This window comes from Anarhichas minor, unplaced genomic scaffold (assembly GCF_050575085.1).
Source record: "Anarhichas minor isolate MPS153535 unplaced genomic scaffold, ASM5057508v1 ptg000054l, whole genome shotgun sequence".
Taxonomy (NCBI): domain Eukaryota; kingdom Metazoa; phylum Chordata; class Actinopteri; order Perciformes; family Anarhichadidae; genus Anarhichas; species Anarhichas minor.
Window position 1 is genome coordinate 2,464,224 of NW_027466500.1, and position 260,080 is coordinate 2,724,303.

The 260,080-nt window shown below is 40.5% G+C and overlaps 1 protein-coding gene and 1 long non-coding RNA gene across 5 annotated transcripts; both read right to left on the reverse strand.

Annotated features, from left to right (window-relative positions):
- Positions 1 to 24,677: 24,677 nt before the first annotated feature.
- Positions 24,678 to 210,423, reverse strand: LOC142931756 (glutamate receptor ionotropic, delta-1-like). Of its 4 annotated transcripts, none has more exons than XM_076075833.1 (17): positions 210,170 to 210,423; positions 208,474 to 208,629; positions 100,248 to 100,532; positions 88,835 to 89,040; positions 62,277 to 62,330; positions 54,485 to 54,658; positions 51,182 to 51,343; positions 50,210 to 50,329; positions 42,158 to 42,259; positions 40,910 to 41,107; positions 39,658 to 39,992; positions 36,979 to 37,113; positions 32,494 to 32,689; positions 31,028 to 31,194; positions 29,138 to 29,378; positions 26,175 to 26,313; positions 24,678 to 25,166 (listed from the first exon to the last, which is right to left on the reverse strand). In XM_076075833.1, the coding sequence occupies exons 1-17, from the start codon at positions 210,246 to 210,248 to the stop codon at positions 24,754 to 24,756; spliced, it is 3,162 nt and encodes a 1,053-aa protein (XP_075931948.1). In that variant the 5' UTR covers positions 210,249 to 210,423; the 3' UTR covers positions 24,678 to 24,753. The 4 variants fall into 4 exon arrangements, with proteins under 4 accessions (XP_075931948.1, XP_075931949.1, XP_075931951.1 ...); XM_076075834.1 differs by lacking the exon at positions 26,175 to 26,313 and adding an exon at positions 28,172 to 28,174; XM_076075836.1 differs by lacking the exons at positions 26,175 to 26,313; positions 100,248 to 100,532 and adding an exon at positions 28,172 to 28,174.
- A 38,321-nt stretch (positions 210,424 to 248,744) lies between these two features.
- LOC142931839 (uncharacterized) lies at positions 248,745 to 258,497 on the reverse strand. The gene is made up of 2 exons (XR_012947418.1): positions 254,963 to 258,497; positions 248,745 to 254,725 (listed from the first exon to the last, which is right to left on the reverse strand). It is a non-coding gene; the product is annotated as an uncharacterized LOC142931839 (long non-coding RNA).
- Positions 258,498 to 260,080: the final 1,583 nt, after the last annotated feature.

Sequence of the window (260,080 nt, forward strand, 5' to 3'; positions counted from 1 at the left end):
GCTCTGAAAACAGTGATTTTCATTGTATTCTTTGTCTAGTGGGTTGCCACGTAAAGAGCAGAATTAATGTTCCAAAACATATTGTGGCAAAAGAGCAAGATTCAATTTTATATATTCCTACCAAGTTGGCATATATATGAAACAGAACTCCAAAGCATATGGTTTAGATGATTGTATAATCAGTTGTCACCTTTTTTGTCGTGTTTTTCAATGGAAAGAACTATTTGTGTATGCAAATGTGGCATCTGTTGTGTCCAAAAAGTGTATTTCTCATAGTCTCAAAACAAAGTAAAACTCCAGTGCCAATAATATATCAGACCAAAAACCATTTGTAGATACTTTGGACTGCTGGATACATTTTCTGTATAGAATAACATCTTTCTTCTGAGCACCTCAAAATGCATCTTTCTCCTCTCAGCAGGTGCTGGATGATCAGCTGTGTATCCAAAATGCAGAAAGTCCCCGACCTTTATGCTGCTCAGAGTAAACCTTTAGCATGCCGCTCAGTGCTGTCGCCCATGACTAAAATCTGTTTCTCAACAACAAAAAGCTACAGGCCAAATCTCGATCACAATAAAGAAGTTGTTTGGGGGGAAATGAATGGTTTATGTATACAATGTGCTTTGTTTTTTTACTGGTGATTGTGCCTTTGAGTGCTCACCAAATGTATGTTTGTTCTCAGTGGGGAAAAATGTTCAAGACCAGTTTCAGACAATGAATTCAGATTAAGTACTAGATCAATAGCGCCTCATCTGCACATGCTGATTCAATTGCTTTTCACTAATTAAAGACATTTGTCATCATAGCTGGAAACCTTGAACAAACAATTCTTTAAAGTAAGAGCAAATGCAATCTTCATAAAAACACTGAATCCTGAATGTGTCATAAAGTAATTATACTCTAATTATACTTTGTATAATGAGGGGCCTTTTGTTTGAATACAATTTGAATACAATATATGTATTTTTTTTACAACTTAAATTATGCAACACCAGAAAGGAACTACACTAAACTGTAAATCAACAAGGAAAAAGCTCAGATATTGTAAAATGATTGTGATAGAAGATTCAGTGAAAAATGTGTACAGCTTCTATGTAGCTACTACTACTACTACTACTACTACTACTACTACTACTACTACTACTACTACTACTACTACTACTATTATTATATGCTATGCTACCCTGAATGGATTGATCTTTTCATTGCCAAATGATATTAATAATTGAATTCAATTGAATAGTGTCGCTGTCTGATCTTTTTGAAAAACTGTCCATTGGATTTTGACATTGTTACGGATATCCAGTGCTAGATCGGTGGAGTACTCCTGCAAGTTTTCAACCAAGAGCAGCACTTGACAGGTGTTTCACCCGCAAAATAGGACTGAAATAGATGCAAAACAGTTAAAAAAAAAAAAAAAAACGATATAGTTTTGTCACTTACTAAGGGCTCCCACTTTTAAAAGAATGTCTCCTTTTGACGTCCCTATAGCTGGTGGCAGCCCTGGATAAATTAATGTACACAATAACATGACTGTAGAGCGTTTCCTTTTAGAAACCTCTTTGGGCTGTTTTGCAGAATGATAAAGACACAGATCCACAGATCCATGTCCAAGTCACAGATGAGGACCGTTTCTCTTGGAAACATTGTTTCGACAGCTTGAGACAAGTAAGATTTTCTCGCCAGATTGGTTAAAGGAAAGTACAATTAGAGCTGCCACAGCTTCATTGATGGTGAGAAGGAATCAATGTTTAACTTTAATTCGACAATGCAGATAAACACCTCACAAGGCTCAGAGTCACTTAGGAAACTGCAGGAAGGGAATGTCGTTAGTTTTTGGTTTTTTTTGTCCATCAAGCCTCACACCAGCATTAAAAATGTGAGCTAGGGTTTGCTTTAACAATATGGGTTACAAAGTTGTAAAAAACAACAAAAAAAACCAACATGCACAAGTTGCTCTTTACAGGCGACAGGGTTACAGGCATACACGAAAAAGAAGAGATCTGACATAATTAAAAGCTTTTACTCAAGCGTGTGCAGCGGCCTTGCACCCTCACATATCCCCTCACTTATTTAGATTTCTTCCTTTTTGCTGTGGTCGGCAGCTAGGCATTCACTAATTGTTGATTGCTGACTTTGTGACACTGAAAAATGACAAGTTAAGAGTAGTTTCTATGCGAACTAGTTCTATGACTCTGGGGTGCCTCTCTCTGCTTGTTAAAATAATCTGTGAAAATGGAGATCTGAGGGAGAAATGAATCAAATTCGAAATCATATTTTGTCTTCCCGCACCCCACCTCGTGTGCATGTTAAATGGCTGACCTGGTAAATTATGGACGATCAGGTTTTGATTTGCATCCTTGATGAATCATTTTGATTCCATTATGAACTCCAGTAAATCCCAGATGGTGACGTGCTGCAGATATTTAAATAGCTGACATGTATAGAGAGCTGTAAATTACCTTGTAAATCGGCTTGAACTGTTTACACACAAATATGCAAATGTGTGGAGCTTCATGTTCCGACCATTGTTCTCGATGCCTTCCTAGAAGTGTTTCATATTGTCAGAAAACTGAAATTTTTCCCGTAATGCGTTGGCTTGAGTGCTCTGTTTGCTGTTGACTCTCTGCAGTCGGAACATGAACACAAACACCATTACAAGCTCAGCTTATATTTGGTATTTTTAAGCTTGTTTTCATGTCTTTTTGACAGTGAGTTTATTTGTGCTAAGCTTTTCTCGCTCGATATTTAACATTGGGAAACTGCATTGGGGTAAAATGCAGTTTTTCATCAGAAATGCAACACTGTATTCTTAATCCATTAATGACCAATTACCTATTTTCATCTTCTGTGAATCATTTTACATTCAGATACTGAACAGGGCTCACTGAGTGTGTATAAACGTAATATTTTTTTAATCTATTTTCCCCCAAAATTATAAAAAACAAACAGGTTATGCTTTATACAGAGGTTGTGAAGCTGCTGAGGAATTACAGTCAATGTGTATCTTAAAGGCCAGATAACTTACATTTTTCTGAACATATGCACTACAGCTTGTTGCATTTAGAACAAAATCAAGAAATGGTTACGCAAGGCATAAAACGTGTGCTTTGTTTGCTGTTTGTAAGGCATAAACCGAAGCGCAAAAATGCAAAGAGAGAGCAACGGGGACAAAGAAAAAAGACATCTGTCATAATAAGAGAGGAACTTTTCAGTATGCGTGCAGAAAGGTCTTGTCACTTGGATTCAGATTTATCTCCTGCTCCTTTTTTCCTTCTTCTTAGAAGCATTGGGACAAAGATTCCTGAATGAGGATGAAAGCTGCTGATGGGGAGTGGGAGGAAGAGCCCGAGGCTGCTCCGTGGTGTGGATGCTGATGAACTGATGTAGTAATTTGTTAATGAGATCTAAGCTGTCTCCTCTCTCTGGCTTTGTCCATATGAGGGGACATCTGCCCTGCCGTGGGCACTGTGACAGCAGTCTCACAGTGAACAAACCGGTCAGTAGGTGTGTGTGTGTGTGTGTGTGTGCGCGAGAGAATATGAGGAGGATGACGACAAAGACTTACACTGTTCTCACCTGACATCTTGCGTTTCTCTGCTTGAGCTGGAGGGAGCAGAACTTGAGAGGGAGGTCCAAACTCTCAAAGATGCTGTTCAAAAGTGTTTCAACACGTATATAAATAGCACGGGGGGGCCGAAGCACAGACATTTGGCAGGTTGCCCTCTTCAGTGTGCTGTGACAGAACTCTCTGCAGGCTTTTTGTGAACTGTGTGCAATTACTTAATTAATGAGTTCATTGAGTGGAGCAAAATGCCATGCCAAATCATATTTTCTTTGGGCCAAGCAGGAGATCATTTAAAATGTCAGGTTTAAGCTGTCAGGAGTCAATAATCAGATTTACCCATCTAGAAATTAAAGCAGACATGTGTGACTTAAAATAATTGTAATAATAGTTTAGAATATTCAAAGAATTTAAGTGATCTAAAATAATCCAATAATTTAGGGGAAAAAAACGTATTCTTCATCTTATCTGTCATTATTACACCTTTCTTTGTCAACAGATATTCACTAGGGCTGCAATTAATTATTATTTTCATTATTGAATAATTTAATGAATATTTTAAAGAATGATTTAATTAGTTTTAAATGTTCTAAACATTTTATACAGAAGAAGTCACACACTCAACATGTCCATTTCATATTCACAATGTGTTTTTACTGTTTGTTTACATGAAAACACCGCAGGGGAGCTTCAAGAATCAAATCATTTCACAAACACATGTTTTTCAGAGGAGGACACCTGAGAAATCCTTTATAAATCAAATACAAGTGTGTTCTTAGCTTCGGGTGATCACACTTGAAGGTTTTACTTTACAGACCAAAGCCAGTTTCTTCATGGAAACATGAGTAACAGAAAGGTACATTTGTTCTTTTATCTTCATACAAATAAGGAATTCAAAATGTCATTAGATAATACATCAATAAACAATTAACTGGGTACGGATGGCAGAATGCCAATTTATATATTTTGCTTTAATGGATAAAAGTAAGTGGAATAAACCTCATTGCCTTCAGTGCCTTGTGTCCAACCTGTCAACACAGAACATTAAGAGCAGACATTTAGCAGCCATTTAAATAAGAAAGCCGACTTTGTGATGGTAATCCCAGTGTGACACTCGTAATTCACCTTAAATCCACTTTTGAATACAATTGGCAAAGCAGCTACTGAAGCTTGCAGCAGTTTAGTTCTGCCCTGCTGGCACAACTTCCGTGACGCCATGGAACTGATGGCACTTGGGATTGAGGCACGACACCCTCCGCCCACGTCCTCCACCCTGCTACAACACGCACGCACACTGCAACCCTTGACGGCTTTGTAGTGGACAGGCTGACTCACCCGAACTGTCAGCACGAACTTGAAGTGCAGACATCTTGAACTTGGGACAGTAACAATGAAGGACGTCATGTGAAAGTTATGGTGTCTATTTCATGAGTGTAAGTGCGTGTGTGCGGTTACATATGTCTTTGCCTGTTTTCATAGGGGGAGGGGTGTGTCTGTATCTCTGTGTTTTGTCATTTGACTGACCTCCGGAAACACATTTCTGTTCAGTCCTTCTAACGGAGTGACCACATCTGCCACACTTTTGAGATTAATATTCAAGCTACGCGGCCGTCTGCCTAACTCCATTACTCATGTGGCATCTGCGTCCTGCTGTTTGCACTACAAGGCCTAACAGCGCTTCCCACAGTGTACCAATTATTTCTAGAACTTCTATCTCCCAAACACAATTTTGTCAGATGGGATACAGTCTCTAACAGACAAATATGGCTTCTGACTTAATGTAATAAATATTTTTGATAAGTCTCTGGCCCTGTCAAACCCCAGTTGGCGCTATACTTTGGAAAACTAGTGTAAAGCCTCCAATTTGTTTTATAGCGATTCTCCACAGAGGAAGTTGCAGGTTGAGTAGATAATCAGAAAGATCAGCACTCAGAAACAAAGGGAGCAGCTGTTTTTCTCCTAGATGGGCACACACACTCACTGTTCATTCGAGAGCACTTACATCCAGTGGCCACTATATTAGGTACACTAAATTCTCCCCATACAATGCTCAAGTTTTTGTTTGCTGCATTGGACTCGAGTTGTTTCGAGCAATAGATCTGTCAGCTTGAAGGCTTAATAGACTGCGAAGCACCGGACAGCAGTTAGTCTATTATGGGAGGGGATTTTACAACTCTGGAAAGTTATCATGGCAGCAATTGTTTTATATTTCGGTGTGAGGTGAACAGTAGAAATACCTGGGTGTCCTTGTAACCCAGAGAACACATCACAAAGTCTCTGGTTTAATACCAGTTATGTAACCTCTGCTGAATGCCATCTCCCCTCATGCTTTCTGTAAAGGCTAGTATTTTCCTTCATGCAAAGGTCCGGAACATCACATAATACACAATACACAATAATGTCGAATTTGCGCTATGATTTAGTGCCATAGATATTGAAGTAGCCTAGCAGTTGTATCAACCCATGTATGTAGTCAACAACTGACTGTCAAATTAACTAAATTTAACTGAATTGTCTTCGCCCTGTAGCTTCAAATTCAGTTAATTCAGGTGTGAAGTGATGTCAACCACAAAAGCTACGATATGCATTATTCTTCTCATCTTCTAAAAAAAGAAAATTGTGTGCAGGGACTTTGTCTGTGGTCATGGAAACCATTTATTTCAGCTCCATTGCCATCTCTGTTTATAGCACTGTTGGGCAGTGAATGAATGTGTTTGGATTCTAGTGGATCGATCATATTAGGCTTATTCTCTCTTTGGAGATTGGTCTGGCTATGCAAGGCTACTGCTGCATCAACAACAACAGAATGGTCTCATAAAAAATGAATAGGAGCAGGCTGTTTTCTCTCCTTGTTGTCTGTCTAAACTTTGTCAGCCTTACCATCAGCCTTCAATTTAGTTGAGCTTTGGATTTGATTATTCTGGACAAAACTTGTAATAACATTTCCTGCTGCTGCCACAGCAATCCTTTCCCAATGTCTGTCATGCAAGACCTCGCTACAAGAACTCTGGGTTCTCCAGCTGAAAACTAGCTTTGTTAACCAGGATGTATTTACGAGGCGTTTAAGAAACCGTTTTGCTGCAGAAATCTGACAATAACCTAATTATGTAAATGTCTATAAATGTACTTACTGTGATGAATATTCATGACAAGTAAACAGATGTGACTGTCGTGTAAAAGCAGGAAGGCGAAGGCACTGGATTCCTACATTGTGAATATCTTTGGCAGGAACATCAGTTAATATTAGATGACTCACAGTTTGACAAATGTCTCCTCATACGTTCAGTTTCCCTTCTAAACAGACGGGGGCATCATCAATCGCTGCGCTCTTTGTGTGAATTACTCAGCAATTTAAAAACTCAATTTTACTGTCTTTATAACCTTTTCTAGTACAAATCTCATTGGAAGAGATGTTTTAGAATCCAGGGCCATTCTTTTGATACTAGTGCAGTAATGTTAATGATTCCTCACCCAACTCTCCCATGAGAAAAAATGCCTATAGAGTAAAGAAATTCAGACTGGAAATGGATCGGACAAGTACAACATGTTCGCTGGTGCTCTGAAGTCTGGTCGGCGGTTGCTGCTCTTTCTACTTTGAGCTGTGGATGTTTGAGGCTGTTTACTCTGTGCCCAGTGTGTTGGCTGCCTCTCAGTGAACAGCAGCTGGTTCATAAACCTACGCATGGCTCTGGGATTGCCGTCCAGGTTCAGAAGTTCTGTCAGAGGTAGTAAAACAGAAACGAATATGTACAATATTTTGACAGCCAAGTATGATACGGGTTACCACATCATAATAAAGGAGTAGTTAAGTTTGCAACTAAAATAATTCTGCTTTTCTATTCTCAATTTTGCCCAAGGTTGTGTAAAATTGCAATCTTGTCTGAGTTGTCCTTGACTGTCCTTCAAGATGGATTGCACTTTTTCCATTCAGCGGTGTTTGTAACATTGTAAAAAATACCAGTTTTTGTCTTTCTGTGGTTTTTCAGAGAGAAGTTTGATAATAAGCAAGAAACCTCAGTGTCACTGTGGGGCAACAGGTTTCAGTGGAAACACCAACTCTGTCCTGCAGAAAGATTAATTGCTCCTCAAAAGTCACAGAAGGTTGCCAAATGATGTCTGACTAATCTGCATATAGGAATACATTTTCTGCGGTTGAGCAAGACGCACTGTGATCGTCAAATCTTTTTTGGATTAAACAAGCTAGTGGAACAAATTAGCAGTACCAGCTGTCTCCCAAATAGGTTGGTCATGAATCCACTACACCTAGAGAAACGGAAGCAAGCATTAATCACATAGAAATCCTCACTTTAATGTTTTAAATGTATTTTTAATGGTGGTGGTGAGTTTGGTACATTTTTTCAGTCAAATTAGAATAAATATTTGATAACTACTGTTACTTGTCGAACAGTCCAGGGGTCTCATTTATACAACAGTGCGTAGGATCCACACTAAATGTTTGTGTACGTTCAAAGGAGAAAATGCCCGTACACCAAAACGAGAGCTGTCATTGGCTTTATTTCCACACATTGCTAATTTAGACAGTCGTTAGCTGATAAAGATGTGCCAGGTGAGGTGACTGGAGAAGGTGTGTGACATCACCACATTACAACAATTTTGTTTTTATAGATCACAAATTGTGCCTGGGAAGTGGCGTACGTCTCTTTCAGGCTCCGTTTTGTGCGTACGCAACGGTTATGAAGGACACCCTGTTTTTAATTACTTTATCAAACTGAAAAAAACAACAACTCAAAAAGCAGGAGCTGTAAGAAAAATAAAAAAGTTTCAGATGTAAGACTCTGCCTTCATATTCTGCAAGTGTTAAATACACTTTTTGTTTGTGTATATTTACAACTAGATCCTTTTCTGAAATGTGATATTTAAATAACCAGATATGTGGCCAGATTCTTTAGATAAATGTCTGCAACTACAGTAAACAGTCAAACTAGCATATCTGCATTTTAATTGGAAAATTGCTTTAAAGTTTTATTTTGTAACTGCCAGTCTTTCTGTTGGCAAAGAAATGCAATCGTTAAATTCATGTTCATAATTTCAATTCATAAATCAGTAAAGATGGTCATTACAGAACGAATGGGGAAACACAGAGATAACGTAGAGTAGAGAGACAGTGAGTTGATGAGAGAAGGAAGGAGAGGCCAGAGAGAGTAACAACTGATTCTTTACACACACAATCACATTCTGTCTGGCAGAGCTGTCTTAAAATAGACTTGAAGAGTAAATACAGACAGTTTTTGCAATTTTCTCTCCAGCGGTAGTTTTGCCATTTTCTAAAAAGTTGCTATCTTCAACTCTTTTTGTCCACCAAAATGTTTAACCTGTTCAGTGTGTTCTGTTGGCTGAAAGAGCTGAACGCACAGTTAGAAAAAAAATGGTCCTTCATTTGCTAATGTGACAATAGCAGCATCTATTAATATACAACACAAAAATAAGTTTACTCTTCTAAAAAGTGATGAACGCAGTAGTAATTAGAAATGGATAAAAGTAGGTGTATCTCCAATATAAAGGAATCTTATAATCCTAGCGTTGAATTACACATCTTCCAACACTCTGTGATGATTCAGAGAGTAATATTGTGGTACACCTGTTTATTTCATTATCCTGTTTTATGATCATTCATATAAAAGACATGACTTTTTTTGTTACAACTTTTGTTCGTACTCTGTACCGGCTAGCAGATACTTGCTTTAATTAATAGCTTGTACTTTCGTATTCGTATTAGTAAGAAGCTTTGTTAAATAGCCTTGTTCAGTCGAATGGTTAATGTTACCGCTGTAAATCAGCAACGTAGCGCATATCTGGACGAGCTTATTTTGAAATGCATGTAGCCTGAAGTTGAGGTAGCGAGGGCATAAAGGCCCCAGACTTTGCTCCAGGCTGCCTTTCACTGTCCCAAAAGACGGGAAAAACTCGCCCAGACTGCCTGTTAAACAGGGCTGGGACAAAACACTGTCATGTCTGCAGTGGGAAGGTGGTACACACGTTGGTGGTTCACATCTTCACAAGCTGAAATGATATTTAAACATTCCTGTCAGGTTGCTGTTTGGAAGAATACTCTGCTAAAAAAGCACAAACAAACTTTAGGTTTTTCTGGCATATTTTAGCTAGATGATGGGTTAGCTCTGGGTGATTGACAGGGCCGTTCTTTTACAATGACCGGTCGTGGTAGTCGTCTAAACGCTCCATTGCAATTGAACAGAAAGATTGTAAAGGATGCTGAAAATATCTTCAAACATTTTAGAATTATATTTAGGTCAAATCAAATGAGGATGTTTGACAGGCCAATTGAAGACAAACCCAATCAGTCTTAAAAACACGCCATTCACGAGCCGTTGGGGTTACAATGAATACACACAGAAAATGTACTATCTGAGTACTCTAAAAGTCTAAATGATGACAATTGTGCCAGACAACCTGTGCAACAGTGTGCAATAATGAATGCAGTGCCATGGTTAATCTGTTTGCTGTGATTTTAGCTTCTCCCTCCCCCTTTGTGTTTGTGCTGGACCATGACGAGCATCGATAAGGCAGAACAAAATATTGTTAGTTGTACACACTGCAATTTGTAATGTTAAAGTTATATGTTGTAACTTTGAGGTATGCACCAACAAGACTAAACCATCCCCCTATTCATAATTAACAAAGGGCCGACTTCCTACAGCCGTGCCACTAGTGTGACTAAAAATAACTCCTCAATAGTCAAGTGATTTAAACGGTAATCCCTCAGAAAGATTCAAATCAAAGGGAGAAAAGTTGTTCAGTACATCCGTGACAATTATCAACACAGTAAAAAAAAAAGTGCCAAACAGTGTATTGATGGTTTCTCCAATTTCCTAATTTCAATACTCATAATCTGAAGTATAAGAAACTATAACTGGCTCATAGTGACAAGAGAATAGGATTTACATATTGTTACAGTCCAGTGCGTTAATGGAAGGATGTGTATGATGAATAATATTAGAACAGCAGATTGATGGATCTCTGAGTTTTGTTTCTTTTCTTTTAACCACATGGTCACACAAATTGACGCTCCAAAATAAATCTCCAAATAAGCAACAGTCTGTTGCTTATTGGTGGTGCTTATTAGATATCCTCCAAAAAAAACTGTGTATGTGTTTTTTTTTTTCTGTTTAGACAGTTAACGCTACTGCTCTCTCTGCACTTGAGACACATGCTTTAGAAATATAATCTTCATTAACTGGCAGGCTGCAGGGGAAGAAGAAGTGTATCGAAACTCATACAGTATGCACAACAACCTGTTGGCAAGCAGAGAACCTCTTTCCCAAACATGCAAAGACAAAGAATCTCTGAATACAAACATTCAACACAAAACTAGTAAGAGAGATGGAGGCATTTTTAGACATATTTGAAGAGACGGACATGGTGATGGAGAAAACGGATGGTAAGAAATCGAGAAATATTGGGATTCAGCCCGCTCCCTGAGTTATGTCTGGTATTCAGCGAGAGAAAGAGCCTCTCTGGCACAGGGCATAAAACTTTCATAGGTCTGTCTGTGTTTCTCTTGGATTATTTATCAAATAGTGAGGAGTTGTTTATCGCACAGCTAATGCTGCTCTGCTTAGGTAGGAGCCCGGCAACTTCGCATATGTTGAGCCTCATAATACATATCAATCTGTTTTCCAGCAACATGAAGAGAGAAAAAGGAAGGTGCCACATTCATTTGACATAAGGGCGGAATAAGGTGGATGGTACGCAGCTGAACGAGAGAGTTCTTCCCCTGATGTTGTCTGGAGAAACACATGTGACATAAATGATTTAATGAGGATGTTATAAGGGATGGATATACAATACAGTGTTGTGATTCACCCGAGCTAAAAGACAACAGAGTCGTTACAATTAACGAAAATACCAAGCAAAACAGTCCCACAGAAACAAGAGACCTCCAGGTATCAAAAGCAGTGTCTGTTGTTGAGGTAATGGCAGGTCATTGCTTATTGACCTTATTGAGCTCGGAGGGCATTGTTTTGGCTTCACAACAAAATCATTATCTCGTCCTAATTAATCCCATTATAAGCCATGTACAGATCCTCGAGGGCTGTGTGTTGTAGAGAGGGCGAGGCATCCTGCAGTACTGACCCGCCACAAGAATAATAAGATATTATCACGTTGCTACAGTTAATTAACAATTCCACAGTTAGAGAGAGTGATTCGCTATTTTTCCTATAGTTCATAGTCCCAATAATAAATCGAGTGAAAGGTAGTGGTACCTTGTATTGATCGTGCAGCAAAAGCTTTTTACAGCCACCATACTGCCAGACAGAAGACTCTGTAGTCTTGGCCCTGCTGCCATTTAAATGCATTGATACCGACTGCTGAGGTAGCTAGTCTCACCTAGAGGTGTCGGTGGAGTTTTCTTGTAAACTTCTATTTGCATTCAGTGTTACTCACCAAAACACATTGTGTGTGTCTTAAAGGTCTAATAAATGTGTTGAATGTTTCTCCTTCCTCAACATTTGCGAAGCCTTGAAAAATAATTGCAAGCAAGTAAACACGGATGTAACAATGCGGTCTTTTCCCCTGACATTATTGTAGCTAATTAAGAAACAGATGGGATAGTTTGTTGTGGGATGAACCTCAACTCATTTTATTGTGAACTAGTGGAGGAGATAGCAGGACATGCGTATATGTAAAGATACCACATGAGAAAGCCATAATATTTTTGACGTTGTTTTCCTCAATTGACCCTAGGTTGCATCTGGACACATGGTGTTATTTTGCGGCATGTAAACACCTGAGCAGGGGCAGTATGGTTTCACATTCATGTACACCCCTTGCTTTACCTCTGTATCTCTTTCTTAAGAGCTAATATAAGTCGGGTGGTGAGAGGTTTGAAAACAGACCCCATATAACTGTATCAGGAAAAAAACAGCAACGAGTAGTACTCGAGTTACAGCCAGGTCAAATAAAAACACCCATAAACCTGAACACAAGGTACATAACAAACGCTATACATACAGCATATGCTCAAACCTGCCATTTAAGCCCCCATAAACTACAATGTATATAAAACATAAAACCTGGAGTACGTCCAGCCGCCTCAATTAAACAGATAATCAGTTGATTAAAGTATTATCATTATTATGGCTTTACAATCTGTACACATGCATCATCCTCTGACCCGGGACCCTCACACTGGTACAGGAAGAAGTCCCCCGTGAAGTGGTGGCAGTGGACTGTTTGTCAGGAAGTACGTCCTTGACAGGACTCGGCCCAGATCTCAGAACAAGGTCAGTGGTTCCTTTGAGCGCCGCCGTGGAGACTTTACAGCATCGCTCAGCACCACGTGTCAAAGACTGGCAGGCAGGACCGCCGGACAGGAAAGGTTTCTGAGGGCAAATCAACAATCTAAACACACATACGAGTGCAGACAGATCTCCTAACTCGAGTACTCTGAAGTTCGTGTACACGCACAAACTTCAGGGAAGCAATTTTAAAGTCCGTTGAAGTTTTTCAACTTTTGGGGCACAGTGCAGTCAAGTGAAGCCACCTTCGTTATTACCAGAAAAACGCAAACAAAGCACTCTCCGACCAGTGCGTGAACCCCACCAGGTGCCACACCAGTCAACAGCTTTAGCAGTAAGGGAGCATGTCTTTGTTGCTGCAGTCCTGACCTCTCCAGGAACTTTCTTTGTTTTCACATGGGAAAACTCTTTGCCCTGAGGTGAAACTGAGCAGGTGAGGATTCCATGTGTGTGAGAGGAGGCACACGTTGGTCTGCTACACCCTCGCCAGGCCAGCAGTGTGGGTCAGTGGCTGCATTAGTACACAGCAAAAGCAATCACCTTCTAACTCACAACACCTCCCCAAGTAGCAGCATTGCTGAATCATGGAGTCGTGGTACCGTTGACGATGCAGATGATAATGGCAACACCTGTTTTACTTGCATCAGTGGTGACGGTGACAAATTGCACTTGTTAAATCTGCAACAATCTCTTCTCACATTGCAAATGTGCAATATGCAGCTCCTGGAACACTGGTGACGGCAAACTTCTTCAGCTACTTTTTAAGTTACTTTATTATTTAAGTTACTTTTTAAGTTACTTTATTTTTTAAGTTACTTTTTAAGTTACTTTATATTTTAAGTTACTTTTTAAGTTACTTAATTTTTTAAGTTACTTTTAAAGTTACTTTATTTTTAAAGTTACTTTTTAAGTTACTTTATTATTGAAGTTACTTTTTAAGTTACTTTATTTTTTAAGTTACTTTTTAAGTTACTTTATTTTTTAAGTTACTTTTTAAGTTACTTTATTTTTTAAGTTACTTTTTAAGTAACTTTATTTTTTAAGTTACTTTTTAAGTTACTTAATTTTTTAAGTTACTTTTTAAGTTACTTAATTTTTTTAGTTACTCTTTTAAGTTACTTAATTTTTTAAGTTACTTTTTAAGTTACTTAATTTTTTAAGTTACTTTTGAAGTTACTTTATTTTTTAAGTTACTTTTTAAGTTACTTAATTTTTTTAGTTACTCTTTTAAGTTACTTAATTTTTTAAGTTACTTTTTAAGTTACTTAATTTTTTAAGTTACTTTTGAAGTTACTTTATTATTGAAGTTACTTTTTAAGTTACTTTATTTTTTAAGTTACTTTTTAAGTTACTTTATTCCAAAAAAGCCTTTTAATGGGGAGAAAAAAGGAAGAAACCTGAGGGAGAGCAACAGAGGAGGGATCCCTCTCCCGGGATGGACAGAAGTGTAATATATGTCATGTGTACAGAATGAACAGCATAATAGAGCTACAACACATTCAATGCATGTGACATCAATTATTCATATACTGAGAGTAGTGAGCAGAATAATGATTAAATTATGACTACTAATAATAACAGCAGCAGTGGATATAGTAGAATAACAATGATAACAAAAGCAGTTATGGTATCGGCAATAGCAATGTGACTAATAATGATAGTAGCAGTGAGTGTCAGGCAGGACCACGGCAGGAAGCAAGACCACAGTCCAGATATACCACGATCCACGGAAACCTGCAAGGCGAGAAAGCACAAAGACTTCAGGGAGGAATCAAAGTCCGTAATGTGCGTTAATGGTATCGGTAATAGAAATTATAATGTGACTAATAATAATAATTATAGTAGCAGTGGGTGTCGGCAGGGCCGAGGCAGGACCAGGGTCCAGATATAACCACGATCCATAGAAACCTGTGAGGGTAAGTGAGACGCAAAGTCAGTAATGTGCATTAATGGGACATGAATTCATACAGAAGGAGATAGAGAAGAGGAGAGAGGAGCTCAGTGTGAAGTCCCCCCGGCAGTCTAGGCCTATAGCAGCGCATATCTAGGGGCTGGTCCAAGGCAAACCTGAGCCAGCCCTAACTATAAGCTTTATCAAAAAAGAAAATCTTAAGCCCACTCTTAAATGTGGTGAGTGTGTCTGCCCCCCCGGACTCAAACGGGACGCTGGTTCCACAGAAGAAGAGCTTGATAACTGAAGGCTCTGGCTCCCATCCTACTTATTAAAGACTCTGAACCACAAGTAACCCTGCATTTAGTGAGCGCAGCTCTCTAGTGGGGTAGTATGGTGCTATAAGCTCCTTAAGATATGATGGTGCCTGACCAATTAGGGCTTTGTAGGTGAGGAGAAGGTCATTCAGCCATCTTGTATTTTTTAATATATATTGTATGTTCATGGCCACAGATCTTTTCACTCTGCTCCCACTTGGGGAATATTTTTCTTACTGTGAGATGACCTTCTAACCAGGCCGGGAGGCCGTTTGTAAATGCAGGCATTATGCTCAATTCTAATGTATTTGCCTCAATAGAACGGGGCAATCTCTCGCGTTTACGTACCACATTTGAGAAAACACTCTCCAAATTATTTCCACAACTCTAACGCAAAGAAAAGTTTGTTTAAAAGTTTGGATATTTCATGCAGTCACATTTAAGAAACATCTACTGTTGGTGGACCACCAAATAGTTTAATAAGAACAGAAAATACATAATTTAACGGTAAAGCACTTATGCAGCTTTACCAATATGATATAACACTGTGTAACACCTGAACTCTCACAGCAGAGGCCCTTTTACCTCATGAAAAATGCAACCCTTTTTAAACAACAGCGTTTCTTATTATAATGCCATGAATGAAATAGAGTTTGCTTTCGCCAGTGTTTAAAGCAGTAAGTTCAGGCTTCTTTCAGTCCTAAAGGTTTACAGCATAAAATTGTACAGTGAAGTTGTATTGTATTCTATTCCATCATCACATTGTGGTTTGTACCTGCATACAGTACCATGTACAGTACTACTTGTTTTGCCTGCCAATGCATTAACAGAAGTTCAAGTCTATTGATAATCATGCAGTTGAGTTCACTGGTTTACAGTCGTCGGAAGAATTTCAAAAATACAAGAGTAGGAAGTTGTATTTATTGCTGTTTATATAAAAAAAGACAACTGCTGGCAGCGGCTAGCCTAGCTGTTTCCCTTTCTTCTTTATGCTGAGCTAAATTACCCGGCTGCTGGCTGTAGCTTCATATGTACCGTACAGACATGATATCAATCCTCATATCTAGCTAATCTCACTCTTGGCTAAAACAGCAATTAATCAAATTTCCCAAAATGACGAACTGTTCCTTTTAAGATATGTCAATTTGTTTCCTAATTAAAGCTCCCCATCTGCTATTCTTGTACTTTAAAGAGTGAATTATTGAGTTGTCTATATATGGCTATGTAGCTAACAGATGGACCTTAAAAAAACACAAAAGAAAGATATTCAGCCTTGAAGAGAGGATGAGAGACAACATTTCAAACGATTCATATAGTATAAAATCATGTTCTGTGTATATTGTTGGTAATCTGCACCCATGTTCGTGTTTGTATGTTTTTCATTGTAGGATCAAGGAAAGCTGACAGGCAGTTCTTATTCCAAGTACTACATTTTGAAACCAAGCTAATGTCATGATAATTTAAAGTTTTGGGGGCAAAAAAGGCAAAGAGCTTCCTTTAGGACAAGAAAGCGCTGCATGCAGTTTAAGGTGCGACGGCCCAATGAATGGATAACAAAAGCTGCAGAGGCAGTCTGGACAGATGGTCAGTGATCTCCCCGCAGGGTAGAATAGAAGTTATTTTAGAGCAGATTGCCTCACACTGCCCACACGAGCTAATCATACAGACTATCCATGCGAGTCATGTATGGCAGAAATGTATAATCACAAAGACCTACTGTTAAAATGTGCTATGTGAAGAACTGATAGATTTTTGTTTTACAAGTAATGAGTCCATTTGGAAATTTTCTTCCATGCACAGTACAATATCTATATAAAAAAATTGAAGATACACCTGTATTCATTTTACTCTGCGTTACGCAATATGTAAAAATTGACTTGTTTTAACACATCTTCAATAATCTCTTCAGATATAAGTAATCTCGGTAGCTCCTCCGGGGAATTGGATTAGTTTCTTTATATTTTGCTAAATATGCAGAGCTGATGTTCTGTATTTGATGTGGAGGTGCAAAAGGCCATGTCATAAGATGAGTCGTGAAGTGGTGGCAGTGGACTGTTTGTCAGGAAGTACGTCCTTGACAGGACTCGGCCCAGATCTCAGAACAAGGTCAGTGGTTCCTTTGAGCGCCGCCGTGGAGACTTTACAGCATCGCTCAGCACCACGTGTCAAAGACTGGCAGGCAGGACCGCCGGACAGGAAAGGTTTCTGAGGGCAAATCAACAATCTAAACATACATACGAGTGCAGACAGATCTCCTAACTCGAGTACTCTGAAGTTCGTGTACACGCACAAACTTCAGGGAAGCAATTTTAAAGTCCGTTGAAGTTTTTCAACTTTTGGGGCACAGTGCAGTCAAGTAAAGCCACCTTCGTTATTACCAGAAAAACGCAAACAAAGCACTCTCCGACCAGTGCGTGAACCCCACCAGGTGCCACACCAGTCAACAGCTTTAGCAGTAAGGGAGCATGTCTTTGTTGCTGCAGTCCTGACCTCTCCAGGAACTTTCTTTGTTTTCACATGGGAAAACTCTTTGCCCTGAGGTGAAACTGAGCAGGTGAGGATTCCATGTGTGTGAGAGGAGGCACACGTTGGTCTGCTACACCCTCGCCAGGCCAGCAGTGTGGGTCAGTGGCTGCATTAGTACACAGCAAAAGCAATCACCTTCTAACTCACAACACCTCCCCAAGTAGCAGCATTGCTGAATCATGGAGTCGTGGTACCGTTGACGATGCAGATGATAATGGCAACACCTGTTTTACTTGCATCAGTGGTGACGGTGACAAATTGCACTTGTTAAATCTGCAACAATCTCTTCTCACATTGCAAATGTGCAATATGCAGCTCCTGGAACACTGGTGACGGCAAACTTCTTCAGCACATTTCTTCAACTTCAAAATCATACTTTATAGAAAAAGACCTGGCTCTTGTGTTAAATATCTAGTTGGTATTTTAAATTTACAGGGGGAAAAAAACTTTACAATTGAATACTTTTCACAGACTAAACGCAATCAAAATGTCTGCTCTCGAACACTTGCATTAAGCGTGTGGTATAAAAAGTGTAGTTGATGTGTTAAGCCATTAACATAGCGTGCAGGTCTTTGCCTGAGACCTTACAGCATTTCTCCAAGTCATTTAAATGAGCTGCTCTGCTCACTCTAGACCAGGGCTCACCAACCTTTTTTAAACTGAGAGCTACTTCAAGGGTACCGAGTAGGACGAAGGGCTACTTATTTGATACGAACTTCCTGAATAACAAAATTGCACAGATCACCTTAATAATAATAATAATAATATATGTGAAGAGACTGTTTGATCACATGTCAGTTAATTATTCCTCACAATAATTAATCCTTCAGGATGGAGTCCAATCGTCAAAGACGTTGCATTATTCAAATTTGTACAATGTGTAATAAATGATTGTGAAATTCTAATGAAGTTGCTCCTGATTGAATTACTTTTTTCGACATGCTATACTGAGACTGTTTTGACTTTTTTCAATGAGTTACTTAATTTTTGAAGTGACTTTTGAAGTTACTTAATTTTTTAAGTTACTTTTTAAGTTACTTTATTTTTTAAGTTACTTTTTAAGTAACTTTATTTTTTGAGTTACTTTTTAAGTAACTTTATTTTGAAAGTTACTTTTTAAGTTACTTTATTTTTTAAGTTACTTTTGAAATGACTTTATTTTTAAAGTTACTTTTTAAGTTACTTTATTTTTTAAGTTACTTTTAAAGTTACTTTATTTTGTAAGTTACTTTTTAAGTTACTTAATTTTTTAAGTTACTTTTTAAGTTACTTTATTTTTTAAGTTACTTTTTAAGTTACTTTATTATTTAAGTTACTTTTTAAGTTACTTTATTTTTTAAGTTACTTTTTAAGTTACTTTATTTTTGAAGTTACTTTTTAAGTTACTTTATTATTTAAGTTACTTTTGAAGTTACTTTATTTTTTAAATTACTTTTTAAGTTACTTTATTTTTTAAGTTACTTTTTAAGTTACTTTATTTTTTAAGTTACTTTTTAAGTTACTTTATTTTTTAAGTTACTTTTTAAGTTACTTTATTTTTTAAGTTACTTTTTAAGTTACTTTATTTTTTAAGTTACTTTTTAAGTTACTTTATTTTTTAAGTTACTTTTTAAGTTACTTTATTTTTAAAAGTAAAATCAGCATGTCGAAAAAAGTCAAAAACGGTCAGTATAGTTTTTGACTTTTCGACATGCTCTACTACAGGGGTCACCAACCTTTTTTAAATTGAGAGCTACTTCAAGGGTACCGAGTAGGACGAAGGGCTACTTATTTGATACGAACTTCCTGAATAACAAAATTGCACAGATCACCTTAATAATAATAATAATAATATATGTGAAGAGACTGTTTGATCACATGTCAGTTAATTATTCCTCACAATAATTATTAATAATGATTTCCACAACAATGATGGTATAGCTACACATACATATTTAAACATGCAACTTTTATTTCTGTTAATCTGTTTCAACATTTGAAAGTCAGAGGTATCACATCTCTGATATTTTTGTATCATCACATGATCAAAGCCGGTTACTTTTGCACATAGCGCCTGCTGGTGAATGATCCAGTGGTAATGTAGACATTTTGCGAAGTCTGGGTCACCTTTGCATTGCGCAATGAAGCCTGCATGCCGGCCCGTCATCGCGGGAGCCCCGTCTGTAGTCACCGACACCAGCTTTTCCAATGGTACCTTTTTCTCAACGAAGAAACTAGTAACCAGTCTTGTCTATAGCCGAGCGGGGGATCCAACCCTCCGAGGCGCGCGAGCGTCTTCGGGCGCCCACGTTCAAACCTCTAGTCTGGGCCTTTTCGGTCGGATTGCGTTGCCTCGCCTCTACCCCCGCCACCCCTGAGTTGTTGCCCCGCGGCCTGTTCCGAGGAATTACGGACCTGACGACGGGGTGCGCTCGCGGCGTGCGTCTGGCACCAACGGGATGCGCCCGCCATTCAGAACCTGAAAACCTAGTGCGGTGCAGCAGCCTCGTCCTGGCTGTCCGCCGTGCGCCTCCGGGTACCCAACTCTCTTAACTCTCTGCAAGTGTTTTTGATTAAAAAAGAACAGCAACTACAATTTTAGACGGAGCTCCATAATGACTAGTGCTATTTTTAGAACATGTCTTGCGGGCGACTCACGTGGTCCCTGCGGGCGACAGGGTGCCCGCGGGCACCGTGTTGGCTACCTCTGCTCTACTATGACGTTTATAACTGCAGCAACTCCCTTCATCAACACCACAACCAGTGGCTGGACTCCAGCGGGATTATGCCTTATCTGACCATCAGCCCTCGATTGCCTTCCTTCAGGATGGAGTCCAATCGTCAAAGACGTTGCATTATACAAATTTGTACAATGTGTAATAAATAATTGTGAAATTCTAATGAAGTTGCTCCTGATTGAATTACTTTTTTCGACATGCTATACTGAGACTGTTTTTGACTTTTTTCAATGAGTTACTTCATTTTTAAAGTTGCTTTTTAAGTTACTTTATTTTTTAAGTTACTTTTTAAGTTACTTTATTTTTTAAGTTACTTTGTAAGTAACTTTATTTTTTAAGTGACTTTTTAAGTTACTTTATTTTTTAAGTTACTTTTTAAGTAACTTTATTTTTTAAATTACTTTTTAAGTAACTTTATTTTGTAAGTTACTTTTTAAGATACTTTATTTTTTAAGTAACTTTTTAAGTTACATTATTATTTAAGTTACTTTTTAAGTTACTTTATTTTTGAAGTTACTTTTTAAGTTACTTTATTTTGTAAGTTACTTTTTAAGTTACTTTATTATTGAAGTTACTTTTTAAGTTACTTTATTTTTGAAGTTACTTTTGAAGTTACTTTATTTTTGAAGTTACTTTTTAAGTTACTTTATTTTTGAAGTTACTTTTGAAGTTACTTTATTATTTAAGTAACTTTTGAAGTAACTTTATTTTTTAAGTTACTTTTTAAGTTACTTTATTATTTAAGTTACTTTTGAAGTTACTTTATTTTTAAGTTACTTTTTAAGTGACTTTATTTTTGAAATTACTTTTTAAGTTACTTTATTTTTGAAATAACTTTTTAAGTTACTTTATTTTTTAAGTTACTTTTTAAGTTACTTTATTTTGTAAGTTACTTTTTAAGTTACTTTATTTTTTAAGTTACTTTTTAAGTTACTTTATTTTTTAAGTTACTTTTTAAGTTACTTTATTTTTTAAGTTACTTTTTAAGTTACTTTATTTTTTAAGTTACTTTTTAAGTTACTTTATTTTTTAAGTTACTTTTTAAGTTACTTTATTTTTTAAGTTACTTTTTAAGTTACTTTATTTTTTAAGTTACTTTTTAAGTTACTTTATTTTTTAAGTTACTTTTTAAGTTACTTTATTTTTTAAGTTACTTTTTAAGTTACTTTATTTTTTAAGTTACTTTTTAAGTTACTTTATTTTTAAAAGTAAAATCAGCATGTCGAAAAAAGTCAAAAACGGTCAGTATAGTTTTTGACTTTTCGACATGCTCTACTACAGGGGTCACCAACCTTTTTTAAATTGAGAGCTACTTCAAGGGTACCGAGTAGGACGAAGGGCTACTTATTTGATACGAACTTCCTGAATAACAAAATTGCACAGATCACCTTAATAATAATAATATATGTGAAGAGACTGTTTGATCACATGTCAGTTAATTATTCCTCACAATAATTATTAATAATGATTTCCACAACAATGATGGTATAGCTACACATACATATTTAAACATGCAACTTTTATTTCTGTTAATCTGTTTCAACATTTGAAAGTCAGAGGTATCACATCTCTGATATTTTTGTATCATCACATGATCAAAGCCGGTTACTTTTGCACATAGCGCCTGCTGGTGAATGATCCAGTGGTAATGTAGACATTTTGCGAAGTCTGGGTCACCTTTGCATTGCGCAATGAAGCCTGCATGCCGGCCCGTCATCGCGGGAGCCCCGTCTGTAGTCACCGACACCAGCTTTTCCAATGGTACCTTTTTCTCAACGAAGAAACTAGTAACCAGTCTTGTCTATAGTCCACGACTCACGTGGTCCCTGCGGGCGACAGGGTGCCCGCGGGCACCGTGTTGGCTACCACTGCTCTAGACGCAGTAAAGTCCATTTAATTGAGTTTCTTTTTCTCTGGTTGTTATATAATTGATAAAACTGGACAAAAATATTCCTCAGTGGTGTTCATCCAGTGACTGTTTTGATCTACTTGCTCTATTAGTCAAATTAAGTGTTGAACACCTGGGAGACAGATGGGCATGCTTCAGTCATGGACATTCGTCATAAGTGTGTACTCACTGTTGACCGTGAAAACAAATCAATTTCATGTAAATGAACCAGAAATACAATATTAAGCTCACTATTTTTGACATCTTTTTCTATGTCTTTAAAACAAAGCCACCTTTTTGTTGGTTGGGGCCTCAGGTTGCACTTGCAAGACGTTTGATTGATTAGTTGTTTTCTCCAGTGGCAGCCTGTAAGATTTGTGGTTTATAAACGGACATCAGCAGTTGGCTCTATGTGCACAACAGGCAGCAGTTCAGAGAAATAATCAGGAGAGTGGGGAGGAATGTTTTGTTTGTCCAAACCATCGCTCTACGTTTGTTAAAATCTTACTAGCTGGAGGAAATTCTGCACGATATGATCCTAAATCTATATCACCATATTGTTAAATTCATCTGTAGAGATAAATGTAATCATCATCTTTACATGAGGACATGATATTTTCTCACGCCTTTTTTTGTTTGTCTGGATCATTTTACAGTTTGACCAGTTTAAGATTCTGGACCTCTGGACTGGAGTTAAATCTGAATGGCGGGTTGAACATCAGGTTAGATGTTGAAGGTATGCTTAGTTTAATTATATGGTATTCATTGAAGACTTTACCAAAGTAAGCTTGGTAAGAGATGTCCAACCTGAAGGCCGCATTTCAAAACTCCCATGTCCATGTGGACGTCTCATGCTGCGACTGCCACTGGGGTGGATGAAATGAGATTGTCAATTGGTATTAATGGGCAAAAGGGACAGTATTATTGATTTGGGGTATTCTGCTTTCTCAATCCCAGTTGTTGGTTTGAACTGATAAACATTTAAGGGTATTTAGATACATGAACCAACAAACGATAGATCTGACAAATCATAATTTTTTATTTTTAATCCAAAAATAAATGCTGTTTTTACGGCTTAACACAGCTGGGGCAACTTCTTTCAGGCGAGTTTCGATTTTGTCATAAGTACTTTCCCATAGAACCAGAATATTATGCATCAAAGAACTACTTTTTTTCAGAAGTGGTTATATCCTCAGAGATTTTGCATCACGAATAAAGGCATCAACCAATCGCTTTGTGTGGAGCGGATCTATTCAAGTCATACACTATAGTGTACAAAGTCACGGAGGCTCCATAGTCGAAGCCACGCAAGCAAACTTAATTATTTCTTTCAACCTTGACAAAGGCAGCACATACCAGATCCACTCCTTCTGCTTTTTACCTTTCACAATAAAAGCCCAAACCATATACACTGCATAACTCACCCAGAGCATTTTGATAAAAGGAAACTCAATAAAATAGCTTACAGTAGCTTAGGCTATGCAGCAATTTACCTCAGACAAGACTGCCTGGGCAGATGCAGCTTTGGATCAATAAGACCACGATAGTTGGTTCTCTGCATGTTCAAATCTATTCACACCCTTTATTGAAAAAGTGTCACAAGAATCGCTTATTAGCAGGCAAGTATTCAGTATTTTTGTGTTGTTTATTCGTTCATGTGTTAAAGGCCTAAAACTGATACCCAAAAGGTATTGTTTCGTGCTGCAAGAACAAAGTGTCATTTGCAGTAAAACATGTGTTCTTGTAATAAGCACGGTCCAGAAAAAAATAAAGAGGTAAATGGAGAAAATGCAATTAGCTGGAGATAAGAAAAGATGCTGATCATCATGCAGTTGTTGCCTTGCAAACAGTATTTTGCAAATCCAACTTGAGCAGTTTTCCCCCCTAATATTTAAAAGATCAACTTATCACTTAAAAACTTTCAATAAAGCTTAAAAAATAAAAATAATATGCCCTATTTCAGGCTTTCATTTCCCTCATAAACACACAATTGTATCAGCGATCCCATAGTCACAGATACACACTGACAGCATGGCACCAACACTCTAAATATGTTTTCAAGCACACGTCTGTTTTTTCGTATTATACTTTTTATTTTTTTCATATGAAACAAATCAATTCTTCCAATGTCTTTTGAAGTGTGAAATGTCTTTTTAGCATGAATTCTCACAGTACATTCAGTTAATGTTGATCTGAAAGAAAACGTCTTTGAACTTGGCACTTAGAAAACAACCACAAAGAATTGTCACCTTTATTGATTTAGAACAAAATTTACAAAGCTATTCAAACAGTCATTTTTTTAATACTTTTATGTTTTTTAAACTCAACTGTTGAGAATATTCAAAATACTCTTTTTAATGTTGCTTCTCTCTCTCTTTGTACTTACAAATATGTACATTAAAGACGACGTCGTGTCACATGTCGTCCCACTGACTCTTCATCACTGGTAATAAAAAGCCTTTTTAAGTGTGTTATTTATATCTCTTCACTCTGTTTAGCGCTCCGCTATCTGTTTGAGCTTGAGTGTCTGTGAGTGTTCAGTGTGCTCAGATGGATGTCCCGTGGCTTGGCTCAGTGGCTTCTGGGATGGGTCCTCTTGGCACTGGTTGGTAGGACATTGGCATGGGTGTCTTGACTGGGCTCTGCCGGAAGAGCCCCCCATTGGGTGCCCTGTGTTTGCAGCGGATAGAGGGCATGGTGGCACTGCTGAGGGGCAGGGGCAAGGTTCTGCCAGTGGCTGGACCCAGTGTCCTTCCTGCCCCATGACGCTCCTGGAGGAAGGTGGACACAGAGAGCCGCGGCGGCCCCCGATGAGCTGGGTAGTCCCGAGCAGACAAGGCCTCTAGGGACTGGCTGGGCTGCATGCTGCCAATGTCCAGGGCAGAGATCTCGATAGACTGGCCTGGCAGCTGTTTGTGGGCCATGTCCTCGTCCAGGAGGCTGTTCAAACGATGGTGGACCTGTTCCAGGTTCACCTCTTTGTCCTAAGGATATATGAAAAGAAAGGCAGAGCCACAGAGCGTGTGTGGAATAAAAGAGGCCAGGAGAAAGGTTTTAATTGAAGGGAGAGCATGAATGTAATTAAAGAAGAGTGCGATAAAGAAAGAATGAATGTGCCGTGAAAGGGATTAGGAGGTAATAGGAAAGAATAGGACGGGGATAGAGAATGAAAGGAGACAGAGAAAGACAGGTTACAATGGTTGTTTCAGCATCACCATCATGACCAGTTTACATGCAGTGCAGTCTACTTATTGTCATTATTTTTGCGCTCACATGAGTTTCAAGGGTGCTAAAATAACACTCTGGTTAGTTTCAACTTTATTGAAGAAACCCCAATGTATTCATTGATGATATACTGGAATTTTTCAAGCAGCCCACATCAAGAGAGACATTATCTTAAAACACAAAATCTTGAATATGGGGGTCGTAAAAGGTAATGTCTCCACTTCTGAAATGAACTCAAATGAAGATGTCTCTTCATGCAGAAGTGTTTACATTTTCTCCACACATCTGCATTGGATTGACTCTTGCATGAAGAGCATCTGCTGTTAACAAGACAGGCTCCAATGGACACACAGATCCAATGAATCAGACTTTGTGACACAGTCAAATCTAAAATAAGACAAAGTAGTTCATGTCACTAGATCGAAATAATCTAAATTATATTTAAGAATCTTTAAATCGATTCCTATTTTTTTCAAAAACATACACATATGGGAGAGGGGAGGGAGAAGCCAAATAAAAGGCAAATAATTATTTATCAGACACATATTGGCTGCACCCTGCCCTCCACACACAGGAACACTTTATTCCATCATCATGCACTTAAGTCGAGCCACACTGAAGACAGACGAAACAAAAAAAGCCAAATAACAGGAGAGACCATGGGGTGAGATGACAAATGAAGCAACAACAATCTACCCCATGCCCCGCCCCTTCACCCTGACACAGCCAATGACCATCCAGTACAGTGCAGTCAGGCCTCTCCTGACCTGTGTCAAGAGCCTCGGCCTCCTCCCAGTCTCTCTGTCTGTCTGTCCATATGTGCCGCCTCCCTTCTGGTGAAGCGCTTGTTATGTCATTATATGTCAATGGACCAGAAACCCTTTCCAGACCGTAATCCTTAGTCACCTGCTGAAGATCATAGACAATGATACATAACCAAAACGGTCCCTTGTGAATCCGATCATTGACATATAATTGCAATAGAATAGTAAAAGATAGTTTGACATTTTGAGAAATACTCTTATTGGCTTGATCTTCACCACTCTCATGCCTGTGCGTTACGTATAGAGCTGTGAAGTGACGGGAGCAGTTTTCAGGCGACCCTGGTTCCAGTTCGGTTATTTTCTTTAGAGACGATGTTAGGAAGCTGACAATTGGAGCACTTCCTTGGCTAGCCATCTCCTGGCTGTAGCTTCTCATGTAACTGACGGATATGAGAGCGGTATGAATTAGAGATATACCGATTGCACAATTTTTCTTCGCCGATTCAGTTTTCAGATTTGTAAAAGTTCAACCTGCCGATTACAATTTAAGAACTTTAATTGACAGCAAGGCTAAAAAAATTTCACCGCTGTCCCGAAGAATAATTGCAGCTGCCCCATATTCAGTGTAAACCTTCCTTGTTATTGCCATCTATAGTGGGTATTTGCATTAAATCACACAATTGAAATTATAAGGAAATAAATGATTGTATTTTAATTCTGTATTATTAGCTGCTTAGAGTTAGCGTGAGGTCATAATTTCCTCGCAAATATTTATTTTATATTGCTGTGAAAACATCTCCATCAATCAACTGTATTTTTGGAAGTTTGTCGCCAAAAACTACATTTTACAAGATTACTTTTTAACACATAACGGTATAATTTGACTTTCTACTAAATATAACTTGAATGCATCAAAATGCGGTCACTGTGATAACTCTGAGCAGCATGTCTGATTAAGTTGGTTGTCTCTCTATGCCTTATTTTGGACAGCAGTTGTGACAATTTGTGCAAATGCTTCGGCCAACGACACGGTGTGTGTGTGTGTGTGTGTGTGGCTGTAAAATTACTGTCTCTGCCACTGTGTGCTGACTTTATACCGTCATGTGGCACATGTCTGTAAATTTGACCGGCAAGAAATCATAAATATGAGACTGATCGGCCGGTCATGGCCGATCAGCAGAAACTCAATCGGTGCATCTTTAATATAAATCACCTCATCTAACTCCCGGCACAAAAACAAAAAAGGCTATTTCCCAAAAAAGTCAAACTATTCCTTTGTATGGCTGATGTATACAGCTTTGAAGTAGGTTTTGTTTAAAAATGGCTGTCATAATGTCCACATATTGTATGTTTGTGCTGTCATGGTGCGAGCAATGCTTGGAACAATTTAAAGTGATACTCCACCCAAATCTCATGAATATTAAACACTTGTTCTGCACAGGCTTGAAAGGTAACTTTTCAAAAAACAAGTTTGTTGTGAAAGCTGCTGTAGTCGGCTTGAATTCATGGTAAGAAATGTTATCATCCTCAAATAACTGAAACAATGTGAGGCTATTTAATTAAACAACAGTATGAAAGTTGCAAATTCTAACATTTAAAAGTTCAAATCAAATAATTCTTGCTTTATAAAAGACTTTATTCTATATTGGGGTTGCAGCTAATGATATTTTTAAAATTAATTATTAATCTGTCAATGAAGTTTTTGATTGGACTATTATTAAATGTTATCTTAACTTTGTCAGGCAGTCTCGTAGAAATTGTTGCCAGATCATTTTCTGTTGCTCAACTAATCTACTTAAACATTTATCTTGTTTTTATCAACTAATAATCAAATCGTCATTTCGGCAATAGTTACTTTTTACAATCAGATTTCAAGCCTGTAGAGAGCGTTTGATGCTCGAGGATAACGTTTTGGGTGGAACATCGCTTGAAAACATGTCTGCAAACATAATAATGGAGCACATGACCATGAGATTATACTCAAACATCACATCTAACACATCCTATGTTCTATAAATAAGGAGACAGGGATGTTTGTCTCTTGTGAATCTCACATGACAGCCGTATGTGGTTATTATTCGAGCAGCTGCACACAAAAACTGAAAGAGGAATCAACAGCAGTAAGTCAAACTCAATGCGTCAAAAAACCGCACGGGTGGAGTTTGACTTACTGTGTCTTTTCGGGACAGGACTGGATCTTTAATGGGTCTCCTCAGCCAGTGATTCTCATTTTAATGTTGGGACTGTCAAGTCAAGCAAGTCAATGCTCAGATTCTTTGCTATCTGCTTTTGCTCACACTTTAGTTGAGGGATCCATGTCAAGCCTTAGTTGTCTGGACGCCTCATGCAGAGGGGCTGTCCAGTTGACAGCAGCGAGATGAAGTCGGAGCTCTAAAGCATTAAGACTTGAATGGATTAGCTAAAGAGAGCTATTGTACAACTGAAGCACTTATTGACTCAGAAGTACAATTCCAGTATGTGGTTTTGAATTTGCAATTCAACATTATGTACTGTTATCACTTCAGCTGCGGTTTTCTCACATGAGCACCAGAGACTGTGATTGTCTGTTTAGGCAATTCATGTTTGTACGTGTCAGTATGAGAGAATCACAGAGAGTGTGTTTGAGAGAGAAGCCTCAGATGTCCCTAACAAAGCACCCCGACCTCTCTCCCAACATGAGAAGGAATGAGTAGATTGATCACACGATGTCTGGACTATCATCAGGGGCACACCTATTATAACTGGGTGTACTGCAGCTCTACTAAATCGGGGCTGGTGTCAGCGCCTGCTGGATCCATAAAGTAGAGTGTGGCAGTGGCATCTCTGGGCAGGACCGGGGGGCCCGGGGGTCTGGGTCTCGACCAGGGTCTTGGTGGTGCAGGTGGACCCGTGGTGGCCACCATGGACCGGTTCTGGGTTAGCAGGCTTGGGACTGGGCCCTGGCCCGATGAGATGTCAGTTGTCACCTCTTTGGGCTGCTCTCTCCGGCACGGGTTGCTGTTCCACCAGGTCTCCAGTGCAGCCACCAGGAGGGCCAGCAGCAGCCCGGCAGCCAGGATGCAGAAGACGCCAGCAAAGCTGTGGAGACGCAGCGCCCGTCCCTCCGGCTGGGCGTCTGCGTGGCTCTGCAGGTCACAGCGGCCTTTCCTCGGCCACCATTTCTGCTTCAGGATGTCAAGGTCCCCTTTCTCCTGAAGCTCCAATATCCTGTGGAGAAGAAACACAAGTAGCTATTTCACACGAAGTGGATGCAGAGTTTCGTGTAATGACAGCACACGGCATTGGACAAATCTTACATCATAATATTATAGCATTGATTCAGACATGTTAAATGCTGGCTAATCAAATCAGAGTCTCGAAGATTAAATCATTTCTGAGGAGAAACATGAAGGAAAATTAATACAACTGCTCTGCATGACTATAATTACTTGATAATACTGTGTTAATATACTTGCCACAATGGGTCTTTAGTTAGCTAACAATCAATTGTTAGCTAACTAAAGACCCATTGTGGCAATAATTGTATTAAAAGCTGCAGTTTACAATAAGTGTTATTGACGCATGGTTGAAACAATTTACAATTCCTAACCAGAGCTCAATGACCGGTTTTATGTAAACAAGGACAAGAAAAACAGTGTCGGCTTCAACATTAATTGGTTTCAAATCAAATTGTACGCGTGGAAACAAAGATGATCAAATACTCGAGTCAGCTCATTAGTTAGTGTGCAGAGAGGAATGGATGTTTGTTGTTGAGGAGAATGACGACGGCTGAGTTCAAACTGAGGCGAGACGCTGAGCCTGTCCCATCGGAGCGGTTAGCTTTCTGCATAGTCATTATTCAACCTCTTGAACAGTGACTGGCACATTCACCCAAAGCCAAAGGAAGACAATGACTCAAAGCTTTTGACATTTACACTCATGAAACCCCTTCAAATATTCACTGCTTCTTTCCGGCAAGTCATGAATTCAAAGATCTTTCACCGAGGCACTGTTTGTAGTTTTCAGGGTAATCCTGGGACGGTGTTAACCATGAATTTATAATTTTTGTGTGCTGCCTTGATTTAAAAAAATCACTTCTATCAATCTTGTAAAACTGCACTGAAATTGTTTTCAGCAGCATATTTCTGCCAAAAACCAAAAACAATGGACTGAAAATGTGAAATGTTTACTTCTCAGTCTGCGTCTTCAAGAGAAACTCAGATGAGAAATGTTTATTAAGTGCCATTGTACAGTATCTAGACATCGGTCTACATTTATACAAAAACTAATGTTTATTACAGCTTGGGTTTTATATTCGTAGCTCAAGGCCACCTGGAGACACGGTAACGTCGCTAAAAACAGCTCCAGTGAGGCAAAAATCAAGAGCACATATTAAATAAAAACCTCAATGTCATTCGAATTTATTTGGAAGCAAAAACTAAAGCGAAAGGTAAACTTACGTTCTTTGTGGAAATACCAACGTTTTGGGTCAACTTTAATTAACCTCCCGTACTTGTGTGCACTCACAATTCTCCTGTGCAATAAAGAATTACTACCACTCAGTTATGGTTTTACCTCCAAATAAAGTTCTTTGATAATCTGCCTTAAGTGTCGGCTCATTCACAAATTGTCTGACCGCTTGTATTTCATGCCCAGTTGGACTTGGTTTTAGAGATGCGTTTCCAAATCTCAGCAATTATTTTATGTGTACAATGTTGTCAAAACTGCCAAAACTATGAAGAAAAAAAAAAGTTGTAATACACTGCGGTTTTCCTTAAATGAATTAAAACAATTTACAGGTTGAAGGATACCAATATCAGGAAATATATTCTGGTTCCATTACTGCTTATAGCTAAAAATATACCAAACATACGTACTTCTGAGAGAAGAGGTCTCTGTAAGGACTGCCGTGCTGCAGGGCCATGCCGTAGCCTCTGGTGCTCATGCTGTTGCCTGCTACAGTCAGTGTGCAGTCATCATCTGTCAGAGCAGCGTACTCTACCACCGCCATGTCCCACAGAAAGGCATATGACTCCTGCTTTGCCTGGATAGTTCAACAAAAGACATACAAAGGATAAAATCGTGGAAGATGTGTTTTTATAGCCGAGTGACACTAGCTTAGCTGAGAAACCTCTATGCAAATAAGTGCACAAGCCCCCAGCATCATATACAGTATACTTATCACACTGATTAGCACATTATTACATTTCTTTACAAAGTTTATCAAAATAGTTGCATCCCTTTTTATTTTCCAGCTCTGCATTCCTCTGGGTGTAGCATATTTTCAGAGACACAATCATGTGCTGTAGCCTCAAGCGCACACTGTGGACAATACGGAGAACAACTGTAGCTGAAAATCTGTCTGAAATCCTTCTGGACCTTTTCTGTTTATTTTTGATGCACTTCCTTGGCTTTGTTCCCCGTGGTGTGACTTCAGCCTACGTCTTCCATGATAAGGCTGTGCTCTCAACAAATACAGCTGAGCAGAATGTTCACCTCGCACCTCATTAGGACTGCACGGGGCTCTCAAGTTCACTCGGCTTTGATAAATAAACGCATACCGGAGAAATCACATTACCAACAAACTATAAAACCGATGTCAGACTGAGGCACTTGCAGGAGTTTGTGGGCTTTGAGAAGCACTGTAGTAATTCAGCAACTGTCACTAAAATGGCTTCTTCTCTTCAAATATGTTTGAAGTGGGATTTAAATCGTAGAATATTAGTTTTTAATTAATGTATGTGTGCAAACTGGCCTGACTACGCTGAATGCAGTTAGCTGCTTAAATAATAAAGCAGTTTAATGACAAGTGCATATGTAAAAACTCTGTAGTCTGTTTAATTACGATTATTCTTCAATCTGGTGTTTGTGTTGATTTATATGTTAAAAGGGAAATATGAATTCAGTACCACAACATTTTCGACAATAATTGAAAACCACAATGCAATAGATTAAAAGTACTTTACTCGCATGCCTCTGTGAATCAGGAACAGTAATTATTTAACAAACTTACGTTTTGTTCCTACCTGGCGGTGTGAAAGTAAAAAGCTATATTTCATTCGCATCAAGGCTGAACATATGTTTTGCAGTATTCTCTCTGAGCTGAAGATGTAATTACATTATGTTTTTAAATAAAACTGTGATGTATTTTAATAAATGTATTAAATCAGGTTTCAAATAATGAACTCTTCAGAATCAACTGGTTTGATTAAATCTGACTTTTCATATCGCTGTTTGAGGATATGAAGTTTACAAAGACGCCTACAGAAGTCCGACGGCAGCAGCATTAGTATAAAGTGTTCTGACAACATTTTATTAATGAACAACCAAAATAAATATTCACCTTCTTGATTCCCTCGGATGGGCTGGAGACGGAGTTCTCAAAGGCGTTGTTCTTGTTGATGGTCTTCCAGAGCTCAGCAAATGTGCTGTCTTGCTCCAAAGGGTTGGTTCCTTTAGCCTGGAAATACTCGTACACAGCCGAGTCCCTGACTGTCCCGTAAACAAGGTCCACCTGCTTGGACAGGTCCTGGAACGACCTATAGTTAGGGTCAAATTAGTGAGTTAGTTTAATTAAGTGATTTAGGAAAACTGGAAATAATCCTTTAAAAATCTTGTACAGAAACACAATTATATCACTAGCTGAAGGAATAAACTGCCATCTTTACTGCAACGAGTAAAATATTCTGCTTGAATTTTATAGCAGCTTGCTTTTAAGTAACTATACAGGCACATGCACATGTTGAACTACAGATTTGAGATAAAATTATAAACATAAATATTTAGAACTTATAACAGAGGTGGAAGGACAAGTATAGTAAGAACAAATATGAAAAACAATAGACAGATGGCACCTTGTAAAAATGACACAGGTATAACATCGGGCAATTTTATTCTACTGTTTATACACCGAGGATATCTGTCACCCATTTATCCTTGTTTGCCTTTTTTTTCTCAAAGCAGTGCAACATACACTTACAACCAATACAGAGAGGTCCAACCGGGCTCATTAGCTGTAATGGCGGAACAAAGACTGAAATAAGCAAAATACCAACCCCATTATTTCTCCCTCTCTGCCACGCACAGCTACAGTGACACAAGCTGGGAAACAATATACTTTTCTTCTTATTTGTGCACGTCACTCGTTTCTAATTTCCCACAACTGTCGGAATCAAAGGATCTCAATGACAGTTGGTGATGGTTATATTTAGCTAAAATAAATGCAAAATTGACCATAGCAGCAACAATTAAAGCAACATTTAAAACAATAACAAAAGGCTTCAGAAAAAGAGTTCACTTAATTAGCATTAATCCATGGAATATCCTGGAGGACAAAAAAAGTTATGAAACTAATCTGACTCTTTTGCTCCCTCTCACACATATAATACAGTTTATACCTCTGAGTCCCAAGGCGTAGGTGTTCTGTCAAGGCTTATGTACAGAAAGAACAAACAAAAGAGGAAAAACAACATGCAGTGTTTAAAGAAAATGTCTAATATGCAAATAATGGCTTAAGTAACCATACTATTTTCAGACTAAGTTGTTAATCGTTTCCCCCAGTGCACCAATTTAATGACTAACGCACACTTTGAAACAGGCGAGGGCAATCTCACATGCCCACAGACTCAGTGGGAAGCATTTTCATTTACTGTAAAAGGAGGTTATACAGTCTCTGAACATATACGGTCGGTAGAAAACCAGTATCTGGAGAGTAACAGACTTATGGCAAAAAGAGAAGACGTTCATTACAACAATGTTTTGATGTTTTTTTAAATGAAAGGAGCTGGACTACACCTTTACTCTATTTGTTTTTTATTAGTCAAGTAATATCTGTCACAATCTTCCCAAGGTTTGGACATAGCGGGAAGAAATTTCCACTATTGCAAATGTGGAGGTATCCGCCCTCTTCTGTGGGACATTTCAGAGTCTATCTTTGGCCACCAGGGACAATTAAAATCTAAGTTATCATCTTTATGAAATGAGACATTACATTTAGAGATGAGCTTGCCAAGTTAGAGCAAAGTGTGATAAAATGATGGCGCCTAAAACTGAACAGTGAGTGAACCCTCCAGGCAAACAAAACTGCCTATAATAATACAGCAATCCACATTCTCATAGTTCTTTTGCTCCCATACTTGGGTTCAGACAGCACAGCTCTTCCACCTAAACCACACTACTCCAAGGCAGCAAGGACATGGTTTTGTGGGCATTGTGTAAACATTTCGGCAAGTAGCTTTCCTTTTCCAAGCCACAGTCTGCTCATTTACATGCAATTAGTAAGTAAACAGTTTACAGTCTACTTTCTCCGGTAAACAGAGATAGGGGGATTAGGGAAAGCTGATTTCCCCAGGTAGACTTCCCCTTGAGAACGCTGATTAAAGATAAAGATAATGATAAAGAAAATGATAAAGAAAAAATTCCATTTGTGGGTCTGTGAAAATAATAGGGCTAAGCTAACGGCTAATCCAGAGTTTTCCACCCTCTGCTTTGTGGTAAATTGCAACTGCGTTTTGTTGTTTGGATTAACATTGATTTCATAATAGGAAAACAATCATTGATGTGCCAGACATGCCCACTTTCATTGTGGGTTATGGTAAGACCCACTGACTGTTTCAGGATCTAGCAACAACATCAAGTGTTCAGGTAGCGAACCACACGCAACTATAAAACGAGTGCTCAACTTCTCCATGAGGTCAAAGAACTCCCATTCGTGAGGTTGGATGTGAACTTATCCCGGTATTAAAAATAAGCAATCACTTCTCTACACTTTACTGCTCTGATGTGACCCCAGGCATACCGTATTTAGGAGAAACATCATTAGATCCTTCCAAAATGTTAATCAACCTCTTCCATATGTCCATTTTATTTTGTTTTTTTAGAAAACTAGAAAATTGAAGTTAGGGTCACGAAAGATTTTCCACAAATGTTTTTTTTTTTTTTTTTACATTTTGCAGACATTTAGCTGAGTATTCACTCACAAAGATTATGTGATTGGGAAGTGCAGCAGCAGAGTTAATTTGAATGCCCTGCTGCTAAGTAAGAGTGTCTTATGCATGTCAGGAAAGCAATGAAGTACCAGTCTCCCCTACCTTAGCTAGCATTCAATTGCAATGATTTGTTCATCTCGCAATAAGGAAAGCCACAAGCAAGCTATTGAATTATATACTTTTTTTTATTTTTAAGTGTATGCAAACGACTATACATCTCAGGTTGTATTGCCTTAAATCTGCAGATTTTCTAAACAATCGATTTAGATTAGTTAAGAGCTGAATCCCACACAGGCTGCGGGTTCTCTCTTCACAGCTGAGCTGTGAGCTGCTTAGCATTCGATCGACCCCCCCCCCCCCCCCTTACGTGTCCACATGTGGCTATTTGTTCAACAGAAGACGGACCCAATGCAATCAAATGCCTCTCTGCCCCTTCTTCAGGGAGAGACAGCACACCAGATTGGATTCACTGACAAATAGCATTTGGACTGAGGACAGGCTAGTTGTTAGGCAGCGGGTCAAAAATTACAAACAAGCAGACCGACCAAACACCAAATGCAGCTGATGAGAGATGCACTCATATGGACATTCAAGCCAGCGCTTGTCCCTGTGGTTAAATATTGTAAAATATACTCTATGATACCTCAAGAACACCACACACTCTGTACAGCATTAAAAAAACTCCTCTGTGTGTTTCCACTAAACAAAGACCTCACTGTAATAGATAGATAGATAGATACTTCATTCATCCCCAGGGGGAAATTTGTTAATAGAGAAACCTTTAACGGTTGAAAAAAAGAAGATGCCTCAATGATTATATGAAAGCATCCGGAACCTTTAAGAGGTAACTCAAATCTTACACATTGAAGTCTGTTTACCGTTTACAGTGTGTTTTACGAGGTCTGTTTTCTTGGGGAGTACTACTGCATGTGTGTAAAGGTTAAAGCCTTTACCAGAAGCATGCATTTGCTGCTACTAGCATGGTGATCAAAATATCCTTATTTTTTTACAGTGTTTTGTCCACCTCAGCCTGCTTTTGTTCCAGCATTCCTCTCCTTATGGACAGCTGGGCTCTACACTACAAACATTTCACTGCATAAGAGTAAAAATAAGGTGTGTGAATGTGAAAACATATTTGATGCACTGGCGATTGGCTCTGTTTTGGCACCTGGGCTGGCAAAATTTGCTGAGCTTGTATGATAACAAAACTGACCGTCGCTTTCACTGCCACCGGCTGCAGGTCATATCAGCTGTATTCAATTAATGTTGATTCCACGAGTAACTTGATGACAGACTGTCTGGCTATTGTCTGGTTTATGTGCTCCTGCAGCAGGTGTCTGTACTCAGCCAAAGAAAAAGCATCACTCCGTAACTCTGTAGTTCAAACAACTTCAACAGAGTGAGAAGTCTTCTCTCTAGGGGATCACTTTATATCGATTTCAGGAGTCGCATTCTTCCACTTGCAAAAAATATGGTGTGTCAAATCTAGAAGGCTAGAGCTGTTATTTCAATGTGTCAGACACACATTTAATCAAGATTTAGGCAAATATGATTGTAATGATATCAAAAGACTTGGATCGAGATTTGGGCCAAAAACCAATGTTTAAAGCATTTACTATTCCCACTGTGAGAATAATAACAAACAAATGGCATTTGACATTCAAGGTAAATCACGACAGAATGATAGCACCTTGATGCTTTAAAACACATGCAGCATAGATACATATGTTCCTTTTTGCAATCGAAATCTCTTGCTGTGTTGAGGTTCCACAATAAGAGTGAGAGCTGCATTTGACGCAGTTCACCCAGTGTAAACATTAAGATACAGCGTTGTGCCTTACCGGACAGCGTTGTCCATGCGTGACACTGTGAGGTAGGCAGCCAGGTTCGCTGTGTAGGACGAACAGACAATGAGAGTGAAGAGCCACCAGCTGCCCATGACAATACGCAGAGCCACTGATCCCAGGATGGAGTCACTGCCTGTGGAGGAGCAGTTGTAAACACATGGGTATAAAAACATCATCTCATATTCCTGCTCTAGTGTGAATACAGAAAACACAACATGCACTGCAGTCCCCTTTATGCAACATATTTGTATATGCTATACATCTCATGTGGAAGTTCAAATACTGCCACAATGTGTCTTGTTGTTTCTGTTAATGTATATATTATGAGAGGGACAAGAAAAGAAAGGCTTTTTTAATATTAATACCTTATGTTTTGAGTCACCAGGATTGTTTTGTGCATTTAAAAGATCGGTCATCTCGATGAGAAAACAGACGTTACAATTTCCTGTGTGTGTCTGGCGAATGATATGATTGTTCCGGTACAATACAGTCATACTTTATCATCAAAAATGGATTTTAGATTGTACAGTGTCTTTATGCATGTCTATAACAATGGTTTTCCACAAACCCTGCTCCTTTCGCTAGGTTTGAAAATATGTCTATATCATAAATCTTATTAATAAAATGTTTAATGGTCAAGTGATTATTGGGCAGTCCTCTACTGAAATGCACATTTAACATGCCTTTTAAAGTACCCACCACTTTGTGTTAAATCTGCTGTATATTGAGATAATAGTCATACTTGAATGAGCTTGTGACCCGAAGTGAAAAGCAGCGCTTGCTTGCTCCCTCATTACCACCACTGAGGTGCTCTTGAGCAAGGCCCTTAAGCCCAACTGCTCCAGTGTAGCTGCTCAGTGGCCAGCAGATCAGACTGTGGTTGTTCTGGACAGCTCCTGAGTGTTAACGTGTAACTGAGTGAATGTTGATCAGGGTGTTCCTGAAAAAGAGAGCATTGCTCTCAGTGAGACACTCTCCTGGATAAATAAAGGTGAAGACATGAAAAATACTGGAGCAGCCGACTGCACGCATATGATGATCTTGTGTTTCCATCCCCTATTTTCCCAAGAAAGTGTATTCAAAACCATTTAGTCTGCACGGTTTCTTGCTCTCTCTATCACTCATCCAATCCAGTTTTAAAGAGAGCAGTTCTCCGCTGTATATTTTTTTCTTCCTGTCCTTTCGATGTTCTTTCCTCTGTGTATTTAATCCTTTGTCCTTCCTTGTTTTCTTTGAGGAGAGAAGACTGGTTCGTCACATTAGCTTTTCTATCTTCACTTTCTCTCTGTCATACCGACTCTTTCTCTCCAAATATCCAACAGCATTTGAGATGCATGAGAAAAATGTCAGCACACATTCAAATTGTGAAGAGTAAAGCCATAGAAATGTCATCCGAGAGATTCAGGAGTGTGAAATGTAATGAAAACATATTTGCCTGAAAGTGTCACAATCAACACAGCTGTGCCCTTAGGACGGTTTGGGGAAAAAAAACTGAAGGCCTTGTCAGATGCATAGCACTCCGGCATCAGTCATTTTTATTACATATGGCTTTGACGGATTTCGTAAGGTCATCGAGTGTGAAATGTGCATCTTGAAACTTTACTGCATCCTATCCTGCAACCGCCCACTGTGATGCAGTCGCTTTCATCTTTGAAATAAATTGTTTCAGCTGAATTTTCATCAGTTCTCGTATACAAATTCTGATTATTTCCTACCTCTAACCGAGGTAGGAAATATGGAAGGAGAGAAGGGCAGTCCCTTTCTGAAAAAGGCAGTGAGGAAAGTCAGTGTGTCTGTGGGTGGATAGTTTAATCTGCATGAACATAGAACAAAACCCAGTCAAGTGTTGGCATATCATTATGAAATCATTGGAGGGTTACGGTTGCCAAGTTTATGCTCCCTGAAAATGGCACACAATGCATCAGAAGTCAGATCCATATCAGAGCGACCCACGTCATCCCGAGAAAAAATGCAATCCACTTGACTGAAACAGAAAGTGGTGACGTTGGGACGCAAGCCAGACCCGAGAAGAAAAAAAAAGGAGAGGCAGAGAGAAGAGATGGAATTTAGCTTCTCTTGAAATATACTGGGTGCTGGGTTAAAAGAGGCTCGTAGGCAGTGTGCCAGACGTTGATAGATGCTGTTCAGGCTACAACATCAGCTGCTGAAGAAGTCATTTATCCAAACCGGACATACCTGGATCACCACCAGACCTAAAGATGGGATGTTCTCCTTGACAAAGGCACCTTTAGAAAATGCTCTGGTGGGCGTTGTGCCTCAGACTGACTCACTACTGAATCAGCATTTGTTGTTTACCGACATCCACATGTGCATTTTCATTGATTAGACCCCTTTTATGTTAATATTCTGTCCTTAATCCCTTGAAGTACTTTTTGGTGTTTTTTTTAGCTAGTATTCTGCTTAGATTCAGGGTTGGATATTTAAGGACTCCTTGGTTGGTGCTTCGTCTCCAAAGATGCATCACTGAAGGTCAACAGGAGGAAGGTTTTCACTTATTTAACAATGACATTGACTTTGTCAGTTAACACATCTTCAAAAAGATAAGTGTTAACTAGTAAGAGGTTGGTGTATGATTTGGTAACCTCATATATAACATATACATACATTTGCATCCACTGTCCTTGCATGTTGTGTAGACTTAAACTATAAAACCCACCTTGTTGGACAAAAGCACCGTAGACGATCCAGATGGCGCTTTGAAGTGAAGTGGAGACAGAAGGCGGCGGGTGGCCTCCCGCATCGTTCTGGCAGCGCACTGCCTGGATGCGCCTGAGCAGGAAGATCATAATGCCCACCACAGGGATAGCTGCGGCAATGCACGCCCATACAGCCAAGTCAAAGGGTGCCAGCAAAGAGAAAATGTTGATCTTTTCCTCTGACTTGCGCATCAGGATTCCCACGGAGTAGTCCAGATAGCGCTTGCTGAAATCCACCACACTCTCACGCTCCGGGGTGATGGTGATGGCTGATATGGCCAAGTCAGCTCGCTGCGGAGGGAGAGTCATATGTCTTAGTAACTTTATAACATTTCTTTTTAAAACATCATAATATGGTTAGGACTGCATGTTGTTAGACATTCAAAGAAACTTGATGTTTTTCACCATTGAGGAGAATTGTTTCAACAACACTTTAAAAACTTGTGGAGGACTTCAAATACTCCTTAGCCAAAGAAACGTTGGTGACCCTGTGATCTTTGCTCTCGTGTCTCCAACATGCTACATTTTCTGTTTTCAAATGAGCTTCCTTTATTTATCCATAAAAGAAGGAACCAGTCCATGTTTTCATGCAGGCGTCAGACAATTTCTCAGTATCAGGAGGAAAACCTTGTAATTTTCTGACACAATGATCTTTCATCAGCATCATCTACCCAGTAAATTGTTGACTTTTAAGCGAATAACAAAGGAGATCATTGAGCGATCATGAAGGTTTTAATTCCAGAGTGCTTCCTCGCGAAATAATTAAGTCCACAGTATTTCCACTCTGCACTCTTTTGCTTTTGTATGTTGAAATATATGGGTGAGAGTGTACCTAACAATAATACAATGTTGCCACTTAGCCACTATGTGATGAAAAACAAGTAAACTTCTATATCTATCCAGGGGGGTTAAAATCCAATTATCATCATGACCCACAACAGCATTTGTCGAGGTCTCAAACTTTATCAGTAGTTCCAAAAAGCAGAACTCAGACCCAGTTCAATCAAGCTGTGATGTCACCCACTGGATACAACTGATGTGCAGATAGAGTGCAATGTTTCTTCTAATCTTTTCTACTTTACTGAGCCTCACAATTGGGGTCCCATTTCAAAATAAGACCATGTGGCCTGAGTCCCAGAAAAAAAAAAAAAGTTTTGGACTGAAATCTGGACACTCATTAATTGAGATGAAAAGAAAAAACAACCAACCTTGCCAATGAGCTCTCCTATCATGCCATTCCAGGATCCATTGGGAAGTGCTGAGCCGTACTTCCCATCTCCGACTTGATAGATGTCATACTTGAAGCCCAGGATCTTGGCCAGGGCGTCCAGGACATCAATGGAGAAACCCTTGTATCTCTTGGGTTGGCCCAGAATATTCTCTGCTACCATCACAAAAGGCTCCTCCTGTTTCAATAAATATTGTACTTTTTGGATAATGCATCGCCGACAATGGTAATGCAGAGGAACGTGAATGTGTGAGGATTTTGTCTCTAAGCCCTCGTTTTATCCTCGAAGTTTGGAAAAGAGTAGAGTATGTGCACTTAATCACAGGCACGTCATTTATCAAGATGCACCATAATCTCCTCGGGGCCAGATTGGCGAGCGAAGCGAGGACACATTCACTCATCTAAAGAACTTTGGGGTGACACCTTTATGAAGAGCTTCTAAGGTGATCTAAGTTAAACTTCATCATAATAAAATAGTTTCCTCTGCAACTGTTGACCTGTAACACATGGCGGCATGGCAACTGCTGTGGTTAATCAATGTGGAAATTGCTATTTCAAATTTATTGCACCCAACCATGGTTCTTCTTTATGGGTTGAAAGTGTCAGGGCAGAATTAAATAGGTAAAGGAGGAGTAAAGAGAGCGGAAGATGACAGGGGGAGAGGGACGGAGAAGAGAGGAGGTGTTGAAGTGGGCAGGGGCAAATGACTTGATTAAGTGACACTGCCAGGGGAGAGCTGAGCAGAACGTATGTGAATAAATATGGGGCAGGTAAGTCATGTGTGAAGAAGAGGGAGGATAAAGAGAGGGGGAGGGAAGTGGCTTTAGCTGCAAGAATTCATGAAGTTAGGTGAAGAAAAAGCTGCTGCCATGTAGGATTGTTTTTAACGGCCTTCTGTCGCTCTAGATTCACAGGACAAGATGGAATAAGTGAGTCGGACCAAAGTAGAGTAAAGTAGATTGGAAGAGGTCTAGTTCTCTGCTAGGTTTTTGGTTCTCAATCCTTCTGTGATAACAGCTCACTGAACCCAGTAGAAACTAGAAACATTTGTTTATTGCAGTACATTTTCAAAAAGTGAACAGAGCCTGTATTTCACTGTATTATGTTTAAGTGTGTTGCTTAATATGTGGGTGTAACAAACAACCTATTGGATGCGTTTGCCTCTATACTGTGGTGTTTGCCTACTCAGGTCAAGTGTTCATAGTTTCATTGTACTCCCACAACTTACCAGTAATGTTACAATCTTCAGCGTCACTCCCTGCATGCCGCTCTCTATCCGACTCTCCTTCAGGCTACCGTTCAAACCATGAGTAGAGTCCCAAGACGCCAGCTAATTGGGAGAAAGAGAAAAAACATCAGATGGATGGGGAAAATAGATCAAAATGGAGCAGGTCTCTGAGAGACAAAAGGTGCCGAACACCTCGTTCGTAAATAATGAGTAGCAAGATAACAAAGTGGCAGAGTTGTAAGTGATGTGATCGTCCTATCTGCCATTTGTCTGACAGTTTGTAGTGACATTCAACACTGAGTGGCCAATGTCTATGCCTAAAATCTGAGCTGGTTACCAAGACAACAAGCGCCAGCCATTAGTATGCAATTTGGAACCTCTATTCAAGCTCCACCACTACATGCTGAACTGTATTGTCACACTTTGTCAGCAATACAGAATACTTTACCGGTAATAATATAGATGGAGGTCATGGTGATGATGATGATGATGATGATGGTGATGAGGAAGGAGGGAGGAGCAGAAGTACAATGTTGAATAATGAGGACTTTAAAGTAGACATGCTCATCATGTAAAAAACGCAGAAAGAAATGTCCCGTGAGTTTGAGTTTGTTTCATGAATCTAAACTACCCCTCACCTTTAAATCTCTCATTCCACGCTGTCAACGTTGTGAGCCATGTCTCAAGTCGTGAAGCTGATGTTTGTTAAATTCTTAATCAGTGCTGCGAGCTGGACAAGGATTCTGAAGGATCTGACAAACCATTTGGAGTGGTCAATGAGATTTGAGCTGACAGGACAAGAATGGTGGCTCCGGGCCAAACAACGGGCCCGTTCGGGCCACAGCACATCTCAGTCTGCAGCGCATGAGCCCCATCGGCAGGGTCCTCATCGAGATACCTTTCCCACCGAAAATACACTGTACTCCACAACGATGAAAGAGACGTCATTATTAGGCAGATTGCTTTTTTCTTTTTTTTTTTTATCTCTCAATGCAAATTTATCTTTTGTTTTTGTTCTAGCTTTTTTATTTTGGGATCACTAAATGGTAAATGGACTTGTATAGCGCTTCTCTAGTCTTCCGACCACTCAAAGCGCCATTCATCATTCAGCCATTCACACCCGTTCATACACTACCATGCAACGTGCCACCTGCCCAGAACTGTCTAACATTCACACCCATTCATACACCGTAGCCACAGTCTACGGGAGAGATTTTTGGGGTAAAGTTGCCAGAAAGAGGCTTGCCAGAAACGTCACTAATAGCTAAGTCTTAAAAGGTACACTGCTGTGTATAGCCTCACCGCAAACTGCTGGTGAATCATGTTTATAACCTTCCAGCTTGTGTGGGTGTACGTAAGCTATTTTCTCCCCATTCAGGATGTCACTCATGAAATGTGCCTTCCTCGGGCTTTATCTGAGCATTGTGTGCACGTCAACAACGTGGAGATTAGTTAGTCATGGAGCTGTTCATTGTAAATAAGGTTATGCAGTATGTATTAACAAAGCTGCCCTGAACTTTGCTCAGAAAGCTGTGTTGATTTGATAATGAGTACAATACTGCACTATTTAATTGTAATAGCTTGTCAACTTGTTCATCTGTGTATGCAGATGTATCCGACTGTGTCCAGCCATGTTCTGTGTGTGTGTGTGTGTGTGTGTGTGTGTGTGTGTGTGTGTGTGTGTGTGTAGAGGCAAAATGTCATTCTGCATTGCCTGCTTCACAGGGGACTATTTTCTCCATGAGCAACTTTGTCCTCCGTGGAAAACACGGAGCAATCTCTGCTCTGTAAACTGAAAAACACGAAAGAGGAATACTTCTACTTCACAGAGCTTTGCACACCAGCACGCCACTGGGAAGGTCACACACACAATACATACAGCACAGCCAAACCACCTGCATATGAACGAGTAACACTTCACTAGACACACTGTGATCTTTCATTACCAGATTTTCAAGGACATGACTCTGAAACAGGATGTATATTTTTACTGGGAATGGAAGTATTATATAAAAGTAATGCTTAACGATACATGAAAGAAAAAAATATTTTGGTGCTTGCCATATCTCAAAAAGCTTTTTTAGCTTTTTCTCTGCTGTGTCAGCTCATTGAGGATTTAAGTTTTAGATAGTCTTCCTTTAAGCAATCAGTCACCAAGAGTGTACTGTACCTCATGTAAGTGAGGTTAGGTTGATCCCTCCTATAACTATATGCTTTGTTTTTTACTCTACAGCGCAAAGGAGAATATCAAGCCAAGGACATTTTTGAAAATCCTGTTGGAAAAGTCACAATAATAACAGGGCCGCTATTTAGGTAATGGTTACGATGCTCAATATCTTAAAATAATCATCTGTAATGGGGATGAGCAAATGTGAATGACCATTTGAAAAGGACAAAGGGATGGAAGTCAATTATCCCTGGATTCAAAGCGCTTCAACTGTCTCGACAGTATATCCTCAAAATTGTATAGAAAGCGCTCTTTCAAGGAACCATATAAAGTGGATCATTATGAACACGGGACCACAGTTTGAGCAATTTGCTGCTATTCTGCTTCTTCTTTTCCCCTCCTAGCAGTGCGTCATGCTACCGATCTTCTTATTGACCCACAATCCTTTGTCTGAAACACCGACTGGATTGACAAGACTGTGCCTGATTGTGGCTTTTAAGTGTGCATTGAACCACATAAGGCAGGATTCACTTTATACCAATAAGTCAGAAAAAGAGAGTAAAAGAATAAAGAACAGTAACATTCTAAAGAGAAAGGTGTCTAGATGGTGCTCCACAATTGCTGATGGTTAAGGACAGGCATTGACCTTAAATGGTTAAGGGTAGGTTGCTGGGCAGCGAGTCTCCCAAGAGTTTTTGCATATTGTGGGTTACTATCTACGATTAAAAGAAACGGAGAGTAAATGAGATGAAGTCAGCTAATTCCTCTTTTTAAAGGAAATCACTCAGAGAAACACACAATAAGAAAACTGTACCATGACAATAAAAGCTCTCCATGATCACATTTGTGCTGTTTTCCTTCATTCCCGCATGTATTTACTGAAGCAGTTCCCCGTACATAGCTTTTAAAATACAATGTGTTATCGTGGAGAAAAGACAGTATCTGTATCAGCAGTTAGATCAGTGCTGTAAAAGCAGGCAGAGTGATCCTCTACCATCTCAGTATTAGCATGTTGCTTAATGCAACATGCTTAATTGCTGCATGCAAGACAGAAGAAAGACAGAGAGAGAGAGAGCTGTGGCTGTCGGCTTCAAAAAAGTGTTGCAGTCTAAAAAGAAACATACGACAGTGAGAAGGATGCAAAATTAATAATAAAACAGTGATTTTCTGATTGTGGTGACTAGGTGATGCTGTGCATTTCAAGTGAACTGGATGATGATATGGCTGGTAACATCTATTCCATGATGGATTAGACCACATGAGAGACAATAAATTAAGACGAGGAGAAATATCATCCATTTAGCTCGTGTGGCAGTAGGAACAACCTACAAACAGTGGGTTCTGCCACTTAAATGCTTTCCTTTAAATGCAGACTGTGAGAAAACGCAATTTGCAAACAATTAAAATTCAGTTACCATGTTTCATTTAATTTTCTGTGGCATAATAACTCGACCAGTCTAACATTGTTTCCCACACTGTTTAATTGGATATGGAAAAATTCCATTACTATTTGACCGTGCAAATTGGTAAAATGGAGTAATGAAAATATTTTGGCTCATAAAATACGAGCTGCTGCCTCAGTGCTGTTCTTTATCTTCCTGCAGGTGAAAATCTCAGCAGCCAGGGGAGGTTTCAAAAACTGTAGGAGCCAGAGAGTAGAGTTCCTGAAAGCTAGAAATCTCTGTGCCTGGCAAATTATTCATTGGATCAACAGCCCTAGCAACCCCCTGCAGATCTGTTGTTGGCTTTAGAGACGATTTAATGCAGGGTTGAGCAATAGCACAAATACATCAGCTTTGAACAACTGCAGTTGTTAGACGCTGGTAGACGCAACAAGCAAGGTGGCACATGGAGCCAATGTGACCTCCACCATTACATCCGAATACATCAACGATCACTGGTTGAAGGGATGGTGATGGGCAATAAGAAAAATCTGTCCTGTCATCCAACCCGCATGGTCGATTGCAATCAAGAGTCAGCCTCTTGGCCCAACAGACTCTATAAAGGCCGGTCTCAAGTGCCGATCAGATGTTGCATACAATTTATTTTTGCGCTGCTTGAATGGCATCACCGGTGTTGCGAGTTGCATCTCTAAAGCCCCTTTAACACAGCCTGTTTAAGACAGGACTGTTGTGCTATTGTTCTGCCTTGCTGTTCTGTATAACATTGTTGCTCTGCTGCTAAGCAGGCAGTAGAGGTTGTCGAATCAACGTCTCTGCAAACAAGACAGCCGGCATGTCGGGACCACAAACACTAGAGACGGTTGTATTACACATTTTGTTTGGTTCGGTGTAAAAAAGCATAATGAGAGGTCTTCTTTAGCAGTAGTGCATGATCTCTGTATGAAAAAGGGATTATGAGAGAACGTGTCTCTAAGAGCGAGAGTGGAACGTGTTACACATGAAAAAAATAATTAGCTGTCAATTCATGATACTTTCTCATCTTTTAATATTACAATGTTGTTAAGAACAGCTGAATCAACTAATAATGCTACACCATAAATAGAAGGCTTCAAATAGACCCTGCGATCCGTACCAGCCGATACTGATTTCAGCAATCAGTGAGCGGCCCTGAAAATCCTGATTGGAGCGTCCTTACACTTGGCTCTGTTCTGGCACCAGAGGAAGACATGTGAGCCGGTTCTGGTCAATACACGGCTGCCAGATTTGGCTATGTTTTTGGGGGTAGTTGACTTGGGCTTATTTAGGGTAAGAATCAGCTCCAGTTAGCTGTGCTTGGGCTAGCTTTGGGCCAGTGTTGGCAACCAGAACTGGATGGATACTTGCACTGATTGGGATATGTTATTCTTTAAATATGGCAACGATCTAGCTACCAGACATTCAGGCTGCTGCTGATAAGGCCATTTTGGCTACCTGGGCAAAGATGGCAATAATCATGTAGTGAGCAACACAAATTACAGGCTCCTTTCAATTCCAAACATTGTACTGACAGTGGTGTTGTAGCCGGCTGAGCCACAACAACAGAAATCATTTCTCATAATTTTTAAACTTGAGGCTGTTTTTCTTTTCTTCTATTTGTAAAGCTAATGGCACAGACCTCAGGCAGCCAGGTCATATATTATTTCCAGCACAGGTTAGGCTATTTAGAAACTACATCATATAGCATGTGATAGGCTCTATTAAACCCTATAATTTGACGCACTTTGCCACCAGAAAATATAATAAGAAGAATTTTGAGCTGGCCATTTCAGAGACAATGTCCTACATCAAGAAGACAAACATCATTATGATGATGTTTTTTTTATAAAATAGCAAAAATCTCACTGAAAATGCGATTTTGATTAATGTAACAATGACAGCACTGCAGACACATTCGAGAGATAACTACTGCATGATGCATGCAAGATGCCTGGCTAGGAGGAACAATTACATACAAGTGAATTTAATTTTCTCCATGAAGAGCTTTGCGTAAGCTGGAAGTCATTAGCAATATCTGCTTAGAGACGAGCTGACACATCAATAAGAGCAACCTGGGAAACCAAAACAACAACAACAGCATCGATCACTCTGCTGCAGCACTGGATGGTGGCGAAAACTCACAGTAGCCATCCAGGAAATAGTATTTCAGTCTTCATTACACTGTCTAACCAGAAAGACGCCTCATCTAAGAGCTATCGGGCTGGGGAGAAAATGGACTGAATGCAGATAAACGATGATGGAGAGGGAGGAAAGCAGGGCTGATAAATGGGGAGAAAGGGTTAGGGAAGAAGAGAAGATGGGAGCAGAGAGGACAGGATGGGAGATGAGATGAGAGGAAAAGATAAAAGAGCGACGAGAGGGGGACAAAATGAGCTGGGCTCTGAGAGGTGGATGTGAGTAGGGGGGGAGGGTGACAATATTAAATCACTGTTACACTGCACTCAAAGAAACACATAGACCTGACAACATGATAGTATAGTACGTTGCAGAGGTGGCCTTTCTTGATGGACATCATTTTTACACAACGTAAGCAATGTATATATAAACATCCTATTATAGAGAACAGAGAGGAGCTGTAGATGACTGCATTGTGCCTGTGTTTTCACAGTATATGGTTCTGTCAAGTGTAAATATATATATATATATATATATATATATATATATATATATATATATACACACATGCCAGGTAATGAACAGCTGCACTGAATGCATTTGTCATCCCATTATCTGGCCTTGCTGTCCTCTTTTCCTCTAATAATTTTGAGATACAAGCGCCCACATATTAGTGTGCTCCCTGGCCTCTGTTGTCTGTTTGCCTGGCTGCATGCTCTTAGTGTCTGAGATCCAAAGCAATACATGTTAGTGTGTTAATGTGCTCTGGGGCTCCGCTGTTTGTGTGTGGCTCTCTGTGTCTAAATGTGTGACTCTGCTGGTGTTCATGAAAGTGTATGTATGTTCCTGTGCGTGTGTGTAAACAGTGCGTCTCTTCCCAGCTAACCCTAATGGCCACATTATGATGAATTGGCTTCATGATTTCAGTTTGGCCGAGTGGTGATTAAATCTTCATTACCGCTTCTGGTCAGTCCTGCTCTACATAGATTGCCAAGAAACTCAATTCCTCTTCATTCTGCAAGAAGTCCCTGACTGAATCAGGACATCCACAGCGATAAACAAATTACAGCTAAGAGAAGAGTCCACAAATAATGCTCTCCATCTTTCACTGCAACACTCAAAGAACAGACCAGTTTCTCAGTCATGATCAGTTCATACAGCCTGCTCGTTATTTTTTAAATGTCTATGCTCAACCCGCAACCACAGATGAAACATACTCTGACAAAAGTCAAAGGTGAAGTGGAAGTGCTATGTTTTGTTTTTGCAAAAACAAACACACTCGGTTGTAAAGTTTATTTATTCTAAATGTCAGATCATCCAAGCTGGGATGTGTCGGTGTGGTGAAATGGAAGATCATAGCAGACTGATCTGGTTAATTCAGGATCTCCACTAGAGGGCAACCTGACACCTGACAGCTCTCTGCCAAATGTTACGCACAGCAACCAAGGGTTCTCAGAGATCAGAGTAAGGCTGATTCCAATCTAGTTCATTTATTGCATTCACCGGACATCCAGGAAAGAAAGAAATGCAAGATCTTGAACATAAGGATTAAGAACCAGTGGTCTATGAAAAAATATTACAAGCAAAAACAATGGACGGTTGGATGCCTTTCAATATTTTTTCCTATCAGGCACTCTAATGGACCCCTATGATTTCTATTGGAAGTGGTACTTAATTCTGATGCTCGAGGACAGGTGTCCTGCAGGTCTTTTTTACCTCCCTGGTAGTAAATCAGCCACAGCTTGCATAATACGCTATTAGAGATGAACTAAAACCCTGCACGACACCAGTTCTTAAGTGTAGGTACTCAATTCCAGTCCTTAAGAGGTTTGCAGGTGGGATTTTAGAAAATGAGAAATGGTTTAATTTCACTGTTATTTCTCTCCTCACGCAGTAAGTGGTCGCATTGTGACAATTTCTTAGAAAAGCTATTTTCATCAGTGGTTTCACAGTACCTGCTGTTTCCTCAACACATACAGAATGGACAGTTATGTAAGTCAGAGGAAAATTGCATCTACCAAGAAAAATGAAGTTCAGTTCAGAAGCTCGAATCGAATCGTTTGTGGTCTAATGCATACAGTATATAACTGGCACAGTTGCCTAACTTTGTGAAATGAGAAAGGAATACGACTGTAGATTACAATCCAGTACGCTAACTAATAGCACAGCTACACAGTTATTGCTGACATACCCTAAGGAGCTACTGGAGGCTAAGGTAAGAAAAATAAGTATGACTATCATATCGATCTGATATTTTTCCTTTACAGACACTTATATACAGTATATATATGTGTGTGTGTACATATAATATAAATTATATTTTGGACTGACCCGTTTCACATCTTTCCCAAATGTCTCACTGTAGCTGGTTCCAAGAATCTCAAATTGCACATGGGAATTAGAGCCTTCAGTGCGGAAGTCCATCATTCCTGTCAGGCCACTGATCCGTCCCTGTAGCAACAACAGGCAGAAGTTACTGTTTAAGATGTCACAAAGACAGTAGCAGTGATGTCGGTGTTTAATTGCATTTGTGTTTCTGTCCCGTAAGGTGTAGGCGAAGATAAATAGCCTGCGAGCATTAATTAGTACATGCACTGAACTCCTTTGTACATGAAATGTATCATCATAATTTAGTATAATTAAATGTTTGCATTGATTGAATTAACTTCCGTCGGTATAAAGCATACTATGTCGGGGAACAAATGTAAACTGTGACACTTATAGATCATGTATATATTATAATCCGTATATAATCATCAAGAGTAAGTTTTTACAGTTGTTCACCATCACTTATACCATTGGATTCAGACTAATTGTGTTTTGTCGGTGAGGTAAAACCACCTTTCATGACAAATTCTGGTACATTTTTTAATTAGGTTTGAAATGTGCGGGAAACAAATAAATTGAATCTAGTTGATGTTCGAATCGAATGACGTCAACAACAATATGACAAGAGCATCCCTTCTTTGTTATTCCTCATGCCCCGCTGTATGTCACACTTGAGATTAAAGCAGCATGACTTTGCAACAATGAAAAATTCCATTATCGGAATGAGATGGATGAAACCAAGGCACTTTATAGGATGCAGCCTTATTTCATTGAGAAAACGGAGAGGGTTATACACAAGCAAGGGATCATAGCAGTTCACTGGAGTATTTGACTGAATAAATCTTTTTTTTTTTAACATACCTATCAATTTAATCATTAACTTTGCAGAAGCTATCGTTCACCATTTCTTACAAAACAGCACTTATAAAGCAGCAGCTTTGTTAAGCAAGAAAAAAGTGGTTCCAACTCAATTACCTTTTGGATGGTGTCCAACATAGACCATCCTCCATTCCATGGCTTAGTGGACTTCCTCATGCAGTTAAGGCTGGCCATACTGTGCCACTTCCTGTCCTCCAGTTTTCTGTAGAAGGCGTTGGCTAGCATCAAAACACTGTCATACAGGTAGAGATTGGACACCTGTTGGAGTCAAAAACAAGCAATTTCAATACATAGAACCAAACGCAAACTCTGGATACAATAAAAAAAAAAGCAATATTATTTTTTTGGGCTCCAAGAAATATAACTCAGCCCCATGGTGAACCCTTATGAGTGAAGCAGTGACACCTGTGAGGACCTCTCATATCATAATCCCTTTTTCATACAGAGATCATGCAATACTGCTAAAGAAGACCCCTCATTACGCTTTTTTATACCGAACCAAACAAAACGTGTAATACAACCGTCTCTAGTGTTTGTGGTCCCGACATGCCGGCTGTCATTATGATGGTGAAATACAAAAAAAAATTGTCAGTGGGGGATAAAAGCTTGTCTTCAGCCGTTTTTTTAATGTTGTCTGTCAATGTTACGGTTGTCTTTTGGTGTCGAGATGGAGACAGTTCCTTTCTCATTCACGTTAAAAGATAGCAAAGAGAAGTCATCGGCAACCTCTTTTGAATGTCCACATGTTTGCACTTGCAGGAAACATTCTGGTCAAGCACCGAGGTCGATTTGCTGAACAATCAGAGGGTTGTACTGATACAGCAGGAGTCAAAGGTGTAATCTGAAATCAAGAGAGCGGCAAAACTAAAATGATTTCTGGTTCAATCATCCTCCGTCAAATGAATTTCAGAGCTGCCATCAGCCCAACTGTCTCCCTCTGACTTCAGTGCACCCTGTCAGTATACATATCTACCCCTCCTGTCTTAGTGTGACAGTGGATTTGATAGGTCCTCTGGGTCAAGTCAAGTCAAATTCTCCCACAACAGAAGATCCATGGAAGCAATACTTGATGCCACTCCAGGCATTCAGTTCATGACACCTTTAGACTTCAGTCCAAGCCTCTCAGTGGTAGGACATCACACAAGTCAAGTTGACTTGCCTTAAGGTCACTCAGTCAGGAGCAAAGTCCACATGTAACGCAATGCAGTAGCTCTGGGTATCTAAGGTTAGACCGCAGCTGGGTGCCTGTGACAGGGATTAGAGCAGGAAAGGCATCGCAATCTCCTCAGTGTAACTATTCTGATGAATGCTCGCAATGCCATCACCCGATATTTAACCCTCTTTCATGTGAATTATTGAAAACTGTGGGTGCACACGCCACATGGTTTTTGCCATCTGTCCGGAGTATGGCTAAAAAAAGGAACATGAACGTTTCATTAGAACTCGGCTATAACACTCCAGATGGATTAAGCAAAATAAAAGTTTAAGAGGCGTAAGGAGGCACTCTTGACTCACTATAGCAGGTGGCAGGGTGAGTAAGGTAGTAAAGTAAAATGGCATTGTGCAATAGTAGATACATTACAAAGCTGTAATTGTGCTAAAGGGCATATCTTCCTTTATTGGCTCTCAGTGGCATACAGAATTTACCTCAGCTTCGGTTCCTGGTTAACCAGTTCTTAGTACAAATCACAGACAGCATAATGTAATCTCTTTAAGAGGGTAGAGTAACTTTCCACAATGAAAGCCTTTGTTAAGCTTGCTCAGTAATTTATTAACAAATAATACGTTGTTTTTAGGCTTTCTACAATTTGGATATGTGCAGTTTTAAATAGATTTGCACATTAATGGAAAAACAAGCTTTTACTTAGATTCAAACTATATATTACTCTGTTTTGCCAGTTATTTCCCAGTCCCACTGAGCTCAAGTCATTTATATTCATGGACAATCATGTCCCTTGTAATTGCCTTATCTGGGGAATTTAATCTATATTCAGTTCCATACATAATCAGTTAATATTTATATTCATGTGGCACTTGGCAGATGCTTCTCTATACCGTCCTACACCATGGCTGCATGCTGTAAAGTCTGAAAATGTGAAAAACATGTGATCAAGCAGGAATGATGTTCATAATCCATTAGAGCACATGTGCTGTACACAGATCACAAAAACAACAATAACACATTTAGCTTGTTTTACGGTTCTGCCACTCCGGCTGATAACAAGCGTCCATCCTGTTGGCTGCTGGAGAAAGTGGATGAAACACGGCGGTTGTTGCTGAAGCACAACATCGCTGTCCTATAAATACTCGCAACAAACGGGAAACAAATAACAAGAAAAATACGACCTTGCCATTGGTCAAATACTCAATACACCTAATTCATCATCCTGCTTCCATGTTGTACATTAGCCATTGAAAACAGCTTCTGTTGGTGAATCTGTGACTGTTTCTAACATACTGTGCATTTGCATGGACAGTGGAGAATTTAGAGAGGTTTGAGAATTTCCTTTGTATGTCTTGATACTTTTTCTTGAAATTGTAAGTACAAAAAAACAGATTGAATTCAAAATAAATTGGTCGCAGTTAAAACAGTGCATGTTTTTCCCCGTCTGCACCCAGAGCATGTTGTATTGTGTCACAACATAAACTAGCAATTACTATGACCTTCATGTTTTATTACTTAGAACAACGTTTAAGGGCTGTAACTTAAAAATGCTCTTCATTCCTGATGTGTTTTTCTGTTCAGAGGATTATAAAATGTGTTTTGGGGAAGGAACATTTTTGTGGCAGATTTTATTTGTAGAGCCTGGAAGACAACGTTCTTTATTTGAAATATGAAATGAAGAAGTAACAGTATGTTCATATAGATACATATTTCAGCCCTGCAAAAGGTATTTTTAGTGTCTCTTGAGTTCATGTGGGCCGGGCATTTGTATGCGCATAACAGAATAAATCACTAACTAACCTCTGGCAAAGAGGCTGCTTTTGATCCTGTTTGTGTTTACTTGTTATTTAGCAGGATTTTTTTGTCAACAGTTCTCAATATGATTGGGCATAGGGTTAGGCCGGGGACAACATAATAAGAGATTATCCATATTCAAAAGATTGTGAGGTGCAATTTATTATATTACAGTTCTTTTTTCATAAATCACTGCAGTTACTTTAATGAAAAATATCTGCCACATGTCAATGGCCTATTCCCATCTATATTTTTTTAATGCATATTTTTCATATTTTAATGCTACTTCCAGTCCTCTGAAAATAATTCTTAAGATTTTCTTTTGATAAAACAAAACAAATAGGATTGTGAAGCCATAGCTGACATGATGATGTGATCTAACTGACTGTATTTCAGGAGCTTCAATAGTAAATCTTTAATCGATTTTTTTTTTTTTTTACCTCCAGGGACTGCAGATAGCCTTCCTGCGGGTCACAGAGCAGGGAGGAGATGCGATGATTGTTCCTCATACAGCGAACATTGGTGTCTCTCCACAATGGGAAGATCTGACGAATGATGGTCATCCTCCCCAGAGAGCTGTGAACCAGCTCCATGATGTCCGCGTCACTCACCTCCTGAATATGAAGACAACATGAGGACTTTAGTTCAGCAAATATTTCCCTTTGATCTTAATGAGATTTTTTGCACAGTGGGGAATCGTGACACAAAAAGTGAATTTTTTGAAAAGCAGTTTTTCTGAGTGGAAATGTGGATTAGAAACAACACCTCAGAGGGGTTTGCGTTGGCTGTGCCTGCTTCTTAAGCAATTGAAATGTCAGATGACACATTTGGGGGCTACAGAGCAATTAGACACGAGATTAAGTGACGTAGTTCCAACAAGTAAAATGGAGAATACTGTTAGAGGCTAGGGACAGAAATATCAACTTGTCGTTTGTAGGACATAAATCCAGTGTATACTGTATTAACAACCAAAAGCCTAATTCACATATCATTTCTGTCCAAACATCGGTTTATTTTATAGTTAACCCTATTCAAAAACCACCCGAAAGTCACAGAGAACATTTTGATCAACTGCTAACGTCACATGTCATTTTCAAGATATTATTCATCATCTAGGAAACCCGCTTATTTTGTTATTCACATCAGATTGACAAATTAATGAACATTTCAAGTATATCCTTCACAATAATGGTGCCGGTGACCCTTGGCCCTCTTCTGTGAGGGGATGCGTGTGTGGAGTGTCGGTGGAGATCTACACTGTGGAGGGTCAGATCAATATTCATGAGACATTGAGCGACTTGCTTGTCTCCAGAGCGGGACAACGGTCAATGCTGAGGCAGACAGTCGGTCTCCTGGGAAACGCTGGGTTCATACACTATCTGACGATAAAGCCGTGAGGTTACTGTCGGGTCAAAACTTAAGGAGCTCTGGGTTGATATATTCCTTAACCACACAAGCTTGAATCCATGCTTCCTATCTGTTTTCCTTATCAGATGTTTTGATCTCTCCGTTTTGCATCGCCCTCTGTTGTTACTGCTGCTCTCTGTCCTCCCTCACTGTTGATATCTTCTGGCTTCTTACTTTGTGTGTTTACCTTATTTCAGCCGACTGATTTTTCACATTATTTGTACAAAATAAGGGTTTAACTTTTCAACCGCGTTCCTTTTTCTGCCTTTTTGTCATGTGCATATATCTCATGTCATTTCCATGTTTCTATTTTCAATGCAAAACCGCTTAATGGCAAGCAAACCAAATTGATTATATGAATTATTTCAACCAGAGCCAGTATTCCCAGATCTTTCATCTGTGTACAGCGTTAGTAAAACACTCCTCAGGTAATTCTAGCTAATTTAGTTTCATCCTCTGAATCTTTTTCTGACTCAGTCAGGTGGAAATTATGAATATTCATAAGTTGCCGTGACACATTAATCAGATAAATTATGCCGCATGGTTCACGGAGTCGAACCCTCACGTCCAAGCTAATAACTACCAGTGCCACCCAGTCAAAGTGTTCTGTCACCATCACGGGTGACATTTATGTCATAACCTGACCCGGCAATGACACTGACCAATGGGACACGGCTGACGTGCCATTTTAACTCTGTTTGAGGCGAAAGTACAGACGACGTGATATATTTCACTTGTACAATATTCACCCAAAACTAGTATTTAAAAAGAATACAAAGGACTGATACATTAAGGCCTCTGACTACAATGGTCAGCCCATGGATTTTAGAAACTCCAGAGAGGCATTATCAATCTAAATGGTCTACTGTATGTGATTTATGACAGCACATTGAATCACGATATTACTTCCTAACTGTCTGGTCACAAGCATATAACGTCATAAACTGCTTTTAATACATAGAGTTATCACAGAATCAGTTTAGGGGTCAAGCACCTTGGAGGTAACCAGCTCAAATTTCTGAGTGAATACGATGCAGCGCGGCCACAATGCATTCACAAATCAAGTTCAGATGACAGATTATCCTCTTTGTGCTGCTCAGTCACTGTCATTAATCATTCACAAGAAATAAATTGAAAAAAATTGCCGGTAATCATGACAAAGATTTAATTAGAAGTTGAGGGGCTTTCTGAATCTGCAGGCAACTAAATTGAGAAGTAATGGGACTCAAGGAAGAAGCGCAAAGCACAGTGTGTATGACAATAATTTGAGCTGTACAAAACTCAAGTGAGTCTTCTTTATGTGCTTTCAGTGTTGAGAAAAATGTAATTAGTTGGGAAGAAAATGACCTCAAGATGACTTTATTATCCAGTTGATAGAACCGGATAATTGGTGTCCTATTGTCCTTTTGCAATGGAGAAAGAAAAAAGACATTAAAACCTCAAATAACACAAGGCACTCTGCTGAGTTGTGATACTCTGACTTAAGTTATCTGTGTTGTAATATCCAATACATCAACGCTTATATGAAATTGAAGCTTTCCTCTTGAACATCAAACCATAGAATGATAACTCTGCAAATGATATCGTATAATAAAAAGTACAGCCATCACTGATTTGCATTTAGTATTTATCACATGTACAGAGGCTTGAGTTTTACAATAAACCAGATCTATAGTGCTTACATGTACATAACGACATTGACCTTTTTGCAGGATGTCTTTTCTAGCATAATTATCTGCAATTATACGTATGTTTGCCTTGTAATGTACTGTGCACGTCACTGTAGGAAACATTAACTCAGGTTACTGTGTAACCACACAGACCTGCATTAGCAGCGGCTAATTTTTTTGATCCTCAAACTACTGTGTTATGCTAATGATAAATCAGCTAGGGTTTTATTGGCTTCATTAATAATACTCTCAAGCACTGCTAGTAAAAAAACAGCTGATTTAGTGGCACTATGTTACTTAACCAGCCACTCAAAGTAGTTATTTTTCATAAAATATCCAATGGTGCGTGTATCATTGTCAACTGTAGCACACCACAAGTTCATGGCTTTTGAATTGCTTGAAATGTAAACACTAGTGCAACCTGTGGCCGCTGGAATTGTAGAGCTTTTGTACGCAGATGTGGATGTAAAGAGGTTGGATGGGGATGAAACAATTTCAATAAATTGGAGGAATCTCAGGAGATTGAGTTCCTGTCTGTTTGCATTGACGTGAGGTTGTTTTGTTAACGACTACAGTAGCATGTAGTAAAGTAGAAATGTGTTTCAGTCACTGCTACTTGTTTCCAATTAATTATCAATGAATTAGAAAAGTTGCATTCAGTTAATCATATGTATGTGCATCCTCTAGTGCATATCACCACTACTTAAAATACTGAAAAAGAAAGGTAGTAGACTGGCCACTCGCTGGTCATAATCTCTTGAACGGGAAGGAATTTAAATTTAACTGAAACAAAGGAAGGACCATTTGCAATAACATGTGGCCTGAGCAGGCGGATATGCAACGCAATTTCATGCCAAATTGCACTCCACCATCTGATCTGCATCAAGATAACATTAGCTGCACCAACCAACTCTATGCCGGCCGGTTTATTTCGAGGCAAAAATGTCATTAATCCAGCTGGAGTGCAGAAACATTGACTTTAACCTACGTGGATAGCTGTGTGATTGTGTTAGCACTTAAGATTAGATTTCTGCTTAATTGGAACAAGACATACCAAATGCAACATCAGGTGGAATTTCATGAATTAATAAATGAATGTGGTTATTTTCAAAGTACAGTGCAACTATGTAAACTTCCCATTACCCAGCTCATTGTTCATGCGGTGTAGTGCAGTGTTTAAATCTATATGCGAGTTGGTTTTGGGGGTTGTATTGCCATGATGGAACGGAACATCTCAGCCTGGCGGTGCAGTGAGTCCTATTCAATGAGACATGCTGTGTGTGATTTGACATAAAATGGCTGAAACTGCGGTAACATTTAGATAAGGTGGTTAGTGGAGGGAGTCGCCTGTCTGGGGTCCTTTAGATTTATGACCATGAAGCAGGACGTCTCCTGTGGTCACCATTTGTGGGTTAGTACATCATTTCTTGACATCTGAATTGGGTTTCTGCATAGATTCTCATTGTAGTTAATGGTACAAAGAATCTGAACGGCGAATCCAGGGTTTGATAAATGCGATGCTATACAGTACTGTGAGTAATCAATAAGCTAATTGGAATATATATATATATATATATATATATATATATATTTTTTTTTTTATAAGAGGCCTCTTTGGTAATCCACCTTCCTTTTACAAAGTCTGGTATGCCGGCGATTGCGTCAGAAAAAAAGGGTTTCCATCTCAGTTGCTTGACGGGCAGTTACCCAAGACATCAGTCATATATTGACTGTCCTCCACGACTCTGTCTGTCACAGCAGACACAGCGACCTAATCCATCAAACATTCTGAGGTGTCACCGCCCCGCCTTTGAATAGAAAAAAAACAACAACAAATTCTCCCAGAATGTGCAATCCATCTGAGTCCACTAGACAGTGTCAGAGGCAGACAACCTTCTGGGTTGCTGGCAGCTGCTGCACCCTGGTTTTGTTTAGGGAGACGCATGCCCGCCTGTCGTCCCCACGCCCTCCTGTCGTCCCCATGACCTCCTGCTCACATCAAGCTGCACTTCTTACACTAAATTTAAAAGCTATTTTTCTCTTCTTTTTTTTTTTTTAAACATTATGTTGGTCATTTGTGTGTTGAGTAAGTTTTGTAACCCTGAGGGCTCATGAACTGTGTGCCACTCAAACCCACTCCTTTGGTTTTAAAAAGCAATATCGTCAGTCTCAAACTGAAATGTTTGCAACTGAAGACAAGTTTGCAGAGAGAAAAGTTCAACTCAAACACTTTGCTTTCATTGATTTTACATATTTATAATGTTTTATAATGTATTCCGTGGGTCTGGATGAAGTCTGAGAAAATGACAAACCGGGGATGTCAGGGAAGGTCTAATAAAACTGCTATTGGGATGCAAAATGGGGGAAAACTGTGATTTTGGAGTTTGGCCTATACTAAGTAATAAAGGTCAGGATATCTCAGCCTCTGATGCATCCTGCAACTTTATGCTTTATGCTTAAGTGTGATTTTAAATTGTGGACTAAACTGAGTACCTCCATGTGTGCCTTCAAACTAATACCTGTATTAGTTACTTCATGTAACATTGTCTTTCTACTGTAATGCCTGCCATCCTTGTTGAAAAGAACAGTTTTATTCCTTTTTGTTTATCTGTTAAACTGTTACACCTTATTGTTTTCCGACTTGTGGTTATACTCACTCATCATCATCATCCTCCTTTTCCGTCTCTATCCATCTCACTCTGTGCTTTTATCACATTTTTAGCTCGACAGCTACATTCATCGTGCCGCACGTTGCCGCTGGTGGCAGATTAGCATAACCACTTTGTCGTGAGAGTTGAATGAAATGTGAGACTTCGCTGACTATGGCAGGAGCCCCGGGGGCGCTGATGGGGTGGGCAGCAGTCAGCCTCAAGATGACCTGGTTAAAATGAATGTCACAACTCAGTCATGACCAGGCAGCTGAACAGTAGCAACTGTCCGCAGGGACTGCCGGTGCATAGAGGGGCAAGAGGTAACATGGAAAGCCGTTATTACCCTGCAGGATTTTGTGATACAGCTGGACTGCATCTGATCAGACTAACAGGACTTCAGAGTGCAGGAAACAGTATATAGTATTTCATAGCTGTGTAGTAAGGTGGGAGTTCAGAATTCACCAGCAGCTGCTACAAAAGGAGAATGATTCATAACTGTTGCAGATGGTAAAAAAAAACAACCAGAAAAGATAAAGAAATAGAATAGAATTCCCTTCTGATTATCAATGTGTTTGTCTGTCCTTTCACGTGATTGAATTAATACAAATAAATGCTATCAGGCATGTAAGGAGCCCATCAGAAAGCAAATCAGAGGTTAATGGAAACAAACTAGCTTTACAATTTCCTTTAAATCTCCTACCCTTGTAGATACCAGTAAGAATTGTGGAAAGGTCATTTGCTGTTATTTACATGTTATTTAAAAGGCTCTCTTAGGATCTAAGAGAAAGGTGAACTATTAATGTTCGTTCAGAGTTTTCGTGTTATCTTTTTTCTGTACATGAGAGGAGCTCTGGAGGCCAACGTCTGCGAGAAAGAATAGTTCGGCATAACTAGTAATTTAATTTTTTTGTTAGCCTTTTCAACAAGGCTGTGTTATTTGTATTTCAAGGTGATTGTCAGCTCCATGTACAGTTTCTCTTGGGTGATGGATTGAAAGGCAGGGAAACAGAAAAAAAGATAATTAAAAATTACAGGAAGAAGAAAAGAAAATCTAAGACAAATTTGAGAATGGGGATATATTTGAGAGCTTACAGATACAACCAGGCACATTCCTACCCCTTTAAATGCGTACCAGGCAGAGATAACTGCAGTAAGCCACATCACATCAACCATTAGGGGGGGTGCCATAGAAATTAATATGCCATTAGTTCATACTCTCCCAGAGAATGATGCAATTAAAGCTCATGTCTTGGTGGAAGTCTGTGGTAATTGACTAAAAGCCGTGCATGAGTTTGTATGTGAATACTGCTTCAAATAAAGAATTAACGTCCCGACTTCTCCATCATCTTGTTTGAGACGACTTAAGCCTGTCCTAGACATATCGATGCATTGATATGACTTAAGCAGCCAGTCACAAAACAAAGTCTTAAAGAAATCAAGGTCTCACTAGTTGTTGTAAATCAATACTTCAGTTATGTGTATGCTGAAATGCATGGTGAAAATGATTTAAAACACACACGGGTAGTTAATCTATAAAAGCTCATTATAGTCCAAAATGAGGTAATGTAGGCGGTACACATACAAGAAGGTTTCAGGACATTGAGCCTCATTAACTCTTGTAAATCAATATCTAAGCTGAAACGCTGCACTGTACATTTTCTAGTTAAAGCAAACATGCCAACTATTTGTTGGTTAAAGTCAAATGAGTGCAGTGGCCAATATGTATTTTCTAATTCTGTATCAAGAATTAATTTGCCACAGAGAACTACAGCATGTAAACATTGAATGTTGCTCAACATTACATGGATATCTACATACATTCATTAATCATGTTACATGGATTATGGATCAATATGTGTCATGTTTTGAATGTTAAGGGTCAGATATTTGTGAGGTGGTGACATTTAATTTAAACACATGGACATTGATGCGTGTAGGTGTGTGTGTGTGTGTGTGTGTGTGTGTGTGTGTGTGTGTTAGGCAGACAGCTCCAATGCTAATATTCCATGTATATCAACTTTTATCTGATGTCTTTTATACACTGCTTTTAGTATCGGGCCAATCCTATGACTCCACACTTATCTCCAAATCACTTCGAATCAATGGAAATGCAGCGCTGGGGGCACTAAAGCTGAAGACAGAGTCCCCTGTTCTGTATTCACAAAGTGTACCTGAAGTTTGTGCTGTTACAGCCACTTTAGAAGACCATTTAGGTCAATGTCAGACGCACAGCGCACTGGTACACAGGGGGGAAAGACGCACTAACAGGTAAAGGGAGGGTAATTATACAATATCAAATAAAGGGCCAGCCTCTCACGCAGAAAAGATAAAAAACAAAAGATGTGACGCTAATCTAAACGAATATGAAAGTGTACAGAGTGTTGTAAGTTTGAATATGTTTGTGCGTGACTTGGCAGCATATGAGACTGTGTTGACAGAAGCAAACTGTCACTAAGGTCCAAATTCACTCAGGTACATACAAGTGTGTTTGTGTTTGGCCTCACCTCATTGGCATAGACCCAGTGGCTGTCCTTGGACGCCAGGTTGGTTTCCACAGCCTGCAGTGATGAATAAAATGAGACAGAGAGAGAGGACAGACAAAGAGAGAAGGACATTTTAGGAACCTTGAGTGCAATTCATTGAGATCTTACAATAGTTATTGTCACAACCCCCTCAGGTCTCACTGGAGCTAATTTGTAAGACTTCCCGGATCACAGAGAGGGTGTGGGCCAGACGGGTCAAGGGAGGAGAAAACATCATGGAATGCATCAAAAATCACACTGCCTGGAGCATATTGGACACACCAGCCATGATAGATTAAACTATGTGGAGCATATACAAGCTGCACATTTTTACATTGGATGTGAGGATGAAGCCAGACGCACATATTAAGACCTTTGCTTACTTCATTACCTTTCCTATCGCTAAGATTTAGAAATTGAAATATAAAATGTGGAGCCTGCAGAAACTGGTGGCAGTGTTGGATATAAATCAGTAACCTGTCAACTCTGAAGAAATACGAATTGGCAGTGGTGGCCTAAAGGTTAGAGACTCTTGAATTAGATCAGTCACACTGTAAAGAAAAGCTGTGCATTCTCAGTACACTTTTGGCGTCTTCACACCTTTTCCCTTCTTTATTCACCTTGGAGGGAGGTGACGATGTGCAGAAATTATGTTTCTACTTGGTACATGCTACCTTGTGAGAGTTTCGGTTACAGTCGGACATTGAATGGAAGTATTTGAATACAAGCACGCACCTCGCGTAATACTCTCTCCCTTCATGCCATCGCTCTGCTGCCACGGTGATACTTTCCCTATCTGGGGTTTTTGGTCAGGCCAATGTGTAAACCCAGTTACACGCAGCAAATACACGCCTTTTTCCAGGAGCAAATCAGGTTTCTTCACCTCAATTGCAGAAACTGTTTCTCTTATATGTGACATTTAGAAATTAGGTTACAGCAGCTATTAGACTGTAATCTAGTCACTGAAATGCATATAAACCCACCGTGGAATAACAATAAACCGTCCATCTCATTATGAAGTTATGAAGGACCTGTCTCAAAACTGCACACATTTGACATCTGTAATGTCTTAATGTCTTAATGCATGCCCTCTCCTGCAGATTGCTATCATTAGTGTCTCAATGAATCCCTGAGCAAAGAGGACCGATACGTCTCGACATATAACGGGGTGGAAGCATGCCGCATTTTTACTCAACAACACCACGCTGATAAATAATAGCTGCCTGGTGCAGAGCACAGCACCAAAAGCTGCCAATCGATCTTCTAACCTTGGCAGAGTCGTGATTCGATTTTAATGCTCCTCTCATTCCCAGATTGAGCTCATCAAACTGCAAGAGAACCATACCAATGCAAGCGCAATATTTACCTCCAAGGTTGAAACGCCACGTCTCTCGTGCTTAAAATGAAACACTGTAGCTACATGCTTCAGTAAATTTGCCCCAAAATTCAAACGTATAGGCCAATGTTATCAATGGGTGCTATGAAATACCAGTCAGGTGCTGGACTTGAAGATGTTTTGAGTAAAAGTGCAAGACTTTGTCATGTGGACTACCTTATAGTCCTCACCAGAGAAAGTCAAAACATGCTTCTAATCTGTTTGAAGGGATGCTTTCGTATTTGACAACAGGATCGATCTACAGAGACAAAATCATTACTTGCATGGTGGGCATGTTGCTGGTGAAACCACTCAGCCGAATTAAGTCATATGAATTTCAAAAGCTTCCAAATCAGTCTACAAATCAGGGCAGTATATTTATACTACAGGAAAAGTGTTATTGTTATTCCAACCATGGTCGACTGTGCATACTACACAGGTCTAAAATGAAAATCGTTGAATGTGCTGTACTTCAATTAAGGTTCGGACCATTAATTACACACACAATGTTTGTAATTGATAATTGTATCTATGTAATGTGATAGTTATAGTTATCATGCTGCAAGTGGCATTTTAAATGTGGTAAAGGCAGAGAAGAAAGGAAATATTTCACTTCTGTGTAGCACAACCTCAAGGCACAACATATCACTAGAGGGCCTGTGTATGTGTGTGTGTGTGTGTGTCTCTAGTGCGGGCATTTGTTCGCAGGCGTGGAACAAGGCAAGATTCTGAGAAAAATGAAGGCTACATGCAGAACGTAGAGCCGTAGGGACCAGTTCATAGGCAAAAGGTGAACAGAAGGAAAAAGCAGAAGCAGATAGATGAAAGGGAACTGAAGGTGCGGGGGTACATGTATGAAAATAAACTCTGAAGAGTGTTATTTTAGAGGCTTTATAGTAAATGTGATTATATGGAAACATTATTTAACGACTATGTTTGAGTTTTATTATTTCAGTTAAAGTGTTCCAGCTCTTAATGTGCCGTGTAAAACATATCATCCTTTTGCAGATAGTGCATGGACGATTCTTTTCACATGGATAATCGCATTAGCACTTGAACCATCCCTGAACAACACAATAGGATCGTTGGCTTTGACAAGAGACATAACTTGAAACATTCTTTTATCAGCAAAACACTGTAGACATTTAAGTTAAAATCACTAGAGGGTTCCTGTATTATGTATGATGGGAAAATATCTGCAACATCCTTTCATGTGTGAGTAAGCCATTAATTCAAATTATTATAATGACTCGCCGGTCCTGAAAAACAAATCTAGTGACGAGCACTATTGTCTGCATTGAAGAATAACTTTGACATTCAAGAGATACGACAGCTTCTTAAACTGCGTTCATTGTTCCAGACAAAATCTGTCACATAACATAATGGCAAAAAGTGAAGTACAGTAGTGTGGGTTAGCTAGTGTGTACCAGCTCGGATGCAGTGTGTTCTTGAAGCCCCGGGCACAACAAGACTCACCACTTGAGACAACTGATCACTTGACGATTCAAGACACTCTGGAAATACATTTGTGAGCTGCTGTATATATGTCACAAATGCAAAACTGTGCTGACGTACTGAAGTGTCTGAGAGCTGCTATAACGGACCGAATGCTGTGCTAAATTTATAACTAATCACTGCGATGACATTCGTTGTTAGTTAAGTTTGCCATTTTCTCTCGACAACAATCTAAGAAAGCAAAATGTGAGAACGAGGAATTTAAATATACCAATTATATAGGAAATATATAAATTAAGAGTTAACATTGATGGCTGGTTTTGTTTCAACTCTACTTATGAGTGGCCCACAGTTCAGATTCCTTCATTTCAAATGAGATTTTAATTGAAAAGCGCCTGGATGCTGAGATTTCAGAAACATCACAAAACATGCTGTGTTCACAGAACTTCAGGGAGTTGCTCGTTAGGACTCACAACTCGCAGCTCTTAAATACAAAAGCCCCTCGTGTCTTAGTACAATTTCTACATTATTTTGCCTAATCAGCCACTTTCTAATCACACGTAGTCCTATTTCAGTTGAACTAAGCAAGCGTTTTCCCCTTTGCTTGAAATGTATCACACCAAAGCCTAAAAATCCATTTGAGACCTTAAATGTTGTCGACTTCCAGGCAGAGTAATTTTGGCTTTGTGTGTTTTCTTTCTTTTCATTCACTTCAGCAGATGATGTAACAGTGAAACTCTGAAGAGCAACGTGATTTTGGAGGAGGAGGCTTAGACAAGAGCCTGGAGTTACATCTGAGGAATATTCTATACTGTCGATACAGCCAAAGCCTGGCGACAGTAAGATCTCTAATCAGAGAGGCAAAGTACCCCAGGCATGTTCTTATACAGTAGCAATGGCACATAGGCAGCCAGACAATGCCAACTCCAATTTAAAACCGTGACAGCCGATGAGGGATTGAGAGGAATTGCGGTTTGGAGGATGTGAAAAGAGGGGGGGAGGTTTGGGCAAGGTTCAGACGACTGAGGATGAATCTTCTGGATGTGAAAAGATGAGAGTGCCTCGTGTAGACTTATTCAATACAATTATTATTCAATACGGTTATTTAAATCATTTAGTACCAGTCATGTTATAAAGCAAAGCCAGTTTGAATTGTATACTCTAGTTTATTAGACACACCTTGCTAAAAAATATTCAGGTTGGAATTGCTGGTAATTGTTAGTTCTAATCAGCTGCTTGCTTCTGATATGAACTACAGGAGCTGTGTTATTCTAACTGTGGCATGTTGCACTTGAGATGAACTAAAACCAAAACACAAGATAAAATGCCTTGCTTATAAACACACGCGCCCGTGTACAACGTTGTTTGTGTAATTAACAACTTTCTCATTTTCTCACAGTGTAAAGGAGTTTGCAAGCAAAACAAATCCCCACCCTGCAGCTTACAGTTTAGATAATCATCTAAATTCAGTGAGTGTCTGCAGTACCACCATGTGTAGTACCAGCTCCCAGTTTGTTCACTCAGTGCATTTTGCTGCACACTGGATGATACTTATGATTTGATTGTACAAAAAAGGATGTTTTGATTACCCTGAAATCAACAAAGATATGCAAAATTTGCTCATAAAAAATGTATCATTAATTTAAATCTGCCAATCTTAATCACTCAATGTATCTATCTGAATCTGTGCATCTATCTACCTACACACTTGTGTGAATCTACCAGTCTACAGGATCTAAATCAATGTTTACAAGGGGTGTAAAGATTCATCTACCTCTCTCCAATCACATCCCCAACACTCCCAGACTAAAATAAATGTCCGACTATCGTGTACAACCCCGCCGGACTTCTTTACATTGCTGTCTCTTCAAACATCGCTATTAGCAGTCAACAAGAGAAAAGCGACCACACTAATGCTTATTATAAATAGCCCCAATTCCTCCTGGTTCCTAAAGCCAATATTGAAAATACTAAATGCAGAGGGATGACACTGACCCAGGAACTGAGGTAAACAATGCTCAATTTGCAGTATTGAGAACTGAACTGTCAAAAACTATTTGTTTACTATTGTTTGTGTGGCAGTAGATTCATTTTCTTGGTCATTTAAAATGCAGCATATGAACTAACAATTGAGGATATTACTGATTTATTTTAGTCACATATTTAACATTTAAAAAAGGTTACAAAAAACAAAACAATTAGCTGAATCTAATTGGTTTTGTATCACAGTCTGTTATATGGCGTGTACTATACATTCATCTGTATTTTGTTGCGTTAGCAATTGGGGCATCTGACTTTAGATGTCATATCTAGATACATATTGAATCATAAGAGGGAAAGATACAAACCCCTAACATCTATCTGTCCATCCATCCATCATATATATTATAGCATTCATGCCCTGATTGTTACATTTCCTTCTCACTGAAATGCTCCCATAATGCAGAAGTGGCTTTTTGTACCCCCCCCCCCCCCCCCCCTCTCTCTAACAGACTTACTCAGTGATTTCAACAATCCACCCCTTGGCAATGCACCATAGTTTTAAGGTCAGCTCTGGATGCATGGCAACCGAAGGCCCGTGTTCGTTTGAAGTGGAGACCTTTCACAGAGAGTCTTTGTATTTGCCCATAATTTTAAGAGGGTGGGCAATGAAACGATTTTGGGAGCTGTCCCACCTGTGCGTGTTCTTTCGGCGTAAGGATCTCACAAAGAAGCCAGGAAGGAGTAATGAGGTCTGTCATAAAAGATTCACAATAGTCCCTCTGAACCAGCCTGGCCACCGTTGCTAATTTAGAGCTCAATTAATAACTGATGCTCAGAAGATAGAGAGAACAGTCAGCTGGGATACTGATCTGCAGTCGTTGATAATCCAACACCTGAACAAATCTCCTCTGACCTTCCACTGTCAGTATTCAACACCAGGTGGCCCTCCCAAGAAGATGGCACACGTGTGTCACATTAAAAGCAAATCACGACTCCCATCTGCCATGGAACTGAGGCTGCTAGCTTCTCTCTGCATGTGGTAACCTTCCCACAGGCTCACGTTATGGCCATGAGTGGAATAACTAATGTCCCCACTAGGAGACTCACCAGGCACATTAGACTCATTATATGGACTAAATTATCCCTTATTATCTGTATTGTTGGCATCTTCAATGAAAGTATGTAGTGGCTACTCTCTAACTGTCCCTGTGACCTATTCCCTCTGTGGACTGCTGGACATTTTGTGAGTTGTAATGTTGTGAGAGGGATTTCTGAGAGTCACTAAAAGGATTAGAACTAGGTGTGACATTTTATGAATTCCACAGCAGGCTGAAGAGCCTCCTGAGTGCAGCTATTCAGTAAGGCGTAAGAAGTGTCAGGGCGAGTGTTTTGGAACGGTTGCATGGCCTTAGCATGGATTTAACCCACCACATCAACTAGTACTTGTAATGAGAAGGTATTTAAATAAATAAAATTGAGCGGGATCAAGTCACAACCCTCTGCTATTGAATGGAAATGCTTTCATGAACCAATTCTATGAAATATGTTAAGTATTCAAAGCGTTTTTGCCTACATTTTATTAGCCTAGGTGTGATTTTTATTATTAGTCATATCCTGTTTTTCTCTCATTCATTAAGCAGCCAAAATAATCCCTCCTTTTTGAAAACAACACACCAAGATGTCATTAACACGACAGAAACATAACATCGTATACTTTTAAAAGATCTTGCTCATCACTTATCATGTTATTACAGTTACACAAACTACAAAAGGAATGTGCTTGGCTTAAATGTAAACTCTAATAGTGCCTATACGGCCAAGTTGATTGATTGATTGATTGATTATATTCAACTTTCTCACAATCAGATATGTTTAGCTATGTCTCCACATATAGCTGCATCATATGGTGGCCCTGACAAAACTTATTACATATTTCAAGACATAAAAGCAACTCAGTAAGTCGGTGGCATTGTGGGCAGGCTTTGTAGGACAATTCAAACTTAGTTAGCATTTTAACAAGACACCGAAGAACACTCCTTGAACAATACATCTTGGCAGAATACGAATTACTTTGCAGTTTTTGCAGGGTGTCCTTGGGGAAGCACCGGGCATAAACTAAACCCTTGCACCTGGGGGAAATTTATGTTGTGGATCTTTGATGATATTTGCAATTGGATTTTTACTGCACGGTTGATGAATGTAATAAAACACGATAATTAACAGAGAAGAGACTGATTACCTTATCAAAAGTTATTTTTGTTCAGCTGTGACTAGAGTTACAACACAAGGACAAGCAGATATACAGTCAATGTACTGTAAAAAGCAACACACTGTATGACACAAGCTTATTTTACACATACATAACACCAACACATATGTAGCCGTATATATTAAAAATCATATTTTAACACGGTGTAAAATGAGAGGAAAATATTACACATAACAAAAAATAATTATACAATAATTGTATGCTGGATGAGAATTGTATTTTTGGAAACATGCAAATGTGACTGAGATTTTTCCCCACCGCCCTAAGATCCATTTGTGTTTAATTTTTCAAAAACATGTCCACGGGACTGGAGCAGCTCTTTGATGCTCTTTGGTGTTGTTAGTCACGAATGATCAAAGCTGAAGAGTGAGACACCAGGGGACGAGCTGGCAGATAAGCTGGGACAAGGACGCCTGGGCAAGACCGGTAAGTTGCAAAACCCAAAATGAAGTTGACGGGCAAAATCCTATAAACATTCAAATCTGGAATTCATGAGACTGTATCCCAGCTAAGACAATAGATAAGCAAACGAATGCTATTTAAATGCGACTGAATAATGCATGCCGCCATTACCTAACAGTAGTCAAGTGATTTAAGGTGAGGGAAATACAATACTTGTTTCCCATAAATGCACTTTGTACCATTCCAAGGCCATTAGCTTGGAATAATGGATCACAGAAGTTTTCCTTTCACACTGAAGTTCACACCTGAAAAACACATCTTAAGTGAGAGCTAAGTGATTTTTATTTGAAAACATAATAAATAATTAAGCTGTCCCTTTAGTCAATGGTGTAGTCAGGTAGCGTCTGGCAAAACGGGCACAAAAAGAAATCTCACCACCCTTTTATTCAAACTTCTCTTTTTGTGTGGAGGGTCTTAAGCAAAATAAGCTGATTTGTTCAAAGCTGACACAGCCGTAGCCAAATATAGACCAGTTTGAATGCATGCTAAGGCGGTTGCACAAGGGTCCTTGCGGAGCATTATAGTAAAGTTGTAGAAGACTGTCACTACAGACAACTCCCCACAATGCAGTGTCCTTGTGTTAAACCCATGCAGTGTCCTTGAAAGACACTCTTCGCTCTCGAAGCCCCTCAGGCTCTTCATAAACCATGGACTTGTTTCTTATATATGGCCTGAAAGGGGGCACTGCCCACCAGGTAAGAACACCGAGACACACGTTTGCAGAAGATCACACACACTTCTGTAATCTCTGCTCGAGGGTATATACGATCACACTCTCATACTGATGAAACTGCCTCAAAGTGACTACCCACGGGCGGCTGTCAGGAGTGAAAACAATGGCGAGGTAAGAAATGTGAAGGTGGTACTAAGATAGGACAGCTTAGTCGGGATGAGAAGTACCAGTGTCAGATGAGATCCTACAGCACACCACGTATTAGTTGTTCACAAGTTTTCTCCTTTGAATTCAAACTTTTTGTTATGCTTGGTGATCTACTTAATTGCAGTGACCAGCCTCAGGGAAGCGGAGCATATGTGGGCAAGAAGTACTGCAATATCTTCAGAAGAAATACAAATATATATATGAAATGCATCTAAAAACACAGGTTTTCAAGGTTCCAGCTGGTGTGCAAATATTTAGGATATACAAAGTAGTGTGTAGCATGGCATTATTAACATTTCTGTTTTCTCTGACTAGCTTCTGTTGGTGCTAAAAGGTTGTCATATACCACATTCTCATGCACTGCCTCTATGAAGGCCTGATTTATACCTTTTAAGAGTAACATGCTTTTTTAATGTTATAAACTAAATGATATCACTGCACTGTGATGCAACACATCAATTCTGGTGTTAACATTGACATTTCTTACCAAATAAAAAAAAAACAACCCTCTTTATTTCATGGTTGAAAATGGATCAACGCAATATACTGTTATGAATCAGCTCCAATCTGAAAAAGGCCAATTCTGAGATCGAGTCGACCGTTTGGGGCTAATCTCTGTCGTGAAATAAAGAATGTCAACGCTCTCTAATCAGGATCCCATCCTCTATGGCTTTTACTTTCTCCGTAACCAGTGCACGACAATCACAGCACAGGACTGTTCTCTCCTTTCTGTGGACTGGAAGTTAAGCTCAGCACATCACAACATCTGGTGAATCAGTGTTAATGACTATCTACTATCTCTACTATGATTATCTAGCGATAGCAACGTGCTTTCCTGCTGTGACTTGAGCGTGTGAGCATTACGTTCTTTAATTTACTCATGTAGAGGCTGGCTGGTTAGCTTTCTTATGTTAGCTTGCTAATTCCAACATGTTTTCATGCTATCATTATACTGGTTACACTTTTCTTTCATTTTCAAAATGATGCAGTAGGTGGACACAGTTTTTTTATAAATTGTATTTTAAGTTCATTTTAGGATTTAACCAGATTTAAATGCAGTTTGCATTGCTAAAGACAAAACAAAATACAGCATCAAAATACATACATTCATCATCAGAGAGGAGTTTTCTAAACACAAAGTATGTGCTGTAGTCTGAGAGATGAAAGCAACGTAGATGTAGATATCTTTGTCTCATTGTTTGTCTTCAATAATGGAGAGATTGTGCAGTATGTATGTACAGTGTGTGTTTGCATGCAGTAATGTAGACATAAGTACATAATGTACATGTATTATATAAGTATACAGTATATGGTTTTATATAGATTTAACAACTGTAATGTTTATGGTGATATGTTTGTACATAACTTGAACTTTATCATTTGTAACCTGTAGCACATTAACAGAGTCCCTGTTATTCTTCCTCTCCTCGTCCACTGTGGCTAACAAGACCACAGCAGAAGACGTGCTATCGCCTGCCAAGAGAAAATAAAAGAGGACGGGGTGTGCAAAGTGAGGGACACATATTTTTTTTTAATTGCTGCTTTTCTCGAACATCAACACTTAAAAATAAGACAGGGGGTGTGTCACTGGTGCCACTGGCTACTGCTGTGTAAAAACAAATATAAAAAATAACAGGTGTAGCTGTCCGATGTGCTAATGTGCTCTGGATTTTAACACTCTATCCTCCTTCATTAACCATTCTTGTGGTAATTGAGGCATTTACAATAGCGCTCAGTGGCTGGTGGTATGAGACTGCAGGTGTGCTGGGCAGCTTTCTGTGGCACGGTAGATGTGAGTGAGCGGAGGCAAGCTCCTGTAAAGGACCATTCATGCTCGAACCCATTTTAAGTAAATAAAAAGAAGGAAAAAAAGCCATGTCCATAGAAGGTGCATTGAAACATTTAAGCTTATGAAATTCTTTCTTACAAATTGACATTTCGAGCCCTCACTCTCACTGAACTTCAGGAGAGTAAACTGGAATATTTTGAGGTGAGACGCCTGAGAACACAAACTGACACTAAAAAAGAAGAGATGAAGATACAGGAGCAGAGGCCAAAACACACAAATACATCATGCACATGGTGGTAATGCTTTGTTTTCTCCTAAAAAAAAAAAAACTTCATATTTGTTATGAATCACTGCATTGTGACTGATAGATCTGTATTGATGCTGTTTCCCTCTTCTTGCACTATCACGGACTTCTTCGTGCCTCTATGTACCAACTCGTCCTAATTGGGCACAAGTGAGCAAGATAAGTGGGCAGGCAAATAAGAAAGACATAAGAAAAGAGGGCGCAAGAGAGGTAACTGGAGGTTAGCTGGACCAAAGATAAACGTGAATCTCATTCTAATTATTCCAGCAGAGGATGAGACATGTCTTCTCAGAACACCATGTGAAAGAAGAGGTGTTATGGAGAGTGGGAGTGTGAAAGTTGAAGTTTTGACATAATGCTAATTTCAAACAGCACTGACAGCCAGGAAGGCTGCAAGAGAAAAGGAGAGGAGGAGGAAGAGGAGGCAATGCCAACTACATCTCTGAACAATGTCGAGAAATTTTGTTAAGAGCAATGTTATTTGTTGTATGAAATACCTTTTGGTAATGTTTGCATAATCAACATTGTGTTTACAACAACAGGCTGAGGAGAGCATGCATAATACGTGTTCGGGGAATTGAGTACTTTTGGCTTTATGTACAATAATTATAGGAAAAAACACGCAGGGGCAATTAGAGCAATGTCTGGATAGGCTGTAGTTTTACATGTACAGACATTAAATTTGTCAAATGTGCTGTAAATAAAGCATTTCGGGCTTTTTTTGCATTCCCCAAGACCACTGTGTTTGTATCAAAGACTCAGAGTTTTGTGGTTTTTGCCTTGCTTGGAAGGAATCTAATTTGCCAGCGTGCTCTGGTTGTAGCTTGAGAAATGGCTTTGCTGCTTTATAGCAGGCACAAGCTTTCAATACACCTGAGGGGCACTTTAATTTAATCCGTCTCATCGAGATCAATAAGTGTGTCTGAAATGTGATTCCTTAGACATAAAACCCGTTAATAGGCATCAATGATTTTAGAGTGACCATTTTCTTCAACTTCATATTCGCAGTTTGGTATTATCAAGCTAAAGGACCTAAAACAAAGCTCTTAGGTACATCAACAATGAATACTATTAGAACATTTTTTTTTTTGTTTTATCACTTAGCCCTTTCCATACAGTGTGTGTGGTGAAGTGCACAAGGAAGGCTGTGCGAAAAGAAGGCTATGGGAAGGTGGGAGTAGAGGGGTTCCCAAAGCTCTGATGAAGGCGGAGTTGTGGGAGAGGAGAGAGGGTGCATGATCATAGCCTATATTTTGAAATCACTTACTTCTCCATTAGTTTGATTAATGGGACCAGCCCCACTGTCAGACAGAGGCAAGGGGCTTGAAAAATGATGCAATTACTGCTTTTTGAATAGAGGGCTGAAAAGGTCTGCTTGAAAGAAGGATCTGGAGGAGGTTCTACGGGGCTTCCTGGACAGCAGACTCCTCCTCTTCATCCATCTATCCCCCCTTGCCACACATTCTGAAGCCCCACAACACTGCTATCACCCCCCGAGGCCTCTCTCATCGGGCTTAGTGGCATGCTTCACTGGTCCTCTCTAAACGGGGGGAACATACTATAAATTGTGATTAATATGTATCTGCAGCATCTTTCAATGTTTGCGTCGCGTTCTGTTTAACACTCAGATGATGCTCCACTCAATTCCCAATCTGCAGTATTTCTTCTTTTAACGTTTTCTTTGTCAACAAATATCTTCAGCGCATTTATACTGCTCATTTTACGCTTATCATGCAATATGAAAAGAATATAATGTAAACCTCTTGAGTGATCAGCTGTAATAGAAATGTCTCAAGTGCCTCTTGTAAAAATGTTTTAATAAAAGAGTGTGACAGTTATAGGATGGCTTTGAAATCACATCCACTTTAATTGGGTGGAAATAATTAGACATGATGCATACAACAAAGGAAGCCACTATAACCTCTTTTAATACCTTGTCTTAAGTGTTCAGATCTGCGTTACATAAGAACAACAGAGAATTATACGGTCTTAATTTTAGGTGGGTGTTTGAGCCAGTGTAGGTTGCAAATTAAACAACAAAGATGATCTGCACAAAGTGAAAGAGACTGTTGGATATACTGTGGGTAATTAGAAAAATACAGGTCACCTGGAGAAACGCTTTAAAGGTTTACAGAAGTAACAATCGGACAGACTTTTCATCTGGACATAAACCGAGATGAAACCCCATTGTCCAATTCTAGCTGCTTTATGAACCACTTTGTTTGGGAAGCATTCTACAGGAGATTAAGCAACAAATTGGTCAGTTAAATTCAAGTTTACCAATTAGCTCAATAATTGCACTGCCAAGAAAATGAGAGGAAGAGATAAAAGACTAAAATGAATTGAAGGAAAGACAGACAAAGAGAGAAGGGCATGTCAGGCTGAAATCCTACTTGTACAATATGTATAATCTAATGCGTTACAGTTTTCAGCTGAACACAGCAGGTACATACCAGGAAAACCTTCACTTTTATTCTGCAGCAAAAAAAATGTATTTACTTGCGGTAAAATCACAGACGCAGTCACAATGCCCATGGTTGAATTTAGCACCTCAGAGATTTTGTCATGTTATGCCAGTGTGTGTGCCTGCATGCTTGCCTGTGTGTGTATGTGTGTTTGTATGCATGCATTCAAAAATGTTTATCAGGAGATGTGAAACATGGGGAGAGAGCGAAGAAGTAAGAGCGCCTTATTAAAAGCTGTAGGGACGCCCCTTTGGAGAAAAGTGACCAAGAGTTTAGAACGGCAGACGGTTGGAAGCAAAAGTAAGAAAAACAAAAACATGGATTCACCGATTCATAAAATACATTTCTAACATGGCCCAAATTTCAATTTGACAGAAGGCTTGTTGGCATGACAATGTTGAAATATTTTAGCCCAAAACTACATTTAAATTAAATGCGAGATCACGGGTAAGTGTTGGCACACAAATATCATGCAACATTGTTGGCAGACTGTGAAATCCGATGTCCCCATGTGCGCATTTACACATTAGCATTTACAGTGATTCTCTCCAGAGTGCTCTTTGGTTGTTTTTTTTTACATCAAAATCAGTTAAGGATTTTATTCAACGCTCGCAAAGCAAAGTAAATCCGCTAATGCAATTGCAGAAGCACTCACAGACTTATGAAACTCCCACAGGCTATAGTGGGGAAAACTCTCGTCAGAGCAGCAGGTTCCTGCACTGAGGTGTTGATGACCTGTTCTAGCCTCACGGAATGATTGTGACTATATCACATACTACCCATGAATATGGAGGTGTGGGAATCTATAGTCTTACAATCTACCAACCAAAGTCAGAAAAGGCATCAACATCAAGCTATTCTGGTTATTTCCTGAAGACATAAAATGGGCCGATAGATGAGAAAGATGCTAACAAATTCCAATATAACATAATTCATCTTGCTGGTATAACTTCACTTTTCTAAACTGCACACTTTCCTAACCGAATTATGCAAACTGCATATCTTTACATACAGTAGGTATTTATAAATTAGATACATCCAGTATATGGTTATATCTTTCAAATGTGGGTGTTAACACAGACCTGCGAAGGATACATCAAAGGAACACATGAATATGCATGTGCACATGTTGAACACTCACTCATACATATTTGTGTAAGAGCAAAACAAGGACAGGAATAGGCGAGCAAGTAAAACAGGTAAGAGAAGGGTAATAGGGAACATGAAATGGAGTTTGTATTTATATTATTGCCACTGAGGCCTTACTTTGATTTAACATTTTCTCCAGAGCTTTTGGGTTCTGATACGCTGTGTCCTGGGTACCAATACAGTACTTGTTTTCCGAGTGGTTGGCTTTGCAATTACCCTTATAACTCGTACTGTATTTTGAGTCTGCCACCTGGGAATTGGGCAATAATTCTGAGCCCACAGCAACAATTTCACAGAGACGGAACTTTCCGACAATATTGCGGGGTTTTGGTATAATTGCATCTCGTATTATGCTGCAGGGAGACAAATTTACAGAGTAATAAAGCTATTAACATATACAGACAAAGTGACTGTGTTTTCCTTATTCCAATTTAACAAGAATATGAACTACACAAAAGGTTTTGAAAAAACTTATATCTACAACACAAAAAATAATTAACTCGAGCATATAGTGTGCACATTCGAACCAACCTTTGTGCTCTGACACTACTGTTGGCGGATTCACTGAAACAAAAAGAGAACAGCAGGCTCTGAGAGAGCAACTCTGCTATTTAAAGGACTTTTGACACTTATGTACAACTCTAGAGGTCGCCAGATAAATGAGATAGACGTCAATGGGTACTTTTTACGAGGTTAACCGCTTCCCCTCCTGAAGAAATAAAAATTGCCCAAGAGGTTTACTGTTTCAATAATGCTAAGCATGACTCATAATCGCAAACATCAATCAAAGTTTATCACCCTCTGTCAAGACAACACTTTGTTTAAGGTGCTGCCGCTGAAATACATAAACTGAGAAGGAGTTTTGCTCTACACACCCGGCTGTATTAAACATTCCCTTTTGCTACTGTGCACAAGCATAAAGGACACGGTTAGAGAGGTCAGGAAGCTGTCAAATGGCAATTGTTGTTTTCATTATTTTCCTCCTCATCATCATCATCATCACTTTTACCCACTCGCTACATCAGTAAAGCAATCTTACAGTTATTTACCCTATAAAGACCCTTTCCCACATTTTAAAAAGTCCCCTGACATTGAGTAATGTGACGGTATAAGCCACCACCTCAAATACACCGCAGTTCTAATTCTCCAGCATTACTTATGAAAAGGAAAATTATTTATGAAAAGCTCTTTAACTTCATCAGATGATTCATACGCATGCAAGTAATAACAATCCATCAAGTAAAGAGCTTGCCAACTGCCCCGGTTTCAATTTTAATACCAGAGTTTGGATACACAATCATTTCTCCTGATTATTCCGCCCTCCCATGAAATATGTACCTGAAGAGGTGTTTTTTTTTTTATTTTGTTGAAGTAACTACTGCGTTACAAAGTGCTATGCTGTTGGAGGTAACCTGTTGTATGCATACTGTAGGCAAACACGTTCTGAATATATGAAAGTTGCTCACTTGCTCTCAAGGGTACCATCAATAGATCATGGGCTGAGAGGGAGAAAGGTATTATTTACCTTTCAAATTGTTGTGTTTATTTATAATTTATTTATCATCACGCAAAGAAATTCATTTTTCCTCTGTGTGCACAACAGTTTCTCTATGATAACAGCTTATTATGTTATGGAGAACAACAACCACATGATTTACTGAATCTCTTTGTTGCTTTAAGGCAGGGATGGTATTGGAAAGTATTTGTTCAAGTATACAGGACTACAAAATTACACTTGCACTTACACATCTGCTACTAGTATTGACCAGCTACAACAACGATGCTGGTATTGTTTACAAATTGGGAGTCTGCGTGTGAGTCATCATGGTAAAATGTGGTCTTGGAGACACCTACTGTAGCGGGAATTACCACAGAAGAGGTTTAGCATACTTTGTCTGTGAACAGATATGAACAGTCAAAGATGCATTCATGAAACTTTACAGGTGTGTAGTTCAGATCTGAAGAGTTTGAAGTGTTGTCATTGCAATGGGGCAAAGGAGCCCCTCCACTTCACGCCCGTGGCCCGATTTAGTGACACAAACATTTACAGGTGTGTCGTTGAGATCAAAATGAAGGCCAAGTGCAAAGATGGGTGTGGTTTGTGGAAGGACGCTAGAAATAGGAGGCTAGGAGGTGGGGAAGGGGCAGACGGAAACATCCGGTTCTGAAAGGTGAAGCAATTGCGGAAGTGCCTTAAATCTGCATTCTCTCTACTGGCATTCAGGAGGTGAGTCCTCTGGTTGCAATAAAGAAGTCTGATTGTATAAAAGTCAATGAGAATTTGATCCTACTTCCTCCTTTCATTTATTACTCCAGTAAACATTGAGAACACAAGTTCTGGTGTCGATCGATAGTTTCAAGTCTTCTTCAATACAGCATGATGTTCATTTCGAAAGTTATGGTCCCATTCATTGTAAAAAAAGACCATAAAGCAGAGTATGCTTTAGCGCGTGGCTACCTTGTGCTCACTTCGAGAGTTGTATATGGCGTCTCTACCACGGCGTCACTCCTCAACAGTCCAAATATGGTCACTTCCGTTCACCGATTGCAAAAAAAGAAGATGGTGACGACCAAACTCCAAGATAGCGATGGACAAAATGCCGAACTCTAGGCTTCACAACCAAAGTCCACTAACCAATGGGTGATGTCGACTACGTCCTCTTCATATATACAGTCTACAGAAAGGGGCCATTGGCCCCTTAATTAACTTAAGCCCCAGGTCAGATTTTAGCGTTGTCTGTCGGTAGGGTATATTATTGTTTATACTGTACACATTATAGTTATTATTTCCATGTAACTAAATTACTGCAGGGGAATGAAGACCACTAAAGAGCGTATACATCTATACCATAATAAATCAGTCTGTATCACAGCAAGAGATGATAGAACAAATAGAGAATATTACAGAACAAAACAAGTTTGCAGAGAGGGTGAGGAAGAGAAATGGAGACATAGACAACAGTATACAGAGCAATAAGAGAGGAGATATAAAGGAGATGGGGGGGAGGGGTGCAAGGGCAGAAAGATAAAGTGCTCATGTAGCGAAAAACACGGAACCATTAAGATGGGAAAAAAATACAAAGAGGGAATGTCCTGTAACAGGGACGGGAGGGTAAAGATATACAAAGAGAGAGAGAAGAGGAGGGGACAGAGGGCAGAGGAGGATGAGATGTAGGACAATGATAGATCGTTTTCTGGCAGGCTCAATTTGTCACGCTGTTATTGGGAGGAAAATGGAATAGAGGAGCAGCAGTCAGGGTGAGAGGGAGAACACAGGGGAGAGAGGTGGGAGAGTTAAGGCAGGAGGGGGGCGACGGCAGCGGAGGGTAAGAGAGATAAACTCAACGCACCTCTTCACCTCTGGCCTTCAACAGATGATCAGTGAGGTTACAGCGCTATGATGACTCCATCCCAGTAAGCTGTGCCCTCCCCCCGTACACTGGTGAACTAGTTTATGTTTAAACATGATTTCAATATGTGCGCATTACATTTGCTGCAGGTTGCTGGTGTGTTGGATGGATAAAGACACATTATATTTATTAAAAGGGGCACGCAATGGTAATAACAATCAGCCCTTTATAAAGTGTTGAACGGCTATGTTGATCTGAATCTGGAAATTTGGGGATACTTTTGGGTACTACAACGAAAGACAAGTAGGCAGTGTAGCTTTAACACGGACAATGGGATTCGACACTTTTTATACACATGAATTGCATTCAGAGTTTCTGAAAATAATATTTATCTAGTGTCCTTGGTCAACCTTCTGACAAATAAAAAATATTGCAGCTTTACATAAGCTAGGAATTCAATTCATACATAGATAATAATATGCAGACTAGCGAAAACATTTTATATTGTAATTCATAACTAAGTGTACAAATGCATTTTTTTTAAAGGGCCCATTATATGGCAATTACCATGTTCAAGCTGTAGCACAACGGAACCTAAAGTATGTCTGAATTATAAATGAGGACATCTGCCCTTAGCTAAAGGGGATTTTTCGTCTAAAGAATAATGCAATCAGTAAACATGATTAAATTCTCAGACTGAGCAAATTGTCTGTTTATACAGTATACAGATAATCTTGATGCTGTATAGTCTCTCACTCTGTGTCCTCTATTCAAAACTTACCTGCAATCGCCCTGTACAGGCCATCCCTAATGTGATGCTTTGTTTGTCACCTCCACAAACTCTCCCAGCATCCCAATCCAAATGATGCCACTCAACCATTAACACTCCGTGGCCTTCATTTGTACTCTCGGACAGTCGGAGTGAATCTTGACGGTGGCTGAAAGTGTGTTTTTCTGTGGTGTTTCAGGCTGAGAGGTACTTTTGGAGCTTTGTAATTAGACCTGGCCTAACTCATTAGTACTAAGGCAGGGGGGTGTAGACAGAACTGGCAGTGATAAATCTTGTGACGGAATGCGGGGTGAAGCAGTGAAGGTGTGCACGTGTTTGGGCATTCTTCTGCATGAATGCAAAGGATGTTGTTTGTGCCAGTGCTACGCTCCCCTGCACCAACACCATGCTCTCTGTGTCAGGTTAATGAGTCGTGCTGGGATAAACACTTCCAGGTCATGGCCAGCTTTATTCCATCTGAGAGGGGAAGTCCAGGTGCCAAGACACAACTGTGCTGCATTCAGGAATATTTAGAAAAATGTGAGAACTAAGAAATGCTGTCAAAATCCAAAGTAGCAGTAAAAACTGGGTAAAAATTGTAAAAAGTAATGAAAAGACAAAGTACTTGGTAAGGATATGAAGACAGTCCAGACAGGGGATATTAGCTCTTACTGCTGAAAAGGTGCTCTAGGTGTAAAATCAACCTTTTTGATCCTTTGATTTCAACCTAAAGTGCTAGAGATAATAAGAAGTAACATTTTAATTGAAAACATGGCACGTAATAATGAGCAAATGTTTTGTTTCCTAAATTCTGCCACCTTTTGTCTGCTGTGTGTTTCTGCAACATTTAATAAATGGTATTCCCCTTTCATCTTAACATTCATGTGGACGCAATCTTAAAATACCATTTTTTTTTCATAGTGCTTTCAACCGGTGACATTCTGACTCTGTAACATCTCTTTGTCCTTCGCAATTGTTTTGTCAGAGTGAGAGCCAACTGTCAAGAGGTGTCTAACGGCTTGCATGTTGGAAAGATGTGTAAAGTGTGTGTGTGAGACTTGCATGCTTATATGCGTATATGTGTGTGTGCGCGTTGTTCTTCCACAAGCTCGTATGTCAATAGCACTGAATTACCCAACCAAGAAGAGCCATCAACCCTGTCTTTTTCCAAAGCGACCCATAATAGCATGTCAACTCAGACCGCTTGGAAATCCCCGTCCACAAGCGTTTGTGACATTAAGACGGAAGGGTCCTTGGCATCAAAACATAATTCCCAGCAAGGGCAAATGTGTTTGTTGCATCTCACACTCAACTGTCACAAGGTTCCATTTTTAATTTTAATCTGCGATTCATGGTCTCATGTCTTGACAAGTGAATCCGCTTCCAACACTGGAACCTTGTATGTAATGTAATTGGTGCACAGATGTGACGCTTTTGATGTCATAGAAAGATTTAATGCGAAGCAGTGATGGAAGAAGTACTCATATCTTTTACCAAAGTAAAAGTAGCAATGCTGCTCTGTAAAAAACTAAAAGTCTTACATTTAAGATCGTACTTTAGCAAAAGTAAGATGGCAACATGTACTGAATAAAGAAATTAAGTAAAAGTACTTGTTGGGAAGAATAGTGCATTGTATTTTTGTATATTATTGGAATATTATAACTGATGCTTTAACACAGAAGCCACATTTTATTCCAGGTGGTGGAGCTGTTACATTTCAACTACTGTATATATTGTTGGACAGTATAATCTAGAGCACTGTATCATATTTCGATATTGATAATGTGTTGTTTTTTTTGTTGCTTATCCAAAAAAATAACTAACTTCACTTGCTGGGAAATGTAGAGGGTACAAATTTCAATAGTTTCTCTGACATGTAGTAAATTAGAGGTATAAAGTTGCATAAAACTGAAATACTCCATGTTACTAGAATTATTAAGTTTGGTTTCCGACAGAAAGCGTGTCATCTAAGGACAAGGCTGGCTGGTAGAGGGTTGTGTGGGCTTACCTCCAGTTAGCAACAGTAGCTAGCTGCTCCCCACGAGCAGCCAGCCCAGACGCTGCAGTAAACTCAAGTTTTGTATTTATTTGTGGTTGGTTCAAAACAACAAAACATTTCTCAGAGCGATATCTAACTGACGTTGATGTTGGGTCTCCTACTCTCACGGTTGAGCAACACCAAAATCCCCCCCTGGATGCTGCTACCCAGACGCCTGATCAAACCTGAGCCACTGGGCTAATTGATAAGCTTGTACTTCGTTCCTTTACCCACTGAGGCAAAGTCAGACTGGTAACCTTTTCATCACAGACCATGACATTTAAAATTAGGTGGACAAAATGTAAAAATGAAAGGAATTATTTGCTGAAATAAATCATAATAATTATAAAGCCAGATTTGATGGACAAGCTTAAGTTATTCTGTGACAGAGCAAGCAAATAAAATCAGGTTTCATGCCACAGTTCTGCTAAATAGCTGACCTCGACAGAGTGCACACATATATCCTTAGTGATGGCATTTATATGACCTTCTTCCCTTTGAATTAAATAATTGGACGTTGAAGTTGGCAGAGATGGTCCATAAAGTGGCAGTTTCAGGAGAAAGCACAATACTCAAGGGCACCAGAAGAAAGCCCAATGAATCCACAACAACGAGTCTAGCAGGGGAAGGTCATCATTCAATCTCTTGAATACTTTGGCCGTTCACATAAAGCACTGCTGACACGTCTGGGCATGCCTGCTTGATTAAAACACAGCTTTTATTTTTAAAATGGAAAATACAATTGACAGAAACAAGTTCAGTTCGTTTCATATAGTTCAGGATGTCCTTCTGAGACACGTGACACTATCATGCTGGCAGGTTTCAGGACAAAGTTGAATAGTGATGTATTTACTCTGACAGGGAGTGTTTAATACAGTATGCGACACAATTTTTTAAATATTTCCTCCCAACACTGCACTTCCTTGGGTCCTCAGCAATACACCCGCCAGATGTGAAGTTAATCAGATGAGCAGTTGTCGGAGAGACATACAGACCATTTCTCCTTCAATCACCTCTGGCCTTCAACAGATGATCAGTGAGGTTACAGCGCTCTGATGACTCCATTCCAGTAAGCAGTGCCCCCCGTACACTGGTGAACTAGTTCATGTTTAAACATGATTTCAATATGTGCGCACTACACATAGGGTTAGGGTTACTCCCTAACCCTAACAGAAAAAGCTCTGGAGGAAAGTTTTTAAGTCAAGTTTATAAAGGTAAGGCACAATCTAGTCTTTGGAAGGGAAACAAACTGGACCTCCTTCCAACTGAACTCATTTAAACTGTCAAAGTGAGAGAAATGTATGTGAACAAGTTTTCATCTTTTCAACCTGGGTTGCATTCACACTTTCATGGTGTATATTTAAATGCTTAATGATATCCATATATGTTCATACCTTAATTGTCTCTTCGCACAGAAGTAATTTTCATCCACCGGTTATAAAATCCTCCCTTTATAAATAGGTACAGTCTGTCAGATATAATACTCAGTTCCAGTGTTTCAGCACTCATCTCTTTTGTCTCTCTTCACTGCCATCTCTTCCATTAGATTTCACCCATTACTGTTTCACACAGAAGTGCTTTATGTTGGATAAGCTCCCCATCTCTATGACCTTTCCTCCCTACATCCATCTCCTCCTGTCCTGTATTTCTCTCCCGGCCGTTGCGTCTCTCTTTTTTGTGCTCTCTCTTTCTTCCCGTCTCCCTCTCTTTACCCTCGTGCCACCCTGTGCAGCATCTCTTTCTCCCTATCACGTTCCCTGGCAGCAGGCAGCAGCACTTGTCACTCTTGTAGCTTGGTGTGGCTGCCGCAAAGGAGAGAGGCAGACCTCACCCAACCTCTCTGATCCATCCATCAACTGGCCTGCACAGCTGGCATGCCAACTGACGCCACCCATTCCGTTTCCATTCACATCAACACCTCTAGGATGCTACTGTCCCGCAAGCACAGAGGGACAAGATGCAATAGAAAAAGGAGACATTTAACTTGTTTTACATTGCAAAGGTATACAGACCGAAACTCTCTACTGAGTGGATAGCTGTTACTTGGAAAAGCTTGCTTTCTAATAAGAATACACCCTTAAATGTTCAATTTAACCTTAACATACATTAGTCTTACTCGTAAGGCATACTATTTATTTTAACAATTCACATTCAGAACAGGTATTTAAATTGCTTAAAGTATTTTAATCAATGTTAGGGATGTCTCCCAAAGCCAAAACCCCAGAGAGACAAAAATCTTCAAGATATATAGCTTGGAGCTGTACCGTTGACAATTAATTGAAAGTGACTTTGGTACATCATAAAATATGTCACGTTTTTGTACCTAAATGTGCATCGTTTTATATAAGTGATTTAGCAAATGCTCACTAATACAGCCAAGGACGTAGAAATGGGACAGTTGAAAGTTAAAAATTCCACTTTATGATGCTCTAAAAGGCTTTGCGTGACTCAAGTGAAGTTTCCCTATCATAAAGGGAACAGAGAGTTCTTGGGTGTCAGGAACGGGGTGGCACTGAAGCTGACAGAAGACGCTACATCCCCTCATAGCCAAAGTGAACGAGACACGAGATGGCAACTGTCTGGACGGGACAAGGCGAGAGCCCAGAATTTCAGCATGAAACCGCACACACTGTCAATGACATCCTGTTCAAAGTATAAGAAATGACTTTGGCCTGAGAGTAGACTGAGGAAGTGACAACTGACTTGTGACAGAATATGTAACTCGGGGAAGTAGAGCACTGTCAGAATGGAATAGAACAGAATAGCCTTTTGCTAATGCACTTATGTCCTTTAATGTTAGTCAGGTGAATTTGGGATTAAAGAATGTATGAATATAGTCCAGCTATGTTAATACTTTGATGAACTGTCGGCCTGACAAGGGTGCCTCTCTTTCATCCTTCCAATGCATATTGAGACATTTTCCTCTTACCCTTGACCTTGTAGAGGGATAAGTAAGTAGGCATGGACAGCTTATGATGAAAATGAGCCTCTAGGCACAGACAGACGACCCACCCCCCTACATAGGAACAAGACACCCAGACTGAGAGAGATGTGGCTGTCATTTGTAGTCGTTTTGTGTCTCCTTTTCTTCATTTTGTGTCTATGTTGACGTTTTGTAGTTGCGTTGCATCTCTTTGAAGCCATTGTGTGTCTCTTCGTAGTTGTTTTGCATCATTCTGCGGTCATTTCGCATCTCTTTGAGGTAATTATGCATGTCTTTGTGGCCAATGTGCATCTCTTTGTAGTCGTTTATGTCTCTTTGTAGTTATGTTGCCTTTCTTTGGGGTCATTTTGTGTCTCTTTAAGGTGATTATGCATGTTTTATAATTGTTTATGCCTATATGTAGGCCTGTTCAATAATCCATGCATGTCAGTGGGTATAGACAAGTAATGCACAGTAGAACAGAGCAGAGCAGAAGTAAGGAAGAGAAAATAATTAACCATATTTCTTCACATTCATGTTATCATTCTGTCGACTTCCAGTCACTATGGCAACTTTACGATTTCTCTCATGCGGAGACACTTCATGAGGACTTTAACCCTCCAAGGCATCATCATCCTCCTCCATTCAGATATTAGCAGATTTACATTTTCTCCTCCAGTATCTCTGGTGGAGTGTGTGTACTGGCTCCTCCAGACAACATGTCCTTGGGCAAGATCCCGAACCCCAAAGTGCTCCCAAAGGCAGTGCCATCAGTGTGTGAGTGTGCTTGAATGTGCCCATCAGTTTAGATCCTGATGGGCAGGTGGCATCTTGCAAATGCACCCTCTGCCATCAGTGTATGAATGAGTGTGTGAATGGGTGAATGTTGACATGCAGTTTAAAGCTCTTTGAGTGGACGGAAGACTAGAAAGGCGTGATATGAATACAAGTCCATTTACCATATACCGACAGGATTGCAGTACATACAGCGTGATAATGTCACGTGTCTCAGAAGGATTTTCTCTCTTAGCTTAAGATGCAATAAAAAAAAAATGCAAAATCAAGACATATTTCATATCCCTTTTGTAAAGCATTTCAATACATCACGACTTTCATTTCCATCCACGAGCATTAACCATTCTTCACAAAGTAAGATGGATAAGAATACTTATAGTGAAAATATCATAACTCAGAGCTTAAGCCTTTCTCTCGTGACATTAAAGAAAGTGTGAGAAGGTTTTCCAACAAGAGAAAATACCTCCTCACGGTGTGCTTGATATATAACACTATTTTTTTAAGCAGTAATATAGTAATAATAGTAGAAGCAAGACGTTTTAAAGAACATATAAAGTATGAGTAGGCAAAAATGAGAAATACTGTCTACTCCCTCTAAATGGATATACTTCACATCATTCGCTGCATTGTCTTCTTCAAGTTTTTGTATTTTCTGTACAAATCCGGGCTCCTTCTGCTGATTCAACTGACATGAAATGTGTGAATCTCACTTTTTGTTTGTATTGCTTATTCTAAAATCATCTTGTTTTGACCTCAGACTCGGTTTACACATTTTACATATTTTGCTTTGCTGGGAGTTGACCAGCAAATATGCTGCTGACATGACACCTTGAAAGCTGACAAACCAAACCATCATAAATTGTTATAAACTATCACAAGTCAGAATTTGCCTTCTGGTCAATAAATATGGATAAAGGTAATAAAAGAGTCGATGTTTCAACACGGATAAGACATGGTTGAGTGCTTACTGGTAAAAAGGAGATGTAACTTTTATCTATAACCTGGAAATCTTCAGTGTTGTATCACTGTTTCACTGTCCGTGCCAGACAAGCAGAAGATTAAGTGTCGGACTGTGACATGTTTATTGGGCAGATCAAGACACTTGGGTCGTTTTAATGTTGCCATATTTTTCACTGTCGGGAACACTGTCAATGCCACGCAGGTTTGTTCTTTCAATCATGCTAAAGCACAACGGTACAAAGTTATTCAACATGGTTGTAATGAGTAAAACCCCTACGGATGATTAAAGAAAAACATTCCACTTTTGTCTGCCCTTAGTGGGGTCAGTTATGGACACAGCAGTTCATCTCTTGTGAACCATTTTGAAGAGAGGGCTGCTGATTAACGAATGACTTTTAACTTGGTAAGGTGACATGAAAGATGGAAAAATGTGTACTAAAGCTTGAGTTGGATGCATTAACTATCTTCCTCTGATTCCAACTGTTATACTTAGCAAACATGATGTGGAAAGAGTAAATAGAGGAGAAGTTGGCTTGTTAGGATATGAGCCAGGGATGCAACGACTAATCGATTAAACCGATAATGAAAATAGTTTGCAATGAATTTCATCATCGATTAGTTGGGTCTATGTTATGGTGCATCGAACGTGACAATGTCTCTGATGGATCAATGCAGCCGGGCCCCTGATAAAGCTATATTAAAGCGAACGCTTGATAAAGCTAATGCCTGGTTACATTGATCCAACGCAAAAACAGAGAGACAATAGACAGAAGGTATTTCAGTTTGTCTTTAAATGAACCTGTAAAAATACATTGTCTGTCAAAACTGACACCAATCTGCAAGAGAAGGCCGATTTAGCGAACGCTAATTCGCTGAAATAACGTCCCGTTATGGAGTTTTGGGAATATTTCTTGCCGGTAGTCAGAGACAGTCTAAAGTGAATCCTTTATTTCTTCACAACAGAAACGTATCTGATCAAATATATATCAGTTTCCCTTTTATTTTCAGTGCATGGCATCATCCCTAATACCCATTTATTTAATTTTGTTTGATTTATTTACTGTAGTAAAATAACACAAAGATGTACAGTAAAATAAAGAATAGGTTTTAGAATAATTTAAAACGTATTATCGGATTACTAATCAATTCATCAAAGTAATAATCAACAGATTACTCACTAATCAAAAAAGTCTGTTGCAGCCCTAGTATGAGCTTAGAAAGATACAAATCATCCATGACTTTGTTTGTACTGTGCCTGGGGTTATATGCAGGGCTGTGGATCTGTGCACTACACAAGACTCATTTTGCTGGCAGTGCAGTGCAGGCTGAATGAATGTTTTACTATCCAGGAATATATTTGTAACATTTGATGCAGACTATTGGCACTTGAATGTGTTTTTATTTTTGGCCGACTCAATATCCAAAGCAACACACACAGTCTGATCTCTGCCATCGGCTTTGGGTCAGAACTCGACACGGTTGAGAAAGGCAGCCGCATCTAGTTTCATCGCTTTAATAACTGAAGGTTCACTAGTGTGGTCTTAGTGATGAGTATTAAAGGCAATGTAGCCTACCTGGTGGATGAACACCTGTGCACCACGAGGGCTCATGAGCAACACGGCCCGCCGCAGAGTGTCCCGGTACCGGTTGAGCTCCTCAGTGCGCATCGTGTTGAAGAGGTCAGTGAAGACTCTGCTGACGTTGCGGTCCACCCTCTGCAAGGACACATCCAGACCCAGCCGAGACGCCTGATCCATAAAGGTTTGCAAACCCCGGATGTCTAAAGGAGGAGAACGAATGACAGAGAATGAGTGATCTAAACATACGTTAACGTAAACAGAAAACTTGAGGCAGGTACTATGCAATTCTTTATTCCTGGAGCATTTAATCAGAAATGTGGGTAAACAACCTCTAATTTCAGCACCTGCATGCACTCTATATTTTCAGGCTTTGTTCCAGTGGCTTCGAGGCAAGTTTCGTTCATTGTTCTTGATCTGAAGCGTGACAAAACACAACAAGCACTCCTGTCTTTCTGTTTCCTGGGGTTTACAGGATATGAAACTGCAAGCAGGTGTTGCTGTCCCCGGAGAACTAAGTGTGTGTGTGTGTGTGTGTGTGTGTGCTGTAGGAAACCATTCATAAGAAGTCACACAAATCAAAGGTGATGTGCAGCAGAGGGCTCACAATAAGTATACCAATCCCAGCAGTCACAGAGGGAGCAGCAGCCCAGCATTTACCAAGTCATGCCGCATTGTTAAAGAGAGGTTAGGCAAAATTGCTAGCGCCAGACCTCTGTCTGTGTGTGTGTGTGTGTGTGTGTGTGTGTGTGTGTGTGTGTGTGTGTGTAGGTGTAGGTGTGTGTGTGTGTGTGTCTAGAAGGATGGATGGGCAGGTGGGTTATCCCCTGTTGCATCTCTGGAGGTTTGATGAGTCATCACTCTAGTGCTCAGAACAGACGATATACAGAGGGATAGAAAGGCAAACTGGCTTAACCATACATATAGCTGCATAAACGCAAAATACACACACAAACCTACAATATTTAATGAGTGGTAATTATTTAAGTTGATATGCCACATCATTTTTTGACGCTCTGGGCAAAAACTAGAAATTAGGCTAATAAAGCCCTTGACCTGGTCTGAGCAGTGAAGAAACACATTGGTGCACGGCCCCTGTTTCTCCGTCTTTAGCTTAAGGCAAAGTGAGACAGCACTATGAGTAAGTACCATATGAAGAAAATCATAAAGAATTAGATGCAACGTTCGATTTCCCCTGCCATTGTTATATTGCAATTTATTTTGGGGGGGTAACAAACATTCTCACTGAATAAAAATGTTCAAAGGGCAGAACAAAACATGAAATTAAATCATTCATCATTTTTGAAGCGTTGCCAAACTCTTACTGCAGCCCTCTTTGGAAACTCTTTCGCTTCCAGACACACACACCTCTTTGTATTCTTTGTCTCCAAATTGAAACAGTTATTCTTGGTGGTGTTGCTTTGAATACAACGGGCAAAAGCTGAACCTCTGTGTAATCCCTCCTTTTGTTACAGCACAAACACAGTTTGTAAGTTAATCATAGCTCCTTCCCTCCTGTCCCACGGCTGGCCCATTGCAATTCATTTTGGCTGCAATATTTTCTATATACAATTTTTAGCTGCAGTAACATATCGAATATACACTAAACGTATAATCTGATTTCATATTTAACGTGTTCTTCAGTGTGAACCATGTATGTGTGAAGACTGAACAAGCAAACACATAACGAACTCGTGGACACAAATAAACAAGTTGTGGAGTTAAAGACGTTTATAACTCATCCAAGAGGCTTCGTCAACATCATTATCACACCATGAAGTCTTTGAGAGTCCTGACATGAATGAAGGTTGTACAACCTGCATGAATGGATGAACCTACACACACGCAATGCAACATTAATCTACCTAGCAGGGCCTTGTTAATACCTTGAACAACAGTGCTGTTTAGATTGAATAAACACAATGAGAGATCTAAAGAACTGCTCAAAAGACACAAACCATATTCAGTAGTAATAAAAAAGTGAGGTTGCTGTTGACTGAAAACCTTGCATCTCCCAAATGGGAAATAGAAGAAACGTACTGTAACAAACAAACAGAGTTTTTAATCCGATGAGGTGTCGAGGGAAAACTGTCACGCGATATCTCTAGGACCCCGATAGAAGTATCGGACTTCAAAGGCAGCGTTCCAAGCCCGTAGCAGGCTTTTCCACGAGGCAACCGTGTCAGCCATGGAAGGGGCTGCAGAAAAGAGGATTAACGGGGAATTAAAGGTCTGATTTCTGGACACGTTCACCCAAGCGTCATTTCTGAACACAAATCTGCTTCTGAAAGTTTTAGATATCAAAACTTAACCCTTTTTTGCCCCTCATGTATCAGCATCCTGCTCACTCACTCAGTATTCTCTTACCTATCTTTTGCTTGAACAGTATCTGTTTTGGAAGTACAAGAAAGATAGATAGGGGGGGGGGGACTAAGAAATACCACATGATGTTGCACTAACATCCTATTCAGCTCTATCTTACTCCAGTTCTAACTAAAGTGGGACTTCCTCTTGGATTGGAGCGATGCAGAAATGAGCATCTCATGATCAAGGACTCAGTGGTTTTTACTGAGCTGTCAAGCTGCGTTGCAATCCAAGCGGAAAAGCCCTGAGAAATGGGTACGCTACCAGCCTGTGTTTACTCAAAACCGAGATGAGTCTTGCTGGCAACAATAACATCAGTTAATTATATGCAATTTCGATTTTTGTTTTTGCAAATCTGAAATGTATCCGAGTGTGTCGTGCACTGCCACAAGAGCAATTAAAGCGACACAGAGAAAAAGCAGAAAGTGAGTGAATCCACCCTTCTTTTACTGACTGCAGGTCTATAAACTAAAACACAGTTAAAGGTATTTTAGGAAAATTTGAGTATATGAACTATCTGAATGAATGGAAAACAAACGATGACCTATGGCATTGATACAAGGTCTAAACATCAAATCCATACAGCAGGTAACTATTATCTGTCAGAAGACAGGGCATTTTGGGGTGGATGAGGATATGGCGGCGTACACAGTCAGTCTTTGTCTGTAGGTCTGAATGTGTACTTTGTGCATTATGTACTTGGCTCTGGAGACAAAGAAAACAAACACCTTGCAGAGGAAAAACTCTCTCTGCTGTTGCACAACTTTGCAGATAACAATTTGTTTTTCTGCTTTATTGAGCGAGGACATTGATTTTCCAAATATTTACTGTGGTTTTAGTTGAGCCTGTTGAACGATCACTACTAAGCTTTTCAAAATTGTTATGCATTGTTTGGACAGAGGAGGTGTACATATATTATTGTCAGTTAACCGTGGTCCATTCATCTGGCAAAAAAACCCAGATGTTTACAATTGTACTTTTCCTTTTGTCAGTCAAAGACTATGAAAAATGAAGGAAAGCACCGTCAACAAAATGGTTCCACTTTAAGCAGTCCGTTGTGAATGTGCAGAGCGGCTGGAGTTACAGTCCCGGACTCAATTATTCTCTCAGTCCAGGCCTGCTGAATGGTCTCAAAGATACTGCCTAGTGATTGGATTTCTGGGTTACAACACCGCCATGCGAGTTTGAGTATAGAATAAAATGAATTGCCCTACTTTGCTACTAAGTCTGGGTGGCATACCTTTGGTATGCTGTGTGCTTCGAAGGGAGTCAGTCAGACCGGAATGCAACAAATTTAATGATAAAAACATAATAATAGAAAACGGAAAAATCAACCCAAGACAGTAGGGTATCAACTAAGTTTGTTTTATACATTTATTTCAGGTCAGGTGTAGGGTTAAAATAATCTGTTGAGAATCAGAAAATTGGCCCGAGACATTTTCTACTTTTGTCACTGAATTGATGAGCATCAACACAGAACTATGCAAATTAGGTCTTACCAATTATTTACCCTTTAACAAAAAGGTTAAGTGCCTTTCTGTGTCGCCATGCATGCAGGATTTATTTATTCATTTCCAGCTGGTAATCAACATGTTAGTGAGGAGAAAAATAGAGCTATTTATGTATATATATATATATACACACACAATATCTGTATCATTTTCATATGTCATAGTAATTGACTTTTCTCATTGGCTCCTGGTGAACTTTACCAGATGAAATGTAATACAGACAGCTATCAGGTGTACGGCTATAATGGTATGCATATACTGTATATAATGCATAACACACCTGAAATACTCTCCATATTTGAACAGTTGCTCTTCCTTTATTTCCCTTTCCCTTTAAACCTTCCTTCTCTCTATTCTTACGAGAGCCAATTAACTGAAGGTCACCTGTGTGATCAATCCCTGTGAAATTACCTGGCAAGTTAGTTGGCAGTGTTAAAGAACCTTATGGCCTAAATGTAGCATTAGTGTTGATGAAATTAAGTAATACAATAAGAAAGACTATGCCATTACACAGAAGTCTCTTCACTGCTCTCAAAAGGCTTGCTTAATTTTCTCAGATATGTCACTAACCCTAACATTACACATTACAGACTTGCCTCAAACTCTGCAGGATATATCCTTTGTGTTTGTCCTGCCTGTGCTAAAAATGCATTCCTACATTAGGAACAACCTCCTACATGGGACCAAAAGCAACTCAATCAATCTCACACCTAATCCCAGCCTAATTCTCTCCTCTAGCAGACAGCCAGTCGCCACAGGACGGGCAGAGACGGATGTAGCTGCTCCATAGTCATTACTAAATGCAGGCTAACTGAGATAAACCTGCCAGGGAGCCTACTGATGTTCAAGAAAATTGACCCTTCTTTAAGATTTCCAATTTCCAGTTGCCTCTTATGTTCTCCTTGTTATGATAAGATGAGAAGGGAATTTTACAGAAGCTTCTGTTTGCAGATGCCCACTGTCCATCCTCCCACACAGAATCAATAGCTGGCTTCCTTTTACATACACACACACACACAAACAAGTGTGAGCACAGTGAAAGCACATCTTAAATGACATTTACAAATGCATGCAGATAATATATTGCAAACCTTTAAAACAAGACTACGGGTCTACACCCATGCTAGCAGCTCTATGAGGCTGTACTTGGGCACAGCGGTGCTTTGCGCTAAATGCTAATGTTAGCATACCTACATGCTCACTATGACACTGCAAACAAGGTGATTGTCATGCAGATGTAATATTTACAATGTTACCAGCTGACATAGAGTGCCAGTTCTGGTGAGAGACTGGTGGGAAAGTCATTGGTTTTGCAGATATTTAGTTAAACCAAAGCATTAGACAAATTAAAATGTTGAGCTGATGATGGTGCTATATGGGAAGTGAAAGGATGGCCTTTGTTGTTACTATTCATCCTGAGGGGGACAAAATGTCTTGGCAACCCATCTAATAGTTGTTAAGACATTTCACTGAAAGCAACAAATATAAACCTCACAGTAGAGGAAAAGTCGGGGGATCACCAAAGTCAGCATTAATGACTAAATTCCATGCCAATCCATCCCATAGTTGTCGAGTCATTTTAGAAGGTGTATCCCGGATAGAAAGGCACGTTGTATCTGATTTAATACAAAGCATTGCATGACAATACCCTGAACGCTGTGTCTGGTCACGGTCCAATGTAATCTTTTGATTCACCGCAGGAACCAAACCCACAACTGTGGATTCAGTCGATGTCATTTAAATGCAGCCACAAGACAACAGCCAACAGTTGTTTGAAAGTTTAATTTGATATCTGGACACTCAGGTTCAGAAGAGTGCCCACAAATGTACAAGAGGCTACATGGTCCTTGACTGCAAAGCAAGAAGAGTTGCCATCAAGAAGTTTATTTTTCAGTGGGCGGGATGAACTTGTGTGGCCTTGACATACACTGGGTGTATTTTGTCTTTTTCAAATAAAAAAGCAGAGGCATTAGCCTACCCTACAGGGCAGTCAGAGAGCAATGCTGAAATCTGCAACAGGAGGACTATTCTTGATGACAAAAAAAGATAGAATGAAGGGACGGATTAAAAAGAAACAAACAAGAAAGAACCAAGGGAAAAAAGAACGCATAGAGGGTCTTTTGGTTAACAATAGGCTGTTATAGGATATTCATATAATTGTGTTCTCTCTTATAGCCTGAAGGCCCAAAAGGTAAACGCAAATAAGGATGTTTTGCAGTCGTAATACAAAGTCGGCTTTCTACAGCACAAAAATAAGGTTATTTCTGTTACTTTTACTATGGAGCACGCTCCCTCACAACAGATAATCAAATTATGTGTTGAAAATGTACAATGACAAATGGAACTAGAAGAAGTGAAGCCTTAGAGGTCGTTTACATAATGTGCTTTTTATGCAAGTGATGCATTGACGGAGACTGGAATGAATAAGCGTCGCTGACACACTTCATTACGACGAGCTATATGTTGCCCCCGGGGTCAAGGAGGGCAGCTGCTTGAGATGACTGGAGAGCCTGGTGTTGCTCTCGCAATCCAAAAGCAAAAGGATGAAAGAAATATGATAGACTACAATAATAGTTGTCTGTAAAGTGTAATATAGATAATGAGGTTTTCGTACGTAGTGCTACAGTGCGATGCCTGAGGCTATGTGAAAGAAGGTGCTCTATCTTTACTAGCATCTGCTTTTGTAGACTAGAATGCACCCTCAGCAAATTGATGACACAACAGCCCAGCACAACGCAGCCTTATCACACCAAATCCAGAAATCAATCAGTCCTCTGCTACTTTACGTGTTTGATGGCCTTGGTATAGCAATCATGCGCCATTTGAATCTGTAAATGAAATGTCCTTTTTCAACATGTTCATTCAGACAGTCTTTCATTTTGGTATGGGTTTGAAATATCTGATTTAAAAAATAATTGAATGAGATGATCTTTCTGATCTCTGAAAGAATCAAATGCTCCCATCTTTCTATGCAGCGATATCATACTACAGAGACTGAGCGCTCTGATCATAGATCAGCAGTGTCTTGTCATAGTCAATCAGTAAATCGGATTATAACTGAGGGAAAAAAAACACAGGCCGTGGCAGTGCGGACAAGATTCTCATCCAATAAATCAATGTACTGTAACTGCAATTTGATGGTTAAATATAATGTCTCACCGTCAGACTTTTAGTGCATCAGACAATGAATCATTGGTTTTATTTATGCATGTTGTATTGTCTGATATGATAAAAGCATCACAGTACTTAATAAACCGGTTCAATGTATCTTGCAGCCATCTTTTTGTAATTTAAAATCAAACAACTGCAGAATAATGATATATTGCAGGTAATATATCTCATATATATATATATGAGATATATTACTGATATCTCTGGTTATTTTCTGATCTGGTTTATTACTTAGGATAACAGCTAAGTTTCATAGTCTTACTGCTTTTTCCTTTTGTTGTAACACAAATGATTTACATGCCACAAAATGTTATCAAACTTGAGACAGTTGACATGGATTTTGATAATACGACAGTAGCGCTGCCTGGTGCTACAAAGCAGCTTACTTTATCATCATTTGTTGATTGGCTTAAGGCAATTGCACTGACTCATATACAGTATGGCGGGCAAGCTGCTCAGTTCTTCTGGTCTTTTAATTTTCCCATGAAACTTGAGCTGAATTAATGAGTTGATAAGTTAACAAAAAAGACATTTTTGAGGCATAAATGACAGAAATTCACTATTTCCCCGCTCTGAAACTGTTGTCTTAGTCTAATATGATTGTGAAACTAATATCTTTAGGTTTTGGACTATTGGTTAGGAAGTCTTGAGGACCAAACAATTAATCTAGAAAATGATCATCATTTATCAATGATGAAAATGATCATTCGTTATAGCCGTTAATGAAACTAAATAATTATCTGTGTAAAATCTGCAAGTAAGACATAACATAATTACAATTTAGGCATTTCTGACAAACCTAAACCAAAAGCTCTGCACTACCACCACTGGAGATTGCCCGAGAATGTGACAAATATCACAAAAGGAACTTGAAGGCGGTGTCGCAATGTTTTCATGCTAAACACATGCAGAGAGCTGGAAAGAGAACACAGGAGGGCATTGACAAGATCACACCGAGAACCTGACCTGAGGTCCTGTGCTGTGATTTAAGTTACATAATCTCATTTCCGCTCTTTGATTATCACTGATCCGACAGCATGAGTTGGAAGTGATGTGATGATCAAAACCTATCTTTGCTTATGAAGGTTTAACAGTGATGGAAGAGGTGATGGGAGGAGTACAGTAGAAACAAAGAACAGTTTGCAATGCAATATATCCTGTATTTATAAATGGATGAAATACGTTGCCCTGTATAATTCATTTGTATTTCCCTTTTCTAAATATCTATTGGAAAAACTGTAACTCACCGTATATTCAGTACATTTCAATTTTGAAATCCACCAATGGATAGGAAAAGAAAAAAAACGATCGGACTACCTGACAATCCATTCTGGATATTTTGTTCACCTTATAAGTAAATGCCTTTGTTTTTGACTTCATGCTGAAACATTTTCAAATCAACTTTTATCAAGCAGCATGTCAGCCCTGGCTGAATAAATTAAATGTTATATACCAAATGTTCTTTTTTTCACGCACAATTCAACTCAAGTTTAAGACAGTAAACACTAATTAATATGCTACCTATGATAAATGTAAAGTACTCATTACCACGCACAAATACATAATCAGAATAAAACTGAATGACCCGCTGAAGCGGCTTCTCCCTACTCGTATGTATGAAGTTTAAATTTAACATCATCACTATCTCTTTAAATATGATGTGCCTACACTAATTTACAGACGGCACATTTCTCTCTAGGCAGTGGTGTGGGTCACTGTAGTACTGCTTCCAGACAGGCACCATGGGTATTTTGACTGTTCTGTGATGAGGATCCTAATTAGCCGCTACATTCCTTAATTTAACGAGTGCAGAGTTAAACAGTGTAACACAAGCACAAATGTCAGCGGTGCAGACTTTGTAGCACCTAATTTAGCAGGCCTAAAAAAAAGGCTATTCTGTTAGAACTAGTATTCCCATCCAGTATCTCTCACCAACACTGCCTTGTTACACCGAGCCCTCGTGCGTTAGACATGGGTTCCCTCTCACAGGACTTGCAATTTAAGGCTATGGTGCACTGTGCTGGCTTGAGATGTTATACATAAAGAGTTTCTGATAGGATTTGATTCAATGAATGGAACTGCATCGCACCAGGGGGAAACTGATTCAAAATCCTTAAAATGCAGATGGATGGATAGAAAGCAAGACAGACCGTCAGACAGCTAGCTAGTCAGACAGAGAGCTTGCTAGTGAGACAAATAGCTATACATTGTTTTGATCAATGACGTCTTCTCAAAGCAGATAGATGTAGGTCCCTGTTTGCGGATGATGTGGCCTTGTGGAAGAGATGAAGGAATATGGAGCATGCAATCAAGAAAGTACAATGAGCAATTGATGAGACAGTGGAGTGCGGTCATGATTGGGGGTGTAGGTTCTCAGTATAAAAACAACTTTTTCACCAGGAAGAGACTTAATGTATGTGGCCTTGATAAGATCTGTGTTGGATTACAGCAGTATAGCGTATGGATCAGCAGCCACGGCTCTTATAAGGAAATTGGATGTTATTCCGGCACAGGCATTGAGAGTGTGCAGTGGGGCTTCTAAAACAACGCCAGCACCTGCCCTACAGGTAGAAATAGGAAAAATGCAGTCGGAATTAACTGATGGCAAATTAATAGGCTAATGTTCAGGGACACAATGATTCCAACCCACAGAAGAAGTGTTGCTGGAGGGTTGGGAGAAGTATCAGAGAGATAACTTGGTTTATCCGGCGGTGGCTCCATGGATGCTTGTGTGGCTTGATACAGACTGGTATTTGCTAGAGGTAAAAGCAAATAATCAGTCACAAGAATAGCAGATCAGGGAGGCCGGGTAAAATGTACGGTGAGGGGGAATGAGAAGGTGGATGAGTTGGCAAAGAAACCTTTAAAGAAATAGAAATTAGTATCAGTAAAGCAAAGGTCATGTGTTTAATCTGGGGAGGAAAAAACAACCAAACGAGACAAGAAAGGTGGAAAAGAAGAGAAGGGAGTTATAAAATTCAAAGAGTGCCGAAGTTACTAGCAGTGTTGTGCAAGCGACTTGGAAAGTGTAGTGCACTAAGCTACCAGTTACTCTACATTAAATGAAGCTTCACTACACAGAAGCTTCCCTCCAGAGAATTGCAGAAAGCTAAGCTACAGCTACATGGCAAAAGTAGTCTAAATGCTACAAAGCATTTTTTTTTTTTCTTTGAAGTCAAGTTAGGGCCATTTATAAAAACTATGAATAACGTAGTATAAAAATATATAGCCCAATATAAACGATATAATTAGGGAAAGATGTCAGGAAGAGGAGTCAATGGAGCATGAGCTGTAGGGGGCATGAATCGCAGAGAGAGATGGTGAGGAATAATGTGATGGAATTAGAGGTGCAGGAATTCACATTAGTAGGATTACTGGGCATGGGGGAGAGAGCACAGGTCAGGGTACTGTTAGCTTTCTTAAGGAACACTTGGTTTTCGGATAAGAAGGGATATGATGCTAGAGTGGCTGATATGGATAGGGAGGTAAGGGTGTGTGTGTGTGTGTATGTGGGTATGTGCGTTTGGGAAGCAGTGTCAATGTCAGAAACAAATCCAAGGAGAGATCTCTGTAAATGCGAAACACCATGTCACCATGTCACCATGTTCGTACGGACCAACCTGTGGTGGAAACTTGTATTTGGTCAGTGGGTGGCTGTATTCCCTTGAGGGCTTGCTTTACTACACACTTTATCAACTGTAGCTTTCGCTGAATGGAAAAAAATAAAACGATTTACGCTCTTCTCTAGATTGCACTCTTCCAAGTAGTAAAAAAAATAAATTAGCCAGCAGTGGCAAAGTATCATCTGAGAAATGCCAATGCAGCAATATATTCTCTTCATCTTTCTGCCCTTGTAGTGACTTGGCAATCACAGTGCTTTGCCTTTTGCCAAATGTGGGTCACAAAAGGTCTGGTCCGCGGGGGCGTCGTGGGGAGAATAATGAAACAGAAATGGATAACATCTGAAGATACATTACGTACTATTGGGACACCATTCTCCGGTGCCACAAATGAGCCAATTAGCCACACACTGGTCTCTTCATGAAGACGCGACTAATGGTAAATGGTTTCCCGACAATTTCTAGTGAACTTTGATATATTTTTTAGCAGCGTGCGTGTACAATATGTGTTTATGTGTGTGTGTCTGCGTGGGAGTTATGATGTTCTTTCATCTTAGTTCCGACTCTGTGTATTCTTTCCAGCGAATGAATTCCTAGTGTTAATAAGGCTTTTCTTCAGCCCGCCACTGTAGATGGTCTTGGAGCATTAACAGTTAAGTAAAATAGCTGAAATCATCTCACTTACAGATGTCCTGTTTATGAGATGCATTTGACCGTCAACTGCTCTCATTCGTCTCAACTCACCGTAGTCGCTCTCGTAAAAGATGATGAACTTCTGCCAGTGTAGCTCTGAGATGAGTGTGAGCAGAACATCGTTGATTCGAACAGGTGGACGGGCAGCCAAGGTGTAGCTCTCTCCTTCTGGACTCGGGTTGAGCTGGCAGGCAGTGCGGGGTGCACCGTCTCCATTTTTCTGGATGAAGAGGTGGGGAATGTGCATTGCGTCCGTCAGAGACTGCAGGGCACTCGCAGCTGCGCAGCCAGTGGACGTGACCAGAGCGAGGATCCCCTGGTTCATCAGCTCGCATGCTGGACAGAGGAAAAATAAATAGAGAGAAGGTGGATGAAGGAGTAAAGGAAGAGGGGTGGAGACAAGGATTTGAAGAAAGGAAATGAAGATGAAGGACACAGAAGTATTTAAAAGAGATAGAGGACGATGAAAGAAAAAGCAGAGATATGGAGGAAAACAGGGTCGGGGGAAAAAAGCAGAGGAGAAGGAATAAGATTAACATGCTGAGATGTGTATTTCAAGTTTATCCAAACTGTAATCAATTCCAACAAGATTTGAATTCTTTCAGGTTTAAAGAGCGCTGTACATTATTCAAGAAAGTGTGCTCAACTGGTTTTAATTAAAATTCAAGATGGTTCTTTGTGTATCCTGCTTAGGATTACGTCTGAGCCTCCGCAGTTCAGAACAGATCACAAGACAGGAGGGGGTTGGTACTGACGTCGTATTATAATGTGTAGATGAGAGATTCAGAGGGGGGCATCCTCTAATGATTAGAGTCTAATCCTTGTCCCCAGACAAGAATGAGACAGCTGATCAAAGCAAAAAGGCTCGCTGAAGTCAACAGTCACTTGCTAACAGCAGATGAATCAGACTCAGAACTACAGGAGTCAGTGCGGTTCAGTCACACATAAACATCTGGAGTATTTTAGCTCGATACAGGAAGTAAGATGCAAACTGATGTCTCCAATCAGTCCGAGCTAAACATTGTCCCACACATCCTTCACTCCATGTCTCTCTTTCATGTACAAATGGTCATCATCTGTAAACCAACACGGATTCAGACTGCAGACATACTGTAATTGTAATGTTTGCGTTGGGACTTAACATCCCTACATTTGTACATGTCATTTGGGCAAAATCTGCTTTAGATCCTCTTAGAGCGGGTCAGCATGAATGCTGGAACAAAGTGCCAAATATATTTTAAAGATGAAAATGCCATCTTCGACATTATTAATGTGTCCGAAATTGAAGAGAAAAGCTGTTCTGTCTAAGTGGTGGTAAATATTTAATGAGAGTGGGTAGACTTGAGCATGCAGTTAGGCACTAGTGTTTTGCTCTTCAAATTATCTGACGGTTGATTAATGACCTAAAAAGATGATTCATTCTACCAAATTCTAACTTTTTACTACAGTTGGTTTTAAAATGTGTTTGAAACATTCATTTGCAGAAAACAGATCATCCTACTTTCTCACCCTCCGGTTTAAAACTAACTGATCCAATCAGACAGTTTTCACAAGAAACAAGATTGAATTTAAAGCAATACCACTTTCTTAGTCGCAACCACTGCTTATATTGTTTTCACGTTTCATAATCGTTGACCCTATACACTCTTGACCTGCCCATTCGTGTGGATTTGCGTCCTCTCTTAGATTAAAAGATGCAAAACACAAAAATAGGCAATTAAATAGAAAAGAGAATGTAATGTGAATCCAAATGCAAAAACGGTTTTAATGAAGATTATTCAATTTGCATTTAATTTTAGGCTCTATCTCTGTTATGAGCTGCATAATCATCTACTACAGGGATTGTCTAATTTCGCATGTGACACGGGACAGGCTACTGCAAATGCTGCCTTTAAAATTCAAATCACTACTTCTCACACAGCGGGGCTCTTATAATTTCAGCATAAAACAGCTGAGCATATTGTACAAAACAGCAATTAAATGTTCTCTCGCTGCATTTCACAATACCACCTAATTATGAAGTCTACTTCAATTTCTGCAAAATGTAGCAAAAAGTAACCAAGAACGTAAGACATGACATAAACCATATGATATTGAGCATTTTAAGAAGCAGAACAAGGACTGCACGTCACGAACATCACAAACACATACAGGTAAGACACCATGACGTTAAATCCACCATGACACCGGAGGAAGGTGAAGAAGAAGGAGTTTTGGAGAAAAGGCATTAGGGATAAGGCGAGAGGCCTGAGAAGGAAGGGTTAGGAGGGGGAGAGAGGGAAGGATGATAAGAGGGGGTGCTCTGTAAATTAAGCCATACTGGGAAAGGGTTGTGTGTGTGTGCGTGTGTGTGTGCATGGTTGGCAGAGGGGGAGGACTATTAATGTGACAAATGACGATTTCATCTACTGACTGCAAGCACAGGAGTACATTAAGGCTCTGTAAATCATGAGTACAGGAGCAACTACATAACATGCTGAGGAGGGGCAGGAAAGCGGGAATGTCAGAGAGCAGAGGTAGAGGAAGATGCACTGTAGTTAAAGTAGAACAAGAAGAGAGCGCAAGAGAAATAGAAGGATTATTTGGAGCTTTTTGCATGAATGCTCAGGAGACTGCAAGAAAGACTTCTACAGAGTAGGAAGTGTGTTACTGTGTCTATGTGGTTTAGGTGTGTGTGTGTGTGTGTGTGTGTGTGTGTGTGTTAGACAGACAGAGCCTTGCATGTACACCAGGGCACTTGGCAAATCGTCCTTTGTGCAACATGAAATGCTAATACTCTGCTCAGCAGAAGGTCATGTGATTGACAGTAATACAAATCTAGAGCATGCTTTAACACTGATCCGGTGTCTAAATGTGTCAGCTGGCAACAATAGACTGTATTCTGTACTCCGCACTGAAAACAGAGACAGTCCTGTTCCTGAGACTTACTTGTGTTATTCCTGCCGGGTGCATACAGTATCTTTAAACATAAACATATTAGAGCTGCAACAATTCATTAATTCAGGAATTAGTCAATGACAAGATAATAAATCAGCAACTATTTGGGGAATGGATTAATTGTAAAATGGCAATTCTGTGGTTCAAGCTTCTCAAATGTGAAGACTTGCCACTTTTCTGTGAACGTGTTTCATATTATTTTCAATTGGAACTCTTTTGGACTGTTGGTTAGACAAAACAGGACATTTGAAGATGTCTCACAACTTGTAATGGAAATGGGTTTTTCTGGACGTCTCATAGATTAAACAAATTGATTACTCAAAGAAAATATCCAACAGATTAGTTGATAATGAATATAATTATAAATTGCAGATCAAAGTAATTGTAATAGGTCTGCTTCATTACTGTAATCAAAAGAGACTGTGGTCAGAATGATTGGCAGCCTTTATGCTGTGCCTGCAGATCTTTTTTTATTTGTATCTATTATTTATTTCACTTGTTCCACCATCTGCTCATGCAAGAAACTTCAACAACTTTATCTTTATTTGTGCTAATAGAAAAGTGACTCATAATGCTATATATTTTTATCCCTCAGCCACTTTTAGCAGACTATAGCTAAAGTCTATCTGCGGCCATTTTGGCTTCATAATGGACACCCCAGGCCCATTATGGCGCAGAGAGCCCACTGATGTAGGAGCGCTCCACAGTCATTGGCGAGGATGATAATGGTGGAATAACGACTCTTAAATGTTCCCCCTGAAGTGGACAGGGGCTATCACTCATTTCCTGCTAGCTAGAAGACATCTAATGTCAGCAGTCTCATATATACGTACACCTTAAAGCAAAACAAAAATCTTGGTCCTGGACACCACTGTTGGCGTCCCAAAGCAATTTTTTAAGTGAAGTTGACTTTTGTCACGCTAGTCGCTCGATAGAGATTTGAGTCGTTAGTCAGTATGTTAACGTAAACAAAGCTCTTTTCCTATAGTTTTGTTGCCTGAACCTTACTTCCTGTGAAAATGTAAGTTTATGTTGAAAAGTCACTATACCCGTAATAAACACATATTGACATGCGGTCATTGACACATACAAAACTAACTCTAGAGGGGTATGTAGAGAGTCATCGTTTCAAGCTTAGGACCACCGACCAAAATGCAGTATTTGACGCATTGGTGTGAGAATGTGTTGACTGGGAATATGGATAGAAATGGATGGGTGGAAGAATTTTTAAACAGTCAATAAGTCTGCTGTAATTAAAGGAGTTGCAATAGGGAGACACAAACAACAGCTGCTTTCTTTTGGAAAAAAAGAGATTTACTAATCTATCAAACCCATTGTGGAGAAGCAGTCATTTTCGTCTCAGTGATGGTGTGGTTGATTGATGGACGATGAATTCAGTAGAGGTGGATGAATTTTTAAATACATCTAATCATCACTGCAAACCCCGATACAATTTAAATTACAATGAGATTTTCACTCAGCTGTCAGCAAATTCAGAGACCAAATCAGGGAAGAGGCCAGGGCATTGTAAGCGATTTTTTCATGTTCCTACACTCATAATTGAAACCATTAAAAAGGACATCTGCCATGCAGATTCGGGCCGATCAACAAAAGCACACAGTATTTTTCTGCAGAAGTCCTCACCTCATCAGACCAGTTCGGTTATGCACGGAGGGTCCCGGGAGAGGGAAAGTTAGCATCGAGACACCAGGCTGAATGAAGATATTACTACTGTGTGCCACTCAATCTGTTTGCCCGTAAAAACATGATGGCATCAGTGTCTTGCACTCATTTTAGCGATGTAATATGAAGAGTATAACAAACCACCACACTGCTGATGTAGTGAATACTGCATAAACTGGGGCTGTCACAGTGATTTCACAGTCTAGATAAGACAGTCTCATTTAGTTTGCTCTGACTCAGAGCACAATCGTAGGATTTGAAGGAGTCACCACTAAAATAAATGGCACAGTTACAATGGTCTAACTGTGATCTGATTGTGACAGATTGTACTACATTATTCAGATTTAAATGTCTGCCATTCAGAGGCTGTTGGAAAAGGCTTAAAATGTATTGTACTGCTCCTTCATATTTTAAGGATGAGCAGCTACGTATTCCATCTAAATGTGAAATTATTAGATAATGTAAATAATGTAAATGTAAATTAGAATGTGATACAAAAGAAATGGGAATATTGACTGCACTATTTACATTTTTATGAATTGTTTCAAAGTCAGAGCAATACAAAAAATTGTAATTTAGATCTTCCATACATTTACATCTGTGTACTTTAGTGTATAAACCCTGGATCATACTCCTCGTCTTTTTTTCAAGATAAAGTGCCAAATTGGTCATTGATGGTTTTTAAGCATTCAGCAGGGACAACTGGCACAAATTACAGTTCTTTTTTATGTTTTAGCTGTTTCATCACCCTCAGCTAAGAGCAGACCGGATCTTGTGTCATTTCTTCATTATGAATGGGCCCTTCCACTCTGCTTTCGGCAGCTTCCCACAACATTATATCTCTTCGCCACACAGAAGGGAGAAGTGGGAGAGATCAGTATGGCAGCCGGACCACGGCTTAGTTCAACATTAAGTGTACAGCAACATTGCACCGTCAGTAAGAGTGAATCGTCTCTCTATCGCTATCTCTCATTCACTCACTCATTCTCGGACATTTTCCGCCATGCCTGCACTCCTGCTGTCAGACTAAGATAAGGGTACATATCCCGATCAATACTATTGATGCTAAGACTGCCCATGTCACCTGAACTGTGAAGGAGTGTCTCTCTGCTATGAATTATACTCTCCAGACAGGTATAATGGCAGAAATAGACTTAGTACAGTAGATACTGTTTATATACAGGGAGTGGACACAACCACATGACCTGTAGAGTACAGCACAACAACATTGCAATAAATATTACATTTGTGAAGCTTCGATGTTCAATTTCTGTTTTGTCAGTGGACAGTAACACCTCGCAATAGAATGGGATTTAATATAACACCACCCAAACGTATACAGCCTCTGAAATCAGTTGGATTGGTACCTCTCTGACAAAGTCTGAACAAATATTTAACCCACAGTAAAGCCATATAAAATTACCGGCTGGGCCGTGACAGATCCCCGCTGGGTCCCTGCTTGGTCCTTGGTGGTATGTGATCCCCCTCAATGACGTAATGCCTCTAAGCACCGTGTGTGGAAATCAATTGCAATGCTTTATCTATCCGCCGGTAGGGGCAGTGATTATGGAAGCTGAAATCAGGCGGCTGCAGTGTGACCGTTTTACTTTAAGTTTGCCCATTGCGACTTGACATATATATTGACCCAGTTCACCTAAAATCAGTTATTTATTATCATGTGCTTCCGTGCTGAATTTTGGAAAAGTGTATCTAAAATGATTCACAAGACATCAACACTATTTTCATTTAACAGAATGGTGTTGCCATAAAAAAAAACTGAAATTATGCCCAATTTCATTGAAAGCCCAAATGTCCCAGTTGTCCGCCAACACATAAATCTGTTACTTTGTTTGCAGAAGTATATCCTTGCTGCTGTAACATACAAATTTCCCCCTGGGGATGAATAAAGTACCGTATTTTCCGCACTATAAAGCGCACCGGATTATAAGGCGCACCTTCAATGAATGGCCTATTTTAGAACTGTTTTTATATATAGGGCGCACCGGATTATAAGGCGCATAGAATAGAATAGCGTCGTAAGCGTGTCTCTTGAAAGGTGCCATTTTGGGGTCTTTATACACACAAGTGGTGTTGGACTAGGAGTAAGCACAGTACCGGTGTTTACCGCGGTGCGGCTTTGTAGTTTACCAGTCGTACTGAAACATTTTGACAGAGCGCCGTGTACAACCAGTATGGATCAACCAATTAACCAATTGATCCATATATAAGGCACTCCGGATTACAAGGCGCACTGTCGTTTTTTGAGAAAATTAAAGGCTTTTAAGTGCGCCTTATAGTGCGGAAAATACGGTATCTATCTATCTATCTATCTATCTATATCTAAACACAGCATCTATATCTAAACACAGCATGCATTTGTGGGTCTGTGTGGAGCTGGAGACCGTGAAAATAGTCTCAAAACTCCACACACAAATGTAACCTGATCTGTCGTTTGTGGATTGTGTAATACATATTTGTGGCCATTCTGAGATCAATTTCTCTCCATAGATTTGCCCCTGGTGGCTGGCTGCAGTACATGTCATAACATCCACATCCTCCATGTTAATGGATGGGACATGGGCCACACAAAAAAAGAAATCAAAGTACACGTCAAATACATTTTTCCTAAAGATGGTATCTGTCATGTAATGCAGTTATTGTCACGCTAATGTGTGTTAAATAATTAACTTCAAAGAAATGTATTATGGATGCTGACCATGTGCTTGCAACGTCCCTAGTTTGAGTTCAACTGGGGACTCGTTGCATGGCATCTAGCTCCCGTCATGTCCTGTCAACTATCAACTGTCGTCCGTCTAATAAAGGAAAGACATTCCGTGGAAATACTTTGGTGAAAAAAAGAGAGAGAAATAGGTAGTATGTAGTTCCTATTGTCCACATCCCTATTATCCAATATCAAATCAACTTTTCTCATGGAGCAACAACTCAGAAAGTCAATGGCACTTGACTATCATATCTTATGACTGCTGTAGAGCCACTTATTGTTGACTTAAGCACTTTGTGAATTTCTAATGGCTGAGATGGCTCCACTAACTTGTGAATAACTCGCTGTGGCAATGTTGCGGTACAAATGTGAGACAAAGCTTGTGTCCCTGTTCCTATTTTAAAACACGGCACACTGAAGCCTGTTATTCTTATGAAGCACATTATCTTAACTTCATGTGACTCAACATGAGTCTTCAACTTCACAACCATTTTTCAAAACTTTTCACTCTATCACAATGCAAATTCTTAATGAAAACATATTAAAAAAATCATTACAGAGATTTATAGCTGTTATCTGAACTGCACAACGCACTGAAAAGCTTTAGTAGCTCACAATGGAGCTGGCTGCTGCTTTGCTCGGTGTGAAATCAAATGAACAAACGTATGCAACAGTCGTATACAGTAAAAGCTTGCAAAAGACAGTGTGTTGTGGTTTTCCATTTAACTTTCAGTCTAAGGCTTTGTGTTGGCATCTGCTGCCTTGTGTTCTTTGCTCTATAAGTGGCAATCGAATCAAAATATATTTAGTATATCAAACAAAATGGATTGACAACGAGACTTAGTTTGTACGTAGTGCTTTCATGTCTCTTCGCCTGGGTCTCTATGTTAAATATACTTTTGAGTGATTATTATTTCTGACAAAAGAAGATAGTTGCTGTGCCCTGCAAAAATGTATGCTTAGGGATATTTTCCCACTGCTGGTACCCGAGGGATGAAACAGAAAAAGGCCTCGAGTCTAAATCTCTGCAGCCTGGGAGAATAGAAAGCAACAGAATCCACTCCGTATACAATCAGTAAAAAAAGAAAAACAGAGCAGAACTGGGGAGACACACGCAATTTTTAGTTTTCAGAGTCCTGAGTCACTGACTGCTATTTCGACACAGAAACTAATGCGACCAGACAATGATATAAACAACACCACCAAAATGTGATACAGCTAGCTACCATGCCATGTGGCATCAGTTTCAACTGTTGAACAATTAGTAGTGACTTAGTGTCCTTCAAAAAGCCTAAATGGATTGGGCGTCTCAGCCTGTAACATAAAAGATATGATTTAAACTGACCCTTTGCTAAATCCCACTGTTGACGCAGACTGACCAATCATAGCGTAGTCTCAGCCAGCTCCGACCAGGATTCAAACACTAACCGGCTCTGCTCGATATAATATTTATTCAGTGAATGCAGTAGGGGATTGCAGTTAGTGACAGTGTGGGCTCCATGGTAGCTCTGAGAGCTTGGCCGAATAGCAGCAGGGGGTCAAATGTAACATCATAATGATGTCTCATTAAATCAAGAAGACAATAGTATCTATTTCAAGCCTTTTAAATGTGTGTTTCCTTGCTATCTTTCTACTCCTCCCTTCCTTTTGCAGTGCTTTCGACTCTGTCACTTGCTCTCTCATCAACTTAGCACAACCACTGTTCCTTCCAGGGCTAATGTGGTCAGTCTAATGAGCATAACACAGTCCTTTGCATACACAATGATGTATTTATGTGTGTTTGTTGTTGTTTTTCCACTAGTATGAGGCTGATTAGCACTCTGACAATTAACATGCAGCAATGCCTGTTGGTACAAGGACCTCTATTGGCAGCACAGTGCTGAATGTTGAAGCAGGTGAATAGAGAGCCTAGTTTTTATATGGCAAACATGTGTTTGGGTTTTCTGATGATTGATTTGGATGGTGTTATGGAGAGAGATTGTCTGGCATTGTGGGAGGGTAATCATGACTCATTCGCCGTTGGGACAGGGACAGGCTGGGCCTTTGCTTTTCTGCTGGAATCAGAAACATTAGGAAACATCTCACGCTCTCATTTGGTAATGTGTCATTTGCACTGATATCGTCTCATTTCTTTGTCTCTCTTTGTCCGTAGTTTTCTGGTCTCCCTTCATTCTCCCTGTGTACATATCTCACTCCACATATCTTTTCTCTCATCTGATCCCTCTGTGTTTGCCTCTCACTTGTCCTCTTCCTCTCACTCTGCATGTTGCTTATCACAATCTGCCCTTGTCTGTCTTGGCCCATCTGCATCTCGAGCAACACCTCAAACATACGAGATAAATTATGAATTAACACAAGTTCATTCAGGGATGCGTTCGCTCTTTGTGCTACAGTAGAATAGAAGATGACAACACAAGGATGGAGGATTAAATAACACCGGTTTTAATTATCTTTTATAAGGTCGTGTTCCTTCCACAAGCATTTTTTATTTAATTCAACAACAGTGGTCAAATAATGGGACCAAGTCAACAAATAAATAAGCAAAGCCAATGGTTTCATGACAAGTTAACAAAGAGCAAACAGTTGTGTCTGTTCTATAAAAAATCCGATGAAATGTAGTGTCAGTCTGAAATCCTGTCCTCACAGGGCACCTTTGGTTGACGTGATGACAGTGTAGTTGAGGACTCAGGATTATAACCTCTTTAAGTGGCAGAGTGATTTATAGTTCTCCCCAAACATCTCACAGATACAAGTTTTAAAATTCTTGAAAAAGGCAACCCTGGGTTGATTTTCTAAGTCGACTTAATCGGTCTGCGGCAGCTAATGTTTCGGTTGCAATAGTGCATCATTAGCTGCTGCTACACTTTGGTTCTGTGACGTCAAGAAGAAGAGGTCGCCACTAGCAGAGTAGTAGCTGTTTGTTGGTTCAAAATGGAAAGGATGCTACTCCGCTGTGGGGGGGTTACAGATAGCTTGTACTTTAGTGCCATGTGACAAATCATGTTACACTAAATACAACATAAAACTATACCGAACTACAAATAAACAACACAAGGCACTTTTTAGGCAGATAAACAATGCATATCATTTCAGATGTCTGGTAACGTTTGGACAAACTTGCCGAGGATTATCCGACATCACACCAAAAATCTACGACACATAATGTATGACTTCAACCCTACAAAACACAATAGGTGTTCGACATTCAAAATGCTATTTGCATTATTTATGTGATGTTGGCATGTCAGAAGACATTTTTACACATAGGCCTAAATGTAGGTTTAAGTCATTTCACTGTAAAGAAATAGGCTCAGCTACTTAAAAAGCTCCTGTGCTATCCTCCACTGGAATGATATTGCATTAACCATTACAATGGCTTACATGATGCTATCATCAGTAATCCACTGCATGAAGACTGTAGCCACTACAGTATGTTGGGCATAATACTACAAACACTGACCAGCTCCACTGAGGCTCATGTTGGCACAGAACATCACAGCCACCTGTTCCCGTAGCTTGAACAAAGCCGGACATGTGTTCCAATGCAAGCCTGGTGGCAGATAGGTGTTCACCAGCTTCACAGAGTAACTCCTCTGAATCCACAGCTATTATTTACTGAGACCTGACTCATGGTAAGGATAACCTTCTTCTTGAGTGTTAAATCAGCTTGATGGGATGATTCATTCTGCTGAGTTGACAAATACATCAATGTCAAGCAGTTAAAAGACACAGGACCTGTGCAATGTAGCTGTTGGCACTGGTACTGTACGTCAGGAACTTCCTTGAAGGACCTCCGGTGATATATAACCAAATTATTGTAAGGTGCTTCAGATAAAGCAAACTCATGTAGATGTGTTCTGCCATTTAACCTTGCACAATTTGAGACAGAGAATTTGAATCAAGGATTTTTAATATTCAAATTGCTTTTGTGTTTTTTTCATTTATCTCTGCTGCCAATGCCAATGAGATTCAGAGTCTGTACCTATGTGCAGCTTTCAGACACTTAAACCTTATTACTTTGGTTTGCCAAAATTTGAATGAAGTAGCTCTGGTTGACCTTTAACACTGTATAAGATATATCAGAGTTGTATCTAGTGATTGGTTAGTGATTGGCATGTGGCAAGCTAAAGATCAAAGAGTGGGCCAAACCAAGGCTGATCACTAGTAAATACTAGACTTGTGGTGAGAAAGAAGAGCGTAGTGGTAAACCTTTGTTGCTCTGTCGGATGTGTTGGTGACATTAGGAAGCGCTGTAAACTCTACAGGAGATCTCCACATTTTTAGAAGAGCTAGACATTAATGAAACTGCAATTAACATTAGGGAGATCTTTAGATGAGGGTAATGGTGTGAGTAAAAGTAAACAAACAGCAGTGAGGCAGATGGAGGACCATTCATTGAACTGTTTCACCATTTTAAGTAATGTTTCTCTCTTCGGGGGGGGGGGGGGGGTCGGCTTATATACAAGTCATCTGGAATGATTTAAGTAAATTGTGCATTGAGATATTTGTTAATGCAGAAGATGATTCTCTCTCCTTCACTCTGTAATGAATGGTAATCTCTATTCATGTCCTATTGTCAGTAGTTTTTCTAATTCAGAGCCACACAATCGTCCAATTTATAACAAGCGTTTGTTCTCTGAAATTCACATGCACATGCTATAATTTATATAAATACATTTTTGAACATAATTCATAAATCAGTTTTGTAAAATAAAGCACTCATATATATACAGTATGTATGTTCTGTAACATGATATGAAAACAGTTAAAAGAATAATTAGTAGTTCTGCTTGTCAGTTTGTGATAAACATGTTTGGCTTTCAATGGTAAACTTATCTTTTTTACTCTCATCTTGCACAATTTACCTTCTCCGACTATATAATGAGCCCTAATAACTGATCACAAATTTGTCTGAAGATTCAAAATGTATCATTCGGAGCAATTCTGCGTCACATAATGTTTTTTATTTTGAAGGAGAAAAAGAAGAGCCTTTCCCTAGCAATCCGCTCCCAGTCTAATGTTAGCACTGTCCTGTTGAAAAGCAAAATAGCTCATTATCCTTGGAAGGCACGGCACATAGGAGCAGCATGCGTGACGAGCCAAGCCTCTGGATGTGCCAAGCTGGAAATGTCAACACACTACCTTGAGAGTGCACATTAAACTCAGGCGGTAATGGCCGTCACAAGACAGATTCCCATAATCAAGTCCATTAAGGTACCACACTCCTTCCCAACAAAACAAAACAAAAATACACCCAACAAGCAGCGGGATTTTAAAATTTGCTATGAGCATCTGTAGATAAATGTCAAGGTGACACGCTGTGTACCATGCTGCCAACAACACCCATTCCTGAGTTTAATAAATACAGTATATACTGATGGGGGTATGTGTCAAAACATACTTTTGTATGTGTGCATGGATGAGCAAGGACTGCCAAGTAAAAAAAAATAGGAAAACAAAAATGATATATTTGCCAATAGGCAATTGCCAAAAACAAGTGAATTGTCGGTTACACCTTATTTTTGTGTAATTTCACTAAACCGTTTAGTGCCACGATGAAATTGGCCCGTGTGAGGCATGCACCAAAACCACTTAAACTCAGCAAGACACCTTCAGACGGAGCCCACGCAACCGTTGGTGGAATTCTAGGAGTTCTTATTGTCTAAAATCCTCAACAGTAAGTCACTAATCATTTCTTGGATTAGGATCCAATTTCCTAATTGCCAGCCCTTCTCTTTGTTCAGTTGTGCTCTGCACTCTAGTTTTTTTTATTAATTTCCTCTCTTGGGCGCCGAGTTGTCAGCAGAGAAACAACAAAATGCGGAAGAGAGGCTCCTCATGCATGAAATGAAAGAGGGCTTTGCCCTCCTGGCGGGGCTGACACTGACGTATTCTCTGAAAGGTAAAAGCCTGCATACACTTATTGCATTGTACCACGCTGGGTTATGGCCTTCCAAAAACAGAGATCCTCACTATCTGTCCTCTTCAACTTTACATGGCAGTGCATACTGTCAGCCTATAGCCATGTTTGTATGCTTGTAGTTGTGTTTGTGTCATGGGCTGCACAGGTGAATTATGGGAATTGTTGTCCGATGTTGCATTTCTTACATTATGAGAATAGTCAACTTAATTGATGACTAAAACTATAAATATTAGCCACCACAGCAATAGACACACTATTACAACATGGATGTGCATGGGATTTTTGTGACAGGCTGATGTATTATTAATATTATATTATTATAATGTATATATCTGCAGTACATGACGACACATGACAGTACAGAGGAAGGTGACACAACCTCTGATATATTATTTCTGTCCCAACTGTTCTTTGAATAAATAGTAATTCATACCGTCAGTAATTGATCATTTGCTGCAAAGGGTTTCACATTCTCTGCACACAACAAGAAAACCCTTTCTTTGACACATGCACATAGTCCATATCTCAATGTTATAAATGCAGTCCACTTATTACCGTGATTCTTTGAACAGAGATTAATGTGTGGCACATATCTCCACTCTGCAGCTTTATTAAATGGGACCAGCCTTTCTGCCATGACAGCAGATCAACAGGTCTGACGATATCAGACATTAGCTTTTCAAAACTCACCTCATACTGAAGTCACTCATTAATAACACTGGGGAAGTTGACAATTCGATTTAGTAAGCATAAAGTCTGATTCAGTTAGAAAATGGGCGATTTTGTGTATAAAGTAAATATTAATTTGAACTAGTATTAGCAATGGATAGAATTTAATAATGCCACATTGCATATTGTTTTAGTTATTATTTTATGGAATTCTATCAGTGGCTTTTGCCGTGTTTATTTTAGTCTCTGTTGAATCCTGTTATGTTGCTGCTATACCACAATAATCTCTCAGGGTATCAAAATTTCATCTAATCCCAGATTAACCTTAATGCACTACTTGTATCTCCAGCTACCGCTCGAGGGGACACAGTGCCGCATATTTTTCAGTGTGCCACTTCAACAGGTGGCGTGGAAGACACCCAGGCCAAGCCATCTGCTTGGAGATACTGAGGTAAACGTAAGCAGACAGAGAATCTAGTGGAAATATGATCTACTTTATGTAGTCCCTAAGTAAACTGTCATCCCCCATATTGCATGAAGGGAGCTGGCAAAAGTAGGTCTATTACTATGTTGATAACATCAATTTGAAGTGTCAGGACGGGGTGAGCTAATACCCGGTCCTGCGAGGCTGCTCTCTCATCTCCTCAGCCTCAGAGTTTCTGCTTTGATTAAAATCACAAACCAGCCAGTCTTCCATACGCCTTTTTCGCCCCACTACCCCGGCTCCCATACTGTTCAATTTTGTTCTTTTTTGGTATGAGGCACAGGTGGCTTACTGCTGAATCACTGTCTTCTGAACGGTGCTCCAGCGATGACTGCTCTGACCCAGCAGACCTGAGCTGCCATCTGTTTGAGGACTCCAGCTGTCTCGTCTCCGTCTCTCAGATCCTAGCATGTTCTACGTGTGATGTTTCTAAACCCCACTCCTTGTGTCTGTCTGCCCGTATCCCCACCTTTACTCTGCCTGGTGTGCATTCTGCTCCCTCATTTATTCCTGTAGGATTTCATCTCTCTACAGCTGCTTGCATTTCCAGTGCGTCGATATTTTCCACCCACAATGCAGTGCAGGGGATAAATCATCACTCAATAGCTATGCAGGCATATTTATCCTGGAAAAATAATAAACCTCTTTTACAGCTAAACGTAGCTACTGCTACATTTGACTCTCATACACCTGTCACCTGTCAGTACAACAGTATCATTGCAGTATTCATAGTCTAACAGAGTATTAATCAAGGTCCCTCGTCAGCCTCACAATTCTCTGGCTGCATATAATTAAACGTATGCAGAGAGTACCAGAGAGACTCTCTAAATCGACATTGGTAGAAGTACTGGGTAATAAATCACAGTCCCTGCAGGAATTCTACATTCTACATTTTTCAAGGCCCCATTATACCTTAAGACTATGTGAAGATATGAAACACTGAATACAACAAGGTATGCTAGTATCAAATGTATCATCGTTTGAATACAAATACAATAAATGCATTAAGTGGTGTTTTTTTTAAATAATTAAATACAGTTAGCATGATTGGAAGGTATTAAGGCTCTGTGTACATTCAGGCCTCCTACACTCACTACTTTAGCTTCAACTGGACAGCTATTTTTGCTTTGCCATCTCTTATTCTCTCTCTCTCTCTCTCTCTCTCTCTCTCTCTATTTATTCATTTATCACTGCCCCTCCCTCACCCTCCCCAACAGGGGATGGTTCAAACCATCTCTCACTTATATGTTCTCTAACTCTCCAGTCCTTGTCCTCATCTCCAAGTCCTATTTGCTCCTTGGATGTTGCCATCTCTCTTCCTCACGCTTTCCCTCTCGCTCTGTATTGTAAATGAGTGCAACAAGCAGGCAAGCACTCGATTTCCCACTGGCTTTGTAGTTGTTTAGCCCTGAGGTCAAAGTGGGAGCAGAGCGAACCAAGCAGCCCAAGATCAGCTGCACTCTCATGGGAGCTGACAGAAGATTTGTTTTATTTTTTCATATGTTTTCGTTCTCTGCATACACATAATGAAATAAAGGATTACATTATTCAAGGTATAGTTCAACATTTTGAGATACAATTTACAAATGTTCTCGCTGAGAGTTACGTGAGAAGATTGATACAGCAAAATATGAAGCTTACAGCGAGCAGCCAGCTGGCTTAGCATAAACACTGCTAGCAGGGGAAACAGCTAGCCTTGAAGAAAACTGTATTACTCCAAGTACATCTACAATTGAAAGACCAGATTGCGTCAAAGTTTGAAGGATGAAGAATCATGTTGAGTTCCCCAAGAGGATGAAGTATTTGATACTCAAAGCAAGATTGTTTCATCTTTGCTGGTCAAGCTGCTTTGCCATACTCCTTCATAAATGTAGCAGCACATGTGCTTTCATAGAGAATAACATTTTTGCTTTAGTTCATCTGCTATTACAGAAGTTCCACTCAAGAACTTGGCTTTTAACAAGGTGTAAAGATCATCTGGACCATGCCCACAAAGAAACCCATTCTTCAGTTCCTATCCTACAGCTAATAAGCTCGTTCTCATTCGCCTACGTGTCTGTTCACTGTATTCCATTTACAAGCCTCTTTATACGGGCCCTGTGATGCTAATTGGCTAATCCCACACTCCTGCTCTACTAAGAACCTGCTGCAGGTAGTATGCAGACCTTGACAAGGATCCTGCGCCTCCTACTTATCCCTTTAGAGGAGAAAGTTAATGGCCTCTTTTGCACACAAAAGCCTCAAAGCCCCAATGGTACAGCATATGCAGCAGGTAATGCATATCATGCGATCACTGAGCTCTCGACAAACTTGTGTACACATAAAGACATTTTTCGTTCTTTGTGGCACAACATCACCAGTGTGAACATTTGAGTGTAATATATTGCTATCAGCTTTGAGCTTGTCCATTCGAAGGTGGATAAAACAAACAACGTATATTAGATGTAATAGTGAAGTTGGAAGAGTGGAGTTAGCAAGCGGCTGATGAAACACTAAGCAAGATCTGGGCTCTATCTGCAGCATTATTGGATGGCGAATGATTGAGTGAGACCGCTGACGGGAATGGTCGAGCCAAACTACCCACTTCCATCCAGAGCCCCTCTTGCTAAGTACCTGTTGGTGTACCTCTCAGACATGACTGATAAGTGGAAATTAAAGCTCCCTTTGAGGGAGGGACACTGTTCTTATATCCCCACTACAGGCCAAGAGTGAAAGCCATGCTCTGAAGTCTGATACCTGATTTTATAGACTGTAAAAACATACTTAATTACTGCCAAATTAAATCTATCTGCCCGGGCCTATCATGTATTTAAAACTTAATTATTATGTTATCACTGACGTTTGTTTAACCCATATATTCTGTTGGAAAAAAATGCTTTTCCCCTTCTCTTATGACTATATTAGGTATTTTTAACTTAATATATTTTTAGACAAACTACTGAAAGATCTGAAACATTCCTATACAGTAAAACCCTTTGTTCTTACTGTGATGTTGGTGTAGGCACAGCACAGTGTCGTGTTCTGACAGAGTAGCATCATCCACAAATATCTCTAAATCTATTGAAGTGCAGACTTTTTTTCACCCTGTATCTACTTCTTGTGTGTTTTTTTTTTTAAGTGTTCAAGTCATGTAGCATCTTCTCTGTGTTGCAAAGTGGAGGGCTTCTGGGAATTACGTTTACGATTATTCCGGATTCTCTTATCTGCTGCCTCAGGTTTCATTTAACACCTTCTTTGCTCACATTTTATAAACCTGTTCCAAACAATGATCGCTCTAGGCTTCATTTTTTTCGTTAGTGTGCTCAGAATGAGATATTTTATTGAACGCCAGAGTGATTAAAAAAATGAATGTTTAAATATGTTTAAAAAAAAGAAATTTAAAAAAGCAGTTTGATTCGTGCTGTCAGGAAAGATTCCACTCACATCTGGTTTCATTTAATGCCACACATGTGATGCATTTATCAAGTTCATATTTGTTTCATTCACTGCCACTTTGGTTCATTCCCTATCTGTAAAGAGATCAGGCGTTCAATTCGTGTAGAACTTGGCTATCTTACGCTGTTCAACCCCCCCGGGCCTATTTGTTAGCTGTCAGTGACTATCTACCTTCATCCCTGCCCCATTGTGTTTGCTGGCTCATGCTGCAAGGAACTGGATCTGTCAAATGGCCGTTCCCGAAGGGTAACAGCAGAGCTCTGCATTTTGTTAGATCGATCCTGGGAGACGCATAAAGAAAGAAAGAGAGTACGAGAACGAGCATGAGAGGGAGCGCAATAATCTCACACCAGGTAGCTAGTTAGAGGGTGATGCTGAGGAGCAAGCAGACAGGTTTGGGTTGACAGAGCATCAAGATAAAAATAATTACATGAGGGACATTGGAAATGAGACTGAAGAAGCAATGGAGATCTCTTTGAGCAACAGATGGCTGATGGGTGAAAGGAGAAGATGAAATGATGTGAAATAGAGAGATGGCATAAGCTGAATGGAAAAGAGGGATAATGAGCATGAATCTTGCTTTTCTGAGCACTGCAGTGGTCATGCCGCAGCAGCAGGCAGTCCATTAATATGTAGCATGTGTGATTTACCTTTGACACCTTTCCAACCCACATGTACAGACGGCCAAGGAACATACTAACAATGTGAGGATGCAGCTCTTCTTTGTGTCTGTGCCAAGCCAGGGTGAAAGAAACTAAGTTTACATCTCAGTAAACGAGGGAATCGACAGAAAAGGCAAAGAGGGGGAAAAAGCCTCAGTAGAAGAGTGGCTGATAGAGGGAGGGATAACCAGAGAGAAAGAGAGCACTGCGAGTAAATCCTATGCATTGTCAGAGCAGGGCAGCCGGATGGCGGTCTGCACCGAGAGCCATACATTCTCATTAGGAACCCTGCTGCTGCACCAAACTTACATCAGCAGAAGCAGACACACAAAATGTTGGGGGGAGTCGAATGTACGCCGGAGGCCTGTTTGCTGGCAGTGGAAGTGCATGCAAGTGGGCCAAAACAGGAATAAATCTAAAAATAACCCAGTGACAGCCATAATATATTGAAACTAAAACAGTACATAGGAGTCACCACTCGAGATTCTTGTCCAACCCTGTGCAGAGAACAATCTCATGCCAGAGGAAGAGGGTTAAGTCCTGCAGACAGTCAACAGTACCTGTGGTTATGTGTTGTGCTTTGTTTGTCAGATGTGGCTGAGAATTGGATATTATAAATTATATGTCGGTCATTGGAAATGCCGAGCTTCTATTTGCATCACAAACATCTCTTTTCTTTAACTTATAGACACAGGTGCACACTCACGTGCAGACACACACCGAGGGCAAGGTGCTCTTTTGTCTGACAGCGGTTTTGTGGTTACCCAAGTGATGGAAAGCAGACCGGCGACCTGACAAGGGCAGACAGAGATATCTCTCTATCTCCTTCCCTCTTGCCTCGGGGGCATTGATAAGAGCAGACATTTTAATTTGCTAGGTCAAAACAAATGCTTCAAGACTGTGCTGGCAGGCCGAAGGAAACCTAATGGCCTCTCGAGTACTGCACTGGCAGAAGGAACATCAATCTGCTGTAGTTTCTTATGGTCATCGTTTCTAATGGGTCCTGAGCCAAAACAGTCTTTCATTAACTAAAACAGAGAATGTACCATATAATTACTGAATCAGTATGATAGCGTATGAGATTTACAGAGGGCAGATGTATTACACTCAATGTAGATTGAATATGAAAGGAGTAGTTCGACATTTTGGGGATACACACTTATTCAATTTCCAGTTGAGAGTTTAGATTGAAACCACCCTCATATCTGTGCATTAAATACGAAGATACAGCCAGGGGACAGTTAGCTTAGCTTAGCATAAATGCTGAAAGCAGGAAGAAACAGGTAGCCTGGCTTTGTCCAACGGTAAAAATATTTGCACCAACCAGCACCTTAAATCCCTAGTTCCCAATAATTATACCTTGTTTGTTGAATCTGTACGAACACGGAAACTAAGAATTTGTTGTCTTATGTTGGCGGGACTATTTCTAGTATTTAAAGTGCTTTTTTGTTGAATCGTTCAAAGATTTTCTACACAACACTGGTTGAAATACATTATACAGCTATTACAATCAAAACACATCGTTAGGGATCCCTTAGTTAGTGTGCGAGTGACTATGTGCAGCTTTCATGTATACAAGTTGGGTGAGAAAAGTGAACATTTTAAAAAGAAAGCAGAGGATTTTAAATTGCAACAGAAGAATACACAAATTAAACTCTGGGCTGAAACAGGTTGGATCTTCTTTCATAAAAGTGCCATGATGGGAACCAAAGAGTGTTCCATGATTTTATACAGAGCACAAACACAATAAAATATTCCCAAATGGCGATGGAAATAAACTCAAAAGGAATCTCATCAGATACCATTCAAGATCTCATTTACAAGTTACTGCTATTGGAACTGCGATGCATAATTAAGCCGACACTCCCCCCCCCCCCCCCTCCGTTTCAGACTGTGCAATATAATGCAACAATAAACTGCCAATACTTTAAAATGTTTTATGAAGGCTGCGATGGTGAAACTCCAAATAAACTATAACCTAAAATCCCTCTTTGATGTTCTTCTTCTGTTTTTTTAAGTACTATGCTGAATCACACATGGCTCAACTGAATAATACCTCTTCCCTGGTGTTTCTGAATAATTATCGTCCTACTGGAAATGAGCAATGTTTCTTGTGTAAGAGATTCAGAAAGCTGGAATATTCACCACAAATGTCTTTGTAATTATTAACAATCAACACAGCAAAATTGTGAAGCATGTACATCGATTTTAATAACTTTAATATACTTGAAGTGTGCACTGTTATCTAGGAAATGGGAGTATTGAATCAGGGAAAAAACTTGATAGGGACTTCCGTAATTGTACATGCTGTGTGCAGAGACTAAGCAGGCCCTCCTCCTCCCTCCACCGGTGCCTGCAGGCAGTGAGTCACACCAGCAGTGAGAGGAGGACAGAGGACGGGAGCAATGATTGCGGGCTGAAGTTTGTTCTTCATTCTTTCTAAACTTCAGTCAGTATTGTGATGTCAGGGATATACATTTTAGATTTGTTTCCAGTGAGACAATGAGTTTATATATTGACTTTGTTGTTAGAAAAATGGCTGTTGCTGCTCTGAGTGTATTCTTTTTCAAACAATATATTAAAAATACATTATTTATTAACATAAAATAACTGCTAAGAGTATCGATAAAGAACCGAACCGATAAAATAGTATTGATAAGCGGGGTATTAGCCATGAAATCCTAACAACTGGCAGCTGTGATGCTACTTTATCTTCTTGGTGACAAGTTTGGTTATTTTAAAGCTCAGCCAAGAGTAGGTGTACTGTAAATATCATTTCAGTTGATCAGAGAAGTGCTCAAACTGACCAAAGTACACAACAGCAGTGGCTTTCTGAATCATGCAGTTGGCAGGGTTCACTCTCACTGTGCCAAGTAAAAATATTTGCTCTGTGAACAGTATGTGGAGGCGTTATTGCCCTGGAGTTGCTTCAACATATTTTCCAACATGAACAGACTCCAAAACTGCATGACAATAGAAGAAGCAGCATGTAAAGTAAGTCAGCTCAAGAAAACAGAAATACAGAATTCCCATGTGGACATAAATACAATGTTTGAAGAGGAAGCAAATCTGGAAACAGAATCATGGAAGTGGTTTTAAAACCTCCTAAAACGTAAAGACTGGGGACTGATTTTGGTTCATTTTGGCAAAAAACATAATCTCTGTACAGTAGCTTGAATAGAAAACTGTTGGTCACTTAATTATTCTGGCTTAAGTGATTTATGGGACAATCTAGATATAATGAGCAGACACAAATGAAAGTCAGAAGAACCAAACTGAAACTTTAAAAAAGTAATTATGAAAATGGATGCACTCGCAACAAGACTGAAGGAGTAAGTTTAAATCTTGCTGTGGCACTTTTATATGAGCCATGTACCATACGGCCATCACGACATCTGCAGAAGTTCCGGTGCATTTTAAGGGGAAGTAAACATTTTTGATGACTTGAAGTAGGGCAGCGAGATGTGCTAGTGTGGATTTGAAGGTATGAAAGGAGTTAATTCGGAGCCTTTTTGATGCCTTCCCTGGTTGGTGAGATTCTGCAGTAATGAGCAGGTTTAAGGTTTTTTCGGTCACTTATCAGGGAGCTGTGAAAATATTGCATGGCTCAGGCTGACAAGTCATAGAGGTGCAGAGAAAGGTAAGCTGTCATTTTCAGTAATAACAGGAGAACAAACCCTGTATTTTGGGGCAAAGATTCAAGCTGTAAAAGCCAGGGCTGATAACAACCAAACACAACGCCTCATCAAAGGATCAGTGTAGATTCAGTACTGAAGAGGATACCCACGCTGTTAATCTTTGTGTTTTTCCCCATTTTCACACCTCACTGTCCCTTTTTCTTGCTAATCACATGTCAGCACTCTGTGTGTGTGATTAACAAAAGTAGCTAATCCATTTCAGTAATTTTGCAAACACCGAACAACCATTGATCTCGGTCTAATTATTTTCAAATCCAATACGTGATCCATTTCAAGTGATTTTAATTGACAAGGAGTTATTGATAGAACTGTTCACTGTCATTCTCCATCTTCTACACTGATTGAATAAGACAGTTAGTGTGTGTGTGTGTGTGTGTTAGCACTTTGCCTGAGAGGACACTGACTAACTGAGCAGTGCCTTGTTTACCGCACAGTCTGCTCCCACAACATTGTGTTTGTTTGTTTGTATGCAAATATCTTTATTTGATTCCTCAAGATCTGCACTGTCATATAACTTAAAGATGAGCATTCATGTTTTCGAGTAAAAATGCATGATCTCATAAAATGTAGCGATTAGATGTATTTTGACGGTGAATTACTTTTCGGCAAAGATTTCTGTCAACTGTTTGTGGAGCTTTAGTTGGAAAGCAATAATCCCTCTATAGTGATGGATCTTGGTCATGGCAAAACAAGCTCCACCTGCTGCACCCATCCATCCATCCATCCAGACACAGGGAGGCGGACAGACAGGCAACAGAAAAAAATATGTTCACTTTCACGCTGATGGATTGGCAGCTGTGAGATCCACACAACTGTAACTCAGCTGGTGGTGACAGGACTGGACGGATGGCTGAAAGAATGGGTTTTAAAAAAAATGAACTCGTGATTTCCAAAACTAAAAGCAGAAAAAGACTGTTGCCCGAGGAGAAGCTTAAAGACACAAGCTCATTAGTAAGAGTTTAGTAATGTCTTTGTGTTTAAAATAATGCTTTCTTTCATCACAGTGTATGATGTTGATTAAAAGCTAATCCAACTGTGGACATTGTGTCCTGCAAATGAACATTCTTGAATAGGTATTTTTCATCGCCATATTAAATATTAAAATAACTGTGTGAATACATTCTGAACTACCTATAATCTGTTCAGTTGAAGGAAAACAAGCAAGTTATAAAGGCAAGAGTAATGTGCATTTTATTAAGATGACAAGTGAAGAGAGGAACACGCTATAATGGGGTAATTAAGCGATCACACCCCCATCTCAGCCACGTTCTGATGGCATCTCATCTTTTGTGATCAATTTAGTTACGCTAAATGAGCCTCAGTCATTTTGCTGTGTGAAACAGACATTGCTTTCCCTCAAACCTCATGTCCATGTTGGTATTCTGTTCTCCATTTTCGTTTAAAAGATAGCAATCATCGTGTGACTCCTGGCATCGTTGCCATTATGCACAATGGAGGAAATTCACGTCACTGTTTCAAAGAACATCTGTACAAGATACGGATTCTAAAATGATCAAGCAGAACTCATTTGTTGAAACACTTTCATGTTTTGTTTCTGGGCTTGCGCTGATTGGCCATTGGATTTTATACCGATGATTAATGGGATGATCGACATTCGTTTTTTCCTACGCCTGTATTATGGGGATTTTAATAAACTTGCTATCAGAACAAAGATGTTACAAAAATAATCTCTTGAAGATGCGCCCTACTTCATTTGGAGATGTTTTCGGATGGCATGTCTGTCCGCTGAGCCCCGTTATTCAGCACAAGTGAGCAGTGAATTTTAAATCTTTAATTACAAACCAGTTTGCCGTCTCTTTCCCATGGATCTGACACCCCACATCTCCATTCTCCATATGCCTGCTTGTTATGGAAAGGGCTGCAAAATGTGGAGGAAAAAATGTGGATGGAAACACGGCACGGAAAGGTGGACTGCATACAATGTTTCCATACGTTATTATTATTAATACATTATAATAATGATAATTTGAATGTCAATGTTGTGAATGAAGCTTCAAACTACTCGGTACAGCCCTAGTTATGGATATGATTTGGATGGTGATATTAAAGATAACATAATAATGTAAACGAAACACGATGACGTGACAGTGTACCGAGCAGACATTTGAAAGTAAAGTTTACATATTTTGAATAAAATGGTCACTGTTTTATAAGCTGCAGGAAGCCTAAAGGCTCCCGTCAGATGCGGAGCCACGGCGCCGCCCCCTAGTGATTGGATCTCCTATCGCCGTTCTCAAGGAACCACAATTGGGTGATCAAGATAGAAACCATCAGACAATCCTATTTGTGTTTGTTAATATGATGGCATTTACACAATGACTTCCCAAACAAGATTCTCGGGGTTACTTCAGTGTCCAAGATAGAGGTAAAATTGGCAAAGTAATGTATGCAAGACAACAACACAGGACAAAAGCATACACATGGCTCCTTGTCCTGGAGTTGGGGGAGAAGAACAAGCCCGAAACTGGCATTGACCACGGGCCTCGTTAACAATGCCAAAACAAAATGCTGCACTAATCCCAATTAGGCTTCTGTAATGAGGGGAGCCTGCACACAAGGAGGAAGTGCCAGGCTGCTTCCCCAAAACCCAATTACACAGCCATCCAGGCAAGGAAAGCGGTGGCACAGCCCAGTAATGTGTGTGTATGTATGTATGTGTGTGTGTGTGTGTGTGTGTGTGTGTGTGTGTGTGTGTGTGTGTGTATGTGTGTATGCATGCAAGGGCAGAGACATGACTCTAACTATAGAGAAACAATGATGGCCACAGAGTGGGGAAGCAGAGGGATTATCTGGATGCGTAAGAGGCTCTGACTCCAAACGAACACACACAGAGCGAGGCTTAATTCAAAGTCAGTGTTGTTCTTTAAGGGGAGCTTGAGGTTCACACATCGAGCGCCTTTGCAGCTGCAGGCAGCAGACATTTCAAATAACCAGCAAGTAAGAACAAACTTTGTGACTGAGCTGACACATGAGGTTATTTGGCACATAAGAGTCAGATAAACAGACGGAACAACTAGCTCGGAGAAAGTGAGCCAAAATAACTAAAGTTGAAACGTTTTTCCGTTGATGTTAACAAGAAGTGCAGAGCCTGCTGTAATTGAAGTGCTACTTTCTAATAATAATGTCGGAGTTATCAAAGTTGAGTTAATTAAAGCATTAAGGGAAAATGTTACTGGAGCTGAAATGAGCATGGGAGTGTCCACCGTCTGGTAAGGTAGACTCAATAGGACATTTGCCTTTTTTTAAACAGGCTTATGGACACTATCTGCATGCAGAAAGACTCGAGGTGAAAGTCATTCACACTTTCTTTAGGCAGTTTTACTCATGGACCAACCTCCTGTGAATATTCCCTCGGGCGTAAGAACACCCCAGTGGAGTAGAATGAGGCGAGGTGATTCCATTTCAGCACATTTACAGTCTGATCAGATCACACAATTACACACCCTGCACACCAATTCAGATGACCTGCAGGCAGGAGCCGTATTCATAATGTGATACTGATATAGTAAAAGATCAAAATTGATTTCTTAGCTTTTCTTTTTGCACAAAGTTTGTGATTTGTCAAAGTTTTATGAATCCTGTGTGTCCCACTTTCTCCGTCTGTCTGGGTGTGTGTCAGCAGGGATGAGAATGTAGAACATAATGGTGTATTTATGATGCTTTAATGTTTTTGTTCTGATAGGAAAAATGTTTCATCAAAAAACGAAGCCTCTTAAAAAGGAACAGGAGGGAATAATTTGTGCCACATTACCTGTCAATTTCAATTGCAGGTGACAGATGAAATGCCATATGGCGTGGGGATCGTATGCTAACTCACCAGATTAACAGTCCTTGACTGGTGTGTGTGTGTGTGTGTGTGTGTGTGTGTGTGTGTGTGTGTGTGTGTGTGTGGCTGGCTGGCTGGCTGTGTAGGGGGGAAAGAGGTAGGGTGTCTCCTGTAAAGGTCACCCAGTCCCCGATTAGAGACATCAGCAGGGTATTAGCAACAAGGGAACTGCCACTGCTTTCCTCCAATCAATGAAAAAGATGCCATGTAAAAGGACAGCTACCAATTGTATAAGCCGATACCATTAAATGCCCCCTCGCAAATGAGTCTGAACTTTGCAGCAGTGAGGAAAATAATACTCAGAATGCAGAAAGAATTTACCTCAAACCTATTATCAGAGCATTATACTGCTGCAATAAAACAGATTTATTAAAAATGAATAAGATGTCGAGGGGTTGAATTGGATAGTGGTTTGTAATGCTATTACAGGACCTATAAAGGTGGTGTTTCGTATGTGGAAGACAGCGCGTGTGTGTGCGTGCATCAATATGTCCTGTCGTTTTTTTAATTCTCTTATCATTTAATGTTTCAGGCAAATTTAGCCCTGAATTTTTAAGCTCACTGCCACCACTGAAACACTTCCAAATCCCTTCACACATAAATGCACAGCCATAATTGAATTCCACCTATTTTTCAGAGTAATCGGCAAGAAGCCCTCACCTCTGGCTATTTTTTATGTTCAGGGTGCTGCAATTCAAAGTTTGAATGACAGCAGCATTCTGATGAGGTGCTTTTATGACTACCATCCACCACAGCACTCACACACAACCCATGCATACATACATGTTGAACCAGACTACTACTCTCACTGATTGGACAAGTCTTTGATCCGTCAACCATTCCTCTCATTTCTTGACGACCTCATTTGAATAATGCCCTCGAGGAGACACACTATCGAGAACATTAGGGAGGACCAATGTATTCATGCATGGTGCCTCCAGGAGTCATTGTGTCTCTTGTCAACACATAGGTGAGACAAATGCTCGGAGTATCTTGGTGATCTGTCATAATGAATCGAAAAAAATAAATGAATAAAAACAATCTGGTTTTATATAAACATATCAGTCCAGAAATCCATTGCTTTGGATGGAGGAAACTGAAATGCGCTATAAAAGATCACAGCCTGTTCCCCTTCATGTCTTCATGTATTCTGAATGAGAGCTGTCCGGGAAATATTTGAGCAACACTAAAAACCAGACAGGCTGATTGGCCTGGTGCACTTAGTGGGGATTAATCTGAACAGGAATTAATGGGGATTGCGTGGTTTTCTTATCTGGTTCTAACCTTTCAGTATTTCTGCCATTTAATTGCCCTAGTAATTTCGACATTACACAATGAAAGAAAAGCTTCAACAGACTGTCAAATGTCAGACACTGTATCATCCCAAACTAGCCACTCACCAGCAGGATTACAATAATTGAAAAGAGCAAAAGTGTATTTGCAGGATTAGTGTTGAGGGTCTACAAACTATGCTCCAAGAAATAATAGTACGATGTAAAAATATGTTTTTCTTATTCAGTGAACAGGTCAAGTGGGGGACTGAACTAATAGACAGTAGCAGTTAAAAACCCTGCCTTTTATCTTGTATCCTCTTCATTTCCGTCAACTTTGTTTCATGGTCCTCTAGTGTCAGCCTCCATCTTCCCTTTCTTCTATCTCCCTCTCACTGTGGGTCTCTCTTTTTTTTTAGGCCCTAATTTTATCAGCAGTGGAATGTGGGACACAGGGGCTTCTATTCATCCCCACCTTGTAAAAATGTGCGAAGAGCTGGAAGCTGAGAGCCAATCTCAGGAAAACAGACAATTAATCTCCCTTTACCATTTTAATCTCCAGTCTTAACTATGTTCTTCTTTCTCTCAACCCCCTCCACCCTTCTACGCCCAGTTATCCAGGCCACTAAGAGAACAGGAGCCTGCTGGTTATCTGTAATTCCAATTACAAAGACACAATAATTAGACGAGATTCAGAGGTCTAGCAATTACAAAAAAACATCAGCTCTTTCCAATGACTCTGTTTTAATTAGTCTCCAGTGCTTGAAAAGAAGCAATGCACAATTCAAACGTGATTCATAAGCCTGTTTTTTAATTGAGAGGAGTAATGGTTTGCCTTTTTCCCCTGCACATATGCTGACAGACTTATACCACTCATGTGATTCTTCTGTGCTCACAAACATAAAGTAAATCCATTGGTTCTGCAGCTGGGGTTGCCAGGAATAGTCCACTTCATTCATAGCCTAATAAAATATGTTGCTATCTCCCATTCAAATAAAAAAACATAACTATTGTTACATATATGGAGACCGTTTTGCAAATAGGTTATTTAAGCAACAACAAGTTGCAAATATGAGGAGCAAATGTATAATCCCTTGGGTTGTGGGTTGTTTCAATGGAAAGCATGTTGTTATTACTTTCATTGACGACAGCAATAACGTTAGCCTTAGAGGTTATGATAAATCTGATAAAGAAATCAGTAATCATTCCTATAAATTCAATATTCAAAGGGTGAGCATCAGAACTGCTAAATTGCGCATCAGTAATCGTTTGCAGCAGCCAGACTTTAAATCTTCTAAATAATTAAACATTTATAAAGCTGTTATTTGCTGCAAGCTACGAGTCATCAGCACTGACTAACTGACATTTGACAGCCAGTCGGCCTCAGCAGTGGAAATCAAACACCAAGAAATCTGGAGACTGAAATAACGCTTTGTTTTCCTTAAATCTTAAACAAATAAAGTCATTCCTTATGTATTTTGTTTGTCACCCAACCGCCCCAGATGACTCCACCCCTGGCTGAAGATCTGCATTATCTTGGCTTGTTTTGTTATTCATTTGTGTCAAGAGGTGAAAACCAAGCTGAGGATTTGAGAGGAAAAAATGGAGGTTGTGTGAACTGTAGATCCTCTGAAAGCTGGCTTAGTGCGTTCAATAAGTGATCGCGTTTCCACTCTCTCGAAGCGAGGGCTCGGCATTAGAAAGTGCTTACTCACCACGGGCACGACTGGACTGTGCTGCGACGCACACACAGAGCTTGTTGAGCTCAAAATTAACAACCCCCGAGGGAAACGGTGAATCTGTATCAATTAAAGCCATTGATAATCAATAACCCAATGGATAATCAAAATAGAAACGCCGCTTCAGAAGTGACTGGCAGAGGACACCATCCGTCCTTGCTGTACTGTGAGGGCAAATGTCAGAGTCAAGTGGAAGGAGGATCGAAATAAACTACATCAATTACATATTCAGCAGACTACTGTGTACCTCCTTATCAACCACAGTAGGGCAGGCAAAAAGAAGGGCAAATCTCCTGAAACCCATTATAGAGGGTACACTACAGTAGGGCAATCAATGTCAATTTACACTTTATAGTCAACCTAGCCCACTTGAGCAAATGATGGTTGAGCACTCAGCAATCATAATTAGTAAAATATTAAAAGGCCTCTAATAGGCACTTTAGCTTTGATGGATGGTACGGCTGTTTCCCACCTATTGTGATGACAAAACAGTGCCCGGCCCCCGCCGACCCACTGGGAGGAGATGTGAAATCAGACAGACTGTGGTCAGATTTGAGAAATGACGCAATATCAGTAAGGGTCAGTTTCCTCCCACTCAACAAGGAGGCGTCAGTCTATCCATGACGTGGTATCACGCTGATCCCACTTTAAAAAGGTACAAAGGGGAACAAGTGACATCAGAGTCTGACCTAATGTCATTGTCTTGTCGTTTCTTTGCAGTTTCACGTCTTTTATCTCTGTTTATATTATTACTTTGTGACCCTATTACACTCTCCTGCATGGATACACACACTGGCCTTTTTTTTTTTTTTTGTTGCCTCAGCTCAATATGTTTTTTTTCTCCCATTTCCCTCTGCACTGACCTTGAGCTGATGGGCAAGATTGATTGCATCTCAGATGGGAGGAAAGGAGGAGACATAAAAATGAAAGTAAGACCTAGAGACCAGAGAATCAAAGTAGACAGTTGACTTCCTGTATGCCCTCTTTCTGTGACTCGTGATGATGGCTCTCTTTTAGCACCTTTGGATATTAATAATTACCCCCTTTCTTTCTCCAGAAGTGTGAACCCTTTGAATTCATTACACTGCTTCATTACACTGCTCTGTATTTTTCTTCCCCACCTCCCCCTCTACCTGCTGTGTACTCTTCTCTTTAGAGAACCTCTCATTTACACACAAAGATGAAGACATCTCCTGCAGATGTGACGAACACCATCAATTAAGTTTGCTACCAAGGTTTCGATTCAAATTGGCATACAGCAGAGCTCACTGGGTAGACAGAGTCCACACACATAGTAAACCGAGGCGTGATACAGAGTGCACTGCTCGACCTAGCTGTCAGACAAGAATGGTGCCGATGCAAAAACAACACACACGGCTGCTCAATTAATGATTGACATTCTTCAGCTACAAAATAACAGATATTGGCTCAATCTCGTACACTTTGTTAGCAGCAGGACTGTTTTGGCTCTTTTTGATCCAATGCAGTCACATACCTTTGCCCCATTCATCTTACTAGCTAACTTTACCGGCAGTATACTGCTTACATCGGGATTGAGTATGCTCGTGTTCATAAAAAAAAAAAAGCAACCTCTTACTATCTTCCCCTTGGAAGAAGTGCCGATGTTAGATGTGACGACTATTTCAAATCTAATCATGACGGGAACCGTGTTTCGTAATATATATATATATATATATATATATATATATATATATATATATATATATATACACACACACAACGTTAGGAGAGTTTAATTATCTGTAAAAAGCAGGGAAATTCATTGGTGCGGAAACATAATGGAATACATCTTTACATTACTTAAGAAGAACATGTGTGTGTGTCTATATTGCCAGATTCTTGTAAATGTTTGCGTCTATCAAAGACAAAAAGAGCAAAGGTGCACTCCAAAGGATGCATCAACAGGTTGACAAGTACTCTCCTTTCAGGCTCTTTCACTGTATCTATCTCTCTCTACTGGAAGAAGCACAACAGTTGTGGGGAAGGTGTGTGCAGTAGTTGAGAGAGAAAAACACCGGAGGCTCGTCTCTAATGTTTTATGGAAAATGCATATCTGTGGTGCCTTCATATCAGAGCTTTGCTCCTCCACACTGTTGAGGCTTTGAGCCAACTGAGCCATTAGGGCTGTACTTTGAGACTGTGTTTACTGGGCAAACAGACAAAACATCACACATCTTTGTTGAAAGAGGGGAGAGAAAACATTGTGCAACAGGAATAAGCATCACAATAGATGAATCCTGAATAAAGAAACTATTCAGAGGTTATGTACACACACTCTGTGAAAAGCAAATAGAAATCTCTGTGCAATAATGCAATCCAATGCAACATCACCACACACTATAGCTTCACACATGACCAAAGAACTGACATCTACAGCTATGTGTGCATTCATATAGTGCACCTAAAAAAAGAACCATCATGGATGTCAGCGTTGAATTTGAGCAATGGAAATGTGATGGGTGTCGTTAGGCAAAGAATCCATTGTAACCTTTCAGCATACTGTAATTCAAGTGGTCTGAGAGACCAGAGTGTCGCCTCTTGGCTCTGTTTTCAGGCTTTAGATAATCTAGCCGGTGACGGGAGACTTTGGCCAATCAGAGAGAGAAGCTTTTCTACAAATGCAGATGCAGGTGCACATCCCATAAACTGTCTCCATGACGTTACCCATTCTGAAGAGCCGTTGTGATGCTCAAAGTGGGTGGCCATCTTGTCAGTGACGACGCAGCTTCAAATGTAATCTCTCTAATAGATTAGCCTTCTGTGTTACAGTTAGCAGACGGCTCGTCTATAAGCAGCATTTATTCTCCATCTCTCTAATAGTTTAGCTTTCTTTGTTGTGGTTAGCAGAAGGTACAATTATTAGCATCAATTTCTCTCCATCTCTCTAATAGTTTAGCCATCCAATTCATGGTTCGCAATTAAGGCTAAACTATCAGCAGCATTTATGCTCCATCTCTGAAAAGCTTCGCCTATATTGCGGCTAGCTGGCGCTTTGAATCACAGTATGTCATCTCAAAGGGCCCACAAGATTGCAAAGAAAACCGGACGGTAACTCTCATAGAACGCCATTATATATAACGGCATCGGAGCACAATCACTATTGGGATGAATGACCAGTACTCGTACAGGTTATAGCGCGTGCATACTATTCCCACTCTCATCTGGTATGGGAGGGACTTAGAAAGGAGAGGGGAGAGCTGCAGGATGAAGGCTGTGGAGGTGTGGAGACACACAGGAAGGAACATTCATCATGTCTTTCCATCCGCCCCCCAGTTTCATGGTCTTCCTGAGTGATTGATAGTCAGCATAACTGTGACTAACGTGTTGTCCGACTTAATTAGCAAAGATGAATGGCGGCGTGTTGAGGCAGTGTGAGCCTCGTTTGTGAAAAAAAAAGCCTGTGTGTGGAGAGCTGCCCACCAGAAGCAGTGAAGAGTAAAACCCTAGCACCTTGCCAACACAGGTTACTGTTCATTGCACAGTGTGAAAGACAAGTAGAAGTTAGGCTACACAGTGCTTTAAGACAGAGGCAAGAATACTTAATGCACAGTTTCATAGTCAAGATAACTATTTATGGCAAAGTCACATCTTTAGTCAGCTCACTACCAGTCACCTTGATGTCTCTCAATCCTCTGTTGCAGACAATGACCTCTCAGGGGGTTTGACCAAAGAATACCACCTGCTGCTCTCACTTCTCAAATGCAATACATAACTCTTATAAATGTCACAAAGTCTAACAAGTGAGACAAGGCTTCACCTTCACCGCACATATACAACAAGGTGAATGTGAACATTTTTAACTTGAATACTTACAATTCCCCACTGAAGCATAGCTATGTTGTTGACTCATACCGTCAGAAATAGCAAGCGTTCTCACATCACAGTAGCAGACAAGTGGAATCACTTTTCAAATTGACCTCTGTTAAGCAGCCCACTCTAGTTAAAATAGAAGCAGCTACTAAATGTAAAAGGGAAAGCTGAGACTGCATATTTCAGTATATCATCCCCATTCAACCCAAAGAATGCTCGGTGATAAACTTGGTCTGTCCAAGTTGGTTTTTTGAGTGTTTTTTCTCCCCCGATGCATGTTGGGATAGGCTGTACCTCCATGTACAATAACGCATAATGTCATATTCTCTGTTGTATGGTCCTCAAATCACAGTCTTAAGCGACTTTTGGAGGGGATTTATTTTTCCATGGGAGGTGGCTTAAGGTGGAGTCTTGCAAAACATATTGTCCCTTAGTGACAAGGCAATGAGAACAGAGAGCTAACCTGTGCATGTAAAACATCTCACATGCAGAGTGTCAAAATCACTTGGAAGAGAAGTTTTCCCAAAGTTAAAATGAGATTAGATGATACATTTTTGTCCCATAACCCAAAAAATGTTGTCTAATGACATTGTCAGTTGCGGCAGATAGTTTCAGTGTGATGTATTTTTTGGGAATGAGCGAAGTGTAAAAGAACAATTCAAACCCTTTGACAGTAAAGGGGAACGTGAATAACTCTGTGACTTCATTTGAATCTGTCCGTGTGGCTTTTGCCAACAACAACGACATTGAATCAATGACTGTGGCAAAAGAAAATTAGTGCATATACAGAAATAATGTCGCAGTCATTTTCTGACAATGTTCTGCCTCAACAACAAAAATCACTCTCCGCAAAAACTTGATTGTTTCAGACTGACTGCTTTTCCCACCAGCATTCATGCTAGTCATTACACAAAAGAAGAAAAGGCCTCTGGGAACACAGAAAACACAATTGAACTAATCTAAATGACTCTGGATTAAAAAGGTCAGAACAAAGTAAGCTGTGTGCGATGAGGGTAAAGTGATGCAGAAAAGCTCCAATAAGCTCTGTCAACAACTTGAAAGCAGTTCACACTGCGAAATGTGATCCAAATTGAACTGCTAGAGCAGAGTTGTAGACACGCGTGGTGACGACATTTTAGTTTAGTCAGACAAGTAATGCGTTGTATTTGAGAGAGGTGGGGAGAACAGGAGTGAGCTTTGAGAACTCAGCTTTCTTGACTTATTGCCGTAGTATATTTGGCAGGTACACACTGCACATCAGAGAGAAAGCTGTCTTATATTCCTCAATTATAATGATTATTAGTTAGTATTAAGTATTAATAGTAGTATAGTTATTTATACATAGCAGAATTCTGCACGTGAAACTACTACTTCTTTTTTCCTTTCTACGATATGCGAAAAGCATGTTGTTTTTTTTACAAGTGTAAACAATGCCAGTATCTAGTGAGTTGGCATCTGTGATCCTTGGGAGTAATGCTCTATGTTCATGGCATCACACTGACATCTGGCAACGTGACTTTGCTCAGTCGACAACATGTGTTGTGAATGTGGCGAGTTAGTTTTACATACAAAAAAAAACAAAAAAGAGGAGAAAGTTGTGGCAACACAAACAGCAATTACCAGTCATGACAGACAGCAGATAAGATTCAACACAAAAACACACAAACCCAAACTCTCCCCGAGCCTTCGCCAACATGAATTTGGTATCATTCGAAGCCCCGGAGGAAGGGAGCCACAGGGCAGGCAACTTGCACCTGCCACACTCTTGGCAGTCTGGTTTAGCAATGAGGCCTTCCATTACGAGCACACTGGATACCGCCATTAACAAGATATACCGCCAAGCAGAAAGGATAACAAGGTGCATGCTCACAGACGTATCTTGTGTAGGCCAGGGTGACGAGACCTCGACTAGAGCGGGTCAACAGACATTTCTGAATTATCCTCCAAAGCAAGAGAGTATAATATGAGACAGTCAGGTATTTTGTAACACCACAAGAATAACGACTAGACACTGAAAAGTGAAAATGGCGTCCCTCGTGTTTTTACACACACACACAAACATCTGTACATCTCCATGCTTAGCCGTCAGTTGTGTCTAGCCGGCCTGGTGGTGACAGGGCCACATCACGCTGTGCTAATGGACCCTCCTGCTTTTTAAATGAGATCATGGCTCTCTGCAAATGAGGCGCATAGAGAGGGCCAGTGGTCCGCCGCTTCGAAAACCATCACCCTTGACTACTCGGCTGCTTGGGTAAACAAGAAAGCAAGAACACACAGACACAACCTCACGTATAAACAGATAGCTATAGCAGGCGGACCCTCATTAAACAATCAACACCACCTGACGTCAACTCATCCGGTGGCCGAGGTGCAGAAAGCTAGCAGCGCCCCTTTCTGCGTGCCTCATTTACTCAGGACAGGTGTCACCAGCTAAATAGGCACCATGAATATTTACATGCTGCTGCAGCTGGGAATGCAGTCTGCATGTTCAGTAGTTTAAACGTATTCATCTATTTATTTCTCTATATGTCAGTGTATAAAACATTCATAAATATTGAAGGAAGAGAAAAGAAAATCCCCAACATAATGATAAGTAATATTAAAATAAATGCCCTCTGCAAAATAAATGAGAGCTTGTAGGATGGGAACAGATTCCCCTCTTGGAAGAAAATCCAAGGAAATGATAAGATAGGTAAACACAAAGATCTTTGTTTCGCAAAACAAAAGAAAAATATTTTCTGACTTATACCTGACCAGATGATCCACTTCTCCAATTCCAATTTTTTCTGGATCCACTTCTATTTCTCACTCTATTTGTGTTGCCCATCATGGAGAGAGGCCTTTTAGTGATAAAGCGGGAATCCATTACGTGCTTTCACTCTCTCCTCTGACCTGTGAAAACAGTTTGGCTTTGTCTCATGAGGGGAGTGGTTCTGAGTGAAAAATGAATCATTAAAGTATGTGACCACCTTTGCTACGGTGGCTGTCACAGCGAGGAACTGCACTTAGACTTGGCCAGAACCCATGGCAGGGCAAAATAAGTGGAAAGACCTATGACTCCGATGACCGAAGCGGCGCAATAAGGCCACCAGAGGCTGCAGGCTCAGCAATCATATAGTATGTCCTCCACAAAGGCAAACAGAAAACTCTCGTAGAAATATGCTGCTGTCTCCACTGTGTACCCTCGCAAGAGGTGAAATCTGATGTTATGTCATGAGTGGAAATTAAATCATGTACATGTTTGTACAAGAAATTTGAAATTTACAGCACTGAAGCGTGTAATAGAAATTATATAGAAAAGATTAACTTGGTTACGCCGTTGCACCATTTAGTAAAAAACTGTGGCGCTAAATAAATCATGATGATTGTCTATTTATCATCAATTCGATTTATATTAACCGTCAACAACAAAAGAAATCAATTGAATTGGAAAAGCCGTACTTGAATGTGCAAACTATTTTAAGTGGCTGACTAAGTGGAGTCAGATGTTTTCATTAACTGTGACAAGAAGAAAAATAGAAAGTGAGCAGAACAGAGAGGGAAAGAAACAGAGAGAGAGAGGGAGAGAGAGAGACAGAGACAGACAGACAGAGAGAGAGCGAGAGACAGAGACAGACAGACAGAGAGAGAGAGAGAGAGAGAGAGGGAGCGAGAGGTAAAGAGAGAGAGAGAGAGAGAGAGAGAGAGAGAGAGAGGGAGAAGGAGCGAGAGGTAAAGAGAGAGAGAGAGAGAGAAAGAGAGGGAGAGAGGGAGCGAGAGAAAGAGAGGTCAATTACACGCATGGCATGCAGAATCAAAGAGCCTCCCTCTAAATGCTTTTCTTCTGCTTCATTCCCCCTTTGATCTGCTTCGATAAAGTGAACATATTGGTAGGTCATTCACTAACCTACCAGATTTAATTGAAAAATACCAATTTGTCAAAGTACAATCAAGTGTAAATAGTCATGGTCGAGCCGAGAGCTTTCCCTTTCCAATTAGCTAAAAGCAGACAGAGGGTGAGAAATGTCAATCAGAGGGCGTTATGGTCGAAGGTGGATCAGTGGGTCTCCATATTCCCGGCATCTCAGTCCTTTATTTTTTTATTTCTTATAAATCAAGGTGCATTAGGTTAGACATTTTATAAGACATGTGGGACATCCCCTTTCAATCAATATAGCAGGATGGTCAAAGCGGCAGCCATTTTGATGTGTACCATTGCAATTGTCACTGCTGGTGTAACTTCTTCTATTTCTATGTTATTTTAATAAATCAAAAAGACATTTTCAAAACATACAGTTATTTATTGAGTGTGTCTCCAAATATTTGTATCCACACTGAGAGCAAGCGTTTTCATAGAGAGGTTTGCTGTCAGTAATAATCACAGTAATTAAACTCTTAACATACAAAAGCTGTGGATTCATTTTCTACATTCTTCTAGTGTGGCAAAGTAAATGGTTTCCTTACTTGACATCCATTGTAACAATAAGTGATTTCTGGTTGTTGTTTTTTTTGAGTTTTTAGCTTCCGTTTTGTCACCATGAAGAATGAGCTCCAAGGTAGATCAGCTGGTACTGTACTTGGATCTATGGACCCTTTTTCGTTACAGTGGAGAATTTGTGACACGATTTCCATTCAGGATCCTCGGTCTTCTGAACAGAGAGGTATTGTGCAGCCAAATGGTGAAGCCTTTTACAATAGCATGCTCATCACACACAAAACTGATTTCCATAATAATCCCTGAGGCCCAAACAGCCATGAGATTATTTATGATTTTAGCAAGCAGCCTTGCGTTGGCATGATCAAATAAACATGGAATTTCACCAAAGTGCAGTTCTGGGTTTATACACACTGGGAAAGGAAAGTAGTTACAGAATTTGTTAAATGTGGTTCTGACTGTTCTAAGAAAAAAATGTATACATTCAGCTTGTGTTTGTGGGTGTGTATGTAAGCCAAGAGTGTAAGAGTGTGTCTGTGCACCCTTTTGTGTATATATGTATGCTCATGTGTATGTATAAGAAAGCAGAATGGAGAACATGGCTGCTTGAAGCACCAGTAGCTCAGTCGCAGAGTCAGAATACTGATAGAGGAATCCACAGTCGTCACACTCCACTAGCTCCTATCTCTCTATCTAGCCCTGATCTTTCCCTTCCTATTTCAGGCTTTCTCAAACATTTTATATTTGTTTCATGCGCACTCCAAATGCTCAGCTCCCACAATCCATATTTCCTCCCCTGGTCAATATCCCCCCCAGTAAATAACATTTTATCTAATCCTCCTTAGAATCTCCTACCCTCCATATTACCATGTCTCACTACCCATCGCCATCACTCCCCTCATTTCCTTCTTTCCCACTCTCTCCAAATACTTGTGAGCTTAAGCAAGACTCAGGAGTCCCTCTAGCTTTGCCATCTAAATTAAGAGACCACAGCTCATTCAATGAGCCCTTAATCCATAGTGAGGAGTAACATGAACGCCTTTGCCCCTGAATTTGTCCCTCTTAATATGGGCTCAAACTCCGGCCCCACTGGCAGATTTGTGCTCAAGTGAAAACTTCTTGATAAACTAGTGCAAAGAGTCTAAAAGTATTAGATCAGTTCTCCCGTGGACTCCCTTATTTATTTTTTTGCTTGCTTATTTTGTTCTTAGTAAACCACATGACGTGTTGTCCAAAACCAAAAACATATAGGCAGCTGCTTGCTTAACCACAAGGGGTAAACCCAAGGCAGCACGCCAATGTTCACACATGATGGTTGGTTTCAAACCTCTATAATGTACAGAGGCATCTGTTTTCCAATCCCCTACTGCTCCCAAAGTGTTGGTTGAAGACAACCAACACTTTGCTTTTTAGGCATTCAAAAAATGTATTTATGTGCACATATGGCCAGAGCCTTGAGCCCCCCAGTGTCGTGTCTTAGTGTGGGATTATGACAAAGTGGGCCAATGTGAATCCATTCAGCGCTCAAAGCCACATTAGCAGGGAAGACACCAGTGCTGTCCTGGTGACTGTGTGGCTTTTTTTCAGGCCAGCAAAAGGCAAAGGTCCAACAGCATATAATTATGGCTTATTCTGCAGTAGTGCCGGCACACTGTTGAGCTTTCTTTTAGAACACAGGCACTGTAGTTTCATAGTGAGTGTATGGAAACGTGAGAACTTGTCTTACCTAGTGTAGAGGATCGGCATCGATCATTTGGAAGCAAGAGTGAAGAAGGAGCGGACGGGAAGAGAGATTGGGATGGTGAGAGAGAAACAGGGAGAGAAAATGGAGACACAAAGTTAGTCATGCAACAAACCAAAGCCATTGCGAGTTAAAAGCGTCACTGGCAAAGTGGCATCTATCACTGTCATTGTTCGCACGTCCATATTTGAGCAGTCATTAATCACAGAGTCTGGACTGATGTGCGCCATAATGGTACTCGCTAGTCCCAGCCCTTGATTATAATTGGCATGGACACCTAGTTTGAACTTGTAAAAAACCTTAACGTAATCTCAAACAGCCAGGCAACTTTTTGTGAAAACCCTGACTTACCTATCACCTCAGTGCCAGGACTTTCCAAAACATCCTAAAATAAGTCATTTCTGGACAAATTTGTGTTGTACTCGCCACTCGACTTCCTCGGGCAGCGAGGCCAGATGAATAATTCAAGTTACGATTCTGTATTTGCTATGCAAAAGACCCACGTTAAATATTGTTCGTACATTTGTTCTGTGAAAGACCAAAAGACATGGACCTTGGCTAAGTGGTGTCTGGTCAGGATGAACTACTATTCAGCATAAATTTCCCTCTGACAGACAGTGAAGATATCCTTTAATAAATCCTAGGCACTCCACAATGTGCTAAAACGCTTGGGGCTCAGAAAATTAACTTTGTAGAATGAAAAGCCAGAAGATTTCCAGAGTATTTTTTGAACTGATTTTACACAGCCTTGCAGTCCTACTTCCATATGGCAGCTGAGGAGCCTTACAAGTGGAAGAACCAGGTTTTTATATAATATTTAAACTCTGTGTGCCAAACCTTTTTCTGTACGTGCCATCAACCAAAAAAACAACAAGTGATTGCAAGATGACTAAAGAAATACTCCAAATATGAACAAAGCCTTATTTGTTTAAGAGTCCCTGCCTTCATCCACTTGTTGAGCACAAATAACCAATAATTAATCTTAATAGAGCCTTGTACATGATGAAGGATCTTGAAGATTAGGAAACAGCTCTAGTCACATATGGAATTATTTACAAACATTTTAAGTTTAATTGTGGGCTGGCTATGACGGGCATTATGCAGGTTTCGAGAATGATTTTACAAGAAACACTAAATATGCTGTTCATGTTGTCATGATACGTGTTTAATATTATATAATATTAATATTTCCTAACAAGGAAAGATATTTTGAAAGTGAGGTCAATCCCCAGCTTATCAATACAGGATAATTAAGTTTCTGTTAAAAGGCAATTAATGCTTTGCAATGAACAAAATCAGAAGAATGAAGTAGAAGCTATTTTTCCAAAAGGGAAGTTTTTGATTACCGTGATCATTAATTGATTTGCTTTAACAGGTAATGTAGCCTGGTCTGCAGCCTGAGCTTCAGCAATGAATCCAGTGGAGAGTTGGAACATTAGTAGAAATACACTATAATGTCATTGTGTTGACTCAGCACTAACAGGCTGAACTCTGTGGAATGCACTTTTGACTGCACTAGTTATACAAAAAGGGACAGATTTCCGCACATTGAAGCACCTTTTTTGCATGATCCTTCCTCAAATGAATAAGCATGTATGCAAGTTTCTAAAGATGGCATATAAATGTAAATGTCATCCTAGTGCACCTCTTTAATAAATGACAGGTAGGTGTGTGTCTTCAGGCACAGAATACATGGCGAATGGGGTACACATCACAGTAGATCTGGCAGTCTCAGCTGGTACTGTATAACCCCCATTTGCTGCTTCACTGAGGAAACCAGTAAACAACAAAGTGTTCCTGTCATTCAAAGTGCAATTAAATTGCTTTATTTTACACATATAAAGATTAAAAAGGACTACTTTACTGTCTGTTGCCTTATCTTCAATGGTAGCACAACAAATAAGTTCCCTGCATCACAAAAGCTGTAAACCAGGGCAAACGTCAGAAAACGGGAGGTTTGGACCAGTTTGGTCCACCAACCAATTGGATTATATTCCCCAGTCATTTATGGCAGCTCTTCTATATATTTAGATATGCAGTTAGCATACGGTGGGGTTCAGATCAGTACATTACAATCATAACACATACTGGAGATATGTGAAATGGGACACCCTGATAAGCTATCTGGACTTGAGAAAAGGGGTTTAGACAGTAAACAGATAATAGTTCAAATGTGTTTGTGAGCTTGACGGCCAAGTGGTTTTTTTTTAAAGCAGATGAAAGCTGTACAGAGCTGCACAGTGGGGTACAGATTCTCAGCTGGATCAGTGGTACCCACAGCCCTTTCACATTAAAAAAATACAGAATTAATGTGTGTACTGTATATTTAGTTTAGTGCATTATTTGTTGGGTGGTTTTTAATAGACTCTCTTGGAGAGCCAGATTTCCCTCTGTGGAAAGTAAAAACATGTCTTGACGTGAATGCTTTCCCTGGAGAGTGGCGATAAGATGCTCTGCCTATTTGGACCAGACGATTCTTTTGGCTCTTATCAGCATGTCTGATCACACAGCTTTTAAAATAGGTGGCCTGCGAGTAAACTCTCCTTGCTCTGTTTTCTCCTCCCCTGCCCTGTCACTGCAGTGCTCAATTAGGCCCTGTGGGGCCCTGTGGGCCCCTGATCCAACATCTTTTAGCCATCCCCTCAGGCCCTTAACACCTTGACTGCAACCTTTCCTATTGACTGTCTAGTCTGAGTCAACACACACACACGCACAGGTGTACGTGCACGCACTTCTAAATGCATGCCTGATTAATCACAATTAGTGCGCAATTATATGCTAATAACGTGTGAGCATCTGTGTTTGCGCGTGGGTGTGAAGTGTCTACATTGAGCTAGTTGTGCGTAGTTTCTTGTGCCTGTCAGCGTCTCAGTCTGTTTGTGTTCTGTGACTGCTCCAACCTCTGAAACCTTCTCTTCAACCTCCCTCAGTGTGATCATTACTGCAACAACCTTTATCTCTCTACACTGAATTCAACAGGGTAGAGACACTTCTAAAGACTTTCAAAAAGCCCTGCGGAGCAGAGCAAACACATCATGGAACACAAGTAGACAATTCAGGCTTTAGGTTGAAATCTGAAATACAGGCAAATAGACAGAACAGCGCCCTGTGACACGATTAAAGGTGACAGTACAGAAAATGCTACATACTGTTAAACAGCTTCAGTTACTATCACTGTTGAGCTTGTGTATGGATAGAGTGTTTTTTTGGATAAAGCAAGTGATCCAAGTCGGAATCAATCAATGCAATGTGCTCATTTAAATGGATAGCAAGGGGACGCGGGAGAACCAAACATCACCCAAGGACAGCTATTATTAGATTTTTATAATTGTGGGCTGCTTGTTCATTTGCAGTGCCTCCTTCATCATAATCAAAGTGACACAAACGCAACACACCTCAACACAGGAGACAAAATGGACACCTAAGCCGTTGTCCTCTAAAGTAAGAACGCTAAATAAGAACCATGGTAGACTGAAGTGTAATACAGCGTAAACTGAGGCTCTGTGGATTTGGACCTGTACTCAAGATTTGGTTTTTAACTACCCGCTGTGTGAATAAAGTTATTAAATTGAATTGAAATGAAACAACAATTATGAGGTTAAAGTGCAGACTTTTCACTTTAATCTCCAAAATAACTGATATTGTTCTTCTCTTTCCCGAGTCCCTCTGCCCCGATGTTGCAAATTCAAAAATAATCCCGAGGGTGTGCAGTCTAAGGTTACAATTATTTGTCGGAGGACTTCATGGAGGTCGTTTACAGAGGGATGTAAAGAAATTCCGCAAGCAGTAGCCAGGCTTTGGTAAAGGTTTATCTGCCTTCTCCTGGCCTGCAGAGTTTAGTGGTTTAACCTTGTTCATTGTGGTCCCCTCAGTGTGATTCATACGCCACAAAGGCTAGAAGACTCGCCATCCAAGAGAAACAATCATAAAGTCAAGCCACTCAAAAGGTAAATACAATCACAATGCTCCACAGCATTACTTCACACCACTAGCTGTCAGATAAGACTTGCAGGAAAATGCCATTGCCAAGTGTCGTCTCTAAACAATAACGAATTACTCTACTAAACGAATACTGTATAAATAGAAGCAAATACGCTATTGAAAATTGACCCGTTATACACAAATGTAAAGTGCAGCCTGATTAAAATGCACCATGTGTGCGTGGTCCTGGACTTGTTGCATTCAGCAGTTGAGTTAATGCAAAGGCAGGTATATCAAAAACAGCAATAATAATGATATTGATAAGAGAGAGGAGATGAAACTTAATATTGAATGTAAAGATAGATACATTGGTAAACGTATTCTAAACAGATACGGGTGCCATCAGAACCAGAGACATCTGCCTTAACACGTGCAATCATCTGGCTGTTATGTGTGATCATCATGTAATCATCAAAGTTTTGAGGCGCAAGAAGTTCTTTTAAAGGGAAATTACAATTCAACTACTTGATTTCATAACCTGATCACAAGGGCTCTTGTCTCAAGAATAATTATAAGAAGGAGTACAAGAACAAAAAAAATAAGTTATTAATCCCTCTGGGAGAAATTGCATTTTCTTCCACTCAGGTGTATATGTCTTATCTGCCCTTTGTATTGTAGCCTACTGTCGATAAATAGTGGACATTTGTCAAGCAGGTCATTTTCTGACCTAGTACGGCAAAGGAAGATAAATCTCCACAATAACTGTACATAAATTAGCAAGAAAAACTGACCAATGAATACATAATATAGGAATACAAACAGGTTTCAGTCGTGTCTGTGTGATATTTGGTTATTTTTGTCACGAGTACATTTACTGTCAACAACATGATTCACTATGATGCATCTAGCCGTGTACTGTTCCACGAGAGAGAAGGGGCGCTTACTCATCAACTTAAAATAGCTCAGGTTGATGTTTAAATGTCATGTTAAATATTGTGTCGAATAATCATACCTGTAATCACACTTAAAAATGTATGAAAGGCGAGGGCAGCCGAGGCAAAATACCAGGGACAAGGACAAGAACATTTTAGACTTCATCTGTTGTGCACCCTCTCGCAGGTATACAGACATGTTCTGAACTTCAGGGACACAGTGACAGACAGTGGCTTAACTTTACTCCTTTACAAGTAGTACAACATGGTGGTGGGTCTCCAAAAAGGGATTTACTTTTTAGTTTTGAGGGACTGAGAATAAATCTTCATGTTGGAAAATGTGTTGACTTGAGCTGACAATTTACAGATGTGTCTGCAGGGACTTCTGTAGAGATCCTCGTTCTTATTTCCTCACAAGCTACTGAATGTTATCGGTGCTACACATCTCGTAGGGGACAAGGACATCTACTTTAGAAGACAGTGCAACTGATGGACACTGTAATCCTTCACACCAGGTCAAAGTTGTGTAAAATATTTGTGGGATTTATTGAAAAATCATGAAATTTTTTGAATCGTGACCCTGAGTGTTTTAATTGAATCGAATCATGAGATACCAAAATATTTATAACCCTACTTAATTAATAAGCCATGGGCTAGAGCAGAATATCTAGAGTTAATTTTACTGGTGCTAGAATAAAGTTTCATAAATTCATGAAACGTCACTTAATATAAACTGTGTGTGGTAAAGATTAACCTGGAAGTAAAATTACAGCCTGGAGAAGTATTAGATTACTGAATTATAGTAACAAGAGCGAAGTCATTATTTGCAGCCTTGGTCTTTTCTCTACTAACCATTAACAAGTCAACTGGGCTATCGGTACATTACATTACAGTCATTTAGCAGACGCTTTTATCCAAAGCGACTTACAATTCAGATTCTATCACATTTCTACACCGTAGGCACAGCTACGGGAGCAATTTTGGGGTTAAGTGTCTTGCTCAAGGACACATCGACATGCGACTAGCGGAGTCGGAGCCGGGGTTCGAACCGCCAACCCTCTGATTGAAAGACGGCCCTGCTATCCACTTAGCCACAATCGCCCACTTTTTTAAAATTTGTTTCAATTAGAACTGAATACATTACATTACATTACAGTCATTTAGCAGACGCTTTTATCCAAAGCGACTTACAATTCAGAGTCTATCACATTTCTACACCGTAGGCACAGCTACGGGAGCTACGGTACCTCCCTAGCACAGTCATTAGCTGCCTATACATGCGCGCCTACTGTCAATTCTGTGACTATGGTAACGATCCTGAAGCAGTTTACATGCAACAGTGGAGGACAGACTGCAGTGTCTCACTCAGGATTTTGTGAGATTATTGTGGGTGGACCTCGTAAGAAACTTTCTAGCTAGAGGTCCATTTCAAAGTTAAATGCATTCATCTTTTGCACTTTGAGAGCAAAATTAAGAGGCTAGATGCTCTTATTGTAGTTTACTCAAGTACTGTACTTAAGTAACATTTTTGAAGTACTTGTACTTTTCTTGAGTATTTCCCTTTTATGTAACTTTATACTTTAGTGCACCAATTTAGAGCTCGTTCACATTATCATAGTAATATAGTGGTGTTGTGGGCTCTGGCCTACTTGGATTATTGTCTTTAACAAATTATGATTGAATTTATGATGTAAAAATAGAGTAAATATGTCTGAAAGCACAAGAAAATGTGATGATTTATAACATATGGACCATACAACAGTGTTCAAACATTATATGCTGTTGTTAGGGTTAAGACACAAAATAGGTATACATTTAACCTTTTCAATCATTTGACAAAATGCAGTTCCAAGACAACTCACTCTTTTAAAGTGATCGATCGCTGTAAAATGCGCCTTTTAAAAGGGCACGATACCAAAGTAACGAGCTGTTTTCTTCCTGCCAGCACACACTCGGGCACATTAATGTCAAACCTAACATATGTCAACTTATAGAGTGAACTATATTGTTGACTTTACAATTGGCTTACTTGCACTTGAAGATAGTGCTATTTATACCGCCATTTGCAGTCTCTTAATTCACTCTTCAGTCAATAATCTTCCTTTCTTACTGGTCACGAGAGGAGGAAATGGTATTGAACCAAATTACCTGGATGCATACAGCCAATAGCTGGAGGGAATAAATGTGACGGAACATATAGTCAACATTTTACATTTCACACAGCTCATTCTTTTTAAAAATCTTGTGTTGCCAACTTTACTAATACCGCTGCTGTGAGCCAACAGGCGTTTGAGATGCCAATAAATGTTAAACACTACCATCGTCAAACTAGAGACCTCTGACCTTCAGAAAGCTGTTCCATGTTCTAGGCAAACTCTCACAGCTCAAGAACACTACTCTTCACGTCTTGATAACAGCTGGTGAAGAGGAAGAAAGCTCCATCCAATCCACCGTTTATTTATTCCGTACTTGATTCAAAACATTTATGACGCATTGAATTACTTAATTGCGTAACACCCGAGTGATTTCATTTACCATTTGTTCCACAGAAACTCCCAGTACACTGCTGTTTTTAATGTCTTCATTTTTTTAAACAGCAAAACCTGAAATACCAGAATACTAATCGCTATTATCCTATCTCTAACCTGTATGAGGCATTAAAGTGTAACTCTCATAATAGCATGCTAAATTGGACTTCCTATGAACACGTACAGTACCAGTGTTCACCAGAAATGCCTTAGAATGTGCAAATGTTTGATAAAGAGGATTTAGCCTGGAGATAACTGTCTGTGCCGATCAGATTGAGTTACGTTTTGCGGGCCTTCTCCCCCTAAATGGCGCAGATTTAAGGTTGATGAGTCTGCGCATCACGCTATTCCGCTTCGACAGACTCCGGCTGCATCCGGAAGATTCCTCTCAACCCTGTCAGACAGAGTGGTCGGATCTCAATGTGGACACTGGAGAAGAATATTAACACAAGTAATCAGGGCCCTGAGTGTTTCCACAGAGATGTATAGACAGACATGGCTGCTTTCTCCACTTTTTACCTGAGAAGCAACCTCAGCTGAAGCACTAGGACAGCAGCCAACATTCACTGCAGTCACTGACTCAGCCCAGACAAGCACATGTTAGCTGTTGCCTGTTCTGAAGGGGCTGTGGGTGTGTTGCATCGTGTTGTTTAAGGATACCGTTGTGATTCATCACTGTGAGTCAGCTCATCAAGCATAGCAGGCATTTCGGGGAAAGTGGACGAAAACACCCGACAGAAACATACAGTGTGTTCAAATGCCAGCTAATGATTTTTAGGCAGTACTTTGATTACATTAAGCACAATATAAGCACAATAAAACTAGTTACAATACAATGTATGTGTACCAATAGACAAAACACATTCTCATCTTTGGGAAAAAATAAATGGAGGAAGGAATGTCATTTCAACAAACATACAAGTCCTTTAGAGGAAACAGATGACAGCACCCTCACCTCCACAATCCTCCCACTAATTATCACGTGCATTTTAGATGTTGCTCCAGGTTATCAACCGCTTCTAATGTTGCTGTGATTATTCTCCTAAAACAAAGAAGTTCACGGACAACAATAGCGTTATTCATCAGCTATTTAAACAGCTCTTTGCTATAGTGCCATGAGGTTGTTGTTGTTGTTGTTTTACTGTAGATGGATTCTAACCGGCGGGAGTGTGAGGGAGCAGTCTGTGTGAGCGGTGTGACAGGGAGAGCTGTTTTGAAGTTTTGTTTTTCTGCTCTCATAATCCACCTACTCAAACTCCTCTGGAAGGAGGTAGAGCTGTTTGTAGCTTAATAATAATTATAACAACAATAATAGTAATAACTATTTATTAAGCACCTTTAAAAACAGAGTTTACAAAGTGCTTTGACAGAAAAATCAATGCAAAAGCAAGGCAACAAAAAGCCCAACACGAATAAATCAAGTGCAATAGATGACATAAAAAACGAATCAATTCAATACAATTAATAAATAATAATAAAAAATAAAAGCATAAGCAGTAAAAAAAGAAGACATCACATGTCTACCAGTCTGTAAAAAAAAAAAGCATGGTCACCTCTTTGAGCCCCGACATGAGGATCTAAAGCGGCGGGCTGGCTCGTATGGTGGCTCGTATGGGGTCAACATTTCTGCCATGTAGCTTAGGAGTCGGACCCAAACGTGCTTTCCAGGTGATCAGTAAAATCTTTACATCAATTCTAAACAAACAGGGATCCAATGGAGAGAAGCCAGGATTGGGGTGATGTGATGTCATCTGTCAAAACCAGTGAGAAGCTTAGCGGCTACTATCTGATGGCGAGGGTGACGTTTGGTTGATGCCAGAGTGGAGGGAGTTACAGTAGTCAAGTCTTGAAAAGATAAAAGCGTGAATGACATTCTTCCAGGTCAGCGGGTTCGAGGATTGGTTTGATTTTGAAGATGGTTCTTTTTAGAAGTAAGCAGGACCGGACAACTTTTGTGATTTGAAGCTTAAATGGTAGTCCTAAATTTCTGGCAGAGGGACCAAGCGCACTTTCAATGTAACTGAATAATATTATTTCAAATGTTGAACTATTGAGTTGAACCTAAGACCTTCTAAAATAACAGCTAGGCTTCTCAGTGGAAGGTTAATCTGTGTTGTCTGTGTAGCAATGATAAGAGATGTTGTGACGTTGGATGATTTGACCAAGTGGGAGCGTGTATGTGGAAAATACATAAACCTGGCAGCACACCACAGGTAAGGTGAGTTGTAGAGGATGAGTTGTTACCAATGGTGACTGAGTAGGTTATGTCTAAAAAGGTAAGAATTAAACCAACTAAATGCAATGTCCTTGACGCAAACCCAGGTTTTAAAAGCTACTTTTTCAGAAGCTGCGCTCAAGATGATTGTTGACCTTGAGAAGGGCGGTTTCTGTGCTATGTAAAGCTCTAACACCTGACTGAAACTTCTCACAGACGTTATTAAGACAAACACAATTAGAACTGGATAAAATGTCAATGCAAGGACAGAGCTCCCGTAAGACACGCACCACACCATCTCTTTTGGCTCGACAGCCAAGGAGATACAGAGACACAGTGCAAAGAGGAGGATATTAGAATACTAAACTAACATTTGAAATGGTGCATTCCACTTACTATAGTGCCTCAATGCTGTTCACAAAAATAGGTCGGTCAAGTGCATAGGTCAGTAGTAGCAACCTGCTTTACAGTTTAGTTACAATAAATCCAAGCATGACTGAAGTCATGAACGTTGCAATGTGTAAAGTCCTTTCACTGTCTTGATCATGAATAAAATCCTATTGGCTAACTGTATTAGTGCTTTATAAATGCAGCTCTTCATACAGCAATGGTTGATGAGCAGAGTTAATTAGCAAGCAACAGGATGGCTCTAGGGTTTATGTAATGTTACACCCACTCTGTCAGGCCAGATTAGCCCAGCACAGAGGGGAAAAGGGCATGAACAAGCAAATGAACAAGGGAAATAAAGGAACAGATTCCTTCCAGTCTGGCTGACTGCCAGGCTGTGACATAGCCCATGTTGAAATCCTGCAATTATGTTGGGATACAGCTGGCCACAAATCGAGAATAATTCAGCACAGCAGAACGTCTGAGCAAGTGTGGGGAAAAAAACAAAAAGGGAATGATTCTAATTCATGGTAATACTCCATGTCTCCTTCTTCATAACACTGGGCTCAGTTGATCCATCCAGAGAAGGCAACTTTCACAATTGGGAAAATAACTACCTGACAATTAGTTTGACTATGGGAACAGTGACTTGTGCAGTGCATTATTGCATCACTCAACATGCTTTATAGTCCAGGTTTCAGTACATTCACTGTCTGCAAAGTTATTCAAGAAAACTTAAAAAATGACAGCTCCCTCACAAGGCTAGTTTTGGGCGCTAGCAACTTGCCCGTATCTCTGTCTCATCATGACACCGAGGAAGGCGCATGATGTAAATACACGTGGAGCTGAAGAAGCTGCATGTTGCAAACTTTACAGAAGCTGTCAGACATAGATATGTGTGAGTGCATGTGGCAACCAGCAGCATGTTTCCTGGGAATGTGCCATGAGATCTCCCGACTTCACAGCACTAAAGGCCAGCGGTTGACATCTAAAAGCGGTTTAACATCCCCTCAGCACCCAGGGAAATAAAAAGTTTAAAATCTCCCCAAGACTTGCCTTGCTGGGCTGTCATGCCAATTAAAAGAAGAAAATAATGAATGGGAATGGATTATCATGCACTGTTTGTTCATATCATTCTAGAGGCAGGACACAATTGTAGTCCTGTTGGGCTTTTTCTTTACTCCATTTACAGTATGATGTGGTCAACAAACTTAACATAGTGTATACCATGAAAATGTCTTCGGAACAATTCAGGAGAGTTCAGGAGAAACTCTGCACTTCATCTCTCTCTCCACCTTTCTTTGTTTTTGCATGAATGAACATGATGCAATTGTTATATAATTGAGGTGTAATTAAGTGATTACATTTTAGAGAATAAGGAGTAATCACAATTTGTGCCATCACCATTAAGAGTTATATTGTAATGTCGGCATATCAGGAGAACAGCTGTGCCTATAAAAAAAAACCTCAGCTTGTGTGAATTCCATCGTGATTTCAGTGAAATGATCTGCTAGTCTCCACACACATACTTTAAACATCAGTCTATACACAGAGTCTCTAAAGAAATATATAAAATGATAAAATCCTTTACGCATTGAGTGCATTGCTGCAGTTGCCCATTGATTTGCTGAGTAAATGAATACGTTCAACGGCTAATGTTGAAACATCTGCCGGGCATTTGAGCAATCACAGTCATTGGACCTTGTGGGTTGAGTGCAACCCACTGTGATGAGGGCATTACAGAGATATTATATCAATATCAGACTGACCCCTCTGGGGTGTCACACCGACCTCGGCATGCATATGAACTCAAATGCAATCACGCGCACACAGGTGATGCATATTTCCGTACACAGTAGCTCCATTCCAGTCAATGAGCAAGGCTCAGCAATGACATGCAGCTTTATACTCGAAATACAGAGCACAGAGGAAGGATGAGAGGAAATGATGAAGCATTATGTTGCTTTGACCTTTAACGGCCACTTATTTAAATCAATTAGAAAAGGAAAACCATGCGTAATACAGCAATTTTTGAAAGGCCAAAGGCCGGATGTATAAAAGAGTGGTACGTACAAAAAACATAAATACACACACAGAAACACAACAAATAAACTGCTGTTTATAAAATAACTATGTCCAGAGAGAATGTGGGCACCACACACACAATTCAGACCAGGATTACATGGTTTTCTAAAGCCAGTTGTGGGGAAAATATAAGGCGAGAGATGTAACCTTATAATAAAAGATATAATGTTTCTATAGGTTGTTCAACAATTTCATTGATTCATGTATTTGTAGACTGCAAAAAAATAACTCGTAACCAAATTTATAGACTGCATTTATTACAAGAGATATTTTCTTTTAAATGTTCTATTACATTTGAGCAATCATTTCCGAGTGTTGATGCTCTTTTCACTGCATCCTTAATTGTGAAGCACTTTAGAAAGTCTGCTCTACTACGAGCTATCACCGAATCAAGTCCAAAGAAAGAAACTAAATATTTTCAGTTAGAGGTCGACATTGATCGTCGTCATCTTTAAAAGCTGATATAATAACGACAGTGTGGAGCATGAAAAAGCCGATAGCCGATTAATCAGGCGATACAGCCCTGAAGTGTGATTTGACTTGTTGCTGAGACACCTTTTTAACATTTACATAGAATGAGTCATTTCGCTCTTTTGTTCTGCCAGCTTTCTTTGGCTCATGATGGCTGCGTCAGCCCCCTCTTCTCCTCCTTTATTTAGAGATCCTTGATCAAACGGGTTCTTTAATCAAAGCGTGGTCTGACGGCTACTCAACACTTTGTGTTTCACCTGGGAGAGGAGTGGAGTTTCCCCAGACAGGTAGCGACTTTGTGAGCTGTCCAAAGCAACAAGAACCTAGTGTGACAAGCAGTCCTTTCATGAAGTCTATCAAAAGAGCTAAATCACACTGTTGTTCAGAGACAAATGAAAGCGAGAGCAAATAGATGTATCAGATGTGCCTGGCAAGTCTGTTTTGTAAAATAGGCAGCCCCATCATCTTCCCTACGTCTGTCCCTTTGCGTTTCTCAGTCTTTTTCTACTCAGCCGTTTCTTCCCCAGAGTTCACCACCTACTAAAAGAAGAAGAGAGGAGACGGCTACAGGTACATAAATGGGACCCAGGTGCTACTCATCGTTTCATAGAGTCCCCTTTCACCTCTCGGCTCACCTGCTCTTGTTTACCACATATTGACTGACAGCACATAATATGCTGGAATGGTGCGATACTCCCTGCTGGATAGGTTCATGCCGCATGACATTTATCCCCAGACATTTAATTACATTACTGTTTTCCTGACTTGTATAATAGCTTAGACAAAGTAGCTGGGTCTTAAGCAAATTAATTTGAATAATCCTATAGTGAAGAAGGATACATTTACGTAACCACGACTTGGATTCCACTCAGGGATTGGATGCTTTGAATGCATCTTTGGATTTCATTCCATCTCCTAAAATTGGCTGGGAATTCATACTATTTTCTGGAAAATACAGTAAGTACCAAAGTGACTCTTTTAGAAATGCAATGATTTCATGTATCCTAGAATGTTTCAAAGCATGGTGCACTTAAATAAAATGCTCACTTAAGGTCATTCTATTATATTTCTAAACTCTTTCAATATGCCTTCCCAATGTGAATCCTTCCTAACGAAGGGCAACATCCATTTTTCAAAGGCTTTTGACTTGCGCTGCCTTCATGTGCAGAGCCCTCAGTATCTCAGCCTGATCAAAGCAGTGTCCACAGCTCAACGAGACAAGGCCGGAAGATCTCCAGATAGAGGAATAGATTAGCATCATTAATGGCAGTGACACAGGGACTTAATTGCGGCTCTTGTATTCGGGCTAGCGTGGCCCCCGGCAGGCTATCTCTCAGGATGAAGCCCAGCCGACTCCAGCAGTCACAGAGAGGCAGGGCTGACTGATTGGCTGAGATGCTAATTTCATAGCGCTATAGCCATGGCTACACTTTCATTTCATTCGGAGAGAGCTGCTTGTTCATCTTAGTGCATCCCACTTGACAAGCAAGCTAATTATCAGTGGCTGGGACTTGCCCAAAGATCACCAGATTACTCAAGAAGAAACTGAAGGAGCATTTTGTGTAACTTAAGAGAGAAAATACAAAAAACAGAAACTAGGAGGTAAAGGGCTGTGAAGCAGAGTGATGGATGATAATGATTTAAGTGGTATTTGGTGCTGGTGCATAGAATTTTTAAATCTGTATAACACATCCTCAATAATGAATAATACGCATACACAGGAGGTAAGAACGAGTCATCCACAAAATATATGGGCCATTCATAAAATATTTTCCTTTTACAATTACAATCTTTTCGCAGTTTAATTCAAATGTCAGGTACATTTTAAACTTGCACTCGTGGAAACCTTCTCATAGGGACGTTTCTCATGTAAAGCATGAGATCTATAAGCATTAATAAACGGGAGGTTTCTTCAGCAATCATGTGGATGAGTACATGGTGGGAGGTCAGTCTAACTTGTGAATCCTTAGTGTTCCCTCTGATTTTCTGTTTTATCTCAAATATTACTTAAATCACATTTATTCAAGTACTGTGCTCGAGTACAATTTTGAGTATTTTCATCTGATGCTGCTAAGGCTCGACCCGATTATTTGGCTATTCAGATATTCATTAGATGGATATCCGTTTGTTTGGGATTTCAAAAATACAGCATACAACTTTTGGAATATGCTTCTTATTCAATAACAAATACAAACAACAATGATTTAGAACAACAGAATCCTTAAAAATGAATGCATTTAATTAAACTGAAAGAAAAGTGTTGCAGCACGATCACAGCCGGGAGAAATTTATGGCTGAGTCCGTCCTGAGTCATGTCTGGGAGACAACCAAGTCAGAGCCCTCGTCATGGTTGCTCGTGTCGGAGTGTTCTCCAACGTAACTAATGGGTGGCTCGGGCCAAAAGGGCTGAGCAGAAGCCTCCACAGGCTGCATTACGCACAGGCTTGCAGCTGGGCACAGCCGGTGCCTAATACCCGGAGACAGCAGCCTGAAAAAGACGCTTTAGGGGGCCAGCAAACGTGACTTTGAGGTACGTCTATACTAGCATATAGGGAAAATAATTGTTCACATCGTAAGGGTGAGGTCAGAAATGATTTTTGATGAAATGCCCCAGCAACCGTCTTTCAGTGGTTTACAATAAATGTGTTTCTTTGCAGTATAATTTGTTACAGACTTGAAAAGACATGTTCCAACATTTAAATGTGGACCACATGCTGTAATTGGCCAAAAACAACAGTGGCATCACAAGCACACAAGGGTTGGATATCATGCGTAGAAGTGGTTCGGTTGGTTGAATGAGTTCTATTATGCCGAGCAAACCTAATCAATGGCAGAGCTGTATTTGAGGGGATATGAAGGTTTATTCAATAATACTCAGGGCTATAAAATATGTTCATGAACTGAGCTTTGTGAAGAGTGAAGAACCCTTTCCTTTTCTTTACTAAACTATCCATTTCCAGCAGAAGGGCAGACGATGAAGCAAAAGAAAGCACCAGAGATAAAGGGAGGAAATGCCACATGGCTGCACAAGGGAGGCCCATTTAATTTGCCAGGACCAAACCATGACCAAAGCTGGGGAACATTATGCATAAATGACATGCATTATTTCACATGGATCTGCTTTTACTTTCACTGTTTTTGTTAACTTTGCCATTTCCCTGCTCTCCCCGCTCACAGCGCCACGCCTGCACAAATGGGAGCCTCTGAAACAAGTCCAGAGTTCCTCCTCCCCTTTGTCAGGCTGTAAAGAATGTCCCCCATCGTTGTGCCGCTGTGTAAATGTCCCCTGCTTTGCTGATGGATCTTCGCAGGGTGGACTCAACAGCAGGGTCTGATTGAATTCCCCACCATTAGATTAATCTCGAGCAGACACATGGAGCTATACCTGCACACATAAAATGCATATGTACATCCACATGAATATGACTATAATCATACACCAAAGAAACGCAGACAATCATCATGTAGAGAAAGGTACCACTAAGCATTGTACCGTCGCTCGGCCTTGCGCACACACACAGTACGCAGTGCATGTAATCATATTCAAACAATCCACTCTTCCAACCCAATTACCTACTTATTACGACCACAATGCAAGATGACGTAATAAGAGTTGACAGCTCTGATTATTTATCCTGATGTGATTGTACTTTGCAGGTAATTACCACTTCGAAATGTGAAAATGTCCACTTTTTCTATCAGAGCGCACTGTTAGGGTTCTCTGGAGGGAGTCGAGCCGCAAAACAAAGCTTAAGACTGAGTGGTAGGCAAAGTCTACATGGAGATAATTATCTCCTCATATTCAATGTAAGCGTAGAGGATATATTTTTGTTAACTGCAGGTCATAATCATAGATTACTGCATTGCTGTCGATAACTGTGATTCCCTGTATATGGGGTTTATCCATTCCACCCTTTGTCGACTCCAAATGGTTCAAAGTGCAGGTGCAAAACTTTCATCTGGAAGAAAAAAAGACCTGCATTGTTTACCAGTAAAATACATAATTGATTTTAAAATATTTAGTATTTGTTTTGTAAGCCTTGGATCAGCTCCACAACACATTACTGATCAGCTAACTCCACATTCTGCCCCTTAGATCCCTCAGGTCATCCTCGCAACAACTCTTCATGGATTCTATGTAAACAATGGGAGCCCAAGACCTCTGTTCAATAATGCAAACTTCCAGAGACAAAAGTAAAAGCTTCTTGCAAATATATCCGTTTAAAATTGAAGGCATTAACGGTGATGGGAAATAAATGAAGGTGCTTATCTTTAGGTTTCTGCTGCAGTCAGTTTGTTGGGATTATATTCAATTTATGGTTGACTGAGCAATTATATCTACTTAAACTGAAAACCTAATTTTGAGTCATTGTAATGGAAGGACTGCTTAAGCTTCTGACATTATTCTCAATTGTCATGGTTTTTGAACAGTGGTATCAGTTGTTCTGAGTGAATTTCTCTCTTTCCTTGTAGTTCCACATGTTTAGTATAATAAAATTGGATCCAATAGTGTTTGTCTGGTTTGCTTCTACTGGACAGCTGTTCGTAGATAGGGTAAAGATACGGAGAAGGACCTTTTTTGTTCCTTAGCATATGTTTATGTTTAGAGGAAGGAGTTGGAAGTAATCTCTGTGGAACAGTTGGTTTACAACACAGCTGTTTGTGCTCAGACAAGGGTGTCATTTTTAACAATCCTGCTGACTGTCAAAGTACTCCCTGCAGTAGTTTGTTCTTAATGGAACTTTTCGAGTTTCACTGGGAAAAGTTGCATGAACGTGTCCTGCTTTGCATTTATTCATGTTTTGTTTCATTTGCGAGTCTGTAACTAGGATTACAACCTTACAAAAAAATCAAGTCAAGATCCATGATGAAAATGTATAATGACATTTTACATTATCCAATTTACTACTAGACTTAGTTTTACTTTTTTTTGGCTACCAACATGTAGATATGAGGTATTATGAATTATTCAGATGAAAGCTAGGTGTTAAATTGAACTCATTATATGGAAATTCAAGACGCATTCATTATTTTATAAGAATTATATTTGACAGATCAACTAAATCTAAGTCCTGATGCTGTTAGAAGTTCACCAGTAATGAAAAGAAAAGACTAACCACCGGTGTGATGTCCAATTGAGGATAATTCCACAAGCCCTGTTATAATAACGGTTGTCATACGGCAGACGTCTCTGTGTATTTTTGTAGCAATAACTAATAAACAAGGAGTACCATTTTTCTGCCATTGCTTTGGGTTTGACCATTTAGGCATCATAGTTTGTTAGCCTGGTTCAAGCTTAGTCTACAGCTTTTCATATATTGCTATTTTTGTTTACATTTTTAACACTTAAACATAAGTAAAAGTTGAATCTACACTTGAAGGGACTTCATCTCAATTTTGATACAGTACAAATGTTTGACTTTCAGCATGTCTGTAGTCCGAGATGTCCTGAAGTAAAACGCATCAGTCATTGTCAGGAAATATTTATTAAATGATAAAGCCCTCGTTAGGAAACCAACATTAGGCCCTAGCATATGGTTAGCTACCTTAGCCTGGAGCAGCTTGAACATTATGGAGGAATTACTCTACCAGGACAGATCATAATCAATGTGTGCCAAGCATCAACATTAGGGTCATTTCTCCCCCCCCCCCATTTCTCTACAGCTATATCGTAGGTGATGCAGCATTGTGGAAAAATAAGCAGGCGTGGACACTGAGGTCATCGAGGTGCTGCTGCTTTCTGCCTCCACACCAGATGGCAAGCCAGCTCCACCTCTTTCTTCTCTTCTCTCCACTCATTTCTTTCTCAGCTTTACTATGGATGGCAGTCAATGCTATATTCTTGCTGAGAGAGATATTGCCTCCTGCCAAAGATGGCACCGTGAGGCCCGCCGTCAAGTCAAATGAATGCAGATGCATGTATGAGATGCAAGCTTCTGTTTACAGCAATAATTTCTCTCAGTGGGGGTTATTACCGCGAAGCACCCTGCGTATAGATCATCTGTTAAACACATCTCATTTCTCATGCTCTCTCTCTCTCTCTCACTCTCCCTCTTCAAACCTTCCTCAGCAAAACAGTGTCTAATTAGTTCTACCCCGTTTTGTACTAATTTACTGCAGCACTTTCGCACCCGTCCTCAAGTCTCCAAAGGTGTTTAAAGATAAATGTGTCTGCGCTAGTGTTGTCCATTTGTGTGCGTTTGTGCGTTCCGCTTGATGAAGACACGTCTTGCCGGGATGATGCATGCATGATAAGCGACTGTGAATCGAGCTGAAAGCTGAAAGGCAGCATTGGAGAGAAAATGACAAAGAGGGTGACAGAGAGAGACACTGAAAAGAGAGAAAGCATCGCTGAGCCTCTGGGCTGGGTAATTGTAATGGTGTCTAATGAATAAGGTCATTACAGTTAATGTCTTTCAGGGCATTATAGTCTGTGTGTTATGTCCTTTATACACCCAGGCGAGGCCTGGATTATGACACAGAGGCTAAAGTATAATCTCCATCATTTATATATAACAAACACAGATTATCTTTCTATTTTACTGTCTTACCTTTGTATTTCACACATTGTTCATGTGCATGAAATAATGGAGCCACTCTTCTCTGTGGATTAACTCAAGTGTCTGGTCAAAGGAATGAGCTGCTGTATCTTTTTGTTTAATGAAATTATCAAAAGAAAAATCTCCCCTGAAACAATTCTAGAATATCTCTTCCTAACAACTTGTAATAATCACAGCAAAGTACTTGAAAATTAAAACTGTAGCTACTAGAAAAGCAACAACTATTTTGGTAGTTGATTTATCATTTCTGCATTTTTCAAGCAAAAACGACAACTTCTCATTGGCTGCTTTTCAGAACATTGTGATCAGTTTTCACTTGTTTTCGATTCATCGAGAAAATAATGGGCAGAATTATCGATAATGAAACCAATCATTAGTTGAGGCCTTCGTAGCTACGTGCTCCTGCCTCGGAGCCACTGACTGCTAGCACATGCACCTATTCGCTGCGAATGACCCTTGACCTTGTTGGTTGCCCCCAGGACAGCACCATTTGTCTAGTTGATGTGGCTGACAGTCTGTCTACCCAGCAGGTCCTCTCAGGGCCTTACTTTCGGCCACTGACCCGCGCTGATGAAAATTCAGGCCGGCTGTTGGCTTTCCCAAGCCAGGCTTGTTGGCACATGGTGCAACCCACTGCCACCCACAAATACACCCATGAGCACACTTAGACTGTACACAAATAGCACATATGCAGGCATTTTAGCAGTTACTGGTGCACGCATGCAAATACTGAACACAGATGAGAGTATACAACAAAATACACGTAGGTGCACAGTTACCATCTTAACATGTCTCAGCTGGCGCAAAGTGGCTGTACTAACACCATGACTCCAGCCATATGGCTAGTGACATACTGCTCTTCATTAGGGCTCAAAGCGACAGCCCTCCGGGGCTAAGCTGTGACTCACTGACACATCACGGGCAAAAAGGATTAGACCAAAATGGCTTTTACCTTTTTGAACATCGACTGTAATGCTTAAAAAGCGATGACTTCAAAAAGGTCTTCACAGATTCATCTACTAATAAACAACTGCAAATCTTTCTCACATTTAGGAGACATTTCAGTATGGGCAGAGGGCAAATATGATTATACTTGTAGTCAGAGGGGTGTTGGTGATTAACGGTGAGTAATGGTTCATTTCTGCAATAGTCAAAGAAGCCATTCGTCACAACAACCCTTAAAAGCTAAATTAGAAGCACATTATAGAGTTACAAAAGCATGAACAACACAGGGTTTCTGCGGCCAGCTGGGCCGAAGCATCAGGGAAGTTTGTATTTTCAAGATAGATTTTAAAATATAATGTGTTATACAAGTTGTTAACTCCTTTCATGAATAAGTAAGTTTTCTTTTAAGACAAATGAGGTTCTAAGCCCATGTATGTATGAAATGTATTAGGGCTATGCTCCTCTTCATGTTCATTTGGAGCTTTACTCCTGCAGCTCTACACCCCACAACACTGAGGGAAGGTTAGAAAGACTGCAAAGATTGTATTTAATTAGTTAATTTCTTGATGTCACATTGTCAGATTGTGCCATTTAGAAATGTACACGTGAAGTAGTTTCCACTGTGCGCACCATCAGATTGCTTTGACGGAAACTATTACTCATGCTTCAACTGACTGTTCAGAATCACAGGGCATTTAAGTGCTTTGAAAAGGCTATAATTTACAATTCCACTTGTATGCCTCGCTCATTTCTGATTTGGTTGGCTGAGGTTGTGACTTTTAATTACTGTAATTGGTTTGTCAAACTTTGATTTTAACCCATTTTTCATTTTTTCTATATGTTATCAATCTGTAATTGTAAAGATAAAATTGTATTAGATCACAATACTGTATCATATGTATTTTGCCTTAAAATCCCTGTTCTATGACACATGTAGTAGGGCTTTCTCATTCAATCTACCAATTATTATATTGTATAAAATGTCAGAAAATAGTTAAGAAATGCCCATTTAATTTGCTTATGATAAAACATATTGGAAACCTTATTAGCCCCATACAAATGAGTCCGTCAGTAGCTGTAAATAGGTTGGGACCTTCTCAAATTTCCATCATGATGTTGCTAAAACAGACTCATTCGCTGTGGACATAGTCAGTATGAAAATATGAAACATTCGTGCAAACACATTTGTATACTTTAAATGACCACAGCTCATCTGTGTCTGGAGGGCTCTTCATATGTGTGTTTGTCTATTGCCAAATGATTAAACAGCCGTTATACTATCTGATGAGGTTTCACTGTGAATACAAAAATGGAGAGACAGGTGTGGTAGGGGCCAGTTTCCAGAAAGATAAAAAAGAAAAATGCATCTGGGGTGGAGCAAGGGGTAAGCAGGGAGAGCTACCTAAAGGGGCTACCTAACTTCCCATCTGCCAGACAACCTTGCACAGATAACAACGACACTAGGGACCTCTACAAACACCCCCGTCGTCACAGCAGAAAAAACAAACGCCACCGGAGTGCGAGATGAAAACATTAAATTATGACTCACATTATTATGGTGGGCGCTGTCTTTTTTTAAAATCAAGATATTCTGTTGTTCTGTTAGCCCAATGCCACCCCAATCAATTCATTCAATTCAATCAAAACAACAGTTTGAAACACGCATCATTATTTGTTTGTTAACTTTTGATGATAACAATGTCACTGTAATTATGAATGTCCAGACTATTCCAACTAAAACCGCTCTGATGTGGACTACAGACGTGTTGTACTACATTGTGCGCTGGCAATAGTTTGTATTCTTTTATCTATAAATGATTGTGTCGGCTATCTTTGTTTCTAATTATAAGAGAACTGCTTGTAGACGAGTGGTTTTGTTATGTTATGCACAAATAAAGAAACAATAATATTTGTTGTGCCTTTCAGTTTATTGGCCTAACTGACCAATGGAGTGTGCAAATGAGAGCTCGAGCAGCCATTTCCATGGAGTAACAGAAAACATTATCGCCTGGAACCAGAGTAATAGGTGGTAATTGTGTTTTAGATTAAATGCTTAGTAGGCTGATTGTAGAGTCAATAATCAGAAGTGGTGAAAGGAGTGCACACTGTACCTGCCGTGATGATTAAATGCATGTTCCTTAATTTTATTTGTGATCAAACATGGACATTAAAAGCCAGTATAGATAAAGATTCACTACGGGCTTGCTAGTGGATACATCTGCAAACATGAAGCCCTCAGGTGGCATCCTCTAGCAGTGCTTGGAGGTTCACAGCAAAACATGCTCAACAATGTGTTCCCATTTGATTAAGCACCACCATAACTCCTTATTCCATAAAGCTCCCCGCTTCGAAAGGGACTTTAGTCAGATTGGACAGCACATCTCTAACCTGACTGTAAGGCTGGTTTCTTATGAAATGAGATAGCCATGTCACACTGAGCAATCAAACTGAGCTGTTGACATTTTGAGAATTCCCTACTGTGTCATCCCTGGTGAAGAAATTATCTTCAGCTCAATAACAATCTATTATGCATAGAGTTATGTGGAGACACTGAGCCCTCACAATGGGTTGTCATCCTAAGGTGGAAAATGTACTGGTTCACACAAGGTCTTTGATATGTAATCATTTACAAAAGTATCTACCTTGTGTCACAACTGCGGATGAAGATGAATTTACCGTTGTTTTTTTATCGATGCACAAAATGTACAGAAAACACAGTACGAGTAGCAAGATGTGTCGTCCACCATAAGAATATCTTCTTTGCAGGAAAAAAATAGTTTGTTAACCCTGGTCAGCAAAGCTTTGCTGCAGTGGGTGTGTGTGTCAACACTTGATTTGTGCAGGACAGACCTGTCAGTCAAGACTGTAAGTCTCACTATTGCCCCGCTCTGCACACAGCTTTCTGCCGAAAATTCATGTCTTTAAGTGTATGTGTAGTAGGGTTGTCAAATTTTGTTCAAACATGGGAAACAATTCAATATTTAAATTGCAATGACCTGTTTGAATAAAAAAAATGTACAATCTATAAGTGCAGCAGGCAGTGATCCAGCATCTCGACCTATTGCACTGATGGATCAGTAAACTAAGCTGGGGCCGGGTGGGCACCCCTGTACCCATCAGACCCATGGCCCTTCGCTGCATGTCACCTCTTCTCTTCCAGTATGTCCTGTCTATCTAATTAATACAAACTGGCCATAACGAAACGCTACTAATTAAAATGAAAGAAAAAAGAAAAGTTGTACTGCTCAGATATCAGAGCTCACTGTATCGCAGACTACACTAGACGGATTACTCTCCATGTTCAAATGACTTACAAGACTTACTTGAATTATTCAAACTTTTTGAAAAAGCGACAGCCCGAGTGTATTGTGCTTAAATGCAGACAGACTAACTCACTGCTCTCACAGACATGATTAATACTACTTTCCATCAGTCTAACAAATGAGCTTAAGCAACCATGCTGGGAAGCAGCCACACAGCTAAGGTAGAATAAGAACAGCATCCTACATTTAGATTATTTCATTTCTGTCTTTGTTTTGTTTGGGTTTTCAGATATCAACACCCTACCGTTTACACCACTGTGATCAAATGCATTTTGAAGTGATTTCCAGGACACTGGACGACAAACAAGACAGCTATTTCAGGCATGTCAGGGGCAGTTATTTGGTGTTTTTCACCCAACCAAACGACCCAAACTGAGGCAAATGCTCAAAAAAGTCCATGGGCAAAAACAGTGACGATTATTTATCTGTCCATCAACTAATCAATAACGTTAGTCGACAAATTGTTTCACCATCTAAAAGTTACATAAACTGAGTACTGCCCCTGAACAGAAAACTGGACCTGAGAGTTCAATGAGGAATGATGATGACTCTCATGATGTCTCCTCCTCTCCTTCATTCATAATTTGTCAATTCAAACATTCCCCGCTTCCCTCTATTATGTTATCAAATCTAAATGTGACAGCTCTCTCCGACTTCACATCACCCTGCCGAGTGAGCAACCAAAAAAATTGGCCAGTTCTCTGTCTTACTCGCGTGGCGGCCAGTTATCAATCAGCTTATTAACAAAATAAACTGCACCTGCAATTGGAGTGAGTACCTGCCACTCATGTAGCATGCCCTCTCTTGATTTAACGTGCTGAGAAGCTGCTGCCATAGCGGGGCACTTAAAGTTAGACTGTCAAACGGAAACGTTAATGGTTTCTATTGACGAAGAGAAGTAGCGTTAACTTATCGTCATCTTCAAATCTCAACATTTTAAATTGAAAGTAAGAAAGTTTAATTTACCGTTAATGCTACGGACACCTGCTGGACACTGGATCGCACCCAGCAGAACGCGATTGCAGACGCTGAGGTCGTTCCCGATTGGCTCGTGGGGTACAAGAACGCCCACTTTTACTTCCTCTCTACTTTATCGACGCACAGCTGGTTCTGGCTGGTAGCTATTATGGTACCGTGGACTACTTTGCCAGGAGGAGAGCAGAGACTCCTCGCGGCAAAGTAGTCTGCCAGCAGCATGGACAGAAAATGACATCATCGTCTTGCGCGAAGGCTTCTCAAGTTGTTGCCACACTTGGTCATGCAACTCTGGATTTTTGTAACTATAGGCGCTTGCTTCAGTAATAAACACATAATATCTAAGGATTTTACAAAGTCGGCCAATTCGTTTTTTAAATGATATAATTTACTATATACGATAAAAAGAATCCTATGACACTAAACAATTAACAATTATAAAATATAATTTTAAATGACTGAGTAATTCAAGAACTAATTGTCAGTAATTTAACAATTGGATTTCTATGAATTTAACAATTGGATTTGAAGTCTATATGAGTATCTCCGCGGTGATTGGAGGAGGACTGCAGCATTTTAAAAGCCCATCACTCTAGTTTTTCTTTTCTCCACCAGTCACATTTCCATGTAAAGAGCTGACAGCCTACAGTCCCTTCTGGCACTGTAATGGATACCTCTTTTTGAGGTACGACAGTGTGAAAGTGAACACTACCTGCTGCTCCTTTACACCTGCCACACACACACACACACACACACACACACACACACACACACACACTGACACCCTAAAAAATGTACTGACTCGGTACCTTTAGCTATTCAGACACATAGCATAATATTTCAAGAAAATGCAAATTAGTTTTTTCTCTCACGTACATATTTCGATTGTTTGTGTTTGGTGAGTTTGAGGGTGAGGAGAGCTGGCGGGTGGGAGTGGGGCATGAATTTGCAGCCATGCTGCAGTAATGGAATCAAAGACTGATGAGTGTGCATACCAGACTATTTACTCTGCCTGGCTCCAAAACAAAAAGCCACGATCCCCACTATCTTTCTTCCAGTGGCCCTTCCACCCCATCTCACAACATATGTCCCCTGCCCCCCTCCCTCCCTCTCTTCCTCCCTCTGAACTCTGAGTTAATCATTTAGAAATAATTAAATTCAATAAAGCGGAACAGATTAAATAAGAAACAACGATTGGGCGTTAAGGGGCAGGGTGTGTAGCAGTAGCTTCCTCCCTTACTGTAGGGAAGAGCAAGTGATGTGCTGAGACAGAGAGAGAGAGAGAGAGAGAGAGAGAGAGAGAGAGAGAGAGAGAGAGAGAGAGAGAGAGAGACAGACAGACAGACAGACAGACAGAGAGGAAGGAATGACTTACAAGAGTTTCAGGGGAAACAGAGACAGACAAATGTGTGCAGCAGCAACAAAATGGTATGACAAAGGACAAGAAAAAAAGCAAGGGAATAAAAGAGAGTCAGTTAAATATTCATAAAGGCGGCGTTGATGGGTGACGTAGAGCAGCGGGGGAGATAGAGACTGAGGCAAATAATAATAATAGAGACACCCCTATGCTTTACGACACAGCTGCAGGTTCACAGGCACAAGGCACAACCTCACAAATACAAATGTGCAATTATAACGAAGCAAACAACACGTGCATGCAGAACATGATGGTGGGTAACAAATTCCACGAATGATCAAAACCAACAAAGTGTTAGACGTCTTTCAATTCCCTTCCATTTTCCTATCATGTCCGTATAGCTGCTGTCCTGAGCCCATTGGTTCCTACAGAAGATGTAGATCTTAAAAGATTTCAGCAAACGTTACTGAAACAGGAGTACGGAGAGCGTTTGTTGGGTGTTAGTTTTAGTCCCAAATGAAGAAACACTCGGTGAGCTTGTTAGTATTTACAGCAGCAGGACAGTGGATTGACTCAAAATAAACTACAGTACCCATGTTTATTGTTCCTAAGGAACATGTGATATGCTAGAGCTACATCAGGCTTTGGCTACATACATGTACAAATGCACCCTTTTTTTTATATCATAATACTTATCCTGTAAGGATGAAGTAAACTGGTTTAGTGTGGGTTTCCCACAAATTGGATTCCTATTGGCCACTGCCTCCAGAGAGAGAGCAGACCAATATTGACCTTGAATCAGATTCAACCTTCTTGCTGTGGTTTACATTGCAGCTGCAATTGATAATTACATATTCTCACACAAAAATTAATAAACTTGCAATTCTCTCGGCACCTTGTTTTCAACGGAGATGATTTGTAAGGCGTAGTTCCAGCTGACATGTAGGCCTTTTCAATTATGTATAATTTGTTAAATTGGCTCTGGCCGCAGTAAACTCCCTCTTGGATTTGCACTGGAGAAGAAGCTATTGACCGGGCGGCACTGGATTGGACACAAACACTGTATTAGTGTGATTGGGTGGATAGAGCTGATCCATGCTGGGGGCAGCCTGTCTGCCTGCCTGCTGCTACTAACCAATCTCAGAGGGAAAATCAGGATTCAATTAGTCTGGCCAGAGGAGCACTCTCTCTCTCTCTACCTCTCTCCCTCTTTTATGTTTGTTATCCAATCTTTTGGCCATTCTCCTACTTGCTCTCTTTTTCTCTTTTCTCCCTATCGCATTCAGAATTTCCTTACGACCGCTGCAGCTAACCCGACCCAGAGTGGAATATGGAATTCAATTAGTCCAGCCCTAGGAGCTCTCTCTGGTTTACTATTCACCCGCACTTCATCTGATGGTTACTCCGATTCCTCCTCCCTCTTCTCTGCCTCACACAGGCATCTCCTCTGTCCGCTTCCTTGCCGGCACCCAGCTGTAGCATAAATCCTTATAGATGGAAGGATAGGGCATGGGCGGGGAACAAAAGACAAAAAATAAAAAATAAGAAAGCTAGAGAAATGGAGAACGATAGCCATAAGAGGGAGTTGACATCCAGGGGGCTATTAAAAACAGAAAGAGAAGATAAAAGAGGCGGGGAAGGGAGAGATGGACCTGTAAAGAGGAATGATGGGATAATGGAGTGAAAAAGTAAGAGGTATAAATAACTGGGTATGATGGCAGGAAGAGAAATGGAGGCACACAAAAATGAGTGGTAGAGTGTGGTAGAGAAACACAAGACATAGAACGTGATGGACTGAGAACCGCGACACATTAAGAAAAAGAAAAGTCAAGGCCCTCATAATAACGTACAATAGAAGCCAGAGGAAATGGAGAGACAAGATATAAACACAGAGGGGTAAATGTGGGAGGCTGGTGTGAAACACATTCATCATGAATACCTGACTCCTGACGCGACAGATGTTCTGAAACCCTTCCCTACGTCTCACCCATTATCAGGCGTCTCTGCCTGTAAAGCCACAAAAAGCCTGCATTACCACAGACTCGGCATGATGCTCTTGTGAAAGTGCAGATGCGGGGCTACTTTCAAATGCCCTCTAACAGCGGTAAATGCAAGTCGCACATTTTTTTTTTTTTACACGTCGATTTCCCACAGAACCGGTGTGTTGTGAACCATCATCGCACACCCACATGTGGACGTTTTTATTGCTTTGAGTCTTTCTGTGGGGGGGAAATGGTGAGAGTTGCCTGAAAGAAATTCAAATTTGATCAATACAGCTGTAGTGTGATGTGCACACTGTGCTCCAGTGCCTGCCAACGGCTTGCGCTATACACCCATCCACAAATCTCAGGAGTATCATGAGTAGTCCGCTTCCCTTTGACGAGCATCTACTCTCAGTACCTTTTGCAGGATTTCAAAGTTGTAGAGGGTGTAAAGTTTTCTATTACAGTGTACTCAAAGGGGACTCGCATGGGGGTCGAGCCCACCTTATCAAGATTTTTACTGACTAATGTCCCTCAGCATTCCAAATAACACCCCTGACGGCTTTCAATGGACTATTCCGGACCCAACGACGTGTCATATACCTAAATCGGCCAATCACAGGCCTTACAAATCTCACATACACACTGAGTCAGAGCAGGTTTTTTTCATGAATGACACATATGACATCTGGAAATAACTGAACATGGCTGAAAATTATTGCAAACTGCTTTATTATGATGTATTGAACACTCTTAGTGATAAAGCAAGTGAATATATAGTTAATATGTAGTTATATAGTATATAAAATGAGTATACAGCAATGCAACAGCTGGTTCCGAAAATCAAAATTTTGATTTTTATGACCATGTATGCTGGCCTGCTTCACTCAATCGAAGTAAAATATGTTGTGGGGACATGTAACACGTGTTGTTCTATGACTTTTGTGTGGTTTTAGGCCAAGCCAGGCATTATTTTAAAAAAAAATGTTCAATAAAAGTGCTTTTTTTCAAGCGAACCTGGAACATTTTTCAATTTCAGCTGTGCCATAAGTGTATCAGTTATTAACCAGTAACATATACACAATATTTACACAATTTAACACATCTCACAAGTGTTACCAGTATTCTAGCATAAAAATTATTAAAATAGACCTTGTAGTTAGAGCTTGGACTCTCTATGGGTATGTGTATGCAATTTTCGAGCAGAGGGCTAAAAATAGGGCTAGGGCTCAAGAGGTTTTAATGTTGCATTTTACACATGGCGGGTTTCTCTTAACATTTCAATTTTCTTAATTGAAAATTGATGGTATTCGCTTTAGATGTCTCAGGTCTGTGTATTGCATTTCAAGTCATGTGAAGTTCTTAAACCTGGCTTTGAATTTGCTTTATTAAACAACTCCCAGTACAGATGTTTAAGATAAGCCCTACTTTTCTGAGCCTTCTTTATGAAAACATGTAGAAGAAGCTTACAAAATGAGGTGCACGTTATTAATGGAGAATAATGGTCACCAGAATAATGGTCACCATTCCAACACCCTGAAGAAGGATTTGTCACTTTGTTGGCAGTTTAGTTCATCTTTTGATGTGGTTTACATGGGATTCAAAGCCAACAACACCTGGCCTAATTTAAAAGGTGCTGCTTTTAAGACATTCATGGCAGGGGCTTTAGACAAAGCTGCTGATCCCATTGAGAGATAGCAGGGCGTGACCGCTTTTGATTAGCATGCTGTATGGGGAAGATAAGATGGGAGTGGTGGTGGACGACGAGGGAGTTAAAGGGTTTTCAAGACCAATCGTTCTCAAATCTTTTTCTCTTTTGAAGGGAATTGCCTTGGAGCAAGCGGATACGATTTGTGGTATTTTCTTTCTGGATGTGTTTATACGTGTGCATGTATACATTCCGGACAAAAAGGCACAAGAAAGGAAGGGAAGGAGGTAAACAAAAAAGTTACGCAGTGCACATGTATTTGTGAGAGGGAGCTTTTTGAATCCTCAGAGAAAAGGGGTGTTTCTTATCTGTCCTTGTGTTTCAAGGGGAGATGAAAGCAATCTTCAAATGGCATCTGCAGTCGAGGAGCACTTGAACCCAATCAGCACCCGTCGGACTCAAATGGACCACAGGAGGGTTTCTGTGGTGAAGGAAGCTTAATGCCAATCACACCAAACACTCACATTCTCACGCATCAATCAGGCATTCTCATACGGTCTGGGGTAATAAAAGGACTACAATTGGACACGGCTTGCACCTCTGGAGGGGTGACACAGCCTTTAGGCAGCAACAGATGCAGGAAACCTGTGGTTATGGGGCAGATCACACGGGTGACAGCCCCAGCCATGCAATTCATTTGTTTCACTGCCAAAAAAGATGCTTGTCTCCTCTTTGTGCTCTCATGACTGCTGGTGGTTCTCCTGCCAGTGCTCCATCGTTCACAAGGATTTTCAAGCCGTAATTTCTCTGAACTTCAGAGTCCATGTGCCAAAACTACTCACACTCGGGCCACTCGACCAGGTATCGCTAAATGTCATTGGCAGCACAGGCAGACGCTGAAACACATGCAGACTCTGTAAATCTGGTGGTAATGAACAAGGTTGGGCTAATTAAAGATAATGAGCTGGGGGTTGTCAATGTGCCAGCTAAAAGCTAGTGGTATCACACACTTTATCACAGAGTAACAAGTAACATACTGTTATGTTATTTAGTAAAGCTTCAGTTCAACATTCAGATCCATCAAAATAATGACTTTATTCATAATAATAAGGATATTGCTCTGCTTTATCTTCAAATTGGCTCATTTGGTGAATTCCACTTCCTCATGCACAACATAAAATGGGTTGAATACTATATTCTGTGTATATGAAGGCAGCAGGAGGTGCACTCTATTCATCATTTTACTCACCATTAGTAAACTGGAAACTCCATTATTTGCAAATATTATCAACAAAACTATTTTTTTTCTGGTAAGAGAGAGAAAGATATGTGAGATACGTCTGATTCTTTATAATAGGTGCCAACATTTTATTCGGTGTAGCTGCACAGTTTGTATGCATGTTTTTGAGTCTGATGAATTATTAAAGGGATTAATTGTTCGGCTACATCTGGCTAAGAAAAGGGACTATTGTGACCTCTTAGATCCACGTTGTCTATCGGGTGAGATTGGGCTGTAGGCCAATGTCTGTGTGTGTTGCAATGACAAACTCCACCTGTGCCCACTTTAATCCGGCTTGGGTGGACATGGAGTGGTTTGTATAATTTGCAGAGCCTGTACAAAGCAAAGCGGGAAAAGGACATGGCCGCCATGGCCAAATGACACTTTGTCACAGCGCCAGCCTCGGAAGCTGCACGGCTCAAAAACCTGGTGCAGGCAGAAAACTGCTCTTATTCATAGTTTAAGAATTAGGACACAAAAGGTGGCACTTCAAGCAAAAATAAATAAATAAACATTTCGACAGCTTCAGTGGGTCCCTGTTGTGTAGCCATGGCAACATCATATGTGGAGAGTGCAGGCTGGTCTACAGTTAGATTCTGGCGCTGGCCTTCGTGCTTTGTTGCTGAAAGACTTTCAGTTGTTTGAACTCTCAGTTCATGTTTATTGTCTCTCACCCTGTATGTGTAAAAACTGACAGTCTGTGCATGCACAGACTCCGCACATGTTGCAAGTTTTACCTAACACATAGAAACTACTCAAGTTGCTATGCTAATGTATGCAATGTAAATGTTTTGTATTTGTTTTACATTCAATTAAACCCAGTGATTAGTTTGGAGTAAATAGAAGACTTTGTTTTATCGTCATCAATTAATTAAAGTGAAAAAAAACTAGCGTAAAAAAAATGGAGAGAGAAAAAGGGAGAAAGATTAATGGAAAAAAGACTAGTGGGCTTGAAATGGAAAGCAACGGTCTCTGAGCCAAATGTAGAGTGAACATCGGCACTGACTTTCAAAGATGAAAAGCACTCAAAGACAAGGAACGCTTGATGAGCGATGAAGATGTGGGTCTTGAATTGGTGCTCTTTTCTCTCTTTGGCTCTTTTCAACTTGTAGTTTCATGGCTGTATGTTAGCTGAAGTGACACTGATAGTCAACTGCCTGCACAGTGTGGCTCTAACCTTTATAAAGGAAACTGCTATGGTATATGTGTGTGTGTGTGTGTGTGTGTGTGTGTGTGTGTGTGTGGTTTTTAGATTTGAGTATTTGCTTCCCGGTTTAAGAGAGTAAAAATGTAACTAAACAATAGTCACAAAACATGTTTCCAGTGTAATGTAGTTTACCTATTACCATCTTAGTGGCCACAGTCTCTCTCTGAGCTGGAGGTCTTTAACTTTCTGTCCCTCTTAGCACAGCAGCCTATACTTTATTTCATTCAATTAAAGTTAAGTCCAGTGATTTCCCACAGAAAGTTATTACTGGAAAATACAATGTAAAACAACAGAAGCCACAATGCTTATCGCAAAAAACATGTCCCCTCTGAGACAAAAAACAAATACAGCAACTAATGGATTATCAATTTCATTGTATTTTTGAGATAATGAGTTTTTGCACCAGGCATGAGGAAAACAAATATAGAGGATATGGTTAGCCCGATTGCGAGCAAGCTGGTGCTCTAACAATTGATTGCCTGTATAGAGAACAGATGAGCATGAACAGGCCACAGCATAAACATGTCACAATCCTTCACTACGAAAAGTTGCCTTACAGTCAATGTTTGAATGGTGATCAATAGCATCAGCTTGTCAATGTGCAGAATTAAGTCAGTCCATCACAGAATCATAGTCAAAATGTGATCAGGATACCAGTTACTGGTAAGGGTTGTTATGATCTACAAGTAATCCTCCTTTAGCAAAGTAATGTCATCACAACTTATTCATCTAAGCTACCATGAAGCCCACACTGTCACTAACTGCACTCCCAGCCTAAACATAATTATTTTTGGAAAGACAGAAAAGCAATTTTAGAGAGAAGAGACAGAATGTCTACAAGGAAATATCCAGGATGTCAGACTGATTCAATAACAAAAACAGATTCAAAAGATAAAGACAGAAGCTAAAGCCTACAGATCAGTGGGTCGAGTGAACCACCACATCACCTGGAGATTGAGACCGAAGACAATGAAATTAAGGAACAACTCTGTAAAGGTCTGTATTCACTGTTACAATCATTAAAAAGCAAAAGCGTGTGCAGGCATTCAGTATACCTTCAGTAGCTAGCGAACCGTAGAAGTGCTAACACTAGTTTTTGATGTGCTAACATACTTTGCTAAAGTTAGCTCCACAGGTTTTTACGTAGAAACGTAACGTTTTAGAAACGTTCAGCTCCTTCCAACCTTTCCGGGTAACGAGTATCACTATTATCTAACGTTTAACGCTCCAAATCCACAAAACCAGCCTGAAAATGTGAAGCTGAAGGGTCAACTGGTACTGCAACATCCGCTACACTGATCAATAACCTTTCATCTCTTTTTTTATTAGGAACTCCAGAAGTGTTAACAGCACCAGGTGATCTTTGACCTTTCTGTAGTATCACCACAATATGACTCTTAGAAGTTGAGAGATGAGATGAGGAGGAAATGAAAGGGATTTAAAAGTTGAAAGCAGGAGGCTGCGACACACAGGGGGTTTACTGTGTATGCTCGAGTGTGAGCGTGTATATGTTAATGTGCATTATGTGTGCCTGCGTGTAATCAATAGAGAAATGAGAGGCGGAGGATGAAGTGAAGATGTGCTTGTGTGTGGTCCTTTGAGATCTTAGCATCTGTGTCACAGTAATTATTAACAGATTAGCCCTGAGAAAATCACCAGAGATGGAAAACAGATTGACAAAGCGGGATTATAGCTGCCTCTACATCTTTTGATCCTTTGTTTCTGCTTTTTTCTCTCCTCTTACTAACAATACTAAAGAGCCACGCTAAAAACCTCCAAAGTACACTTGCATACAAACTAAAAAAAACAATGCTAGGCGAACAATTGTATATATATACGATTCGCGGTGACATGGCGCAAAGGAGTGTATGTCAGTTCCAATCAAGAAGTATTTGTGTGCTTTTCTCTTTCGTTATGTTTCCCCTGTGCAGTGTTTATCTCCACAGGCTCATCCAAAGTGACTGGGAGTGAGCAGCGCCCTCAGAATTGAGTCGTTCACACAGCAAATGCCTAAAAGCACGGAAGGGACTGCTAATTAAATATGGATGGGGCTAAACTTATGGCTTACGACATTTTGCCAGGGGTGCCAAAACGAGCATTGGAGACGCTTCTTTTGTTTGTCACTATCTATTTATTTTATCTCATCTTATTCAAGGATTTTCTTGTATAGTGTCTGACACTGAATTTACTAAAATGGTATCGTAGTAGTGGTGGAAACTGACTGAAAGTACATATACGTAAGTACTGTGCTGAGTACTGAAGTATTTCATCTTTCTATTTATACCTCACTGCATTTCAGAGGAAAATATTGTATATATTTGGGATATCTAGCTACTTCTTTTCAGAAAAGGATTTTACACTAAGCATTTGAGAAACTTGCAGTAAAGAATATGGGAACACCTTCCACCACTGGTCTTCATGAGACCTTGTTATGTATATTTAACTCTTCCCGAGGAGCTACATGAAGTGTGCAAATTATGTGTAGCCCTGAACAGACTTCCCCATGGGCTTTACTTGTTATCAAATACACGCTTCATATTTCATTACCACATAGGCCCTTACACCCCACCACTAGGGACCGGCGCCTAGCAGAGCGAGGGTACCCTCTCTGGATGAGCTACGATAACAATCAGGCCTGTCTAAGCAGATGGCCATCATGACGTGCGGTATGGCCGAGTGCACTTGACTTACGACGTCAGATTGGCCACATCAAAGTCGAGGCGGAATAGATGGTTTAATTAAGGCCTCGTTTTGGTGATGGAGAGCAACGTCAATATATTGGAAGACATTTGTTGCTTAAAGAAAAAGGTCAAATTGAAAAAAACTAAATCAGGGAACACCGTCCTATCAATTTAATAATAATTCCGTGACAAACCGCAGCTCCCGAAGCGGGAGAGTGAAAATAGAAATAAGAGGAGGACTATCTGGTAATATCAAACTGTAAGGAGAAATGAGATGGAAGATTATCTATTATCTAACCCCAGAAAGCTGGGCTGATGCAAGATGAAAATGATAAGCATGGACATTTTCGTGAAAATGGGATAAAAGATTGATTTGAATTTTGTTGCATGGTGTCATTGTTATCTTCGTGTTATACAACACTCGCAGTCAAGCCAGTTTTCTGTCACATATTTGTGTACTGTGTGAACACATTTGCTTATGTATAGCAAACACAAGCATATTCCCAGTTGCCTTTATTCTTATTTTACGCTCAGCTTTCCACACTCCATGCAGATTACTCTAAACAACCAACACACATTACCACACGCACACAGACTCTTGTAGAGACACACAGGCACAGAGACGACGCTTCCATTGGGCACGGCTCATGAGGAACATCCATCAGCACTGAAAACACACTTGTGAATCTAACGCTCAATAAAGCAAATATAAACCTCCGGTTCCCGTTATCTGTCTTCAGCAGGTGCAAACGCTGTGACAGAAAGCAGAGGGATGCGAAGGGAAAAGGAAAGGAAAAGAGAAAAGAATGAGTACCGGCCACTCCGATGCATCTCCTCATCAACTATCCAACATTAAGTGTGTATGAAATAAGGCCCCTTTATCAGAATGCCACACTGTTACACGTACAAAGACATATATATATAACAAAATATCTCAATGTAACGCATGACAGACTCCTCCATCCTCCTCCAACGGACAGTTCAGCGGAGAGAGGTGGTTCAGTAGGGGAGAGGAAATAAATCCCGTCTCTCTAGCTCTCTTTTCTCCCTTTCTCTTTATTTTAGTTGTCTAGCTCTCATCATCTCAATTTACATAACATCATCAAGCTTTTCCTCTCCAGCGAATATCCTACGTGTACTACTCTTGTAGTAGTTCTACGGAGGCCTTATAAACGGAAGTGTGTGTCTGTGTATGTGCACCAACTTTTATACTTTTATGCGTATGCGTATGCATGATGCAGATAAGAGTGAATTTACAAGACTTGCTCTCACTACTGCTTATGTGTTAGCCTGCGCTCATAACTTGTCCATGTATGTGTGTTAGCTTAATGATAACAGAAGGCTTTTACACAAAAAATCTTTGCCCAACCTTATCTTCACCGTAGAAGGCTCAAATGAGGTGTTTGAGAATGGGCATATGGGTCTTTTTGGGAGGGAATGGCAAGTTGCCAAGGAATGAGGACTTGTTGGTGTCACAATGTACACAGCTTGTATTGTACAAGTCTGAGGCAAATCAATCAGAAATGACTGAGAGGCACAGGGGTAAAGTCCCTGTCCACCAGTGGCAAGACCCATCCCAAAGATGGATTAAACATATAACTTTCGGATTGTGCAAACAGGGCTGCAACCTCAAGATCTCGCTAATATCTTGAGCACAATGTTTGTATAAGCAACAGATACAAACAGCATCTGGGAGGACTCACAGTGCAGATGTGCCTGGGTCTGCCCAGCATGAAACTGTTTTCATGCGACTGGTTTTCTCCCTCTCAGGGTGCTGTTTGTTGATCTTGAGGTTTAGCCGTGTTGGTTAGCAGACACTCCGAGGTCCCTGCTCCCTCATGAGAAAGGTCAAGCTTGAGTGAAATCAGCCAATAAGACCTCCACTGGCCCCTCTGGCAGTCGACACACACGGCTGCATTTTCTCAAGCTAACTGCTTGATCATTAATGATTTCCCTCCTCACTCTGCAGCCATTTATGACTCCACCTTGTGTTATGATAGCCCCCAGGTGAGGCCATGCTTCCCTGGAAGGAAAGAGGGAGTGAGAGACTGATAAGGTGGCAATGGAGGGAGAGAGACAGAAAAAGAAAGGGAGAGATGAAAGGATGAACAGATAAAAGAAGGGAGGTTTGGGTGTGGATATTTAACAGATTGAGTCAGAGGCACCTGATGTCATTGATTTTTTCTTTCTTCTTGTTTTTATTGTTTGCCCTTTGCCGTGGATTTCTGTCCATAAAAGGAATAGCCAATATTACCGACACAAATGCACAGTCAAATTGACTGCCATTGTTTTTCCTGAGGTGTGAGCACAGAACAGGTTACAGTGGAAATAAATAACGTGTTGGAGGAAATGCAATGTTCGATGGCGATTTGAGGATTCAATTGGGTGTTTCTGTGAGAGGCATTGAAGCATGATGGTAGATTACCAATAAGCATACTGCTGTCTGAGGGAGGAAGGTTTCCATCAAACATTGAGCTTGGCTGGAGCTGTAACTAATGCTTCTGTATTTAAGTCAATCAGTTCCTGTGATGGCTCCTGTGTAGAGCCTGATATTTTTCTCATTTAACATTCAGCACATTCTTCACTGAGTGCATCAGATGTCCTGTACTTACATTCGTGGAAGATTTCCACCGCATTCAGTGGAGCACCAAGGGATGAAGGGTGCTTTTTCGAGATAGCGGAAGGCGTGATTTCCTTGTAGGGGAGATTTATTGAGTTTTGATCTGCTATGGCCCACCATATCAGCCACTGTAAGGCAGAGCTCGCTTACATAAACTCACACGGAAAGAACCAGAGGAGAATGTGGAGCTCCAAATAGTCCACAACTAAGCCCCCATTGCTCTTTGCACAGAGATGCACACTAAGATAGGTGACATTTGTTGAAGCATATTCAAACAACGACGGACACGATATCGATCCAACATTTCAAATGGCGATATCATTGATATGCATGAGAAGCTCTGCAAAAAACTCCCAGCCAGGAGACAGCCAGGGAATAAAGCAAATGTTAGGTTGATTTGTCGCACTTAAAGTAAATGGAAAGAGAGTGGAGCTATCAGATATGAAAGTTTATTTCACTGTGTTCAGTCATTGTAGCTTGTGATAATAACCTGATTTAAAATGATGGTCTAGCCGTAAAACACTATTTCATGTGTTGTCCTCCACATGCCTGAAAGCCGAAAGTGATGAGAACAGTGAGTTTCTGTACATCACGTAGGTGGTGAATATTTCCAGGTACGCACAACTACTCATCATCACATGTATTTACAGCAGCAGGAACCTCATCGGAAGATAATCATACAGTCTACATACACAGCAGAAGAGTGCGTTGGCTGAACCTCGGCTCTATGTTCAATGAAAGCTTTTAACAACCAAAGCCGTGTTTGCCTTGTGCTGATTTATGGGCTGTCAAATGTCAAGATCGCAAGGCCTTTATTTGTTGTTATCGGGATGACTACTCTGATTGATAGGAAATATCTCGTGCTGAAAATCTCTATAAATGTAAATTTTGACATGTATTTATGTATTACATTCAGCTCTCCTGTGCAATTTTGGCAAGCAATTTGTGTCCCACATCTCTCTTTGAAAACGTGGTCAAATGTTGCAGCATGGAGGCCTTTTATTTGGACTGTCAACACATTCAACACTGTAGCTTCTGAATTTCTGTCCTAGCTTCACACTCGCTGTACATGTGGGAACGTCATGATATTCCTTGGATTGGTTTCCTTCATGTCTTTGTTTGATTACAATCCACGTAAAAGTGTTTTAATGCAGATGTATCTTTTCCTTAGTTTTGGAGGATTACAGTGGATGTATTCTACACCTAGCCCATCATCAGCATCAGCATTCCCAACCTCTGTGTCAGATCAGGCAAGAGCTTCTGTTTCGATTAAACTTTGCTCACTCTGGGACGACATTTACGTGAGAGGACAGCTGATATTTTCACACTGTAATTACAGGCATAGGTCAATGCACGCCCGGTTCTTACCACCCAGCAGACAAGTGCCGACTCAATCAACAGAGCTGAAGACCACCTAGAGCTAGAGCTGCATAAATTCAGCCGAGGTACAAAAGTTTAATTATATGGAGCCTTTGATCTCTCAATACTGACAATATTCCTGACAATTAATTTCTTCATTTTTTTTAAGCTGCAAATGTCCCCACCCCCAGCCATAGCGTTTGTCCAAGAAGGTTGAACTTTGGCATGAAGGCCAAGTATTCATGTGTGTTTGTGTTCATGCCAATTGGTAAAAAGGGGGGGGGGGGGGGGGGGGGGTGGCAGTGGGTGTGGCCTGTACCAAAAAGGCACATCAGTTCTAAATGGATTCAAGTATCATGGACAAACTTCTGAACCGTTTGTTGTAGACTCTTGTTGGAGGCATCGTTGTTCTCAGCAGAAAGTTCATTTTTCCGTAGAGGTCAATTGTTTGTGGTTGTGTTTGAGTGTGAATGCGTGCATGAACTTGGTCGCAGCTATTGCAAATTTGCGCTTGTGTTATTGTTGTTTGGGAACAAAAATGCTAAATATTGCTTGTACTAATTCAATGCACTATAAGTCACCGTAACTAAACACCATCAAATTCAATCGGTGTTGTACAACTCCCATCAACATTTCCATTCTCTTTCTTCCTCATTCTCTCAAAAAGGTTTAAAAAAATAAAGGAGTAGAACAATTCTCTCACATGATACCAGTTGTAGAGAAGAAAAGCATCTTTTAAGTATTTTTACTGGCTGTCTTACATCCCCGTTTGTGTTGCTTGCTCTCACGACCACAAGTCTACAACTAGCATAAAGAATAGTGGTCCATCACAAAAACTGTATCATTTCATAACAACCTCCAGCTCAGATTGACTAAAGTTAGGGCCTGTCGAACTATGAGGAGAGTTTATTACCTAATCGGTACCACTGGAACTAAAACTTCTCACCTCTCTGATTGGCTTTATTGACCTTGAAGTTAAGTATCAAACTACGAGAACAGAAATGATTGATTTCATGGAGCCAAATCAGGTACATTTGTCTCAAGAATGACAAGTTTGTTTTTCTTTCATTAACCTTTAAACCCTCCTTTGCACAAGTTGTTTTCATTTGCTCAAACCATTAGCAAACTTTTCAGTTTAAAATGACAAATTAGTGTCCACATTAAATCTGGGGTCTAGTTGCAAAACATTAGGCCGTCTCCGTCTTCACTGATTGAAATATTTTAGTTGGTGTGACTCAGCACACCTGCCCACCTGCCTCCCACACCAGTTGTATTCTGGACTGAAGTGACATTTGAGAAGGAGATTAAACAGGATACCTCTCTCCGTCTCTCCGTCTGTCTCCGAGGGAGCTCAGCGAAGTCTAGCTGTGTAGCCTTTTCATCAGAAGCAGGCTGATACAGGGAGAAGCCATGTTGAGTTTAGGGGTGTATAACAAGGCACGGAGCTGACATCAGAGGGGAAACAAGACTAACACACTGACAAACTAGGTGGTAACCATTTGGTATGCAAAGCCACCTCGAGACACGATGTGTGTGCCTTAACTTTGGTGAAACAAACTTGTTATGTGTCAAATCTGGAAACATGGACACACAAACACACACCAGCAAGCTGATGATTACTCATCAACCTTTAATAAATGCCAAAAACTCTAAATTGAGCTCTGATAAAATGAGGAATATTAAGCTGTAGACTAGATCTAGATGTACTCCCGGTGATGACTGTGTCATGGTTTCAGGAATCACAGTTGGAAATTGATGGAGGTGTTGATTTTCATTTTAGTCAAAAGCTTTCCATATCATCCATATCCCTTTACATTCCCTTTACATTGTAATGACAATTGTGATTCTCAAATCCATAATTCATTTTAAAAATCTCTTTGTGTAAATACTGTATTTTGTGAAAGAACCAACCCTACAACATTGTAAAAATATGGATATTGAAGTTTTTCGTCAAACATATTGTAATAATAGATTTTCTCCATATCGCCCAGCCATAGATGGAGCAAACTAAAGTAGACCTCATACTGTATGTGTTGGTTTTCTGAGAGTGAGGGGTGGACACAGAGGGAGAGACAGAGCAAGAGACAGAGGAACAACAGAGGAACGACGGATCCCGCATGCTGTTTGTACCCAAGTCACAACAGAGACATGCAGAGGGGGCTGCTGTCTCCCTGTGTATTTGAAGAGCAAACATCAGATGTGAAGTAGATGAAACGTTGTGGCCGGACGGGAACATTTCTACAATACTTCCTAAATGACATTGTATTTGTTGTGCTGACACTTGTCTTTACTGTTATATCAGCTTTCAATTTTAAAGTACATTACTGCCACTGCAATGTGTTTACTTTGAATCAGAGGTAAGAGATGCACACCGACAGCAGAAAACCTGTGAATGGAGACATCGCAAAATGTTTCTGAGTTTGTATTGTGTTGCTGGTTGTAAGTCTACATGAGGAATAAACAGTCAAACAATGCTATATCATTTCAGTGGCAGTGACGAACTGATCAAAAGTGATGACCTATTTACTGTTGACACACGAGTTGAGTTGAGTGTGATGCCCTTTTGCAGCACAATTAAGTGTTGCACGGTACAAACGGTGATTGCACTTAATGTTTCAGAAAATGTGCTTAAGCAATTGAGGAAGAACTGTAAAATCCCAACATGGAAACGAGAGCTCAGTGATGATACTCGTGTTTGTGATGCAGTGGTTTAGAAATGATCTGGATGCCCTGCTTTTCACCTTGTACTTAACTGCATAAATGGAAGACAGTTAGTATTATCAGCACACATGCAGCCCACACATGCACATCAGCAATGGGCCAGTGCACATATGTTAGTCGACGCCTGCAGAGCGTGTCGAGGTTGGGGTTGTCGATTAAGCCGATGCCTGAGGGGCAGATGGAATAAATGGTTTGTTAGCTCGAGGGTGGGACATAAAGCTGCGGGTTTCTAATTAGTATGCATTTGGCTATAGGAGACATCAATACACAACCTACAAAGTTCTCTTATAGACACTCAACCTTTCAAATCCAAGCAAAAATAGGCGTCGAAAGTATACTTCATTGGCAGGCATCGTAAGAGTGTGTGTGCATGCGGGCAGGGGGATTTGTAAATGTGTGCATGTTTGTGTGTTAAATGCTATCTGCCTGTCAGCATCCCTGTTCCAGCTTTCGTTTCCAAGTAACTGCTGGATGTGATCAATCCAAGCCCCGCACAGAAGCAGGAAATCTATCGAGAATAGACACCGCTGTATATTTGGCAAGTTAGAAGTTCATCCTTTCAGAGATGCCTATATGTGAAGCTGGCATACATAAGATGTGAACACCAAACATAGTAAATCTCTCAATTCCATCACGGGTGAAAAGAATGTGAAAGAGAGCAGCATTCTTCTCTCCTGGTTAGACCGCCCTATTACTCGGGATTCACTGAAGAATAGTATGTGACGTGTCCCATTCACTTTATTTGACGGTCTCATGCGTAGGAAACACAGGGGCGTTGAGGAGGATGACAATTTCATTTTAGGGAAGTAATTTATCAGCGTGGAGGATCCAGGGATTTGAGGTGTAATGATCTGATTCACCGGCAATCTTGAGAAAGGTCAGGAGTAAGATAAATGTCATCTGTGTTGAATCCAGGGGAGTTGCTAAGATGCCAGAAATAAACACAAGACAGATATTGACTTACACTGTTTTCAAAGGGCCTCCAGCTGCTGCTTCAGAGATTGGCAGATAATAATAAAGAGATTTAAATGGCAGACTTTTATTTTGCGTATTTTGAGTTGAGTGCATAATGTCTGATAAAATAATACTGTCCATGAAAGAAATCAAACGAGAGATGTAAGTTATATAAAATAACAGGAAAGTGAGAATGCCAGCTATCGGTACCTTCAGCATAAATAGTGCATTCCATGATTTCCCTGTGGACCGTACCACCCTCAAAGCACTCTTTGTATGCTAAAGCTCTGCATTAGATGCACAGTGATTGATCTCAGCCCCCCATCCACACTGACAGTGGATGATGCAGTACCTAAAGGCTTGACTCCATGCCAGGAAGATGGAGACGGCTCAAGATAAGTCGGTCAAAGGAAGAGACAGAAAGGACAAAGGGAAAGACGGGGACCAAGAGAGTGAAAGAGGGAAGGGATGGAGGACGGAAGGAAGGGGTTAAAAGGTAAGGAAAAAAGGAGGGGGTTAAGGAAGGAGGTAAGGATGTAAAGAGGTAAGGAGGGGGGTGCAGGAAAGGAAGAATGGAAGGAAGGAAGCGTAAGGAAGTGAGAAATTAAGGAAGGCAGCAAGTAGTTAAGGAAGGAAGGAGGAAAGGAAGAAAGATAGACAGACAGCATGGTGCTGAATGCTGCTACATGACTCATTCTTCCCAGTAACAATCGTTTTGTAGTTACAAACATTATAAGTGAACAAGGATTCAAATGATGGATCGTTCTTCCACTGCAGTGGCAAACGACGTTCATGCTGGAGCCCCTAAGTGATGCATTGTTTGTGTCTGTTTCAGCTTCATTTGCTCCTGGATGGCATTTTATGTAGACAGAAGTGCACGTGAGGAATGCAAAGCAATAGGCAAAGCAACACAATAGAAAACAATAAACATACAACAAAACAATCTGCAGTAAAACCCCGTGGATCTACATGGTGCATGAATATCTGCTGGAACATAACTTTAAGCAATAACAGCACTAAACATTTCATTTGGACATAAAAGGAATGTAGACAATAGGTACAAACATGAACAAGAGCAGTCTATCATCACCATCATCATTATCCACAGACACATTGCTGTTGAGTTTTTCCAATTTCATTTTTTTGTCACTTTCACCACCACAAGGTGAGTGCCATACAGTGTAATTACATTTGAGAGAAGGTAGAAACCTCTACAGCCTATATCTTTAAAACAAGGCAACTCACACACAAGCTAGATTGATAAATAGCACTATAGGCAAGAGGGGAAAATATGTATTTTTTTGTATTTTGGGTGAACTGGGGTGAAAAGTTCTAAGACAAAAACACTGATGAATCCAAGACTGGACAACGCCGTGGTAGCGACTTGTCAATCACAAGGTAGCCACGCCCTAAAGCAGACCCTGCTTCATCGTCTATCATTTACTAAATGAACATCATGCTGTATTGAAGAAGACTTGAAAACAGCGAATGAGACCGTAAACTAATGTTCACAATGTTTACTGAGGTAATAAATCAAGTGAGAAGTAGGGTCATTTTTTCATAGCCTTCTATAGAATCAGACTTCTTTTTAGCAACAAGAGGAGTCGCCTCCTGCTTGCTATTAGAAAGAATGCAAAACCAAGACTTCACTTTTTAGACCCGGAGGTTTGGTGACTGATTAGAGTAAATGTCTGCATCCTAGTCCCAATGCAGCTGTCTATTTGTATGGACATACAGAATATGTGCAGTCCTCTGTGCTGCTGTAATTGCATGCCTCAAGTATGTCTCTATGTGTGCACTGGAACATGCATGTGTGTGCGTAAATGTCTACATTCATACCAGTGTACCTCCATAATAGCCTCTCAACGGGTCAATACAAATAAATCCAGCCATCTATATGATTAGCGGTCTTCTGCAGCAAAGTGATCAATACAGAGAAAGAGAGAGGGACGAGCCATGAGCAGCCGGCTCTCCAGACCACGGCTGCTCTCAGCTACGTCAGAGCGGTCTCCAGTGAACGACGAGCAGCTGAGGGAGAAATGGGCGGAGTGGACTGCAGTGTTTTAATTTGTGCCTTATCATTGTCTCAGGGGAGAGGCAGTTTGCGATTCACAGTCCCTCACTTAGAGACAATTGACATTCAACACATGCACGCAGCTACACAGAGGATTGAATCAGATGTGCATCACAGACACAAACACACGCAAAAAAGTTTGCACGAACCAAAGTGAAACTCTGGCATGCCAACACCTGCAATACATAATCACTTATTATTGCTTCAGTTTGGCACCGCAGCATATGCACATAGGGCCGGATGGATGTGCAAATACTGTTTCTCATCATAACTCCTCACGATTACACAGTGGCGGGCCGTGCATTTTATACCTGGGCCTTCTGTGCGGTCCTACTACAGTTGAATTACCTCCTAATAACCTCATTATGACGCATCAATCCAGCAAACCTGCAGCGGATCCACGCATTACACCACACAAGAGCACGAGCCATTCAAATATTATTCATAAAAACGACACGATAGACAAATGAACATAACGTTACTGCAGATGTAAAAAAACAAAAGCAGTTTGTCACTTACCGAATGCTGTTCACTTACAGACAAAGTCCATCCTCCTTTCTTTGTTGACAAAGAGTTTAATCCTAGTACATTGTTTCAGTTCCAGTAAGAAGTCCGTCTCCATTCATGGACGAATCGCCGGCCGGAGAGACTGCGCTTGTGGAGCTCCGTTTCCCTGCGAACGTGTTCGTTGATCTGTAGATCCACTCGGGTTTCTCCAAAAGTTTTCAAAAGCACCGTAGTGTCCTGCCGTGCTATGGCGTCCTCAGGTTAGCGTAGCGTAGCTCCAAACACCAAAACGCTCAGTTAAAATGAAACACATTCCCAGCCATAAAATGTGCGACGCTGTCAGCCAGGAACACCGTTCATACAAATCCTTTTCCTGGCTGAGTCAGCCATTAAGTGTTAAAAAACAAAGTTAGGTTAAAAAAAAAAAGAATCTACACCAAGCAAAACGCTAAAAATGTCATAACTTCTCTTACATATGTTTCAATCTGAACTCTTACTACTACTAACTTCTGCTAGCTAGCTTTCTGTTTGACAAAGGTCACGCTGGCCCACTGACCAATCACGGCGCACGTTAATGCAGACGTACTTAGGAGGCTACCTGAGTACCACTGGCACGTCTAAGAATACGCCCAACATGTCAAACTAAAGATCTGATTGGTTGAAGACTATGACAATCAACAATAACGTCCCCATTAACTTAAACTGCAAAGGCTCTCTAGCGGGCATCGGGCCTCTGTCTTTACATAGAGACATAGGGGCTGAATCTGATTGGATAAAAGCTCTCCTTAAAACAAGCTGTGCTGGAAGACAGGAGCTGTGCAATGAGAAAATAAGCTAATGCGAAAAAAATAATAATACATGTAGTGTATTTGTGAAAAATGTATAAATTATAAAATAGCTATAACTTTGTGATTCTGTTTAGGCCAGCAGAGAAGGCTTAGCTGGCCCTGACAGCCCACCACTGCGATTACACAATGGCCTGCCTGGTGAGTATTATATTATTTTCCCTTTACATTTGAGCAAAATATACCTCATTAGCATTATTTACTGTTAAAATGTAAAACTGCACAAACAAATATAACAATGAAATCTCTGTAGACTGCGTTCATGACCTCTCATGCAGATTTAGCCACAGCCTGACAATTAGCTACCAGTGCATAGATGGTAGATGGTCTCCTTTCACCTGGTCATGTTCTCTCGAAGATAAATACAAACCCCCACATCAGGGGATTAAGTTCATCCATACATTTAATACATTATTTGTGCAACGGTAATTATATGTACAGATTGTATACAAATGTGTATTCATGCATAATATATGTGTGCGTGAGAGAGAAAAAGCAAATGGCAACCCGTCCCTCTAGTTTCACCGTTTCTACCATGTTGCAGGAAAAGTCAGTAGAACGACCTGGAGAGCCAAGCTTCTTTTTGACTTTGCAGACCCCTGGAAGACAGACTACACCCCACATAGACAATCGCTCTCCAAGCAGCATCAATAGTTAGAATCACAGCGTCAACAAATAAGTTAGATCAATTCCAGCAGACAACTACCAACACACTTTCAGATCCCATTTAAGTTCTTAAAAATCCTCCCGAGCAACGATTTCAGATCAAAATGGTGCAAAAACAACTCCCACTGTCTAACCAGCAACCTTCTGTGACGCCGACTCTTAGATCACTCTCAGGGAAGAGCAGACAAAAAAAAGGGAGAAACATGAGTGGAGCTGAAGTGTTTTTGAACGCCTGCAGAAGAGATGGGGGAAGAGCGACTGAGCTAATCACAGGAGAGCAGAGGCGACAAGCTGGATAATGGCTTTGACACTCATTGCCACATAGCCGTTGTCCCCGTGCTACCCACTCCGATCTCTTCGGGGCCTCTAATCCACCAGTCACCTCGGCATAAACCTCTCTAGTAGTGGTGAAATCACAGCTTATGCCCACAATAGACTGACGGTTAGCAGAATCCTGGTGTTCCCATGGTATCGTTCATGTATCGTTAATGACGTTCCTCACTTTCTCTACTTTTTTTGTGGACAGGTGACCATATCAAAAAATGAATATGAAGGAGAGGGGTCTTAAATAAAATAAAATAAATAGACTTAGACGGATTAGAGAAATATATTTATACTGTGATACTTTTTCCAGTTGATCAAGCAACTGTTCATCCTTTGATGTGGTAATTCTACATAAAACGACAGTTTCACTGGGTAATGGTCATGAAATAAGTTGTATATTGCCTACTTATTTATTTAATTATCCCGCATTGGTGGTTATTTCATGTACACGAACAGTAATGATCCGTCAAACCAACTGGGATCTCTGAAGCACATTTTGGTTTGATTAATAATTCTGATAGACGGCGGGAGAAGTCCAAGTTCATCACCACTGCAAACTGCATTTTCCCCAGAGTCACAGTAGCAGAGGGTTGTGCCAGGGTTGTTTTTGGATTATTTTTTTGATTTGTTTGCGAGCCAACTGAATCCTGATCAACTCAGCCGGCCATCACCAAAATATGGTTTTTAAAAATGCATTATAGTTGCTTTGAGGCATATAACCGGCAGCAGCTGACCGATTATGAGTAGAGCTAAATTTAGCACTAAAAGGCTTCGTGAATTACTATTAGATTGACATGCCCTTCATATTCTATGAACTCCGCCAGTTAGGAGCTGCTTTTAGCTTTATGATGTTTTGTGAATACAGCCCCTGGTGTCCAGGTGTTCACCGTCCAGCAGCAAGCCGTCGCTGCCAAAACCACGAGAGTCCGTGGAGGCTTCACGGGAGTGCAAACACTATACTCAGAGGGTCAAAGAACTACGTCAATTCCTATTTAGCGAGTACATTTACCGTGAAACGAGCGAATTAAAATTGTTAGCTGTTATCTGAACAACTAACCCTGGATCACAAATAGAAGCCCACGTCGTCTCAATGGGAGAAAGTGGGCTTCTGGGGATAGGGACAGGAGCTCAATAGCAGAATTAACGCTGGAAAGAACCCCTTACTGGGAAACAAACCGCAGAAAAACAGCATGACGCGGGGATTGAGATGAAAACAGGGAGGAGGAATCGGGACATAGCAAATGTTTCTGGCACAGAGAGAGACCCTCAGGTCACCTCCCTCTCTTACCACCTACCACCAGCCCACAGCATACTAAAGCTCGCCCGAGTGCCCATCGCACCAGGGATCAAAGTCATGGCCCTGCCTGCCTTCCACACTGCATGAAACACGATGAGAATTATGTTCCTTGTTCTACCCGCTGTTCACTGCACTCCTTGTTCAGTTCTACTGTGAGCTCATGCCCCTTTGTGCGATTTTACCGTCCGCTCTCTGCATTTATTATCTGCTCAGGTGTTGTTTTGTATCCCTCTACTACAGGTTGCTCTTCTGCAATGATAAACACGAAAATGATTCCAATGATAAATGATGAACTAGAAGAAGTGTTTAGAATAGACAGCTTCTTCTGTTGAATAAAAGTACCAATACAACAGCAGTAAAACAAATTGTGTTTCTAGTCAACATACACGGGGCCGTGTCTAAGAGGTTAGTCAGGCAGACAACTTGAGTCTAATGCTGTAATTAAACATCAACATATTGTATATCCAATGCACCCTTTGCAAAAGGGCAGTCTATTAAAACCCTGGGAGCTCTGCTCTTTCTTTATCTCTGCCATGCCTGCTGCTGCACTGCTCATCGGAAAGCGCTGCTACAAATGCAGCATGCAGAGATTCATAAGCTCCCACATCCACCCCAGCATCGACCTGTATCCTCTGAGTCTGCGTTTCCCTGGGGGGGAATTATTATCATCACTCGACATTCTCCGCAGAGGTCGATGTATGGTTACGAGGGGATTGGGGTGGGTGACGAGGTCATAGCCGAACATCAACTCTGTAATAGGCTTCAAATAATGATTTTCTTTTTCTCGCTTATTTCTATTGATGAATCAAAGGAATAGAAGGCTTCACATTATTGTTAAGACGTAAATCCCTGTGAGGCAAATTTGTTAAAATGGACTTAATGAATAGAATTGACTTGAGACATGATTTAGTAATATCATGACTGTTATTTTCATTAATTGAATAATTGTTTTGTATATGATTTATTAAAAACAAATCCTATTGTTCTTCAAATAGCTGTAATAATCTTCATTACATGAATTGAGTCTGACGTTTAAATATCAAGTATCGTGTTTGCGTTACGCAGTTTTCTACAGATGTCAAGAGGGTTTCACAGTATTTGTCTTATCTCATGTTACAGACTGACAGCTTAACGCATGAGATACTTGTTGTGTACAGAATCTCTGAATAACTGATCTTAACCCGATACTTGATACTTGAGTGTTTGTTTAACCGACTGCCTTCAGTCTGGCGCTTGTACTTGCAGAAACATGGTGACTGGCTCAAAGATGCTCTGGCAGAGGAGATGCAGATGTTTGCGAACATGAGAGCATAAACCAAGGACCTCAAATGGCTTCTCTCCTTCTCTTTCTTTGCCATTCCTCAGCCTCTAGTGAGTCACTTTGTGGAGGAGACTGAGAACAGTATCAACTTCCTCTCCACTACCTGTTGGCCAGGAGAAATTAGTGAGGCTGATGTTGTGATTGCACCAGGGAGAAGACGTAAATGACCCCTTGAAATAGGTTGTATTGTATGGATTGTATAACCGCGTCGCCCCTGGGGAAAAGAAGACAGAGATGCCTTATTATGCAATATGCGACCTGGTAATTTGTGCTGTTTTACTGTGCGATCGCGCTCTCTTCCTTTGAGGTGAACTAATCTGAAAAACACACGCACACATATAAACATGAGCAGTGATTCATACACTGTCAAATTCCCCCACATCCATTATAAAACAAAGGAAATCATTGGGGTCATGTTTCTATAAAAATGACATAAAAGGCTGTGCCATAATAATAGTTTGATTCTTTCCCATCAAGGCGTAAAAAAACAACCCAGAATGAACAACACAGCTGTGTTGACAGCTCTGTACAATTCATGAATAAGTGAGTATGAATGGATGTTTCCTAATTATCTTGTTCGTCACTTGTTCTGCGACTATTGTTTCCAGTGCCGATGCCCGACACCCGCAGTTCTGTTTATTGTGTAACTTTTTGTCGGCTGCCAGCAAGCTTTTCATTCAAGAGCATCAATTAAGTATTGTTCATCTCAAAATGAATGTTAATGGCGAGAAAATTATACTGACTGTATGGAGTAAAAGCAAAGATGCATATTCCAATCACGGAGATTGTGTGCTGTTCGTCTATGGGGAACATGGGACAATGGAGGATATATAGCCATGAGTGAGTGGGAGATTTTCAGCATTGACTATTGTGTTGTGCTTCTTAGGGCCCTTCTGTGCCTTGCCATGCCCTTGAAGAGCTCCTGTAGGAGCATTGAGGAGTTCCTGACAGAGGTCTAATCAGCCTGTGACAAATCAGCCTCTTCTCCAGCTTGTTTTTCATTTGGATAATGCTAGCCTCCTCTCCTAAGTGATAAAACAACCTCTGTGGAGTGGTCTTTACACAGCCAGATTAAACGTGATCACCTTGCCAACATACCCTGGGAGATTGCCATGATTAACAGGCAAAAGAGAATAATGATAATCATATGCAGGATAATAGCCCATACCTGCATGATCTGTACATAAATCACAGCCCATTTCCCACTTTAAAGGACATAGTTTTACCCTTTGGCTGGATTTACACCACAGCAATCTGATATGTGTTAACCGTTATACCACCAAGATCTGATTATCTGACTTATCATTTAAAATATTAAAACGACTTACAATAAATCTGGATCACAAAGTGTTAAAAAATGTTTTTATTAAGCTTTCTATACAAATGCATCCCTTTTATTCTGTGTGATTATACACCTTAAAAGTTAGCTAAAGGGCTGCGAACGTGGACGCACACAGCAAGGCTGACACCTCATAAATGTTACAATGAGGTTAACAAGCCTGAGCAAATATTAACTCCACTTAAAACACAATAATGACTAAATGAGAGGGGTTGAGTTCTAGGGTGAAACATTGTAAAACTGCTTTATGACAGCACATAATGTGTACAGTTGATGTCAACGCGTTTGTTTGCTTGTCTGTGTGCCAAACATATACAGAAGCTGGGAGTGGCAAAGTGAACAGATTTGTTTGGACATCAACTGTGCAATTGTGGGTGTATATATATCACTTAATGAAAGCCTAATCACATCCGAAAAGCTTATGGCACAACACCACTTCTTTACTCTCCCTCGTCAGCAGAGAGGGTTTTAGGTATTTACAGGCTGTAAATACGCAACAGACAGAAAACTGCCAGCATCCCATGAATCAGAGGCAGCTCATGCACAAAGTATAACACGGTGGAATTAATTAGCATCAATTTCAATTTGTGATCTATGTGATACGAGCAGAGCGAGCGTCCAGGTAAGACCTCTGACAGGCTTAAGCATTACCCACAACCCTCAGGGAAATCGACCTCAGAACTAATCCATATTAGTAAGGGCGGTGTATGACGAGAAAAAAAAAGCAGAAACAAAGCACCATTAGAGCAACAGAGAGGGATATAAAACAAGTAATGAGAAACCAAGTGGAACTGGATCTTAACATTTAGTCTATAATGACATTTCCTCTGGAGACTAAACATGGGCAATGGAGAAGAAATAGTAAGAATAAACATGCATCAACAACAACAGAAGTGCCACACTTTGTTTCTTCTTGGCAGGGTCAAGCACTGCAAGGCTGGAGCCTCAATAGGCTGCTAGTTCTAACTTAGTGCTGTACATATTAAAAGCAAAATACAATATAAACAAAGATAGGTTAACAGGTATTATATGCAGGCAAGTAGGTGTACAAATATACATTGTTTACCTTTAGCCAAGATTTGTCTACAGAGCACTGGTTGGTGTAATTAATAATTGTTTTTATTGGTTAATTCTAAATAACAATGCAAATTACTCCCTACTTTGTTTGATATATATTGTTACTAAAACTGCAGAGATAAGTTTTTTAATTCCTCCTAACAAATACTTTGTTCCATCTTTAAATAGAAGTTGAGACAAGCAAACCAAAAAAAAAATACCTTTTCCTGCTTTAAAATACACAAAAGGTTCCATTTATTACTACCACAGTAATAATATAGCGTCATAAAAAGCTGTTTCTTGCAATGTGAATGCGACCGTGCGTGCCTGGCATGTGCTGTGAATTAATGATCATCGCAGGCTATAATCTCAGCCTGAAATATCCCATACGTATGTAATAAAAGGGAACTTCAAAGGCTCTTTATTAATTGTGTGGCCTGAACTCCGGAGTGCAGTGATTTCTGCTGAGTGGATGGAAGGACAGCCCTTCCTTTGATCATTACAGCTTTTAGGGGAGGGAGGTGAGGTCATTTAGAAGCTGGAGCCCTACAGGGAATTGAACGAGGGAATCATCAATTCAGACAGCGCGGTCAAATCCTGTTGCTCAAACACTGCTGATCGGACTTAATCACTGGATCATTACTCTGTGAGCGTGTGATGAGTCCAGGAATGAGCCCAGCATTGACACCACACTCTGATGAGACCGAGGCAGCTCCAGGGAAGATGAGTAGAACTTTATTCCCTATAGGTACCAACTCCTCTACAGGAGAACTGTGTGTTAAACTACTCCGTCTGCAAAGAGCAAATGCACACATCATTAGAGAGTCAGTGGTAGCCTCAAGGTTCGAGAAGTGAGCTCGTAAGATGAAATCCTCAGGCAGGGAAAGGAGATGAATGCGGATCTCCTTTACTCTGCAACAGCTGCTGATATGACTTTTAGCAGTATGGTCTGAAAAGCGAGCGTTTTGTAAACAGATGTCAGGCAACTGTTGGGTCATTATTATCTGCTGGCTTAACAGCCCCCCACAGAAATATAAGGTAACTTATTTATCGTATAAGAAAAATAAAAAAAGAAGGTTGCAAAAAGAAGTCTGATTGTATAGAAGTTTAAGAGAAAATAACCCAACTTCTCACTTGATTTATTATCTCGGTAAAGATTGTAAACATTAGTTTATGCTTTCAATCATTAGTTTCAAGTGTTTTTCAATGCAACATGATGTTCATGTAGTAAATGATGCTCCCATTTAGCATAAAGTAGACCATGAAGCAGGGTATGCTTTAGAGAGAGTTGTTTGTGTTTTCGTCTAACAACTTTAACCCTTTCACAGTTTTCAGTTCATGAAAGTAACAATTGTTCCCCTAAAAATGTCTTATTCAATGTTCGGTTGTACTTAGCTACACCCCCTCATGGTTGCAGAAAAAACAAGATGGCGCGGGCCAAAAACCTACATACTATACACCCAGCTCCATTATAGGTTGCGTGAATTATGGGCACAACTTCTGGTTATTGCTTTCACTGATCCAACAATTTGTGGTACCTTTTTGGGAAATAAATGATTTGGGAACACGAGCTGTCAAACCTTAAATGAGATAATGTGATCATGCCTCTCCCTTCTCCTTAGTTTGCAGCTACACCTACAATCAAGCTGAACCAAATTTGTGGATTAAACAACAAGTGTGTCGAACATCAACCAAAAAATGAAAAGGGATTGTTCTCATCAGCGATGGTGCCGTTTCCATTGCCTTCTATCAGAAGATAAATCCTAATGAACTGACCTGGTTCTGTATCCGCTTTGTAGACGAGGTTGATTTCCAACTCCTAAAAAAAACATGGCCGACCTTGTTACTATGAAATGACTATGAGAAGCCTGAGAGCTTTTCATCGCTGTACACTGGGAAGCAACAGAATCAATAAAGTAGCTAAATATGCTACTGGATGTTAGCATGGGGCTATGGGCAACATGGAAAGCTTACTATGATCATTAATCTATGCAACAGAAATGTGTGGAATGATAACATAAAAAGACCAAGATCATCATGATAGGATTGTGATGAAACTCAATGATTAAAATGAATTACTGCTCTGCCCATATGGAAATTAATATGCTCCAAAACTGAAAAATAACCCACCATAATGTAAAAGTTTTGTAAAATTGTGGGCTGTATCCAAAGCAAACTTTGCACAGTCTACATTATATATTTATTGAGCTATGTTACTCCCAGCACCACATTTACTTAGGAACCTTACAACAGCCCATTTAAACTTGAAGTCTGTGGCTAAGTAAAAATCAACCAACCCTGATCATGAATCAACACTAAAGCACCACAGGAAACAAGAACCTCTGGTACTGTGGTTTTGTTCTCCCTATTTCAAGCCCAACATTGATCCCAACCAAAACCAGTGCCAGGGGTAATCCATTTCCTCTGAGAGCAGCTACTGCAAAGTTTTTTAAAGCCTCTTCTGCCCCGCCAACAAAGCAGTGGGATAAACTCTATCCATACTGCACATACAGTCAGATATACTGCGATAGGATGACATAAAGAGGCAATAAAAGAAGTCGAGATGGCCTGAGTTGGATTAGAAAGGGTAAGAACAGATATGGTATGGGTTAGTTTAAAGGGATGGCAAAAGCTAAAATGGCATTGACAGCACTGAAAATTGAGGATTGAAAGGCATTACAGGACAACCGAGATTATTGATGACACATTCCAAGAGCCTTTCCTATTCAGACCTCGTGCTCCAATAGAGGAACGCGTAATCAGAGATTTATAATGTTTAAGGCAAAATCCAAAAAGCTGTGTGCCAGTTCCTCGCTGTGGGGGGATGACACTGAGCCGCTGCAAAACACACCAGCAGACACATCCAAACACATGCATTCATATTTGCAAACACATTAATGAACACCAACAGCGGTACAATCCTTATCTGGCTGATAGCAAAAGCTGCTATCAGCCTGATGCCAGGCAGGAATTTTCAATCAAAAAAAATAAATAAAAATCCCCCTCCAAATGTTCTTAAACCAGAGAGAGCAGCTTGTCTTTGAAGGTAAAGCAAACCGAGCCAATCAATTAAGGATCACAATCTGCCCCAAGAACTATTAAACATGGATAATGTGGCCATCAGGGTGGAGGTGGACTCTGATCCTGGTTAAATCACATTAATATTTTCGGGATCAAAGTCAGGGGAGAGCATTAAAATCAAATTTAGCTCAAGTACTTAATTCCACTTAACTAACCAGAAAACAACAGATGTGGGATCTCAAGAGATTCTACTAAATTAATGACAAATAATAATAGAAGCCAGCCCTTGAAATATTGACACACAAACGCACACTGCGACCTGGAAGACGCTACAAAATCAAATACAAACAGCCACAACCATGCAGCGACTCCGACTCTCAGGCTGATGTCTCTTCTCCCCACTGGGCCTCGAAGGGGGAGAGGGTCATTACTGCTCGCTCCCGCTCTCTTTTTCACGACACAGAACAAAGCTCAATGTTACTGTCGCTAATCTCCAATACCATCTCTGTTACGCACACGATTGCATTATATCAAGCATTTGTGAAATGAGCGTGGCTAATTTGAAGGAAAAGAGGGCGATGCTCAGTATGCAGTCATTATGACGCGCAGAATACGAATTCCCTCCAGAGTCGGTATCGGCATTTCGACAAAAAAAAGAAAGAAAAGAAAAGAATCCCCTTCAAGTGACTGATTTTATCATGCGGTTATTCATGTTTCGAGAGGGAGAAAATCATTGCGCTTACGACAGATGTTTTAAATGATAATGCTTCCCTCGCGCTCCGGCATGCGCCTCGACTTTTATCTCGCCTGCAAACGCAACACATTTCCACTCTTATGTCTCTAGGCCTGTTTCTCCCTCGTCAACAGGTGGACGGGGGAAATCTGCTGTCTCGAGTATAGGGAGCCGTTGCCATATCAATGGATGCATTGGATCAAAGCATTAAATGTCTCAGTCCAAGTGCACTTTGATACAACACACATGGTTTATTATGATGACAGTAGAGTGCATCCTGACCATGCAGCATAGTCGAAACTTGACATCTTGTTATGTGTTTTTTGAAGAATTGCAATTCATTAGCATGGCGCCAATGCAGGAATAACAAGCAAGCTAGTTTGTTGTACACACACACACACACACACACACACACACACACACACACACACAGAGTAAACTCTCTTCAACCACATACAAGCCTGTGACAAAAGCACAAACACTGTTTGTGCCGGAATGATTGTGCCTGTGTCGAAGAGTTTCCATTTTTGTGCTGTTAAATGGAGGCTTTGTTAGGGCAGTGAGTGGGCATGTGGTGAGTCAGTGAGGGACATGTATTCAATGGGGACATGCCTCATTTTTGCTAGCCTCTCTTCCTGGTTGCACGGCCTGCCAGGGCGTTGCTAGCGGGAAGCTGTCACTGCCAGAAATAATGACATTGCCTTGATAGACATCCTCCTGCTATCCAAGAGAAAAGGGAAAGACAGAGAGATGATCTGAAACGCTGCCACCTCCTCCTCCAACACTGTTCCTCCCCTTCTACCCTCCAGGCGATCTGCTTCTCTTCGCTTCCTACTCATCTCTTTTGTATATTATCATACCGCCTTTAAGGCTTCTTTTTCTGATTGTGATACTGATTTTGTCAAGGAAAAATAAGCCTCCACAAAACTAAAAGTTTTTGTTGTGTTCCCCGTGTTCCTCGAGAAAATGTAGCATTTTACTACAGTTTGCTACTGTGCCAGTGGTGAAGGCACTGAAAACTAAGGCTCTAAGTGGCTGAAAATCACTAGAGCCAATCTTATTTTCCGCCTGAGGGCAGATTGGTTGTTTTGCTATGTGTGTGTGTATGTGTGTGTGTACCTTTGTCCAATTTCTACCTGGATGGAGTTTTAGACACCCTGTTACAAAGTGCAACATACATAAAGGCCAACCACATCATCGTTTGCAAGTTGCTGGGTGGGTGTTTCTTTTTCCAGTGTCAAAATATTCTTGTGCTTCTTTTCTGACTGTATGGTAATAATTGCAACAGAAAAAGCTACTGTTTGAACTGAAGATAAGATCCCAGCTGGTCTTCACAGGCCGATTTGTTATGTCGTTTGTAAAATTAAGCGAAATCTTCTTCACTAGACTTGCTTCACTTTTTTCCTCTTATTGAAAAAGCAGAAGATATCCTGAGGCATGGTGGATGGTATATTACTCCTTTTCAAGAACCATACAGAGGACCACAGTCTCCAATATATACAAGGAAGTCATATAACGGATGAGCACATGCATTATGCAATTCTCTTTTGTGAGAGTCCAGGCATATGCTTATAATATTTAAAGCCACTTGTCATGTGCCTTCACATCTTGAATTCGTATATTAAATGTTATCTGGAGGACAAGAACAACCCTAACCAGACAATAACAATACGATGCCTGTTTCTGATGACCGACCTCCCCTCTGTGGACACACTTAAGAATGCTCTTTTCTCCGCAGGGCATCTAATATAGTTGCTAGTTTAACCTTGCAAGCGCAACAATAAGTGCAAAGCAGTCCTGGGCCTTTGGTTCATGTATGTGAAGTGAACGATACAATAGATCGGAGGGTAATACATTATCAGCCAATCACATCGCTGGTCTAATTGCTCTGAAACAGCTGTACCAATCAAAGTGACGCTTGACGACGATAGCTTAACAAATAAAGACATAGCTTATACAGTTTCGCTCTAACTCTGTGTACTTATATATGGACTTCTAAACTTTTGGAGGTTGTCTTTGTTTTAGCACCGGGCCAAGCTGGAAGCACGACTGCCAGGAGTGTAACCTGGTTCACAGCAGTGGTGTTGCCGATTTTGAGCCCCACAGTAACACAAAAACGTCAACATTCAAGGCAAGGCACACAAAGATGTACCAAATCTGCATGACAGGTGAAAGAAGCTCAAACTCACGATCAATTACATACACAGTAAAAGCTACGACGCTGCACCGTGTAATTATTTACACAGTCCTAATATGCTTTTCATTTCTTGGTGGGAAAAGCAATCATGACAACGGCAAACTGTCGCAGCCAAATGTTTTGGTAAACGTATCGTCTGAGGCAAACAAAATGACTGCATGTCTCAGGGTGACATGATAATGGGAGATGATGAACCTGTTGTGTCATTCAAGTGAAACAAAGCACATTGCCTTGGGTTTGAAACGGTGCATTAACGCGGCTCTCTTCGTCACGATCTTCGTAAAGTGATCCTCCTTAACATGTGAAACATTCATCCAGCTGACGTAAAATTAAAAGAAAAGTCAATGGCCCAGTCAGAAGCCTTTGAGCCTGCTGAAACATCTTCCATGCTGCGGCCATGGTTCAAGCTTTGAAAAAAACAAAACAACAAAATGTTCAGATAGTGTGGTGATCAAAAATCTGGTTCAAAAACCTTACAGACTGACAACCCCAGTTTAGTCTCTAAATGTGAAGGCATTAGACCTGTTTACACAGCAGATGAGCTAACAGTAATGCTAATGACAGCTGGTACAGCAGGATACGGAGCACTGCTGCAATACCACGACTCTACCCTGCATGAAGGTGGCTAATACAATATTTACTTTAATATTTTACATCTATATATTTTTCGTCACACTAGCTCTTTTGGCTCTAAGGATGCTAATGTTTGTCAGTAAGTCTACCACTTTGGTCCAGACTTAATTATCTCTATATGTTACAACAACCAGATCAGAGGGTGAATCCAGCGCCACCGACAGGTCAAGTATTTGTATCATGCAGTGAATTATCCCAACAACCTACCAGATGGATTGGCACAATATTTCGTACCGATTTTTATGGTTCCCAGACAATGCATCCATCTGACTTTGGTGATGCCCTGACATTCCCTCTAGTGCCACCCTGAGGTTCACATTTATATTCTTTAGTGAAATGTCTCTGAAAATATTGGATGGATTGCCATGAAATTTAACACACGTTTAACTGATGATAATCACAGTCAATGTTCCAGGAGAGCTGTTCAGTGGCCAGCAGATCAGACTGTGGTTGTACTGGACAGCTTCCACGTGTGGAAGTGTAACTGTGTGAATGTGATCAGGGTGCCCATGAAAAAGAGAAGTGAAAAAACATGAAATGGCTGTCAAAGAAAGAGTCTGGGTTGTGAATCTGGCTCAGTGTTAAACTGTCAATGCACTGTGGAGTACCTCTGTGGCTTCAGCTGACAGCAGGGGTGACCATCACTATGCACCGCAGACCAAAGTAATTAGCAATATTCACATATTGGTGGAATAATTCTCAATTTAAAGTTAAGAGTGCGTCATTGTCATGACATAGTCTGTGCAAAAATCATTATGAAGGGGTGATTTTACCTTTTTAAATAAATAAAAAAATGCAAAAGCTTTTTACAGTGATGATTGAAACCCAACAAGGACACCTTGCTTTGATACGACCAACATACGACAGAAATTAGGCCTACACATCCCATAAGTGCTCCCAGGAGGGTTTGTCTTGATGTGGTAATGCGATGGATTAGATAACGTGACGCATCGCGGCCGACTTACTGTAATAATGTAATATGTACTCAGCTCAATTTCAAAACAATAAGAAATTAATTATTTACGGAGACTCATCTCTATCATCAGCTGAAGTAAGACACATGATCTGCTGTGTTTTTTTTTCTCATCATTGCAATAAACTGAACACGTGCATCTTAACCAATTACAGGCGATAACATGTTAAACACCGCATGTAAAATATAGATGTGCTGGAGGAAATACTGTTACGGTAAAAAGGGAAGACCGTAGATGAATGAGCACAGAAACTAGCGACTCAAAGAATAAATCAGTCCATCATTAAGTTCAAAAAGTAATATTTAATTGGCTTGTGATGATTTCCACTGGAGAATACAGTAAAAAACGTATTCACTAGCCAAACAGTTTGAAGTATATCTTAGGGTGCTGTTTGACCCAGTTTTCAGTGATGCCTGCATGTTTCGCCCTCGACACTCTTTTAGGCCTTCACTCATAAGGTTTAAGCTGGGTTTTGATTTCACTCAGGGAGGGCTTACACACTAGCTTAGCCTCATCTTTGGATAAAATCCATGTTGCCTGGGCATGGTAGAGGACCCATGGCAGTGAGAGAGAGACAGAGAGTCAGAGACTCAGCGAGGGGGGGATTCTTGTGACAGATGGTCCCACTCGGTATCCGTGTCTTTGGGCAGTAATGCAAACAGTAGCTTCCAAATACATTTTGGCATCTCTTCATCGACGAGGCTCGTGAGCTGCGTCCGAATGACTTCGCCCCACTTGTCTTCCAGACGGCCCAACATTTCCCAGCCTCTGCTCCTTTTTTTTCCCCCCACTGCATTATCTTTCCCTCTGGCTTCTGCCACTTGCATCATCCCGCTTTTTCCCTCGTCAACACGCTTGCTCACCAGTTTACTCTGCTTCACCCCTTTACCCTCACTAAGACTCCTATTCCACTCCCACTCCTCACCCACTGCGCCTCCCTCCTTCGTCTGCCTGAAAAGAGTGTGAAGTCGGAGATAGCCGCGCAGCGCTTCTTTGGCTGACTCCTGTTTAGCGACTAATAGGATTTACTTAGGGGCTGATTTTCTGCTCCTTGTCTTCCCTCCTGGAATGAAGTCTTCTTGCTGCCAATAGTGCAGGTTGGTGGGTAGTAAATTATACACACTTCCCTTTGAGCTAGTCAGCATCAGAAGAGACTATCTCTCACCAAACCAGCACCATTTTTCCAGCTTCAATAAAAACACCTCAAACACACACACACACACACAAAGGCATATATTCAAAACACAATGCACCAACAACCAAATCCTCTCCTAACATTCATACGCCCACTGTATCTCCGCCACCCTTCCAGTCCCTGTCATCCCAGCAGCTCAATAAAGTCGAAGCACAACAGTGTGTACAAAGAGAAATGATGCTCGTAACACGTGGGACTGCGATGTATTACAATGGATGGAGACCGGGGGCCTCATCAGCATCAATCTGACTGGACGGGACATCCCCTTTGGGCCACCTCTCTCTCCCTCGCTCCCCTCTCTGTCTCAGCCCCCCCCCCCCCCCTCCTCTCTAATTCTAACAGGTAGAGTAGTATTGATGGCCAATCCCCAGCGGTGTTTGGGGTCGTGGCAAAGCACTAACATCTGTCACAGTGTTCTCTACATTATAAATCTGTCACACCAGAGAAGACAGGAACATGAATAAGACATGAAAGCATATGTTGTGTGTTCACGTGTATGCATAACAGGCAGCTCGTTGAGTTATGTATGGCATGTGTGCAGGTGGTCTGATATATTTCTTGCCGTTTTAGCCGCTCTTCATACATCAGATGCTGCTGTCATATCGGAAAAATCAATAGAGGTGATAAATGTCTCTCAAACAACAACCACAGAAGGATGAATTTGGTCGCCTGCTAGTTTGATGTCATCGTCTGACAGTGCTAAATGACCCAAATAATATTCTCTGATGCCAAATTTAGGATTCGTGTGCACACCATGGGAGGAACAGTCAAACATCAATCAAGATGTGTATTCAAAATGTATCCACTTTTCAAATGTGTTTTTTCCTGCATTTGTCCTTCACAGACAGCCATCACACCACCCAGAAGCCATTAGTCAGCCTTATACACAATGACCCCCCCCCCCCCCGAACATCCTAAATCAAATGTGCCAGTGCAAAAAAGCGATGAGAATACTTTGAAATCAGCCCTCAGCTGTCTGCCAGTGAGGCAGCATGGGGAGTGTGATGAATACATAAAGGCACAAAGGCCCAACGTGACTGCCACTCTCTCTAATTAGCTCAACACAATTCTGTTTACATCGCACACCAAACATAACTTCCCAGTTTCCTGAAAGAAACTGCAAGAAATCTGTTGAAATATTCCCTCTCTTTATTAATTTATCTATTTGTGGGACTCTGTAAAAACTTCTGTAAAATATCTGCGTGTCACAACAACACTGGCCCCGTTTACTCAAATTAAAATATTAAGATCCCCACACATGGTGACATTCAGCACGCTGCAGATGAATACAGATCAGATGTGGCATTTAAGTGAATTTACTTTTTTTTTAAAAGTTAATCAGCAGATCAAGCCTTCTGACTCAAAAGCCAAAATGACTTTTTAAGTCTTCACAGACTCCAAGTCTTCAATTTTTTTTGGAATATAATTGGATACTCAGAAAATGTCTCTCTGCTCCTTTCAAGAGAAATCTGAGAACTGCCAAATGAGACATCTGTTACAGCTGTCGAGGCTACGGGACACAGATGCATCCCACTGCAGGAGAGGAATACTGGCCGGCTGTCCGTGTGCAGCACAGAGGACAAAACCTGTAGGCCGACGAAGCAGATCCAGCATTTAACAGCCTTGACCTCCCTCTCTGTATTTGGCTCTCTTGCTCTGCAGCAGTTGCCAGACATTGCCGACTGTGGCTATTCTAAAAGAAAAGCTGGAGGAATACATATTCTTTAGTGAGTCTGTCAGCCCACACTGGACAACAGGTCCCATAGGGCCTCCGCCATGTCATCCACACTGTATGGTGTGAATGTCACAGGTATAGAAGGACAAGAAGAGGTTTGTATAATACATAGAACTCAGTCGGTTACATAACAGCTGAAGTGTGACAGAAAAAGTGACCCGTGTTACAAAAGAAGCAGGTTGTTGCCTTGTAAATCTCATCCAGGAGATTAAATGAGTTGTAAGGAAGCAGACAGAGCAAAGAATGAGTACAACAGTAATGTATAGTAAACAGTCAACAGGGAACTAAACAACCACAGCACTTAACATACAGCACTGCAAACATATCACACAAAAGCATGGCACTTAGCAAAAACACAATACCAACACATTCAAGCCCTGCGATATACTGTTAATCACACATTCGTTGCTGCCATGTTAATCAGCAAATACATGAACAGTACACACAAGCAGCAGCAATGTGGGCATCTCTCACTGTGATATGAGGAGCTCAAACCAAGCGCGGCAGACCAAATTCAAGATACAACTTCTCAGGTTAATAGAAGGCAGGACAGCTGTTTCAAGTGTGTGTTTGTGTGTGTGTGCGTGTGTGTGTGTGTGTGTGTGTGTGTGTGTGTGTGTGTGTGTTGTTCATTCCCCAAATCTAAAATACAAACAAAATCGTATCCGCTGTATGTTTGATATGGCAGGTAATATTTGCAGTGCAATGCCAAAGGTGAATGGCTCAGTGTGTTTGTGTGTATGGTTTTGAATGGTGGGCACTTTATTCATTATTTATATGTATTGATTATTACAGTCATTCCCAACCTTTTATGTTTGACATACCTTCATTCACAGGCCAATCAGATGAGCTTGTGCCAGCTTATCTACACTACTTGTCATGTTCCAAATGTCTTTATTTAAATTCATATTAAACTGTTATTTGCACTATTAATTGAATTAAAAAGCATACGATGCATAGTCTTCTGCCCTCGCTATGCATGTAGGTGCACAGTGATGCAGCGAGCTCAACACACTTCCAATACAGGTGGATGACAACGGATTGGATTTGAGGTTTCGCCTGGAAGCAACAAGAACAAGAACACTGAATTCACAAAAGTATAGACTAGCTGTTAAATCCGATACTAAAGATCAAGATTAACATTACATCTTGTAAACATACACAAGAGTAAAAGTAAAAAGAGTGAAACACACAACAGTTAACCCAACTGGGCTACTGAATGTTGTATCAGCAACGCATGAGCAGATGGCTAGCAGCGTGGGTAGCTTGGCTTTGCAGCGATATTATCACAGAAAAACTACTAAATCACAAATCAACAATCGCAAAAACCCGCCGTGATAAACGGAATATAGCAACCAGATGATGCAACCAACAAGGGTATTTGTGAAGTAAAATAAGTCTGTCTGTCAATATTTGCCTGGACTCAGATCTGACAAAATGGTGGATGTAACGATGTCAGTTAAGCTGCTGTGCGACTGTGACAGTAGTGGTTGTTACTAGCAACAGAACGTTCAACTGAAACCGACTGCTGGTGGCAGAACGCAGATGTTATTCTGCGTTTTCACACCTGTCTCCTCTACACTTAGTTGTTTCAAAACCTGGAGCGAATCACCCTCAGTTTGGAGATATGTGAAGTCAGCAATCACACTCTGATGCGAGCCAAAACAAGTGGGCCAAGATTTCGGCTCGTGCATTTGCCCGAGTTGAGAAGTAGCTCATGATGAGAAGCTTGCTTAGGTTTACAGAGATAATGTAGTTGGGTTTACCTGATGTGTCAGCTGGAGAATAATTGCCATGCGGGTGTGTGGTGCTCTGCAACTGTATGCCATCTATGGCGACGATGGGCTTTTATTAATTGAGGTATTCTTTTCTTATTATGAAATATTTAGTCCCAGCCAGGACCAATATTTTTTATGTATTTCATAATAAATGTTTTTGTATATTTTAATGAACACTGGTATATTAAGTACATAAACAAACAATTAGCAATAGCCAACAGGCTGCTGGTGCTGCATCATAAAGAAGGAAAGGAGAAAGAGAAAGGAGAGTTTGTTCGCAACTTTTACGCTACTGTATATGTTTCTGTGTGAACAAAAACCAAGCGAGCGGCAAATGCAACAATTTTGAATTAGTCTCTGAATTAGAACAAAGCACACAAACTGCAGGTCTGAAAATGACCTTTGGCTTTGTTTGTGCTACTACTGAACCAGTTGGACCGCCAGAAGCCGGACATTTCCACCATTTTACATTATATGCTAACTAGATTTATTCATTTTTTCAGACTGGCTGAGCTGATCTTTACCCTTTGGCAACTGACATCATTTATTATTTTCGCTGAAATGAGTAATACTCCGCCTTTTTTAACTTTTGCTCTTCTAAACAGGGATTAAACATTTTCTTTAGCACGAACTGGACCACCAGTATGCAACCAACTAAAGGTTAACCCAACACGGATGCTAAGTGGTGGGCCTTACAGTGTGAAGGGATTAAATGGTGAAGGGTATACCTCTGCCGCAACATCACTTAGCTGATTAAGGTACCAGCAGGCCTTTATACAGCCCATTGAAGAGTTTATGACGGATTAAAATAACCACTGGGTAATTAACAGGTGCCGGTAAAATGGCCTGATCACCCCCCCCCCTCTGTGTAGAGCTGGTAAAAACTAATAAAACAAACAAACAAACAAATCCATTACCAAGATTTATGCAGCATTATAAAATTCACCAGGACAATAATAGTGAAAGGGCAGCATTCCATCACGTTTAGAGCACAGCGAGTAATGAGTTGTCATAAGCAGAGAATCAGATGGAGGATATTACATTACCCATGCCAACACTTTTAAAGGAACCATTATATCAACCTTTGTCATTACAGATTGAGCAAAAGGAAAAAAATAAAGAATTGCACTGCAGGTTCTCTTCAAAGTCTATTGGCTTACGGGGCCAGAAAGTGCAAAGAATTAAATCCTCCTTGACATTACCTTGGCAGAGGTTAGATGAAAATGGAGGGTCACTAGTGGTGGGGTGCGTGAAAAGGACTCAGTGGGACAGTACACTCAAGAAATTACTGCACATTAGAGGAGCAGGGATCTACTTCCTCCAACTGTGTCCAGATGGCAATGTTGTCTAACTGCTAAGTGCATGTTTTAAAATGAACTGGGAACCTGCAGGGTTTTGACAAACCAATACGAGAACACCTCATAAAATAATGATTTTAAACCACTGCTATAAAAGGTGGGCCACAATTGATTGAATACCAATCAGCAGAATCTGTAAACCCCCTAGAATGTATGTCCAACGGTGTGTGTGTGTGTGGTATGGTGATTAGTTTCAACAACGACGCTAGCTAATGTCGGTTGGTCCACCACTTTGGATCAGACTGAAAAGTCTCAAAACAACTGGATGGATTGGCATGACATTTGGTACAGACATTCATAGTTCCCAGAGAATGAATCCTAAAGACTTTGGTGATCCCATGACTTTTTATCTAGCGCCATCATCAGGTCAAAATTTCAAACTGCACCTGGAGCTGTAACAGCAATTTGATTTTGTGGTTCTCTGTTAGTTGTCTTTATGGTACATTAGAGCAGTTGTCTCAACCTTTTTGAGTTGCGACCCCCCCCCCAGAATATTCAAGTTTTGTTTGGATAGAACAGATAGCACCTAGTCATTGTCGAATGTGCTCCAGACTCTGGGGATTTTTGATGCGCTACATGACTTTTTTTCCCGTCAGAAACTCACGTGCACGCTCACTTGTACTCTCACAAACACTTAATAAAATCTATTGTGAGGCAAATTGTATCACTGGCACAGGCAATGTCATGTAAAAAACTTTCATCAGTCTAAAATATGTTATTTTATGGGAGTCCTAAATCCCAGAATAAGAACCACTGCATCATCTTTTTATGAAGTGTTTTCATAATTATGTCTTGCCCGTAAATGCTTTGATGCCAAGAAAAATCCAAAATGTTGCAGAAACACTAAATGGTTCCAGCCCCATCCCATCACAATCCTTTCAAATGGGTGAATCCTTACATTTGGTAATCTATGTAAACACATCCTCTCAGCAATCACAACAAAAAACAATCCGCCTCACAGGCTCAACTTTACTTGAAATATGCATAAATTTGGGATTTACATAATCCCACAGCAAGGTTGGCAGCTTTGCCGTCCTTTGAATAAAAGAAGACAAAACAAGATAAAAGTTATTAAAGCTTTGTTTCTTATGTATGCTTATCTGGCCCAGAGGACAAACTTATAGTTTTAAATCAAGGTGGAAAGATAATCTGGGGGGACAAATCTCAAGATGTGTGAGGAACCAGTTAGAATCCACATTCCTTTATTTTAACAGTTGTCACAGCCTGATTTAGATGCCATTCATCAGACGTATTATGCTCTTGAGGCATTCAACTATTGTAATGTAACTTCAGATGACACTGGTACCGTAATAGGCTGTGGCCATGCTCTGAATTTAAACTTTCTCAGGTCATGGTGCTCACATCCTTGTGAGACCCAGACTGGCTCTCCAGAGTGATGACTAGATAAGTGAGGCATTAACGTTAAAACTGATCAGAATGGCGGTACATGCCGTTAAATCGTGCGTAGCAACATTATGGGAGTCATTGCAACCTTCCCTTCCAGAGAAATGTCTATTTTTTTTTTTTAACAGATTTTTCCCATTTTTATCATCCTTAATAGCATAAATATGGGGTGAGGCTGTTGCACTGATCAAATGCGGGTTTGTTGTTTTCTGTGACAGTTTTGCAAGCTGATGGCATCTAAACACCTCATGACAGGCTTCAGATAAGCTACCACCGAGATAGATATTCCTGAGTTTTCGCTCCCAGTGTTGAAGTTGCCCTATTCATTCTCTCCAGTCGTTCCAGCCTATAAATAGGACAGCTTCTGCCAGTTGTGTGGTCAAGCAGTATATCCAGCCAGCCTTGAGACGTCATCTTTAAACGATAAGAGCATGGGAGGACTGAATAGTTGAGTGTCTGCATGCATGGTGGCGGTGTGACATCCTCGTTAATATACGTTCCACCAGTGCAAGGACAAAGGCAGCCAAATGAGGACAAACATGACGCTGCAACTACTCCTCTCACTGGGCTGATAAATTTTCCTCATCACCTCACTCCTATCTTAACTCTTCTCAGGCCTCTTCTTCTGTCCACTCATGTTTATTCATGACTTGATCATAATTCTCTTCTCTCTTTTTCTGCTGGTATTTTCATCCTCATTGCTCTTCTCACCCTTAATCTCCCTCCCTTCCTCTTTGCGACAGCCACTATCTTCTCCACCTCTATCATCTCTTCCTCATTCCCCTAACTCACCCCTCGCCGCCTCCTCGCCGCCTCCTCTCCCCGTTTATGCCCCCTCCCTTTTTCCGCCATGCAATGGCGAGGTCCTCCTCACTGCCACTCACAGTGGGATGGCAGCGAACAAAAGAGCAAAGCAAAAGGTCAACTTATCCCGGTTGTCACTCAACACCCTGCCGTGTGGCTAGTGCAAGAGTCAGGGGCCTCCCATTGATCGTCACGTCAAAGACTGCACGTTATTCCCAACTCTCTCCAGAAACTGATTGCCCCCTAATCAGCCGCTTCTGAGAATATTTGATTATCAGGAGTCGAACCGTAAACAGTAATTAAGTATGTTAAATGATACCCAATCAAGGCAAACAAAAGGCAATTTAAGCAGAGGAAATAAACTCTGAACAATTTCAATGAGCAATAACGAGCTGTGCTGTTACAAATTCTCGTCGCATCTTTTTTTTTTTTACAGCATTATCAACAACTTCTGTATGTCCTTAGGCATTTGTACAGGCGTGCATTTAAAAAAAATATTATCTGGGGGATTGTCTAAAGAAAACAACTTTAAGGTAATGAGTATTCAGAGTTTATTGTGTAAACTCTTCACCACGTGTAGGGTTAAACACTCCGTCGTTGACTACACTACTGAAATAATCAGAGCTCTGCACAAATGGAAAATGATTTGCCGGCAAGTCTGTTAAATTACTACACTTTTGCATCTCAAGCAACAGTGACCAATGAATTAGCCAAGTCATACGTGTGTGTAATAATTATTTTTTTAATCTTATCTCCGCAGCAGCAACTTGGAATATCTTCTCGGATTACTTTTATTTCAAGAGCCCGAATGCTTCTCGTGAGCCTCATCAGGATTTCAGTTTTCAAAAGTAGTGTGAATAAGAATACTAGATATCTAAGACATTGGAGAGGACCACTGCTAAATGACATAGGATAATTATAATAAAATGAAGGACATCTTTCTGTGTCTGTCAGGAGAACTATGAATAGTAATGCCTCATCAAGGCCTTTTTGCAACTTGGGACAAAAGTACAGGCTGGTAACGAACTGCAGGGGACATAAACAGCCTCTGAAGGTCCCTACGAACCTATTAAAGTCTTACTGATTGATTTTAGTGGAAGAATTTTAATCACTTTTGCAGTCAACTGTATGGGACCAACTTTCAATGACTGAGACAACCTTGATAAAAATAATTTCATTGCTAATTTCGAGTGTGGTTTGTGGAGGTGTGTATGTGTATATTCTGAGCAGTTATGGAGAAACCAAATGAGGCAGACGAAACATTCCAAGGAAAAAGCTGAAGGTTGATAAATGTGCACGAACGACATTCGGTGCTCATCCTTCAAAGAGACATAAAAGCTGGAAATATTGTTCACTCTCATGCGATTACAGAAGTGGAGTGTTGGTGCTGAAATTACATTTGATCATCTTGAAATGATTTTTATTCTCACATAACATATTATCCTCAGCTGCTGTGCCCTAACTCAATGCTTCCACCTAGCTTTTCAACCACAGAAGACACCTTGCTTTGGTACAGTGGCACGCACGCACACACACACACCGAACCATTGCACTCATCAACAATGACTGCTTCCTGAGCGACCACACCGACTGATCAACATGTGAAATGAAACAGCATCATCTCATAGCACAAAAGAGCTGCAAAATCAAGGCAGTCTTTAACGCATCGGACTTCTGGTCTGATTGTAAGTAGAAGCGACTGAGAGAAGGAGAGCGCCTTCCTGACACGCCTTGCGGCCCCTGAGTAATCAAATCAAACAGAAGGGGCAATTTATAGCAGAAATGATGGGGGGGGGGGGAGGGAGCTTACCTTCCTGCACAGCCTGGAAAGGGTTGTTTGGCTCAATAAGTTTCACTGAGTGGGTGATTTTCTCGCTCTGCAAAATGTCATCGTTCAGACTCAGATCTGAGATGGCAAGTTGGAAAATCTCGTCATCTCTCCCAGCGTTTTCCTCGAATATGGCACCTGTTGAATAGAATAATCACACGTCATTTGAAGGGGAAAGACGAGGGGTTGAAGTGTAATTGCACGGTACTTTCATGAACGGACCATCGCTATTCAAGACTAAATAGTCCATGGTTATTGTCCAAAGCACGTCAAAGTGATGCATAGTTTAGTGACGCTAAGTGAAATCGATCTGTTTGTGGTTCATTCTGCATTGAAGTTGCGCAAAATGTGCATCCGAGTGCGCCCGACAAGATTTCAGCACCATGGAGAGCGACACGGCCACGTCACAGAAACTCTCTTAATTGATGCATAAAGTAGCCAAACTTAGAAAAGAAATGGCCGTTGTGTCTACTAGATCGATGGCACCCTCCCAAATAAGCATTACAGGCCTGGTGTGGGAGGCATACTGAACCTTAACTGTCTCCCCTCCTCCCCTCTTTCTTCCTCTGTTTATGGCATCAGCTGCTATTATGAGACGCACATATATCACAGAAAAAGGTTTCACGAAATGAGAAGTATAATTGGGGTAGGCTACCCGAACGCTATGCCGGGCATCAGCCAATATTATCTGGATGGAGTCCCACCTCTGTATTAAGCCAGTGACTGAGCACCTGCTGCTTGCCAGACTGTTGCAGTAAACTGTGAACACCAGCAGCAGCTGCAGCTGCAGCAGAAGCGGAGGAGCGCCGAGACTAAATTTGCTCACAGTGACATTGACATTTTTATCCGAGACTACAACGCCAGTCATATAAAAGTGGCTACGTGACTGTGCGCATGAAAAGGGGAACATAAACCAAAGCAATTACTTAGTGTGAATATAAGTGCGAATGTTGTATTTCAAAACCGTAAAATGTAATGCGATGTTTAGAGGCAAACGGATCAGAATCATTTGAACGTCGTGATGAGTTTAAAGCCCCCCCCCCATGTCTAGAAAAAAAAGGCAGCTCTGGTTTGAAGTTTGAGAACAAAGAGGCTCTATATGCGTTTTGCATCTCTAAAACGAAACTCCACTGACATTCCCTCCGTTATGTTTTTGACATTGCAGTCACGTTCCGGTGAAAGTTGAGGCTTGTCGGGGACAGACAAGAGCTTGGTCTAAAAAAGCCTCAGTCATTTGGGTATTGGACATTAATTTCGTCAAAGCTTCTGCGATACAGGCCCTACTCACTGTACTCCGTGTTTGGAATACAGAATTTGCAATTTACAGGCCAACGGTGGAGAGGTTTAGATCTGGAGCCAACATGAATGCATCGATTAGCCGTCGAAAAGTGTAAGAAATGTCTGCAGAAAAAGGCTGATAAATAAATAACTGCAGTAAATAATAAGAAAACAGCTGTGGCAGCAAAGGTCAGCTGTTTACAAAACGCCAACTTTTCAACTCGCTTGAGAGTCAAAGTGTTGCTTAAACACAGGATGCAAGCTGAATAGACTATTTATCCCGCCCTCTCACCGAAATCCTGTGATCAACGCAGTATGCGCTGGCTGAGCTTTATCCCCGCACGCTTTGCCTTTTTACACCCGTCTAACCCAACAGCATGTTGTTTTATCGGACGCTTACCGATATGTATGATGGAGTCCGCTTTGGCCGAATTGGATTGCAATATCCACAGGGAAAGGCAGATCAGCAGAAACTCCATCTCGGGATTTCAGCGAAGCGGCTCATCCAAGCTCTGCTCGACTGTCCTATACTGTCCAAATGGAGCACCCAGAGAAAAAAAGAAAAAGAAAAAAAGATGATCAAAACCCAGCGCTAAACAGAACCGCGGTCCTCCTCCTGGCAGACCAGACCCGCATGAAACACCACAGATTTTGTTTTTCTCCGTCTCTCTCTCTCTCTTTTTTTTTCTCTTCAAACCAACAAAAACAAGCCAACCGCAGGAAGGTGGGCTCAAAAAGCCGAGGAAGAACCGACGGGGACCCGAGGTAGGACTGAAAGGACAGGTGGCCCGGTGAGAGAAACCGGCGTTACCTCGCTCTCACTCTCGCCTCTCCCCCTGCGCTCCGGCGTCTAAAGCATGGCAAGCTGCAAAAAAAAATGTGGAGGAGGGACACCCCTCTAACTACACACGGAGAGACGCTCACATAGACACTCCGAAAAGAAAACACACACACACACACACACACACACACACACACACACACACACACACACACACACACACACACACACACACACACACACACACACACACACACACACACACACACACACACACACACACACACGCACTCTCTCTTCAGTCCTGTCTCGATCACGTGACTGCAGAGACTTCACGACTCGGCTGCTGTCCCGACAAGCCGGGTAGAAATGATTTGGACTAGCCGGAGAAAGACGCATGGAGAGCCGATATATCCAAACACATGACTGGAGGTTACAACAAGTCTATCAGCCTATATGCGCCTTTCCCGAAAAGACAAGACAAGTGCGTGACAAAAGCCCACGCGCAAACCCAATCGTATAGATTCGGCGGTGTAAACAGCATACTTTTGGAGAAGTTTGCGGTTTTTTGTTTTTTTTCAGGGATGATGAGAGGGCGCGCAGAGCGGCGGAGACACACTGTCAGCGTACTTCCGCGGCGACGGAGCGCAGCTGATGTGGCAGAGAAAAGGATTTGCACACCATGTTCCTCGGCGAGGGCTGATGGATGAGGGACAGACGTGACAGAAGCCACAACGCCTGACTGCGCAGGGGAACAGCTGGACTGATTCTCCTACCGGAAGAGCATTTTTACATATTTTGTTCTCGTTGCATGACTTGATCGATTCATTGATTGTTGATTCAGCTACATTGACGGCCTCGTTTTTGATCGCGGGATTATGGCATTGGGGATCATTTTAAGATCTTTTTTTTTTTTTTGGTGTGTGAATCAGACTATTTGAATGTTTGAGCAACGCAAGGCGTGTGCAGAGCCCGTGACGAAGAGGAGGAAGTGGCGCAAGAGACGGGAGTTTTTAGATAGGCATAATCTTACAATTAAAGGATATTTCTCGTGACTGCACAAAAAAAACGGAAATATCTCTTAATTGTTTGGTTAAGTCTGTCAGACGCGCAGAGCACAAACTTTCAGCACCACCGGCAGCAGACAGCTCTCTCGCTAAACAGCACCAGTCCAAGAAAAAGAAGCACCTGTAGAGCAAACGCAGTCAGAGATCTCCTATAAAATGCCTCCATGTTTGTACTTGTTTATTTGTTTCCAGCGACTAATTTCAATGCTGGAGGAAAACCATACCTGGGAAGATAATGTGTTACAAATTGGTTTCGTTCAGAGACAGAACTAAATGAATCCACAGCACTCTCACGCCAGAGTCTCATCAGGTTTTCATTGCAGCCGAGGAATAAACATCCATACCTATAAAGTTGTTGTAAAATCACACACTACCCCTACTGGCCACTCGTGGATACTGCAGCTTTTTTCATAACGATTTATGACATTTCTGTGTGATTTAGATAAAAGATGAAGTTGAAAAGGACATTTAAAACACACTGCTTTTGTGAACAGTTGTGTCCATAACTTAGATATCTAAACGTGGAGCATAACATTTATGTCTGAATATAATGCTAACCCACATATCAGAGCCACATGTCAGTGTTTTTATGGAGCCACACATGGTATGAATGAATTATTGCCCTTTGATCCCAATTATAGTTCCCATAACAGAGTAGCTCAATCTAGACATATTCCAATGGGATCAAAACAGAAATATTAACTTTGAGATTTGGGTTTTAAACTGACAGGCATCCATAATACCATAAACAATTCATCACCTCCCAGCAGGGGAATGAGTCTTGTAATTGCATTGATCTATGAAGCAATATGTTGCTGAGATTTCATCAAAGAATTCTTTATTTTAACTGGCAATTCACACTGGCTTCTTTCTTTGAGGTTTCTTGTTTTTATGAGTGTATGTGATGCAAATCTGCCATTTTCTCTCTCTCTCTCTCTCTCTGTTGGGAGGATTTTGTGTAAAATCTACAAAAAAAATGATGAAGAATGATGGAAAACAAATAAAAATGTTTCTCACCTGACTAAGATGCAAGGAAGCCGCAGAGTAACATTTCTATGTTTTATGCACTTAAGATGTTTGATAATTAAATAAAGAAAGACTAACATGTTGTATGTTTTGTTATGATCAACAACTATCCCAAAATAAAGAAAATACTGGATGAATCGCTAACAGGGTTGTAACGCAGTAATAAACAAATCGTTCAGCGTGTAAAATACATATTGTATCAAGTGAGACAGGCCAAGGCTCCATGTAGTGAGGATATACAAGTGTAAGTGGTGAGTCTTGTTATCTTACCCTATGTAACCATTAGCTACCATATACTGTATCAGACAGGTATGTTGAAAATAATGTATGTCTAATATGTATTCTTTGCATATAGAAAGGTACTCATGAGATACTTTGAATGAATAGCACTGAGTAGGTTTTGTGCCGTGACCAGGCAAGTTCCATGCATTATTAAGTAGATTGAATATGATGGAGGGAATACTTTTCCATGGAAAGTAGGCCATACAATGGACAATTACTCATTTTTTGGTTTCATTATGCCATTTATTTGTATATTTACAGGGACAATGGACAGTGGCGGGGCAGGCAAACAAATTATGGCATTGGATACAGACCATAACTACAAGTACATTCTATATAAGATATTACATTATTCAAAACATGAAGACAAATACTCTGTTTAGTACTTTGTGGTTAATGGTCAAATGATTGGTTATGTTTCAGCCATGAGTTCAACTGATTTTAAACTAGAGAGAGTAGAGCATTGTCTGATCGTTCTGGGTGTTGTCTGTTTGTAGCTCTAATGCCAACGCACCAAATGCAGTGGACCTGAGCTGTGCAACACAGCTGCCTCTGTTAGCAGCGATGACAACTCAATGGCTTTTTGTACAATATTTTGAGAATGATCTTCTATAAAATGGGCCTAAGAAGGTTTTTACCTGCTTGGGACTAAGTGGTAAGACAATGTGACAGGTGGTTCCTGATGAATTTGAAGTTGCTACAGTTCCATTTGACTGTATGGTCGACCCTTTTCACCTGCTGCGTGTTAGGTGTGAGTTAATTCATACCTGCTCGGTTTTTGTTCTAAAAACATCCCCTAACGATTATCTACAGATTCAAAAAAAATAAAAAATTGCCATCTGTCAGTGTTTTGTTCCTTCGACTCCGGTTGTGGAGCACACCTCATGCATCTCCATGGGTGTCAACACAAGTTACTCTCAAAGGTGCTGCAAACAGCCACCGAGACATTGGCGGGTAGGTCACGCCTGCTCTCAGCAAGGAAGGTGGAATTTCATTGTCACACAAACCTGAGTCATTAATGTTTACGGCCATATGAGCAATGAAGGGAAATGGAAAGACAGAGTTTTTCTCCTCCTTTTGGGAACAAGGTCAAAAAGTGAATTTAGATGAAGAGGAGCTGTCACACGCATAAGTATCAAACCCCAAAAAAACAAACTGTAAGGCATGAATAGATAAGTACCACTGCCATGCAGTGACCTCTTACTAATAGTTTATCGTAGAAGAACAGATCAAAGTTTCCTTTATCCCAAATAATACGCTTCTCTAATCAAAAGCCTACAGCACAAGTCTGGGAATGATTAATCGTTTCTATAGAATAGCTCCTTTGCGTTCTGGGTCCTCAGTTCTCTCTGATGAGTCCCATCTCTCAGTTTAATCTTAATATTTTCTTATGCATGGCTTGGGGCTAAGAACACTGCTGTCTGCGATTGCTGTTTACAGTGTAATACACATGCCTTGCTCCCGAGCAGCTGGTCTCTGTCCTCATTGATTTGTACTACTATTAGTGCTATTATATATTCACTGAATCTGCTTTTGACTCCAAGAGAAAGAGTCTATTTAATAGTCTCCATTGAAATACAATTGGTCATACACAGTAATGGGTAATTACTATCCGTGTTTATTGTGTTTGCCCCTATCCTTGCACACGGCGCCATGATTTGATACCTAGTGATGTGCTGTAGCATAAGTCCGAGTGTAATCACTTCATTAGCCTTTAGCTAAGAACTGGACAGAGCCAGCAGCATGCAGTCAAATGCACTGTAAGTCATAATTAGACTAGTTACTGCAGCAGTAGTCTTGCATACATACATATGTTAATGTCACTGAGGAATGCACTTAGAGCACCACCACCAGTGCTCCGCAACAACAGACGTAAGTTGGCATTTTCATAAAGCAGTTGGTTTCCTAGTAGAATAGCAAGGCATGACACTTTAATATCATGAGTTGACTGAAGAGTCTGTCACTGTGAAGTTGGACCTGTCCGTCCCATTGTGGTACTGGATGCAGATAGATGAAGCCCCTGCACAAATTTGGAAGAGGGTTAAATCTCAGACAAGTTGAAAATCCATTCATGTCAAGCAGAACTGTGCAGGGAATAGCAATAAGTGTCTGCAGTACTAGAGGTGAATAAGCAAGACCCTCTCTTCCAAATACACAGCCCGAGGTAACATTATAGATTAATCATGTTATGGGAGAACAAGCACAACCTCCGTCACAGACTCTGAATCTCAATGAGTGAATTGTTGACTACCGGCATCATTATATATTTTAAGATTTCACCGTACTGAACCGCAGCGAAATATGTAGGTATTAAATATAGAAATTATTATGTATGTGGAAAAATATACCGGCGGACAGAAGCTCTGAAACGGTGGACAATGTCGGCCAAGAACTTTGACAGCTGCCAGAGCAGAGGTTTTGTACTCTGGATTCAGTCTAACTGAGGTATGCAACCTTCAAATATAGTCTTGCTCATGTATTGAAGGCTTTTTATAATGTGACACAAAATCAAGACCCGTTTTCGATGTGAAAGTTCAGGTTAGTCTAGGAAAGAACCCTATAATCAGAACCACAGCTACCGTTAGAGACAGTTTATATTTAGTCTCACTCTATTCTCACAAAGAACAAGTGTAGGAAAAATTGAGTTTTGAAAATAACGGCACAGAAAAGCCTACAAATATACAGCTCGTATGATCAATTGGGATTTGAACAAAAAAAAAGTTGTTCTAGCTGGATGTATTGTATGAGCCTGACTGAAGAAAGTTACTAATGACAAGAGGACAGAAAGAAAAACCAGCTCTTCTGATGATCTTTTCCCTTTTTCCCTGACGTATCTCATCATCATGTCGGTGTCCAACTGTTAGTGGATTGTGGCTACTCCTATTAAAAATACAAAAAGAGCACATGAACCAGATGTGGAGGGCGTTTTATGTTTTTGCTTACCACAAGTCATTATTAACATTGATCTGTGGGAACAACATGCAGGAAATGTACAGTATGTTTGACTTCCTGCCGGTTAGTTTGTCTTTTTTTGTCTGCAGAAATATATCACGATATCAATTAATCAATCAATCAATGACTGTATTTGTACCCAGTTGTGTTGGTTATACAGCAGTGGGATGCATACATTTAGCACACTTAAAGCACAAGGCGCATAAATACAACACAAAGTCAAAAAAACAAACAAACAATGTATACACAGTAAAATACTGAAAATGTACCATTTGCTAAGCTCCGCCCCCTGCTGCTACTTCGTCAAGCTGTCAGTGCTACCATGGAGCCCACACTGTCACTAACTGCTCTCCCAAAGCAATTTTAGAGAGAAACAGACAGAATGTCTACAATATGCGTTTGAAGGAAATATCCAGGATGTCAAACTGATTCAACAGCAAAAACAGGCTAAAAAGATAAAGACAGAAGCTAAAGCCTACAGATCAGTGTTAAAGTGAACCACCACATCACCTGGAGATCGAGACATAACACAATGAAATGAATGAACAACACTATTCCTGTAAAGCCCGGTAGGTCTTTTTTCTAAGCAACAACAGCATGTGTATACATTCAGTACACCTTCAGAAGCTAGCATAGAAGTACTAACGCTAGTTAATTATGTGCTAACGTACTCTGCTAATGTTAGCTCCACAGCTTTGAACGTTTACGTACCATGAAGAAAATCTGAAATGATGTTACCAGAGCCTTTGGAGCCGGTTGGAGCTGGCTGATGCTACATTTGGCCAGTCTTTGGCGTTCGAGGGGTGGAATTTAGACAAGGGTGAATTAGGAGGGACTTGGCTGAGGATATAAAGGAGTGTCTGAATGTTTTGGTTTTAGCCAGTAGAAGTCTGAGGAACTGAAATTGTTGATGTAAAGGATTGGAAAAATCAAACAGGACAGATAATGCTGCACTGATGCATTTACCAGCTCAGTTAGGTCCTCGAGGGTTCAGGTTTTAAGGTTTTAGGGGGACATTGGCATTGGGCCAGAGGCTGGGGATCAGGGCAGGAATTTCACGACGGCCATGGCCGTTCTACCCCCTCAGTTTGACCTTATACCCAAAGAAATGTCTCTCTGCTCCGCTCCTCTTAAAATACGTGCCTAGTCTATTTTAGATTCTTCATTTTTTTTCCACTTGTGTGCGACACCCTTTTCTTAACATAGTCAGTTAGCCCAACCATAGTCCTGATACCGTCCCAGGCTGAGCCCAAATTATCATTACTTAGCTTATTTGTTTTTTTGTAGCAGAGAATCAGAAAGTTCCTGTTTGTTTAAATAATGGTATTCACGTGGAAAATCTACCCATGAAGTCTTAATGAAGTAAAACTTGTTGTTTGAGCCAGCGTAGCCTCCTTATTATCGAGCATTAGCAGAATCTGCAATGCACTAATTTTGCCTGAGGTGTTTGGGATTTATACGCCTAATAGTGATTGTTTCACAAGCCATTTGTTTTGGGTGCCCTGAACAGTGGTATTGAACCCAGTGCCCGTGGCGGCTACATTTCACTCCAGCTGTGCCTGCGAGACAGTCATTAGAGGATGAGGTTGTTTAAAGAGAAGCCACTTAGCAGAAACACACTAAGAAATCTACCTGCATAGAAGGAACACTTTGCAAATGAGCACGACAAAAGAAATACTTTGAATTGTGATGGTCTTTAAGAGCAGGTCAATCTGATTCATTTGACATTCAGTTTCAAAGGAAAACTAACGAATGTAACCAGAGAACACACAAAGTGGCGAGACACAGAAAGGCCCCGTCTGAAATTCAAAAAGCTCTGCTACTTATTGGCAAACATTTATTATTCCAATTATCCACATTTTGGAGCTCAAACCCACAGTAAAAAAACGAACGTTTATGAAAGTTCCATTTCTGTGGCCATTATGCAAAACTAAATAATCTATAGGCCTATAGGGGCTGTACAAAAAAAAACAGCAGCAGGCTGTCGTCTAGCAGCCGTATACACTAAATGTTGCCACGCAAACCCACCATTCAATATACTGCAGTTGACTCCACACACCGTAGTGGTGAGACTTTTGAGAAAAGCTCCAGAGGTGAGAGCCAGCGCTTGTCGTCATTATCAGTGTGTGCAAAACATAAATTATTACACAGATATTACAGTGCAGTGGGAGGGAGAGAAGCCAAAAAGACAGCAACAAGCTTGCAGTTTTTAATCTATTTATAATAAAGTCAAGGTTGGGTTTCAGCGCTCTGGAAAGTTGGCCCCGAGTGAAGAACTAACAAAGAGTCTCTCTCTCTGCCATTTTTACTCTCTCTCTCTCTCTCTCTAACGCTGTCCTAATCTTACTCTTTTCCTGTCTTTTTCTCTTACTGCCACCTTCACAGATGTACTTGAGACAGGTCTGCCTGTGTCTGTCTCTCTCGCTCTCCGTGTCTCTCTCTCTCTCTCCCTCACACACACACACACACACACACACTGTGAGTAGGCGGTAGAGATGACAAGAGTCTTAGTATTCAGCTTCTTCTTTTAACTATATGGGGTTCCTCCCTTCCTGTTAGCCCCAAAGCCTATATTTTAATAAATGAAAGCCTTGGGCCTAATGACAAAATCTAACACAATAAGCGTTACTGATATGAGACCAAATTGGATTTCCTTATAGTGCCTCCAAACGTATTCTCACTCCACTACTCATCCTGATAGTTACCAGAGTTCCTATGAAGAAATGTCCCCCTGCAGCCGGTTACAACACGCAGCCAAGATTTATTAACACCCTCATAAATCTGCCACTTCCATACTGAAAATATGCAGGAATGCCCCATTACCTTATTTAAAAGCAGATTATTAAAAAACAAATCTCTGCAGTTATATCACTGGCTTCCATTTGGGTAATTATCCTTCAAATTTTGGGGTAAATGACTGAGTATCATGGTGGCATCTGATTAATTATAAAGGCATTTAATATAGGCCTAGCCAGGCTCTATTGGATTAATTAACTGGCAGATGATATAGTCTAGTCTTGCGGGCCTATTACGTTAACTGTCACCGTACATTTGATGACAAGGTGCCAAGCGATCTATTCACAAACATGATTGGAGTAGGATATTATCCCGCCGGGGGAGCCTTTACATCATTTTAAATACACGCTGCTAAGACTTAACAGTAATCACGAAGTCATGAATTGTCCGATAAATGTACATTACTTGGTGCAGCTGTCATTCACCATGAAAGGGGGCTCCCCTGCAGATAGGAGAGGCCGCTCACTCGGAGGCGATGGGTGCCGTACAGTAGCACTGCTCTCCTTTCTGTCATTTGCATAGAGCCATTTTGGCCATGATGAATTAAACAGCATTCCAGCAATCTATTGTTGCACTTTAATTAAGTTGGGGAACTTGCAAACATAGAGCCAAAACTGAAGCAGAACAAGTTCTTCAAAAGAAAAGTGTTTTGCTGCTATTGGACAACATCATTTGTCAGTACTTTCTATAACTTTTACAAATCACTGATGCGTCAACGACCGCCATTGACCGCACCATCACCCTCACTCCAGACTCTTGTTAGCTCTTTCCTTGCAGTGGTGGCATGGATTTTTTCAGACAACACCCTCATGTAAGCCCTTACTCTACTTTCATCTTGTTTATAAAATAACAAAAAATATTTAAAAAAACTCTACACACTGGAGCACCCTGAACACACTATATTTATTTGATATTTTTGGAAGGCATCTAGCTCTTATATATATAAATAAATTATTCTTAATTGGTATTATTGGACATAGCATTAATAGAATCTGCTTATATCCGCTATCTCTCGATCATCTCGTTATGAGACACCTTGTTATAAGACACCAGTCTGTATGCAGGACAGCAGAGATGAGGGCCTGAATGTGAATGTATTGCAGGTAATAAAACAGATTTAAACATTGTGTGTGACTGCGGGTGTCTTGTGATTTCGGCCTGCCCCAGGCTATTTGTGGGAGGAGATGTTATTTCGTCTCCATGTCTACTTTAGCTGTAGGCAACTTGCCTCTTGCTGACAGATGATAACAGCATTTATTCACAATGACAGCGAATGGGAAATTGCGTGTGTGTGGTCACGGAATATGTGTGTGCGTGGGTTTTTTTGCAGGCTTGTGCATTTTTCATTTATGCCTTTGCCCGGGGGAACATTTAATTTCAAAAGGCTTCTGTGTTGTCGATTAAATTAGTTTAAAGCATGGTTTAACTGGAGTGCTGTGACAACTGTTTGATCACAATTCGGTGGCACATAATCAATAGCATAAATTAATTTACAGAGAATACAAAGTGCTTTAAAATAGCCAAATAAGCCTAAACTTCACTATAAGGCTCCTGGAGAGAACAGATTAAAAACATTTGTATTTTTTATATTTCCAGGTGACCTGGCCCTAATCATTAGGCTATAGATTAAAAAACATAAAATGCAGACAAAAAACAATATCCTGACCATGGATCTGTGTGCAAAATATTTTCAGTCTTATTTCATTATTTAGTTTGAGGTAAGCAGTGTGTATGTGCGGACGTTGCTAAGCAGCAAGAGGAATGGTCCAAATGGTCCGACACCTTGAAAGGTTTTAACTCTTACTCGTCACTGTGTCAAAACCTTCACCTGCGTCTCTCTCTCTGTCTCTCTCTCACATGCAAACAGGTGAAACGCTGGCAGAATCTTGATAAAGGTGGTTCGATGACAGCTGCATGTAGATAAGTTGCTTATTACTGTTGCATGCGGAGACCTTCCAACTCCAATTTCAGTATTTTTTCATGTTGCAGTTGAAAGATGATAACCACAAGCTTCTCAGTGGGTGTATTGCAATTAAATCTAAGCAGCACATAAAAAGAACAACACTTTCAAATGAATCATAAAATAAACTCAGTAATGAAAGTGTTTCCATATTTGCATTCAATTGACATTACATTCAAGATTCCCACAAACATTTAGACCAGACACACCTCGACATGTGTGAAATCTGTGTGTGGAATGTAGTTTGTGCTATTATTTAATCTTTAAAATGTTATCTGCATTCATTTCATTTAATTCTAATCAATATCTGATTCAATCAAAGAAGATTTCTTTCAAAAGGCTTGGCCTATCACAACCAGTATACTTGTGTCTTGTGGACTTGGAGAAGGACTATGACCGTGTCTCCCGGGGTGTCTCGTGGGGGTTGCTGTGTGACCGTTGCTACGACCCCATCTGGTCGTTATAGAAACAAAGTGAGAGCTGTGTGCGTATCCTCGGCAAGAAAGTCAAACAGGTTTTCAGTGGGTGTTGGGCTCCGCCAGGTTTGTCCTCAGTCACCGATTGATATTCATGGGCAAGATCTCAAGGTGCAACTGGGGAGAGGAGAGTGTCCACTTCTCTGCTCTTTGCTGGTGATGTGGTCGATCTACCTTCCAAGCCACGAGCTTTATGGTAGTGATCAAAAGAACAAGAGCGCAGATATAAACTGCTGAAACGACTTTCCTGTGTAGGACGGCTGGGTTCACTTTTAGAGATAGCATAATGAGAGCAGAACATCCGGTGGGAGATCGGAGTGGAACTGCTGCTCCTTTGCGTCATAAGGAGCCAGCCGACGTGGTTTGGGCACCTGATAAGCAGGGACGTCTGGACGAACATACAGAGTCTGCTGCATGGCTATTTGTATAACACTTCCTCTTTAGATGGATATGCAAGCTTTTTATCTTAAAGTTTGTGATCAGGTAAAAAGTCAAAACACCCCAATGAATGCAAGATGGCCTGAAAAGGTGTATTGGAGAAGAACTGTTCAACATCTGTTTATTGTGATGCATCAAAGCTGGAACTGGCAACACCTCACTGTCTGTCTGTGTGTCCATAAGCAAGCAAAAAAGTTGCCAAATAACTAAATCCTTAGTTCTACATCTACAAACACCCCAAAGCTGGAGTGCATCAGAATGATTTAGATCGAAGTCTGATTGAGGTTCTTTGTCTGATTTCTGAAGACAAAGAAAAATACCAATTGAGCCACCAGAGCAAAGAAAAAGGACCAACTCCTGTCAGTCAATACCCTGCTGCGAGTGGAGTTATTAAGTCTTACAAGAAAAGAAACTAGTTTGAAGAGGTCCAAAAGGTGCGGACAACAAAAAACTCTGTTTATTTATTGCGAGTGTTGCATTTGTCGGGGGTGTGGCATGGGGTGGTGTGTGTGTGGGAGAGAGTGCGTTTGCTTTCAGCCACTGCTCTTTGTTATGTTGTAGAGCGCTCCATTTGTTTTCTGAGTTGAAAATCCCTCTGAGATATTATGCAAATGAGCTGACTTTTCAAAAGGCATATTCTGTGTTCAGACAGCTAAGACGCTGCTGAGGTACTGTGAGGCGGCCAAGGCGAGCTTGCTGAGAGAATGGTGCTAAAGCAATTAGCATGACCATTACCTTCTGTGAAGTGTGAAGAGCATTAATCAAGAACAAAAAAAAATCCTTCGTAAGATATCTGGCTTTAATTGCAGCAGCGTGAAGTAAGCCATAGGAAATCCAACAAAATCTTAGTTTTCATTTAGATTTTAAATTTGCATGAGATGATTATTTCATGCACATCAATTTAAAATACAATCAAATATAAAAGATCCCCCTTTGTGCATTTATCTCAAACGAGTGACATTGTAGGCATTGATTTACACTGATGAGCTGTGCAACGAGTGCGAGAGCAGAATAATATTATTTCCTCCATGATTAAAATTCAAAGAAACCAGGAGCACATATTAAAAATGCAGAAATCCAGTAAGTGAAAACACCTTTCTTAGAGTTCCTTTTAAAGGAAAACAGCACGATCAAGATGTTCTGTGAGATAGTGGCCAGGACACATGCGGTCCAGCAGCCCATTAGCAAGAAGACCACGAGGACAGACAGAAAATACTTTCCCCATGCATGCAGCAATGAGGCTGGTGAGAGCCAGAGATTGACTGTGTGGAGGTGTTAGATAAACCGGCAGTAAAATGACTCTCACTGTTCTACTCTCCCTTCGAGCAGAAGCACAACTACCATAGCAGTGTGTGTGTGTGTGTGTGTGTGTGTGTGTGTGTGTGTGTGTGTGTGTGTGTGTGTGTGTGTGTGTGTGTCCTTCTGGCAGCCTGTGCTTTCTTGCGGGCATGCATGTCTACAGGAGAGTTTCATTATCCAGTAGCGGATCCCCTACAGTAGCCCAATCTCAGCATCAGTCTCTCGGACTCTTGAGGGCCACAGCTAAGAGATTCCTTATACGGCACTGAGCTCGGGCAATCAGAACCGGGACATCCATCAAAGAGCTGGCCACGCTGTCTTGTGCAGCTCGCCGGGCCGATTTTGAGTCTCATAATACTTTCCAAATCATCAGACCATTAGTCGAGAGAGAGAGGTAAATAGGGAGGGGGTGAGACGGATGAGGTGGTGAGGGTGAGGAGGAGGGAGAAGAAGTGACAAACGAGACAAATCTCATTGATTTTTCCTTTAGAGGAGATCATTCAGTGCAGGCAAGCGTGTTGGGTGCTTTTAGAGCTCTTGAATGACGGGAGCAGAGAAACCCTGAAGGCAAGTGTCTAACAGACCAGCCCTGAACAGAAAAGTCAATTATGGTCGGAATATTTCCTGCAATGTGTGGAAAAAGAGAGGAAGACTATTTAGAAAAGTCTTTAAACGTGACATTTTCCCCGAATACAGCCCCCCTTATTAATTACAAGCATCACTACTTTGCGACAACAATACGATGCCAAGTTGCAACACATTAACCGTGACGGATGCTTTCTTTACAACACCCCCACTGCTGGCCAAAAAACATTTACAAGCTAGGCTCTGCTCTCTGTTTATTTAGATACAAAAATCATTACATGCGATATTCCATACTTCATAAACCTCACAGAGCAGATTACACCATCCTGTAAAGTTTTACAGACATTTAAAATTCACGGTTTTGCATTTACTAGAGAACACGTTACGATGAACCTTGCCACTGCAGATAGATACAATGCATGTTGCATTTGTAATTGCCTCAAGGGAGATTTTGCTGTGTGTGGCTAATTATAAATAAGAAAAACCCTATATGCTGTCAGACCATATGATTAATGCTACAATCTTTTGAAATATGACTTCCCTTGTCAAGGCCATCCTGGCAGTTACAAATTGGGTACCAGGTGTCTTGTGGGCGGCAGACACGACGTGGAGAAGATAAGCACAGCCTCGACATTCTGCCAAAGGACACAATATGCATTTTCTGCAAGACCTACCCTGTCGTATACCCATCGTGAGAGGAAACGGCTTCTGTACACTAACTTTCTGTCCAAGACTCCAGACCACAACTCAACCTGGCCCCCACCAAGCCCTCACGGCCCCTAATAGGTGGTCATAAAACCGGATTTCATGGCTTCAGGGGTTACGCAGAGGGCTAGTAATTGTTCTGCTAGTGTCAAACCGTCATGCATACACACACACACACACACACACACACACACACACACACAAATTAGAACGTCCATGTCCTAATTAACATGCCTGTCTGCACTCATATGTGCACACACACGCATCATATGTGTAAGCGTGGAAACACTACTATAAGCACATTACCAGCTGTTAATCCTTGTGTAATTACACCCACAGACCCTTCTGCAGCCAACAAACTTCACTTCATAAATAACATTAATGTTAAACTGTTGCACAAGACATTTCTGTTCCTTGTTTTATAAACTATTGTTTTCTGTACATTTGATGTGTGTTTTTTTTATTTTATTTCGAATCTTTTATAAATGTACTGTTACTGGATTCACAAAGGGTGTATCGGATTCACAAAGGGTGTATCGGATTCACAAAGGGTGTATCGGATTCACAAAGGGTGTATCGTTGCAATAGTTGAAACCATTGAAGTAACACTGTATTTGTAATTAGTATAATGAAGGGAAGGGAGGGTAATAATCATGATGCAAAGACAGCTGCTGTGACGTCTTACTTAGGACTTGCTGTTGTTTAACATGCTCAACGTCTTTGTTTAGCATGTTGCATGCTAGTATTTGGGAATGTATTTTGTTTTGCAGAAAGTACAGACTTTTTATACATTTTAGAGTCAACAAAAAAATGGACACAGAAATGTAAACTCACAACACACACACACACACACACACACACACACCCTCCCCCATCTGCCACAGGCTCATATGATAGGATTTGCTCAGAGGAATTCGATATTTACGTAGTTAACCTTTTCATCCTAAGTGAGTTTGAAAGGCTTAAATAAGCCACTTGCTCTTGTTGTTTCAATAACTGCTGCTTCATGACTTGACTAATGGCGCAGACTATCTGCTGTCCGTGCCTCTGTTCGCCCAACAGCAATCGCTCTTAATGTATGAACAGAAGCAAAACAATCGATACACATAAATCCATTTTATAGAAATGTTTACCGCTAAATGTCTCACATTATTTGACCAGCATCTCGCAAGAAAGAGCAGATATTAACATATGACGCTGTGCATATCTATATATTATATAGATACACACCTTATGTACCTCCTCATAGCATTGTGACTACTTCACCTCAACTTATATTCGCCTGAAACCAACAACCCTTTAAGATAAGATCATTTGCCCTCTGTAATGTATGTCATTTCATTATGCAAATCATTTTTAATATAATACTTGATTAACGTGAAATGAAACATGTCTTTAAGAAGACCGTACATGATTTATATATTGGCTGATTGGAATATGCAAAATTGCCAGTTGACCAATTGCCAGGAAATTTCTCTGTCCTTTCATTTTCATGATGAAAACTCATTTTGAAACTCATTTTTATCATCAAAGCATGCATTTGTATATGTCAAACCCGTTGGTGTATGAAATGTCTCTTTTGATCTGCATTACAAATAGCTGTTAAAAAAAAGACTATTATTAAGACAGTGATTGTAAAGATAGCTGTATTATCAGATGTTGGCGAATATGTAGGATAAATAGTTGATATTGTAGAACTATGTCTTAAAGGCTGTCACATGTCTGCTTCTAGATATTCTAATAATCTATCAGACATTATTTTATATTTTCCAAGTTAACTGAACTCACACAAATGTTTTTCAGCTGAATGAAGAGCAGATTAAAACGGAGTAGTTGTGACTTTCTTCACGAGTTAGAACCAAGGAAGAGGGAGAGTAGGAGAGGAAGAGGAAAAGATGTGTTCTCAAAATGCACTTCTGATATCACCCTCAATGAGCATCGGTTTTACTGTGTGTGGAGCTGCGCTTGCTGTACTCACACTGATGAATAGATAAAGGCCTAAAAATAAACATAGGGACATGGAATTAAAATCGATAGAGTAAAGGCACCAACAGTGACGAGGTTAATGCAACATGACTCGCTGGGGGGAGGGTGGGAGGAGGGTGGGCGCTCACCTCTGAGTCAACAGACACACATCAGTCGCATGTGGATTCTCTGCAGCTAGAAGAGAGGTCATGCAAGAGTAAAGAGGACAGCAGTCGTTTATGGTGACAGTTTGGGAGGAAAACATCGCCTTAGGACTTTCAGAACTAACTCTGCATTCTGAAAACAAATCCACCAAAGCCGCGTCTACTAGCCTAAGTGACGAAAACCCATCTTTGAACATGCTGGAAACACAGTACAAGCTTCACGCTGGGAAAGCAGCAACGGAGGTTGCGAGGGCTGAAAAACCCGTCCGCCCAGAGCCTCAGCTTCCAAAATGTCCCTGCAGAGAAAAGGGATCCTGTGAACTTCATGACGTGCTTGATTGAATGTCAGACGTGCATCAGTCAGTGGATGAAATATTTGGTGTTTTCGTTTCGCTTTCACCATCTGCGGCTTGACATGCGAGGTGAGATTAAAGACTATATGAACCGACTGCATCAGGAAACCTATCATCGTAAGATCCGGCTTTCACCAGGGGGACATTTTCACAGCCGAGCTAAGCTCTAGCTCACAACAAATATGTAACCTTGATATATAAAAGCAATAAAAATGGAACTCGCAGTGGGTAAATGATGAGTTACTGGCTAGTGATCAGCGATGCTGCATGACACTGAAACATCAGGTGTATGGTGTATTTTCCTAATTTTCAACAAATCCCTCGAAGAGAACAGAACCAACAATGAATTGATCCTTCTGACAACAGTTGCCTGTGTATGTAAACCTTGATGGTTATCCCTCTGTGCAACAGACCTCCATTATTGCTAAAGACTATAAACAAGACTAAGTCTCAGTCCAACACCGAGTCTAAAGCCAGTAGTAGGCGGATGGGAATGTCATCAGTTAGGTATTTGTCCAATACTTCAGATCAATGACCACAGTTTTGAGCTGATCGTGGAGCTAAGTGATAAGTCAAAGTTATCGTATTCATCCTGAGGGGACATGAATGTGTGTAATTTGTGTGAAATCCATCAAATAATTTCACTTAAAGCCAAAAATAGAGAACATTTAGAGAAATTGAGATATTTTACAGGTTTCTGGTGGCGCCAGAGGACGAGTCAAAGGATCACCAAAGTCATTGGGATGAATCCTCTGATGAATCCTGAATATCTACCAAATTTCCAAGCATTGGTTCATGAGACTTGAGAACAAAATGGTACCGACCAACCTACAGAGAGACAGATAAACGTTGCCAACCATGGAGCCGTGTCGCTAGTAGTGAAGCTACTAACACATTAATCATCCGATACTGGAGAATCTCAATGCTGATGGGCTTTTGTGATGCAGCACAAAACAAATAGTATAGACAGCTGTTTAAATCACACAAATATCCAGCTGTGTATGTGTTTTGAAGTTATTAACCATATATATCGATTGATCAAGGCTCACAGTCCGTCTGTGAGCACACCTGTTTCACTGCAGGTAGATTCTCCTCGCTCACTACGGTGGGCAGGGTTTATAAAATGAATGAATCAATACACGTTACTGTTGATATCTAGATTTCTGTGGATTGGATGACAGAACGCTTTTACGCGCCACTCACGTCCAGCTTCCAATGGGGATTCCCAGCAAGATCTGCTCATAAATGGATTTAGGGCTGAGAGCGAAGCACATCTTTATTGGTTTTGGTCTTTTCAAGGCATTTGTTGACAATATAAAAAATATAGAATACCGCAAGCCGCATCCTTTAATATTCCTCCTAAAGCAAACCAGGAAACCAAGGCTCTGCATGGTCTTTGACGCCATCGAGATAGATAATCGGCAGCTGCTCCACTGACACATGAAGCCAACTTTGAGGATTCATAGATTGGTGATAAGTCCTTATTGTGATTAAATGCCCCTTCATAAACCCTGCATTGCAGGAAAGGCACACATTACCGCCGTGAAAAATGCAGAGCAGAACTAAAGTTGAATGAATCTGCTTCATGTACTGGTTCATAAAAGTAAATAGGTGGTTGGGGGGGTATGATTTATTTTTTCTTCTTCTTCCAAAGGGCAGTATGAAAGTGTGACAACCACCAAAGGGGCTGCTAGTCCCTCCAGAAGTTGTCGCCAGATGCCACACTTCAGTGATTTTAAACAGTTTTAACATTTTTAGATTTATTTCCCCGTTATGAGCACAAATTCCGGCTAAACTGTCTTAACTTGGAGGACCAACTGGGGACAGAAACTCAGTCCAGGAAAAATACAGTTTTCATATTTTGTTCTGAGGGCCAATAACTACGCCTCCACTTCTCGTCAGTGTTTTGACCCGATTCAAGTTTAGTCAGAGACTCAACTGAGGTCAACCGTGCTGTTGGAACTGTATATGAGCACGTGTGTGTGTGTGTGTGTGTGTGTGTGTGTGTGTGTGTGTGTGTGTGTGTGTGTGTGTGTGTGTGTGTGTGTGTGTGTGCGCGTTTGAGCCCCGCTATCTCCGCTGTGCAGCCCTGCACCCTGGGCTCCGCGTGAGTTGACAGACTTGCACTGCCACCCGCACGGATGCCACTAACAGAGAACCTCTCTTGGCTCTAGTGGTTGTGTACCAGCGCGCAGAAATGCGTCACTGTGTGTGGACTTGTTTGTGTAAAAAATAAAAAAAAAGAGATGTATGAAAATTTGACATTTATTAAATATGGTTACAATAACATGCAGCGACTAAATGCTACAACTCTACTAGACAGTGGATTAAGATTGAACATGTCAGTATGTCAGCTTGTTTGCAGAAAAAGAAGAGGAGCCTTGTGCTCATTGGCTAAAGAAGCTACCGTTTTGCTGCTTGAAAGACTCACCAGACTCATCCATTTATGTATTATCTACACCTGCCAAATGGGCTGAAGCCTCTCCCATCACACAGTGGGAGAGAGGGCACAACCTGGACTTGTCTATCACAAACAGACAGACCGATAGGAAATGTTAAGTTGCCACTTCACCTCGTTGGTAACTGGAGCACCCGGAAGAAACCCACACAAAGTATTTTAAGACTTGGTATGTGTCACCCAAAGTTGCCACGCCCTCTATTATAACTTAAAGCCTTAATATAATTTAAATGGGTGAGTTATATAAAATATGCACTTGAAACACACAGCCCCAAACCGACTGGCGGATTCAGTCCCAAGACCTTTAGTGGCATTGGAGATAACCAGTTCCGGATTAAATATTATTTATATTTCCCCCTTTTTGTGAGAGTGAGCAGGTCAAGTGCAGGAAAACAGTTATACCCCACCAGCAGACAACACGGAGAGACTGCAATCCTGAAGCCTAAAAAAAAGAGACAGTGAACACTGGTGTGGTCTTGTCAAGATGTAAACCTCTGAAGATGGATAAAGACATTTTGAGTGAAGATGCCGTTTCAGTCAGACGCAATTACATCAAGGAATAAACTATTAATAGCAAAAAGTTCCACAGTTAATGGTGGAAACGGCTCTGCTCTTTGAGGCAGCTCTCAAAGAATCCGAGCAGAAACGAGGTTTTGGCTCGGAGAACTAATCTTCTCAGAGTACTGATCTAGCATTGGACTCCTGTCAGACTCACAGTGGCCAGTTATTAAAACCTGATATAGAATTGAATTTTTTTTTCATTGTCAAATTATTATTGCCCATTTGGCCAGGTGTGCGGAGGAAGGAAACTAAGCTGGGTTTGATCTTCTCTCTCGAGCTCTTTTTTTCATTCTCGACAACTATTTCCGTCACTTTTCCTGCGTAACCCACATCGAGTGCAACGCTAAGAACGCCTTCGATGAGACACTGTGTGAAAATACAGTATTATCACCATATTTCAAACAGTTATTGATTCTCAGGCTTTTTTTTCTGTTTGGAAAAGTTAATAAAGTTAACACTTCCGCCTTCCAATGTGGTCGTATGAAATGTCCTATTTTCCAAGCATTACATGAACCTTCAGTCTTTCAAGCTGGAGACTCGTCTCGTCACAAATCTGCAATCAATATTTGACATTTTATTTACCATAAACACAGTTTCTCCCCAACCTCAAACAGTGTTTAGTTGCCTAACCCATGTCTTTACTACAGTTTATTTGCCATAACCACACTCTTTCCCATACTTTAACCATACCGTCGCTACTACATGGATATTGAAGAAGGTGAGAGCTTTAAAATAAATTATTTTACAGAAACTAAATAATTGGGTCGATTTTCATTAGTTTAGATAACTACCTGGATGCTTAAGTATCCCCATACACTATACATGAGGACTCATACATACATGGATGTGGATACTGATGTACCTCAGTGTGTTTGTCAGGGCAGAGGAGACTGAACCTGCTGCAGGGAGAGGCTTAGGTGAAGGCAGGTTCTCACCTTGGATCATTTTTTTTATTATCTTCGTAGAAGGACTCCGAGGCCTTTTTAATACATATTAACTACCCTATGGGCTAGTTGGTTATCTAGCTTTAATAATTGCATAAACGCTTATACGACTGCACATGAATCATCAACAAGTGTATTCCTTGAAAATCCTCGCCCCCACCAACAGTCATTAGATTTCACACCTCTCTCATATGAATCCAGTCATTATTGGCTGTCATTCGGTCACCGGAGTGAAGAGCAGCTCTCTCTGGTACACACAAAAACAAAAACACATGGTGCTTAGAAGGTTTGCATCACCCCGGCAATCATTCCAAAGACGGCAGACCGACAGGCTTAATGGGTTTATCACAAGACTCGTTTTTAATGAGAGGTCATTGCTGCAGAGGGAATAAATAACATGTCGGCCCAAGACTGACTGAGAGGAACTTCACATGGAAATGTAGGACTGCATTTGCCTCGCTACAGATTAACTAGTCGAAAAGTAAGTATTCTGCAATGCCTGGTGACATTACCTTTTAAAACAAGTGACTAGTCCGATTACACTTTGCAACCGTAAACCCCGGTTGACTGGTCGATGTTTTGAAAAGGTCCCATTTTGTAAAAAGTGAGAATTTCATGTCTTTTAAATTATTTCTAATCACAAAGCAGGTCAAGTAAAATAATACATATTTTACCATTACATCATGTAAATATGTTTAAGTAGAAATCTAAAATACAAGTATGAATCTGAGCACAACACGTCCCCTTTAAAGTTCTGCAATCAAAGTAAATGAAGTGAACATTTTTTGTTCCTTCAGCTCATTTTCCTACGGCAGATCAAACACTGTCTGCAATAAACTCTGAACCTTTGAAGAAGGGTCCTTTATGGAAGAAGAAGAATTACTGAAATAAAGAGAGAGAACTGGTTCTTAGAAGTGGTGCCTGGGGCTGTTAATGCTACAAAGTCTATCCTCCGCTCAAATATATACGATGGGTTAGGTTTTCATCAGTCGGAGAAATCGTGCACTGAACAACCCCACAAGAGATAATAAGCTATTATTTGTGTAGATATTTTCAGCATTTCACTCATGCAGCTGCTTTAAACATACAGTATTTATACATGTAATAAATGATTAAGACAATGCAAGACTTTGACACAGCTCTCTAATAAATTATTGCTACATCCACATTAAGCCAATATACTACTGAAAGCAAATATTTTCCCAAAATGCTTTCAAAATTTTTGAAAACCTCAGTTGTTGAACCATTTTTGATGATCATACGAAATATTATATTTGTGTTGAAAAAGAAATCTTGCTGCTGAGCTATTTTTTCAGGAAGTTACACATAGGTCATAATTCCGTCTCTAATACCTATTTTATATTACTGTGAAAACATCTCCTTCAAACAACTTGATGTATTCAAGATTCTCACCAAAACTACATTTTCCAAGATGACTTTTGAGCACATTATGATGACGTTACTTTACAACTGTTCACTGTTGTTGCCAATATTACCAGCTCTCCTCCTGCCGATTTCAACACCGATCTTTTGTTCACATCTCCACATTCCATACATTTATTGAATATTGGCAGACAACGATCAGCAGCAAAACTGTTTTTCACACTGTGATGGTTAAATTGTGTAACTGGCTCCCTGGTCATTTCTTTATATCCAAAATGCCCCCACACTGCTGATTTAAGAGGCTTTTTTTGGCAGATATAAGGCTGGAATGTCGGTTCCCTCTTGACATTTTTACAGCTCTTCTTCTCAATGCTTCAGGTGAGTGACTCACACACACACAAAACAAACCAGCGCACACACAAATACGTCTCGCAAGGCTCGTCTTCTATGGTTTTTTTATGCTGCGCTATTATTGGCCAGTCTGCGTTGGAGACGAGGCAAAAAAAAGAGGTGTCTTCTAGGGCTATGGAGGAATTGAAATCCCCACTGTCGCACTGGGTGACATGTTTCTTCATTACCGGGATTGAGCCAATCCCACAAACACAATCTTGCTGCTGCTGTAATTGTACTCCTGTTTCAGTAATGTTTGCTTAAAACTACAGTGGTGTTTGGGTGTAAAACTAAAGCTTTACAGAGCTTTGTAGTGAGTGTCAGCTGAATGTGTAGCCGTCCAGCTGTTTTGGTTCACTGTCACCACTCGTAAAGCGTTGTTTTCAGCTGCAGCCGTTTTCGGTGAAGAAGCTCTAGAAGTCCTCTGTACACCACCTGCTCAGCACTCAGGACAGACAGACATAGTTTGGGACTAACTGGTGAACATAGAGGAGCATTTAGCAGCTAGAAAATCAGATATTTCCCTCAGTTGATAAAAATCATAATTAGAATAGGGGACATTACATTACATTACATTACAGTCATTTAGCAGACGCTTTTATCCAAAGCGACTTACAATAAGTGTATTCAACATCGGTTTTCGAGAGAACAACTAGTCACCAGAAGTCATAAGTGCATCTCCTTTCTTCAAACAAGAATCTAAGAGCATAAACCAGAGCCAACGTACAGTGCAGAAACAAACGAATGCAATAAGTGCCACAAACTAATATGAATACAATAAGTGCAATAAGCTAGTATGAATACAATAGATGCTAAGTAAGTGCTAAGTGGAAGGCTCAGGGTAGGCCTTCTTGAAGGGGTGAGTTTTCAGCCTGCGGCGAAAGATGGGCAGCGACTCCGACTTACATCCGGCAACTATTTTGAAGATTGATTCATTGGTTTGAGTAATTTTATCAGAAAATAAAATCTGAATTCTCTGATTACAGCTATTTATTCTGCTTTATTTACTCCTCTAGTAAACTGAATATCTTTGAGTTTTGGACAAAACAAGACATTTGACGACGTCATCTTGGGCTTTGGGATTCTGACTGACTCATTTCAAACAACTAATCGAGAAAATAAACGAAAGATCGATTGTCAATGAGAATAGTTAGATGCAGCTCTATGTTAAAAAAAAGCATGTCGTAATTTCATCCATTACATCTAAACGTATCGCCTCCAGCCTTCACCCATGTGGTATTTGATGAAGATGACTATTTTTCTATAGTTCAGTCTTTATATCTAATAAAGGGTTCATCAGACAATTGAACCTGGATTTCATCCAGTTATTATGGTGGCATTTGCATAGAGATTTACTCAATTCCCAGCAGAAGGGTTGGGGTTTTTGTTCTGCACAATATTGCATGGCTTAGGCTGCTTCTTAATAAAATGTGACCAACATGTTCATGAATTAAATTTCTCAATAGGAGAAAACATTTCTGCCATGTGCAGACACGCTAGCAGGTCGTTTTAGCTCCAATTGTTCCTCCTAATGGGAGTCTAAGATGGTTGAACTGTCTCTACGACAACCTCCATGGCGATGGAAATATTATGCCCCGAATTACTGACGCACGTATCCAAAGAGCGCTGGTATAATCTGAGAACATTGGCATTTATTTCATCTTACTGTTACTCACTGGACTTCATTCATAATTAGACCAAATGGACACGGTGTACTTTGAGGTTTGCATCCGTTCTTGCTAACCCGGCTGATGCTCGTATGATCGAGGGATAAACAAAAGGACAGAAGAGCCGGATGCCGCAGGCTCATTAAATGTCCTGTTGTGAGCTCAGCAGGTCAGCATTCAAAGTCAAGTAACAGCTATCGTGAGTGGGCTACGCTCTGCGGACGGTCACGTAGCAGTGTGCAGGAAAAGCAGTTGAATATTTTAGGCCAGCTGCACCACATAAGGACTAATATATTGACTTTCTGTCAGGCCTGATATGTAGCCTCCAATAAAAACGCATTTCATTGAGTGAATTCTTGTGCAGTATGTAACACGAGGGTCGTTGTATGACCGACACGTCCATCTTTTCAAATACAACATACAAATTAAATGAGTTTTCTCAAGAAAATTGAAAATTACATTAGTTTTCTAGCAAATGTGTGTGACCATCGAACAGACCAAGCAGCAAGTTTATTGATTTTACATTTACATAATCTTGTAAATCTTTAAAAAAATACTCATACCAAGTGCCATACCACAAGATGTAAGTACAGAGGGTGAAAGCAGTTAGGCGAGACTAGTGTGTGTGTGTGTGTGTGTGTGAGAGAGAGAAAAGAGATATTCTTTAATCCAGATCTATTTTCAGTTTGAGCTTCCACACATCTAAGCAGACCAAATATCATCTCAGTCGGCTCAACTTTTCTGTTTGAAAATAAGTTTAAAAATAACTAAGCCAACAACTGACTGACACAGCAATCAGGATACTATCGATAGATCTTCAATCGTCTATTAATACATCATCTTTGCAATGCCATGGGAAAGTAGCACTCGTACTTTCTATTGTGTAGCAAAATTAACTGTTACAGCGAGAGATGTTTTGAGATGAGGCTATATGATCCAGTTATTTATAAAGAACTCAACCAGCACAGTGAAGTGTGGTTAGACCGTAGTGTGGTTAGACTTGATTAAACAGATTACTACATTTTTTTGTAATTTATTGGGTAGTTTCTGGGACAGGATATAAATCCTCCTCACCAGACTCTCCAACTGCAACAAACAAGCAATACAACAAAATAACCCCACAATATACTGGTGTAAAATAACAATCATTTCACAAATAATACCCACTAAAGGTACGCCACTTCCCACGCAAAAGTTGTGAATAATAAATACAAAGTTGATGGGAGAATGTGTGCACCTGTACGGAAACTCTGACCATCTGTCTCACCTTCACATTCCCCCCCACTACAGACACTCATGGTCAGCTGTGGAGCACCGCAGCCGACGAAATTATCATCATCGGTCGTAGAAATCCAAGATCACATCAAAGAGCTTTAAATACATGCAGAACAGAGCGTCAATAGTCTCAACGACTGTCACAATAAATTTCGAAGCAATTAGCCGGATTGCTGTAAACGTGTTGTGCGTAATGCTACTTGATGAATGCACGGTCACTGCTTGAGGACTATACGTGAATGATTGATCTGCAGGCTAATTTCTATGCATCAACATTCATGAGGTGCTTTGCATTGACCATTTCATTTGGGATTTATAAAAGGAAATTGCACACTGGCAGGCATATTTAAAAATCGAAATATTTTTTGGCATACTTAGATTTTCTCATGCATACGCAAACATTTAATGCGGCTCTTACACACTATTATAAATGAGACCCCTGGCGATCCAATATTCACTCTCTTTAAGCACAGATTTTGGTCTCCACCACCTCCTGAGGAAAGTGTCTCTGAAGATGATAAAAGCTCCACTATGTTCACCAGCTAGCCGCTAACTGTGTCTGTTGGTTGTTTGGTGCTGAGCAGGTATCGTATATCATGTCATCATGTTTAAACTCTCAAAATCTTTTCCTTCAGAGGTTTGCTGAAGTTTTCGATCCTGTTCAGGAGAACCCCGACAGTGACCATGTAAAATCTGACTGTTTGACTGTTTCAATTTTAAGACCACAATCTTTTTTCTACCTACTCTTTACCTTTGTTTGTCGAGCTTTGTTGTCCTTGTTGCTGACATTTCTAATTTCTGTGTAATTAAACAGAGTCAAATTCATTGTATGTGTAAGCAAACTTGGCCATTAAAGGTGAGTCTGATATTAACACTTTTTGGAGTTCATGAGCATATCATGCTTCAGTTGAAAGATATTGTAGGAAAACTAAATGAATACATTTGAATGAGCCTTTTCCAACTAGGCAGCTACATTTCTCTCAAAACATATTTGCTGTTGCACACGAGTGAATATAAATCTAACATTATTTTAGGACATCATCGACCTGTGTAAACCATTATTGCTCAGACTTTACCAGTAGCCAATTAATGGTTAGCAGGTGGCAAAAAAATACTGGTGCTGAAAAAGTAAACTGCCAATTTAGCAAAGTGCAATACTAATACATTAATGGGAAAGCACTGTTTATTGGAATAATTGACCCTCGATCTGACCACTAGTATATTCCAGAAACCACTATCCATCTCTGCCAGATGCACACTGCCACAGGGGAAAGCAGTGTAATGATGGGTGCCAGACTATGCATACGTTTCCTCTTTCCTATGCACGATATAATGCCTAAACCAAGACCGGGTGGAGACAATGCCTCCCCAGAGGCCAGCCAGAGTTATTGAGCTACTTGTGCTGAAGTTATACATCTGCTTGCATGATATTTATTACTGCTATAACTAAAGAAAGGAGACAGAGACAATAACCTTCATTTCCCCATTTTGTCCAACAAAGAGGAGCCATTAGCTATGCCATTCTATGCTGTGCTTACAGTATATTCTGCAGAACCAGGCCACATTGTTGAGTTGCCAGTAAGTTAATTTACATTTACATTAATGCGAACAGCAGCCTTGGAGTAATATATAAATTGTTACGAACTCAGTATCCATTAGCCTTTCAGGGCAAAATAAAAGAGGTTATTGGAAAGTGTGGCTGACGGGATAGAAACCTGCTCTTCTCTGTGGGGGTGTGTGTGTGTGGGGGGGGGGGGGGGGGGGGGGGGGGGGGGGGGGGCATCATCTCTTAGTCTATAGAGCACAAGCATTAGAGTCTCTCTCTGGCTGAGCTGGCCGACTTCCCGGCTGGTTACCTCCACACATGAATGGCATGAAAACAATTTAGTAATAAAACTCTTTTTGTACTATTTCTGGACCTTTGAATTAAGTTCTGTTAAGACAAAGAGTTAGTTGAGGATTAATGTATGCGTCATTTTACAGACATTTGCACTGTAACGATTGTTTCGGCAATGTCCGAAAACACCAGGTCTTTCGGGGCCAACCTTGGGCAAAATTTGACATGTTTTGCTCCACTAGTGGTCAGGCTCTAACAACTGCAACGTTGTGTTTCCATCTTCAATTCATCCAACAATTGTTGTCCGATGTGTAGTTAACATCAAGGAGCTCCATCCTGATAACTATATCTAATACCTATTCTTTTACATGTCTCTCAAATACACATAGGTGAAAAATAACCCAGCATTGCTGCTGCGGTTATTCATGGGTTAAACAAGTGGATAGTGAAGAAGAAGAAGAAGGTGCAGGTAGGTGGAACTGTGAGAAGAATAAGCGTGTGACTACACTTCATTGTTCTCCCCCGTCATCCCTCATTGCTGCCTTTGGCCTTTTAAGCAGAGCCATGCTGTCAGAGCGGATCTCCACTTCAAGATGTGTTTGTTTGCACAAGCACATGTGTGTATATGTGTGCATGCATTAGTGAGTGAATGTGCATCATGCTTAGTGTGTGCATCTTTAGAGTGTCTGAATGCACGCCTGTATACATGACATACACACGTTTATTTATTGGGGTATAAATATATCAATTGTCTTTCATTTTCATTGCAAGGTAACGTAATGGACAGCTAACAATAAAGTTACCAAGTTCACCGACACTTTTTGTAGGTTTAGTTGGCCCCTATGAATACATCTCTCATCTACTTTACACTGGCGTGTGGAAAGTAAAGCCAGCCTCCCTGGTCTCTTCGGTCCTTTTGGTAAAGCATAGGCGCTGCGCAGCTGACAAAAAGTCCATTAGTGGGGATTATAAATAAAACCCTGGTAAGTTGGTGGACAGTTATCTCATGAGTTATGACGTAATGTCTTATATCTATGGAATAAACATGTTCACACAAAGGGGGCTGGGATGTACACATCTTGAATTCATATGTTCTGATGTATGCATGTGTCAGCCTTAGTGTAGCTGTATGGGGTTTATGCATAATGCAGCATGTGGGGGATTCATAAAGTGCATTGGAAATTAAGTGGTTCTATGCCTCAGAGGAATAAAACAAAATAAGTAGTGTATCAAAAAGGCCATGATGGTGCTAAGCGATACACCAGGGGGTGTGGGTGTGTATTCGATGGCTGCTGTATTTCAGACTATAATGAAATTAGTAGAGAGCTGAATGACAGTCGTTTGCTTTCCAACAACTGCATGAAGATGCTCCTCTGATCTCAATTAGGCCACAATTTGTCTCTACTGGTAAGCCTCACATGCAACTTAAGTTGTTCACTAACCTTTTAATCAGTCTCCATTCACCTCGTTGCCCTCAGATGTGGCCTCACTGTTGATGAGGTTAAAACTGTCTCAGAGTTTCGGTGGTCTTTGTCCCCCCCCAGGCCAGTCATTATGTCCATTTTGTCGCCTGTCTTCTCTAGTGTGCTGCCTTGCAGAGTCCCAGTAGCAAATTGCTTAAAAAACACCAAAGAAATTGGACAGGGGGAGAGGGATTCTGTGGCCTCAAGTATTCTATTCAGGGTTATGATAACACTACACGCGGTTATTACCAACATCGTCATCACTCCTGAGATCTCCAAAGAGCACGACAAGAGGATTCGACAAAAGAAGTGCCAAAGATCTGTGCTGAATAAAACAATGAGGGCTTTGCAAAGTAAGTGTGCTCGTGTGAGTGTAGGAGAGGCTCTGAGGATCAACGTCTGACGCTCATCAGGGTGCAGTTACCCCTGTTGGTGCGGTGGTAGTTCTGTCACCTGGACGATGTAAGGTCCCGTTGTCACTAAGTGGTCTCAGAGGTGCAGCAGAATGGTGGGGAACCTCAAAGGCCATTGCAGAGTCAGGTCAGTGCAACAGTGTGGGACCCAGGCAGTGCTGTGACCCTTAAAAAAGGGACCACTGGGTTTGCACATGGTTGCAGTGACACACCCTGTAACAAGACACGTCTGCATAAGTGGTCTGTGAGGCCGTACTGAGGCACAGCAATGCTTTGAGCTAAGTGCTAACATCAGCATGCTAACACGCTCACAGTGACAATGCTAACATGCTGACGTTTAGCAGATATGTTTTGCATGTTCACCATCTTTTAGCTAAATAGCACCAAACACAAAGTACAGCTGAGGCGGATGGGAATGTCATTAGTTTTGCAGGAATTTGGAAAAGTAGTGGACAAAAAGTCAGGAGATCATTGAAGTCATGGGATTCATAATGGGGGGAATCATGAATGTCTGTATAAAATTGAACGGAAATCATCAAAGTTGTTGCGATATTTCAGTCTGGACAAAAGTGGAGCACCAACTAACTGATGGACCAAAATAGTATTTTGATACGTTTGTCTCCCACAGTCCTACCTTTATGCGTTGAGCATATTTTCACTCGTATTCATAAGTTTCTACCCTCTCCTCTCCTGCACGACTCTATTTTTCTGTTTTTGATTAGACATTTCAAAAAGATTCCACAAAGAAATTTAAAGCTTTGGACTCATTATTTCTCAATTTGCAACCTTGAATATATGACTGCTTTACTCAAGTTTCCTTTGTTCGTAGCACACTCCCAAATGTTGCATTCCATGCTAAATACTAATGTGAATGAAAATATTGAGCTCTAAACAACAGCCTACAATGCTGCAGATAAGAGAGAGCGAGAGATAGATAGGGATGTTCTGATTTCTACAGATTGTATCTGGACTGCAAATTAAAGATGATCTTCTTTGAGCAAAATGAAAACATCCAAGTTTTTTAATACATCAAATATTTCAATAAATAATAAGTCTGAGATTGTGAGAGTTTATAAATGTTTAATGAATTCAGCTACCATGTATTTCCGGTGCAGACACTTGTGTAATTGAATAAGCAAAGGCAAATTGTCATATTAAATGCACCACCATGCTGTTCTTCATTACATAATTAGAATATGCAAGCAAAGCCTTCGTCTGATCTTAACTGCATTAGGAAGCTGCTACGACTGTTTGATTAGGATATTGAGAGTCCATTTTCAAACATACAAGGAGATGGAGAAGCTTATTAGCATCTTGGTGAAAGTTGTAAATACTCATTCAACTTTAAGGTCAATTAACTGCAAAAACGGTTTTAATTGCACACCTGCAAACAAACATGAAGAAGCCAGGATGGTCATTAGGTGATCCAGTGCATCTGTCGGCTTGTAGCCCGGGCAGAGCGTCTGCAGTTACCGGGGGATGGGTGAAAAGATTGTGGAGTAGCTCAGAAAATTAGTAAAAATAGAAAATGTGATTCATATCATAACAAACCTCCCACTGTCCTAAGTCAGTACAGCAAAAATGGGTCCATTATTCAGCTAGTTGATGGACAGAAAATGCATCTACCACTATTTTGATTCATTCATTCATCATTTCAGTAATTTCTCAAGCAAAAATGCTACCCCAAATAAAAAATGTTTTGTCATTTCATAGACGAAACAATCAATGAATCAAGATAATTATCTCTTGATCAATCAATAATGACAATAATTGTTAGTTTAAGGCCTATAGTAAACACCATGAAGACTAGTTGAGCAGCTGAAAGAGGTAGAATAGTAATGAACACGTTTAAAAACAACAAGCTGCTACACAAGTGGAAGTAGAATGAAAGCAAACTTGATCAACTGAACATAAGAATCAAAAAAAGTGTTTGTGAGCAAGAAACTGTATTTCTTCCAGCTCAAGAGGCCAGTCTGGATCCCTGACCTCTCAGTGGAGGAGGGACAAAGATGATTCTCCCTTTTCGGTTGTGAACACACGACCGCAGCAACACATCCCTCCACCATGTAAGGTTTGTAAATAGTTTCCGCATAGGCGCACACATCAGTCACACAGCGCTCGTTTTATTACTCCGCCTGCGGGGACGGTCCCGAGGGGGATCAGTTTCATCACGATCCACACACACCTGCCACACCTCCGCTTGGCACAGAGAAGCCCGAGTTCTGGTTTCAAAAAAGGAGACGAAAAATGGAGAGGATCAAAACGTTTCTCCATTTGTTCCACTTCAAGTCTGTCTCCTACTGGTTTAAATGACATTCGAACCGAGCTGCCGATTTATATTTAGTCATGCGATGTACTGTGATTCTGTCAGTACTCGCTCCTAAAAGCTTTGTTAATACAGATTCTGGCTCCACTGTAAGTGCCTGCAGGGGGGATTGCTTTCTAGATTTAGTTTGGCCCTCACCTAATCTGTTCCTCTGCGCTGTTGCACCGTTTCATCCCATCTCATCACTCTCGTTCTATTTATCTTCATCTCTCTCTCTCTCCCTGTCTGTCTGTCTCTCCGTTTCTCTGACTGTGACTCCCTCGCCTTTTTTTTTTTAAGTGTTCCTCAGAAGCAGCCCGCGGAGGAGGAGTGTGTCAGGACTGTATGATTATTCATCCAGCAAAAGGCTGAGAGCTTTTTTCACTCACTCACCTTCTCGGCCCAAAGCCAGTTTGTGATTTAATTCATCAGCTCCATTCTTCTCTACACACACACACACACACACAGACACACACACACACACGACAGACACAACCCTCCTCGAAAAGAGAGACCTCTGATTGTGACTCTGCTTCAGAAATAGCTTCACACACAGAAACTTTTGCATCAAGTTAAGTGAAAGTCTACACTTTGCCTAGTTCAGCATATATTCCCTTACCACTTCTACTGTACCGTTGACCATAAACATCACTTGAATGAAAAAGGCATGTGCTTTTTTTTCCTCTCTTATTTATGCAGACTTGCAGACTGTGTTCCCCAATAGACCATTACAAACCAAATTGATATTATGCAAATACGGACAGAAAATGAGCTCAAGGGATGAGAGTTGTACTATTGGGACAGTCCAAGGCTGCTAGCAGTATGAATTAATTGTGTCCTGGCATGTGGGGCCGGAGGAAGCAAGAGCAAGAGGGGGTTTCATCCCTCCTGGTGCGGCCTGGAGCTCTGCTGGAGTTTCAGATCTGGTGATTAGGCTGAGAGGTCGAGCTACTCAGTGGAAATCTCCTCTGAATTCTGAGGAAGCGCTGAAGGCATGTTCTTCGCTGCATCAGAAGAGGAGGAGAGAGGGGGGGAAAAAAGCTTATTTTTTTTCTTTCTTTTTTTTAGATGCAGACTCAGCTGGCCAGTGCACAAAAGATGAGAGGACTTTAAAGACCGTTTGATTTGAATCCAGTCTCAATGTGAGGCTTCTTTGTAAAAAAAACAACAAAAAAAAAAATCTATGTTTCAGCACCAATCACTATTTAATGCTGCATGTAAAATAAATGTGTGTGTAATGTAAAAAAAAACGATGGATGCCATTATAGAACACCTAACAAGACACATTTGAGTACTCCGATTTGTAGTATTCACAATGAAAACAAACTGGCTGAAATTCAAATGCTCTGGAGAGCCGTACTGCAAGGGAAATAAAAATGCCCAAGGCTGTATTTCCACCTAAGGCACTGCATTATTCACGAGATAGTCTGCGGTGGGTTTTGGGGAAAACAGCCTTCCATCTCCGATAGATGAGGTTTACATCGGACATGATACACCTACACCTATCCCTCAGCGCCGGCTGCCTTTCTATAAAGAAAATCTGCTTTCTCAACCAATGTTTCAGGCAGGCATTCATGTGTGAAAGCAAGTGTGGTGCAACTGTTCACAGCATTAACACACCGATAAGAAATCAATAAGATGCTTTGATGAACAGAATACTATTATACTGTTACTGCTATACATCAAACACAATGTCATGCTCTTAGTAGAGATGTGGAAGGATGAGATCTGGCATGTACAACAGAATAAATCACAGCTATGTTAACAAGAAATCAAACACTGCTCCAAAGTAATACCGAAGGCATCAGTTGCTTGTTAAGTGCTGTGCCGAAAATGGTCAAACAGAGTCTTAAACCCTCTCTCCTCACACCTCTTTGATGTTTGAATTGGGGGGGGGGGGTATGCGACTTACGATTTCTGTAACTTTCTGAACCCCACAATCCGGCATTGACGGCCACTTCATGCAGTGATTAGTCATGCGCGGGAAGGTGAGTAAGTAAAGAGCATTTGAAACCCTCAAGCTCTCTTTTTTCATTCTTCAAACAGTTACTTCTGTCACTTTTTTATGGGTAAAAAAAAAAAAAATAAATAAAAAACGCAACACCCCCCCCAATGCCTTTGAGGAGAGACTGCTTTAAGATGCTACATTTTTAATTCAATCTATTGCCTCCACATGGCTCTCAATGGCTGAGCAGGCGGCTTTCAGCAAATTGTGCTAACAACGGCAACCGTGCTGACAAAGCTAACGGTGTTCCCCTTTAGAGGGAACCGGAGGGCGAGCGCTACGATTCCACAACAACGTGCAGAGCGGCGGCCATGAGCCATGAGCTAACCATTGGAGCACGGCTCACATGCACTAAAAAGGCAGACAGGGCCCGATCCAAAGCGGAGCAACAAAGCACAGCAAAGCTCAGTATCCAACACACAGAGAGGGAGAGCGACTTCATTCTCTGCTCAGGTAGACTCCACTATGCCTTTACATAGATTACAGTTGTTTGCAGCTATATTAATGCTCCGAGTATGGGACAGCGAACCTTGAAAGTGTGCGTCATTATCCCCACTTTTACGATGATTGCCTCTCAAGATTTGTACCCTTCCTTTGAGTGCAGCCATTTGGTACAGGTATTAATACTTCTTATTCTTGCACATGGTTTGTCAGTACTCCTTAAATCCTACTTTGTTTTAAGTACACCCTGGCGTTAAAGTTTTACTCACAGTTCTGCGTTAAGAAGTGACCCTGACCCTCAGAAGCTGTGCTGTAGTCTGCTCTGAAGCTGACCTGCTGACATGCAACAATAGAAATGGTCCACAGTGCAAGTTTTGGATCCCAAAGAATAAAGGATGAATCATCAATCATATATATAATTGACAGATTAATTGACAATAAAAATAATTGTTAGTCTCAGCTCTACGGTTAATGCAGATTTCTGTCATTTAGCATTACTGCCATCAAGCTGATCTCAATATTGAACATCTCAAGTGCTTGAGAATCATTTTTTTCTTTACACACACTTACACACACTTACACACACACACACGGCAAAGTAACAATAGTAAACTACAACATGTCACTGTCATGAGAATGTGGAGCTGCAGCTTCACATTCTCATGACAGTGACATGTATGTTAGACTAACTCTTTAATCAGACAAACAAGCATTAGGTTTGTGCCTTCTGTAATTCAACTGGCTGACGCCCAACAGATTCAGAATAATATATTCATTAAGGTATTAGACTTGTTGATATTGAAGATACAAGTCAAAGAGCCTGAAGATGACACGTTACAGCACAGCGAGCCTGCCTTCCGATTCTTTAATGTGCAGCGAACGTGTTTTTTTCTTCATGCCTTTGCCTTACATGCAACCACTGTGCACGGCTTTAACATCCATTTTCTATCTTCAGGTATAAGAAAGGCATCCATAACATAAAAATGATTTGCTTCTGATCCGCCATTTCCTTCGAGGTGCTGCTCCTGAATCTGTTCCTGTAAAGTTAAGTCCTCTGCTGGGAATCCTTTAATTGCATCACTCAGCAATCATGACACACTCTGATCCCCTCGGGAAGATGAGCGTTTATTTCTTTTGGCGTCATTCAAATTCGCCGTGCTTAACCTCTCTCACCTGTCACTCATCTGATTAAACACTGCGAATAATGAGGAATGCCAACAGGGGAACTCTTGCTGGGTGCAACAGGCCAGCTGGAATGACTTTCTATAATGAGTTAGTATTTGATGCATTCTCATACAGATAGCTTGTATGTTTTATTTTCGTCATATGTGATCATTTGAAAACATTCATTTAGAAGTTTCATCAACATCTTGGTGATGATTTGTCCTCAGCTGACTAATATTTTAACAGTTATATTTATTTACATGAAAACTGAGCAGAAAATTCCAGAACACCTTCTAAATGGACCTTATGGTTTCATCAACTGTTATTTCCACGGTCAAGAATTAAGTTTCAAGCGCAGCCATGACTGTCCTTTAAAATACAAATAAGTTTTTTTTTTTTTAAAGGAAGTCAATCATTGCAAAGTCAGTCAGACAGTATAAATTGTATGCATGCATCGCCGCTCTTGTGCAGAACAAAAACTGGCTCAAACAATTACCTCAAATCAGATATTTCAATAACAGTTTACTGTATAATAAAGCTCACAGCTCAGAACTACCGCAGGACTTCCCGACTTGGAAATGGCTTACGTTGTACAACTTCCAGCGAGAAAATGATCTCTCTAGGAAGTCAATTCAAAAATAATGAGTGTCTCGCCACATTTGGAAGCACCCAATCTCCTCTGTCATTCTTAAATTTGCCAACTCCAGCATCTGTCCTGCCCGCACTCATCTGTCTTCACCCACTTACAGCAGCTGTTGCTAGGGAACAGTTCACGCCTGCATGTACATATTAGGTTTTGTATCAAAACAACATTCAGAGTGCGATGAATCGACGGGTAAATTAAGCAATGCTATATGTAAAGCGAGTCGCTCTCGCTAGTTCAGTACTTAAATATGATTACCAAAAATTAAACTGTAATGCATTACACTACTTTATAAGTCAGGAGGGTAATATAATCACATTAATGTTACTTAGTAAGAATTTGTGATGTTAAGTCTCAAACTAAAGGCTGACGAGTCTCCCTTTACCGTTACATGAACCAGAAACCTGTGGCTGAACTGCTCACAGTAAACATTCTGCTTTGTAACCAAAACCTACAGGGGATTTCTAATTAGGTAAGGAAACAGAAACTACACTGCAAGTGAAAGATGGGATGAGAGGGAGGATACTGGAGAAGTGTGGAGGAGGGGGCTGATCGGGGAATGGAGAGAGAGAGAGGAAGCAAATAACAGGAAAGAGGTGGGGAAGACGGAAGGAAAAAACAGCGGAAGATGACAGGAAGACTGGGGACTTATCAATAAATTATAACGCTGAGGCAACTAGAGACAGTCGTAGCAAATAGCATGCAGCGAAGGAGTCCCAGCGATGAGGAGATTGGGACAGACGCACGGAAAGAAACCAGGAGAATATAATATGGACATTTGCACTCGGATAGAGATTTGCTCAAAAAGAGATGGGATAGAGAAATTTGCACATAAAAAGCCCAACAATGAGACTGGATTGAGGGAATGACGGAGGGGAATTAAACCCCCACACAGGCCTCTTGATCATGATCCGAGAAGTCAGCGGGGCAGCCTGCCAGCTACCTTGAGCACATACCTGCCCGTCAACGTGCCAGCTCTGCATATCCCACGGATGATGTTCCAGAGGGGCCAGGCTCCGTGGCCACACATTCCAACACAGAGGCCCTTTGAGTAGGCATGAGACGGTGGTTATGTGGCCAGGGACCAGTCTGGGTCAGCCAGCATCGCAGAGCTAAATACGTGCCTAGACTTTCACCACTAAGCCCCGCAGGCCCCACAGTCAATGAGCCCAGAGATTGCTGTGCCGCTTTCACTTTGGGAGCTCGGGATGCGAGGGTGAGAGAGCAGAGGGGCGAAGCCACGGCGCCTTGGAATGAGAAGTAAAACAAACAGACGTTTTAGAAAGAGGATGCGGCTGGCTGCTTACCCCTGATGTGTATTCAGCATTAGCAGAGAACACAACAACAGCCTCTGAGCAACATACGTTATCCTCGCTACTGTCATCCACAGCTAAATATCCATTTTAACTAGGAAGCTGAAATCAGGGAGTTTCAACAAGAAATCTCTCTTTGTATTTATTCGCAATTCACACAGGCAGCGTAGGCCTGCTCTGAATCATACTTGCAAATGATGCATGGGAGTATTGGTAAGTGGGTTCACAGGGATGTTGGGAGGCAAGCAAGAAATCATCAACCAAATCCAAACAAATATTTCAGGAAATACCCCATTGAGAAAAGCACTGCAGGGTGAATTTAGTCAAGGCAGTTAAGAGGTTTCTTTGAAGCCAACAACAAAACAAAAGGCAGCGAGCCAAAGTCCTGTCCTCCATTTCACTCGGCCAAATATTCCACATCCTGTATCTTTCACAATGCCTGGTTTTGGATAAGAACCTCTTCATGAGATAATCAGACATACCATGTTCAACATCTCTTAAAGCCAGGGCGCGTTCATGTTACAACCTCACAGGTGTTAACTAATCAGCCAGGCTGAATGAAAACACCTGTGTGAACTTCAGATGTAGTGACACAAATATACAGCAAGCCACTAAGATGTCAGCCTTTTAGAGAATCCTTGTTGACAAGTGTGTCCTACTTGCTTATTGTTTCTGTATGGTTTTGGTTTTTGGAGGTGAGAAAGTGTTCAAGATACATTTGCCAAATCAGCTTAATGGTCCTGAAGCCTTTTGTCTTGTAAAACAACTTATCGGTAATAAAGTATGTGACTCACCTGTTTGCAGTCATTGCAAGATGTTCTGTAACTATTAGCATTTTGAACATTTTGCCAGGAGTTAGTTTGACACATGTCACTCACTTAAGCAGACTGATGTACCCATAATGCAATGCTTTTTTTAAAGTGACAGGCACGCTCTCTAATGAGCCCTCGGTAACACATCTACTCACCGTGCTTTGGGTGGACTATGCACCATTCACTGCAATCTCAGCATCAAAGAATCCGAAATATCCAGGTCAATTTCATGATAGATTCATCAGAGTTGAGTCTGTGTTTGATTGAACATCCTGAAGCTTCTTGATCACTGAGTGTCCCCTAAACCCTGATTCTCCACTTCTGCATTAAGTGAGTCGGGGGGGCTTTTTTTCTTCCATCTCTCTCCTGAACCAAATCTCAGTTTACTGCAGGGTGGAAATCATCGTCACTGCTTCTGAAGCCTCAACATGAAAGCTCAAGTTTTTTTTTTTTTTCATCACAGATGCCCATTGGATTTTCACAATATATTTCAAAAGGTCCTGTGAGGTTGAGCACTATTTTGGTCTTATAGCGCGGCATGACTTCAGGTGAGGCCCAGACTGAGCGTTGGTGTGATCGGCGTACTGAGTGACAGCACGGCAATAAAACAGGAGGAGACGAAGATGGAGATAGGGAGGTTTAAAATTAATTAAAAACATGAGAGAAGAAAAGGCATGCAGCCAAAAATAACAATCACGCAGTCAAATCAAACTATTTATCGTGGGTGCCTGATAGTATTGGACTCTGCGAGAGATGTTTGGCAACATTATAAGAATAAAGCAAACAAAATCCTGAGGCAGTCCCTAGAAAGAAAAGATAATCAGCACCTAATTTGTTAGTTTGGTCGGATGATGCACAGAAATATTTCGTAATGATGAGGTACCCATAAAGTAACAACTGTTCCTCGAAAGCTCATGATACATTGCTTTATTCGAGGAGGCATGAAAATAGAAATCACGTGTGCGTAGTAAGCAAGTCATGATTGATTATTCCTTGTGTGCCATTAAGTAGCTGATTCAGAGCTAATTAGGAATGATTCATTGAGAAAGTAGTTAGGAATTAAAAAATGGGTTTATTAACACAGTGTCTAACTTGTGATCTACATTACAGACCTTGATCATACACACTTATTGGTAATAATAATTTTTCCTAAAAAAGGGTGCTTGGTTTAGTCTAATTTAAGAATTTGAATTTGTCTGCTGGAATATACAATGTTGTCTCCCAGTTTTGTCAAAGCAACAGCTTCATTGTAATGACTCAGTTTCCTATTCCTTCCAGTTTCCAACATTTCCTTTCAGACTTTGTTATTCGCTGCCTTGCCCCAGCCATTCCACTCAGCTCATCACCACATGCCTGCCAACCTGCTCCCGATTCCCTTTACCAGCTTCCCAGCATATATACCCGCTCACAGATACTGGCTCTTTGCCAGATTATTTTGCCACGGTCGGCACGGTGGTCCGGCCTCTGTTCTTGTATCCCCGCCTGCTCCCTTTTAGGATTTAGCTGCCTTTGTTGACTTCCTGCCTGATGTTGATGCTTTGAATTTCAACCACATAGACCTTCCCTGTTGTCTTGCTTCTGAGCCCAATCACCCTTTTACCAGAATCCTTACAAGTGCTGGGTACTTTTGAACACTTGCGCAGCGTGACTTATCCTTCTTTAATAACCCTTGGCATCAATGCTGACCGGTTGTGTGGTCAAGCTGATGATACATCTCAAACTGCTTGCACTCCCCCATAATCAGTTTTGCGTTACGGTACCGATCGTTAAGGCAGCTCCGCGTTAACATCCTGTAGAACAGCTTTAAAGGAAAATGTGTTTCTCTCAAAGGAAATGTTTATGCATTCTGCCGCATTAAGCATGCACAGGGGTCTACTGAAGAAGGCTGGTGTTCACATTGCTTTTCTATGAAAGTGAGACATGCAAAGTATTTTGGACACCTTGCAAAGCATCGAATCATTTTACATATTTACTGTTACATCATTCCATCGGTGATCAAATTATTGTTTAATTCACAGGGATCATTATGGCATTCCTGAGGCGACCTTAATGAAATTAGCTGTTTGATGAGTGATTTCACGCGGTGCAGCGTACATTCTGTTTCTGTCTCGTTAAGAGCTAACGAGTCGACTGCTCCACTGAATCAGAGGACTCGTGCATGTCCTCCCCAGGTGTTCCTCGCACATCTATAACCCAAATACCTTTTCTCAACCATGACAGAACCCCTGATATCTGATCACCATGCATCGGTCAGCAGCATTGCTGTCACCAAACCCTCACTACAGTGCGAGTCTGTGCTTCGACTGCAGTTATCGTCGCTGAGCCCAAACGCCCGGCAGGCCTGGAATCAAGTGCAGCATCCCAGCAGGAGGTTGGGCCGGTGAGCTGAAGCTGAGAGGGCAATTAAAATAGATGAGAGCATTAATAGTGCATACGACTCTGTGTGTGTGTGTGTGTGTGTGTGGAGGTCAAAAGGAGAGCAGGATGGTATAACTTTGTTCTGGATGTCATCTTTGACACATTGTTTCTCTCTGTCCAAATACATGTGACTGTAAGAGCACACAAAAGGCTTCACATTTTGAAACACACTGTCACAACCATTCATAAACCGTGCTTGTGAGGAGCAGGTCAGAGGGGTCAGTGAGAGGAACATGCAGGGGGTGTTTGTCTAACATTAACACCCACCACTGCAGCTGCTTCCATGGCAACCAACGAGACACGCACACGCGCACACACACACGCACGCACACAAGAACACAGAGTACATTCATATGAAAACAAAGAAAACACAGAGATGACACACAACAAAAGGAGTTCACATCAAATGGGAGACATGCACATGTAATTGCATTCACAGTAGGTGACAATTGAGTGCAAAAAGCAAGAGTTTTCTCTCTTCAACATGTTTCGTGACTTCTTGTTTCAGCCGTCTATGGCAATACTTTGTGCTGTCTGAGTGATAGCAAGAGCAGAATATGGGAAAAGTGTTTGGAAACACTGCAAACACTGTGATTGTGAGAATTAATAAGAATGTGTGAGGTAGTCAGAAACAAAAGCGAAGGGGAAGGGGAAGGGCGGGAAGAGAGAGAAAAACAACTATGTGTTCTTCTGCTGGTGCGTAGCTTGTTTGTTAGGACAGATTTGGAGTTTTTGGGGTTCAGGTGTAGCTCTGCCTGGACAAGCGAGGATAATCAGAGCAGAGATGCTGAAACTTTAAATGAACTTTGCAAAGTCTACCAAGCTCTCTTCATGCAAGCAGGAGCTTAGGGAGAGCAAGGGAGGCCCACATTGTTGTCTGGATTTACCATGCAAATGTTTTTAGTCACGCATGGATAAGAACAACAAAGCCATTTTAACACCGGCAACCTCAGTTTAAAATGTTTTCATGCCTGGCAGACTCACCTCGACTCTTATAGAGGTAGAGCAAAGTGTCGGCAACGATCATGTTGCCTTGCATTGATCGATGATGGAAACACTCTGAAGATAGACGATGCATAGGTTTACCTTTACAAGCAGATGAGACCTCCTCCTGGATCATATTGATTGTGCGACAGGAATAAGTGAGTTTCCCTCCACAAACGCAACATTTTCTTTGACATTTTTATCCAGAGATGTGATTGAGATGTTAAGTAGACTCGTCATTCTCTTCGCCCCTTGAGGTCTTATGGCTCAGATCTTATTAATTAACTCGTTCAATGCAAAGATTCCTGATCCCCAGAGCTGTTGGCTGTATGGAGCAATGTAACCATGGAGCAGAGCAAATTCATATTTCCCATGTTTATTTCTTGCTGTAAGGCAAATAGAAACCCTACTCTGCTTGATTTGTAGTCACTTCCAGTATATTCCAGGCTTCTTTTTAGGTACATTTGTTTGAGAAAAAAATAAGAGATTTAATGAACAGAGAGAGTATGTAAATGTATTCAAAATGAAGATGTGTGCCTTACAGTTTGAAAAGAGAGGACAGTTTATTACATCGCTGCAGCTGGTTGGTTGTTCATCACTCCGTAGTTTTAAACTGCACAGCAGCCACCAAAAACAAATGTGTTTTAGCGCTCAGCATTTGTCAGCATTTCCAAACACATTTGTTTCTTTGCCCGCTGCGGCGCATTAGAAATACAGAGCGATGGGTTTTCTTGTGATGGGTTGACCAGGCCATCTTTATTTAATATGATCGTTCATCGGCTCATGATGACATGAAGGCCAACAGGCATAAAGGCCACTTCTAAACTATTGAAAAGTCCAATTCTTAGCCACAATAGCAGCATGCCTCTTGGGATGGCACTAGTCGGTCCACAACTTTGGTCCAGACTGAAATATCTCAACAACTATTGGGATGGACTGCAATAAAACTTTCTCCAAACATTCATGCTACGTTATCCTTATTTGATTGGATCCCCTGACTCTTTATCTAATGCCACAATGAGGTTCACATCTGTGGATTGCAGTGAAATGTCTCTTCAAGTAGTGCATCGATTGGTGTGAAATTTGATTTAGACATCCACAACCCCTTCAGGAGGAATTTACAATAACTTTTCATGTTGCGAAGTCATTAAAGGGGTAATATCGTGCTGATTTTCAGGTTCATACTTCATATCAGGTTTCTACAACATGTTTACATGCTTCAATGTTTAAAAAAACACTATTTTTCTTATACTTTATTTACCGTCTGTCTGAAATGCTCCGTTTTAGTGTCTGCCCCAAACTAGAAAAGGCCCAGTCTGCTCTCTGGCTTGCGAGGAAAATATGGTCTACCTTTGCGATAGTTCTCAAACCGAAGGGTGGAGATGGACGGCGGTATATTATGACATAGGAAGTGGAGACAAATCTGAATGGTTTATTGAATCTTTCTGATCTTGGCAGCCCACAAAAAACTGACTGTTGTCGTATTTCACAGTTTGTGGGTTGGTAGGAACTCCAGATACCTAAACGTATGTGCACAAGCAATATGTCCCCTTTAAGTCACATTTTCAATTTTCCCAACACTCACTTCACAAATCATAGGTTCATGACCAAATAGCAGTAAAACTATTAAAATTTCCATCAGCCTCAGATTTAGCACGCTAACATGCTAAACTAACATGGCAAGTATTCAACATCAGCATGTCATTGCCATGATGTGCATGTTAACATGCTGAAGTTTAGCATTTAGCTCAAAGTTGTGTACAACCTCACAGAGCTGCTTGTCTGGCTGTGATCGCGACTGCATGTTTTCAGTGTGAGACTAAATAATGTGATGGTAGAAATCACAAGTAAGTCCACAATATACTGTACTGTGCAATTCAAATGTCAAACAGAAATGTCCAAGCTGGATGTTGTTAAAGCTTGATACATCCATTGATCTGTATGGTGGAGTATTAAAAAGGACACAGCAACCAGTTCAGTGTTCAGTGCAGTCCAAAAAACTGGAAATAAGTTTCACACCATGTTTGTGTTTTCACTCATCGAAAATTACAGCCTTCTCCTCAACCATCCACAACGGCACTTTCGTTTTTTTGGTGTAGTGTGAACATTATTTCAATTACCTCTCACCACTGCAGAGGATGACAGTGTGCAGTAAGTACCACATGCCACAAATCCGTGCTGCTCACTCAGTATATTATATGGACTCTACTATTTTCCCTATTTGCCTAAAAATGTCTTGGCTACATTTGTACTTCAGACTTCCAACAAATTGTAGGAAAAAATGTGTGAAATTCAGCTGTGGGTAACAGTGGAGAGAGAACCAGTGATACAGTAATGCATAACGAGGCCAGGACATTGACCGTTGAAAAGAAAACTATATGTTTTACTCAAACACTGCATGTCTTTTCATCTGCATCACGGTCTGTTACTGGTGCTGTTGGAGGGGAAGTTGGCATCTCGCCTTCTGCTATGATATAAAGTATATGGATAAAACTCTCCCTGTATGATTGTTGACTGTTGGTGCAAACTGTTAAAAGAAAATAATGTTTAAAGAATCCTAAAACCCTATAATTATGTTGCTTTGGATGACTGAAAATGCATTTTTGTCAACACTACAGCTGCAAACCAAATGCCTGGTGTTCAAACTCAAGTCCAAACACAGTAGAAATGGACTCAGAACTGCAAACTAGTTGTTTTTTTACACCACTAAGAAGATTTTTCCTTTGAGTACACATTTTGCACCATTTGTATTATTGTTTGCTTATGAACTGTGGTTTTGTCTCAACAATTTTAACATCCAAAACAGGACTATACTTTTATTATATTTATCTATTTCTATCACTTTTTATTTAACCATGGCTTAAAAATATAATTTAATGAATTGAGGATGCCAATGATTTTGTCTCTTTGTAAATTACATCACAGCATAAAATCATAAATCTTTCATTTTTTGTCTTGAGGGAAGTCAATCATGTTTACAAATTAGAACTACAGCTATACCCAAGGTCCTAAAATAAGCATGATACATTGTTATTTATTATGGAGCCTTGCTTTAATTGTGATAGCGGGGGAGCTCTCTTCAGCATACGCAGGATTTTGAATTTCCTCATAATGTGCTCCTCACAATGCAGCGAAGACAGGAAAATGAGTCACCTGAAGATAGAGAAGGTAACAACGCTGAAGTGAGGAGTACGTATACTGTACCTAGAGGGTGTTTATCATCTCTTCAATCCATTCAGGCTCTGGTAAACACACCAATCTTCTACTTGTATACAAGTTTATATGTGTTGTTAATATGTGTTGTGCTAGTAAAATTACTTTACCTTCTCCCCGGATTCCTTATTATACATCTGAAGGACATTTTGATTTTGATGATGAATGCAAGTTGTCTGCAGGACGTGAAGTGGAGCGATGAGGAGTGGGGCTAGAAATCCCAACATACAGTCAACATCAGAATAAGTTGTAGACTTGAAAACTAGAAGTTGTAATCAGTAAGGCTAGGAGCAAAATATCACACTTGGGAGATACCGACCCGAAAGTTTGCCTCGCTCTAAACTGTTAACTCTCTCACAGGGAATGAACTGCCTGTGTGCAAGTGTCAGCAGCTTAAAGGGAAATCCAAAACAGGGTCCTGAAAGAAAATGAGTGAAAACTCAGTTTAGAGTGTTAAGAAAATCCTATAGCGAATCCATTCAAGCTAAATAAAAATGCAAAACATATTCCACTTAGCGACAGAGGAGACAAAATACTCCCAGATCAATGCTTTCCTTTTTTAAAAGCAAAACCACAAACTTTTACTCGCCCTCGGGGGCTTAACTGTTTTTAAAAGTTGCACAGTTTCCTTATTTTCTCTTTATTCTTCCTCTACCTTTGTAGCCGACAAGACGCATCTCAGGAGTACCGTTGCCGTCCACCAACAAGGAATAGGTTTACCTAGATTTCCCCTTTTCATAATGTTAACACATTTCACATAATCATAGTGGCAGCTATGTATTGTATTCCCTCAAGCTCAACATGTGTTTTAAACATATTTTAAAGTTATAAACCCGCCTGTGAATTTTTGTGTGTATAAAGAGTTAATACATGTAAGGATTTGGTCATGTGTGTCATCATTAAACATTATCATAGCTATCTTATACTGTGTTATCAATCATTCATTAAACAGCGATACATTTTTTTTTTTTTACAAAAACATGAATATTTAGAAACTATTCTTATACCAGTTTACAGCTTGATTATAATGTGACAAGACTGCTTAGCAATGATAGAGGAGTTAAAGTAAAGTATTACCTTAAAGCTTTATCAGCTGATCTTAATGGAAAGTATGCATAAAGAAAAGAAAAGTCTTAAGTTTTTAGTCCCTAGGCCTGTGATGACAGCTCCCTCTCGTTTCCTTCACACGTTTCTACATTGAAAGGTTTCAGCAAATCCCTCCAGGAAATCTTACGTCCTCTGCAGACTACAGAGCAAAGTGCTGTATAACTAACCGCAAAGTTGGTTTTAAAATCAAACCCTTGCAAAGCTCGGTTTAGACACCTTCCCCGTGCTGCTGACTGTTTTACTTGAAGAGGATCTGGGCATGTTATTCCCACTAAGTGTCTTTATGTTCCCCCCCAGGCGCTACAGCCTTTCCAGGGCACCCTGCCACAGGAAAGGATTAATATTAATTCCATCCAAGTTACTCAGAGATTCAATTATGCAAGATAATGCAAATACCGAGTCTTTCAGCTCTGATGTACTTCCTACACGCACAAAGAAATTTAAAATCTGCCAACTGGAGCAGCATTGTCTGACACGCTATTTGCTTTTTAACTCATGTGCAGCTTTAGTGCGCTGGCTTCCTCTCTGTGTTTGTGAAATATTTGGTGTAAGGGTAATGATATTTGGGAGATGTTGCCATCTGCTGCGTATGAATAATGCAACCGAACCTTCGCCATCGAATGCAGCTTCAGTATCAAAATGCCGTTTTCGTCTTGTCATCTCTTAGTGCTGCATTGAAAGTTGTGCCTCAGTGAACGCCAGCCTCCGGGGAAGAATCACAGGGACCGTTAGATCGGAAAAAAGGAGGTCTTCAAACCTCCGTTTAGAGGCTTGTGCTGCTGCTGTTTTGATTTGCTTTTCTGAAGCCACAGGGGTCTCCAGTTGGGCTGGCATGCCCTAAAATGCCTCACAATGGCAGTTAATCACTTAGATCTCCAGCAACAACAAAAAAACAAAACAGCCAGGCTAAGTGAGAAAGAAATACATAAGACAGAGGAAAGACCACTACGGGGGAAAGTGGGGGAGAGACAGACAGTCAGAGTTGAGAGACTAGAGGGGAGGAAATAGTGCAGATGTGGCTGCTGCAGCTTTTCTTTTTTTTTTTATATAAAATTGACTTTTTCTATTGTAGCATTTAAGAAGGTGATTGACAACCTACTCAATACCTTAGATACCTGTATTTAGAATAACTTCTGTCCTCTAAACAAGCAGGAAAAACAACAGACATTCCCTCTATCCCTCTATCTCTGTAATTCACAGGTACGCCATCGCTCAAAAATCCTCCCAGATAGCTGAAAGGACTGACAGTCTGACGATATGTTTATTGACACCCTGGAAATTGCAGCAGCACCTCACAGCTTTTTATCCTTGTTTCCCAACTGAAGCGTCATCTGTGAATACTGACAGACATAGTTGCAACTATAAACATGTCACCCAGTCTGTTAGAGTAGTCTCATTGTGGAAAACACGACGCATTTACAAAAGGGGAACTGTTTGCAGACAAGAGAAAGGAACCTATAGGGACTTCTGAGCTTGTGCCGCGTTTGCAGCAAAGCTAACGAATGTGCTAGTTGCTTAAGAAATTTGTTTTGTTTTTTACTGTTAGCATCTAAACTAACACGCTTGTGAATATCTTAGTCCCACATAAGCAACTAAGCTAACAAGCTTGCTAGCATGGAGAGCTTGTCCCCTAAAGTCTTAACTGAATTATATGATGTTCAATCCTGCTTGCACTTGCTATTAGCTGCATCATATGTTCATAAAACAACACACTAAAAATATATAATATACAACAGCCATTAGAGATAATCTTCCACTGAAGAAAACCTGAACCTGAACCCTATTGTCTACTAACTACTGTGAATAATAAGGTGTTTCAGTTGTTACACGTGGCCGACACCATGGAGGACTAGGGATCTAAAATACAGCAATAGAATACAATAATTGCATCCAAGATAAGTGATTCAAATCTAAGCAAAGGATCTTTGTTGCATGTCATCGACCTCTTTCTCTCGCTACGTTTCCTGTAAAAATCTCCCCAATTGACCTTCAAATAACTTGGCAAAATGTCAAGATAATAAGTACAGGCATGCTTCGCCTCACTCACTCCTATTTTGCAGCCGGGAAATAGTCAATGTTGTGCACGGCAAGATACATTTTTAGGTGTCTTGTTAATTGATATTAATTTATTCCCTCTGTTGGACAAATCTCTCTCCGACTCCCCCTCGGTGTTATGATCTCAGGACCAGCGCACAGGCACAGCTGCTGTGAATGAGCAAGTGTCCCTGAGCTCCTCATAACGTTCCCACAACCCAACCCACACACTTAGCCTGCTTTCACACAACAACCAGCCTTAGGGTTGGCTTGAGTCCAAAAAATATATATGAACATTTAAATATAAAGCAAAAGAAAATCTGGTAATATTCAGCTGCTGATTTGTCAATGTGTATTCTGAGGGTATATTGTGGGAATTTCCTGGTGAATATGTAAGTTTGTGTTCGTGATTTATGCCATGAATTGAAATGAAACAATTTGCAGTTGACACAGGGATCAACTGAAGGAGTCTGCAATGTCCGTCTGAAACACAAAAACACACACACACACTGCTTCCAGCCCTAATGCATACACCCAGATGGACAGGCATAAACTCACGCACAACCAGCAGCCCTGCTGATACCCACGCTAACCAGCCACTACAGACGGAAAGAAGGCAGACTGAGCCTGGAGGTGGAGAATAGCAAAAGGCAGGGGCAGTGTTGGGGTAGTAATACTACCACTCCGCTCTGCTCCTCATCTGGCTCGCCTGTGGACAAAGCCCATCCGTTAGAGTGCAGGTCACGCACAGTCAGGAATACAGATGGGCTGCCGAGCCTTTCCGTCCTGCCACTCAGTGATTCAAGGGTTGAGCTTAAACAAGAAGAGCTATCTGCAGGTGTATGAGCAGAGAGCATTGTGCACTGGCTTTGTTCCGTTAGGATGAATGTATTTGTGGCAGTGTGTTTACACACTTGACACGGTGCACATGTTGTTGTGCCTTTGTTTGCTGCTTTTATTGCGAGGTGTTTGCAGGCCTGTGTGTGTTTTCATTCACCCGATCGACCGTGTGTACCTAAACCTGCAAGTGTGTGTGTGTGTGTGTGTGTGTGTGTGTGTGTGTAAACAAGACACCAGTGGAAATGTCCTGTTTGGGTTGCAGAACACAGTGTGCTGTTGCAGCAGAATAGAGCAGCACCGGTGGACAAACTGTTCGAATAAATCCTTTGTAGTAAAAGCGAAATAATTCAAGACTCGTACACAAATCAGCGAGTGTCGGGTCCGTCAGCGCTCTGCTGTGTGGTCGAGTGCAAAGTTCTTCATTCGGTTGACAGTGCGAGGCTCCGGGTTGGCTCCAAGTTCCCCTGCAGTTTCAAGATAATGTGCTCGGTGCAGCCACAGTTTACCCTCTGACTTAATCTGTCCTGACGTCCAAATTGAAGCGCAGTAGTTAGAGGGAAGAGTTGCTCTTGGTTTAACAGCAGTGGTGCAAAGTAACCAAGTACAATTACTCAAGCACTGTTGTTAAGTACAGATCAGAGATACTTATTGCATTTTCTTTGACCTTTCCACCTGGAAAGAGGTAACAAGGGAGGCCAGAAAAAAAAAAAAGAAAACCTGGTGGAGAACTTTGACATGGGAACAGAAATGGGCTGATCTAACTTGGTGCGATGCACAACGTGCTGCACAGGACGGGACCAGATGGAAGCGGACAGCCGCATTAGCCGGATTAAACTATTCTTCAAAAGAACAAATAATAAACACCCAAACATCATACAAAGTTTGCTTCATTAGCGTCACCCTGAGCAGCTACAATATTAAAATATTGCAAACTTGTTAATGCAGCCGCATCAATAATTTATTACGAAAATAAAAACACTGAAAGAAGACATCTGCATAATGAGTACTTTTTTTTATGCTTTGTGATTTTCTAGATTTTTCTTGTGAAAAATGCCATTAAGAAGAATAAAACCAACCATGAATTCATCCTACGAACAATTATCGACTGATAGATGATCCAACACTATTAAAAACACGTGACATGTGCCTCCATTATGTTGAACACGGGGGATGTAGTTTATTAGAGTCGATCCTGCTGCCATTAAAACGCACAGAATCTACAACATTAAATAGTCCCCTAACAAGTGCACTACTTCTTCATGTTTGAATAACGTTTGCAAAAACCTCCACTGCCCAGGGTTATTAAGGAAACAAACAAAAAATTGCCTGTAATTTTTAGGCCACGTCCTCAGTAGAAATTAATGGGTTTGGGGCTTATGTGGCGTTCATGCCATATCGGAGTTACCGTAAATATGAGCTTCTGAATTGTAAATGGCATTTATGACCACTTCAAAGTCGTAATCATGACTGGGAATCAGATTTTTCTGAAAGCTCCAATTTTCAACTTGGAGCTTACTAATATGGAAGTGCCTGAAAACCGAGTAAACACGGACACATTACATCAGCTGAAGTGTCCTCAATGTGACCAAACCATCATTTTAGAGGACGTAGTGTTAAATTGGTAATGAAGACTATTTTTGAACTCTCACATGACCAACTCTGCGGTCACAAAGCTGCCCTGAGTTGACCGGTGAGGTCAACAGTCACCATTCATTATCATGGGAACCACTCCTACATACATACATACAGTATATATAGCTTGTACTCGTAAAGGACGTTTTTACATTGTTTC

What these genes read in the sequence shown, in the direction of transcription:
- LOC142931756 (XM_076075833.1), bottom strand. Translation starts at nt 210,248, where the DNA reads ATGGAGTTTCTGCTGATCTGCCTTTCCCTGTGGATATTGCAATCCAAT. An exon ending in GGACTCCATCATACATATCG is followed by an intron (nt 208,630 to 210,169) that starts GTAAGCGTCCGA and finishes TCTATTCAACAG; the next exon opens with GTGCCATATTCGAGGAAAAC. An exon ending in CGCATGGACAACGCTGTCCG is followed by an intron (nt 32,690 to 36,978) that starts GTAAGGCACAAC and finishes CCCTAACTATAG; the next exon opens with GTCGTTCCAGGACCTGTCCA.